General features: G+C 39.5%; 2 protein-coding genes and 5 long non-coding RNA genes across 11 annotated transcripts in view; 3 read left to right on the forward strand and 4 right to left on the reverse strand.

Annotated features, from left to right (window-relative positions):
* Positions 1-14,679: 14,679 nt before the first annotated feature.
* LOC137483366 (uncharacterized) lies at positions 14,680-29,291 on the reverse strand. Its single transcript, XR_011004438.1, has 4 exons — positions 28,266-29,291; positions 25,949-26,050; positions 24,530-24,747; positions 14,680-15,835 (listed from the first exon to the last, which is right to left on the reverse strand). It is a non-coding gene; the product is annotated as an uncharacterized lncRNA (long non-coding RNA).
* Positions 29,292-33,278: 3,987 nt separating this feature from the next.
* SHISA9 (shisa family member 9) lies at positions 33,279-208,790 on the reverse strand. 3 transcript variants are annotated; one of them, XM_068206800.1, is made up of 5 exons: positions 208,648-208,790; positions 206,941-207,540; positions 199,593-199,720; positions 52,428-52,583; positions 33,279-35,913 (listed from the first exon to the last, which is right to left on the reverse strand). In XM_068206800.1, exons 2-5 carry the CDS (start codon positions 207,462-207,464, stop codon positions 35,546-35,548), a joined length of 1,176 nt encoding a protein of 391 aa, XP_068062901.1. In that variant the 5' UTR covers positions 207,465-207,540; positions 208,648-208,790; the 3' UTR covers positions 33,279-35,545. The 3 variants fall into 3 exon arrangements, with proteins under 3 accessions (XP_068062901.1, XP_068062900.1, XP_068062899.1); XM_068206799.1 differs by lacking the exon at positions 208,648-208,790 and adding an exon at positions 208,402-208,517; XM_068206798.1 differs by lacking the exon at positions 208,648-208,790 and adding an exon at positions 207,960-208,395.
* Positions 39,725-41,280, forward strand: LOC137483589 (uncharacterized). Its single transcript, XR_011004548.1, has 2 exons — positions 39,725-40,223; positions 40,514-41,280. It is a non-coding gene; the product is annotated as an uncharacterized lncRNA (long non-coding RNA).
* Positions 208,791-226,521: 17,731 nt separating the features above from the next.
* CPPED1 (calcineurin like phosphoesterase domain containing 1) lies at positions 226,522-266,328 on the forward strand. 3 transcript variants are annotated; one of them, XM_068206802.1, is made up of 4 exons: positions 226,522-226,570; positions 236,956-237,174; positions 251,493-251,915; positions 265,049-266,328. In XM_068206802.1, exons 1-4 carry the CDS (start codon positions 226,537-226,539, stop codon positions 265,279-265,281), a joined length of 909 nt encoding a protein of 302 aa, XP_068062903.1. In that variant the 5' UTR covers positions 226,522-226,536; the 3' UTR covers positions 265,282-266,328. The 3 variants fall into 3 exon arrangements, with proteins under 3 accessions (XP_068062903.1, XP_068062905.1, XP_068062902.1); XM_068206804.1 differs by lacking the exons at positions 226,522-226,570; positions 265,049-266,328 and adding exons at positions 226,824-226,982; positions 256,908-257,342; XM_068206801.1 differs by lacking the exon at positions 226,522-226,570 and adding an exon at positions 226,825-226,982.
* Positions 252,360-257,169, reverse strand: LOC137483591 (uncharacterized). Its single transcript, XR_011004549.1, has 2 exons — positions 257,028-257,169; positions 252,360-252,677 (listed from the first exon to the last, which is right to left on the reverse strand). It is a non-coding gene; the product is annotated as an uncharacterized lncRNA (long non-coding RNA).
* LOC137483592 (uncharacterized) lies at positions 264,644-269,545 on the reverse strand. The gene is made up of 3 exons (XR_011004550.1): positions 269,434-269,545; positions 267,892-268,467; positions 264,644-264,841 (listed from the first exon to the last, which is right to left on the reverse strand). It is a non-coding gene; the product is annotated as an uncharacterized lncRNA (long non-coding RNA).
* Positions 269,546-287,992: 18,447 nt separating this feature from the next.
* LOC137483593 (uncharacterized) overlaps positions 287,993-288,358 on the forward strand; it is a 3,188-nt gene continuing 2,822 nt past the window's right edge. The window contains exon 1 of the long non-coding RNA XR_011004551.1: positions 287,993-288,190. This is a non-coding gene — a long non-coding RNA (uncharacterized lncRNA). The remainder of the gene's footprint in view (positions 288,191-288,358) is intronic.

A 288,358-nucleotide genomic window follows, 5' to 3' on the forward strand; every position in this document is an offset into this window, starting at 1 on the left:
AGAGCTTCACACCCTGGATGCTTTTCCCAGTGATCACATGCACTAAAAGAGGCTCAAATCATCAGCACAGCAGCTTGTGGTTAAACACAAACCCTGTGGTGAGCCCAACAGGGTAGCTCTTCCTCTGTTTCCCAGTACATCACAGAGGTGTGCTGAAGTGAAATGGGAAAGCTGTCAGCAGAAGGGAAGGGAATAACATAAACCAGAACTAGCAGTCAGTACAAAGAAGGAAATGCAGTGGATGGTCAGCTAAGCTTGTCGGGCTGTGCTGTGTGACTGCCAGCTCGGAGGTTGTTTTACATCTTGCTCTTGGCAGCAACTTTGCTCCAGAAAGTTATTTTCACTTTGAATCACTTCAACTGTGACAAACTGCAGTGTGGGGGACGAGTACCGTGGCTGGAGCAAAAGATGTCAGAGGGACGTGGCCATTTCTTAGTGGTTTTGCCACTGGGGAGCATCTGCTGTGTCAGCACATCCTGTGAGGATGGCAGTGCAAGCACCAAGTTCTTTGCAGCAGTTCAATCTCTGTGTAGACAACCATACTCATTATTAAAGCAGTCTCAATTTAGTGTGATCTAAATTACAGTCAAGGTGAATTAAGACACATGAAATGGGTTATTTAAATTCTGAATTAAACTAACTACATAATTTTCTGCAATTTAATCAATGTCCTTCATATTCAGACACTTAAAGTAGTTAGCTTTTCTAAGATATTCAAGTACTGTACTGGAAATATGAGTCTGAAAACTCTTGTAGGGTGCAGTATTTGGGGAGTACAAAGGCAATATCTTTCTAAAATCACATTGGCTAAGTTTAAATAGTTCATATATTATCTTTACAGACAAATGTCAAATTGAGCAAGGCATGAATGAAAGTGTTGTGAGCTGACAGAAAGTAGTTTTATGCACCCAGAGAAAATGACCAGTAGAAGTTTTTGTGCCCATACCAAGTGCAAAGCTTTCTGATGAATTCTATTGTAGTTTGGAGTGAATAGAATACCAAGGCTGAATATTTTTTGGCAATGCTTCAGGGCAAGGCAAAGAGATAAAGCTAATGAAGTATAAAAATTAAGAATGTTTTGATTCTTTCATTGCAACTGAACTGAATTATACACTTCAGTTTAAGATTTAAAAGAAAGGTCTGTCATTTAATTATATCCTCAAGAAATGCAGAGACCTCTCAGTTTTCAGAAGCCTGAGGGTAGTAAAAACTATAATAAAAAATATTTTAAATGTATACTATTTTATAGTTTCCCTTTGATATAGGGCTTTCTAATTTTTTAATAATGTAGCAAAATTTAAATTACTTCCAATATTGTCTGTTTGACCCTTGCCTCCTTCCCTTACCTGTAATATGTGGTAATCAGAAACTAATTGCCTCTGGGTTGTCATCATTTCTTTTCTTTCCCTTTCTCCTCTGAATGTGTTCCAGCACTTGTAGGGCATGTACTTAACGAGGTGAAGGGGGAAAAATGGAATTAATCTATGATGCAAGGTTCCACAGGGGCTCTGCAGGAATTTGCCCATGCACTAAACTGATTTTTCTCCTCATGTTCCCCTTGCATAAGGGAATCTTGCTAAGGTCTCAACAATGTCACTACAATGTCTGTCTTTATTAGACAACACCAAGGGAAGATAATTTAAATGAGAACATGGTAAAAACAACTTGAATGCTTTGGTAAGTGTTATTTTAAAGGATTCAAACCCAAGTTATTACTAAATTCTTTTACTGTGGCACCTTGTTTCATGCCAGAGCGTTGGAGTAGGGCACGTGTGGGTAGTGAGTTACTACTGAAATCACTTGCAGTGTACTGAAATCTCACTTAGATTGATCTACAAACTGGAAATACATGTTTTTGAGTATCAGTCCCAAAGTGTCCTCACAATGTCCCTGTGAGTAATGAAATGTGTGGAGACATTGGGTTTTTTTAAGCAAGGATTTGCTCAAACCAGTGACTAATAACTGAGTCTTTGTAGACTCTCTCAGTTATCTCACAGCAGTCCTACTTCACTTTATTTTGTGAAAATGTTTGGTCTTTTCCCAAGTGAAAAATTCCTTTTGAGAAAGTATTTTCCAAGGCCCTTTGTTTTGAGAGGTTATCTGAACTGTAGGCTTCAATTGGAAACCTTTCGGAGGCTTTTACACCTGCAGAACGCTTACATCACTGTTTTGCAGGCTAGAGTTCACACTAGTTTTTCACACTAGAGTTCAGTCATTACAAGACCAAGAACAGAATAGAGACTTCAGTGCTTACCTGTTTTTCTTAGAAGGAATTACTTCATAAATTAAACAGCAAATCCACTATGTTCTGTGTAATCTTTTCCTCTTTTTTGGCATGTTTCACCGATCTGATGTTGGAAATAAAGTCAAAACTATCTAGAGCTCTTTATATTGTAGCTCACTAAACATCATTATGCAGTCTTAATGGGCCCACACTGTGAAGCTGCCTGGCTGGTTTATAAAAGCCACCAGATCTCTTGCAAGGATATCTCCCACCAGAAGGTATTACCCGCTAACTGCTCAGACAGGGTGTTTTTGGTTCTGGTTTCCTTACTTAGCAAACAATCTACAGTGAAGGTATTAAGCCACTGGTTTGTGTCATTTTTTCAGCTGCATCAGCAAGTGGAAATGAACAAAAGAGAAATTAAACCATAAAAAAGAGAGGGATGAGGGGTTTTTTTCCTAGACAAGAGAAAGCATTAAAACGAGTGATTCATTTCTCAAGTCTTTGAAGAGTCCTGATTCCCAATAGTTGAGTTAAGATTTCCCACTGTGCGTGTTACCTCCAAGTAATGATGTTTGTATGCTGCCTATGGTGCTCCTACCAGTGATATTTTCTTTTGACATGTGCAGTGTTCCCAAATACCCAGTGACTAAGATCGCTAAGCATGACAGTTGTCTTTTAGGGACATAAACACCAAACTCAAAGGAGGATACTGCACTTACAGTTCTTTTACACCAGACAAATCCCCCTTCCTCTAACCTGGCAGTGGTTGATTTAAAGATAGGAGTTAGATTTCAGTCCTTTCTTTTACACTTCCAGTAAATATTCTCTGTCCCTAGCACTGACTGGGTTTTTCTCTATATCGGCCAGGTTGGTTTTTAATCAAATATTGACATAGCTGACTGGAATGGCCTCAAAACATTGTGAAGTGTATATGACTTTTTGATAATTTTTGTCTTGGGAACCATTTTCTTCCTACAGTAATGAAGCCTAGGAAGCTTCTCTCATTTCTCTTTATACCATCCTAACAGCTGAGAGAAAAGGAAGCTGTCTCTAGGTGATAGACTTCTGCCAGACTTGACTGCCAGTTGAGTCTGTGATGTGCTTCTATGCATATTTTTTTCTGTGTGTTTTACCTAACATTTCACAAGCGTTGTGTTGGAGTAAACTTTAGTGTCTGTGTTGAATCTGCAGTTACAATGCCAGATTATGTCTGTGATCTTTGAGGCAGTACAAATTAAAGAAATACATTCCTCCCTGCAGTCCAGTGGATTGGATTATTTGCAGGTGTTCTCAGAGCTGTTCAAGAATCGTTCATTCCAGTGGCAACCTGAGTGACTTCCACTCTTCCATCCCCTCCAGATTTTATGAAATAATTCACTAGAACAATCATGGGTGCTCCCCACAGGGCTTTGGTATTTTTCATTCTTTCAAATGATCATTGAAGTGAGTCTAAAAAATATTTTAACACTGCAGCCCTGGCATAAACCAGCAAATTCATGTTTCTGCCAGATGGCAATTAAAACTTGTTTGGCCAACCAGCTGCAGATCACCCAAGCCTGTTGAATATTGGTGGAGACATTCACAGAAAATATGGGTTAGGCATATTATTCTGAGAACTTTGAGTGAAAATGTAGCAGAGGATTGGGAAAGGCATCCCCATTAAATATTTGGGACCTATGAAATGATAAGCTGAATATCAGAGAATTTTCCTGAATCAGAGCTTAAAATGTCTTTTTGAATGGCTTTATAATAATAATGAGAATCTGTGCTGACATCTATAGTTAGATAATTGTTTTGAAGCCATAGTCTATCACTCCCACAATTTTCTCATTGGTAGTCTCCTTTTCAAGTTGAGGAGGAAAATTAGTGGATAATTTCTAAAATGATGACATAGAACTATAAAAATATTATTTCTTTCCTCATTTTTCACTGTATGAAATAATATTTTAATTCATTCTGATTTAGTATTTTCAAAATACAGTTTATAGATGATTCACAGCAGTCCGATTTCATTTTAGCATTTAAATATCTTATGTTAAATTATATCACTTAAACTTTTGAGCAACTTTCTGGTAGCTTTCTTGAGTGTTAATGTAGGTTTTGCATGTAGGATGCATGAGACATTTTGTGTTTCTCCTTAGAAATAGTTTGTGAACCAAGTTCTGTCTGTATGTGATCTGTAGTGTTGAAAAAGATTTTAGAAATTAATTTCCATTTTGTTGTGCAGAAATAGAGAGAAGGTGACAGCTGGACAGCCATTCCATCTGCATCTTGAAAGACTCATCAAATTATTCTGATATTTGTGAAATTCAGCCTTGTCCCTTTATCTCCTGTTTGCTGACCTTGGTAATGATCACAGGGCAAAGATGTTCTGATTTACTTCAGCAACAAAGACAGGAGTGTTTTGGAATCTCTGCCTTTAACAGCACAGGAAGGAAAGGGGTGACTGTAGTTGTAATTGTTTCCTTTTCCTCACCCTAACTATGGATTATTTTCATTTGCAAAGCAAAAATCTAATAATCTTTGTTTGCAAATTTGTTTTAAATGCAAGGGAAGTGCTGCCTGAAAGTCTTCATGTTATAACAAACTTTCTGGACTAGTTTATTTGGGTACAATTTGATGCTAAACTGCTATGGATAACAGCATAAATGATTTAATAAGATTCCTGGAGACATGTAATAAATTGCTATTATCATAGGGTTTTCTCTTATAATCAGTATACTACTCATTTTTTTAGCTTCATGTTGTTTAACTGCTTATTAGCTGTTTGGAGATTAGAAGAATGGTGATATCTGCAGAACTGTTCAGAGTGTTAAAGAGATTTCTGTATTAATAGCTAAGACTGGATGATTATGGAAGCCTTCACAAAATAAATCAGTGGGAGCTGTGGGGCCAGGACTTCATAAGTGGCAGATAAGAGATGAACATTTTAAATAAAAAAAGTGTATTCTTACCAATAAATTGAATTACTACAAAGGGAGAGGGGGGTTTTGCTACATTTGAAGAATATATGAAAGAATTCAGAAACCATTCTCTAATATACGTATTTAAAGTCAGATAATTTAAAGTTGGTGATGGTTCCTGAGAATCCTATAGGAAGTTCCAATGAACACAAACAAAACTCAGAAGAAATGAGCCAACCTGCCAAGCCCAGGTATTTACAATGAAAGTTTTGTTCATATCTGAAAATACTCAGATGTAGAAAATGAAGAAAAGCTTTTACAATAGGGATGTACTTGTACAGAAGGGTATAAGCACCTCACAGGGTGCTCCTGTCAAATTAGCAGGACAGGGGAAGGAACGTGGTGCTCCATTTCATCCCATTGGACTGTCAGACAGCTAGAAGTCAAAAGGAAGGAAAATTGGAGGATTTAACTACTAAAAGCATGGTGCAGGGGGGGAAGTATGAGGAAACAGAAGAGTAAAGTAATTTTAACCACTGTAATATATATTATCAATTAAGTACATAAAATAATGTATACACTGTGTAAAATGGAAGTAATTTTTTAATCTGAACTATTATTGTTACTTTCTGGTGTCAAATAAAATTTGGAAAATGACAAATATTCAGTAAACCTTAATTGAGAAAACATATTTTCATATTAAAATAATTTCCATGTGCAGCTTAGATGTAGAGGAAAGCATGCATTCTGGTACTGTCAGCATACTTGAAATAATTTGAGTAATCTTTCCTTAGGTATATTTTGTCAGAAAAATTTCTATTTTGTGTTCTGAAAACACCACTGATTACAAAATTCCCTGAAGAAGCTGAGCTGAAGTACAGCATAATGACTGGGAGCTTGTAGGCATTTCTAGTACTAACCTGAAAAGACTGTCAGTAAAGCAATGGAGGGTTAAGAAGCGAGAATAGGGCTGATGAGTGGAAATCACCTATTCCAGGTAATATTCAGAGCTGATATGAGAAACTTCCTAAATAGCAATTTTTAGTGCTTGTAATTTCCTCATCCTCCTGCCACCAAAGAGCTTTCAGTAGCCTTGGAATATGCTACAGGCACAGCAATTTTAATATTCGATATTTTATCATATTTGCATATTTTAATAATGCATTTTCATATAAAAGTGCTTCAGCAATAAGTACATGTTATATTATGATAGATTATTACAGTGAGTTATCTTTTTGTGACTACCCAAAGTGAGATGACAATGTTAAAAAACCAACCAACCAAAACACGAAAAAGTTTTAACAGGGTAAAATAGCTGAAATATTTAGTGTGAAAACAGATTAAAGAAAAGAAGCAAAAATTACTCCATATTAGTAATCATTAGACTTTTATGATTCTTTTATGATTTATCATAAAAGAATCCAAACAAGTGGATGAGAATCTTCGGGGTTTTCATTGACTCCTAGGGTTCTGGGTTTCTATTATGTAACAACGTTCTCTTTTGTGGACTGTAGGCAAATTAAAAGTACTTTTCAGTTAACATGAACTGTTGAACTTTACCAACAAAATGGAGGAATTAGTCTAGATTCTTGTTGAATGTTTACTTTAGATGTAGTAGTCTTTCAAGGTTTGTGATCCATGGCACCAAAGAAATGTCTGTGAACTGTGTGTCGTTACAGAAGAAACTGGGCATTAGATCTGGCTGGGACTCCTTTCAAGGGCACATTTCAGGTTTTAGGCTCTACATTCTCACTTTGCACTGGTGGCAATAAGGAAATAGGCTGTGGTGGAGAATCTTCTTGCTTCCTGTCTGAGGTGGGCACTAACAAATCATCAGTGCCGGGACTTTCTGTAAAGGAACAGAGGATGCTTGTGAAGCAGTAGGGAATATCCCCCATGTTCTCTGGGAGCAGGTCTGGACTGCCTTGGGAAAGGCTGGGATTTCCCTGTTGGCATCACCTGCTAAGGGAAGACAAATACAAAGGAAGCAGCAGGGTCACAAAATCTCCCAGGATTATCCTGACCTAGTGCAGTTCACTCATCACTCCTTACATAGAATCTTTTTTAGAGATAGAAAGTAGGTCAGAACTTCTTAGAAATATTTTCTTTGCTTGTTTCCAAATCAATTAAGACTCCCTTTCTGTGGCACCCAACTAACCAGAGTCATTGGATGGGCTGCCTCTTTGCTTCAGAAGAAAATTCTACCTCTCTCTCTCAGTGCCCTCAGGTCTGACATTATTTTGCCATGACATAAAATTTTCCATTTTCTGCTGGGCAAATAAAGCAAATTCTCCAACTTCCATCAGAACATGTGCATGAGTGCTGGCATATCTAATGTTTGACACATTTGTTATAAACAAAGTAGCAGATGTTACCTTACCCACGTATATTAGTTCATTAGAGAGCATATTTATTTCATTTTAATTTTTTATGTTAACTCTTATGTGCACATTTGTTGCTAGCAGAAAAGCCAACATGGCTTTAAAGTTAATGCTTTATGCTCCGTGTTATTTTGCCTCAGAGGTTTGGTTGTTATTCTTTTTCATAAGACAGCAGGTCTGCTTTTTCTTTCACTCAGAGCAAAATAGTGTCTTTAAATGTAATCTCCTTTTTGACCTGGTTTCGCTTAAACATATGGTTATGAAATGTGTTTGTATGTTACATATATATATTTATATAAGGTATGGAAAGAGGAGAAAAAGGAAGTTTGGAACAGGAAGCTGGACTAGATCCTCTCGAGGTCCCAGCCTGAATTGTCCTGAGGTCTATCTGAGGTGGCTTACAAATCCTGGTTGCCACAGGGAGACTGAGTTAATGAGTCACTTCTGCATCAAAGTTGGACTCAAGTCATCCATGAAATGGGTTCATTGGTCCTGGCCTGAAGGCAGAGCTTTGATCCTGCAGCTCCTGTGCTGAGGTCTCATCCCCTGAGCTTCTCCAGATGACACCAGTCCCCCTGCCCCAAGGCAGTCCCAGCCCCCAGCCCTGGGATTTGCTGTGCTCCCTTCCCCCAGAGCTGCTCTCTGATCCTAGGGCTGTTCTAGAGGATTTCAGTGTTAGAGGGGTGCGTGTCAGGACAGCTCACCCAAAACTGTCTTACACCTAAGAGCAATTACTTGGGGTTTAGGCTCATAAATCCAGTGATTTCCACAATCTGCTGGAAGAAGTTGTACCCAGGAAATTGCTGCTTAAATAATGTGCCTTGGAGAACAGTGAACATACAGTGATAGAAACTTCAATTCTAGTTGATGAGATCTAGTTATGACCTCTAAATTATGAGGTATCAGCTGTATTTTATTTTTGAAACATCTTTGTGAATCATCCATGTAAACTGTTATTGTTAGAAAAATCTATTAGGAAAAAAGTAGTAAACAGTAAAAGAGTTACCAGATGTTATTCCTTCAGTGGGTTAAAAAATAAACACTATTTTTAGTTTGTACAGTAAAGCAGTCATTTTTCTCCATAAAGTAAATAATTATCAAAACATAAAATGGGTTTTGCTTCCTAAGCACTGCAAGTGAATATGGATTGGCTGCAGTGGTTGAAATCATAACTTGTTTCCCACCTCTTTTCTGTCTGGCTGTGGATTAGGTGTGTAAGCACACGTACATTTCTGTTGGGTTTGTGTTTTCTAATGATTCCCAAAGCTGAGATTGTAGACATAGCTGTGAATACACCTGTCTTATAGGAGCAGGGTGCTCTTTTAGCTGGAGTTAAATGGAGTTAACTACATAATGATCAGAACTGTTTTCTTTGCTCTGCAGCAAGAAAACCAACCTGACACACAGAAAGAATTTTATTGTACTGCAGAGAGTTCAATTACTGTGGGAATCACTTAAACACATGTCTAGTTAAAAATGAAATCTTGATTAAAAGCAATCAGCAGAGAAACAAAACTCAAGTAGGGAATTGCAAAATAGAGGAAGGATATAAATCTTCTAGCTCTTGCACCTGTAAATACACAAAGTACAACTCTTGCAACTCATTGTGTAGACAGTGACTTCAAACACAGATAATCATCATATGTTGGGTGCTACAGGGAGATTCTGGGGCTAGAGCTTTGTGGAATGCCAAACAAAGTTACAATTAAAATGAGTTTACGCATCAGTTTTAGACAAAGAGATTTCATTATTTTAGGACTGTAGGTGATGATTCTGCTCCAAGAGGTGCCCTTTTACATCAGCATCAGGAACAGAAAGCCTTTGGTATTTTTTTATTCACCATCAATTGGTTTGGCCAAACTATTCTATAATATGACAATATTTTATCATGCTCTAAACTGAAATTGAAATTCAGCCAAAAAGTACTGCATGAAGAAACAGAGGAATGTCTGTATTTCTAACTTGAAATTGAAAATTGTTTTCTTTTATAGTTAGAGATGGAAATTCTCTGAGATGCTTTGACTAAAATGGGTAATATAAAGCTGCAGTTTTAATCTGTAGCCAGGGAACTACAAAAATCATAATTTTCAACAGTATTTGTAAGAAAAAAATTTACTCCCTTTCATTCTTTTTGTAAAACACAGAATGAAAAGCCTTCTACATACCTGTGAATAATAAAGACATCTAACAAGTTTTAGAACCTATTAACAGTTTTTTTATGATAAGTCTTAACTGCTTATTACCAATCTTTTCCCAGGAACAGACTGTATCTTTTTTCCTCACTTCCTAATTTTGAAAACAGGCCTACAATTTTACATACCATTTTGCAGTAGAGTGTATAATTCATCCTATTAATGTTCTCTCTTCATTCTTTTAATTACAGTTTTAAATTTTTATCTATATTCTAATTTCCATGGAATTAGACATGCTAATCCATCCTTTAATAATATGTTTACATTTTACTTCTTTCAGGATGGGAGTAAATTTAGGTGCACTTTAATTTATCTTTCAGTTCTGCATTTTCTGAAATCTGCATTACAGATTGATATATTTTTGAATATATGCATAGATATGTACCTATATAGATATGTATCATAGCACGCATACTGAGGATCAGTGAAACCTCAGTGTAGTTTTACAGCTCCTCAGGCATTATTTCTTTCAGAATTAATTATTGCTGCTGTCACTGCAGGGTAATAAAAAATACTAAATGGATGTCTTAAAAGCTATTGGTATTGTAGCTACTCCTGGAAATACCAGAATGTATTCCCTTGCAGCAGGGAATTGAGTCTGGGAGAGCTCCCTGTGCCAGTGCCACGGTCACCTGCCCAGCTTTTGCCCATCCTGCAGGAATGTCTCTGGCCTTCTCCTGAGCCCTGTTTCATGGGCATTTCTTCCCCAGGAGTGTTGCACCAAGTTAACAAAGGGTGATGATTAATAGCTGCACCTAGGCAAACCTTCTGCCTTCCAGTAGTCTGAACTCCCCCCAGCATGAATCACTTTAATAGGAAAAATGAAGCCAGATATTAAACATGTCCCTTAAAAAACGGAATGCAGGAGCTGCTGTAGAGGGTCAGGCCTGCTGTACGTGTGTCCCCTGTGGCCACAGCTGTCACCAAGTACAAGACACCTCTCAAGAGCCATTGGGTGTTCAGTTCTCAGGGTAATACTGCTTTCAGTGCTGAGACTGATTATTTTATATCTGGAAGTATCAGGGTTTGTATCCCTTTATTCTCTGTTTAGTTGGCATGCCTTGTTAGAAACAGAAACCCTAAGTCAACTCCACGATCGTTTCAGTAAATGTGGGCCCCCAGGGGAGCTGTGCTGGTATGTTCTAGCTTTTTTTCATTGATTGCTGCAGAAATACCAATCTGGAGGGTTTAAACCCCGATTCAGCAAAGTACTTAAGCAAGAATCTTCTTTTCTATATATGTGTAGTCACTCTCACTTCAGCCACATTGCTCATAGCTATAATAACTTGCTGTACCGAAGCTAAATTCTTTAAATCTTTTGCGATAAGGCTGCTGTTGAGGATGCGGAGCCTCTGAGGAATGTTGCTGCAGCAGTTCCTGGCACTGTGCCCCATCTCCCGTGCCCGAGGTTAAGGTGCCCATGCCAGCGCGGGCAGGGCAGGGCGTGGGTGCACATCCCGCCGCTCTCTGGTGACAGGTTGGCAGCCCCTGTTAAGCTGCGCTTGTGAGCGACCTCTGTGGAAGGTCGAGGTTGACAGCTAGGGGCAGTAATGTCTTAAGCTGCAAAATTCCTCCAAGGATATGTCAGTACTTAGAGAACGACCAGGGAAAGATATGAGTGATCAAAGAGCTGCCGACAGAGGGCTGTTGTGTAAGGAAGGCTTTTCCATATTTTTTAGACCCTGCTTTTTGACACCCAGCACAGCAACAAGCATTTGCAGTTAGAATGTGCCGTGTCCCTTTGGCTTAGGCTCAAGGAATTGTGTTCTGCTAAATCTGCACTCCAGGATCTAGCCCAACAAAGTGTGCCAGGACATCAGGTTGCTAGTTAATATGACTAAAGTATGGGATTCAATTACTCTCTAAGAACTGGATTTTTTTATTTCCCTAAGTTGCACTGCTGTTCTGCAGTCCCACTTTTAATTTGAAGCTCTGCTTTCTTATATTAATTTTCTACATTTTGCATGCTTGTGCAAAGAGAAGCTTTTGCATGTTTTTCTTAATTTTATTTTTGAAGAAAAAATGTGGTAAGCATAGTTAATGTGGTAAGCATATTTAAATGTGGTAAGTATCATTCTCTTCCTCAAAGTAGGCAGCAAGATAAGTCTCCACATTAAAGCATAAGATGTAGCATTGCAGGTTATAAAAGATAATGAGCCATTATAAAATGCTTCAAAGACTGCCCCTTTTCCTTGAAGCCTTACTAATTGTACTGGATCAGACCCATGAGGCTGAAACAAATGGATTGTCTTCATGATGGACAGACTCCCTGTTGGACCCTGACCAAAGATGGGCTGAGCCATTGGTTTGGCAAAGTTCATTAATGAGGAGGTAAAATCTGAGGTATCTTTCAAAAAAGTGAGTAAATCAGAGAAGTGTCACAATCACTGGTTCATAGAATGGTGTGGGTTGGAAGGGATCTTAAAAATTATCTTGTTCCAACCCCTTCCAACTCTTCCTTCTGACACCTTCCCCTGAGGGTGCACTCAGTCCCACTGTCTGTGTCACCAACAGAGGTGTCTCACAGCGCCAGCCCCGGCGCTGACCCCTGAGGAATGCTGCCTGTCTCTGCCCTCCACCTGGACAGTGAGCTGCTGTCCTCAACTCTGAGTGAGACCATCCAGCCACTTCCTTATCCAGGTGACCCCCATCAAATCCATGTCTGCCCACTCCAGAGTCAAGACTGTTCCGTGGGACAATGAGAAATGCTTGGCACAAGTTGAGGTAGATGACAGAAGGTGCTCTTCCCTTACCCACCAGTGCTGTAACCACATTGTAGAAAACATCAGCATATCCATGAACTATTCCCATTTGTATGTGTGCTCTGTGGTTTTCCAGCAGTCTTAGGAGTTGTGAGAGTCACAAGATTTTGATTACAACATTATGGTTATACACTCATCACCTCACACACTGTTGCACCTGCCTTCCTGCCAGAAGCATGCCTTGTTTTCCAGGGGGAGTGAATTAATATCTCAGACTATCTCACTTGGCTTTTAAAATTATTACCTAAATCTAGTTTCCTGTTCCTTCCATATATTGTTCTGTCTTTGATCGCATCTATAACTGGGGAAAAATGGAATAGGAAAGATAGGGATTTAATTAGTAGTGATAGCCAGAGGGTATAACTGTCATCCCCAGAATGAATGACTGCTTCCCACTGGTAGCAGCCGATCTAGCAAAATTGTATCACACAGTTTATCTACCTGTTGTTATTATTATTGCACTGGGAATGCCCATGTGTGTTGATCACATACTTACCAGGTGATTGATTAGTCTGCTGCAGGAGTACGGAGTCTTTTCACAAATGTTTTCATTTTTTTCCTTTGTAGCCCTTCCATTTTGTCACATCTTGTTTCCTCTGACTCGGGCTCTGGAGAGATCTGTACAAGCCTATGCAGATTAATTTTGCCATTAATGCACAAGTCCCCTGTAAGTGATCTGTCCTTCCATTCTGACTAAACAGCTGCATTGTTTTCAGTGAATCAAAAATGAGCTCTGCTGCTATTTTCTCTTCAGTAGGGATGCACATTTCTAATTTCCTGTTAGAGAAGTTGTTTATTAAAAAATCTGTCTGTTCATTATTTGTGCTTATGAAGGTGGAGCACCTTCATATGCAGAACATAATTAGCACTTGGAATTGTTTTGATCTAGTTTTCTTTAGGTAAACTCTTTGCTAATAGAAGGTTTCTACTGGTGAGAAAGCTCTTTTAGACTCCTGGCATCAAAGCCTAACTAAGTGAATGTCATTATTCAGCTGGGTTTTCAGCACAGTGCAAATAATTTGAAATACCTTTCCCAAACACCACTTTTTATGCTGATTTTGCTTGGGGTAATTTGGAGGGGGAGGGAAGTTATGGAATGCAAAATATTTCATGAAGAAATTAAATAAGTGAAGCATAGAACTTCTCACTCACTTTGAGGGCTTTATAGAAAAGTGACACGCTGAAAAAAATCCTCTTTTGGCTGCACATTAAGATAAGGAGAAGCAAATGGGAAATATCTGTCATTTGGACAGACAAACATCTTAGAAAATGTTCCTTGTGGAAATCTGTTGTCTGTTTCTGGTATCTCAGGTGGCTGCAGTTGCCACTCTGAGGCAGCTCTTTCCTATGCTGATCTGCCCATTACACCTGGTTCCAGCTCTTCAAAACCTGGGAACAGGACCCCATTCTCAATTAGGGATCTGGATTGGCTTCATTTCACCAAAAATGCAGATTAGGACGTGGTCGCCTACTGACAACATCAGACACAATGTTTTGAAAACTGGTTGCATATTTTGTCTATGACTGGTAATTTTAAAAATCTGATATAGTGACCCTTTGAAAACCGGAGTGTATTTTCAGCTGTTGTGTTATAAATCTCTGCTTTCTCTCTAATGTTACATTTCTCTGGCTACTAGAGAAGAGTCGAACAATCTTCTTTGCGTTGCTCTTTATTGAAAGGTGATGCAAAGTCAGATCCCTTCAAATTGTTACACTCGTATAATAAAAATATATAGAAATACACACACTCCTGCTCCAGGCTGTATTTTTGGATCTGTAGAACATACTTGAACATTAACCATGTATCTTCCATTTAATCATCACCTTAATTTAATTTCACTTAAATAATGGAGGTGACAGCATTAATCTTCCATATTGATTAGCCAGACAGAAAACACTTCTTCACCTGATAGTGAGGAGAAGATTTATATCCAGAGAATGAGTACTGATGTGTTTAATTTGCCTCCAAATTGAACTGATAAGGTGCAGATTACATAGACCAAAGTTGGAAGTTAATTCTCATGTATGAGTCCTTCTTCCTCAGACCAATAACAAAGACTCCAGACAATTGATAGTTTGGTGGAGTTTAGATATTATTTCCACAGATAAACAAGTAGTTTCCACACAAACTTTAAATATAAAGTTTATATTATAATATATAAACTTTATATATTTTTACATATACACAAAGTACACTTGTGTGTACTCCTAAGACTTTCTTCAAATTTCTTTCTACTAAACATTTAATAAAATATATAACTATCATATTTCTTTTGAGCCTAGGTTATTATCCTCTCATTGTGTATTGCATCTTCCTCAATGAGAAACAGGCATCTCCAGGAATAAATGTGTACCTTTGCCAATGGAACATTCAACCCCCTGAACTTGGAATTAATAAGAGTACCTCCTGATATAAGTTCAATAAACAATTTGCAGAATTGTCTCCCTTTTCCCCATAACACAGAAAGTCTCCCATATCATACAAGTTAGCAAATGCAATTGAAACAATAAAATGGTCTTTGAAATGAAAAGAGAGTAAGAATAATAATCCTTAACTGATCCATTATCACTCTCCCCCTTCTGTTTAAGCCTCTTTGCTGCAATAACCAAATCTGCAGTTAGTCACTGATAAACACACATCATAGATTAATTCCGTTATTTTCCTGCAGGCCTTAGAAGTACCTTTTGACCATGATAGACCTTGTCCAGTGATTGACAAGGATTCTGATAGCTCGTTTCACAGCTTTTTTGCATCTTAAGGGCTGAATTGCTGGAGGCAAAAGCTATGCAGAGAGAAAGTCAAGTCTTATCAGTGCTTCCCAAATTCTTGTTTAGGTTTTTCCTCTTGAGCTTCTGCCTGCCTTTACTGATTTAATTAATGCCTCTCTGTCCCCAGGTTACATACCTGCTGACTTTAAATCTGTTGCCATTTATCCTTTATTAAAGCAACAATCTATGCCTGACGATTTGGCTGATAGCTATAGAACTACTGCCAAACTGCCATTCCCATCAGAGATCCTTGGAAACAAGGACATTAGATTTTTATTTTTAATGAAAAGGGATAAAATTTATCTTAATAGTTTAAATACCCTGAAGCTCTTTAGAAGGTAATTAACTTAGATTGACTCGGACATTCTTATTTCTCCTTTCATTCATGTCAGTGTTGCTTTGGAAAAGAAACTCTTCTAAAAGAACCACTTGATTCTGCTTGTAATGGTGAAGTAATTGAAGGTATCCAGTGGAACTGGCAATAATACCTTTAGCCTTAAACTTGTTTCTCCTGCTCTGCATACCTTGCTTTGAAGCTTAAATTCACATTGGTTCTCAAATACCGTCCAGGGGCTGACCATCTGTTAGAGCAGAATGTCACCTGCAGCAAAATGAAAAGGAAATCATTACCAACCCTGTGAGTTTCCTGACATTGGGGAGATCCATTGTACAGCCTGATTTGTGAAAGTTTGTCTCCTTCTGAATAAAAACCATATTTTAGCTATTATTAGTTAAAAACAATGATGTACACGATTTTTCATTAGTGCCCTGTAGCTCAACAGATTTCCTCTACAGTCTATTTTCTTTACACAGTTGTCTGCTCTGACTGCAGTGAGGTTTTTAGTTTTTTTCAAGTCATAGGTTAGATTTTCTTAGCAAAATGGACCTCTGCATAATATATTTAAAGCTATTGATGAGACTTGCTCCTCTTAATGAGCTCTTTCCAAGGTTGTAGAAGCAGCCTATGGGCCCTTGGGTGTCTGCAAGCCATGAGAGGAAAAAGTTCAGGACTAGGATCCTACAGGAGCAGTTTAGGAGCCAGCATATCCCTGTCTGTCTCCATTATTCTATGGCTTTCTTCAACAGTTCTTTACTAGAGTTTCTTTATTCCTCTTTCTGTAACCTTAAGCTTTAATTAAATTAGCCTACAAAATACAAATTTTCATTTACTGATTGTTAAATGTTAGGATAACACACAAATCGATGTAAAAGTCCCATAAAGAACAGTTAATCTTGTGTTCACAACTTCGTTTTAGCCTAAATCCAACTGATATTTTGAAATACTCAGAGGGCATAAAATGAAATTAGCAGGAGGTAGATGCAAAGGAGCTTATTCTTCATACACTACACAATGGTACAGAATGTCTATCTGAGGGTATTGAGGGTTCTAAAACTTCATATGTATAAAAAGTGATTAGGAAATATAATGAAAGAAAAATTGTCCAGTGGGGATCTTTAAATAGGAAGATGCCATACCTGGCTCAGAAGAGCCTGAACTCAAACTGCTGGAAGTTGGGGGAGTACAAGTTCATTTCACTTGTTCTTATGCTGTTCTCAGACTTGCTCCTACTTCTGAGATTTTTTTACCCATTGTGTCAGATGAGATTCAGGGTGATCTTGTATTATGCTTATTTTCCTATTTAAGTGCTTTTTCCCCTTGACCCTGTCTTTCTGTTGGACTGCTTCTGGATTATCTCCTTGGTTAAACATTTGCCATCTATAATGCTGTAATAATAGGTTTTACTCTGGATGTATTCATTCAAACATTAGTACATTAGATGGCACAGGTTGTTCTGTTGAAATTTTTATGCCTGATTTGATCTTTTTTAACAATATTTGTCCAAGATTTAGCATTTGAGTGAATAAAATTAAAATTAACCTCAACATTTGAAAACTAAGTTTGGGAATCCCATCTGCCATAACATTTTTTTCATGCACAGCAAGTTTTGAAAGCATTGAAATGCCAAAATTATGACTTTGCTTCATAAGATTGGTGTCAATTCCTTCCTTTTCTTTTACTGTTCTTAGATGTTTTTAAGCTCCAATTGTAGCTGTATTTATACTTTATTGATGTAAGAAGTCTTTGGCTTCCTTTTCCCCCACTATATTTGAGCACGTTGTGAAACAGGTTTTCAGAATCTGCTAAATAAGTATTTTTGTCATTGCAGAAGGAGTTTTAAATCATACAGAATGTCACCTCAGCTGACATCTAACACTGTGGACCAGATTGCCATACAAATAAACAGGGAAACAACTACAGCTGGAGTTAAAAAAGTGGAAAAACAAAATTTTAAGTTGAGCCCTATATATATATTGTACTATAATTAAAAGCTTTTAGAATTCTTTCATTCTTTTGAAAACTTTGCTTGTATTTCAGAAGGGTTGAAAGAAGACTAGATGGGTATGAGCTACTTTACTCTTTATGAAATGGGTACCCTGCTCACGTACTAAGTGTGCCCATGGAGACAAGTTCAGATATTAATATTGTTGTGTCAGGAGCTGGAGTCAATTGTACATTAATCAAGAAAAAACTATAGCCAAATGTTGCCTGGATATCAAAACAGAACATTCATGGGGAAATGCTGTTTAAGAATAATTGTTCAACTCAAGTGTTTTTTTTTTTAAATTTCAGCTTCATCAGTCTCAGTTAAGCAGAGAAAGGAACATCTCATTTTCATTTTTAAGTTTAGAAAATTAAAATACTTTAAAAATCTAAATGCCTGGAGAATAAATATTTCAATATTATTTTAAAAGTTTTCTAACATATTGAATCGTAAGTAATTCTATTTCATAAGCAAGTGTTAGAGTCTGCCATTTCTTGAAATCTGGATTCTGCTCTTTGTCTGGTGGAGGTGGAAGAGTAGAGGGAAAGCTGTGTCAAGCTCAGCTAATCTCTGGAAATTTGGCTGAGGTGTGGACTGAGAAGGTCACCAATATATCTATCCACTGTTCTGGGCATGCCCCTGCAGCTTCCAGAATGGTTTTCTGAGGATGGAACAAAATCTTTCTGGCTTCTGCAGCTTCGACTTTGCTGCTGTCTTTTGTTATTAACATCGTCCCAATGGCCATACTGGAGGCAGACAGCCTGGATTAGCCCAGGAATCCAAACTCTGTCTGCTCCATACAGAGATGCCAGTTTGGAAGAAGCCAAACAGAGTCTTTATGTGGTTTGTTTTCATTGGTAGTGTTTGCTACACCTGTTCTGGGCTGTTCTGTTGTTTTTGTCATGTTGAGCCTGCCATCACCTCTGTACTGGATTCTGCAGCACAGGTTCCCTCATTCCAAGCTGCCTCAGGCCACATTTTCTGCTGTCAGGGTTCCCTGATAGTTTCTGTGCTGGTTCCTGCCTGCCATGGCAGTGTGGTGGATCAGGCTCCAGTTGGACACGGGGCTGGAGTTCAGGTGGATTACACCACGTATTGGTATTTTGCATTTTCAGCAGCTGATATCTCACAGGATTTAGGCCTGATCCTCTGGCTCTGGTTTTGGCACCAGGGAATTATACATTGAATGTTGCTGCTCACTTGGGTTTGCTCCAAGTCATGGCAGCACACTGACAATGGCAGATAAAATTGCCTTCTGTTCCTTGTTACAATTTTCAGTTAATAATCAACATGCTGAAGATGTGGCAGGTCCGGTTGATGCCTCTTAGCACCAGTGACCTCTGTGTTAGATTTCCCTTGGCACAAAGGGATATGGATTTGTGAGGGTTCTGCAATCATTTATCTTCCTAAAAATCACCAGTTTTTCTGATACCATTTGAAGCAATTTCAAGACTCTATTTAGAAGAGGCTTAGAGTTCCACTGGCAATAATGCTGGGTGTCAAGGCTGAGGCACGTTGGCAGAATGGAATTGGGAAGCCCTTTCCTCCCTGCATTGTGCTCCACTCTGGCTACTGTTTTAATTCTCCTGGTTTAATAATCATCTGTATTCATACACACAATAAATGAATGTGCATCTGACTTCATCATTTTAATTTTAGAGGTTTTTTTTTGTTTCTAGCTTCAGATGCTTCCTTTATCTTCACTTAGTCTCTTCATTTATATTCAGACAAACCTCATTCAAATCCAGCAGGCAATTACATTGTGGTAACCATGAATAATATTGCTGTTTACACACACTTAAGATTGCCCATTCCTTGACAGGGAACGATATTATGTAGATTGATACTGCCTTTTTTTTTTTTTTTTTTAACTCTGTCTGACTTGCAATCCATCTTTTTAGACATTTATGAAATATCTGTCTTCATTGCAACCTTCCAAAGATCATGTTTTATCCACTTGTATATTCTGCCACTGCTTACAAAGCTAGAGGTGCATGCAAGGTGCACAAAATCTCTTACAGAAAACTGGAGTATGGAGAGCAAATCACTAAGAGCTCATCTATAGGTAAAGTGTGGAAGTGGAAACATGTTATTAAAGGCAACCTTTCATCCTTTTAAAAGACAAAACCAATACTGGAATCAAGAGGAATCTTGTATCTAAAAACTCACAAGCTTCAGATGGCTCTAAGTCACTCTTAGGGAATTGTTAAAAAAAGCTGTTTACCTTTATTATTAGTTTCACAGGAAAACCAAATTTTTTATGGCATGATTTCATGACTTTGACTTGAGGGAGCTTCCTCCAGCAGTAGACTACAGGCTTTCTTTCAGTTCAGTAGCCAAAAACAATTTTAGACAAATCTCATGCTGAAATGAAACTCCCTTCCTTAGATATTTTTTTAGCAATAAACCCCTTGTTATGCAGCAGTTTGACAGAGAATGAAGAGACTAATTAATGCTATAGTGACAATTTTCTCCAGTAAAGAAGTAAAAATCGCACTTCCAATCTAAAAATGTTTATTTATATTAAATTGCTACTACCAAAACAAAAAAATTCCTACAAATTGAAAATTATATTGAAACAGGATCAAAATGTTAACAAATTATGAAAATCTATCAAGATCTACTAAGGGGTCCCAAATCACTTTAAGTTGCTCAGGCCTTTCAGAACTCACCACTTGCTACCAGTGACTGGTTTTTTTCCAAAAACTGGCATTAGCTATTGCTAGAGCTTTAAAAACAGTTCTTCACTTTGCTCTCTATTTTTGCAGTCAGAGACTTGCTTTTCCCTTTTTGATCAATTGGTTTTGTTTTGGGTTTTTGTTGTTGTTTTGTTTTACCTTTTCAGAATGTTTAAGGAATGGCATTTTATTTAAAAAAAAAAAAAAAAGAGAAAATATTTAATAAGAAGTCTGCAACTGTCCTACAACTTGGTAACTTCATTTGCTTAGAAGAGGGAGTGCATTGGAAAAGGAAATGATACATTAGAAATAGACTTCATCTGCGAGCTAGGATTTTCTACTGTATGCTACTTTAGATTATATATATATATATATACATTTATTTAAATGTAGGTAAATAATGAATAAAACTAATGTAACAACAGCTAGTATTTTAGGCCACAGAATAAAAGCTTTTAGGTAATTCCTCTTTTTGTGGAGGTTAGAACTGTTACAGCAAGAGAAGAGACTTGCTACAGAAGTGAGTATTGGGCAGAGCAGCCCCAGCAGCAAGAGCTCAGCAGGCTGTGGTGCTGGCTGGCTACTGCAGCAATTCAGGTGCTGTTATCCCTTGGATTTAGGTGTCCCCATGGGTTCCAGTGAGGGCTGTGGGCCCAGAGCCCCATGCTGAGAGATGCTCAGAGCGAGTTCAGCTGTCAGCCAGAGCCCTCCCCAGGTGTCAGGTGCAGGACGGAGCCTCTCCAGTGCCCTGCTGCGCAGGGGCCACCAGGGAGGAGCTGGCACTGGGCAGGACAGGGGCAGTGCCTGGGAGGATTACATTTGGCCATAATGCTGCCTTGTTTGGGATTTTTAATCCCTCTGAAGGGATCCTGCTGCTACCCGTGGTGAAGCTTTTGACTAGTCCCTTCTAGAATTTACAATGATTTTTAGACTATTGATCCAATTTATACTTCTAGCCGTTTGTTGCTCTTTGAGAATCAAGCTTGTGTATGCAAACTTTTCAAATTATGATTGCAAGCAATATTCAACAAATATCACCAATTTCCCTGTGAAATAGCTGAATAATTGTTTTACATTTACATTTATAAATACTAAATGACCTATTCTATAGTTTAATGAGATCAACAAGCTATCTCTACATTGCAGACTGAATTGTAGTGGTGCTATTTATATTTTATATATAATTTTATTCAACCAGGTCTAGAGTGTTTACAGAGTATGGTTGTCTGTGGATGGTGATACTAGCACAAAATAAAATGATATATGGCATTTCTTAGGCACTGTCTGTCAAGGGAGAGGGATCCTCTCTAGGACAAGAGAAAATAAAAATCCTGTTTAATGTTCTTCTTTCAACATACCTCACACTTTACTAATAAAGACCATGATATGGGTTTACAAAACTGAAGACAATGATTATCATACAAACAGCACTAGCAGGGTGCAACAGTAGCAAAGCAAGTATTGAGAGCTGGTAGAAAATGAGTGGCCCAAACTTATATGAAGTTCTATATTAGATAATTACTTTTTTTTAGATGCACTTTTGCAGTCACATCTGTAGTTTCTGTTATTTAGGCCAAAGTGTTCCACATTCAAAAGATAAAATACCTTGGAGGAAGCAATTCATCCTAAGAGTGGTTTTTGGTTTAATTTTTTAGAAAAGGCTTTAAGGGATGAAAGGGATAACATTAAAATAATCACTGCTGCTGCTAATTTGAGTTTCCTGGCATGGTCTTCATTTGCTGATGGTGAACTGACTGAGGAGAGAATTAACATGCTTGGGGTTTTTCTGTTGCAAATGTGAGATCCTTGCAATTAAATTTTTAAACAGTTTTTCTACTTCATCAATAAAAGTGTGTACAGACTTTGTAAGTATGGCTTTGGGCTATGCTCTTTACATGCACATCTGTATTGTTGATATAAATTCAACTTGCATTTAGTTTATAGTGCTTTTTCTCTGTAGTGGGTTAATACCAATAACCTGGATTGTTGAGTTTCCTGACAGGGGAGAGAAGTCTCTTTTGTGAGTGTCACTGTCTTTTAGAAATGCCTCTGTGCAGCTCAGAGTCTGATGTTGGCAGCAGCACACAGCTTCAAACCAGGTCAAAAAAGTGAATCCTTGCAGAATGAACTCCCAGGGGGTTCCCCACAGAGCACGTGGACAACTTACTAATGCCATAACAGGAGTTTTAAACATATTATTGACATGCACTCTTGTACCAGCACTTACAGAGGTAATTTTAAAGAATTTATTCATATGCCCTATGATCTGGTCGTAGGAAAATAGAAGGGCATTTTCATGCTGTCCTTTGTAGGGTGATGGCAACATTTCCTCAACTATAATTTAGAGTTGTTTTCAAGTTACAGGCATAGCAGTGTGTAATGTTTCCTATTTATTTGTCCTTATACCTTTTCTTTATCCCTGGAAGCTTTCTCAGAGGAGTCTTTGTAGATGAGTCCATCCTCTGTGCTAACTAAAAAACTGGTGATTACACTTGAAGTTATTCAGTTATGCTTAGATTCTATCTTTTGTTAGTGTGGTTTGGGCTTGTCTAATTTCTGCATGCCAGAGCTATAGATTTTCATGTTTTTGATATTGTTGCAGTCTGATTAATTTAATCTCAAATCCTCATCTTTCCATAATTTTCTTTTTTTTGTTCTGGGAAAGCCCACTGATTTAACTAATGTATCTAGCACTGATTTCTGAACAGCTGCTAATAATAAGAAAATTGTCTTGATGGTTATTCTTGACTCTGAAGAATGAGCATGCAAGCAAGTTGGGTTTTTTTTGTTGGGGTTTTTTTCACTTTCCAGGATGTTTGGCTTGTTTGGAGAGCTCTCATGTCAAATCCCTTTTATCTGTAATTACAATGCATTATGATTTCATCTTGGTGCCAAGGGGACAGCAAATGGCCTGAAGGGAATAGTGAAAGCCTATTTATTTATCTTAAGGCCAACTTCTGGTCATAGTGACATCATTGCCTAAATTCTCAGTCAATTTATCTGTTTGTAGCTTTAACCCTGTGTGTGCATCCAATGGCAGCCTAGAGTTTGTCTATGAACTCTGCTGGGAGCAGCTGGGAATGTATTCCTTTCCTTACCTTTTCCCCTTAAATAGTATGAGCTAGATTATTTGTCCCAGGAAACTGGCAGTTAGACAGGTTATTTTATACAAATAACCGATCTTTTAAACTGAACTAATTAACTTTTTAACTGAACTGATACAGAAAATCAACTGTTTCATCCTAAATGATAGAGGAAGTCCATTTCAGACTAGGAAATGGAACCTGTGGTTTTTGGAAGCCCTGTCTTGCTTCATGGTTCAAAGCCTGTCCTACCTCCTTTTATTCTTCTGCCCTTTCCAGTGCTTTCATGGAATTTAGAGTCATGATTTATTCAGATTGTAGCTCTGAGCTGACTTGCAGAGGTAGTTCTTTCCTTACCTCTGAGATCACATCATCTGTGTGGGATGTTATATTGAAGATCAGGATTTTGACCTTTTAAAAACTGTGGCTGGCTGCCACGGAAGGACACGCAATGAAAGAGCTACTGTTAAATGCAAAAATGAAGTTGATATTGGTAATGTGTAATAAGACAGTTGGAGTAGTTTGTGCCTCAAGATTCTTTGTTCCCAGACAGTCTGTAGCATGTCTGAATATATGTGCTTTTAGCTGCTGTGTAAATCTGTCTGGGCAACATTATGCACTGATTTGCAATTGCAGTGTAGCAACACTGAATTTGGGGGAAACAGCAGATACCTTTATGCTTCTAATTACAGCTTTCATCTGCTGCTACCTGATAAAAGGATGTGAGAAAAAAATCATTCCTAGGGAAAAAGACTTTCTGCCCCATCTTTGCTTTGGGCCTTGAAGAGAAAATAATAGGAGAGCTGTAATGGCCTTTGAATGGTCCATCTTTCTTCAACAAGGGTTCAGAAATATCTAATCATTCTTGACAGAATCAGTTCAATGTTTCTTTAAAATCATTTAGCAATGGAAACTCTACAGCCTCTGTATATAATGCATTTCATTGCTTGTCATTCCACGCCATTCAAAAGGGTTTTCTTCTAATACTTGACTAAATTGTGCTTACACCAATGAGAGGTTTTTTCTTCTCTCTGGTGGTGTATGTTATTTTCTTCTTTTTGGCAGCTCTTTGCATAGCTATAATAATGTAATCTAAAACATGATTTATTGTCAGTTGCTGACTATATTTCATCTTTAAAAAAATCTTCTGTGTTTTTTAAATATCAAGGGATCAGTGTCAGCCTTGATATTTATATATGTCACTCCTTACCTGCATTGCCAGTGGTATAAGCAGAGAAGCTGAAATAATAACCCAGAATAACCCAGGCTGGAAGGGACCTTGAGTGGACATCTGGTCCAACCTTTAATGGGAAAGGCAGCCTAGATGACATGATCCAGCAGCACCCTGTTCACTCAGGTCTTGAAAATCCAGTGATGGGGATTCTGCCACATCCCTGGCCATGTAGCTGCAATGTTTAATTGTTCTCACTGTAAAAAAAAAAAGGTTTCTTTTACCAAGATGAAATCTCCCCCAGTGCAACATGCATCCAGCTGCACCTTGTCTTGTCCATGTGGCTCCTTGTGAAAGAGAGCATCCATCCCTTTTCAGCCACCCTTTAAAATACTGGAATAATATGATGAAGTTCTTTATGAGCCTTTTCTTCTCAGGGAAGGTTAGGATGAGACCTAACTCTTTCCATGTTCTAGACATGAACGGTTTTATCCTCTTTTCAGGGACTCTATTGCAAAATATGTAATCTGTACATAATACCTCTCTTCAGTTATCTGTTCTGCAGCATAAACAGCTGCAGTTTTTTCCATTGTTTTCCTCACAGTTTTTCTCTACACCTTTGCTTATTCACACTCATTGTTTAAGTAATAACTGATTATAATAACCTTACCAATTTTTTTCTTCCCTCATGCTTTCCAGTTGACCCTTGTATCTCTGGAATAATGATGGCCAAGGCTTGGCACAATATTCTAGCTGAGGATTTATTACATCTGAGCAGGGTGGGAAGATTGTGAATTTACTATTTGACCTCTCTGAATTTCTTGACTCATAGGCAGCTTTTGCGGTGTTAGAATTCCAAGCCCTGAATTTTGCAATTCTGCTGCCTGAGCTGTTATTCTGAAACGTGTTGGTCCATGCTCTCATACCTACCTGTCATACGGAATAATGGTGTGTCTGTGATACTGTGCAATATCCTCGGTGCTCCATCCTGTTTAGTTCATGCCCCCATGCTATGTGGTGAACACCTTTGGATTCCTATATTGTTTTCCTTTTTTTTTAAGCTGACAGGACTTACATATAAATTTAATACTTTTCCTCTCTGACTTAGGCAATGAAACACAAATGCATTTTGGTAGTTTAAAGCAAACTTTTGAAAAATGTTGCCTGATTCCTCTGTGTGGTTTATGAGAAGGTTTCTGATAAATGTGTTCTTCCATTACAGTCATATTTTACAGTAGGCTAATTTAACCCACATTTCCCTAATTTATAATGAAAATTACACAAGCTAGATTAAGAAATCTTGATAAAGTAGATGATATCTATTGCTACTTGCCATCTTTTGGATTGGAGACCTTACCATTAGAAATGAGCCATCAACTTTTAAGATGTCACTGGGTGGACTCAGGGCAGAAATCTGCGCCTCTATCAGGATGCTCAGGAGAAATTTTCTCTGCTTACCAACAAAGCCCCAGAAGTGCCTTCCCTGCTAACATTCCAATTTGTCTGAAGTTTTGGATGACAACCTTATGAAACAGCTTTCTGGCAATTCTTCTCCTGTTGCTGAAAGAAAAGACAAAAAGAGATAAGAGAATAGAGCTATTACAACTTCAAGCCTTACACACAGGAATATGCACAGAGGAATTAGGATTCTGGGTGTATATGAGATAGTCTCCCAAGGGAAACAGGCATGTCATGCAGCTTGAGAGATTGTATAGCTTGAAAATAGTAGAAAACATGATATGGAATTGTATGTTAGGAGATAAGATGCTTTTTATTCCCATCTGTGCTTCAGGGGTTGAATTGGCAGCAAATTCGAAAACCTTTTCTAGGCAACAGAAAAGATCAAGAAATATAGTATATGCATAGCAGGGCTTTTGGCAGAACCAAGTCTATGTCCTAACTGGATAATAGAAGCAGGCGCTTAATGTACAGCAGGCACTTTGCAGATGTCTTGTGTTTGGATTTTTGGGTTTTTTTTAACATCTCATGCTATATCTGTTTTTGCAGAGTCTTTATGGACAATAGTTTTTTGACCTCTAGTTAAAATACCTTTCTCCAAGAAAAGCCCCAACCACTATCATTTTTCTGGCATCTATTCTTGTGTAACATATGGATATGTCCCTCTGTGGAGGTTGTGTTGTCTGTCTCAGCTGCTATTCCACATTGATAAAAATACTGGTTCTCTTCTCACTTGTATATATTAACAGCTTGGGTGTAAGTGAACATATATGCCACAGGTTCTGGAGACTTATGATCTCCAAGGGAGAAAAAATGTTTATTATGGTGCCTCTCATGTGGTTCCCTTGTGCAGCTGACAAAGGGGAAATTAGCAGATGGTGTAAAACTTCTCTAGTTATTAGCAGGCAGCACTATCAAGGCTATATGTTTTTCCTTACTCCAGCCAAGTCACTTCTGAAGTTTTGTAACCTTTTTCTTGATCTAGTGGTTTTTTTTTGGTTTTTGTTTTTTTTTCGTAATCTGGTTTTTCCTCTACTTTAATGACACGAATATGCCCATTCTGACTTTAGCAAGCCCCAAATGTAGTAGCCAAACAGAACCAACCAGCCAATCGAGGCAGTGCAGAGGAGAAAGGAAAAAGCATTCCATCTTTCTGAAGTAATGTCCTCTGGCTGCTTAACCCTGTCAGTGCTGTCAATGCAAGCTTACTTCTGCTGGTGCTGGTAAGCTGCTCCCTGGGGAGTGTTCTGTGATGCTAGCAGTGTTAACAGAAGGAGTTGCACACCAGGATGTCTTGCCCATATTTTTCAGGTTTTTTTTGGTTGTTCTTTTCTTGTGTGCGTGAATATATATATATATATATAGGATACACTATGTATTCCTCCCATTGTCAGATTAGACAATAGAAAAGAGTTTTTAAGGCTGCTAATTACAGTAATATTTTACACAGAATAGCTATTAGCTATGCAGTTTTGTAACTCTGTTTTTTTTTCAGAAGCTTGACCCATCCTCAAAGGTCACAGTTGAAGAGTGAGCAAAGCTAATAGAACATACTGGAAATCATTATTACAAAGTCGACTTCATCTTTCCCTGAATTTGTTTAAATGCATTGGCTACACTTCAACCTCTGTGGTATTATTGTATGAAAAAGTATTATTCATAGTTATAATGCCAGTTATGGCTGGAATATTATAGATATGGGGAATAGGATTTGAGCTGGTGAAACATTCAATATTTTCCCTTTACTGAAGTATAGCATCTCCTCTCTTCTACCTCTTTACTCACAGTCTATAAAAACACAATCTTTTTGAAAATATTTGTGTATTGCCTTCCTAATTTGAATGGAAACATATTTAAAATGGGAGAATAGATTTTATAGTGCATATAGGAGCTCATAAAAAAGGAATTTTTTATATTGCTAACCTGTCAACAGAGTGCAACCCTGAAGATAACTGAACAGTGATCATCAGTAGATCTGGGGGTGATAGGAAAATTTCCTGCTAATACTCCTCCAATACTGCTGTCTTTGGAGAATATTTCACCTAATAAAATTATGATTTAATAATAAAATACATTGTACACAGTGAAGTAACAGCCTATGGAATACTGATATTTATTGTGATGCTCATTTTGTGTAGAAACATGAAAAGCATCTTAATAGGTAAGCAGCTAAACATTAACTAAAAGTCAAAGAAGTAATAGATTGTCTAGCATGGAAGGGTTTGAAGAAGCTAGGCAGAAATTCATAAGGGAATTGTATCTGGGACTCAAAATTCAATACTTTGCTGCTGTTTGTAGAAAGTGATAAGATGTATACCTGGATTTTGACTTTATGCAGACTTCAGTATCCTAATGGCTGGAGTAGCTGTTTTTCACAAGGACTTTGAATGTGCACATTGAAGCCAAGCAACAGCCTGAGAGTGGAGTATTCCCTACTCATTATGAGCTGTGTCAAAGGTAGGAGACATCCAGGGAGATGAGTTAAGATGCTGGCAGGATAACTGTGGTTTGCTACAAGGCAGTGTTGCAGCCATTATTTTGTTGAACTGCAGTCTCAGCTGTAACTCAGTCAAGAAGATCTGTGCAGTCCTGTGGTGTATCTGCTGCATTTCCTTTTCTATACCATTTAGTTGATGTCAGGTTGAGAAAAATCACTTGTAGTGGAGTCTAAAAGTTCTGCATATCAAAGAGTGAATGCGTGTTGTCTCTGGGTTTTGGTTTTCCACATGCTGACAATCCTGCCACTAACTCAGCAGTGTGGGCTCAGGGCCTTTGCTGTCAGTCATGCTGTACAGTGTTGTGCCACTTGCTGTGTTCAACAGGGCACCTTTGTTATGAACACTCTCAGTGTTGTGCTTTTGAGATTCATCTTTTAGAACAGAAAGACAAAAAAAGACAAAACCACAAAAACAAACTCATAAATCACAGTTAGTAAAAACCAGAGCAGTTTGCTCTGCATAGGCAGACTTGTGCAGAGTCCTGTCCTCACAGCATACACATGCTGTCTCTGCCTTAATGAATCCTGTCAAGTTGCTCTCTATCATCCTTAGAATTATTCCCTGAGCAGTAATGGCAAAATACATTACAGCCCTAAAGGACACTTTTCATCCCTAAACTTTAGACTGTTCCTTCCGTAGAATGTCACATTCTTTAGTATTTAATTTTCAAAAGCAGTAAAGTAAATTAGGGATATAGATCTCATCTTCAAAAGAGAAATAAGGCCCCTAAAATGTAGTGAGGCAGTTAGGTGGATTTTCCAAGTGAGTGTTACCCTTCAATTGTGTTGCAGACACAAATGATTTAGGGAGTCAAGCTCCAAAGCTCAAGTGATGTAAAATGTGTCTGTACACAAAGTGGGGTTGTTTCCCATCACTGCTGCTGTGGCATGAAAGATGAGAGCCAGGTGAGGTGCTGGGTGTGAGGTGGTGCTCCAGAAGGCTGCGGTTCGCTGGAGAGCATCAGTTGTGAAAATACCACACAGTTCTCCTGACCTCTTCAAAGGGGCGATGGAAACTAGCAGCCAACTTCGCAAAGCCAGTACTGAGGTCACAGTAGTCTAGTCTACCTTTATGTCTTTCAATTGCATGATTTTTTCACTCCTAGTATAAGAGGGAGTCAACAGGCTGCCTCTGTGCTCAGCAGCCAGTACAGTCTCCTGCAGGATGTGTATGAAAAACTCCTGCTGAATTGTAACTCTGTCTTGAAAAGAGGAAGAAAAGCAGCCATCCTTGAGCTCTCTTACCCCTCTAAGGACAAAGCAAAACCTAACTTCTCCACCTGTGGCAGAGAGAAAAAAGCACAGTTAATCATAGAATCATAAAATGGTCTGGATTGGAAGGATCCTTAAAGATCAGCTAGTTCCAACTCCCTATCCAAGTTCTTGCAATGTTTCTGTTGCTTAAAGAAGTAATAAGTAGCAGGTAAAGCACTCTTTCCTCTGGGGATCAATTTCTTCAAGGACTATATTCACTGAAATTGGCCAAAGTCTCTCTAATAACTGCAGTGATCAAAATGTCAGTGTAAGCCTGAATCCCAGAGAACTTGAGGCCAACTGCTGCATGCAGTGAAAAGAAGAATGTGCTTCTGCTCAGGGAGTGTCAGTGGCTTCACTGACACACCTGCTGCTGGGGAGGACTTGTTTCTTTGTCAAATAATGCTGCCAATGACCACTGAAAGGCTTGTGGTTTATTACTGGTTTCCAACTCTTGTTTGTATCTCAACCTTGCATTAAACAGCAGCAACACTACCTGACATTCTCTCTTGATTTAAAAATCATCACTTTTTATAGCATACTGTTTGTCTGGCCTTATTTATTGTGAGGGATGCACACAGGGCTTGGTGTGCAGGGTCAGAAGATGAACTTTGCCAGCACATCAACCACTATTAACGAGCAACAATGCTTCTTACCATGTAAATGCAGGAGAAGTTGCCAAGTGAAGGCAGGTAGAGTTGACTTAAATAGACAAGATGCAACTGTGTGTAGCAGTGTATTACAGAATGCATAGACAAAAACTGAGTTCTAACTCTGAATTCTAGCTTTACTAATAAAACATAAAACCTTTCACAGAATGATTGCTTGGGGATAAAAAATTAGCCTCAAGTTCCCTGCAGAGAAAGCGAGGTACAGAGCCTCTTCATGCATCCACGAAGGACCTGACTTAGTACAGCAGTGCTTCATGAACTTAAGTGCAAATTGCATCTTATTCTTTTCTGATATGTGAAATGGGAGAAGCAGTAATCGATGGGGGTTCTGAACTTAGCCTCAGGTTAGTCTGAATCCAAAGCTTCCCCTTGCCTGAATGGGTCCCTTAGCTCTGAAGGCGAAAATGAAATTTAAGGGAGAACACCTTGCTACTGAACAACGCTGTTATCTTGTTAGAAGAGTGACTGTGGGATGAGAAGGGCCTATTCAGGAAGCATGGCCTGTTCAGGATTGTTTGTTTGGCAGATTCTGACATAGGAAGAATGCCCAAAACTGGGATCAGGCTGTAACAAAGGGCTGTCACTGGGGACAGATACATCCCTCATGCTTTGCTAGCATGTTAGGGCCTGCACAGCTGAACGAGGTGTGTCAGTCTCTTCATGGTGCATCTTCTGCAGAAATGTTTGCTGCATCCCTCAGTTGCATTTGTATGACAGCAGCTTTTGTGAAGATATGGGGTATAAGCAGTGCCCTAATTTGGTTCTGGTTTCATGCTAATGTTATTGACCAAGTTGGCAGGTATGAGGACTCATCTAGTTTGCAGGCTGAGCAAAATCTGAGTCTGGAAATGTCTAAAGCAAGAAGCATGAATTCCAAGATTATTTTACAGACACTTTTCAAAATAGAGCTGTATGACTTTCCCACTGATAAAAATAACAATGTTCACTTTTTGGTAATGTGGTACTCATCCTATGATCACATTTTCAGCAGCAGATGATATATGAAATTATATAGTTCAATACAATAATATTGCCTGTCATAACTGTTTTTAGCAAAATAAAATTATCTATGCCAAATAGAAAGATGATATAATTACAGTGAAGACTATATTTATCATTGGAAGTCCTTCATGTATTCAAGAATAGAGACCTGGATTAAATAAAGTGCTCAAAATTGTGTGCAAAAGTAATTTGTGGACTAGGGTTATTTATTTAGTACCCAAAATTCAATAACCCAAAATTCTATAAGAATAGAGCAAAGCATGAGTCTTTTCCCAGATCTATTAAAATCTAAAGTTGTGAGTCGTGGAGACACCTCGTAATGTGAAATCTCATGAGACTTGATCCTCTGTTTATATAAGCCATCATATCTTCAGTTTGTCTAAGCTAAGGACCATGCTCTGAAGAGTTAGTCATGAGAACATATGTTTCCAGGGTAAAGGGCTCTAAACAGAAGCCTTTGGGCTTTTAGACTCTGTAGCTCTGTGCAGGAACATCATCCTTTCTTGACAGTGCAATTTTCTGTTTGTAGTCACTGCATCTGTGTTAAGATCAAAGAGCCTTATGGAAGAAATGCTGATGGGAGCCCAGTGCCGTTCTTGCTAGTGGTGTCAAAAGGGTCAGGCTGTCATAAGCAAAAAAAAAAAAAACCATGTGGAAACACAAAATCACATTCCAGTGGGTTTTCTTGTGAGATTTTCATGTACCTGAAAGAACAAAACTATGCTGACACACTTGTACTAGCAAAGCAGTTGGCCCTTTTGCCATCTGTGATTCCAATCAGGAATTTGCTGCTAGAAACAGCATGTGCACAGATGGGCTGGTGGTGGAGCTGTAACTGGAAGTTGTGTCTACTGCAGGTTAGGCTTGTGTTCCACTGGGCTCCCCAGGCTTCCCTGCAGGTTCCAAGGCTGCCCAGAATTTTCCTGCCACTGACCAGACTCTGTATGTCTCTCCTAAGCCCTATGGCAGAAAAAGATTGTTTCTGTAGTTGTACCTGAGACAGGGAAATGCTCCTGTAACAAAAAATGGGGCTTTTGTGCACTATTCCCTGGCAGCCATAAAGGTGTTTATTGAAAATGAGATTTTTCAACTATGTAAAAAGGCTAATACTGGAGACTTTTGAATTGATGTTTTCCCTCTGATAAAGTCTCACAGCTTCCAAAGGCTCATAAACAAGGTTGTGCAGTAAGTAGATTCTGAAGCTGGGTTTCCTGACTCCCTGTTTCTTGTTCTGAAATTTATTCACTATCATTTTAGCAAAGAAAGGAGAAGAAGCTACCCAAACCCTCTACCAAGTCAGCTTTACGAGCCATTAGCACTACTAAAAGCTGTAAGGACTTTCTTTTCCAGCAGAATTGGTACACAGATGTTGTGTAGGATATTCTCTAATTAATACATAAAATTTTTGAAGCAGTATACATTAGTGTTTCATTTGCTCTCACTGAGTTGTTGCAATGCTTGGACATATCTGAAGCTTCTTGCAAAACTCCCATGAATTCATGAGGATCAGCCTCTGCCCTTGGGCATGCTTATCTTTTTGTTGTTTTTCCTCAAAATTAACTGATCAAGCAGCACAAGGTGTGAGTGGTGCCTGGAGGCTTACAGGGCACATGGAGTTTTGCAAGGCTGGCAATCCCTGTGTATCTTGTGTTACATTGCATGTAACAGGCAGTCATAGAGTCACACAATGGTTGGGCCTGGAAGGAGCCTCAGACATCACCCAGCTTCTCCATAATGCAGATAACATGCAGTTGATTTCCAAAGAACCCCTTGTTCACACTTGCAAAGGCAAACCATCCTTTGTGCTGATATGAATCCCGCTGGCTGCAGTAAGATTCTCCAAAAGCTCAGTTTAGACTCAAAAATTGGCAGTGAGACAAGTTTAGGAATGAGCCAGCAAGTTGGATTCACTTAGAATCAGTTTTATTGCCAGGTAAGAAATTCATAGTAATATAGTGAATACATATGTTTACAAATAAACATTCTTAAAAAACAAACAAACATTTTATTGTAGGAAGTATTATTGGTATCATAAACTCTGTAGTTAACAAGTATTAACACGGGTTTACTTACAGAACATACAGTTACTAAAATATTTCCACATAAAATATGCTCAAGTTACACGAAACCTGTGTGAATTAAGAGTGCAGCTGTAATGTGTATCTAAAGCATATGGATTAACAGCAACATTCCATAAAGGGTCAAATTAAGTCAGCCAGTTGTGAAGGCAATAAAGATTAAAGGAATAAAAGTAAGATAGTGGAGAGTCTGGGTTGTGTGCAAAGTACTTGTCTTGTGGGCTTTGTCCACTTCTGATAGTCTTAAAACATATGATCATAAAATTTAGCAGCACGCTTATGGGGAGATACTGGTGCTCTCAGGATGCAAATCAATCTTGATATAGCTAAAAAAATGGCATCTCCATTTAACCAGATTTCAAAATCTTAGCCCTTGCATCCTTGACTAAGCAGAAGCACTGACAGTCAGTTGAGTACAGTAAGAAATGCCACTTCCAATTCTTCTTACAACATAACAGTTCTCACTCCTCCCTGAATACTCTTCCAGACCTAATCTCCCGAAGAATTGACAGCTGGTGAGAATGCAACTGTAGTAGGACAGCTAGTTGGGATTTAGCCAAGTGACTTGACTGGGAGAAGGGCAGGAATTTACTGAAAGACTGAATGCATTGCCTGCCATCCCATCCCAACTCTGTCTCTTTGTGGATGTGCCAAAGCCTTTACAGGACCAGGACTGTGAGTTTGCTACCAGTGCCCAGTTCGAGTGGTTTTACTCACACAAACAAGGCATCCTGCTCATCAGAACCACAGTCAAGACCATGAGTCCAATTGTTTGTTTAGTTTAACCCCAGATCTCTGATGTTTGAGGCTAGACCAGCCTCTTCCACCACACAGCCCACCAAGAGGGAACGCCACTAGAGAAAGCCAAACAGTTGAGACAATATACCAGATAACATTTACTTGAACTACAGAGAACTACCATGGCTAAAAGCAAATACAAAATGAGAGACTAGAGGGAAAAAGCTGAAATTGGGAAAATGAAGGGGCTAACTAAATAGTCTTGACTGTGCAACCACTGCATGGAGATGTAGTCCAGTTTCCTTTTGGAACAAACAGAGGAGGCTGAGCAGGGCAGAACCCTTGTCATCCTTAGCAAAACATGAGGAAATAGCTTAAAGGAACAGAGGGGTCACTTTGAAGAACAAGACTGTCATTGAACAATAGTAATACAGTAAAGGCACCACCCACGCTTAATTTCAGTCTGAAGCAGTTGAAGATAGGCAAAACATTTAGGTGAAGAAAAAATCCTGACAGTCTGCAAAGTGAGAATAGATACCATCTGCCTGAAAACATGAGGACTGAGAGGGAATATTCTGATGCCCTTTTTCCCCCAGCAGCTTTCTGTGTCATATGAAGTGTCTCTTCTTATTTTGGAGGTTCCCAAAAATTTCAAATCAAACGAAGTAAACTGAAATGAAATCTTCTGCTGTTATCATCCTGCTGAATTCTCTACCAGCCAGAAAGGTCCCATATGCTTTTAATCATAACAGTCTTTATAAATTCCTTGTGAAAGTGTCTTTGTCCCTTATTGTATATATATTTTTTGCGTTCTCTATAGGATGGTGTGAAGGTACAATAGTAGATGTTAGGGATCGTACCAAGATGTTTGCTCTCGGTTTTTCACAGGTCTAGTGATTCTTAATAGGTTTTATACAAAATTCCTCTCTGAAATAATATATTACAGCATATTGTTCTCTCTCTCTTCCTCTGTCTCAAGGCAGGAACATAGTGTAAATGTTTAAGCAGACATACAGTTTCTCTAGATTGTGCTACTTCTCATCATGGATTTTAGTTTCAAGTAAAAAAATTTAGTCACAAGGGTTTGTGTTCCATTGTGAAATACAAATGGAGTTTATAATTCAACCTTCAGTGTGTATTGCTGAATGGTATTAACCCACTCTTCGGCCTACAGCTGGCTGGATACCAAGAGTGTCCAGGTAGAAGTTCCTTCCTTCTGTTTACTCTTTTTTTGTTGTTTAATTTCTTTTTTTTTTTTTTGCCTTTTGGTTGAGTGTTTGTGTTGTGTATACATTTGCGTGTGGTTTTTAAAGGATTTCATTAAAAAAAAAAAAAAAAAAAGAGAACAAAAACAAACTCAAACAGTTACTTCTGTCTTGCTGTTGGTTATGAAGTATGGCTGTGGGCCCAAGTAGTGCTGGCTCCGGGTGGTCAGCGGGTCACTTAGCGTCGGGTCTCCCATGCCATGTTTGCCCTTGTTTGTGAACGCTTGCCGCCTCAGGGACGGGTCGTTGGGATCCCAGGTCTTGTAGTGGGAGTTGTAGCCCAGGGGGTGCGTGTGTATCTTGCCCATCCTGGATTTCCCGTTCTGCCTGGTGAGCCCGCTGTCGATGGTGTAGGCCCTCTCCTCGTCCAGGCGCACCGGGTGGAGGGGCAGGCTCCCCTTGGCAGCCAGCTCGGCCAGGTGTCGGCGCTTGGTATAGAAGTCATCGTTGACTTTGTCAGCTATTTGGGGTCAAAAGGGAGAAGGGGCAAAAAGAATCAGTTGGGCACAAGAAAAATGGTTTACAGTAGATCTTACATCTGCAGACCAGAACATTTACTGGTACATCAGTAAGAGAAATCGACACCACCTCCCGGCCCTTGTTTTCGCTCTGGAGCAGAGTTTTGGATGCCATTGTGCCAGGCTTTCATACATGCAGACAAAACCCTGTTGCCCTTGAAGAAAGGACTGTCCCTGCCCCAAATCACTCAGGTTGTACTGACATTTACATTATGGGGAGAAGTTCTATGAATCTCATCACTGTTCATGTCACATAGCATAGGAAATTTGGGAATTCTACAGAAGTACACATCCTTTCCTGGGAATACTGAGGCATCTTGGGTCACACTGCTATGTGAGAGCACATCCCTTTAAATGCAAAGTTACTCGTGGGTGTTTAACCCAGCCAGCTGTAGGGTCTGGTGGTGTGTGATGAGTTGGACCTGTTTCTGTTCAATAATGCCTCAGGACAATATTGAGAATGGGGTCTGTTCTCCTAAATGGTTGGAAGTTCACTAATGCTTTATGGGGCTGAAAGTACTTTGGGTTGTTGAAGGTTGGGTATTTACCCTGTGATTTTACAGACCATGAAAATACTAAATTCCAGGTTCTGACATGATTTTCTGGGGTCAGTGCCACTGAGAAATACAGCAACAGCCCTGCCAACAAATACTGCATTGCAGTTCTCAAATCAGGATTTTGCCCTCTGTGATTTCCTAGGCAAATGTCTTCCAGTGTACGCTTTTGCTCAAATTTGTTATTGCTGGCATTTATTTGGCCTTGCTTGAAAGTATGAACCATGCTTAGGAAGCTAAAGGCATTCTGTAGAAATCCAGCAACTCATTTCAATTTTGAGACTGAGGTTTAAGGGAAGCTTAACTGAATTTCATTTTTAAAGATCTTTCCTTTTATGTAAAGAGTGTTTATTTTCCCCCTTCAAAAATTTAGATGTTCATTTAAGATAGTGCCAAATACATAGATCAACTGGCACTGTGTTAATCAGCAGAGGTGTGCTTGGAATATATATTGTGTCAGCCTGGATTTGACTTCTGCTGTGCCCTAGCTGGATCCATCATTTTCATTGAAGCCATGCCATGTAAGGCTTCTCTGCAGAAGTCTGGTACATGTAGCTGTCTGCACAGCTCACTCATCTCCTTTTGCCTTCATGAGGTTTTTAATTCCCTGCACTGTTTTTTGTGTAGCTTCCTTATTTTGTTCTCGCCTGAGTATTCCTAGGAGGCTTTTGTTGCACTTTGAATTTTCTCCCTGTCTCTAGTTCTGAACTGGGTCTTTATGCAAGGCGGGGAAATTCCCAGGAGCATCATATTAATCTTCAAGATCAGGCTTCAGTTGTGCATCCCCCTTGTCCTGGCCCCTCAACAGGGAGGAATATTACCAAAGGCAGTTGCTATTTATTATCTCATGACATTTTTTTGAATAAATGACTGTGCAACTGGACTCTGCTCTTAAATCCTTAATTGTGTCATTAAAGAGGTGTTTCATCTCCAGTGGGCTGAAATTGCTCCTTTCTGTGCTGTCAGATTGGGCTTTGTGTGTTTTACCCAACTCCATCTGTTTCCATTTTCAGGCATTGAGTGAATGCTTTTCTAAAGCATACAGGTGTCTTCTGCTTGAAACAAATCACAGAATGTAGATAATGGCCTGCTCTCATTTCAGCCCAGGGTATGCAGTTGCAATTGCTGATAGACCTGTCATGTGTTACAAAGATAGTCTGTGAAGTTCTGCTTTGATTTTGGAGTGAGTTGTTTCATTTAGAGACCTGAATCTGAATAATCAAGAATTTCTCCCTGAAAGAGCTGTTTCCAGTTCTACATGTGGCTTGTCCTTTTAATTTGTTAATATTCTCTGAATGTCACAGAACCATTATGAATAAAAACAGGCTGGAAATGCATTTGCATTACTATTATCTCATTAATCTGTTATCAATAATTGAAAAAAATGGTTGCAGAAAAGGCACTGTGAATATTCACACAAGTCTTCATTTATATAAATTTTTATATCAAAGGCAATGCAGGCCAGCTGTTAGGGGAACAAGTTTCCATGTCATATGACTTAGATCTTGGTTATTTATGAAAAGTCACACTAGCTTATATAATTTAAATTCAGCACAGTTAATTATGTCCAGCATTTAATAGTGATACATTTGTATGCTTGTTTCACATTTAAATTAGTTTAATTTGCATACAAAAATTAAAAATTTAGCTAATCTAACATAAGAATAGAGTAAATGTATAAGTTTGTAGTTTTAATTTTATATTAGTTATGTTGCAGCAATTTGTCTTCTGTAGCCAAGATCTTTAATCAGCTGCAAGGTAAATAATGACTTCTCTTTCTAGAAATAGCAATGGCGATACAGCTATGTAAATAATGATCAAAAATTGCAGATATTTTTATTTCCTAGCTTTGCCTGCCATTTTTCCCTTTGAGGCCACAACAAGCTCACACTACGTCCTCAGTTTCTGTTATTTTTTTCTCACGGGAACCTTTTCCCACTGCAATGGTCCTGGGTCTCTGAATTTTATCAGACATTAGATATGCCACTCCAATCACCCTGAGGATGATGTCCTACAGAAGAGTAAATTGTATTTCTGTTGTATATAAAGGAGACCTTCACTGTTGAAAAAGGGAGGAAGAAATCAGCCTCACGAGGACTGTGCCTCTGACACGTCTCAGGATAGTTTTGCTCTTTTATGCCATGTTAAAATTCCAGATTTTCAACTCTTTGTTTCTTATGGAAAACCGCATAGAAACCGAAACAATTAATTCTGTAAATTTGGTTCCATTAAAGTTGCTTTAACTAACATAGTCCATAGTCCCTTTCTAGGGACTTCTCAACTGTTCTCTGGAAACTGGGCTTTAAAAAAACAAACCAGGATGTGAACTGTAAATCCTCATCAGCAAAGTCAAGCAGAAAGCTGGCAAACAACAGCTGCCAAGTGGCTGATTTTGTGTTTTGTGTGGCAGTGCCAGTGTGGCAGAGCTGCTGTTTGTGTTTGTCCTGATCAAGTGACACTTTGCAGGCTTTGCCTGGGGACTCTTCCCTGTGCCTCGGAGTTCAGTTCTGGCAGCGACAGGCAACCCTGCGCTGAACGTTTTAACTTCCCTCCATCCTGTTTTCTTTCTGCTTGCACGTGCAGGTGGCCACACAGGCACTGGTACCAAAAAGGGGGGGAGGAGATACCATTGTAGCCAATATGAGCAAAATCAGCAGTGATAAACCTGAATTGTTCAGTTGTTCAAGAGGGCTTTTGGCAACTCTTAGCGCCATCCTTGTTCTTTCATGCGGGTTTCATAATAGCAGTGGGCTGCGCCCTGTGTGCGTGACCTGATGTTACTACAGTGTAGAAACAGGTTTTTGCTTTTCATTTTCAAAGCAGAAAAGATTCAGAACAGTAATATTGAGTATGGTTTTGTAACAAATGTTTTACCAAGAAAAGTATATTAATAGTATCCTGAAGCGAACTACTTTAAAAATCAACTGTGAATCTGAGGGAGTTTGTTTTTCTTCTTAAGCAGACCCTATAAATATTTTGTGGACTTTAAACATCCAAAGAGATACTTTGGAGTTAGAGGATGGATTTGTTATGTGACCTTATGTACATGACTCAACTTCCCTCTGCCTCGGTTTCACCTGCTGTAAAATGAGCCGTTAGCACATTGGAGGAGATAATTCTGTTAGGAAGTTGAATTGCTATTTGTAGAGTATTCTGAGATTTTGGAAGAAAGGTGCTATAGCAGTGCCTTTTGCAAAGATATCAAAACATGTAGGGACACTGTTTCTCACTAGATGTTTGCAGAATTGTTTGTTATCTGAACGTATTTTAAGAACTAGTTTGTGAAATGCAGAGCTTTATTCTAGCCAAAAAGACTGTATTTCAAATGAAGGGCTAGAGATGTAGAAAGCAAGCCAGTGGAAAGTGCTGAGGACAGGACAGCAATGGAATTGCTACAGTGACACATCCTATTACAGCTGAAATGAAGTAAGTGCCTGTTTGTGGGAAGTTTCTCTGTGAGGCTGTCCCTCTGTTCTGTACAGCAGTTTCTAACTAGGCTTTGCTTCCACAGCCATGGGTGTGCTGAGGCTGTGGTGTCATTACCTGAAGCTGTGGGAAACTTCTCTTTCTCTAAGTAATGGAAGTGAAACTCAAGGAAAGACAGAAGGGTAATGAATCCTGACTCAGAGACAACACGAGGATTTTGCCCAGGGAAATACTGGGCTGCTGCCTTTGGTGGTGCTGTTGATCCTCTCTGAGTGTGTGATTGCTTATTCATTTGCCTTTCCAAGCTAGCATCTAAGACAATATGTTCAAAGGCTTCTGGGACATAAACCAGCTCTGTGTGAGAGTTCTTGCAGGATTTCATCTGAAAATCAAAGTATCATTTGTACACTAGCACAAGTTTATTCTTGGGTGAGGGGAAAAAACTCACCCAGACAGAAGTTGAATTAGTTGTCCCAAGTATGAATTGGATCCAAAAAAATTCACAGAAAAATGTACTCCATGCAGTAAAGCAAATAGCTAATGACCTGTGTTTTGAATTAAGGGGCTCACCAACTATCATGGACCATAGAAGAATTTACTCTGCATAATTGGAAGTGAGTTGAAAATTAGATTGCATGGGGAAATTTCAGCTAGACAAGATTCTATTGGTAGAATGGGGAATGGGCAGGTTGATGTGAGAGATCTGTCTGTGGCCAAGAGCAGGGAGTGTGGTTATTTCATGGCTGGTCACCGTTCTCATCTCATGTGCACTAGGGTGGCTCTATACAAGTTTGGGCAATTTTATACCATACTAAATTTCAAGAAAGGACAAATGTAATTTAAAATAATTTTTACAGCCCTCCTTCTCATTCTTGTATTGAGTTTTGAAAACTCAGAATTCAGCCTATGGCCTGCATTGATTTCTGTCCTAAATATTTGATTTTCTCCTAATACCATTTTGCCTTTATTCAAGACATTCTGAAAATGAAGACTATTTTATGTCTTTGGATTCTTTCCTATGGTTTTTATTTCCTACTACTGACAGAGGTAAAGAAAAATACATAATGCACAGAACCCCACATAAGTTTTGTAGAACCTACTTTTTGTGGCTCAGTGTTATTCCTCTCCTGGCCCCTTTATCACTTCATCTATTTACTGATTTCTTACAGTGATCTGGAGAGAGACCAAGCATGAAAAGAAAAACCATATCAACCTTTTCTTCTCAGACATTGTTTGAAAAGAGCTTGTCCACCTCCAGACACAAGACTACATGTTGTTTTCCCAGTGAAATAAAATCATTGCAAGATATGAGACATGAAAAAAGATAAATATGTAGGCCCAAACATTTCTTCTCTTCTTTTGATTATTTTTATGACAGTTTATGAAAGGCTGAGGAGGCCAGAATATTTCTGGGTTTTGAGACACATTAGGAATGGTTTAGGACAGGAATGTAATTAGACTGGGTAAGTGAAGCCTCCAGTCTCAGCAATGCTCTTTAACCCCCACAGCAAAGTCTGCTGCCTGGCTGGGATCACCGAGATAGATTTTGATGGACTCCTCAGGCATTAGACAGGATGTGTGGTTCACCAGAAGCAGGGTTGCCATTCCCTGGAACACAAGAGTAGTCACATGTCTGGGAGCAGAAGTGTCCCTCTTCTGACAACGTGCCAAAAAGCACAGCACTGTAAAGTCTGTTTTTTTCTTTCTCTTTTTCCAAATGTTTATTTACTGTGTGAGTTTAGGCAGGTTTCTCCTTGGACATGTAAAACAGATTTTCCAGCTGGGCTTTGTATACTTGCCTGCATTGATTTACATAGTATTAAATTGCAATATTTATGATTCAATTTTGCAAAGTGCTGCAGTAATATTGTGATTTTGTTTTGATCAAAATACTCCAGACACACACACATTCTGCCTAACCTAGGGACCAGTGGCATGCAGTTACTTGAATCTAACCAGTATAAGCAAAACAAGACTTTTCCTGACTAATCAGAATATAGGCTCTGTTAACCTGGAAACAAATGGTGGCTGGCTGATTCACAGTAAATTAACATTAGAATTGTAAATGTTTTTAGCAAACATGAAATCTGTTGCATGCAGATAGACAAAGATCACACTGCTTGGTTATATCCTCAAGTGATTTAACATTTTAAATTCAAGCACCAACATGCTAAACTGCTGGTTCAGTATTGTACAATGAATGATAAATTTTAAAAGGAAGTAAGAGCACCAATTCTATTCTTGATCAAAGGGATGAAATTGTAAAAGAAGTCTAAGAGAATTATGTATTAAAATCTCTGACTTTTCTTTGAAAATGCAGCCAGTGGCTGTCCTGTAACTGTAAATCTGTTTTTCCATTATTTTTTTTTCCTAAAGCCCTCTAAGCTTGTGGCTTTCATGGCATCTACAATGGCAAATAAATATGAAAAGTTCTGCTGTGAAATATTTATTTCATTTTATCTCATTTAAGCATATTTATCAGGTTTTTTACTGGAAACCTTATATATGGTATGAAAACTTGTCTTTTGAAATAGAAACTATCCAAGGAGTCATGCTGTCATGCTTAACTTCTGAATAAAGCATGACTGCGGCATAAACTGATTTAGGAAAGGAGGGTTTGGTTTGCTTTCTGAAAATGCTGTCCAAAGCCAAAGAGGTTAACACTTAGGAGATTTGCTTAAAAGGCTTCTTCCACTTCTTCCTCCAGTAATCTTTCTTGCTTTTTCACTGGGTGGGTTTTAATGCTTCTCAGGATAAATTTGATTGTGTCAGAAGGTTTGCAACGCTTCCATACATCAACAATAACACAAAATGGTTTGTAACCTTTTTGGTTGGTGAGGACGTTCTGTTTGTCTAGGGCAGAGCCTCCTCAGGATTGCAGGGGCTGCTCCCTCTGCATTTGCAGGAGCAGTGAGCAGTGCTGGGCGCCCAGAGCCCTGCCCCGCAGCCAGGGCTCCCTGCAGCCTGCTCAGGGCTCCCCCTGCTCCTGGGGGCACACAGGGCTCCTGGCTGCTGCACACAGAGGGGACCTGGGGCACAGCCGAGCAGAGCTCACCGTGTTCTGCAGGGCGTTCAGCATCTAAGAAAGCCTGCTTGGTTTTCCTTCAGGTGTCAATTTACCTTATCTAACATTGGAAAAGCTCTGCTATTCCTGACCACATTTATTTGTAATAACTGTTCTTAGCATGAGCATAATTGAACTTTCTTTTCACACGTTGCTGTTGGCATTCTTCGGTGTGCTCAATTTTGTTTTCAATTTTAATACTTTTGATGGATATTTTTGTGTCTTTTAGTATAGTGCTGGTTATAACTCTTACACATATATGTGAATCAGCTACAGATGAGCTGCAAATACCAGATGTGATCACATAGGAAGCTGCATGAGAACACAGAAAACCCAATTCGATGTCTGAACATGTAATTAAGATGTGGTTTCAGTGCTGAAATAGACTTGCATGTTTATGCCTTTCAACTGCCATCATACTAGATTTACACTGTTATTTCCTGAAGTGAAGAAAGGCCTACAGGCTTTTTGAATTGTACCAGTCAAATGAAAAAATTAAGTCCCGGGGATGTAATGGCTATTTTTTGCCTAATTTGTTTTTATTTTATCTGTTTCCTAACTGCTTTAATTTAAAAGGATTTTTAATAATTTGTCTGGGTTGACATTGATTTTTCCCCCAAAATAGTTCTGGCATAAGTAGTTTCTATTAGAAAGTCATGTTTTTCTACTCTTTTCTCAGGAGGAAAAAAAAAAAGGGAATTAAGTAATTTCATATCTATACTTATACATATTGAGTTCTGGATTTTTCTTCTTTTCCTGTCTCCTCTTTTTAGACTCTATGGCATTTGTATCATTAAACTCTTGAGCATGGTTGCCAGAGGTTTCCAAACCAGAGATGTGTGTCAAACTGAAAGGAACTCGTGTTCCCTGGCAATTCCCAAACTTGCCCTGTCAGAAGAATATGAGTTCCTTCAGGTTTTCCTGCAGCTTGGGCCAAGTCCAAGGCAGAGCCCTCACATAAGGCAGCAGCATCAGTGACTGACAGCCAGCCCAGAAGAACTGGAAATGCAGCTCCCTGCCATGAATAGATAATAGTGACACACCAGATTGCAGCCACAGAGGAGTGCACAGCTCCTCTCTCCCCTTTTCCCCAGGAACTGCAATCATATCAATTGCTGGGGAAAATGAGCAGCAGCAGTGCTGGGCTGCAGCTCTGCCTCCTCCCCTGTGGCAGGGCCCTGGCTGCTCTCCACAGTAGCACCTTCCAAATCCTGGAAAGCTTTGCAAGCCTTCCCACTGCAAAACCTACCTGCTGTACTTCATCTTTTCCTTAGAATGGAAACAATGATACCTTTGTGTTGATTTTTTTATGCTGTAGTATCATAACTACTACATATTAGATTTCTTTTTCAGCTTCTCTTTTCTCCTCATTCTTCTTCAAATAAGCTGTTAGAGAAAGACTTGTGCAGAAATTAACTGTGCACTGCAAATCATGTTACTGCTCTTCTTCCCTCCATGCCTCAAGCCCTTTGTTATTATAGTATGAATGTGCAGGAATAAAGTAATGGTCTCTGTGACTTCTATGTGTGTGATTTCTTAAAAACACATTTACTGTCTTTAGAGCCCCCTTTGCAGAACTAAAATAGCAGACAGAAAATTGCTGCTATTTATATGATATTGTTAATAAGGGATTCATTCCTATCAGTTGTTTTACTATCTTTTATGTTCATGGGTAATCCTCAAGAACGCTGCACTCTGCTTTTGACATATATCCATGTACAAAACTGAAAAATCTTAAATCATTATATTACATGTTGAGGTATGAAATTCTTCCTGCAAAAATATTGCCATACATTACCTACAAAACTAATAATCCAGAGGGAAAAATGGGTGGAGTATGTTAAAAGCAAGTAGTGCAATGTGTAGGCTCCATGGTGGGAACTGTTAAAAGCCACACTTCAGATTCAGTCTAGATTTGAGTTGGGATCCCACAGTGTTGCTATTTGTCTGCAGGTATTCACAGTTGTTTTCATATCTTTAGGATCAATCTCTATGCTTAAATAATTGATGAAAAAAATTGCATTGTGGGATGAAAAGTATGTTTATATTGCAAAATAAAACAGTTACAGAGAGGGATGTTTAGGAAGGGCTGCAAGTGAAAATGCTCAGCATAGTTAGGTTTTGTCACCACATGAGCTGAGCCTTGTTTTTATTGGCTTGCTTTTATTGCCTGAGCATAAAATTTCATTAATGTCTTCACATCACTTAATATGTAAAAAAATCTCATGCATTTCATATCAGCATTTCATAGAAATAGGCTGGAATAAGCCATGTTTGATTTAGATTTACTTCCTTTCTTCCTGGGGTCGCCACCGATCTCAATGGATGGAAATAAACCTGGTTACTATAAGCTCATTTCCTCTGAAGGCTCTACCTTCAAGGCCAGAAGACAAGCAAAAGACAGCAAAATCCCCATTCTCTAGCAGTCAGCTGGGTTTCTGGTACTCTTACTTTAGATCTCTCCATTATGACTTATAAAATGAGATTTTTATTTCATTTTTATTCATTATCACATAACAAGGATTTTTCAAATCAATTAGTTTCCAGAGAGTCAACCTAATTTTCAGTGAAAGGGTGTGATTTCTCTATGGTGCATAACTGATGGAACATGGAGTGGTGTTTATAAGTTGAACTTTTATGAATGATTGGTGAAGATTTAGTTTTCACTATTTTAATGTGCTGATAAAAAAAAAGAGGCTGTTTCTCTGTGGTAGGGAGTATAGATGCAAGTAATATCAACATCAAGAACAAGAATTAGGATGCACAGATTTAAATTTGCTATTTTGGCATGAAAAAGAGGTTAAGATTTAATAACTTCTTAGGAATAGTCTTCAGCCATTACATAACTAGGGAGTGGAGCAAGTTCAGAAAAACCAGATTGACTAGGTGCGAGTCCAACCCACAGAACTAAAAGTTTAAAGTTTAAACCTAAACTAAATACACCTCAAGGTCGGAATTCCCTTCATTCCCAAGTTCAGTGTGTTGCCAAAGTCTAAAAAATGAGCCAACATAGATGGCAGTGTTTAGGAGAATCCTATTTTGGTGCTAAAACTGCTTCTTGTAAAAGAAGGACTATTTGCAGTTTCCTTCCACCTGCCATGATGTCGCTTCTGCCAAGACCAACATATCCCCAAAGTTCACAAATCTGTGTTTGTACAGGATGGAATGGGCAATGGTTGCTTGGAAGCCTGAATGCTTAGAGCACAATTCCCCATCCTCAGAAAGAATATCCTCTTTAGATTTTACAGTAAAATGTTGTTTTTTAAAAAGTCAAAAAAGAATGTCAGCAAAGCAGATGATTTAGCTCAAGTTTCTGAGGCTCTGCACAAATGACACATTTATAATTAAAATATGAGTACTTCACTGGAAGAAGAAATGAGTGTTCTAGATGATAAAACAGAAAAATATTTTGATCAAGACTCTCCAAGCATTTTATATTTACCTATGACACTGTGCCTGTGAGTATCAGAAGCCAATTGGGTAAATATCAGATAAAAGAATTAAATTATTTAGTGGAAGCAAGAAAAGGTCTTGTAATTTCATCTGCATGCACTGGGCAGGCTGTGAAATTTGCTGCGTCTCATCAGAAGACGTGAGTGAAAGAAGTGATCCACTTCCTCTGGCTGGGGAATGGGAAGGCTGAGGGAAGGTGCTGGCAGGGGGGTTGGTAAAGCAAGGCTTGCTCCTGAGTGCTGCTTGGCTTTTCTCTTGTGCCTGAAGTAGAAACAAGGATTAAAATATGAAAGACTTCACTAACAAATGAACACTCAAAAGCTTCAAAATCTCCAGCCACACTGGGCTGAGTAAATAACAATAATAATAAAAAGATACCCAGCTTTTATGTCACACTTTCTTGAGCCAGATCTGTAGTTCCAGTGCTGAGTTGGGCAGATTGCCTAGTCGAGCATTATTTGTGACACAGCACATACCTCTGGATATATTAAATCATTATCTGAATCACCCTCTGGATATTACAAATGATGCTTTAATCTGTGCTTCCCTGTTTTTCATGGTGTTAAATCCAGTGAGATACTCCTATGCCCCAGATTTTTTTTGATCCATCTTTGTGTAACTGCTTATGGAAGTAGTAACTGAAAAATTTTGTCTTTGAAAAGAAAGCATAATTCCTTTTTCAGCCTTCCAAAGAAACATGAGTATTTACCTCTCAGTGTAACAGTATGGTTGATGCAGGAAAGTAAATTAATACAAACATATTGGGTCCAATAAATTTGTAGTTCTGCTTTTTCTAAAAGTGGACTGTATCAGACCTGTGAATGCATGGGCAGGCATGTTGTGTGTTTCCATTTTTCCAATTACAGTGTTTCTTTCCAGGCCAGAGCACAATGAACTACAGGGAATGGTACAGAGTCTCATGGTGAGAGACAGATCTTGCACCAGCACAGAGTTCCAGCCATTTCTATGGAAATTGAAGGTTCGAAGCTTGGGAGAAAGCAGCAACAAATTTCCCATCAGACAAGAAGATGGTTCAAAGATAAGAGCCCAGAGCTAACTTCGGCTGATCTTCCCTGTGAATCCTTCTCTGTGTGCAGAGGACACAGGACCAGGTCAGTTTGCTCATATGCTTCAACTTTCTGGGGAATTGTTGCCCGGTGCCTTGGCACACTTGTGGCCACACGACTTTCTGCAGGGACCTAACCAGGAGATATTTATTCTTTGAGTGTCATATTTGCAGAATTTTACTTTGCAGTTTTGCAACTGCAAGCAGAGCTGGATCACAGTCTAATGTTTCCTCTGGGATCAAAGAACTGTGCAGCTTCAAGAAATGCTGGGAGCTGTAGACTCAGAGATGTGATGGTGGGTCTGCTGCCAATTATATCCTCCTAGCTTCACTATATCAAATCAATTAGATCTGATTTAATCCCACAGGAGACTAACAACTCCCAGCATCAGGGAAGGCTTTCTCAGTCTGTGTTTTGGGAAGGAATTCTGTCCAATGTATGTTTATTTTGTCTTTTTTTTGACACTGTCCTGTCAGCTCCTCAAATGGTTGTGTGTATGTGTGAGAAGGGAAGAAGAAAATTCATGAAAGAAACAGAAAATCATGTTAAACTGTAGAAACATTTGTGTTCTTAGTTTTTACTTGCATGTTTGTGTACCTCTCCAGCAGCTGCGTGATCATTTTCCGAGTCCTCTGGGGATTTAGAAGTTGGGTTGGGAGTATTTTTTTCATTTCTGTAAGAAGGTCTAAAGATATTTAATAACTTTGCACTCCCTGAAATTTGGGAAAGAAAATTAACTGTTACTGAGCCAGACCTGAAGAACAGTGTGACTGCATAAATAACTAATAACTCAGGATAATGAGGCCTGTTTAAACTCTAGGAAACTCTTACGCAACAGGATGGACTACAACTCTTACAGTTTAGTAGAGTGGAATTTGAAGTTGGACTGTTCATGCTTTCCAAATGAATGTCCAAATGATGTGCATAAAAATTTGTGATGAGCTACCTTTGTATGTCCTGGGACTTGAATTTTGTGAAGGTGTTCAGCTGCAAGATCTCCATCCACTTGTAGCTTTAGGCATGTCAGTATTGCTTAAGTGAGCAATAACCATTTAAGCATGGAGTAAAAACATGGCTGATGAACTGGAAATAAGAATAATTTATGCAGAAAAACCTCTTTCTGCACTTTTCACATAAATAATCAAATACTGCAAAAGCAGTGAAGAAAACCAGGATCATGTTTTCTCAGGTGACCAAAAAATTGAAATTTCTAAACACTGGGTGTTTATTGCCACACAAAATTCAATGACCACTTCTGCTGGGACTGGTCTTGGAGCTTGTTAACCCTTTTCCCTCAGACAGTCTCTCACATTCTGAGGTGGGAAAAATTTTGCACTGTTGAAAAGAGATTCTGTGGTTTGAAAATGGAAATCTAATGGATGAACAGAGTGCACCTAACAATAAGTCAGAGCAGTCAGTCAGTAGGCTAGAGATTCTAGGAGGCAAATTTCTTATCTGTTTGTTTAGGAAATGCATGCTCTCTGTCTAATTTTCCAAGTGGTCCTTTGCCTTCTGCTGATTATTCCCTGGTGGTGTGTGTGTCAAGGTAGAAGGAGAATAAAATTCTCGTGCACTAAGGAAAACACTAAGCACATCTTAACTCACCAGTACATTGCTGTACTCCAGGTACTCATCTGAGAATTCAAAATAGGCACACAATGTCCTCACATCATTCAGAGATGTAAATGCCAGCAGACAGTCAGAGGAAAAGGTGAATTTGGTCAACAACCATGGTCAGTACTTAAGGAATTCTGGAGGCTGCAGCAAAGAAAGGAATTCCTAACAAATGAGGACAACATCCTCTTTCATTGAGTGTAAAAGTGTTTGGTTGTGCGCTTTGAGATTATTCAAGTAAAACTATTTAGCTTTTTAAAGCTAAAGGCATCCACAGCAGCCTTTTCAACTCTCTCCTCCCCTGTGGTGCTGAATCAGACACTGCAATGCACACATTGCACAGCACACATGCATGAGCAGTCCAATGTCCAGCCACACTCTGCTAAGCTCTGTCACCTGGACTATGAGGCAGCTTTAAAATTGCTTCCTGGGGACCAGCTTGCTCTCACTACCAAGGTATGGGTCATTCTTACTCAGTAGCACAATGCAAATTGATAGCAAGGGCTCTCTTGTCTCTTGTTTTCACAAGCACTTGAATCTTTACTGAAGCTAATGGAGAACCTGAACATGATCAAAACAGAGATTAATGTGACTCACTACTTTTCCATAAACTGAATTTTCACAGCAGACAATCACTGAGGAATGAGTAGCTTAATTCTAAAATAAGCCAAATTTTTAGGACATCTGTAGTTCAGAAGAAAGCAGCTGTGTAGAAATTAATTTAATACTGCCTCTGGTAAAGCTTCACTTTTTCAGTTATCTAAACTTCTAACCACTTATGGCCACATTCTGATGAGTGATATTAATGTACTATAGTTACAGCTGCTACAAAACATTAGAACTGCTGCTTCCTCCATTATTAAAGAAAGGGTTATTAAAGAAAAGGGTTAAGCATAGTGGACTACACCCAAACAATGGGATCATGCAGAGTAAGGGGCACTTAAATAAATACGGTTTTGCCTCAAATGTATGGAGAAATATAGAACACATCCCTTATTAAGTTTCTCTTGTGGCAAATGAATGCACCCTCAAGCCACAATCAATGAATGCAAAAAGGAATGGACTACACACACTCATTAACCAGCTGTGGGGATCCATAAATACAAGTCTGAATGTTGGCAGGCAAAAAATGCCTTGCCCTGTGACATGAGGTCAGTGTGAACTCAGTCTATGTCTGGTTGCTGAAAAGATGTTGTCAGGTTAAATTTGTACTGGTAGGCTTGATGCTGGCCAGCTCGTTTTTCCTTTTTCAGAACTCTCCAAAAGCCAACACAAACCCTGCAGTCTGGAGAGCTGGATGTCAGCGTGGTCACACACCTAGGCCTGGCTGGCATCAGGGGAAAACCTCTTTGTGACCTTGGCATGTACTCAGGAGGTAGTCTTGGGAGGAATCAGAGCCTCAAGAGTGTGAAAATGCTTGAAAACCCAGTGTATTTAGTTCTTGCTCCCAAGTCCAGACCGAAGGTGTGAATGTGTAACAGTTTCAAAACTTCTCTTGTTTTCTGCTGAGAAGTTTGGATCACAAAGCAGCACTTTTGTACTTGTGAAAATTCACCTGCATGTAAAACTTGGCAAAAAAGATAGAAGGGAGGAGAAGAATATGGGAAAAGCATGGAAAGATGGTGCAATCCCCCTGGAAGAAAATGTCCCTGAAATTATGTTTAATTTAGTTTAAGATTCTGAGAGGCATTATACAACTTCTGGAGCTGAAGTGCACAATCTTTCAAGGTTGATTTAACTGTATGGTTATAATCTAGCTGCTTTAAAAACTTTTACTCAGACACACAAGAAATATAAGTTCTAATTTCATAATTTTTTTAAAAGGTACATTTATTGGCTCTTGGGCAGATGAGAGAAGTTTCTTAGAGTGTTTCATCACTCATTTTGTTATGCTTAAATACCTTCCAGCTTTGATGATTGGCTTGACCTAAATTGACACCTGAAAAAGAAGCTCAATATCAGTGCATAAATCTTTGATAATCACCACATCGTTACACAGTAGCACCTTTTGAAGAAGGAATTGTGAAGCTGCTTGGTATTCAAAACCCAGCAGAAAGCTATTAACCATTGTTTTTATAAATAGATTTAAAACACCACTTGTAAGATATAAAACCAACAGGCTAAAGTAAAACTGAACTATTTGAGATGGAACTTTGATGTACATTTTGTTTGAAGTCTGGTATCCTGAAGTGCAGATAAAGGAATGTAAGTTTGTGATGAAAATTTTTTCTGGCATGGTGAAGACTCAGTTCTTTAGTCAGAAAGCTCTGAGCTGTTCTGCTCTTTTTCTAGATACGTATCTCTGTCAGGAAACGGGGAGAGTGGCATTATTCTGAATTTATGGGGAAACGATGTTAACATCCACATGTGAAAGCTAAGTGAGGGTTAGTGGGGAAAGACACCCCAGTTCTTAATGTATTATTGTCTAGAAGGGGATTTCTGTCATTACAGGGTGTGAAGCAGGTATTTACAGCCCCTGAAAACTATTATAAACTTAGACATTCAGGATGAAAATTATTTTGAATTTTTTACTCTTTATTGTCCTTTTCCCTCCCCACAACTGTTTCTTTGAGGATGTTTTCTCATTTATTTAAAATAATATTAATCAGGCACAGAAATAAGCCACCACTGGGATCTTTATTAGGAGTTTTATCGTGCACTAATTGTTTGAAATCACAAGATCTCAAAACATGCTCCAGTGATCTACTAATGAACATGTTGCAGGGAATGTGGAAGCTCTTACTTCAGAACTGTGTGAGTGCCTTCTCTTTTTGGAAGTATTTAGCAGGTGTCTAAGTCATAAGCTCTTTTTCTCTCTCATTTGTGTAGAAAGCTGTGGGAAATACACATCACAATGCATATGTAGGGATATTATAGGATAGCTCAGGTTGGAAGGGACCCACAGGGACCATCAAGTCCAACTCCCTACTCCTCACAGGCTTGGGACAGGAAGAACTGGGCCTTTACCCTGTGTGTACAACACAGGTGAAACATGCTGGAAAATGTCTTGCAGGGGCATGGGGTGGTTTTGTGTGCATGTATGAGCTCACATCATATCATCACCAGTCCTTGCATGTCATTTTCTTATCCCTTAATTGCAGTCCTTATCTTAATTTTCATTGCATTTCCAAGTAACATGATATTCCACATTAAATTCGACCCTGATATAGTCCAGATGAGCAAGACCTTGTTTTCAGCTTGGAGGCAGAATGTCAGCTGCCAGCAGCAAGTGCAACATGCTGAGCTAAAGGAGAGCCGTGCGTGCGCCGCTCACTTACCGACTGCCTTTAGAGACGCGTACTTGTTCAGCTCTTTGCCGGGGGGCTGCTGCTCATAGGGGTTTGTGATCTGTCCCAGGCTGGGATATGAATGCTGATGTGCCATCTGAGGAAGGAGGGGAGATGTTGGCATGACATTATTCATCTGTGGTGGATCTGTATTAAAGAAAATCAACAAGCATTAAGTAAAAAGTAAATTAGACTTAAGGTTTTCACGTCATTATTGAGTACAGATTTGACAAAATATGCCCTGAGATTTAATGCAACAAAACAGTGTTTATTACAAAGTGGGAGTTTGAGTACAGCAGACCTGTACTTTGAACAGTTAATGGTATGATTAAAAGCTGACAAGTAATTATGGCAACACACAATAATTTTTGTCTAAGAAGATCTTTGAACTAAAAAATAGGTTTTCAAAACAATTAAACACCGACAATACTGAATTTGCTGCAGCATTAAGATACAAAGCAAAACATGGAGTTTGTTCCAAGTTAGACTGAATACAGGGCAGTAGAGTGGTTCCCTGCAGTAAAAGAGCCAGACTCATTTAAATTGGCTCAGGCTGCTGCACATTCACAGTTACACTGCTTTTAAAACCAGGAGCAGCTTCATTATTTGCACAGCATAATGTTGTGTTTTGTAGACAAGCATCACAGTGTAAAATGTGCTTTTTTGCCTCATGACTACCATTAGGTAATTTCTTCAAAATCCACGCTTCGTCCTTCTGTTTTCTCCTCTCCTCTGATGTTGGATATTGTAATAGTATACAAAGATCATGTTTTCTGTAGCAGAAATACATAAAAACAGGATTTAATTACTGCTTATGTAGAGTTTTATGCCACCACTAACCCTATACCCTCTCTGAAATTGATTTGTTCCTTTTCAGTAGAGAATACAGCCTGTATACTTTTCTTTCTAAGATAAAATTTATTTGTTGTTTCTAGTGTTCAGTTCCAGCCTCTAAAACATTTGATCATAATTGTATGCTGCACTTAATTTGTAAACCTAAATTTCAACATATTTCAACATGGTCAGTGTATCTTTTTTGCTGAGTCTTTCTCTAGGCTATGCATTTTGAGATATTTTGAGCTGATTGGCAAATCTAGAAACTTCTCATGGCTTCTGCAATCACAGACAAGCACATTTTTCTCCTGCAATGAGACCATGGTGCTGTCTTGGTGACAATACAGCAACTCCCACAGCATCAAGCACAGCATAGAGATCATGTGGACGGAAAGCTGGTCAGTTATGGGAAAGGCGGTTTATTGTGATGGATGGATTGAACCATCCTCCAAGTGCCCACAGGATCTGGCAGGAGCCAAATATCCCTGCAGTCTGCCAGGATTTTAAGGGAATTAAGCCACCTGGCTTTCCACAGCTCATTAATAAGCAGGAGCTCTGAAATCAGTTAACAGATTTACTGCTGGGAGAGAAAAGAAACCAAAGGTGTTTTTTAACTTCTTCCCTGTCTCTGGTGCCCGGTGCAGCCTCTGCTGTTCTCACTGGGGCTGCCCCTGCCCATGCAGAGCTCTGCCCATCCCATACACCTGTGCCTAAGGTGGAGGGGACCTTAGGTAATGGAACAAAAATTGGTATCAGTGCTATCATCTAATAAAAGGATGATTCTTCTTGCTATTACTGATTCTTAATAAGAAAGAACCAAAAATTATAATATTTTCTGTTTCAGAATTCCCCAAAAACTATTGGAACACCTTTTGAATCTTTTTTGATAGTTTACCTTGAAAGACTAAGTTGGTTAAGTCAGCAATTTCACAGAAACAGTTGTTATTTTAAGGAATTGTTATTTTGTAGTAAGTAAAAAGTCTCAGCATGTTTCTGTTCAGTTCTAGTACTGGCATGTCTGAGTCAACTAAGTGACTCTTAGAGCAGGAGTTTCTGTAATCCTATACCATTTCCATTCCATCTCTAGAGTACAGCTGAGGAAAGCCTCTTAATAGAATGGTTTGAACCAATGAATAGCTGACCACTCTTTCTAAACCATCCATACCTTCCAAATATCTCTCTCCTCTGGCTGCATCTGTGAGTGCGCTTTGAGCAGGAATGCCAGCACGGCTGTATTTCAGTAAAGGGCAGCACTGAAGGTGCCAGCATGGGTGGGACCTTCACTGTAAGGAAAGTGTCATCTTTTTAACCCTACAGTCATTGATTTGTCTTCTGAGTAGAGCTAAATCTGTTCTTCATGGGTGCTACTGTTATGAAGTTCCCTTGTGGCAATTATTATTCAATATGTCAAAACATGATTTCACTGTGTTAAAAATATTATGAGCACCACACTCACTGCTGAAGTGACTTCCAGCCACGGAGACTTGTGAAAACAATGTAAATCAGGCGTAGCTAGCTACGACAGGTTTCTGTATGTGTTTCTTACTTAGATATATCAGTTTTATTCAGTCATCTCTCTAAACACAGTGGAGAAAGCTACCCCAGGAATGTACTGGGGAAGATGAACGAGGTGAACTTGTGCTTTGTCTGGGTGTTCAGTGACAGATTCTGTTGCTTCTCGGTTGCTGGGTTACTGATGGTGGTGGCATTTTCTCCCCTGAGTGTTTACAAAGATGTAAAGAAATATGTTTTCAATTTCTAGATCTTCTTTGACTTCTCTCCTGTCTTGTTAAAAGCCCAGAACTCTTCTAAATTATGAATTTCAAGTCAATTAAAGACAGTCATTCTTACACTGTCACACTGACTAACACAGTGCCCCTCATGCACAGCCAGCTGCTTACACAAGACTAAGTCATCACATAGAAGACACAGCTGAAATTACTCATTCAATTGGCCATTTGCACAAAGTGAATTAAGCAAAAGGCCACCTCTGGCAAAGTGCATTTAGCCATATTGAAGAATGATCCCTATCTATAAAGAGGCTTCCATTGGAATGAACTCCTAGGGCCTACAAGAGAAATCTCAGCTTGATATATGCATCTGTATAAATCTGAATCAAACTAAATTTTGGTCTAACTGGCCATTGCTGCTGAATGTTGCATGTGTTCACAAGCTCACTAAAGTGTGTGATCTGAGTCCTTACCTTTGGTTTTCTAGCAAACAGGACACGTGTGTCATTTTCTCCCCATGTAGTTAACATGACAATGTGGGTAAGTAAATTCACCTGCATTTGGATGCTACTTAGGAAATGTTCATAACTGCAGCAGCAGTGGTGTGATGTAAATTCTGCAGCAGCCTGGGCAATGGGCAGTGCCAGTCCAACCACTGCCAGAGCCTGGTAAGCTGTGAGCAGCTGGGAGGTTTCCAGCAGCACTGTCCTACCTTGGGGCAAACTAAAAAAGGGGTTGGCCTCGGGAGTGTCATCTTATACTTAACACTCCTCCAGTCTCAGGAATACAGAATAGGGATTCTCCCAGGAAATGAGGCATTTGTCTACAACTAATTAATAAGATGTTCATGCACAATCTAAGATTTTTTTTTTCCTGAAGTTGAAAAAAATAGTAATTGTTACATTTGAGGGAGGAAATAATAATCATTCAGAGTCTTCAAAATATTTTGTGATACAAGGGACTGGTTTCAATTGGAAGAAAGTTTAACCAGAAAAGTCTCTACCAGCTTTACCAGTGACCCATTGTGCCAAGTGAAATAATTTATTCTTATAAACCAAATATTCTGTGATTAGTATTTGCAAATAGCTGCTTCATTGAATGGGGACAACGTTAACCTGAAAGCTGTGGCTGTGCTCAGATTATTTTTGGCAATGTGACACTGGCATTGTCCACCACATTCCATACAACCAGCTGCATTGTGCCCCTGCCAAGTTATGTATTTATTTTTAAAAAGCAGAGAGTATGAACATCACAAAGACTCAAAGAACTGTTTGTGCCACAGCTTCTAGAATGAATAATCAAACCTGATTAGCAATGGTGATATCATAAAAAATCTGCAATATTCCCAACCTATTTTATTTTCTGCTGAAGCAAGGAAATGCAATGCCAGCCTGCTCCCTAACCTTCTGAAACTTTGAGGGGTTATTGTGGATGAAGTGTTTGTGGTTTGCTCTCTGTCTTCCTGCTACCAGCCCAAAAGGAAGGGTTTGAGATATGCTGGAGCTCACCACACACAAGTTAGATGTCTGATGGGCAGAAAAGGAGACAAGAAAAAAAAGGAAAAATTTTAAATTTCTTTTTATGCTGGAGTGTTTTTGACTGTAATTCCCTTAAGACCTCTAGGTATAGAAAAGCTGCTGGGGGACACATGGAGGAGAAAATAACTGGAAGGAAGCTGCACCAAAACCAGTTTATAGCTAGAGAAAGTGAGGTTTATATCCCAGCCACCAACAGTGAGCCTTTGGAAATGTCTGAGGCATTGGTTTCTGGTCACATTCCCAGTAGTTGACAAATACTGATAATTACCTTATCTCTTTACTACCTTGACCTGTATCTCAGCAATTGAAGATATTACAGTTAACTGTTTACTGCATTTTTGAAGTGAAAATGGTTTTTGGCACCCCTCTTTGATTGTGAAATTTGGAGTTAGTTAATGTGAATCACCTGGCAATACTGCTATTGGTCACTGTAACTATTCTGCACTCTGTCCAATTAAGATGGTGTTACATCTGATTTACGCACTTCATTCAGGAACCAAGCAATGGGCATGGCAGCAAGTATTAAATACAAATAATAACTCAACGTAAAACCAATCATAGTTCCATGCATGAAGAGGGTAAAAGCCTCAAAGCTGAGTGGTTTGATTTCTGCATTTTCTGTAGGATACACTGTCTTCACCTAGTTTGATTAATCTTGTCAAGAAGCTGCCAGAGCTATGGGAGACTCAGGGTTAGAGGAAGGGCTGTGAGGAGGCTGCAGCAATAATGAGCTTGTTCATTGCTCCAGAGCCAAGAGCCTGCCATGGGCATCCCTTGAGCTCAGCCACTTCCCTCCTCCTCTTCAGCCACAGGAGAGTGAAACCTGCTCTGCAGAGTGGCCTGGGGATTCATTCCTTTCTGTACAATGAAGTCAATGATTCAGTGCTTGAGGACAGGGAAAATGAACAAACTCCATAGGCACAGAATGGAATCTATTAAGAAAGGAGTGGTTACAGGCATCAGGAAAAGCACAAATGAGAAAGGCAATGCAGTAACAAACAGGAGAGGGCGGGGGGAGGCCAGGAAAGCAGAATGAGATTTTGCTATAAAAGCCACCTGCAGACACACATGCAAAAGAAATGAGAACAAGACAGACAAAAGAAGTCTGGGAAGTCAAAGGGGAAAAAATAGAAAATTCAGAGCAAAATATAATAATAGCTGAGCCTTTTCAGATACTCAGGAGAAAAATATATGCCCTGAACTAACTAAAATTGAAAATAACAGCTATGAAAATGGGAGAGAGCTGAGTGATTAGAGAATATCAGTATAAAATTGCTCCCCTCCCATCCATAACTACACTGACACAAGAAGCATATTTGCCTCTTTGTTCTTGAGTCTAATATACTTAATCATAAGACCAGCTCATCCAGCATTGCATCCATACTCATGTTCCTACAAGCTTCACCAAGAGAAGCTGCAGGTGCTGTTTCTGAAAAATCTCACATATGATGAAGACTGTAGGGTTTCAACAACGTGACTATGGCTGTAAAGTAATTCCTTTCCATTTCTTCCTGGATAATAAGACTGTTGTCCATTCAGGACTCACTGTTGGAGTGACACTCTAACCTTTGCCCTATGTATTTGCTTTTTCCTCTCTGTAGGTTGTCCCACTGCAATTGTAGTGGCCCTCACAGGGTTTTGTGTTTGTGCATTTTCTTACACCTTTATAGCTTTAGTATTTTGTGTCTTTGTAGGTATTGCGATGCTACTGCCATTGTCTTTATTTACATCCTTTACCCCTTCCTTCAGATTTGCATTAAATGTTGTATTTTAAAGGATATCCTTATTCACACCCAGCCCATACAAGTGTTTGTTCTGCAGAGGGTGGTGTATCAGAACCAGGGTGCCGTGTCCATGAGACAGTGCCCTGTTTGTGCACATATTGACACCTCTGACGTGTGTGGTCCCTGTAGCTGAACAGCCACTCTGCCCACACTAAATGTGTGACAGGAGGCTGTAGGAGCCCCACTGGTGCTGATATGCAAAACAGTCTCTGAGAGGTGTGTGCTTATCCTGTACTTTAGGGATTATTCCCAGAAACAGCAAAACAGGTTGTGCCCAAAAACTTATAAACTTGAATCCTTTTGTTTGCATTTGCTGTTACAAATATCCATGGCCTTATTCTCCACATAGTTGAAAAAATGGTATTCCTGGTCTTAACAAATTAATGGCATTCTTCTGCAACATTTTCCAATCTTTGATCATTACTGCTGCCTTTTCTTAACTCTTGTGGCCTTGCAATGCAACTCCTGGGATGAGGTTCTACCCTCAGTAATCCACAGAGCTGTGTTGTCCTGTATATAATGCTGTTGTAAGTCAACCCTATATATCTTTGTCCCTTAAGATCTGCAGACTTTTTTGTTTTCTCATCAGTGATGCACGTCATGTGAGTAGTTGTCTTGTCCCTAAATGTGATAGCTCTGAGGCAATACATATTTTTCATGGCAATTTATGCTAGTCAGTGATCTGTTCTGTCTCTGCACCATATCACAAAAACATTCTTGTAACACAGACAACCTACCCATCTAATCACAATCACAGAAAATATCTGAGATGATTGGGATGGCATTTCATTCAGCAAAAAAAGATGTTTCTGTTAATGGAAGTGACAGTCTACAGTATAAATGCATGTCACCAAACATACTGACTGATGCCTCTCTGTCCTAGCAAGTCACTGTAGGACTCAGTCCCATCATGTTGGGATTCTCCGTGGTGCCACTGAGTGCAGGAGTCTCTCTGCACACTGACCTCTGATGCTTTATGACTTATATTCTCTTCCTGCACAATTAACCTCTTGCTCTGCTGCTGTCTCTCCTGGTAAAGATTGTGTGGTCCTTCACACACAGATGACCTCAGTGGATCTCTGAGGACAGGCTTTCCTGCCCCGTGCAGGAGATGCAGTTCCACTGTCACAGTGGAGGCACTGGGCTCCTTCTGGCCCCGTGGTGCTGGGGTTGTGCTGGCAGCACAGAGCCCAGGCAGGTGAAGGACACCCACCCCTGCTGTGAGTGGCTGTGCACCAGCAGGGAGCACAGTGCTGGCTGACACCAAAGGAGGGACAGCATGGCAGCTCTTGGCACCTTGATCTCATCTGAGACACCCATGAACAAGGTTACTGTGGGTGCAGACTTCATGAGGAAGAATTATGGTAGGGAGATTCATAAGCTGATGTTCAGAGACAATGCCTTACATCTGGACATGGGAAAGAAGGTCGAGGAGCCAGGTCATAAAATCCATGATGCTGTGCCTTTCATGCTTATCTTAGGAGGAGCTATTTTCCTCTGGCAGGAGATGAACTGCAGAGATGTTATCAGTGAGCTGTGTAGTGACAGCACTGCTATTGCTCAAACAATGCCCTATGTCTGTTTCTAAATGACAAAATTCCCAAGTTTCCTTCCATTGCTGTGGAATTCTCTGCTGCTGTCACATAAAGGCACTCAACACCATACTCAAAACCAGATGGACTCTTCATTTGCACTACTTTTATCTGAAGTGAAGATGAGGACAGCACTAATTTTACAATATAAATCCTCCTGCCTCCACTCTAATTTTCTATCTACATCCTTCAGAAACTTACCTATGTGAAAGTCAGAGACTGTATTTCTTTTAATAATGATAAAAGGGGTGGGTGAATGGGTGGGAGTGGAGTTGAAACATAAAAGAAGGAAAATCAATAGCAGTGAGGCCAAAGAGATGTGAGGCTCCACTGCTGTGTCCAGCCAGGGAAGAACACTCAGTGGTCCTGTAAATGGGCCTTTTTCTTACTAAATATGCTGCTATCACTTTATGTTTAAATCTACAGGAATTTTATGTATATATATGTGTGTGTGTATATATATATATATATATACACACACACACATATATAAAAGAATCTTATGCCTGTGAGCTGAACTCTTTGTGACAGGTTGCAAATGGGGAAAGAGGCACCTGCATCTTTGTGTATCAGTTAAAATCAAGACCTGTAGACTGAAGCTTCCCACTGTCTTCTAGATGAAGGCTGTGATGCTGTGAGGTGCTGAATTCTCTGTGGTCACAGGGATTTAGGAGATGGGGCCTTCATCATGTTTCAGGTTTGGGCTCCTTGTTTCTGGTTAGGCTCCAAGTGTGTAGGAGCAGAGTTCTGTGAAATCAGTTAGCTGTTTTACTGCCATCCTAGGAGGGTGGGAGTGGAATATCATTGGCCTTGTGACTAAACTGGCTGGAAGCCTCTCTCTTCTGCTTTTCATTTCCTCTGGGCTCCATACTACACCATCATACTCACACCCCTGTAATATTTTCTGGGCTCTTGCTTTACAAAAGAGCTGCAGTCTGAGGTTGGTTTTCCATGTAGACTTTTATTATGTGGCACCGGATCTCCTTTTATGAAAGTTATTTTTATGTCCTCTGGAGGTTTGCTTTTCCATCATAATTACTCACAACCTGACAGACTTATAATCCTCTGATAGGATTTGTGACATTGTAATCTTCTCTACCACTACCCATTGTGGCTTCACAAACAGAGGATTATAACCTCTAAGGAGGCAATAAGCAGATGAACTCTGGAGATATCAGGACCCTGCTTTCATATCAATTTCCAGTGCTTGAGTTGTGGGAGGGCAGGGAGCAGTGCTGTGTTCTCACTCCTGCCCACGTTTCTGGTTTTCTTCATCTTCTTTTGCCTCAAGTAGCAGAGTTGAGAAATTAATTAAACCCACCAGTTATACACACTTTGAACACTGCAAATATCCTTAGCGATGCAAATTAAGAAAAGATAAATTCAGCAAATTTGACTTACACAACAGAATTTTTTTTGCCCAGAAGAATGTTCTTTATACTTTCCCATAAGGTAACAGTTGTTTTACAAATCAAACACTCCTGTATCTTTCCCCAGAAATAAAGAGTCTGCTAAGATGTACCAGCCAGCTCAGATCTGTTGTTTTGACTGCTTTGTCTGCCAATGAAATTACTTTATTTCCGGCAATTAATATACTTTAACACAAGGGGGATGTGCCTGTCATTATACTGTTATTCTAAATATTTGTATGCCTTGTTTACTGTTTTCTTTAACTGTAATGATTTGAATACATTAAAAATTTCCTTGCTTTAGGCATCCCATTAATTTGTCTATTACCTATCCACATACCATGTAGTAACAGTTTAGAAGGAAAAGACCAGACAGTATAAAATTACAGAAGCCAACTTTGTGCCTTTGTTATTCACTGTTTTGTCTAAGCAGTAAGTTAGCAGTCCTTTGCCTGTAGCTTTTGGAACAAATTCCCTGCAGGATTCTCACATAATTCAAGGGCAAAAGCAATTAAGAGTAAGATTTAAGGAAGAGTTAAAAGAGGGAGGAAATTGCTCATTGTTGCTTCCATTCCAGCCAGCAAAGGTGGAGCACAACTTCCCTAGTGAATCATCTGGTTAATGGGAGACTTCAGTATTTTGCTTCAATATTTCTCTCACCTGATGCATATCCCAGTGGCATCTTCTGTTCTGACATACCTAGCCCAGCAATGGAGATGAGTGTGCTTTTTACTTTCTGGCATAATCTAATTTATTCTTTTAGTGTCTCTCTAAAGAGGAAATTCTACTAGGGACTACAGTGAAGCTGTAACATCCAGGTATGGCTCTCTCTTTTCCTAAGCCCCATGTACAGGCTTGTTAATGTCAGGTTGTAGGTCTGTTAAGAAATCAAAAGCTTAGAGAAAAAAGACAGAAGGTCAGGGAAGAATTAGAGTTCTGTTCTCAGATAAATGGTCATAATTTGTTATCTCTTAAAACAGCAAAGAACAAAATGTATTGCTTATGAAGTAGGTTGCATGTTCACCTGTTGCACAGACTCGCTGGAAATTCAAATGACTGGCTTTTCAAAGGATCATGACTATTTCTTGTGCTGCAGCACTTTATGTATTTTGAAGTCCCTGCACCACAGAATGAGTGTTTTTATTCTTCTCATATAGAATGATTAGAGGTTTCAGAAATCCAGCCTTTCTGAACACATCTTTCTTGAGGTTTGGCATTTCATGTCTTCTCATATGTCTCATATCTTGCAGGATGTCTACTTAATTATGCCCCCTAATATACAATTTCTTCTCTGACATCAGCAGAGTTTCATTGATGCATTTTTGCCTTCAATCCCCTAAAGCCCAGAAATCCTTTTATGTCAGACTGCTCTTCACAATGATTGTTCTTAAACACATTTCATAGGAATGCACCTTGTTTTTCACTGCATATTTCAGCTTTTTACAATCTTTTGAATTCCAATTCTGTCCTTCAAAATCTTTGAAATACCTTCCAGCTTGATGGTGTTCACAAATTTAATAAGTATATGTACACTGGCCCATTGTCCTCCTCATTACTGAAAATATTGGAGGCAGAATAAATCACTACACAACTCTGTTCACTGCCTCCCTCCACTGAAAAATAGGAACATTTGGAATTATTCTCTGAAAGCAGTTTTCAGACAATTTTGCACTAACCTTTTAGAAACAGCTTCTGAAAGCCTATTAAAAATCAGGATTTTTTTATCTCTACAGCATTCCCCCATCCAAAGGGTCTGTTACATTGACATGAAAGGGAATTGCTCAGGTTAAGCCCCATTTATTCCCGAGAAATCTGCATTAGTGGTTATTCATGACTATGTCCATTTCTATTCCTTTCTCCCTTCCTTTCCCTTGTCCCTTAATTCATGAATTAAATGAATACTAAATTATTTTAATTGTGTTCTGTTCTAAGGCTTGACAGCACACCTTGTTTTTGAGTGCTTTACAGAATTTCATCCACTGGATGGATTCTCAAAGATAATGAAACATGATGGGCCCAAATCCTTTTTCCCAGCGTGCAGATGAATCCTTCTGGGCCACCAAATAGAAACAAGTATATTTTTTTTAACAGCTCTTAAAACCTGCCCCTGTTTTCCCCAGGTGGGATCCCTCCTCTGTTTTCTGATGTTGTTTTCTGTTAGTTTCTTGGAATTGTCTCTTTTTTTTTTTTTTTTTTTTTAGGGAATAGTGATGTCCTGTCTTCCAAAAGGGGCAATTTGATACTTTGAATCTTTAGATGTTAACTTCTAAAAAAAATAATTTTTTCAAAAGTAGTAAAAGTAGTAAAAAGTAGTAGTAAAAGTAGTAGTATTTTAGAGTGGTTGTAATTAGTAGTATTTTAGTATGGTTGTCTTTTAATCAACGCCAAACCTTATCTAAGCAGGCATTTATATGAGCCACAGTAATTTGGATTGGCCCTTTATGTAGAATAATATCCTAACATTTAGCTGCTTAGTTATGGTGTGTTCCACATTGTTATTGCAATGATTTCTAGAGTTGAATTATTTTCTATTTACATAATATTTTTTAATTCAAATATATGCACAAGAGTTTCAGGGGAAAATAACTAGGCGAGACAGAATCAGACAAATAAATCTTTTTGAGAAAGAAAACAAAGTCTTTGGTGGGGGAGTCTCTCTGAGACTTAGCCCATCTCATCTGCTTTTGGCCACTGAGGTGAATGTTCAGATCTACTGCTGCGAGCAGAGCAGGGTACGTGCTGCGTGGTGAACTCAGAGCTGACCCGTGTCCAGCTCCTGATGTTAAGGTGAATCCCATCCAGCCCTGTGGCTGCAGAACGGGTTACCAAGGCCCCTTTTGGAGCGCCTGACTCACATCTGGTGCTCCCAGAGGCTGACTGCCCCAGGAGCAGCAGCCCTGGCAGGGCAGGAGGCTCCTGCTCCCCCTGGCCAGCAGTGCTGCTGGGGGGGCAGCTGCTCAGCCCAGAGCTGCTGCTGGGAGCTCTCCACACACCCCTTCCCTGCCCTGACACTCATTTACTCACAAACATTTCCTGGTGCAGCAGCCATTGATGACATTTCAGCAAGAGGTAAAATAAATCTGTTTCATGCTTAGGCACTAGAGACAAGAAGTAATAGAAAATGAAGAGATGGATTTTATAATACACTTTCCTCTTTGCACCTAAAATTGTGGATTTCAGAACTTGTCCTGAGGAACAGGGGACAAATATCTGTCCATTTTCCTCCTTGGAATTACCACCCAGGCATTTACTAGTGGAGGGGACTCACTTTATATTTTTAATTGGAGTTCATATTGAAACTTTTAAGGAAATTAATATCACATTAAAAGCCACCACTTAACTTTAATATTAAAAATAATCTTAAGAATTATTCAAAAGTGTAAGTGACTTCAGCCTTCAGATTATTTGATTTTCTCTATTGATGATGTACATATCCTTTTGAAGGAAGTGCCAAGTAGATAGGAGACTGGAGAAAAAGGAGGACAGAAAATCTTTCCATAATTAGGACACAGGCAATTCTGTATCAACAGGAACTTCCTATTCCTATTTAACATTTCAATAGTGATCTCATTTTATCTTGAACTTCCAGACTTAAAAGACAACTGTGAGAGCTGCTGCCTTTCCCCCTGTATTATTTTAGGAACCCCTTATGTGTAATTTCTGTGATCAATAACCTCCCTGCACATACCCTGACGTGCAGCATAAAGATGGCCTAGTTCTACTTTTGCATTTTAATGGCCTTTTGCAGAGTGACACCTCTACTCTTAAAGAACAATGATGAATATATGTCTCAATAAATGGGAAAATCTTGCTGCTTTGGAGAAGCAAATTTCAGCGGCTTTTAAAAGTCTTCCCTTACCTGAACGCACATTGAACCTGTCCACCTAATTGCAATCTTTTTGCTAAAATGCAGATATTTTCTTCTAGGCAGTCTTTACGGAAAAGCATTATCAAAATAACGGCAGCAGGCCAGGCACAGGTCCCTGTTCCTCTGGGAATGAGGCTTAATGGGCTGCATGATCATGGACACGACGCACAGGCAAGAATGACTCTGAGCTGACAGGAGAAGGCTGGAAAAGCCATCACCTGTCCAGTGATGGAATCAGGATGGATTAGTCCTGCTAGGCTGAGCAGGTGAGCCTGTGAGCACTGCCCTGCTGTGAGCTGAGAGGTGCCACAGGGCACCCATCCCAGTGGGGTGTGCCCAGGAGCTCTGCAGTCAGCAGCGCTGCACGGATTGCAGCCAGGACAGCTCTGCTGGGTCGGTGTCCCAGGGGTGTGTTCCTGCTTGTGCTCCCTCCTCTCTCATCCTGCCTGACACCCACAGCTCTCCTGCCAGGGAATTGTACTGGTGTCGTGCTTCTCTCAGAGCCTTTTCTTTTTGTTTTATTTCTGTTCTGCATTAGCCTAAGTTAGACCTTTGCCTGTGTCTTCCTCCTCCCTATGATGTGTGCAGGGAATGACTGCTCAGCTGTGGGGCATCTTCAGCCACACCTTCTCTTGAGTTTATGGCTGTCTGTGCTGCACTGCCCTCAAAAACGTCTGCATACAGGTGTCTGTGCTGTCTCAGGGAGGCAGCAATAGGATTCGGATCTCTAGGAAAGTATCTCCAGCCTAACGTTTTGCCTTCCACTTTGGTGTGTATCTACAGCAAAGAAAGTTGCCTCCATAAACTCCTTGTTGGACAGTTTCTTTTCTTTTTTCTGGAATTAAAAACCATTCATTCCTGAAGTCTCTCTGCTAGTAGGTTATTGCTTTTATGGCCTCTATTTTCTTACTGTTCTCTTCATTCTTTTCTCTACTTCAATGCAAACTCATATATTGTATAATTTGTAAGCTAAGGCAAAAGTATAAAAATGTAGATCTGATATTTTGAAAACGATATTATTTAGTGTGAAGGTTTGATCAGTGCTCAGGTTTTACTTTGCTCTTGGTGGAACTGACACTTTTTGAGAATGGCAGAATCAGAGAAATTTAGAACATTTCTGAAGCTCTGTCTGAACGTGTTTTACGAACACCTACTTTAATGGAGTTAGGCCAATTTTTATAAACTGAATTTCAGTAGTTCAGCACATCTTCAGTAGTGGTACCTCAGCGCTGCTCAATTTACAAATGTGCTGGTGATGAATTAAATTCACAGTACCTTTTTCTCCTCAGCACAGTGCATTGCCTGTGTTTATTTGCATTTTTCATGACCAGTGTGCCCCACCTCACACAGAAACCCCATACCCCAATGAGCACATCTCACCCTTTCCATCTCCTTGACCTTCCTGACAAGATCAACTTAATCAGTTTCTCTTTCAGAGCTGTGCTTTATAACATCACTGAGATCAACAATCCTTTTCAGAAAAGCCACTGAATAAAAATGAGTTGTTAAATTTACTCTCAGTCCTTGTAAATGAATATGGGTTGCTTTTGCACTGAAGCCTTGAAGGTGGGGTGGTTGTTATCCCATGGCATTTCCCTCAGGTCTATCTTTTATTAAGCCACAGAAATTTTATTTCCAGTCTGGAATATAACCACTCTCACTGGTGTCTGCATTCATGCAGTGTTATCATTCCTAAATGAGGCAATGTACCAAGGACTGACTTCACTGTCTTGGGGATTTTTCTTCTTTTATTCAGCTGAAATACAAATAAGAAGCTGTTGTCTTACAGTGCTTTACTTCTCAGCAAAGTTGGATGGGTTTACAGAATGTGAGGAACCTCTCAAAACTGGACCTTTTCCCTCCTGATGAATTGATACTCAAACAGAAATACTGGGTGTTGGGTTTCAATAATTTGTTACAGTGCCACTACATCAAATTTAAGTTCCTCTAAGAACCATGATTAGCTGATACAAAATTATGAATGAGGGACTGCTAATGATGCTAATTAACAGTGCTTTTGAACCCAAGTGCATCTTGGCAGGAGAACAACACCCAGGACAGATTTTGAGTGTCTGCCCAATGGTACCTGCCTTAAGTAAAATGTGTCAGAAGTCAGGCCGAATAGGGGACAGTTTACAGCCCTTTATAATACAACCTCTTCTGGCATGTCTTTTCCTTATTAGCTGGACTGTTGTCACCCACTGGTCTTTCACAGGGCAGTTCTTCATCCAAAAACTAAGTACAGGCCCAGAAGGAAAAGTAAAATCAATGCTTCTATTCTCAGACATTCCTAGTTATAACCCATTACTCTGCATACATTATTTTTAATGGATTGCAGAATGCCTCTTTAGCTTTCTCAGAATGTCTTCCAAGAACAAGGCTTCGTGGACTCCTGCCAGGTACACACATATGATTTGTATGCTGTCCTTTACTTTTATTGTTGGGAGCAAAACTGTCTTGGCAGTAGCTTTGCTACTCTGCCTTCAATCTTGCCTTGCTCTAGAGCTCATAGAAGCCAAAGTCTCAAACTTCTCTGCCTTAGTGTCAAATAGAGGCAGGTGCTCAGGGCCCTGTTTTCTGGCAACTTTCACTTATGACAAGTTAAATTACCAGTCTCTGAAAACTGAAATTCTGGGCACAACATCATCAACAGGGGCTAAGTATGGGGTCAAGTTTTCATCCCTGGGACTGTCACCTGCCTGAAGCGCTTTTGCTGCTGGGCAAGAACCTTCCTGCTCAGCTGACTGAAGCAATGAACTCTTTCAATGTTACATAGATTATTTGGAACACTTTTGCATGCAATCTTGTTTTTATTTATTAATTCCTGATGTGCTAAGAATTTGCCAGGCAGAAAAAGGCACAGTCCCTGCCCTAAGGGGAGCCTGCTGGAAGCTCTGATATTTGCATGCCTGTGAACTTCCTCTGTGACCAAAGGCAATGTTCTTGTATTAATGTATTAATTCTGTCAGAATTATTGCTTCTCACAGCATGGTACAGTAAATAATTTCTGTTTACAATAATGGATCATTACTCAAACTTCCCACAGAAACTAAATATGCTGTAAGAGATTTTGCCTTTGTATTTATTATAATTTACCTCCAACGTTAATCAATGCTACCTCAGGAAAATTCTCTTTGTATTGTATATTTACAGCCAGAAATACAGTGGATAATAATTCATTTCCAGTACAATAACAGATAAATCGTGTAGCAATCATTTTGTCTTCTCCTCTATATCTTAATTATGGATTTTTAGCCTATGTTTTAATCTTTTGCATGGCATGTCTATGCCCTATTAAAGAGTCATGTTTCACCCAGGGGTGGTTCTTGCTGATGTGATCCCTTTGCTTGGTTGGTAGGGTAACCTGCCTCTCTTTCTCCATCTTTCATAGGAGGAAACAAGTAGATGTTTAGTTAAACAGTAGTCATGGACTCAGAGTCCAGACCCTCAATTCCTAGCTCCACCACAGTGACTTGGTGTGCTCATGGCAAAGTCACCAAAAGACTTGCAGTGTTAACAATACACCAAGATTAGTCTTTGGAAACACTTCATATACTTCTGCCAGCAGGGATTTTTTTTTTACATTTTCAGTTAGGGAATTGTTATAACACCAAAAAAAAAAACCCACGTTTTTTTTCATTTGAACTTGTCTGTACAGACTTTCTGGGAGTTTGCTCATTGCACTGGCCTGGCAGAACAGATTCCTCTATGGTTGGGAAACTAAGGATTAGTATGAGGCAGCTTAATAGGAAAGGTTTGATTTTCAACAGGAATAAAATGGTTGAAATGTATATGGTGATATCCTACAGCCTTGTTTTACCAAATAGTTGGAAACAAAAATCAAGTTAGACAAAACATTATAATCAAGGCAATAGCAATAATGGCTCCAAGAGAGATGGATGTGCCATTCTATGACAGTACATCCAGTGTGGAGCCTTTCCACATCCAGTATAATCCACACAAAATGTAATATTGTAGCCAGAAACTCAGATGTCTGTATTAGAACTTATGATCTTAATGCACAGAAAGCACAGGGACAAGTAACCTCAGCAGCAAGATCTTTTTGATTAAATTCTGTATCTGCCAGAATCACTTATATCCACAGAGAACCACTGATGTTTTGTTATCTCCTCTAGTGCTTACAGAAATTCACATCAAAAAGCCCCAAATAAATGGAAAAAAACTTTGAAAAAGAGTTTGTCTTTCATTAAACACCAGTTGTCCTTGCAGTTCAGAGTGAGGAACTGAGAGGGCATTACATACACAGACACAGGATCAGGTGTCAGAACAACTTCTCTTCTGAACACTCTATCTGACTTATGTTTGGGTTAACAAATGCTCAGCAATCCTAATTTCTTTCAGAAAAGTGTAGGAGAAAAAGGATTATTTACTTATATGCTGTACATATTTCATTGCTTGTTCTGGGTGAATATGAGGCAATATTTTCAAGTTCCATGCAGAATATGGAAATTGGAAGTGTGTCCAGCTTCTCCCCACGTTTTTATCTGGTTACGTTTAAATGTTTGCAACCCAGATGTGTTTCCAAGCCATAGCAGAATTCTGTGGCTTGCCTGCTATCAGCATAAGCTAGAGAAAGCTGTACCACTCTGAGACTATTGTCCCACAGATAAATACTGTCAGAGTTCCTCCTTGTGTGTCAGCAGTTGATTGAAATAGATTGTCAGATCTTTCTCTCTTCAGATTGGAGACAGACCCAGAAGGCAGATAAATATGTGCTTAATTGCCAATTATGAATCTGTTTGGCCTTGGCAAGACTAAAAAATGTAATAAGACTTTCCTGTCTCTCTGTTTGAAATTCAATAAGAAAAGAATAAGGATTTTTCTATTATGTTTTGGGTTTTTTTCTTATGGGTGGATGAGCACCCTTTGCTTAGCTCTTTCTTTTCACAAAATAATAGAGACTCAAAGGGCATTTCTGTAATTTATTATACATGCATCAGTCCACTTGACTAGAGATTGGTGAAAGAACCTGACCTTTATCATGATAAAGGGAATGTAAGTGAGGAACAATTTTGTGGTTGTAGGTACTCTGTCTTGTAGTGTACATGAGCATGTGTTTGTTTTAGAATGATAACTGTTGTCACTTCCTGGCAAGGTTTCCTTAAAGAATAATCCTTGTTCACACTGATACTTGGACTTCCTACTGTGCATTTAAAACAAAGGCTTGAGAGATTTGCTTAGCTAAAGACAGTTCTGTATAAATGTGCCCAGGTGAGGGCAAAAAGCTGCCAAAGGGGTGGGGGGTGTCCTGTGACAAGCATATAAGGACTTGGGACGGGTCTGCTGTGGAGGAGAGAAGGCTGAGGGAGGATCCCGAGGAGGGGACACATGGGGAGGGAGATGCTGATCCCTCCTCCCCGGTATCCAGTGATGGGATGTGTGGGAATGGCTCAGCGCTGCACCAGGGATGTTTAGGCAGGTCATTAGGAAGTATTTCTTCAGGGTGGTCAGCCACTGAACAAGTCCTTAGAGGGGTGGTCAATGCCCCAGGGCTGTCAGTGTTTAAGGGCATGTGCACAATGCTTTAACTTGGTCAGGCAGTGCAGTGATCACTGCATTTCCAACTGGAACAGTCTATTCTGTTCTATTATTTTATGCCAAAAGTTGAGAAAGAGACAATGAATTCAACAATTAAATTCTGTTTTTTCAGAAGTAGTTTTCTTCTGTAAGTAAACAACATATTCTATGCTTCAGGGTATTAAAATCAGAGGCTTTTCTGGGGAGCAAAGGTGCAAACAGGAGCTGTGGTTTGGAATGAGTGAGCTATTCTGCCAGCAGCAGGTTGCTGACTTCCTTTTCAGTTTTACTGGTTTGCTTGGGGAGCCACATTGCTCAGCCTCTGATGTCATATTGTGCGAAACAATAACACAAACAATGTAAAAGGAGGGGAAAAAGCACTGCTTTGCATTTTAAATCTGAGCCTGCAAAATCCCAGCTCAGCGCAGGAGCACATTTGAGTGAGAGGAGTTCCTGCACTCGGATATCTCAGCATGACAGCCGTATCTAGGGCAGCCCAGCTCTGATGCTTCCAAAGCCAAACCAGCCTGTTCCCAGCTGGACCAGGTACTCCACATAATCACCTTGTGCTTTTAGATACATCACTCATGTGGAGTCCAAGACCAGTTGAGGGCAAGGAGGCAGATATGTTATTTTATTTTTCATATGGGACCCATCTGGTAAAAGTGCTTGAGCACAATATATTAAACATCTAAAGCCATCCCACACAGTGCTACTCTGCAGGTACCTTAGTCTTTTTCTGCCTTAAGACCACATATCCTCAGTCTAGTCCCTGATGGTGGATCATTTTTGCTGTGTGGGGGGTTTGGAGAAAACCTCAGGTTCCAGCAATATGGTTTACGGGAACTGCTGCTTTCAGGATTCAGCCCTTTGCAGTTCAACCTTCAACCACGCAAGCTGATTATGCAGGGAAATAGCCAAGATTTGCATGAGACACTGGAAAACATGTTATAAAATTTTAATATATCCTCCTCCAAATAGCTTTCGTTCATACCTATTTTTAGGGGGAATTCAACTAAGCTTCACCAGAGCAAATATCAACAGCACAGAACGATATATCTGCAGCCAGCCATAAGACACAGCACCTGTTAATAACCTAAATCATTCTATCATTCTTGTGTGCTATTGGTGTGATTGTTTCCAAGAACAGAATGGAGAGAGATGTGCTAAAGCTCTAAAGTTTGGGTAATTATTGTACGTCAGCAGCAGTTCTGTGTGAGCCAGGACAGCCACCCACTCCTACACTTGGAGCTGTGTAAGACTAAACGGGCATAAATGTGTTGATATATTGTAGCCAGTGATTGTATATGTGTCTGCTTCACGGGAAATCTCTATTTTTATAGTGGCATTTTATAATCATTGAAAGAATTAAAAAAAAAAAAACCTGAAAAAAACCCCAAAGAAACCTTGTAGAATTAAAAATACACAGCCTGGAAAAGAAGGTAAAACAACTGGTTGTTTGGGAAGGACAGCCACCCTCTCAAGAAAAAGCCAGCTGGATATGGGGTGTAAATTTTTTTTTTCTTAAAAACACCAAAGCTAGAAGAGTTTTTAAAATGCAATAATTCAGAGAAAATACAAAGAACTATAATTTATGTTTTGTTAAATTAAGAATTCAATTTTATTCTCCAAAACACTTGAAGCTAAAGGAGTCTGTGCAGAGACCTGAAGCCCTGTGGTAAATCTCATGGCTTAAACCTAATGAGTCTTGAATGAATAGTTCTGATTTCAAAACAAAGTACAATTAGAACAGCCTCTTGAATGTCAACTAACTACAAGTATCATAATTGTCATGTAAGAAAAATACTGAGTCTTAATTCTAGCTATGTAAAATTATATCAAATTCAGTTGTGAGTTCATTTTTTCCTGTGGTGGTATTGGTGAGAGGAAAAATAAGCAGAAATAAATGTCTGTGGGCAATTAAATTATAATTGCTGCTGGCCTTAATGACTTTATTATTCATGTGGTTTTCCCCACTCCTAAATAGCAGAGAATTAGGAGTATTTTTTTGTTGTTGTTCTTTAAGAGTAAAATGAGGTCTAAAAATTGAAATATTGTAAATTTGTGTAAATATAAAGATTTTCTCTTGTCCCAAGTCTTCAAAAATAGACTACTTCACAAGTCTCAAAGAATGCAGTTGTTTATCTCTTGGTTCTTAATGTGAAATCCATTGGGCTCTAATCCTGAACACATTAAAGCCTGTGGCATCAGGCCTGCGTCCCAACAATGGGCTGCTCTCAGAAGAGTGGATTTCCTGATGGAGACAGGCTCCCAGCTTTCGTAGAATCTGTGATTTGGAGACTCAGCTAAAGCTGGTCAGAAGTGCTTTGAGTGGAGAGTGCTGATTTGCACAGATCAAAGCAGCACCCAGGGCAGTGTGGCTTTATCCAAAGGCTAATGAAGAACGGAACGGTCTGGAGGCTCTGTCCAGCTCTGGCAGCTGCTCAGCCAAGCACCTCTGTTCTCTGCCCAGCGCTCAGAGCTGCTCTCAGCTCCCTCAGCCTCTGCCACACATCTGAGGAGCTGCTGGGGACATGGCTCCAGCTCCTGGCTGCTGTGCAGGGCACCCATGTGGCACTGGGATTTTGGCTTTCCAGTCTGCAGCTCCTCAGGACTTGGCTGCCCAGCTCCACAGCTGAGTCCCTGAGATGCTGGACAGCCAGTGCTGTACTGGCCTTCTGCAGGAACTGCTAAAATATTTAGTTTTCATCCAAAACAGAAACAAACCAAATTCTGAAATTTCAAAACCCTTTCAAGCACAAAGCATAATCGGCTCCCCTTACTTTATTGCTCTTGGTTGTACCTGTAGTAGTGTTTTCTTGTCATAGTAAACACAAAATAAAAGGAAGTGTATTCAGTTGTTAATGAGCAATAATATGTATCCAGGATTTCTGTCTTGAAACTACTAGCTCCAAAACAAACCAAAGTGCAGAACATATTCTCAAAAGTGCATTAGCAGGAAAAAAAATCATATCAACAAAGTTGCAAAATCTCTTGAAAATCTAGTTACACTAGAAAAGCATCCTTCAGCAACCGACGTTTTAAAAGGAAATAACTCAGTATTCTGCTGACCTTTACAAGTTTAGCCTTTCTGTAGGAATGAACTGTTTGAAAAATGCCTCTAATTCAGTTGTCACAAACAGGCACCAGAATGTGCTTGCTCTGTTTCATGAGCAGAGGCTTCATTTTGATTTTTTCACAAGCACCAAGTTTGGTCTTATGCTGTCTCCCATAGTTCTCAGCTGCCTGATCACATCTATTTCCTCACAAACAAAAGGCTGCTTGAAAAAACTATGTATGTGACAGAGATAATGAGGATGATAATGGAAAGTAATCTTGGCAATTATTGTGGCTAACACACCAAAAAGCAGACCCTGTCTCATTTCCAGGAATCCCACAGTGCCAAGCAGGTGGGTGAAGGAGGAAGGATCCAGTGCTGCTCACATGCACATTCCATAGATCCAGGAGGGAGAGGGATCCATGTGCTGATAGGCAGCAGCAGTGTGGAGTGCTGCTGCACAGCCGAGGTATGAGGCATAATGAGCAAACATTTATGACCCAGGGAGCTCAGTAACAACAGCAACCCAGGCTCCAGCTGTAGCTGGTCATTATGTAATGCCACTCGCTCACCCATTTGACTCCTTTCGAATCAAACTGAGCTCCTGCTTCATAGCAGCTAGCAGGACAAAATATATTAAATTGTGACGGAGGAAGGAAACATGAGGAGTGACAGACTGCCTGATACTGTAAGCCCTCAGACCAGCCAGGCCTCCTCCAAGCAGAGAATGACAAGGATAAATATGAAAGGAACTAAATATTTCAAATCAAATTTTACTGAAAATGTGTGAAAGGACATATAAGGACCCTGTTGTTATTAGAAACAAATAATGACAATAATAAGCAGAAAAAAATGTTGTGAAGAGTATTCTAAAGTAGGAACTGACTTTTTAAACAGAACTGAATTTCTAGAACTAATTTTCTAGTTCTATTTATTACCAGTTCTTCTCTAAAGAATGTTTATGTAGGTGAGAAAGTATAAAACCCCTGTTTCTGTATTTCCTTAAAGGCAAAGGTACAATTGGACCATTAAACTTTATTACTTTTCTGGAGCTAATGTAGTGCTCCTTTTGTGGTGGCCACACTGCAGTGGTTGTTGACAGCTGGACTTGCACATCCTGCAGGTAGTTGCTCTGAAACGTGCTGCTCTGAAACCTGCTCCTCTGAAATGTGCTGCTGCACTCGGAGATGGGGCACACTGAGGCAGAGGAGAGGCACTCACTCCCAAATGCTGCACTCTGGAGGTACATCAGCCAAAGCTCCTCCTGTTCCTTAGTCTAAAAATGCGCCAAAGTTTGTGCACCAGGGTGATTCTGTCCTGTGAATGGAGCAAACAGGTAGCGTCTATGGCAAGTGGGATTTATTGATACATGGTTTAAAAGGTCCCAGTATATTTTGCCTGGCACAGGAGCCCTGTTCTGACACGGGCCCACCTGCACCTGGCAGAGTTGCGGTTTGGATGGACGAGCATGTGAGCCCAGTCCTCACGCTCGGGGCAGACCGGGGGTTTTGTGGTGTGTTTCGGCAGAACTCTGCCCGCAGAGCCGGCGTTCTGGGAGCAGAGGAAGGGATTGCCAGGTTCCCCCAGCCCTGGGCCGCGTGGCTCCGGAGCCAGCTGGGCTCCTGCGTCCCACACGAGGCCAGCAGCGGCAGGAGCGCTATGGGAGGCTCGGCAGCGCTCGTGGCTGTGGCAGAGCGCGGGGAGGGTGATTCATTCTGCTGGAGAAAGTTGTGCACTGCTGCCGAGGCTGAGTGGGAAGGGAGCCAGCTGGGCTCTTGCTTCAACTGGCGTGCACCAGAACATGAGTGTGAGAGCGATCTTGCTGGGGTCACAGGCACAGTAACAAGTATTCTGCCTGTTGCAGTGAAGCGGAGCTACGCTCTGCCCAAACTCCCCCCTCCAGCTCTCTCTGTAAGGAATGCGAGGAGGGAAGGACAGAGAGCCCTGCAGCAGCACTGCCGGAGCCTGGCACTGCTGGGGAGGGAGCCCAGCGGGGCTTTTGCCCGGCAGCAGAGGCTGCCCAGCCCGGGGCGCTCCCGGCTCCTGCTCCCGGCTCCTGCTCCCGCTCCTTCTCCCGCTCCTTCTCCCGGCTCCTTCTCCCGCTCCTTCTCCCGGCTCCTTCTCCTGGCTCCTGCTCCCGGCTCCTTCTCCCGGCTCCTTCTCCCGGCTCCTTCTCCCGCTCCTTCTCCCGCTCCTTCTCCCGCTCCTTCTCCCGCTCCTGCTCCCGGCTCCTGCTCCCGCTCCTTCTCCCGGCTCCTTCTCCCAGCTCCTTCTCCCGGCTCCTTCTCCCGCTCCTTCTCCCGCTCCTTCTCCCGGCTCCTTCTCCCGCTCCTTCTCCCGCTCCTTCTCCCGCTCCGTCACCCGGCTCCCTCTCCCGGCTCCTTCTCCCGCTCCTTCTCCCGCTCCTGCTCCCGCTCCTTCTCCCGGCTCCTTCTCCCGCTCCTTCTCCCGGCTCCTTCTCCCGCTCCTTCTCCCGGCTCCTTCTCCCGCTCCTTCTCCCGCTCCTTCTCCCGCTCCTTCTCCCGCTCCTGCCCTCCTGCCCAGCTCCAGTGGCTGCTGGGGAGAGGAGGCAAATGCGGTTTTTCCAGCCCTGCCGGGGCACCGTGAAGAGCAATAGGCTCCTAAGTTTGTCAGAGATCATATTTTTTTGCCCTTACAAATAGCTGATAGGAGGCAGGGAAGAATTGCATTTATTTGTCCCACATGCTGTATATTTGAAGAAGCATTGTATAAAGGCTGCTGAAAAATACCCTTTTTAATTTTTTTTAATTTAATTTTTTTCTCCACTTATCTGCGTATAAAAAAACCCAGAATTCTGGTATAAAAATTCTGGTATAAAAACCCAGAATTGAAAACATTCAGCTCTTCACAAAATGAGGTTTATAGAAAAAAATATAAAAGCGTTTAGGAGCATAAATCAAAGCCTCTCTAATTAATACCTCAGAGAAATGTTTTTATTTAACAGTTTCTTAATGCTACTGTACTAGTATTATAGTCAAATGCATTAAATTGCCTGCAACTTTGACTTGACTGATGACAAAAAGGAAACATATTCTGTCACCTACAGTAATCATCCCACCCAAAATACAATTATTTTTCCATATCTAGATAATGTGCAGGTAGGCTGCATGCTCCCTAATTGTACTGATGTTTATAACCAGTTGTTTAAAAAGTTTATCGTAACCAAGCTTTCATCCCAGGGATTCATCTTTCTGCCCAGGCCCTCCAAAAACCTAGTGGTAAATTTAGGTATTACTACACCAAAGAAACTGGTATTTTCATCAAATCAGATTATATGTGTTGTATTTCCAGGAATTTGTAGACTTAAATAAATAGCTCTTTCAAACAAAATGAGGGAGCAGTTCTGTCTCTTTTTTGCATGTCCCTTTTTGATACAAGTTGAAATGGTGTCACCTGCTGTCCGAGGCTTCTCCTCAGTTCAGAGGAGGGAGTTTGATTGATTTGTTAGTGTCTGTGCATAGAAAGCAAGGAGATGAATTACCCTTGGAAAAACAACTCGAGCTGCCAGCTCCAAGCTGTAGAGGAGTCGCCAGGGCAGCAGAGAGTAGTCTTCCAAATGTTTTAGTAAAGGGAGCAGGAGAAAAAGATCAGTAGCTGATTAATCATGTTGCTGATGTTTTCAGGGACATAGGCTAATAGAAAACCAAATGTTAGGAAAATAGGTTTCAAGGAAGGCCAACAAAAAAATGAGAGGAATGCACCCACTGACAATGTTGTATAGAGATTGAGAAGGATGTAGGAAGGAAAGAAAAGCAAACGAGAAGACAACTCATGAAGGAGCAAAAGAAAACCACACAAATAATATCTCTTAAAGGTCATAACAACAAAAGAATAAAATGAACAAGAAAATGAAAAAATTAGCTTTCTGAAATTGTGTTTTCTTGTGAACAGCTAAGGTAGGTATTGGGAGTTGCTTGTAAATGACAAAATGGCAGAGTCATCTGTGTCCTCAAATCATCATGTGTAAATTGAATACTGAAAATCTGATCTGACAATGGACTTTGGACATAAGTTTCTATTTTGACATTAGAATTTCCTAAGCCCTTACTTGTCAGCTAACTTCTAGAGGCATTTCCTTCAGGCTGGTCTCCCCTCTTGTAGAAATATGAACTTTTGCAGGCAGCAAAATATCACCAATGCAGGCAGAAGTGACAGCCAGAGAGAGGGGGAAGAGACCTTTCCACACACTGTATAGGAAAATTGCCCCACTGCCACTGTCCAGCATTCCTGTGCAATTGAGACGCTCCTGTGCCAGTGCAACAGCTGAAAAACACTCCTGCTGTCTCTGCCAGAGCAGTCCCAGTCTCCTTGGAAAGATTTCATGAACTTCATGGTCTCAGTGAAGAACAGGAGGGATTTCTTTGTTTTCAGGATCATTTATTATTAATCATAGCTATCCCATTTTTAAAAATGTTCAATAATTCCTACAATGCACCTTGTAAATTAACCTTAATAAATATGTGGTAAGAATCAGCTTATCCTATTAATTGGTATTTAACAGCATACAATATTTATAATTTGCAAAGCCAACTTAGCATAGTTTAACTCCTATTTAGCCCTTGGGAAGGACTAACCCTCCAGACAGTTCTTTGGTTTTAAAAAGTGTGCTGTGAGAAAACACACCTGACTGGTTTTGCAGATTTCCATCAGGGTAAGTTACTTGTGTGAGAACAGCCAGCAAATGGCAAATAAAAGGGGATAAACATATTTTCATTTCAATCTACTGCATTTATCATCTCCAAATTCACAAGTACAACTTTGATTTTTTTTTTCCTTTTATGCAATTTAAAAACATATCATTACTTAATTTTACTGTGTGGGCAGATTTAGTGAATTAGAGGAGACAACTTTCTCAGCAATTCTCTTTCTCTAAGATTGTTACAGTGCTCTAGACCAATTTTATGGGGGAACTCACATAAGACTGCCTGATGATGATGATGATGGCACCAGAGTCTGAAAGAAAGCTGTGATTTCAGAGGCAGATTCCTTCAGGCACCTTGGCCTCATCCAATGGCTTCAAATCTGCTGATACTTGATCTCTGCTTCCCAAAATCTCTCTTGATGGTTCTGGAATCTCTCTGGGTGGTTATCCAGGGTAACCTCCAAAGCCAGCTGGAGGTCTCCAGGAGAGAGGCCATGCTCAGAGGGTTGAATCTTTGGGGTGATGCAGGAACCAAAGAAGTCATTCAAGCCATGTATAGTTACCCATAATACTCATACTTGGAAGTTTCTTTCTAAGTTCTCTTAATTCAACTTATTTAACTCATTTAAACAGCTATTTTAAAGCCTTTGTTCCTACTGACATTTTAGTTCTTACTAACGAAACAGACATCATGTAATTACATCAGTGCTATTAATTATTATCACTTCTCCTGTGATTGCTGCCATTTTTGGGCAAGCAGTTTTAGCAACAGTGGCACATCAGAAGAGAAGACACTGAATGAAGAGTATAGTGCACATGTCAAATTTAGCTTTCAGGCGCTACTGTCTTTTTCTTATACTACCAAGCCAAAATGTTTCAATTTTTTTATGTATAAAATTATATTTACTATGCAAACCCACTTAACCAATAAGCAAAGTTATAACTACTGTCAGATTACTTAATAATATTAATTTATTTTTGTTTGCTTCTATTTCCAGCTCCTTTAGTTATCTTTTATGAAGTCATGCATCTTCCACATAAGTTCTCCTCTATTTCCGTTGTGGTGCTCTTACTTTTAATCTTCCTTGCTTTTCTGTCCCTCACTTTCCCCTCCCTTTCCTATTTTCTTTGATTATTTTTCTGGGCACAACTTGCCAGCTGTGTACAACCATTCAATTTCTGAACTGTCTGTTCCATTTAAAAATATATAAATGGCAGCATATTCACTTTTGCCTTTTCCCAGCCTCATGTCAGTGAGATTTTCTTTTTGTTGCAATTACTCAGGAGTCTGAAAAAAAAGTTCTCAGCCTCACACCATTATAATCATTCCCTGCCTACACCAGTTGTTACTTTGACACAGTTCTGTGTGATTTAGGTTTTCCCCAGAAAGCATGAAGTCCTGATTTTTTCCACCAGCTCATTTCAAGGTTCAGGGGAACTGCCTCACCCTTAGAGAACACAGGGACACTTTTAAACAGTATGAGGTACATTTTCAAAATGGTACTTAGGAATTACACATCTCATTAGCAAACAAAGGAGATTCATCAGCACAACTCACTAGCTCCTTGGAAAATGTTCCTCCATAACACTTATAATTTGCTGAAGTTAAAATAGGGCAAACGATGATAGAGAGCATATGGATGTGCCTGGAAGTTTTAACTGGCTTTAGTCCTTCAATAAATGCTCTGACTGTCCCATCACTGCTGCCATTGGGCATGGAGCTGGCATGGATCCCTTCTCTTAGAGCAGAAAGGCATTTTGGGGAAAAATGTAGATCTTCTGCCCCACACACACCTGTACCTAAAGCATCACAAACCAATTTGTCCATTTTTTTTGCACTGCCTGGCCCACTTTGGGGCTTGGAGGAGATAGGAGTCTTGCTATTGCATAAAGTGAAAAACAAAAGTCCTGAGAAATTATTCCAGGAAAGAAATGTTCTTCAATATTAAAAAAGGCTCTCTGAATAGTGCTCCCTCACAAATCTGTTTTCTGTGCTCCTGTTGTTCCTGGGGTTCAAAGCTATCAGGGCCAAATCCTCCCATCCCCTGTATCAGGTACAGCTCTGTTGACTTCTACAGTTCCTTCACATGAACCAGGATCCAGAGTGCAAGACTTGGATTGCTGCATTTGTGACCGGTTAAAAGGTGTGAAGTTTCCCTTTTCCACCTGAGCCCCGGCAGAGCGGACTCTCCCGACACGACCTGCTCGGTGCAAACACAGATTGGGCTCAGCTCAGGGCAGAGCCCCAGGGGACTTCCAGTTTGTGCCCACGTTCACTCTGGACCATGCTGCTCTCCTTTTGGCACAGCTAGGTATCAACTCCCCAGTAACAGCTTGAACAGGTTCTTTGTCACTGCTGGGATCTGTTGTGTCACCCGAGAGGAGTCGCTTACGCACATTCCTGCCGAGTGTTAACTTGGGCACAGGAGTTTCTGAGCTGGTGGCGTCGCAAAGGAAAAAATAGCAACCTTGAGTCTTGATACTATGTACAGAAATATTGCAGAATGACGAAAGAGATGTGCTCAACAAGAGTTTTCAATTTTTCTTGGTAGGAGGAGTGGATATATGGGGGAGGTGTTCCATGACTTTTTCCATTGCGAAAGGCTCTTAGGCTCACATCATTGTACTTGTATACATCTCTTGGTCTTAGGCAAACTGAAACAATATATTCTCTGGAATTCCATAGGTGTGTTCTAACACAGTGCCCCTTCAGCTAAGATCAGTGGTTATGAAACTTGGTATGTCAGTGTGTGACCAACCTTTCCCCTCCCCATTAATACATGTTGTGTAAAACCCACATTTCGTCTAAAATTTGAATGTATTGATAATTATTGTAATGATAGCAGAATAGAATCTCTGAGTAGTCCATCTAAGGAGAACTTTCATGTAGAATACTAAATCCTGGAAAGATAACTGGAAAGATAAGAGAGTTCAGCATCTATGTACATCATAATGACCTGATAAAAAGTGTAGCTCTTGATAAGATAACCCTGTTTTCTACTGTTGCTTCTAGCTTTGAAATACTGCTGCCCAAACACAGTAACATTTTGTAAAAGGTGGTTAATACCTATAAATGTATATGTATATTAAATTCTTCATCTTTCTCTGGAAAAATAACTATTATTGCTGTGTACCCTTTCCTCAGTGGTAGCTCCAGCCCTTACACTCCTCTGATAGGAGTTGATAGGTACAGGTATGTGTGATGTAGCAAGCCAAGAAAAACATTCAAAAGGGAAATGACAGCATCAGTAAAGGGGCACAGTGAACTGAGGCTAACTTCATGTCTGTGTATAAATTGACACACAGCAGAAGAGCATTGCATGAGGCTTGGCATCTCTCTAAGTGAGTGGGACAGCTGTCTCAGAGAATAAATAAATACCAAACAATTGCATGTGAAAGACACAGTCCAGAAACACTGAAACTTGCCCTGTAACTGCTCTTTTATATCAGCACTTAACATTTTTTGGCCATAGTAAATATTGAAATTTATGTAATATCCTTATTAGAGATTTCTCAGAATGTCTTAAAGTGAACACTTTGACAGAGACAGGCAGCTACACTGTCTGGATAACTGAGTGTCTCTCTCCCTTGGCATAACTCCCTCTCTTTTCCTTATCCTACTATCTGATTCATTATCTTTTAGGCATAGGATGGACTATGAGGGGACAGAGAATTTATATAAGAGTCCTGAAAAGGAAAATATCTTGTCAGCTTCAAACTTTGTTCCGTTTTTTCTTAGCAAAGTATTTAATAAGATTCAGCATTATACAATATTCTACGTTTTCCTAAATTTAAAAACAAACTTTCTTGGCTGTCAGAAAAGGGGAGAGTGAGAATTGCAGGTTATGTGTGTGCTTATTCACAGACTACAGAGGGACAGGATGATGGCAACATGCTTAAACCAAACCAGACTTTAAAATTAGATTACTATTGTTTCACTCTTTTTGGAACAGGCAGTTTATAAACTTGCTAAGGTAATTTTTTTATTCTTTATTCTCCCAATGATTTCTCTTAAAATTGTTTTCTTTGTAATCTGTTTACTGAATTTCCCTTTATGTCAAAAGGGAGGTTCTGTGTCAGAAGTACGTGGATTGTGACCATTCTCCTTTGTGTGGCAGTCTGTGGGCATGTCCCTAAGGCAGGTCCACATGAGCTCCTTCCGAAAAGCTGCCCTTCTGAAGCTCATAACTACTTCTGAAAGGAAGCTTAATTGCTTCAGTCTGGCTGCTGTTTTATGTACTCAGATGGAAGGATATGAAAACACTTGCTGCTTAAAAGCAAGAAGTGCCCCAGCGACTGACCTTTGCTCCTGGTGAATCTTTTCTGTTCCTACCAGGAGAGGAGAAAGGTGTGTTAGTTTTGCAAACTTCCCAGCCATTGCTGCTGATCTCTAGAGAGGGGTAAGGGAAGCTGTGAAGATGAAAACACAGGGGACACAAAGTGCTGCAGTCACCAGTGGGCTGTGGCTCAGGTCCTCCCAGCAGGGGATGACCCAGTGGTGCCATCCTCCCTCAGCAGCCGCTGCTGAACGTTGTGATCTCCTCCAGAAGTGCAGCCACTTCAGCTCTGCTCCAATTCCTGCTTATAAGTGGCACACTACACTCAGGTATCTGCTATTCTAAAAAAGCAAAGATATTTTAATTTTTAAACCACTGCTAAATAATTCCTAAGTGCGTAAGAAATACTTGACCAGACCAGGAAATGGTGAGCCATCCCACCTATTCTGCAACTGACTAGAAATTACCATAGTGGTATAGGTTGAGAGGAAAGCCCTGCTGATCTAACAAAATCTGTTCGTGAGAAATGTATATTTTATATTGCAGAGGTATCTTAGTATCAAAGCACCCAAAGCTGGACATTAAGGATTAGTTCCCTGAGTTAGGAAAAAAGGGTTTTGTGGATTTTGCATTATTTTTAGAAGAATTACTTTGTGTCACAGGCAGGGAGAAATGTTATCAGTTTCCCTAAGCTGAATAAAAAAGGGAACTAGGATCACCCAAAAAATGGTGTGCCAGTGGTCAGAGGCTGATTCAGTTTTGATCAGTGAATCTGTGGCAGGGGAATTTTTCTGCAGTGTGTTTGCACTCCTGAGCTCGCCTTCAACTCCAGCATGGCTCTGTCACCTCCCTCCAAGTGTCCTGGAATCCCTCAAGTTCTGAGTTCCTATGAGTAAAGATCCCACCCTGAACCACAGAGTAATGTTTTTTTAGCTAAGTAAATATTGGCACTTGCAATTTCTAGCAGAACTTATTTTGTGAGTTATGTTCATGTTATCCTTTGCTATATAACTTAACTCTACAAATGCCCTCAAGTATCTGGACTTTTACAAAGAAACAGAGATTAATGTAACAGCCTACAATGTGGTAGTGGTGTCTCAAATTTTAAAGCAATTACCCTTCTTTACTGGACAAATGGATGAACAGCACTGTAAGATCTAAACAGCACTGGAGGAACAGACAGGAGGAGCAGCACTGTAAGACCTAAAGCTTTTTTTTGCAGAATTTTTATGCTTAAGTGCTTGCAGAGTTTTATGCTTATGTGCTTGAATTAATGGCTTCATGAGATTTTATGGCTGCATCTCTTTTTATCAGTTGAGTTAGGAAAACCACAAAAACATCACCCATAGGATATCTCTTGTATATTGTCATTTTTGCCATATATGTGTAGACAGATGTAGTGTTTCATTCATCTAAAAGAATCAACACTCTTCTACAGAGCTTGAGTGTGAAAAGTCTCTTTACCCTGCTGACCATGTGCACTCCCTAAGGGTGTGTTAAAAAAGGAGACCTTTGGAATTGTGCTAATGTTAATCTATAGTACATGCTTCAGGTAAGACATTAATATTTTCTTTTTTATCTCCTTTTTAAAGAAAAGAAAAGAACAGCAAAGGGCTGCATCTTGTTAAAGATACCCCAACTTTTTAGTGTTTTTAGAAAGTACCACAGCTGAAAAGGAAAAGAAGCTTAGATATAATGCTTTTTCCATTCTAAGTTCCTTATTAAAAAAAAAAAAAAAGAAAACCTGAATTTATAATTAAGAGAATACTGTGACAGGATTTAAGTGCTTTTAACAATAATTTTTTTCTTTTTTGAAAGACAAAATTTATTTCAGTGAAGAATTGCATTTAATTCTCACAGTTCTAGAGTTTTACTGGCTGCATAGGTCCAAAGACATGAAGCAGGCCAGAATTCAAGTGCATGATGGTGAAAGCAAATTTGTAATCCTACAAATTCTTGTTGCTTAGGGTACTTCCCTTGCATATCACTTTATCACAATAAGGGCTTCTTCTAGGAATCTGTGTCAAAGAGAGTAATTGCAGCTCTACTCCTTCCTGTGCTGCTCCCACCCAAGCAAGGCAAAGGAACAAACTCTCCTCAACATTACCAAGGAGCAGAAATTGCCTTCTTGGCCAGTCTGTTTTGTTCCATCCCAAAAAGGACATGTAAAGTAGAGCAGCTGGCCTTGTGTTCCACCCTAAAAGGACAAATGTCTATCAGGAATCTCTAGGAGTTGCAGTTAGGGAGGCAGAACACTCTGCAAGGAAGCAAAAACCAACTGCTTCAGTAAACTTGTATTTACTATAGTGAGAAATATTAATCAGAATTAAATAACTCACCAAAAGCTACCATCCAATTAAAAATAACCCTCCCCTGTCACCAGTCTAGTGGATAATTATGCAATTAGAAATGTTGGAAATGTCATTACCAGAATTAAATTAGGGAAATTTCACTTAATAGAATAAGAGTGTCCCCGGTGATGGAGGCTGGGGGTGTCTGGATGGGCAGGGAAATGCCCTGTCCATGCCTCTGTGTCCCTCAGAACTTTGCTGGGAGAACCCCAAGGGCATTCCCAGGGTTACATCCCCAGACACTCTGCATGCCTTTACTCCAGGGCATAAATTGTATTTGCTAGCACAGATGTCTTGTGAGAAATAGTGCACTGGCAGTCTACAAATCTGAGTCAAGTATTCTCTATATTTAGTGAGATAAATATAGCAGTAAAGTGAACTGGGAAATCTTAAGCTCTGCTGTGGAGAGCAAAGCCATTAAGAAGCAACAGAGTTGTGCATTTAAAATGGCAATACACTCACCTATAGGACCTTCAACTCATTTGCTCAGCTACCTGAATTCACAGCAGAGCCACAATGTTTCTTCTCTTTGTTATTGAAAATGTTCATTGACAAATCTATTGAGCAGGTTTGTTAATCCATAGGATGCTGGAGCACCTGGGCAGTTCCTGTGAGCATCTCCTGCTCATGAGCCTCCTTCACAGAAATGAGCCTGAGAAGGGCTCTGGCCGAGCACTTGGGATATTATTGATTTCCTTGATGACAGAGGCAATCAGGATGTTTGTGCAATGTGTGTCTTTGGCAAATAAGGGCCACAGGGGTGTTGAAGCTACAGCAGCAGAGAGAGTCCATCTGCTTTACAAATTTCATAACATTGATAGAGAATGTGCACAAACTGCTCCCCAAACGCTGTTAGTTGCCAAGCACAGCTATCATAAGTAATGGTAGAAAACTTATAGTCAACATAAATTACCAAGGCCATATATTTATTAAGCAACAGAAATAAATGCCACATCTTCTCAGATTTGTTTTTTATGCCCATTTGATAAAGATATTTACCTACTATGCTATAACCCCTTCAATCTGAAACTTCTTCACTGGAAGGACTGTATATTAATTTCCAAAGAGCCATGGTTTTCTGGAAGATACATCAGATAATCAATGTGCTCCCTGACAGAGGTCAGTGTATCTTAGCAAACAGAAACTTCAGCATGTGTAACAGTTCTAGTAGTGCTCCTCAGTATCACTCAGAAAACCTTGTTTAGCCTTCACAGAACTTATGAAACAAAAGGTTCCAGTTTCACAACATCTTCTGAGAAAGCAAGTTCTCTCCTATACCTGTTCTGAGCAAATCATGAACTGGTACATTTTCAGTTTCTTAAGCATTCCTTTCTATAGCAGTATTTCTATCTGGGTTCTCTGCACTTGTTTATTCCCCCTGAGCTGTGTGTTAGGATTTACCATGCTGTTACAGCCAATGCACAAGGACTGTAATTACCTGTTTTCTGTGGTTCAATTTTCAAATACTTCCTTTTGGCACAGTTGGAAGTTCTCACCTATTCATCTTTTCACTTCTATTATAATTCATCTCAGTAGAAAGGAAAAAAAAAAAAAACAAAGTAAAATTCTGTACTATTTAGTATTTTTTTCTTGCAACTCTTATTGCCACCAAAACCAATTTCAAATGCTCCCACTCTTCACCAGTCTCTTATTTGTCCTGCCATGGTGCAGCTTATCAGCCACTCAGTTGCACAGGTGCAACTCTTTATGGGTCCACACAGTAAAATGGGTCATGATATTCTAGGTTTTTTGGTTTTTTTGGGTTTGTTTTTGTTTTGCTTTGCTTTGTTTTTTAAAGAATAATGGTAGAGAGAGGAGAAAGTGAATGAGGATGAGGGCAGGTCAGCTGTGCTTCTGAGGGCAAAATTATTTATGAAGTTTCATTCTTATCAGTTATAACCTTCCTCTTGTGCTCCACAGTACAGACAATGCCATAAAGGCTGATACAGTATAGTACAATGATGGCACAAAATCCTGTTATCGATGGTCCTGAGAGTTCCCAACCAGGCATTTGCCATTTGGTGCATATTTGCACTCCAAGGATCCAGGGCTTAGGGGAGCATCAGCTCCCTGTTAGGTTTCATCTCTGTGCTAAGCAGGTACCTTTTAGTGGCAGAAACTGAACCCCCAGTTTATCAGGGAAGAGCCACTGCAGCTGCAGAGCCCAGGGGAAAATGAGACTGGGGATGACAGACTAACTTTGGGCCTGGTTTTGGCCTCAGGAGAGATCCCATCAGAAGGTGTCCACAAGAACTGCACCTTCCAGCACTGCTTCCTGTCTTTCACTTCTGTTATTTTGTCATTTTCTTTCTCACTTTCCAGTGTATGTAAATACTGTGTGTTCCCAGGGAAGCTTTATGTACTGCACACAAGTTCTCACACAAAATACCTGCAGGACTGAGTCTATCATGCTGTCATTGATTTATTCTGCTTTGTTGAGTCATTTCCTTTTTGAAAAATAGAATATTGCTTTAATTTTTTTTCTTTCACAGAGCTCTATCTAATGAGGTTATTTTTTGTGGTGAGAATCCTGCTATGATAAGGAAGACAGCATCAAATCAGCCCAACCCCAGTGAGCTCTGTTCATCCTTGTAATTGTGAACTGATTTTCTTTAGCTTCTCTACTTTGCAATGCTCTCTCTAGCAATCCTATCAAGCTTTGATTTAACAGCCAATGATTTTTTATTTGTTTCCTGGAAGAGTTTTGGGAGCTCTGGGTGCAGGTTATTGAGGACACTGAGCTTTATTGCTCAGAAAATACTGACACTGTCCTTTGATAACTTTCTTTTGACTTATGTCTTGTGAATCATATGACACAGGAACTCTTGGCAGACAAAATGCTGTCACAGGTGGATTTGCACTTAAATGCAGATAAAATGTCTGGGTGAGTGACTATGTTGGGTTTTAAGCTGTTACACTCAAAAAAGGGAGGTTCTAAAAGATTTCTAAACCCAGAGGGACTCATCAATGCCCCTATTACATCCAGACTTCCAACAACAGTGCTAAATTTACTGCTGTGCATTTCCTGTTCCACTCCTCAATCAGCAAGAATGGAGAATCTGTCCCCCCCATTAGGCAGACAAATGAAATGGCTGCATGGAAGTGATATTTATATTTCCTTGTGTTTTGTGCATCTAGAGTGCATTGCATCAAAGTGAGTAAGGAGTGGGAGTAGAATGGTATTAGGGAGATAAGACAGTCTTTAAGTTGGATAGTCATTAAATGTGTTGGATTCATGACACCAACAAAAAGAAATGTTCCTATCTACCATTATTGTTTTATCTTTCTCTTTAGATCAATACGCTCACTCTAGTTGCTTTACTCTGCTTTGAACTGTACAATTGAATTATGTCCAGTGCTTCCCTCTGTCTCCCAATGCATAATGCAGAAGATTGTCTGGGCTCTTACAGGAAATTCAACTTCATTTAATTCACAGGCGATTTGCATTGCCAGCACCCAGTCTCAGTGCCTTGCATCTCCATTCTTTTTATTTCTATTTTTCAGAAGGCAGGGGGCTCATTTTCTACCTGAGTTTTGTGTAGTGACCTACATCTTCCCTTACACAGAGAAGAACAGATTGAGGCTCTCTACTATTTAGTCTTCATCCTGCTGCAATTTTTTACTTTCTCTTGATCCTTCTTCAGGCCCTGTAAGTTTTTTAGGGTAAAAATAGCAATAGCACAAAGAGATACAGATCTGTTGTAAATGTCCATGTCTGTTGTTCTGAATTCTTTACAGAATTATTAGAGTACTTCATAGTTGGTTGTATTTGGAAAGGTGATGCTACAACATCCAATATTTTTGCCTCAGCTTTTATATCAAATATATGGTATCCAGCTTGCAGTATGAATCAGAAGTTGTTGGGGTTTTTTTTTGTCCACTAGACTTCTACAAACTGTAAACAAGCTGGTTTTATCTGCCTCAATGGTTGCAATAGTTTATTGTGGCAGACTGGAGTCCACGTCACAGTAACTTCTGCAGTGCTAACTCCTGCAGGCAGGTTTGGGGGCTCGTTGCACTCAAACAGGCATCTGAAGCCTACTTATTCTGTTAGAGGGAATTTAGTTTCATATTCACTGACAACTGTGCTGGGCTTCAGTGTAAGGTCCAATTTAAGTTGAAACAGCTTCACCCTCACCTCATGTCACAAACTGGAGAATGAGGGATACAAGGAAAGCAAAATAGGAAAGGGTTCCTTCTGTTTCCTCCATCTCTACAAGGAAAGGCGGGCAGCTCCCCAGCTATTGTTTCACCTCTCGTTAGGAAAAGCAACCCAAAGGATCAGCTCACACAGCTCTAACTGTGGACACCACCCCACTCCATCACCGGGGCAGAGCCAGGACTGTGCACGACAGCGCAGGAGATTCCCCACGGAGCTGGGAGAGAACAGCTGCTGCCAGCCCTCCCTGGCCTTGTTGGGGTGGTTCCCTACAACCCTACAAACCAACTGGGGAGGCCTTTCCCCTCCCTGGCCTGTCCCAGCACCGCCAGTGCCCCGGAGCAGAGGCTGTGCCCGGAGCCCGGGCTCATCCCCGGCCGAGGGAGCCGTGGCCGGGCTGTGCTGGCCCACGGCCGGGGGATCTCCAGCCCCGGGTTCTGCTGCCTGCAGAACGGGCACCAGCCTGGGCCATCCCTGCCCTGTGGGCTGCTGCTGTGGATGCCCTGCTGAGCACGGGGCGCTAGGTGCACATATTTAGTCCTTGTCCTGAATCCTGTAAAGTCTGCCAGGCCAGAACGCATCTCACATACTGATCTGGCAGTGTTTTGCACCCAGGGCTTGTTGTTTTACTGAGTGGTGGGACAATTTATCAAACTGTATCTAAAGTGCCTTCTGCCCTGGAGACAGATATTTAAATTCAACCGCTTAGAACATTAACTCCTTTCACTAATACGGATGATCAAAACATGTAACTGCTTGAGATATTTTATTTTGAGAAATGGTTAATGTGTGTGTAATGTCACTAATTACCTATGAAATTTCAGATGCGTGTATAATGGTCACAAAGAGGTTAGTTTACCTCAGTATAATTTAGATTCTGCACTTAAATACTGTGTTTCCACTCTTTCTTTAATTCTTTCAATACTGCACTAAGAATCCTATTTCCCACTTGCAGCCAGTCAGATTCTGGCCCACAGAATAACATAAATGCTGATGGCGTGATTACCATCCCATGTGAAATAGAACTTCTGTGTAATTGTTGGGAAATATTAGTTGAGAAAAAAAATTGTATTTTTTTACTTCCTTTGGTTTTACTTAATACTTATGAAGCATTTTCTTGGCTCACTCAATAGTGGCCTCAGGAAAACTGTCTATGTAGAAATGATATTAAAAAAAATCAAAGCTGCTAGTGCAATAAAACATATTTCTTGAAAATGTTAAGAGGTCCCAAATAAAAAATTTGGAGCACATCAGCTTGGTGTTCCTATACCCATTTTGCCTATATACTGGGAAAGTTTCATGTGCTTAACCAGAAAACAGAGGCATATATTTCTATTTATATTTTTCTCTCTCCATCTCCCTATTGTTCTAAGTAATATATTCCATACAAGATGAATTGAGCAACATACATCCCAACTCTGCCATTTTTCTTCTTATGGTTAAAAAAATAAGTATAGACTGGTATTCCACAAAAGTACACACTGAATCATTCTCATTAATTAAGGATTGCTTTTACATCCACTTCAAATTACTTTAATAATAGTCTTGAGATTATCTGTTTTGTTAAGCTGAAATATATGAGCAGCTGTGTTACTCCTACAGGTTTTGGCAAGTTGCATGAACGCAGCACCTATGTGCAGCATCAGGGTCCTGTGAGAGCAGACTCAATTGCTCTTCCATGCAGATCTTTCACCTGCCTAGGGCCTGACTGAAAAATTAATATTCACATTAGTATTTGCTTTATTGTTCCACTGTTATACTGTAAAGAAATACTTTGTGCAGGTTGGTAACACTAGCAGAGCTGGGTCCTTTGTGGTGTTTTTGTCACTGGTGGCCTGAAGTTGGTGGTATTAATCACCTGCTTAGTCAAGCATGTGCCTAAACACATTACCAAACTGAAGCTTTGGCACAGAGACCACCATAAAATCCTCCTGGCTGCAGATCAGGGTCTGAATACCAGCACAGCCTACCTGACCTTTGGACAGTTTCTGTATTAGCAACAAGCTGCTGATAACTGAGGTAGGATCTGAGTCACTGCAATACAGCACTTTTTCATACTGAGAGCCATGGTGACACCAGTAACAGCAGAAATGCTGCTTGGGTGGCTGCTTTTCCCCATGTCTACAAAGAAAATACTTTTTTAGGATTGTCAACATGCTGATGACAGTCATAGCACTACTCACTTTGACAAAGCCCTTTGTGCTGATGCTACAGTGTTTTCAAGAGCTGGTAGGGGCCTGATGTCTTTTTAAGATTGTTTTCCACATGCATCCCCCTGGAGTTCTGATCCAGCTCCTGGCTCCCAGCCACTTCTCCTGTCTGATATTAATCTTGTCAGCGACCAGCAGGTTAAGCTACTGCAGCAGATCTCACTTTACCACATCAGCCAGGCCTGAGCCAGTCCCAGAGGCTGCCAAGCCCGAGATGACAGTACACAGACAATTGGGCTCACTGGGGAATGGACTTTCACACGCTGATTGTCTTTGAGGCCCACTTATAACCCTTTCATAAAGCTCTCTATCTGAAATTTATATAATACTCCCAACATAATCACTGAAACGTGCTCAGTTTCTATGGTGACGGGTGCTGGTGGAGAGCTCTGAGATAGATGAATTGAAGAACAAAAAGGTACAGGAAACTGAGAGCCCCAAGTTCACTGTGCAGAGCTAATTTGTCTGTGCAATGTTTAAATAATAGGATGAGAAAGCTACAGGAAAAAGTAAAACAGATGTAAGTAACAACAGATCTCTTTTGGTGCTAGCAAACTTAACCAATGTTCTATGTTCTTTTATTTCTTGAATGTTAAAAATAGTTGCACAGGCTTAAGGATGCAACAGAAAAGTTGGCAGCAGAACCAGAACTGAACAGTCACTGAAAAGTGGTCTGAGTTTGACATCAGGATTGACAAGTGGCAGTAGAAATGTCTGTGGGATCACTGGAAATACTGGGAAGATGCAAAGTGGTGTAAGAGAGGTATGGGGTAGCATTAAGCAGAATGACATAGCCATAAGGCAGGAGAGGTCAAGCACCCTTGTACCAAGTCTATTTAACATTTACTCTTCTGCTTTTCTCTTACTCTTCTTTTCCAGTATTTAACTGAATGAGTACCAAAGATATTTTAAAAAAAAGGGCTGTTCAAGTAGCAGAGAAGTCCAAACCACTCTACATTTGCTATGAAAATGGAAGGTTTTTTTAAGCAGGTAAAAAAAATTTCTGTGTAGATTTTCCATGCCTTTGCTGTTGGTGCCAGCAGTCATACCAACTTGCCATGGTTTGAGCAAAGTTTCAAATATCTCTTTCACTTTCCTTGCCTGGAATGGCTTTGTGTTTCCTGTAGCACTACTGCTGTGACAGTCACTGTACTGTTTGGGAGGCTTTATGTGTTTGACTAACCTCCCACTGCTTAGGTTCAACAAAATGCATTTCCTCAAGCTCCGTACAGCACGATTCACAGTTCCTGTAAGAAAGCAAGGGGAGGATGGGCTCGAGTTCATTGACCACAGCCCTGCAGCTTTACTTTCTGCAGCACTTCCTGACAGAACTCTAGGAGGCAAATTGGAGCTTCATTATGTCACTAAGCACAAGCAGTGTAGTAAACTGGTGACTTAGCAAAATCCATTTCCCTGTCAAAGGTCAGCAGAGTTTCTTTAGAGAATAGCAGCCTAACCTGTCTGTTTGATGTTTATAACTCATTCACAGCTAAAAGTTGACTATGTCCATCTTATGTGGGGAAAAGAGAAGAAGAAGAATGTTAGGATTTGAAGTAAGACATTGGACTAGAAGAGAAAAGCTCATGCATTTTGCTTCTAGCTCTGTTGTGAGCTTTCACACAGTATTCATTTGAAAACATAAGGCTGCATGTTTTCTGAATCTCAGATAGGGATTGGAAGAAAAGGAAAAAAGAAAAAGCATTCTTGCCCAGTAGTTCAAGAGACATACAGCAGACAGATTTACTGGATTTATTGCTGTTAGCTCTCCTGTGACAGACAGGAAGAGAGAGAAGGGATTCTTTGTACTTTTTGTGTCCATGTGCTTTTCTATATACACCACTTAAATATGTTAGAGGCATCTTATTGACAAAGGGAACAAATGGTTGAGACATGAAGAAGGAAAGCCAGGAAAAATATCACCTGTTTTTTTCACTGCTCTGATAGAAGCTTGGTCCCAGATCCAAGTCTGAACTCAAGAACTCATTTTTTTCTTTGGCTGGTGTTCATGTGTCCTGGAAAGCAGCACTACCAGTGCATCCCACTGAATTTCCTGAAGGACTGGAGTGGATGGGATGCTCATTAGATTAAATGTAACTTCTCTAACAGCTTTTTCATTATTTTGTTCCAGCATGTTACAAAATGTGCAGGACAAGATTTAGCAACTGTACCTTCTTTCAGATTTCCCTATTTTATTGGAGGCTGCCAGCCCCTAAACATCTCTGTAATATGGCAGAGATGGGACCAGGAGAGTAATAAAGTTTTAAAATCCCTTCCTAAGCACTTTGTAAACGCTGATATGATGTGACTCAGTAATTACTAGAAACCTCAGAGAGACAACTGTTCAGATGGAAGAGTTTTTAATAAGCCTATTCACTTTGTAAGTGAAACTCTCAGGAGTTTCATTGATCCTTGTCTTTTTTAAATGGTGTTATAGCCTTCATGTTTGCTTCATTTAATGTTTTGTTTTAAAAAGATGCTGACCCTAAATATGATCCTAACAGGGAAACCAAAATGTTTGAATATTAGCAAGTGTTCCTAGCTAAGGGAAAAATCCCTACTTCTAGCTAATCCCTGCCGGAGAGAGGCATTGACTGGTGAAAGACTGTCACTGCAGGAATGCTGGAGTAAGAAATAAGCATCAAGCCTAGCAGACTTTTAATATTTGTATAGAACCATCTGGAATTCTGTGCCTTTAGAATTCAACCAGTGTGTACCTCCAGGAGGGACAGGGCACCAGAGTCATATAATACCCATTGTAGGCTGCATCGTTGATTCTGGAAAGTGCTTACAGTCACATTCCTGTCTTCTGCTCTGCGATACATCTTTCTGCTCATTTTCACTCTCCTAAAAACATATTGTGGAAGTGACTTAAGCTGATTAAAATTCTTTTTCAGAGGGACTAAAACTCTGAAATTAAAATGCTTACAAATCATTGGGGTTTTTTTGTGAAATTGAAAAAAAAAACAAGATCAGTGTAGGTATTGCACACTTGTAAAATGAATTAAGACTTTAAAAATGCAAATGCTTTCCTTGAGATGCAGTTATGAAAATGTTATTCATGTGGCAATTGGATAAGTCTGTAATATACTTTTTGTTTTCTCATCACTGTGACTCTATTCCATTTCCCAGTTATAGAACAGTTACTCACATATAGCTACCTGGTTGAAGGTGCAGGAAAGGAGGTGGGCTTTTATTTTTTGTCTCTGAGTTTATGCTCATTGCTTACTTTCCACTTGGTGGGGCTTTATTCAGGGGTGCGTACACTGTGAGACATCATACTGTCTGGACTACTTAGTATGAGTCACCATTTGTAAGCTGTTTATTGAACTGAGCATAAACAATAAGTTACACAGAATAAATGTACATAATAAATAACTATTTTATAATAGTTATAAGCCCTTTGAAAGTCTTCATTCTACTGAAGTAACATTCTCTTGTAAATGGATATATTCAGAGCACAGTTCTGATACTACTGTCATTTAAAGCAGCATAAAAAGCAGCAACTCAAACAGTCAGAGTACTCACATTGCTGTGAAAGGCAAATGTCAAAGGCACTTATGAGCTGCTGTCTTCAGGATGTGATTCTGGAGCAGTGGTTGAATGTGCAGGACACACAGGTCTGGCTTGGTGTAAAGTCAGCTCAGATAAGTGACTCCCCAAGCTGGAAGTATCCCTCTTACACCAGCCCTTCCAGGGCAACAGGAAAGAAGCCAAACAGGTCCATTAGGACTGAGCCATTCCCCTCCTTTTTCCCTCTTCCCTCTGTTGAGTAGCTGTGGTATTTGTTGTGACCAGGGAACTGTGGCATTGTGTATCTGACGTCGTTTTTTCAGCTGTGGTGTTTCTCTCAGATCAGTACCTGGAGTTCCTGCCCGCCATGTGCTGCCTGTGTTCCCCACCAGCTCCAAGCACTGTGGCTGTGCCAAAGGCAGTGGTGCCTGGGAGCAGCTGTGGTGCTGCACATGGCACACGTGAGGTCCTCACTGGGGGCTCCGTGTGGCCACCCTGCCTCCACAGGTGGTCACAGTAACAACTGCAGGCACCATCTCTGACGTTAAAGGTTTCCTGCCTTGCCTCCCTAAAATCACTAAGGTCCTGTAAGCCTTTGTCTCCCTGCCACTGTAAGGTATCTAAAATTAGAGATGCATATGTTCAGGAAAATGAATTCCACTCAGATGTCATGGCTGGGGAGTAGTTGTAGCTCTGACCTTCCAGTTTTCCTGTAAAGGAATCAGTTTCACAAGTCACACCTTGAGCCTTTTTTCTCCTACTGCAGAATCTTATCCTTCTGTTGCTCTCTGACAAAATGTAAAATCTGCTGCACCCACTCTCTTGTTCATGAAACACCACAGGCCTGGCTTCAAAATCAGCAAATTCCTGCAAATCTATGACAGATGCAGTGATTTAAATGGGTTTTAAAAGCAGTTATTCCTCTGTTTCACACTTTGTAAAGTATAGCTGGACTACCATGTAGAGTTTGAGGCTCCACAGTACACAAAAGATGTTGCCAGTGAATGCAGTGTGGGCCCCCAGAGTGCCCAGAGCACAGGGACTGTGCAGGGACCCTGTGGCGATGCAACGGGCTTGTTCAGATTAAGGAGTCTAAGAGGAGTTCTTCAGCTCCCTGATAGTGGACACAAGGTAAAGCCAGAGTCTTCAGGGGAGAAAAAGAGCAAGAGGTAATGAGCACTAGTTCCAACATGAGATATCCTGGTTATGAAAAAAAATCACTGTGAAGGATGTAGTGTAGGAGGATTTCCAGAGAAACTGTGGAATCTCCATCACTGGAGGTAGCTCAGAATTTGACTGGACAAGGTCTTGAGCAATGGGATTCAAGTTCACCCTGCTTTAAGCACGGGGTTAGAGCACTCAAGGTCATTCTAACCTGAATTACTCTGTAATTCTAATCACTGACCTGAATGAGAATAGGCCTGCGAGCACACCTCCTTTTTTATCCCGAATCTGAGCCCCAAGCACAATGCGATATACTGTCAGGATCCATCAGAACTGGCTGCAGTACTGTTTTGACTATAAATTGCAATCATTCTTTAACTGAGTTTCCCAGGTAAATCACTGCAGAACTCAAGCTTTTAGAGCTCAAGTTGTCAGTGTTATTTAAATAAGAACCCTCTACTCAAGCTCACTTGGGAAATTAAGTAACTGTGACTGTGACATGTGTATTGGTCCAGTAAATCTATTGTAATTCCTTCAGAGACTCTCAGAGGAGCATTATGTCATGTAGTCCCTTCATGTGTGATCTTTGGACTCAAAGTTTTGGGGTGAATCACTAAGACAAAGCTCAGGACTTGCATTTAGTGGACTCCAGAGTTTTAGTGCAGCTGTTTTTTTTCCATGGGTGTTTGCTATGCATTTTGCAATGTTTCCATGAAGTTTTAATGAATGATTGTGTTTCATGCAGTTTAGTCCTGCCTTGTTTATGATGCAGTTCAACAAAAAACACTTCTGTTTCAGTTAAAATCCTAAAGAACTAAGAGCAAAAATGTAATTGAACTGCAGCATTTGCCCATTACAGTGATCTTGTACTGTTCCTTTTCCAAATGTTATAAACTGTAGTTTCAAATAATTTTATAGAGGTGGGATTTGTTGCTCATTTCCTTGGTGGATGTTGTCAAGGAACACTCCTACTAGTTTTCTTATACCATTGCTTCAACCCTATCTGGGCAAAATCTTAAATTTGCCCCATTGTTCATATTCAGAAATATTTTGGACAAGTACCTTTGGTAGTATTTAATTTTAAAGAAAACTTACACAATCTCTTAAGAGCTCTATTCTTGAACTCACAATTATGAGGGTAATTTTTCAAGGCACATAAATAGTATGAGGCCATAATCCCAGAGTGTATGGCATGAGTTGGGCACATTATTTATATGAAGTAAAGTTCAATCAGTGGTTTTCTCCATGGTACCCAATTTGACATAAACCCAGAAAATTTGATCATTTTTCTATAACATTAGAATTAAAAATAAAACACAGCTTGAGAAATGCAAAAGGAAATCTATACAAATACCACTATTATTCAAGTATATGAGTCCTGACAACACCTCTCTCTTTTCTTCAAAAGAAACAGCAGTAAGTAACTGAGATCTGTCAAATGCTTTTGCATGGTTCATTAGCTATATTGCCTCCACATTTTTACTTTTTTTTTTAACATTTTAAGTGCAGCCAGTCAGTCAGATTCTGAAAAATAGAGCTTTACTTCTCATTTTAAAATGTGCCATTCACAAAGGAAAAACTGAATCCTGAGATTTCTGATCAGCTTGAGTTTTTCACAGAGATTTTTGAAATAATTTATTTGTCCTTTGCTTGGACAAATCCATGAATAATCACACTCTCTGGGAAAAGTGCCATCATTTCAACTGTTCATCATTTCATGGCAACATTTTGATCTGGTCCCAGAAAAAGCTTCTTTTTTTGAGTAGACAGCCAAGCTAGTAGAAGATATATCAGCTAGTCTTCAAAGGACATAAATATCCATATCCTGTGATGTCCAGCTTCATTTCAAAGTCCCCAGGACCAGCTTAGACAGTTCTGGTTTAACTTCGGCTGTCATCACACCACATGCAACAAACTCTGCTGATATTTTCCATTATGAGTTTCAGTGGCATGGCCAACTCAGCTCATGTTGCAGAAATTATTAAGGTTCCTTAAGTGGTACAAGAGTATTTTGAAATAAATCTTTTGCCACTACTTACTGTAACTGAACAAGCAATAATATTAAATCCTGTAGAAGGATAAATTAATTGTGAAAATAAACTCTTATCATGAGATAGCAACAGAAATCAATCACATCACTAACTTTCCAGAGCAGATTATGCCCACATTGGTATTTCAAGTATTTTCTTTTTAAAATTAACTGGTAATTTCAAGTTGCACTTTATGTACGTTATTTCCTGCCCTGTTTGAGCAGGAATTGGGACCAGATGACCCACTGTGGTCCCTTCCAATCTGACCCATTCTGTGATTCTGGGAATTTGGGGTCTGGTTTTCAAGTTTTGGCTGAGCCACTCTTGGAGTTATGTGCAGCTCATCAGCTCAGGAGCAGCTTCTGTCCAAGCTTTATGGTGGGGAGGAGGTTGTTTATTTGAACGGGAGACAGAGGACAAAGAAGGAGTTTTGATCGCATGTTGGTCATTAAGCTCTAAAAGATGATGTGGTCATTGTACTGAAAGACACTGAACTTCCCCAAAATATTTTTCTCCTATGCCAATTTCCAAAATGAATCCACTCCTCTTCCCACCCTCTGAATCTCAAATACGATGCTCCAGTGTAGAATATTGAACTAATACACTTGCTCTTACTTGGATCTCTTCCAGCTTTTAAGGAAAGAAAGGGAGCTGATCAGTTCCTCTAGCTTGGGAAATGCTGGCTTCAATATTTTAATTGTTTATTTGTTGCACAGGAACCACTGTGCTACAGTTATTGTAATGTTTTGATTTCTTGCTTCTGAACTCCTTCAGTACATCGGCATCTTCTCAAAGCTCTGCTCTATCCTGCAAAGCTTCTCAACACAAAGCAGTGCAGAGTCCTGAGAAATCTTCTGGTAAACAAAGCTGAAATCTTGATGAATTCTAAATTTGCAGGAACTGACAATTCCCAGCTGTTTTCCTGTTATTACCAATGCACTCTTACAGAACAGCAGAATATATTATTAAAGGTGAAGGCTTCATCTGTTTATTTTATGTGATGCTTTGATAGGTGATCCAGAGATGTCCTATAGAAGTAAGGAAAAGATGGGGAGGAATGTGTTGCAATGTTCAGTCGTGGGTCATGGCTACTTTCTGTAGCTGTGAGTTTAGGAATGAGATTACACCTACTGTGTGCACCTGAGCTAAACCCCCTCATGCTGAGTTAGAAAATAAATGGGCATAATTGGAATATTACCCTACTTTTCCCAAACATGGGTGGGCTTGCTGTTCTTGGCAGAACTGCTGCTTCTTCTAACTCTTGCCTCTCCTTTCATCACTCATGGTGTTCCATAATAAGGGCTTGCAAAATTAAGAAATTATGGAAAAATCTCATTCATGGCACAAGATAAGTTTCTGCTGCCTATACTGCTTTTTTTTTTTTTTTTTCCTTTGGCTGTTGAGTAAAAAGAAATCAGGGTCTAGTCTTCATCCCAGTCTTTAGCATCTGCACAGTGCAGCTCATCTGCCATACCAAAATGTGCTTTTGAATCCAACCTGAACCCAAGAAACAATATGAGTTGAAAAAAATCAATAGTAGGAAGGTTTTCAATGTCATTATAAACATTTTTTTCACAAAGGTCCAATCCTGTTTATTTCTGTTCTTGGTTCCTAAGTTATCCTAATGCAGACTAAAGGGTCTTTTGAGAGGAGGCACCTTGTCTTGTTTTGCTTCCTGCCTACATTTTCCTCAATGAGTCCTTGGTATCTGGTTAGTTTATTTGAAAATCTAGATAAAAGCTGAGCTGTTTGGAAAGCCTGAATCCTGGTTTGAAGAAAAGCATCTCAAGAGATTTTCATTTTTTCAGCCAGAGGAAGTTAATGTCAAGCTTTATTCAGATAAACAATCTCCCAGTATTAATGTTTCCCTGACTGGGACATCTTTGGACAGCTGTAATATTTGTAGCAGTTCTTTTAAATCATCACTTCTGTCAATTTGAAAATGCCATGGTATAAAGTTTACAACCTTTCTTTTACAGTGCCACCTATTGTAAATGCTGCTGCACTACGGAGTCAGTTAACATGGCATTATATTATATGGTATCTCTTGTGACAGTGGAAGTAGGATAATATCATAGCTGGAATATGTCATGATGGCTTGAAATTTTGTGCAGATTGTCATTGTGATCCAATTTTCAGTCAACTGTTCCCAAAGATGTTAAAGCAGTCATTTTTTGATGGACTGCTTGATTTCAACATAGAATTCTCAGGAATGCAGTGCTTTGTGCCTTCCAGATATGCTAAAATCAAAGCAATAAAGAATCATATCATGTGAGATGGTTACCAGGGGAGGTGGGTTTTGCCTTCCTGGCTTTGGAACATGTTCCAATAACACCAAATAACTTTGCAAAATTAATTGTGATACTTCAGAGGAGCATGGTGCTTTCACAATTGCTGTTTCAGTCTGTCTCACAGACTATCTGTGCCTCTTTCCGTCACCTGAAAGACTCCATGTATTTGATGAAATGGGTTTCATGTGTAACATTACATAATTGCCAGCCTCTGTGACTGTACAAGACACCTTGGCACAGTGGCTTTCAAAACGATTGGTAGTAAATGGAAAGCTGTAATTGAAATTAATGCAGTGTTTGCCGCTTTTCAGTAGGATTTTGTGTAATAGTAATAACCACTATACAGCATATTGTTTGCATTTAAAACTTGCTGCCTAAAAGAGTTCTCAGGATGGGTTATACAGGTCCTGAAAGCAGTCAAAATGCTTTTAAACTGCTTGGAAACAGAGGATATGAAATGCTTGTTCCATTTTCTCTCTTCCTCTCAACTCACCTAAATGTACAAGCCCTGTTCCACAGACCCTTGTCATTCATGTGAAACTAAAAAACTCTGTCAACATGGAAATTCTCCAGACTGTCAATTCCCTTAACTAATTCAGTTTCTACAGACAAAGCATCTGCTCTGCTTTTAGCAAGTGCTGTATTTGCTGATAGGAAGGGAGAAAGATATTGGTGGGAGATCAGGTCTGGGATCTTCTGTAGGAATCAGAACTCCACTTGCAAATAACTAGTAAAAGTAGATATCAAGTAACAGCTGGCTGTGTTAGAGAAAAGCCTTTGGAGATACTCAATGGGAACCTGTGTTTCATTTACAAGGAATGTATATATATCAATATCAATACATATCAATATATATCAAGGAAACTGTATAAAAAGAACTTGGCCTGAAAACCTAATGGTGGTACTAATGGAGGTCATGGGATAATCTTCCTTCAATGGAAAGATCCTTCAACCATTCCATGAGCAGCTATCACTCTACATACTGCTTTCAATCTTTTACTCATTCCCATTGAAATGAATAGATGTTCTGTACCATTGATTTCAGAACCATTTATGCAGCAGGAAGAATATATAATAGTAAAAAGACACTGTAGTAAGGAAAATAGATTGTTTGTGTGTTACACATGACTCAGCAGAGCCCATATTTTGTAACTCTTCAAAGCTGCTTGGCAATTAATCCCTTCTCCCAGTAAAGTCTTGGCCTCAGGCACCTTGCCATATGTTTGAGGTGGGAATGGTGCAGCTTTCTACAAGGCTGAAATAAAGCAGGAGCTGCAGTGCTACTGTACAGATTAAAATCACTAATTAACTTTATTGACATTTACAATTAATTTTGTGTTATGTAGCCTAATCCCAGGAACCTAACTTTGCTGCATTAACCAATGTCAAGAAAGAATTAAGTGATCCACTCAGGGATAAAGTGTATGTACTACAATGTTTTCAGTTGTCTGTTGTGTAGAGCAGAGAGAGGAAGCAAGCTGAGCAGGAGAGGTACCTGCCCATCTATCTTGTCTTCAGCTAAAATATCCACATTTCTTCTTTCCATCTGAGTGATGTCCTTTCCAGGCTCTCCTGATCCTGCATGGTGAGTTGGTCCTTCCCCTTGGTGCCAGAGGTGCTGTCCTGCCCCTGCTGCCCTTCAGCACAAGTTCCCAACCCTGGCTGTGGCAGCAGAGCCTCACAGTGGGCAAACATGGATTGCTTCCAGCACGGACTGACTGGAATCCAGAGGACAGATGACTGTCCTGGTATTCCAGCCTTCTGCTGAATGCAGGTACCACCCGGTGCTGCTCACACTTTTGTATCAGGAATTATTTGCTTTGGTCTGATGTGCCCTTGTCTTTTCACTGTAGCTGTAGCATCCCTGATAGGAACAAATGGGCAGCAGGGACAGGTTTTTTAAAGTATCAAAGTGCCCAGAGAAGCAGAAAATCACACTATATGTTGGGATTTGTATTGAGGTGCCAAATACCTTTAAAAATCTTAACTCCAAAGCTTCATTTTCTGAAATCGCACTTAGATTAAAATCCCAGCTCTCATCCAGAAGAAACTCATCTAAAGAGGAGTGAGGAAGAGGAGGGATCAGTTGCACAGATGTTTGGGTCTTACACAAACAGATTGCAAGTGTTACAGAAAGTATATCCTAAAGATTAAAAATATAAATAGGAAAAAACCCTCCAAAATGTATGCCTCAAAAGAATTCTTATTTTTAATTGATCTAGTGCCATTATTTGAATTTTTTTGAGGTCTAACTAATTTTTGAAATGTTGGCTTTGTTCTTAAATAAATACCAGGGCTGAATCATTACTCTCCTGCTGAGGTATATACAGACAGGGGAAGATTTTAGCACAAAGTAGCAGCTTCATGTCTGAGTATCTCCATTTTTGGCAGCTTGCATCTCATTCTATTATTTAAGCATGGGGGCAGGATTTGAATGTAGAATGTTGGGGGTTTATTTTAGTTTGTTTAATTATTAGCTTTGAACCAAAAATAGTACAAGTCCTGATTTACTTTAACACTCAGGGTCCTATTCATAGAATCCAAGCCACAACCATGAGAGAATTGCATAACTTAGGAACAAAATAACTGTAATTACTGGAACAGCAAAGGTCACTGGGTCCATCACCATTATTTCTTAATTTCCCTTTTACTTTTATCCATTTGTGCATATAGTCCTACTTTATCCATTCCTTCTCTGAACATCTTCTCTTGTTATAAGCATGACTAGGTTTCCTGTCCCTGAATTAAGCAGGACATCAACTTTTCCTGAATGTCTTTTTTTTCTCCCTAAATGTTGTAACTTTTCAGCACTTCCTTCTTCTGCTTCAAATTTTTGTTTGAATTTTTAATCAGTAGGGATCCACTGAGAGTGGTGGCATTCCTGTCACCAGCTGTCCTCAAAGCAATGTCCAAGGAATCCTTCCACTGTGGAAAAACATTTACTCACCTTGCTCTTCAGAACATTCATCTGGGTAATAAAAAATTGCTGTATTTGCACTCAACCCTTACTTGTTCGTGACTATATAGCTGTTACCCCTCTACCTTAAATCTGGTTTATTTTGGGGTCGTGGATCTTTCCCACATCCTGGAGGTTGATGGCTGCTTCCACTTAAGAAAAAAGCCTTGTCTCTAATACAAGGTCCTGTTCTGACAAAGAGCACTGTCTGCAATGTTTCCAGTGCACTAAGGCAGGTTATCCATGGCACAGGTTTGATTTGCTCCCACAAAAGACCATTACCAAGACAGTTTAGAATTATCTCCTGTACAGCATTAGATTTTGAAATATTTGTGTATTTAGGTCAAAAGCAGTGCTACCAAATCAGGGCAAAACCGCGTAGGAGGCTCTTGGGTTTGCATCCTCATTTATCTGAGTGCTGCACTCTGCTCAGTGCAGCTTATAAACTTGCCTGAGTGAAGGTTCCCTTCCATCAGATGAGGCACTGAGGCCAAGAGCATTTAATAACTTCTACTGCACCATAGCAGGGACCTGCATCTGCCACAAATCAAACATAAATCTTCTAAATCCCATATCAGCAAAGCCAGTATAAGCCATCCCTATCAGAAAAAGTCAAGTTTCTTGGTATTCAGGATTCTTCAGAATTTGAAGGGGACTAGTTTTGGGAGATGTCTGCTTCTATTTTAAAAATTCATGTCTTCCCAACACATTTCATCACAGCATGTCATAGAAACAATATGACTGACTGGCCAAGTGACATTAATCTAGGATGAAGTGTCAAAACAGGGCTTTGTCTCAAACCAGGAACCTCTTAGTGTAAACAGACTTACAAGAACAGGGCTAAGAGAAAAGCAGGTCAGATTAGTTTTACTTATGCTCCAACTTGGATTAGAACTTTGGTAATAATGCCATGTCATCTTTCTCAACAGTTTGGTTTATCTGGCACACTCCACAAATGCCTTTATTTTACCCCTGTTTCAAATGTAAACTTTTCATTTGACCTGAAGGGGGTTTTGGAACATTTTCGTACTTGTCTTTCCAAAGAGCTTTGTGACTGGTGCAAGTGTTCGTTCCTCCTGTGAGATTTTGGAGGGAGGATTCACATATTTTCAACCCTGCCTTGTACATTATTGTATCAGGAGCCCACAGGCAGTGGAATAGCCTGGGCATGGTCATGATGGACCTGCCTTACACCTGGGTTTTGCTTCAGCTGGAGACTTGCTGGGAAGCTGTGCTATGAAGATTTACCTTCAGCTGGTCCAGCACTGGTGAGAAAGCTCAGCAGCTCAGATACTATTCAGTAAATATTGGGGTGAGCTCCCCAATATCCAGCTACACAGAAATTGTGGAAGGAAAGTCAGTGTTTTCCTGAGTTTACAGCTTAGCAGCAATCAGGGATCCTGAAACCTCTGTCTCTAATTGAGTTTAAAAGTGCTTGTTTTAACCTGTAAACCTCCTTAGGCTCAGTAAATTACAACTAACATTTTTTTCTTACTGTCATGCCTTACCTGAGAAGAGATGCTCTGAGTACAACCACTTTGTGAATAAAAATCCATTAATGTTTTATATCTAAATGAATAATAAAAATAAGAATAATATTTGAGGACATGAGAGATAAGTCAAAAGTAATTTAAAATACATATGCACATTTTAAAGTAAATTAATAGGAGCTATTATAGGAGTCTGGATAGACTATTATGTCACTGTCTGGATAAACTGCTTTCCTCCAGGTCTCCACAGTGAAATCAGAAGTGTGGAATGGATTAGAAAGTACATGGAAGGCAAAGCCCCCTCACTCTGGTCAGGGAAACTCTGTGGGCAGCTGAGGGCGAAAGGAAAGCAGTGGGACATAGACTGAAGGCTCTGTTCTCAGTGGAAGCCAAACTTGGTGTTTTGAGGGAAAGGAAAAAGGTTTTTGAATCCTGCAAGTTACAGATCAAGCCTGTTAATAATTAAATTCTCAGCAGTTGGTGCCTGCATATTCTGTGACTCCCTTCACCTGAAATACTTCACTTTCTAAGTGATAATGTACTGAGAATTGAATACTTATAATAAAATAATTGAGTTTTTAATTGAACCCATTAATCTTTATTGCAAATTCCAGAAATAAAAGGGTTTTCAAAGTGCATTAAGCCACAATGTTTTCTTCAAAATACAAGCTAAAATTTGTATGCATATACAGACATACTTTCAAAATTGTGGGACTCATATGGAGATGTGTAACACCTCTGCAAACAGGAGCTTGGCTTGATGCAGTGTGATAAATTATCAAGTCTCTCTGCAAAGAACTTTCTTGCCCCACTGGGGTGTGCTGACTAGGGAAAGTCATAGCTGAGTACATGCAAGCACCAAAAAGAGAAAAATTATATGAAGAAGTAAAAAAATAACCTCAACCTGTCCTAAATGAGCTTGATTTCTGTCAAAAGGAATTAATTCCCTTTGAAAGGTACTCCCTTCATTGCTAATTAATTCACATGCACCTAATGTGTGATTTCAATTTAAAGGGCTAATCCCCTTGTGTGAGTTCAAAGAGGGTTTTTAAAAAATGGAACATTTCAAATGCCTATGAAAATGCAAAGGAAATTGAAAGCGGTTAAAACTTACAGAAATCTCTTATTTCCCCAGGAGTACTTATAGAAAGGATTTGTATGAATTGGTGTGTATACATGTTTATGTAATACTTATTTTATATATATATATATAAGTATACATATATCTATGACAAGAAATGAATGAGCTGATAATAATAATCAGGATGTTAATGACGATTGCTTAATATTTAGCCTTACAAGGACTTTGAATAGATCTCTAAAAAAATCTTCAACTGGAATACAGAACCATACAAAAATGTGATCTTTAAAACCTTTGTACATAGCATTCCTGTGGTGCTCCAGCATGGTCAGGGAATTTCCTACTGAGAGATTTGAATGGACCTTCTGCAGAACTCTGGCACTGAGAAATTAAGTGCCAAAGACAGAGCTGCACTTAGCCGGCAGGACTAAAGCAGCAAAACTGTTTTATATGTATATAAGGCACTTTCATTCCAAATATTGATCTTTGGAGAATAATTCTCTTTTTTCACTTTTTAAAAAATTTTGAAATCTTCAAAGAACAGAATGAGCTAGAAAAGTCAATTTCAATAAACAAATATTTTTAAATGGAAATTTTAATTTTTTTGTATCAAGTGACACAAAACTTTTATTTCTTAATTTGGAAATGTTTAGAAAAATCAGGTGACAGTAGCCACCCAGCTATTTTTGGAAAGATGCATATCTTTTAAGAAAATGCTATAAATCCTCTCCAACCTATCGCATACTGCAGCGCTTAAATATATTTATTTTCTGCTCTATTATTTATTACTTTTGTCCTTCCTTACACTCTCATGCCAGCTTCATTTATCTTTATTCATGATAACTGGAGATGGTAGCAAGAAGTATTTGTTTGAGGACAAACATTTTTGGAAAATAACAAAACTAATTCTTGACCTTCAGCTGGGAAGAAGCACTGTGGAAATAATACAGTGAGGAAAAAACCCCAAAGAATTAACAACAAGGTTCCCCAACAAGAGTCTAGGGCAAGCCTTGGAACGAGAATACAAGTAATGGGGGTATTTGCCAACTTCCAGTTTAAAAAGTTGAGAATTTCTGGCTGCTTCTTTTCTGTGCCCCAATCACACAAGATCTCACTCTTTAGGTCTTTGAAGTCTTGATGTTTGTTAAACTATTTTTATCCTTGTATGAATATTCCTTATGTAACTTAAAAACAAAACCAAAAACAAACAAAACCAAAAAAACCCACCACCTTCATCCCTTGCTGTAAGCAACAGCCTGATTTTTGCAGGTTAGCAGCTGCATCTCTGAGCTCCACATATGCAGGGAGCCTCCAAATATCCATTTATATTGCTGTCCTCACAAAGTGTTGAAAGAGGATACAATAATAGGTCAGGACAGAGAGAATATCAGAAAATCCCAAATAGATTTTTCATGTAGTTTATTGGAATCAGATATATCCTGGGGCAGTGAGAAGGAAAGGAGTTTTCAGTCCAAAATAGAACTTTCAAGATTTTTTTCATCCTTTTCATAAAGCATCTGAAAGTCTGAGGAAAAGTAGGGGAAAGGAGGATGAAGTAGGAAAATACCTTGAGGGATTAATGGTTGTGTCTCAAATAACACTTTCATATTTTGCAGCTTTCAAGCTTTCTGGTTTGTTTTCTCTTTTTCTTTTTTTTGTTCTGGGAATAGCAGATTTGTTTGCCATAGCGCAGAGTTTGGTGCATGGGGTGGGTGCTGCTCTGCCTGGGGGCTGCCAAGGACAAGTGAGTGCTCTGTCCCCCCGTGACACTGTGCCAGCAGGGCTCTGCCTGCTGCTCCCACCGTGCCTCCTGTCCCCAGCAGTGGCAGATGTGCCCAGCACAGCTCTGCAGCAGCCCTGGCTGCAGTGCGAGGTGTCCCTGCTGTGCTCACTGCTCCAGCCCATCCTCTGCCCTGCCCTGGGCAGCCTCACTTCACTCAAGTACTCTGCAAGGGCTTCCCTGAGCTGCAGAGAACAATGTTATCATGTCTGCTGGGGCACTGTTAAGATTATTTGGGTTTCTGTGTAGGAGCAAAGGGTACAGCTGCCATTTGAAACAGGATTTGACTTTGTTTCAGTTGATGAGGTGTCCTGTTTTCTTTGTGACCATGTGGTGAGATGTCATACGCATTCCTTGCGTCCTTAGCCTCTCTCTTTTCCAACAGAGGTGAATATTTTTTCATGGATATTTTGGTGTTTAGTTTTGGGCTCTTTATCACATCTTATGAACAGCTTCAATAAATTATAATCGGAATGGTATCTCAAAATCACAGTCTGTACCCCAAGTGTTCACATGACATTTTCTATTTTCTACATACAAACCTTAACTAACACGTGCAAATCAAGACTCTAGACACAAGTGCCTATTATCACAAAGAAAATTGATGCATGTTTCATTCCACTAGTGACTAAATACAGGGCAAAGATTGAAGATGCATAATTTTGGACAATTAAGTTCAAAAAATATCACGTGTTTTATTTTTAACCGCTTCTGATTATTTTTTTTAACTAATTGCTCCTGCTCTGATTCATATCCCTGCAGAGCTGTGTGTGTTTGTAGCTCAGCTCTGGCTTCACAAAGTGAGCAGTCAGCAGTCAGCAATTAGTCAAAGTCTGAGAAGCTTGCTCAGGATTTCTGCTACAGCCATCACTTGGGGCTGCACACAAGGCTGTGACTAAATGTCTTTCTTAGAAATACTTCTTAGAAGCATGACGCTGAAAACATTCTCCTGGTTCGTAATAATTGGTTGTCTATTGGTGGAAAGGCAAGAACAATTTAGGAATAGCATAAATATCAAGCTGGTTTAGGCATAATAGGGATGCACTGACTGTGACCAGCAAGTGTAGGACACAGTATCAGAAGCTTACCTTATAAATGTTTATAGTACCATTCTCACTTTGAAAATTATCACTTAATAGGATATTTTTTGCTTCAGAAAGGGCTACAGGCAAAGATGTTAAAAGATGATTAAGGCTGAAAAACCAAGCATGCAGAAATGAAGAAGTACCCTTTATCTAGTTAGCTCATTGAATGCATTGTGAGATAATATTTAATCACACAAACACGTTGTGTTTTCCGTGTTTTCCTAGTGCTAACAATTCATTCAGCCTTTCAGGTAAGGGTGTATAAATACATCTGCTAATTCAATAGCAGAGCCTCTGGGGGTGCACCAAGGAAGCTTTTAACTCATTCAGTGCTGTGTTGTCCCCATAAGCCTGAGTTTAGCACATCTGACAGCTGGGAGGAAAGCACATTCTTTTCTTTTTTGTTGTTCCTGAGGAATCTCATTGCACAGGTTCTTTTCACCCCTCTTGTGTCATATAATGCTTGAGAACTGCGGCAGGCTGCTGAAGGCTGGGAGGGGAAATGGGCTGGGAGAAGCCGGAGGGTGGCTGTCGGGAGGGCGAGGGCTGGGCAGTGACCCCTGCAAGGCTGGCACTGCGGGCTTGGCAGAGGCTTGGCACAGCCTGTACACATCCACAGTGCTGGTGGCTGGGGAAATGGCTGAGCAATGCAAATGGGGCTGGCATACCTGACATAAGCCAGGGTTCCTCCGAAATCATAGTCATAGCTCTCTCCCAGACTGGACTTCCCTTAGGATGCAAGCAGTTTTTCCTGTGTCTCTTTCTTAGAAATGGATGAATATGTTTCTGCAGTGGAAATTTTAAATTTTACAAGAGTTGTTATTACAATAATGTGAATTGGAGAATTAGCTTGATTTATACCAGATTTGTATATCAGTCTGAATAGACAAAATTCAAAAAAGCAATAAGAGATTGAAACAAAACCAGGAAGGAATTAAACACGTGGGAACCATCCAGTGTATAGTAAGGTGTCTTTATGTTTCCCTTTCCTCTCCAAAGGACTGTTTTTTCTGTCCTGTCAAAAGGAAATGCCAGATTTTAGGTATGACAATTGTGTAAAATAATCTCATTAATTTTTTGGTTCTGCAGAGAAGTTGCACTCCCTTCCCTCACTACATTCAGCAGTCACCTCTGTGATAAAAGGTGACCCTAACAAACATAGGTCTATAAGATCTGGAAAAGGTGTGCCCCAGGACACCAAGTCACACTCTCACTTCCTCATAAAGCATGTGGGATCTCAAATGCTCCTGTCTAAGGTGTGGAAAGATAAATGTGGGATTAGTGCCTACAAATATATTAATTATTTAGTTTGAGTTTGTAATCTTTTACACAAATCAGGAAATATTTTTGTGACTATTTCTCATCTAAAGTAATATTACTGAGAACACATAGCCATTGCTTGTATATGACAGATTTTAAAATCTGTGTTTATGATAAATGGTATTATTTTTCTTTTCTCACATCTAACAATGTAATACAGTAATGCCAAGCGTGACTCAGGCATTGCAATGATTCAGCAAGCTTCGAAAGTCAAAAAGTAGACATATCTGACTTGAAAATTGAAGACACTGAGCAGAGATAATAATTAGACTGCATAAAAATAAAGCAATTACTGAAACTGCTATGCATTGTGTACATTTACAAAAAAAGTACATAAAAGCTGACCAAAAATAATATTCCAGGGTCTCATATTGCAGTTATTAAAGTTAGTGACATATCTGCTATAACTTAAATGCAAGTAGGACTTTAACTTCTTATAATATTCTGAATGTTGAATACTATGAACAGCTACAACTGATATATCTCAAGAACTGAGACATCTACAAGCAAAAGCTTATAAAATACAGAGGATGAAAATGGAGATTTTTGCACAGAAAATCCTTTCTGGTTGCCACTGGGTTACATCAGGAGTGGCTGTTTTTCAGACAGTCAGCTGACGGTCAGTCCAGCTGTGCCTCTTAACCTCCTTCAGAACAAATCCTGCCCAAAGACTTTCATATTTCACCTTTGGAAGATGCAGTCAGATTTGCAGAGAAAATGCTCCCAAACACAGGGGACATTTAGGGAGTAATAAAATAACAAGGTATGGCCTTATTAAAGGGGGCCAGCCAAGGAGAGAATTAAAAAGGTCCCTGAGGCTAAGGATGGGATTGACAGGAGGAGGAGGAAGCAATAAAAAAGAACTAAATGGAGAGAGACAGATTGAAATTAGATGGCAATTACTGAAAACATATCATCCATGTCATTCAAATGATGTTCTCTGTGATCCAAGTGCCTGGAAAGAACTAAATGCCCATTTGTTGCCATTGGGCAAATTTAAATGCTGAGCATTTACACTTCTGACTTCTCCAAATAGTTTGGAACAGTGCAGGTGAGAACTTCAGCAAGTGTAACTCATTTTTGCTCCACTGGCAGAAGAGCATAGGGTGAATTAAGTAATGAAAGCTGAAACTGCTTCCATTAACTGAAATTCAGGCCCTAGAAGTTGAAATTTATAAAAGTCATAGCCAAATCCCTTTTCCATCTGGCAGGCTAGCTTCCAATTTTCTACAAAATTATCCATGAAACTATACTATCCAAAGTTACGTGTGTATTCCTTCTAGATGTAAAACTGTTGAAATATTAAAAAATTTATACCTTTTTTTTTTTTTTTTTTTTTACTTTCCAATATCTTCTTTATCTGATCTTTGTTTAGCTTTATAATATAGTGTTTAATTGTGGGTGGTGTTAAGGCTTATCTGGTAGGCAATGGCCTAAAAGCCTCTGCTGGCTGTTGCACAACCTCATAGCTTGATGCTTTCACGAGTTTTGGGTTTCATCTCTGACTAGCAGGGACAAAGATGTGCCTACGATGAGAGGACCCTCTGCCATCTCAGTTTCCAGCTTCAGATTTTTAGACCTCTGTATCTGACCTTTCCAAGTTCTGGTTCTGTCATGGACTCAAATCTGCAGGGACTAATCTGAGATATCAGTTTGAAATTGTTGGCATAGTTTTTTGTGTGAGCATTGAGTGCCTTTTGCTCTTGTCTGAACTAAAATACCATAAAGATACAAGATACTCCATTTGTTTTATTGTTTCCTTTCAGGCTGCCAATTCTATTCTTAGCTGTAGCCTAAAGCATTATGACAAGACAAAACAAGTGTTCCATAGATGTTGGCTACCCTCTAAAAGATATTCTTATCTGGGCAAGAAATTAATTTGAAGCATCTGTATTCATTTTATCAGGGGCACTTTCCCTATTTCATTGCTAAAACAAGGTATTATTCCTGTCTATGTTGTTTTTTCCCCCTTTTAGGACTGATGTTTCACACTTTTTTGTTTATTTATCAAGTGCTCCCACCTGGGAAAACCCTAAAATGTTCCAACATGTATCACATAATTTTTAAGCTGTATCCTTGTCTCACCTGTCAGCACTGATGTTCTTAATACATCAGTTCCCAACCTCTCCTGCTCCAGTGACATCAGCCTGATAACTCATCTGTTTTGTTTTCAAACACAGATCTTCATGCTTAGCATGAGCTTCCTATCAGCATTCACAGAGCTAATTGTTGCCTGCCTTCATATCCCTTCCTAAAGCCATTTTCCCATATGATGACAGAAAATTTTGAGTGATTATGCAGCTGGTATGCTTCAACCTCTCCTTTTCTTTTCACTAAATATTGTCTCACTGTGGTATTTGACTTCCCCTTTATTTCCTGAATCCATCTGTTGTCTCTTTCTTATGCCTGGGTGATATTCCCTATGACAGCTCCCGACCATGATTACGTAGGTGCTACAGGAATGCAATGTAGACACCAACAATAACAAAATTCTTATCTCTCTTTTTTGATAGAAGCAGTTTCATCAAAAAATGTGCCTTCTTTAGTTACTCTGTCTTAAGAGTGAAAGGATTAGAAGCTGTAAAACCAGCAGACCAAAGCAACCCAAACACAAAACTTCAATGCTTTGGTCAAGCAGACAGAAACACCAGGCTGGGAAAGTTTCCCAGTTCAGCATAACACATTCACCAGCTACTTGTGTATTCATAGCTACCAGTGAGGTACAGAGACTGTTGACGTAGATTGGGTTCTGTTTTAAAGGTTTCCTGAAGGAAGGTTGTTCTGCCTCTTTCCCCCAGAGCTGTTATGACTGAAGGAGTGAGAAGAGCAAGGGCCTGTCAGGTGCCCTCTGCAAGGGACATAAAGCTCACTGCAAGAGGATTTACTGGGGCTGGGGCTTTCACCACCCTCTGTCACTCAGGGTAATGTCTCTCGCATCCTGAGAGCTGACAGAGACTTTTCTGACCAGGATGAGCAGATGGAACACATTTGTGCAGACTTATCCCAGTAGCTGCCCCTACAATTGCTCCTTGAGGCATCCACTCCTGCTATCTCTGTATGTGCAGGGGGCAGTTTCCATCTCAGGTGTGACCAGCACTCCTTCACCAATCCATGTGTTGGAACCTAAAGGACAAGGGGCCTTTTCAGCCTATTGGTGTTTGTTTACAAAAGAGAACAAAGATGTGTTTAATGAAATGCAAAACATAATGCACCTCCAAGTACATCTCCTGCCTAAAGAGGGAGTTAACAAATGTGAAATCAGCTCAGGCTTCCAGATTTATCAGAGCATGACCGCAGATACAGTTCATGGCTCAAAGTGTTTGTGTCAGATGCTGCGGATGCTGCCCTGATCTAAGCAAATGCAGAAAAGGGAACCACACAGGACTCTGTGAAGCAGCAGCTCTGTCCCTTGGGCAGCAGCACATCCCACACTGGCTCCTAAGAACAAAAATTGTTATCTGTATCTGAGAGCTACAGTCCTCTCCAGAGGGAAGAGGTGTGTCCAGCCTGTGCATCCCCCACAGGGCTACCTGGTATTTTGTAGCCATTAGGTAACTCCAGAGCCTCTGTCAGGACATAGCCAAAGCCTTTGCGAACAGGATGCCCTAATTTTCTTCTTTTGCTATGCAAAATCTGCTGTATTTTCTAATTGACAAAAGCACTTAATGAAGTTCGGTACTTTGTGCTATACACTAATTTCTTTTTTGCATATGCAGCCACTTCAAAGGTCTTTTCTGAACTTCAAAGACTACCTTTTGAAGTCTCTTAAATTGTGAGCTGGCTAAAAGGATTTACATCCTCCATTCAAGGAGTGTGTAAGTAAATTCCACTGGAATATTTTTTTTTTATTTCACAAGTGTCCCTCCACCAAGAATTAAAGATCCCTCACAGCAGGGCACTTGCAACTTGGAGGGTCCCAGGCCAAACCATTCCATGATTCTGTGATAAGATACTTGCTGTACAAAAGACTCCTGTACTCCTCTTTAACAGACAGGTATGTTTTAGTAAGGTAGCTATTAACATATGAATAGTAAATATTTACAAAAATACTCCATAAAACAAGGATCCAGCAAAAAAGGGACTCAGCCCCCTTCTGATATTGAGAATATTATTTTCTTAATTCCACTGAAATTTAGGATTGTGCAAACAGACATTTGCTGCTGCCAGTGAAGCCCTTTGATGTCTTGGCAACCCGGCAGTAATTATAACTTAAAGTTTCTGTCAACATCCTTTGAGAGGCAGTCAGTAATCCATAGGCCACAGGGACAGTGTGGAGGTGCCTTTTCTTCTGCTGCTACATTCCTCCACAGCCACAGGAAGAAAGAAGCAATAATTTCTCAGCAGAAACAATCTTTCTCCTTTTGGTTACATGGATTTTCCTGGACTGGCAGAATAGGACAAAAGATCAATAAGACAATAAGGACTCCTATATCTGGGACTCTAGTTCAAGTAATCAATCTCAAAGCAATAATTATAGCTCAGGAAGATTCCCAGGGCAGGTGTTCTCAAGCATTTCCAACCAGTTTGTTTTCACTAGTTTATTTCTAGATTTTACCACTGTGTAAACCATGAAAGGTAGTCTGGGCATATAATAGCTTACATTTTCTGAAACTGTACATCTCTCTAAATCTCCGTATTTGCTGAATTTCATCTATCTTCCTGGTTATGAACTTGGTTGGAATTTCTTTTTCTTTAAGAAAGTTTTGCATCAAAATCCAAAGATCTCCAAAACTGAGTTATCTTTGACAAGAAAACAAAATAGGAAAGGGAAGAAGTCTAGCAAATTATAAAGAGTATACTTGGAAAAGTGAGAGTTCATTATTTAATTTCATAATTTTAGGTTTTATATTAATTGTTCAATGTCCCATCTTCTCTATTTAAAGACATGTCAGTAGCAGTGGTGTGGGGTATTCATGTGCCCAGCTATGTGCAGTCATATGATAGTTATAGGACAGTTAAATATCAAGTTATGCTTTTTAAACCTCAGTAGATGCTGAGTACTGACTGATAAAATATCTCAGGCTTTCTTCTTGTCTTCAGCACTGTTTCTTCTCCATGTAAAGTTACAAGAGGCAGAGCCCCACTTTCTCAGTCTCATTAAGAATTCCAGGGTTCTGCCTTGCAGTTCTGTCTTGCCATTCCCTTGTATTTGGCTAAACTCTGCCAGAGCGTGTTTACCCCTTCTGATTATCACTTGAGTTAATAAATACCTGAGACTCCATCTCTGTAAGCTTTCTTTTCTGCTGGGTCTATATTTAGCAATAAAAGTAGAAGATATCTTTGATTTCCAAATCACACCTTTGCAGTCACAAAAGGACAGAAATAGTATCTTTCTGAAGTCCTGTCCCAGCTCTGTTGCTATTGGTTGGCCTGGCCCCACTCCCTCCAGATGCCACTCCTGAAGCTCTCTTCATAGTGTAGAAATATCCTCTTAGGCACCCTAAATAAGAATGATACAACTTTCAAAGAGGCTGAGTGCAGCTCCCATTTGATTTCCCTGGGATTCATAAAATGCAATTAGGCCACTCACTCAGAAGGATCCTTGGATATGAGCACATTGTATTTATCTAGGTTAGACTATTTTGGCCTATTGTTTATTTCATAACCAAGGCTGATCTACTTTTCACATGCACTGAAGGAAGTAGGTTTCTTCCAGTCCCCTTTAAACTTGTTGTTTCAGAAATATTACCAGTGTTCAACCTCAGCTGTAAATGCCTCTCATCTTTAGGTAGACCATAGCTTAATCGGTAAAATTGCTTAATTGTCTTACTTATACACTGTGTTCTCTGCTGAGTTATTTAGAGCACTTTCTATACAAAATGCATTATTCAAAACACAATCTGTGCTCTTGACTTACAAACTTCACATACATTATAGAGGCTCGTCTGGATTTTTTTTCTATGTTCTAGCCCCTACTTCTCTCAATACTTACATTCCTTGAAAAAATGTTCAGTTAAGAATTTCTTCACCCTTACAAGCAGCTAACCTAAAACACATATCAGCAGAAGGACGGATGGCACGAGTACACTTTAAGATGACAAAACTCCCTCTGCTGTCCTTTCCCAGTCATTGAACAATAATGGCAACAACAGCTTTGCTCACCTCTCTGCCTTTCTGCTGGCCTTCAGCGCCTGAAAACCTCTGTAAGTAAAAGAGCAGAAGCAAAGGCTCATATGCTATGTGGAGCCTTGTTTTACCTGGCACATTGCTAGGAAACACTGTGTTGCAGTAAGTTCCCATTTCCCATTGAAAGGAAGGAAAAGGCAGGTGGGAACTTTCCTTCCAAGAGTGATAATGGATGGCACCAAGCTGCTCTCAGAGCCGTGACTGCTGTGTGCTCATCAGGAGCATGGGCACTGCTGTTTTCAGCTGGAAATGGCAAGAATGAAGATTCCTGGACTTTCTGCCATACCTGTTCTTACTCAAAAGCATAGATGAGATACTATTATAAGGTAATAATAATTACATGGAAAGTTAATTAATTATTTAAGACTTTAATTAATCAGGAAGCAACATGAAGTTCTATCAGCAAATGCCAGGAAACAAGTGAAATCCCTAAGTTCCCAGATTAATGCCTTGCTCAGCAGTGTCTGCATTGCACCACTCTTCTCTTCTCCTGTTGCATAACAGCCCACAGCCCCACAGCTGTCCCACTGTGATCTGCTCTGGCTCTTGGAGATTCCTCTTTGTCCCCTCACCCCACTGGCAGCCCTAGTGCTCACTTCCCAGAGGTACAGATTGCCAGGCTTGGGAACTGCTGGTGCTGGGGATGTTCTTAGATACCTGCTGCCTTTGACATTGTGCTCTGTTTGCGTGCAATCCAGTTTCATGAGTTTCTCCTGTTTCAGTCTTCAATTACAAGAAATGGTAACAGAACTGTCTTTACTCTTCGAGGTGTATAGCAGCTAGCCCAAGAAATAATCTCTTCAGGTCTGAATTTCAGCAGTCCCCAAGTGTTGGCTTGCTCCAGCTACCATGGATCTAGAATTATTTTGAAATATTTCATCTAAATATATCTATTCTAAAGTCCTGGTTAGAAACTTAGAAGTTTTCTATGTTATAACAGATGGAGAATAGGAAGAACAGTCATTGAATTAGTGCTAAAGGAAAGTTTTTCTTTAGTCTGAGCTTCAGGAGAGAGTGTTCCCAGCTGATTTGACAACCTCAACTATGTTTCCTTCCATCAGAACATTAAAGCCGTCATTTATATTTTAACATGTGCTTAAGATGTTATGTGGTTAAACCATGAACAATAATTCACCTTCAGCTGCAGTCAGTTTCTCTCCCATAACAAGACTTTCATAAATCATTTCTAACAAAGTAAATAAATCTCTCCGTTCCCAATGTGCACCATTATTAAATTTCAATCCTTCCTTAAAAATAAAGATCAATGCTTTTAGTAACTGCAAACAGCTAGGACTGCCATCCTTTAAAATATTATCTCCTGCTATAGAATTTGAAGTAGAGAAATGCATTTACTTTTAGGAATTTGAACATTAATCATGTGACAGAAGTGGCATACTATATATATGGAAGCTGGCAGTGGAGTGGAGCTCTGTTTGACACCTCTAGGGACCATCTAGAATAGCCTACAAAAAATGGCGAAGAGAAATATGATGGAGCTTCATACTGAAATATGGAAGTGCTCATGATACACAACCCAGTGGTGACAGCCTTTCTGTGCCCTTGGGAATCTTTTGCATTAGTTTGTCAGTTAATTTTTGTACAGTAAATGCTTGCACAAGTTCACTTTCACATGCTTAATGCCCAGAGAGTCCTCAAGCCCCCTCAGTTAACTTTGCATGGAATCAGCTCCTTTTGGTGTCTTCTTTGAAGGACAGATGAGACTTCTTCATTTTTGTTTATGTGGAATGAAACAGTCATCCTAAGAAAATGATGTTGAATTTATTTTTTGTAAATGTTTATAATACTATAAACATGTGTGTTTTTCTGGGAGTATAAGGTTTAGGATTTTTAGTTTTTTCTCCTTTGTCTGTGTCTTACAAGTAGCCAACACAACACCCACTAGAACCTGTACTGAGGACCCCTTCACCAGCAGCACCTGAAATACCATAAAAATTTCACTGTGCAGGCCTGCGTGATGGGCAGTGAAAGCCTTCATCCACAACCAGGCAGATTCATATCTGAATTACAACTGCAAGAGAAAATTCTTCTCTGTCCTTTGACTTACAGTTCTTCAAGGAGTAATACAGCCAAGCTAAACTCAAGAGCCTGTGCACTGACTGGCAAACATATTTATTTTTCTGTTACCAAAAGAAATAATTTGGGCATTCCATTTCAATTTGTTTAACGTTTACAATGTAACAAATAGAGTTAAAGAGAGTCTTGCTACAACAAGAATCAATGATGCCTAAGAGGTATGTTACAGGTAGTGATCCACACTATAAATTTAATTCAGATCTCTACAGATATTGCAGTTATACCTCTGTGAAGATGAAAATGCAAACAGCCTCTTTGTCACAGCCTAAATGAATAGAAAGAGCTTTCCAGTGAAAATTTCCAGCATACAATTCCTCTTGTATGTACTCTTGTTTGTATGATGCAGCTGTATGTGGCACATGCTGTTATCATCTACTGTACAGATTAGGCTATGGAAAGACCTAGAAATGTGCCAAGAGAAGCTTCTCTTGTAGTTGGTTAAGCTTGCCAAAAATTGCCATGTTGTGAGTGAGCTTTTTTTTTTTTCTGATGAAAAGAAAATTTATGTCACTGCAGTTGTGGTAACTGACAGAAATAGCCTAAGGTAAATAAATACACAGAGCAGTTTTACTCAAAAACTTCCACAAAATAGTAATAGCATGGCTGCCTCGCAGTTAACACAAAACCTCTCTGACAACTTCCCTGCTCAATAATTTAGCACCCTCTGTAGCAGGTGATGTATTCCTCTGCCATTTCTTGATCTCAGATTTTACAAGTTTAATAATTTCCAATCAGTAACCAAAAGAGAGCATATGTGAAATTACTGTCCACCACTTCCTAGTGACATTAGTGACGGATTTTTTTTGCCTGTTTACCATGTCAAATGCTTGAGAACAGTGTGCACACTCCTTACATCCACTTAAGCACTTAACAGAGTGTTCAGGTATTGATTTTCAACTGTTTTTTAAACCACTCAGATGAATTCATACGAGCACTGGGGCATCTGTGAATTATCCAAATGGACATTGATCATACATAATGACCTTCCTCGTGGAAACAAGGATCATTCTCTTTATTCCTTTCCTTCCATTTTTCTCTTTGGTTGTCTAGCTGACATACAGTATATTACATTAAGATTCAGTCCCCTAGCACCACATGTCTTAAAAATTTTTGTCTTAATAAAATAAAAGAAATTATTTTCCACATGCTTGTCCAGAGTTCTGCATTAACTTCATGATACATTTATTTCTCATTCAAATCTATGTAAATGAGAACACAAGAGTTTTTCTTTGTAAAGGATAATTCACTATGAATATATAAACTGCCCAGTGAACCTCACTAAGCATGAGATCAGACTGCTGGCAAGAGAAAAGCTTTCATACTCAGCCCATATGAGAAAACTCAAGAATGCTTCATCTTTTAAGGCTAACATCATTGCTTCTTAAAGTATCCTGCACCTGCTCTGCAATGTGAAGCATTTTCTTCAAAACTCGGGAATGGCTCCAGAAAGTTGCTCTGTATTGTGTCAGCTTCCAAAAGATGTGTCCTGCCACTTACATGTGTGGCATCATCGGTCTGGCAGCAGCCTTTGCCTCCAGGGGGGTTCCTGGGCAAGTCCTGCTCCTCCACCCTTCTCACCCTTCACCCTTCCGTGCTCCTGCCTTATTTTATACCGCCACAAATAAATACTTATTGGCAAGAAAGCAGATCTGCCTTACAAAAGGAGTCACAAAACAATCAGGTGGTCACACCCATACAATTTAGGCAGCAGCCCAGCGTGAAACCTTTAACACAGCCTTATCTGGTGATGTGCAGTCCTGTTGATGGCTGGAGAGCTCTGTCCATTCTCACAAAAGAACACCTTGTTCAGCAGAAGTGCTGCAGTTATTCTGATATACAGAGGGGGCTCACAAGCTGCCTTTTTCCATGACTCAGGTTTTACTGTCTGGGCAGCTGTGGTTTTTTCTGGTTAGTTAAATCCACACTTAGTTGAAGAGTCAAAATGTTGATTTCCTTTAATACAATTGGCAACAGAGACTTTCACCTGCAAAATTACAGTCCTCTGTTAAAAATCTGGCCTCCCCAATGGTCACTGAACATGACTGTATTTCTATCTTTTCCTGTTGTTATTCAAACGTAAAGAAATACACAGAAAGTTTTAAAAATATGTTTGTTCTACGAGTCAAAACCATGTCTAGACAGGGGCACATAAACACAATTAAGCCAGATTAATTTACTACAATATTCATACATTTATTTTAAGTATCTCTTTCTATTATAGTCTCCACAGAAACAAATTATCTTTAAGTAAATTTCATTTCACTTTACTTAAACTAAAGCTTTATTTCTGAATTAAAGTATCCATGTGAACTCCAGGCTATACTGAAGATACATTAAAATTACACCCTTTAATTAATCCTGGTTTGCTTCCCTGCTTCTCTTTCCCCATGTAGACATGGCATCAGCCCTGCCCGAACAGCACCTGGCGGGGCTGACCTTGGCAGTGTGATGTAAAACCTCTCTGCACAGCCTCTTGCCTGGTACTCCCTGTTCCCTTCACCTCTGCTGAATCACAGTGATGTACTTTGTAACAGGAGCTGATAGGGATCATTTATAACTGGGACTGGTTTTATACACATAACACTGTAAGATAGGTACATTTATTAAAATGAGAAAAAAAAAAGGTGGGGGATTTTTTTGTTTGGTGTTTTTGTATGACTGGTTGGTTGGTTTATTCTTAATTTACTATTCAGTCTTCTATGGACTGTAATTTTTTGATGTGTGGATGTCTAGATAGATGCCTGGCCTGAGTGATACAGAATTGTCTGTCTTCCTATGTTTCTGTGATATAGTTGGTTTCTTAAAATTAAATCATCCTTTAATTTTAAGAATGTTTTGAGAATGTTTTAAGGTTGCTATATTTATGAGAAAAGAAAATAATAATAAAAATAGTTACTAATTCAAAATGTGAAAACAGCAGCAAAGAAACTGAGGGATGGGGAAGCAAACCATACTTGGATATGAAAGGGAGACTTTCTGCCCTAGCTAGAGGTTAGAGAGGGCACCTCCCCTCCAACAGATTCCAGTGGAGGGAGAGAACAGGTCTCTCCTCCTCTGAGTGCAGCTGGAGTGCCAAAGCAGGTGTCAGCCCAGGGCACTGGGCTCTTTCTCTTGCAGGTTGTGTGCACCAGTTTGTGAGAATGAGCAGAGCAACAGCACCAAAGCCCTGTGCAGTGCTGAAGGGTGAACCTCCCATGCAATGTTTGCAGGCTTGGCCACACCTCTGCTGCTCTGTCCTCTAAGGTGCCAGTGTCCATGGTTGTTCAGACATGGAAGTCTGAGATAACAGGGGAACACAGAAGGAAACAGGATATGAAAACTGGCAAGGAAGTCATGGCTGGTTTGGTATCCTTGCTTTTGCTTTATTTTTGTTTCTAAAACATTGCTTCACACAACATATTTTGTACTTTGTTCTTCTGTGCTATCTTTCATCCAAGGGATCTCCGACCACTTTCCTCACATTATTAATTAGGCCCCAAAACAATCCTGGAGGTAATTGAGTATTTATTATTGTACAGATGCACGAGCTGAAACAGTGTCTGAGATACAGGGCCTTATTTACATTAAAGGCCCCTTGGACTGCTCTGTTAACAGAAAATGGCTTTAAAATAGTTGTAAATTGGATTATTAGGATTGTTAATGCTTCCTCATCCTTGTTATTCTTGATGCTGGCTTGTTCAGTGAATTTTCTCAACCTTACACTGTGAACAGGCAGTGCAGAACCTGTTCTGGTTTAACTTCATACATGGACATCTGCACTGAGCCTTTTGGATAGGAAATCCAGCATTGCTCCCAACACCATTTACATCAACAGCTCCATGCTGCCAAGTGTGGAACTTACACATTTAATCACTGTCATGATTTCCCTCGGAATCTGCATTTCCTATTTACAGTGCACAGTTCCAAGAGGAGGGAGAACAAGTCTCTTGTTCCCAGAGATCTCTGTACTCTCAATTGCTGAAGGTGACTTAGGTAAAGTTGATTAACTCAGCATTGCAGTGAAGTAGAAACCAAGTGTCTGTTAATTTGTCTCAGAATATGGGTGATAAAAAAATATTTCCATTTGAAAAATACTCATTTCTTCTCTTTTTATTTTCTGGTCTTTATCTTTAATTGATGAAAATGTGCCTAAATATCTGATCTAGGTATCTCTGTTCTTCATTTAGTTTGTCCCTAAATTTATCTGTCAAGGATGGCTTTCCCTTGTTAAAACATTGGGTAGTTGGTGTTTTTTTTTTCATTCTCTCTCTTTTTCTTACTGTTTCCTCAGCAAGTTTGAAGCAAGAGAGAAAATAACATTGCTGTTTTAAACACAACATTAAAAATACTATGCTAGAAATTTTATTTGCAGTCTGATTCTGCCCTGACCTAGGACTCCTTGCTGTAGGGACAGTGGGAATTTGTCCCTGCTTCTCACTAACAGCTTAACTGAATCCATACCTTCCTAAAGATCCCAAAGCAGTTGCAGAAAACTGCTTTTTCAGCAAAAAGAAGGTAAAATGGAAGTCTGATGGTATCAACTTTCCTAAGAAACATTTGTAGTAAAAAAAGGACCAATGATACTTCTGCTTCCTCTACTGTGGACAATGATTGAGCAATATTTCAAAAAAGTATTTTTCCTAAGTAGACAAGTAGATCTGTGGATGGTAACTTGGACTAGACATTTCAAATGAAGAATGGAAAGTGAGTCCAAGTGCAGATCTTCCTTTTCTTGAACATGGTAGGCACATTTCCCTCACCAACTGAGGCTCAGGTTCAAAATCCCACATCTTCAGAGGTACCTCTGAATATCAGCTCACCCTAACCCTGCACTGACTCTGTATTAGTGTGGCACTGGTGTATAATTCTGATTTTGTGCAGAATTGGCTCACAACATCAGTGGACCACAACTCCTTCTAGTCCCAGGGCTTGTGTCGTCAGCACTGATTCAAGATCTTTGTGCCACAGACGTCCCTTGGGGTTTCTTCCATACAGAGAATTTGTGGTGTCAGATGCTGTTTAGAAATGCACGTAATTCCTCTTTGCTTTCCTGTTTACACTGATGATGTCAAGGTTGTTTTTCAGGGTTAATCAAGGTACCTTCTGCAGCTATTGCAGTAGTAGAATAAAAAATACAAGCAGTGTTTATGGCAAATTGGTGTTCTCCCTTAACAAGCAGGCTATGAACTTAAAATACATACAGCTTAAATTTGGAGGACATTCTGTAAAAAATCCAAGGTTGATTTGAATTTTGGGCATAAACCACCTGACAGCTTCTGTTTCACATTGGGCTATTTTAGCTTTCAACAAGTATAGAGTCAGTAAGAAACATGTATACAGCTGATGCACAAACTAGAAGATCTTTGTCACTGTTTAATTTGTCCTGACAGCAAGTTGCTGCTGTTGCGTTCAGTTTAGGGTAAAATATCTGTGTATTGATCCAAGTGTATCTATAAGAGAGCTCCAGCTCTCAAACTGGAGGTGTTTCACATTTTCTTTCCTGTGACCAAATCCTTAGACATGAACTTAAGACATTTATATATCACAAATATTCTATGGCATTGAAATGAAACCAACTTTCTCATCACTGCATTACCATGGCAGGAAAATGAAAATAAGATTGGACAGGACTTTCTGGATTATCAAATCCTTTTGTTTAGTTTCTAGGGCAACTATGGCATAAATGGCTCACATTTGCTTTGAGGCCAATTGCTTTCTTTACTCTGATAGATAAATTGTTTTGGCAACTCACTCCTTTAATGATTAGAAATCTATTATTTGCAACCTCTGTATATGCAAAGCCAGCCTGTACCATTTGTACTTGCACCAGTTTTGTTCATTAGCCCAAACAGCACTTCTGCTTGAGGTTTCCTTCCAATACATCTATGCCAAAAGCAGCTTTGTCTCTTGTTCAGCTGTCCTCTTGCTTGGGTTGCCATACCAGCTCCTCTAAAATCTTATTCTGTAAAGGAGATTTTTATTTTCCTTGACGTCTCTCATAGTCCTTCTCCTCACTGCTGCAGTTTATATTGCTGTATCTTGCTCAGGACCAGATGACCAGAGCTGTGTCAGAAGTAACCAAGAAGCCTTTTTGTGCCTTGGGCCACAGCATGAATACATCATATGTCATTAACAGCCCCTACATTTCAGCAGACCTTTAAGTATAAAGTCTCCAGGTACTGGCATTCTATTTAATACTGGCAGAATCTGTCTGATTTTTGTAATTTCAATCCTGCAGATCACTCTCCTTTCATGATACTGCTCTCTCCCATATGGCATCTATTTCTCACCTTTTGTCATCTGCAGATTCAATTAGCACCCCTGGACTTCTCTATATTTTTGTAATGAGAAGATCAAATAAAGTCAGCCTTCACACAGGTTCTTGAGGAACTGTCCATGTAAACTCCCTGCAGCCCAATAGCTGCTTTCAGGATGACCTGCAGTTCTTATCCACTCTACATTTCTATCAGGTCCTGACTTGTCCATCTTACATACTAATTGCAAATGCAGAAACTTCAGTTTGCCCTGCTGAAGTCTAGTTTCTTTTCTCTAAAACATGAATTATCCTTTCTTAGAAATGTTAGTTGAATTTAGCAGGCAAATTTGAAATTTTTATAGTTTTATTTTTTGCCTTACCATACTGAAAAAGAGACAAATCATGTTTATAACTTGCAAAAGAAACAGCTGTCCTGTGCTCCTCCATAACATCAGTGACGACTTTGGTTTAAAATGCGTCATGCCACTAATTAGTTTTTAGTGCACACCACTCTTGGAAGAGTGAGTAACTGCTTTCATGGGCACAGTAGAAGCTCATGGCTTATATGCCCTAAATTAGAGTAAGTCGTGGTTTTAGGAGATTTGGCACATCTCTGATCCTTTACAAGCTGTTTCTGGATTGTCCTTTGGGATCACTGCTGCTGAATTACATCCCCAAGCTCAGCACCAGTAAGCGTTGGGTTAAACTAACACTATCTGCCCTGGATAGCACTTGAAAACAGTCAGGGCATTAGTCCATGATTGCTCCATTTCCTAGCAATCACGTTGCTCTCTGGTTCAGAGGCCATTCCATCCCAGATGGTTTTCTCTGACTGCTCCGCTCTCCGCAGCGTAGCCGGGAGCTGCTGGGTGCCGCTGGCACCGGCTCCAGGGACCAGTCCTCAGACCTCATTTACTCAGCAGAAGCACATCAAGTGCTTGCTGTGCAAGTTCCCTTAAGACCTGGGGACATAATTACTGTTTAATATATCTTTTGCATTCAAAGTGCCTAAAAAGCTCTTAAGATTGCGCTCTTATTGTATGATGCCAGGTGTGTACTGTGTGTCCACTCTGCTGGGAGGGCACACGAGGGCACAAGGGCTATTCCTGAGAATTCGTCCATGGAGGTCTGAACAGAACAGGGCAGGATCAGTATCCACAGTGCCTGTTTGGTGGAGGATAGAGAGAAATACTGTAGCAGCTGTGCTGGATTGTCATCTCAGAGAAAACCAATTGGTGACTTCAGAAAGGAAGCTGGGAGTGAATTACCATGAGGGTGGTGTGGGTGCTCAGGGACCTGGTCCCGGCTCAAGGAGGGAGCAAGACATCCTGGCAGGGCAGAGGGGATGCTGCCTGCACCATTTCCCACACACATGTCCCACCCACATAGATGATGTCTGGAACACTTGAACACTCTGTAATCTCTAATTCAGCGAAACCAAACCAGCTTGGTGTTTTGAAAGCTGATCTGATTCCATTACAGATTTTAGATCCTGAAAAAATCTAAAATATAATCCTACTTAGGAGCTACTTAGTCTTTTGTCCACTGCCAGCTACCTACATTTTCTGCTTTGGGTATTTCCTTTAAGGAATATAAGGAGACATTTATTTCTGAAAAGCAGTCAGGACCATGATAATTTATTTTAAATTTCAGACTAAAGCAATTGTTTCTTTGTAAACAGGTATTTTAAATCTATGCATACCAAAACTGTTACTATTGCTTTCAATGAGAAATAATAAGGTTAAAGAAGCAGTCTCAATGAAACTACACAGTTAAGAAAATAAATTATTTTCAACTAAGCAATAATGGTATAAATGTGGCATTAAATGCCTAAAGTGTACAGTAAGACTCCCCAATACACATTATAATTTTTGTTTAATAGTTGAGTTCCTCTGAGTGAAATCCCAGTTGCTTATGAAAAGCTGGGGCTTAAAAACTGTCTCATGGCCGTAATTTTAAGGTAGAGGGTCAAAGTCTATTACTGAGAGAATAATTAAGGGTCTGGTCCTCAGCTTAGCCAATTTGATGCAATTTCTCTGAGTTTAATGAAGCTTGACTGATTTACATGAGCCGATAAATTACCTTCAGCTACATGTTTTTAGTGAGAAAAATAATTTCCTTGCCCTTTAAAAATAACTGCAGTTATTTGCTAAGGACTATCGCACAGACATTTAGGAAATATTCCACAATGAGGCAAAAATGCACAAAGAAACTTACCGATAGAAAACACCAGGACACCAATCAAGAAAGAATGATGACAGAGATAAAGATTAAGGTCTGCTCAATTTTTAGGGAATCTGTAGGATGCACTTTCTGTGTACTTGCTTATATGAGTTGAGTAACAGGGAGCAAAATGTACAGGACTCCTGCTAATTCCATATGTGTTCCTTATGTGAGTGGATTGAGTGTCACTGTGCTATTGAAATATACAGTGATCATATTAACTAAATGCAGATAATGTCTGTGTACCACTTGTCCAATATCAATGGAATAAACAATGTCACATGGAAAGATCAACAGCTCCTAAGCCATGGCCATTCCAACACACTGCACTGTGTTATTCCAAATAGCACAGCACTTGCTCTCTCGTTTGCTGAAATTCTGGACTTGTTAATAATGTATGGGATTATCATAAATCCACCAACAGGTAGTATCTGTGAGAGCTGCTGAATGAAATGAAAAGTAGGATAATTCAGATATAAGCATGTATTAGGAAAGGATTTAAAGGAACAAACTGTCTCAGTGTTTTCCCATTGCTCTTTAATGGGGGGTTAGGTTCGAGTTCAGCCAGAAGTATTCAAAGTTCAGGAGTTTAACTTTCTTAACAATGATAGCCAAATTCAGATGAGTAAGTGATGATATTCTGTAAGAACAGATGGATGGTTTTGTGGTTTTGTGATCAAAACATCCGACCTCTTTCTTTGCTGTCTTTGCTGTACCCCTAATGGGAACAGACTATTCACTTAACGTTCCTATATCCAGATTTCCCAGCACTAATTTGCAAATAAAATTTGCTTGAAAGCACTTGTTTCTTTAGAAAGTGTAAATTATTACAGGCTTGTTTAACATATTAAATATATATATATATTGATATATTCAGCATGTTCAAATGTAACCCAAGTATGTGCTGTAGATGGGGATGACAAACACCAGTCTGGCTGTGGGGAGCTGAGGTGGTGCCCAAGCTGGCACCCAGGCTGGACAGCCCCCACGCTATTTACAGTGCAGCACAAAGCAGTCAGAACTGCTGCTTCAATTCAGACAAGGGAATATTAATCCTTAGCAGGAGCATTTATCTACCACAGAGGTCCTTTTCCTCTCCTGCACACCACAAACACATCACCCAGAGGAAAGCTTTGCCATGGTCATTGTTTTCTCTGGTGGTCCTGACCAGACCTGGGCTGAGACCATTCCAGTGTATTCTGGGGAAAGCAGGAACCCTGACGTCTCAACTTACACAAGTTCACCTGAATCCAAATTTTCTGCACATCAGTTTCTATATAAAAAAGCACCTCCAGGAATTTAGAGCAGTCAAAGATAGCTGAATAACCAAGCAAAGCTGTGAACTTTTTAAACAGATTTGTTTCCACATGTTATTTGTCTCAGTCCTAGCAGAATAACATGTCTCTGTAAGAAAGAACTGAGTGCTATTTTGGCTAATACATTTTCAGTAGAAACATTATGTTATGTTTAAAGCAACTTTTTTTCTTTTTAAGTCTGACTCGAGTTTAAAAAAACCTAACAGACATATCATAGTCTGAATTTAAAGCACGGAAAGATAGAAAACCAGCTTGTAACTGAAATTAGGAGACCATAGAAACAATTCACACAGAGCTCCCCAATACTGTTTTTCAGGAAACACTGATAATTGAGATTTACTTGGATGGAGTAATTCTTTGGCTTAAACATGGGGTGCAAATAATGCTTTTCTCAAACTGTAAACATGTAATTTATAACACTGCAATATTTTCATGTGGAGTCTCAAAGTAAAAAAAAAAAAAGCACAAATGTGCTATTGTTTTGGGAAATTACAGACTGGGAATAGGATAATCTTATCCAGCTGAAATACAGGACCGTTTCTATAAACATTATTCCAAGTGAGATTGCTGGAGGACTGAGAACTTCTGACATTTTCAAAGAATGTGTTTAATAATTTCCTTCCTACATTTCTCTTGAAAATAGTATTTTTTTATTTATTAGGTGGAGCAAGATAAAGGCAGGAGCATGGTCTGTGGGCTTCAGACAATGGGGTCAGACTTGCGCTCAAGCAGGTGACAGAGCATCACTGTGCAAACCATGATGATCAATATCCCTGCACTTCCCAGCATCTTGGAAAACGCTCCGACTTTTGTTAGGCTTCACAAAACCTGATGGGAACTGGGCTCTATCCTGTGGGCTTCCAACTAACAATATAAGAAATTCACGCAGGTCTAGAGGATTTTACTTGAGGGATAAAATACCAAATTCTCATCCACCATACAAGGACAAAATAAGCTCAGAGTCCCAATGCACAAACTGAGCAATCACTAAGAAATTCAGCCAGTATTGTGTGTATTGCAGATTCTGAAATTAGGGATAATGACTCTTAATATCCAAAACATTTCAACTCTGTCTCCATGAGAAGGTCAAACAAGCCAACATAATCCATGAATAGAAGGAAAATATTATTGCAAAATCTTGTAGCCCATCATTAAAATTAATCACGGCATTTTAGTTACTCAGGTACATTCTACAGGAAATCACTGATTAAATGTGAGAATCCTGTGTTTCTGGTGATGGCAAGGAGAAGGAAAATACTGAGTAATGGTTGAAAAAATGCTCTTTAAAAGATAATGTTCCAATTTTCTTTCATGACAGTTTAATAGCCTCTGGCTGATGCAAAAAAAAAATTCATTCTCACAGATTTACGCCACAACCTCACATGTAAACAGACACCCCGCTGCCTATTGCAGAAAACAGTGTCTTCCTAGGAAAAAAAAAGGACTAAAAAGTTATAAAATAGCTTAAATACCAACACTTAAATACCAACACTCTTGTCACTCTTTCAAATTCTTCTCAATTCCTTGATGTGAGTCTTAGCTTGGCACAATGTTCTTCACAGCACCAGGTAATATGTTGATATATGGCTGATTTGAGGCCAGTAGCAACTCCTTCTCCCCCCAGCTGCAAAGCCGACTTAGAGTTTCTCAGGACAAATTTCAGTTTTAAAATAATGGTTTCCTCTCCTCATCTTGTGTGACTGCCAGGAATTCTGCTGGAACAAACTGTTTGTTCCCATAAATTATGGGGGTTTTATGTAACATACCCAAGAAATACAGTTTTGTGGACAATTTTGATCACTCAGGCTTGTGATAGTGAGTCTTTCTGCTTTAGAGTCCTCATGAAGTTTTTTTTCAGACTTAACATTTTTTTTAAATAATGACCTTTTACATCAAGTTTCAGAACTTTACTTTCTTTATTTCCCAAAGCTCCAACTTCCCTTTCTCTATACAGACACATATCATTGCCAGATGTTTTAAATACCAGAATATTGCTTAATTTGCAGCCGCAAATTTTTCACCAGCACCAGGGGCAGCTCTCACTGAGGCTGCTGTCAGGTCAGTGCAGGTACTTTTTTACCATGTTAACTGAATCCAGCTCGCATCCTCATCTACACCACATGAGTCAGCCTGGTTAGGCCTGCTGGTTCCAGCTGGGTCACTTAAAATGGGCATCCTGTCAAATGCTTCACTGGAAAGGCTCTAGTGTGCTTGAACCCTATCTTTGGCTACGTATTCCTTTAAAATATCATCAGCTATTAGAGTTTTTGTCAACGAAACTCTGTATGCACTGTCTTAATTACAGACCTTTCTCTTCCTTTTTTTGGTTCATTTGAATGCAAATCCTGTTCCTGCTGCTGAACAATGGAAATGTCCACAGCCCTCACTTCCTCACATCAGGGTTCAGATTTCAGGAATCAAAAGAAAAGAGCTGTGCCAAGCCTGAAGAAATGATACTGCTTAAAATGCTTTTGAATTGTAATACTGTGCATGCAATATGGTGATAATAGTACTGTGCAGCAATTAGGAAACCTATTGTGTGTGTATGTTGTGCCCTACTACATACAAAAATGTATCAGCTATTAACTGAATACTGTTTTCATTTATAGAAACAATCTTCTGGGTGCTGAAATAATCTCCAAATACATTAGAAGAAAACAAGTGTATTCATAACTATTCTTACTAAGTGCTCCAAAGGAGCACTTCTGATAAAGACAAGTGCTGGCAACAGATCTGCTTCAGGTGGAACTAGGTCAGTAAGAAATTATAAGTCGATAGTTGAAATAATTGAATAGCTCAAATCAGAAGACAATAATTGAGAGGTTCAGCCTTCTGAATCCATGCACTCTAAGAGTGTGTACGTGACTATGAAATGACAAAGGCTATTAGAGTGGAGATCCTCCTTTCTGAAGGATATGACAACAGAAATTATACCCTTCAAAAGAGAGAGAGGTTTGGAAGGTATTTTCTGGATGGGTGTCACTTTAAACAGATGACTAAGCTCCCTGTCCTTAGGCATACCTCACACCCCATGAGGTTTATACCAGTGTTTACTGGAGAGGTCATGCATGCTAGTTTTGATTAAGGCTATTTTCTACCCATTTGAGAGGGGCTTGCTATCCTTTGGGGTCCTGGGCAGGTTGTTACTTCATGTACCAGGAAGGAAGTTGAAAAGAATGCTAATGGGGTTTGGTTTTTCTTGGTTTGATCTGCGTGTTTTGTGGATGTGCATATGGTCCAGCTCTCTTTTTATTGCCTCTGTGCTATGCCATGTGCAGCTTGTTTCAGGTTAACTGGGCTCCAGAAGGAAAATCACTAATAAGCCAAAGTGGAAAACAGTCCTTGTGCTTTATAACCAACATTTAACCTGGTGCTGTGTTCCTCTAAGGATTACATGGTTGCATTTGTTCCAGCAATGTCAATGAGAATCCTTGTATAGAGTGAGGTGAGCTCAACATGAGACCCTAAAAGGGAAGAAAACCTCACCCAAAGCCTGAGTCACATCCCCATGAAGAAGAAGCCTCCTATCCTGCATGTTTGGTTACTTAAAAGTATAGAAACTGATTATTTTCTCGGAAGCCTGTTGACAATTAAGAATATGGACAAGACAGAAATGGTGAAATAGGGAACTTCCTGATTTTTGTCATGAACAACTCACCATCATGTACTGCATTTCCTCTACGCTTCAGTGGCATCCTTGCTTTTGTGCTGGATTGGTTCTGGAGAGCCAGGATCAAAATGTGTAGCTGGTTTGTATGGCCCAGGGGGCTGCCAGAGCTTTGTAAACACACTGGCCAAATCCTTCTGTATTTTGATCACTAACCATCAACAAATGACTACAGCAGATGAACTCATGCAGTAAATGTCTTGGACATTGATACTACTAAGACAGATAAGAGTGTTCAAAACTCAAATCTTTTAAGCTAAAATAAAATATGTTACCAGGTTTATATTCAACATTTGTTTCCCATAATAAATGAGACTAAAGTCCTTTCCCATAAAAAGCATTACGTCCTCAAACTTAAAAATATCAAGTTATAATAGTGGGAAAATAACATGTGCTGCTAGCATATTGTGATTATATTCAATTAAAGCTTTTTTCTCCACTTTCCAGACCATAGTAAAAAGAAAAATTGTTCTGTTTTTATCAGCACTGCACACAGAACAGTCAAAGTGAATTAGTTTACACTGATTTTCATAGTAATCTGTAAACAAGATTTATTAAAGTAATTAAATGAGGATTTCATAATTTGTAAAGCATTTAACTCAGAATTTGGAATTGTTAAAAGCACTAATATACTTAACATTGATTCATCTTTAGATTATGTAAGACTTGCAGATATTGCTCTTTCCTAATGGAATTGTAATCAATTATGAACTATGGGATTCGTGCTCATTTTTGTAAAGTGTACATTTGAGTGAAGACCAGTGACATTTCCACTGGGAGAAAAGCAATTGTATGAAGTCGGCCTGTGTGGGAATGCCACACACAGAGCTCACTGGAGGCCTGACCCACCACCAACCACAGGCAAATCATCGAGTGCTGTTCCACCAAGACTAAATCTGAGGAATTAGACCATTGACACTTTTTACTTTACATTTCTTGCCCTTCCCTTCCACCACACAAATTTTCCCTTCACAATAACCTGTCTATAGTACGCTAATTGCCCCAAAGGTTCAGCTCCCAGTCTTCCCAACTTCCCATTCCCTTGTTTGCTTGGTGCTCCCCAAGGGTCTCAGTGCAGAGCAGTGACCCAAAAGCTGGAGGTTGCTGCTGTCCAGGCTCCACCAAGCCCTGCCAGCTGCTGCTCTCTGCAGCCTCCCAAGGCTGCCAGGGCTGGATGGGCTCTCACAGCTGCTGTGGCTGCTGCTCAGGTTCAGCCACTGCTGCTGTGGGTGCATCTCAAGAGATGCAGCTCAGGAAGTCACCTTCTGTCTTTTTGTCAGCCCCTTGTCTGGTTATTGTTCACTGGAACTCCAGCCAGCTCCTTTTAGCAGTCTCTTCTAACATGGTGTGTCAGCGCCAGATGTGTGGCTAATTCAAGATTTTTGATGCTTTCATGGGAAAAAAAGACTGTTTCTCTAGCAAAAACATGCATTTTTCTTACTTTTCCATGCCTATATGGGTTTTTTGTTTGTAAAATACAATAGGATTCTTACAAGAGAGGTATTGTACTCATGGCATTGGGAAGTTCTGGGAACTGCTCAGGTGGATGTTGCTCTGTTACTTAATCCATCACTTCTATGAGTTTCTCACTATTGTTTCAAAACCTTCTGCATGAACTGGAAAACAGATCATTATTTTGCCAGAAGAAGAGTGTTCACTTCAGGTCTTCTCATTTGAACACTGAAAAATTTCCATTCTATCTATTGCTCAGCTGCTGCGGCAGAATTCCCTGCAGGGGCTACATCCCAAGAGCAGTCATTCCTCACCAAGAGGCAATTGAGAGACCCCAACACTCACCCCCTCCTTCAGCCCAGGAGGCTGCTGAGTGAGGCAAGAACAGCCTGTTCACTGCAGCCAGGCTGTGCCTGCAGGATGTCCCTGAGTTCACAAAGCAGTGCTCACTTTGTCCCAGCCCAGGGCAGCCCTCTGTCCGTGCTCCAGCAGCCAGCCTGGGGCAGTTTGAACCCACACTTCTGCTGGGCTCAGGCAAGACTTGGCTGCATCCCTTCCTGACAGCCTGGTGCAAGGCACTTTCCATTGCCAGAACTGTTCTTTGATCAGTGGGAGGTTGATTTAGTCTGGTTTTCTTGGGGGTTGGGTTTTTATCCTTTCCTTTGATCTACCATGTCATTCACTGTTAAGTAGATCAGTCGAATGTCAGCTGGAATAAATATTGACTGGAGACTGTGAGTCCTCTGAAGAAACCCTATTGCTTAGAGAGTGATGTAATGGGCATAAAGATTAGGGGATTGTTGCTAATTCTTCTCTGTACATCAGTCAAATATGGAAGCATCTTGCTTAGTAATTTTGTGTGATCTCCTTTTTTTTTGAGCAATATTTTCATAAAGTTATCTTTCTACCTTTCTCCAACTATCTCACCTTTCTATATCCTTCTTCAACTCATTTCCTGCTGTTTCAATTTCAAGATTGTCAGTAATTAAAACATCTCCAACATTTATACAGAATTTTGGCAAATTGCAAATAAATTTTTAGAAGGAGGAACTCAGAAGTCCTTCACATTTATGTAATGGATATGCAAGTAGAGAATAACATTAGCAAATTTCTACTAATTAAGTAATAGCTGAGACTGTACTTTCAGCAATGATTTTTATTCAGCAATTATTTCATTCATCATTCAATTTCCATTGGCAAAGAACAGGGGAAGCTGCAGAGTTTTTAAAAAAAGACATTTTAAATATATGGAGCAGAAGTGCTGAAAGGAACTCAGAGCCACATGGAACAATTGGCTTCCAGTGGAAACAAATACTGGCTACTTTATTGCTCATTATTTCACAGATTGCCTTTTAACTGCAGTTGAGAGAATGGGACTTGTGAATAATATATCTATATTACAAAGTCATTGTTTCAAGTTGATTTTCATTTTACTATCTATGCAGCCTCTTTGGAAATGCAACATTTGCATGAGCTGCTGCCTCTGATCTTTGCCTGGAGACCTGGGTGGGATAGACCTGACTAACATAGTAACACAGCTTAGCTGCTCTTCCTGTAGCATCCAGACTTCCAAGTCATGCATAAATATGGTGTATACATGTATCAGAATTGCTAAATATATTTTATTTCTATGTATTTTCCATTACTGTTCACAGAAATGTAAAATGTAGCACAGTATTTTCCACTACTGTATCAACAGAAGGGATTTTGATTCCATTCCTGTGACCAATGGGTTTGGAGTCATTCTATGTCTTAGTTTATATAATGGTGAAATTGATTTTATTTCCAAAATAAGAAGATATGAAGCAGTCAAACCTTTGTACAAGTAAGTGTTTTTTATGTATTTGAATGCCAGTGTGACTGACATGTAAATTTAGCGCCATGAGTATGTTCAGTTATCCCTCTCAGTTTCCTCTGATCTGCCAGCTGGTAACATTCCCCCTAGGGTGGGTCCTGATAGGAACCTGGCCCACAGGGCTTCAGAGTGCTGCCTGAAATCTTACCTCGTTCATTGTTGACTGGCAGTGCTTATTTATTTTGCTTATTTTTACTATTTTTTCCCCATGAGAAATGGAAAATATTTTGTTAATTTCTAGGAGGTTTATAGTATGTAAGTGAAAGTAAAGTAGGTAACTTATGACAGTAAGGAAATTAGGAAGGTGAAAAATGGAGTTGAATTCTGTCTGTTATAAATCTCTTTCTACTCCTGAGACCCACAGCAAAACCCACTGGTACCAGAACAAGTAACCCCAGCTGCTTCCCTGGGCTCTGGTCTTGTGCCAAGTCTAGAAAAGAGCAACCTGGGAAGGGATGAACTGAGGCTGTGGATAGATACAGCTACAGGCAGCTCTTCCTGGAGCTGTAAAAAGAAGGCAGGACCTGTTTCAGCCTCTCTGTACAGGAAGCAGCACATGGGCACTTTAGCATTGCTGTAGCAATAGAATATCGTGTGCATTTCATGCAAAGATTGCATTTTTGATTACCCAGGAAGCCAATTTCTCCCAAAATTCAGACCATTATCAGTCAATACATTGTGGCATATATAGAAAAGCTTTTTCTCCTCCAATATTCACATTTGCATGTTATTTAGCCCTGACTGAATTTTCTTTCCATAGGCTATACTTGTATGCATTATTAACTAAAAATTTCCCCCCTCACTCTCACAAATTATATTAGCAAATAGTAGATGTGGCTTCTTAAGTGGTTTTGTTGCTGTCATTGTAACATACTGGCAGGAATTAATGCAAAGGGTTACAAAATACCAACACATGCATCACAGTTTAAAATTTGGGTTGGTTTCAAAGCAATCACTTTAGACACCCAGCCTGTATGTTCCACACACGGCTCCGGTTCCCAGTCAGAGTTTAAAGGATTCCATCCCTCTCTGTTTTCTAGGGAAAGAGCCCAACCTTCAGCCAAGCTGGGGATTGGAACCTGTGCAGTGGTTTTAAATTTTAAACCACAAAGATTAGCTTTCCCTCAAGTGACTTAGAATGTCTGCTTCTCTAGAAATATTTTAACACATAAAATTCTTAATTTGTTAGCCCTGCAATGAAAAAAATCATTTTTTGAGTGAAGACAAGGTCTGTGAAGCCAAGTCATTCTTCTCTGTAATGACACTCACATAACTGTTTTTAGAACATGCTATAATTGTAAGAGCACAAAACCTTTGCCCATTTTCCATTCATGTTTCCATTATCATCAAAATATGAACATATCTGAACTTAGGGGAATATGGTATATAAAGTGCCAATTATTTTTATTGCCATGCATGGTATTTGCTTTATTTTCCTGTAGTTGCTATTCTCAGATAGGCTTTTGAACATATATTGCTGAGAAATACTAATGTGAGGATCTAAAAAATGTCCAGAGATGTACCCAGTTTTGTGCAGTGTTATGTAAAATTTAGAGGATCTGGGTTGCAGCCCACTACTCCTGAGAAATGTGTATTTGGTGGTATTTTAGGTCCCTTCCCTGATCCTAAAGTGGAAAAATGAGTTGTGGGGGTGGGAGGAAAAATAAAAAATTTGGATCAACTACCAGAATTTGAAGACTGGAACAGAGGTTGGCTTAAGCCCACTTCAAGTGTGGGGCTACCATGCTGGCCAAATATTTTATCTAGCAGGATTCATTCTTCCACAATTAGAAGTGGCATTCTGGTACCAGAAATTACACTGCTCCTTCAGAAACGGAGCATGTGTGGGTTCGGCTCCTGTCAAGGACAATTTTTAGCATTCCCATAGTGTGGTGCCCTAGAAATACTGCTGAGAGACAGACAGACAGACAGACAGACAGAGTGAGTGAGGTCAGCACAAGGCACTGGTACAATACTGAGTCACATGAGTGTATTTATTTCCCTGATGACTGCCAAAGGCAGTGTGAGGATTTGAGGCAGGTCGTGTTGCACGAATGACACCTGCAACATTGCTCTAAGGACTGTGCTGGCTTGTCAAACCAAAATATGAGGTATAAAAAGAACAAGGTTCCAACTTTAGCTCACAGGTACAATGGTAGTGCTGGACTTTCTATTGACGAGGAATTAATTTGACTCTTATTTCATACTGGATTATATTAAACTCAAACTGTACATAAACTGTCCAGTGTTGATTCCTCTAAAATTGATTAATGATCTGTCTTGCAAGTTACACAAATAGGGACAGTCTTTTTGTGTGTTTTGGAAACAACCTAGGGAGCAGTTTTAATTCAAAGTGGAAATTATAAGGTTATTGAGAAGATCCCAGAAATTCCACTGGGGAGGTTCTTGCAAGAATTAAAAAATAGAGAAGTGTTATAATGTTTCTCCAACAGCATGCAGCTGTGCCAGGACTCAGAGTGGGCTTAGTGGAGGTGGCTGGAAGGCCAGCAAAGACCTGATTGATAATTACTTGCAATGATTTCACGGATTTTTTTTATAAGTCTTAGTAAGAGTTAAATTATCTATCCAATTTACTCTGGGACACCTGTAAAAGATGCTGGAATGTAGTCAGTCAACACAACTTTTTATTTGAATCAATCTATTTCTATGGGTAAGATGGAAAATTTGTATAATAATTTTTTTCACAAGAAGTTGCAGCTGAGATACCCACTCTAAGTGCAGCCGTCATTATCCATTTCCTCTGTGGAAGTTATCTTACCTTGCTCACTCAAAAGCATTTCCAATCTGTTGTTATTACTTATCCTCATACCAGAAGAAGTATTGTCAGAGCAATTAGGAGTCCTAAGCCATTTTGAAGGCTCATTGCATTTGATTTTGTAATGTCTTCCCCAAGACTTTGCCATCCAGCTACACTTTACTATCCACTAAAACTTAGTGGAAGCAATGGAACTGCTCACAAAGAAACCTCAGGGCAAAAAAGGATCATGTGACCCTCTATGCAGTTGTTTGGTAAGATATTTCTTGAAGATACCAAATATTTAGTGCATTGTACAAAAATGTACAAAAGCACAGCTAACATGCCTGGTGTACTTCTGGGGGTGATCTCAGGGGGAGCGTTGGTGCCTTGCAGATTAACCCCGATGAGTTCTGCAGAAGTGGCAGAGCATGAGCCACAGCCTTTTTGTTTCCCAGGGCTGCTGCAGTGCAACCTACGCTCAAGTATTGCTTTTTGATATGCTTTTCAACACGCTTCTGCTCACTTGCCCAATTCTGGAAGCAGCATCCCATTGTAATCCTTTCAAGCACTACTACAGAAACGGGCAAGGCTTTCAAACAGAAACCTGCACCGAGTCTGAATCATCACAACACTTCTGTGCAATTCATCTCCTGTACCTCCTGCTCCCTGCGGTCGGGACTCTTCTGCTCCTGCAAAATAAATCCACTAGCACGTAACTCACTTCAAAAGAAGCACCCACTTAATTTTCAATTAGACTTCTCACCCATTAGAAGTGCCAGACCCCCCCGCTCCGCCTCCCGAGCGGGATCAAACCCCCCCAGCGCCGCGTCCCCACGGCAACCGCACAGAGCGCATCCATGGAAACGAGGGGGCTGGGGAAACAGTGCTGCTCTTCCACTTGTGAAAATACGTTAAAATTGCTAAAACACAGGGAGGGGGGAAGCAAAAATGGCAATATTGAAAGCCACTGCCATTTGTGCCAAACAGCGCTCAAGACGGATGGCGCAGAGATAATGGTCCTGTCTGCACTGTTTGGTTTGTCAGGGAAACGGCTCCGTGTTTATCTTTTCCTTTGCTTGTACAACAGGATAAAAATAGGACACATATCTAATGCATATGTGTTGAAATTACGAGTACAAAATTGTGCATGTACGTCAGTGAGACTAGACGTGCACCCATAAATACTGGTGTATAACGTGCCTGGTCTCATGCTTTCAGTTTAGCCTGAGCAATTGAAAGAAGTGAATGCATAAGATAGTGGTTTTCTTTCTTTATATATATTATGTTTCTCATTTCTGTTTCTGCATGTTTGAATGCATGTCTGTATGTGCTTATTTCACTGGTATGCTTGAAAAGAGGTTATTGATTTAAAACAACAGTATAGCAACCTTTAAATATTATTTCCATTTTGCAATGAGGGACATATTTATATTCCATTTTGCTATCATTATTTCTTTTATTTTATTATTTCCACAAGGCTATTCCTTGTCTTCATGTCCTTGTATAGGAGCTGTTCTTCCACAATAGAGGGAAAAGGGAAATGAAAGACTCTATCGTCCAGGGCAGAAGGGAAGTCTTTCATAGACAGCAGATTAGTAAGGATCTGGTAAGAAAGAACTTCCTCCACTGAGGGTGGCAGAGGTGCCCAGGGAGCTTGTGGAGTCTCCCTCTCTGGAGATATTCCGAACCCAACTGGACAGGTTCCTGTGTCACCTGCTCCAGATAACCCTGCCTTGGCACAGGGCTAGACTGGTTGATCTCCAGAAGACCCTTCCAACCCGAACAATTCTATGATTCTGTGATTCTAGGACCTTGAATGAACTAAGGGGTATCACATTCATGTCTCCTCCAGAAGGACTGATGGCATAGATGAAAAATAGGGTCTGTTGAGCAAAACAGAGGGAAATGTCCTTTCATCTGCTGTCAGTTGTGCCAAGATTTCTCTTCCCAAGGAGCTGGACACATGGCCAGTTTGACAAAGATACTTTGCCAAGTATGGTGTTGAAGGGATTAGGTAGGAAGTTGGAAATGGAAGACTAAAATTACAGACTATTTAAATCCTAACCTGTAATTGAATTCCACCATACCTCTGAACACAAAGGCATAATTTGCAGGTGGTTTCTAAAGGAGAGTCAGTTTTATGCTGCTCCTCCACGCAGATCTGCAGCTGACTGAGAGCTGCAGGAGCCCCGCCAGTGCAGCTGGGCTGTGGCAGCCGTGGGACCAACCCTCCTTCAGCCTGCTGGGACTGCTGAGCTCTGCTGCTGGGTGGAAGGTTCCCCTCCAAAAGTGACTTACTTTAAATGGCTGGGAAATAAAAAGTCAATGCAGCCATTTCTGAGAATCATGGCCATAAATAAAATACGTCAACTCACACTTTTGAAGATCTGTTCAGTTTCTCTTCTCCTGTAGAGAATAGAAGTGTCCTTGGTTTAATACTTCAAATACAGCTGCATGTAGCTGGGAAGGGGCTGTTACAGCTTATACATATTTCATAAGGAAATACAAAGTTCTGAACTTGTGAAAACTTCCTACCCTCCTAAGCATAGTTTTCTTCTACACGATCATTGCTGTCTCTATCTTTCCTCCTTTTTTAAAATTTATTCATCTGTGTTCTTTTCTTCTTGTTAGCTGGAATTTATGTGCTCAAATAGAATTTTAAAATTATTCTCCTGCTTCTTTCAAAACACATGATGCAATTTTCTATTGTTTTTACTATAACATTGTAGAAATTTACTTATTCAGACCAAACATAGATTGTACATAACCTGAAGGAGTTGCAGGTAATCACGTAACAGGATGTTTGGATCTTATCTATTACTCAACAAAGCATAGCTATAAGCCAAATTTCTTCAACTTTTTATTTTTTAATCAGAATTGGAGTAGATTCAGGTGAAGTAGGACAATTGAGGGAAGTGCTATTGATATTCTTCCCATTGTGGTCTCTCTGCATGTTATCAGATACTACTCTTGACTTTGGTTTGAAAGGAAAATCCTTTATTCCTCAAAATTTTTATACTCCATTTTATACTAAATGTTCAAAAGAGTTTATTTGGATATGTCCAAGTTTTTTTAACAAATAATTGCAATACACATCTGCTATAGGTAACGTCTTTCACTCACTATGCAGAAATTGCCACTCCATTGTCACCGGTTCAAAGACAGAAGATAAAAGTTTTTCTCAAGTTGGGCATGTCCTGGCAATATTTTGAAACACATTTGGTGTGTTAATGTATGTTAATGGTATATGCATATATTCTGAAAGTTAAAAGGATTTGTAATTCTCATTCTCCTAGGTACATTTGGCACTCTCATTTTTGTCAGCAAAAGTCTGTTATTAAATGTAATGTTTCATATTTGTCTGGTACTAGAATCTGAACTGATCTCTTATAACCCCATCCTATGCCCTCATCTCTTAGGACTGCTCCACACAAGTCTCCCTGATTCCAGCAGAAGGAAGGTCAAAGGCCATGTGTGATTATATAAATATTTTGTAATTACCCAGACTCAAAATGCTAAATAGCAAGTTGAATCCAAAGTTCTACCCATGCCAAAAGCACTCCTCTTGTGGGGGTGTGCCAGTGAACTGCGGCAGCAGAGCCCCATTCCCTGTGGCTGGAGCTGTAGCTGTCTTTGGATGGATGGTTGCCCTCATGTGTGATGACTTCATTGTATCTGCACAGAGTCAGCATTGCCAGTAAAACAATCCCTACCTCTAAAACTTGTTCTTTTTAGCTATGAACTTTTGGGCACATTTTTGTCTGGTGTCACTGGACTGCAGTAACAGTACAATCCCTGTCACTCTCAGACTGAAACCAGATCTGAGCACAGGCATCCAGGAGTGTTTACACCTGCTTGTAAGCCTTTGGTGGATATTTAACCTTACTGTGCAACACCTCTTATTAAAAATAATTGGTGTTTAGGTTTTATCTTCACAGGAGGTATATCACATACAGTCATTAAATGAGTACCTGCTTTTGAACTAAATGATTCATAAATATTGAAAGTGAATGTAACCAGTGATTTGATTTATTTTTTCTCAAATTCAACTATTATAGACCAGGCAACCTTAGAAAATTTATCAGCAAAGTGCTACAGTTTTAGCTTGGCAATCTAAAGTCTGTTTAGCACCTTTCTTCCTTTTCCAAAGCAGTGTTTACATTTGAAATGCTGGTTTCAAAAATCAATTAAATCTTTTGAAAACTGAGTGAATTCCAGAAATATATATGCAATGTGATAGATCATAAAGTAGATAACAATGTATTACAGGTGTGTATATATGATTTTAGTGTGATGCAGAAGGCCACCTGCATCATCCACAAATACTGTACAAATGTCCAGAATTCTGCTGGAGCTTTTGAAGTCCCTGATTCTGACAGTGAATGTCTGAGGGTTCTGCAGGGTTTTTCCTTCAGTACTTGGATATTTTGAGCTGGCTGACTCTTGGTGACAATGTGGACAATGTGCTGGTAAAAGGAAGAGAATCTATGTGACTCCTTTTGCTCTGGCCTATGCAAAATCCCAGATGAAGGTACCCTATGCAAGAACTGCTGCCTCCTGTGCTGCTCCACTCACGTGGATGCACAACTGAGTCCATAACCTTAGAAGAGGCACTTCTTTGGAAATTCAGAGAATTAATTCTTTCCAATAGCACTGCTTGGCAAACATTAGCATGGACATAACAAGCAAGCAATTTCACAGCCTTCTTCAGACTGTAAGTGTATCCAGCTCTGAAAAGACTGTTTTGAGCTTTGTTTCCCCTTCCCCAACTGGACTCACTCTGGTGTGACATTCCATGTTAGCTAGTGATATGCTCAGGATGGGTTACATTTCTTTCGGGGGTTAGTGAGAAATCATTCCCATGTCCGCTTAAAACGCCTGTTTAAAAGAGATGTAATTAAAGTTTATCTTCTCTGGTGGGAGCCATTCAGCTCTATCCCAGACAAAGCAGCACTATGGACATGCTGCAGGTATGCCGGAGGTTTAAGTGCTTTAAAGTTCTTGGCGAAATTCCAGAGCACAAGCCCATGTTATCTGTTTAAGATGAGTCCCAGAATTTTCTCAGACTTAAAAGCTAAGCAGACAGTGAACCTTCAAGTTCAGACTCAAGGGAAATGCTCGAGCATGCCAAGAGAACAAGGAAGCCACCAGCAGTGCCTGGGCACAGTGCCCACAGGTTTGCTTCCAGGTGTCAGTAAGAAAGTCAAATGGGCAGGAGGCAGAGCCTGGTGTGCCGTGTCTGCTCCAGAGCCTGCTATTTTCAGAGCAGCACAGACTTAGCTGAACTGCAGCCCAGGCCCCCAGGCTCCTGCTGTCCTGGGAGAAGGATCTATGATGCTATACCTTAGTAATTTGCCAGAGCTTTGCCTTTTGCAGTGGCAAAATAGTGCTCAAAGCATCTCACATGGCTCTGTGCAAACATTCTTCCAGCACATGGCGAGGAATGGGCAACTTAGATTGCAAAAACTCTGTATCAATTTTAATTTGTAATTTCTCATTCAGCTTACTACAAAGCTGGACTACAGATAATGATGACAATTTAAGTGCAAGGTGTATTCATTTGGTTCAAGCATTTTCCCCTTTTCTCAGTGTAAAGGAATAGGTTTCCAAATAATATAGTGGCTGCTAAAATGTTTGTGACATTGTTTGTGCTTTAAGTAAGTATTGCAAATAGATATCTGAGACAGTAGACTCTACTTCTTTGGGGTGTTTTTCCATGTGCCTTTACAATTCACATATAAGTGAATGTGGCTCTGTGGTACATAACTCTAACAAGTGCTTTTAAGTACGTTATAAAATCTCACCATGGCAACATCTTTCTGCTCATCATATTTATAGTGAGAAAAAGAAAACAAGGAAAAATAATATTAACCCTGAAACCTTTCTGAAATTCAGAGGTTGAAAGAGTAATCTAAGTGGGGGGGAGGGGTTTGCAGCTTTCTGTAAAAATCCTTGAACATGTTACCAGAGACATAGTAATTGAAGGTAGGCTTTTAACCTCAGCTTCATATGAAATTACCAAATACCTAGGGTTTTTTTGGGTCAGTGTGACCAAATATAACTTGATTTTAGTAAAAGAAAACCAGAAAAAAGATGGCATATTTGCTTACTCTAAAACCTAACCACAGTGGGTGTGATGCAGAAACACAGGTATAGTCCTAGAAAGACTAGGAATTTCCAGGTTGGAAATTACTCCTCAAACACCTTCCTGTCACCCTGTGCTCTGGCTTATGTAAACCTGGCTCAGCAGGGATTGACACTCTTCTTGCAGGGGCTTTACATGCCTCTAAGGGGTGGCAATGTGTTCTCCATTCCCTTGCTACCTAATTTCTGCAGTTTTTCTGAAAGCTTGGAATTGTCTGAGTAAATTGGGAGGAATAATTGTAAGAGTGTGTCAGGGTGCCTGCACTAGAGGATGGCACTTTAAGTGCTCCTCTTGGTATCATCTAGTGAGCTACAGTTGAGGAGATCTTCCAGATAACATGATTCAGAATAACATCAATTATCTCTATTCTTGAATTTCTCCATCCCTTTCCCTATAGTCTCCACAGCCCTGTGTAATAGGAACACTTTATTTGAGCAGTGTGAAAGAGGCGTGTAGGCTTGGTGAAAGGCTCAGATAAAGCTAAATGCAACAGCACTGTCTCAGGCCATCATTCCTCAGGTGAAAAGTGAAAATAGACAGATTGTCAGAGAATGTGTCACCTACAAATTCCTTGTAACTGTGGATAAATCTGTGGATGGTCTGAACATCTGAACAAACCATACCACTTCAACAGGGTACAGATATAGGGTCTAGAGTTTAACCACCTACTTCAGGAATTAATGGATTTATATCTTATCTCACTTTAGTTCATTCCCATTCATCTAACTTTTTTAGAACAAGTTCTTTGTTTATATTCAATAAAAATAGGGAAGGAAACTAAGGGAAATATAAAGAGATTCTGAATTAAACCCAAAAAAATCCAACTATTTTTAATCCTTCATGAATTTTTCATTACTACTTCCCACAAAACACCTCCTGCCTTCTCCAAATGTTCCAAAAAGTGCTGCCATTCTTGGTAGATAAAAGCAGTATAAAAATATTAAGCAAAATTCCTTCTTTATTTCTTTTTCAAGCAACTGCTATGTAGTGACTTTCCATCCAGTGTCTTCTGCAGTGTTAATAAGTTCTTTAACCATGAGGTAAGTAAAAGTAGTCAGCGATGCTTACAAATCTGTACAGGAACTTGAGCACAAACTCTTAGGGGCCCTTTGCTTGTTTCCATGAGAATTACAGCATAGAGAGTTCACTCTCAATCACTTCTTTCTGTTACTGTTTATAGAGGAAAAGTGGCCCTAGCACCAAGGCAAGCAGGAGATACTGCTCATTCTTTACCTTCTTTCTAGCCATGGCACCCTGAGTAAATTGGACCAGGGAAGAGTGTGAAGAGGCTGCAATGGTACTATACTACATGTCTCAGGCTGAAAGAAAAAGCCAGCCAAAAATCTAGCAGAAACTGAATTTATTAAATTCATGTTGTTTAGAGATGGTTGAAAAAATTGTCTAAGTTTGGCTTCTTTTCTTCCAAAGATGCTTTCCTATGTAAAATCAGGTGCTTTCATAGACCTTATCTTGTTTTGGTTTTACAGAGGTAAAATTTCATCAGTTCCCCATAAGACTTTTCAGAGCAGAATGAACAGTAAACTTTTGAGACCATCTTTTAATTCTGTATTGTTAGTATTGTTATATTGAACTTAGAACAACTGTGGACTATTTCAATCTATTAAGTTTGGATAATACATACTGTGGCAAACACCTTGGAGCAAATTTTTTTTCTGCTTGCACAGACTTCCAAATCTTATTCTCTAAGGCTGCCTTAGGCAGGAAGAGGATGGCACAAACATGTGCTTGTAGATTGAGTCCTGTGCTGGAGGTGCCCGATGTGAGAGCTGACGTGGCATGCAGGTATCCCACCACACAGGGCACTGACCCCTTTATCACATATTCTCTGCCTGCTGTGCTGCATCTAAACCTTTCTCCTGCTTCAGATTTAAAGGCACAAGATGCAGCCAGTGGTGATCCAATGATCTGTGCCCATCATATAGGCCCTGGCAAAAGAAAGAGGCAGACTTCATTGGCTGGAGCATGAGGCTGGGACCTCAGAGTTTATTTTGGAAATAATAACTAACACTGATCAAATCAGTTGCCGTGGGGGTGTAACAACCTTGATCAGAGATCAAAACAGACTGTATTAGGCATTGAGCAGACATGGCCTTCCTTGACACCAATTTTAGTACTTGATATAATTGCTTTGCTCTTAGTTCAGGGCTCTGCTACACCTGAAATTAAGTCCTTGCTAAGTACGTGTTGCCCTTGACTACTAAACCCAGGAACCTCAAGCTGCCTAATGCCATGGCTTGGAAAACAGTGACTATAAAACATGTTTTTGTTCTGGGTATCTTCTAGGCTATAGAAAAAGTGCACATTTTGCCACTGGGGTGCTCAGAGTGTTCAACAAAGCTTAATTGTTTGCTTAAGCAGCCTTCAGAGCCATGCGAGCCAACAGAGCTATAAATTGGCAGGGCTGGCCAATGTGGTTGAACAGCAAAAAGACTTTCAAAGAGACAGTTTTGCTCCCAAGTGCTTATTGTCAGCTCTTTGAGTTAAACAGATTTTAACAACCCAAACAAAAACTCCACAGGGGAGCTTTTTACAAACAGAAAACAAAGGATCCCTGCTCCAGCTACATCAAAGCTTCCTGGCCGCTCTAACCTCTGGTGGCAGATTGTTTCATCCAAGGCCCCTAACTCAATGCTAATGTCAGTTTTCCCGCCCACCAATGAACCACTTTTTGGAGTTTCCTGATCTAGCTTTCAGCTGACTTCAGACAAGAAACAGAATTGCTGCAGGCAAAGCTACAACCATCCCCATTACCATGCCATGGTTACACCCATGAAAGTTGTCTCAGAACACTGTGTTGTCATGAAGTTTGAAAGCCTTATGTGCCTCTGGATTTGTTCATGTTGAAGCCCTCCTGTTCAGGAGATTTCCCTTCCTATACCAGCCATGTTCTCTTGTGCAGACTGAGAGAACTGAGAGGCAGATTTGGGCTGGTGAATCTGAAGATAAGATGATAAAATTATTTTATTCTTATTTTTCAATTCCATTTTTATCTCTCAGCCCAATGTAAATAAAGAATAGTAATAAGAGATCCTAACTGATATCAAGCTCATGGCAGTGAAATCCCAAGCACATTTAAGAGAGAACATTATTACTTTGCATTTTGAGTGGGGGTTTTAATGTGGTTTTGTTCAGAATATAACAAAATTTAACACTGCAGTAAAAAGGGGATGTTCTCATAGCTCTGGATAATTAATGACAGAGTAGGATGCAGCCTCCTCTGAATAAGAGGCAGAACCATCCCATGGCTACTCCACTTTGTCATGACATAAATACGTGCTTCAGTGGTAAATCCACACTTAATGGGAAAAAAATGCACTGTTTGCTACAAAAACCAAGAAAATCATATTTGTGCAGAGGGGAGGAATGAAATATGTGGTTGTACATGAAATTTTGAGATTTAGGTTGTATGGAACGAACTCAAAGCTATGAATCATCAAAACCCACAACATTACAGACCATCCAAAAGTTACAATTTTTTTCTTTCAAGCTGTGCACTTTTAGCCAAAGAAATTAATGAAAACTGAATAATTACTTTCTCAAATCTTTGTGACACTGTATAAATTGGAGAGGGAGCACTGAAAAGGAGAAAATTGCAAGATGGATCCCAACACAATATAACAATCTCAGATTCACTGGAGTCATCCTGATGCCTATATTATCACTTCAGCTTCCCTGCTCACTTTAATTACCCAAGCAGTCCCATCAGGATGACATCTACTTCCAAGCACATTGTGTTGCCTCCTCCTACTCTGCAGATCCTCTCCTTGCTGCTGGAGTGCTGTGTTCAGCTCAGCACAGCACAGGCTTGCAGCTCTGGCTGGATCCAGCTTTGACAGTAAATACAAAGTGACAAACAGCTGGACTGTGGAATGCTGTGGTGTCCCAGTCCTGCACTGTGCTGGGAGTACATGAGAAAAGTCTGTAACACTTCACTGTTATTAACAAAATCTTTAAAGCCCAAGTTATTTTAGACATGTCCATTTTTGGATTCCTGACTCAAAATCCTCTGAAAAGATATGAATTTTAGACATTTATGGGGAAAAAAAGGGGGGTTAAAAGTGCTTTCAGGTGATGGACACCTGAATTTTAATCTTAAATCAATATAATCTCTTCCCCTGCCTCAGAGTCTGTACTTTTGTCGTCAAGAACAGACAGCAGGGGCACTAGGCAAAGCTCAGGCTATGTCACTGTTCTCGAGATCAGCACTTGCATTTGCTTCCCCCTGACAAGTAGGACTCCTCTCTTTGCTGGGGTCTTTGTGGTTAACTCCACTTCTTTCAAGCCAGCAAGTGTCTTTAGATTATAACAGACTGACAGGAGGAGGTAAAGAGGATGAAATATTCATCCTGTAACATCCCCAAGCAATGGAACAAGTGGATCAGCTGAGCAGGAGGATAGGTAAGTAAGGAAGAAGCTTGTAGGTAAATAATGTAATGGGATTTGAAAATGGAGAGGATCAATCTGGATTGAGTGAAGAACTGGAAAAAGGAATATGGAAAGCCTAGTTTGGGGTATCAACATTAGGTCAAATGACTGGGTCACTGACTAAGCCCTGGCCTGAGGTTAGGTGAGGGAACAAGATGTGGAAAATTACTGGACATTACATGAGAAAGTGCTGAACATGATTGATAGAAAAGTGAGAAAATGACTAAAGTTACAGATAGCACCATGCAGGAGGGCTGGGTTTCACAGGTGGTGAAGGGGGAGTTTTGTGAGAAACGGAACAGAAGGCCCAACTTCACAGATAATTGGGGAGGTGTTCTGCAGACCTTTGGGGGAGTAACATCTTGCAAGGCACCAAGGTAACTGCATCACTAAGACCACAAAAAACACAGGTAATGGTATCAGAAGTGACAAATTTGGGATGGATCTAGCAAAACTAGGAGCAATGGGGAAAGAAGTGGTTAGATGAGTGTTGTGGAGAAAACCAGAGCAGAGGAAGTGGGTGGTAAAAAGACTGGGAACTGAAGAAGGGATATTAAGGTACAAAGCGCAGGATTGGCACCCTCTGGGATAGCCCTGCACTTTAACACTAGATCAAGACAGCAAACCAGACCTTCCCTCTGATCATCTCGCACAAACACATCCTGCTCCTGCACCCCTGGGAGCAAGGCAAGCAGTGTGTCCTCCTGGGCTGCCATGGGGCTACCCCCACACCATGTGGCAGTGCCCAGTCCATGTTCTCCAGCATCCACAGCTGCCCATCACTCCCTGACAGATGGCACTGACCAAACTAAAAAGTACTTCTGCAAAATCATCACTGACTTCAACTAAATTCACTAAAACCTGCTGACAGCAACAAAATGTTTTTGCAAAGGAGGGTTGGGTTTTTCCCATGAAAGAAATGTGCGAACATTTAGATTTGTTTCCTGAAGACAGGACTATGTCCTTGCTGCCCACAAGATATGTAGCTTTTGTCATAAAAAAAAATAATGGTAATCATTCATTAAAAATTCTTAAAAGCCCCCACAAAGGAAAATTGTTTCTCACAACTGTTAAAAGGGACCTATGTGGCTTGTAAAAACCAATCCATTTTTTCACTAAATTCACTGTTCTCTGGTTCTCTTAATTGTATGGCCTTCTCAGACATTATTTTGGTACTTTTAATAAACCAGACAGCTGTGAAGACCTCATTGCTTTCTTTGGTCTTCTCATCTCTGCACCTCTCAGTAATTCGTAAGTCAAATGAATGATTGTGTAATCCTGAATAGTGGTACAGACTTGAAAATGTCATCTAGGATCATCCCGCTTTTCATTGTGTCTGTGTAGGCTGCAGAATTCTTTGACATTGTATGTAAAAGATTTATTTCTGTCATCAACTGAAGCACACCATATATACAGATTCCTCTTGAAACCTCCCGTGGTGGTTAGATTTTTAACAATATTTCAGACTATGAAGTGCCCGACACATCAACCAGATACTTATTGTCTTTAACGAAAAATTATTTTTCATTCTGTCATGCTAAACTTGAAGGTTCAAAATCCAGCTGCCTCTGAGTACCACTTTTTCTCTCAGAAAGAATCTGGTGAAATTAAATATTCGCTTCTCAGGAGGGGGCAGAGACGAGCGAACACAAGTGCAAACATTCTTTTTTTCTGCTACATCGAGCCCTCTTTAATTATGTGGAAATTGACAGTTGTCATAATTCCGAATAATAGATTTCTGTGTGTAAATGACAGCAAAGCGTAAACCTCCCCTGGTGGCGACTGCCAGGTGGCAGGGAAAGGGTGCAGTCAGTCGTGCAGCCTCCTCAGGCACAAGGAACTCACAGAGCCCCCAGCCAGGGCTGCTGCCAGCAGGGCAGGGGGCAGTGCTGGTGGGCACTGGGAGCTGGACCATGGCCAGGCTGCCTGGGGAGCTGTGCTGAGTGTGTTTCTGATGTCCCAAAATTTAACAGAAGCAATGGAACGTAAATCCTGCTCCCATCCCATGCATTTGGCAGTGATAGCCTGGCTTTCTGTAGGCTCCTTACTAAAATTTTGCCCTTACCATTACTAACCACTAAGTATAAATTTTCAGAGGGATTTTAAATATTACAGAATATTCCTATAGTTTACATGATTATGTTGTCTTTCCTGCTCTTTTTACAGTAAAGAATTAGGTGCTTTGACTTTGGTGAGAAGAATTTAGGTTTGGTTCAGAGTTTCACTGCATACAGTTTGTGTTCCTGAAGGCTTTGCTTTAAGGTTTCCCAGTGTCTTCTTCTCTGCTGGTGTAGCAGATGAGCAAAAAGATGTGTCAAATTTAGGATACCTGTAAACCTTAAAATGCCTTTGTTGTTGAAAACTTGCCCTTTACTAGGTAGTAGTGTTTCCAAGTACAGATAAAGTGGTTTACAGGTGGAAAAGAGGAAATACCAGTGTTGCCATAAAAAGTATTTGAGGGACTTTCACCACACTATTGTTGTGGAAATCCATGTCAAAATCTTGAATTCAAAACAGGGGACATGCAGAGAGGGCATTCCCAAAAGAACAGGCAAGCAGTCTAGACCGTGAGAGTTTAACAGTTTAAGCTCCACAAAAGAAAGCTGAGAGTTGGTACTATTACTCTTGGAAAATATACCACAAAGTAAATAGCACAGAGGAAGAGGGGACAGCACTAAACCAGTTGTGGCAACAGATAGATTAGAGGCAGCTTTCTGGTTAGCAGAGCAGGTTGGTTGTGGAACAAGCTCACAGTAGTGTCAGACACGTTTCGATGGACATGAGAAGTGCCAAAGGTCCAGCAGCATGTGGGAACTGTCTCATCTCATTTGTTTCAGCCTCAGCTTTCTGTAAAAACATGCTGACTCCATGGTTTCAGCTGGGTTTTAACCACAGTAAAATTTCAAATATCTTGTATTCTCAGTTGTGAAGTTCATTAATTTTAAATCTCTTTGAAGTGAATAGAAGCAAAAATTCTTTGCTGTCTGAATGGCAAGTACTGGATCAAAAGGGCATGTTCCATCTTTTAGAAAGAAGATAACTTTGTGTGGTTGGAACTTCAAAAGTTGGCACTAGAAAATCTGATTTTTGGAAAGATAACAGGAGAGAGTGTTCACATTTTAATTTTCTAGTTTAGGCTTATAGCCAAGCTCTAAACTTGTGAAAATAAAGGAACGTAACAAAATATGTGACAAAGATGCAGTGGTTTCCCAATCATAATTTTATAGAAAGCCTGTTCAATTATGTTAATGAAAATAGGAATTTTTCCTTGCAATATAGATGTTTTCCATCATGTTTTTTGTCAGTAATCAAGATATGCACTGAGTGAAATGTGTGATTACAGACCATTTAAGATATATATTTCACTTCAGAGAAAAACACAGATAATTAACTATATAGTGAGTTCAGTATTGTGTCTAAGAAACATGTTACTCCTAATGAGACCATTTCTTATTCTAGCAGAGACACACTTGTAGTTTCATTAGTGAAAAACCTTCTGAGTGTTAATTATGAGAGCATACTAATGAAAATATGAGTCACAAATTAAAGAAAAACTGAAGGGCTGTGACATACAATGAACCCATCTGATATCACCACCTGTTCTGCTGAGGTATTAAATAAACTGCCATAACTATGTGTAGAAATGCTTCAAAGTTTGCAAAATCATCATTTAAAAATTTGGAAATGCCAAAATTTAAGATTATCTGCATAGCTGTATTTGTATTCCTTATGCATACACCTTCCATAAACTCTCTGCACTTTTTCCATAGGACCTTGGCCTCCTTAAGTGCCAAGGGTGAACAGTTCTCACAGAGATCTCAGCACCTTCTGACACAATTTCTATGCTGTGTGTGGCACCAGTCTTGTTTGTTTCTCACTGTTTGAACCGTCTCAGAAGAGCAATAGTTCCTGCATAGACTTTTCTGTCTCATTTATCACTGCTGTCTCTGAGGGCTTCACAATGACTAATTAATTTAACTTCACAAAGTCTTGGGAGATAAGGGATGGCATTTAATTGAGGCACAAAGAGATGAAGGTCAAAAGTATCCTTCAATGTGGAGGTGCTGCTGAGATACTCTGAATATGGTGCTTGAAACAAAATACCTTTTAATTTTGAAATTACAAATTATTCATCTCAGTTGCAATAAATAGTGCTCAGCATTTCTGTCAATCTGAACTTCAGCTCAGGACAGACACCTAGAAAATAAATAAACGGCAATGAAAAATTTGGTTAAATTGCCTCACTGAATGAGAGGAGGACAGGAAACCTTTGACAGATGCAGAGTCAAAACGTGATTCTTCTGAGGCAGCATTCAACATTTAGGATCAGTTTAATTTTCCAGTAATTCCTCTGCCTCATTTTCAAAGATCACCACCTCCAAATTCAAGGATGGTCCACTTCTGTGAGCAGAAAGTCAAGCAAAGGCAGCAGGAGGCATACATTGCTGGTCAAGGAGCTCCTAAACACAACCATAAAGGAGAGGCATGCAATAAATTGAAGCAGAGACAGCTGACCCAGAGAGATTCTGTCCAAGCTTGCAGGGCTGAGGTTAGGAAAGCCACAGCTCACCTAGAGCTCAATCTGATGAGCTACATGAAGTGTTACCAGAAAGGCTTCTACAAGTACACATCAGCACAGAACAGGAAAAAACATAATACCAGCACTGAATGGGGCTGGGCCCTGGTGACAAAGGACAAGGAAGAGCTTGTTGTGCTCAGTGACCTTCTTTGCCTGTTACCTTTGCTGCTGAGACCTTCCTCAGCAATCCAGTTCTGAGACCACTGGGAAGGTCTGGAGCAAGACTCACCCTTGGTGGAGGAAGGCCAGGCTAGGGAGCACTGAAACAAGCAGGACGTGCCCGAGGCCACAGACAGGACAGGCTGTGCTCACGCGTGCAGGGGAGCACGGGGGTCACTGCGAGGCACTGCCTGCCAGCCTGGAAACACTCTGGGGGCAGGAGAGGCTCCCAGCCACTGAGACTTCTCCCTCTTCAAGAAAGGCTCTCCAGGGCATTACAGTCAAGTAAAGCTCAGTGCAATCCATGGAAAGGTCTTGCAGCAAACCCTCCTAGAAACCACTTCCAAGGCTTGCCCTATCCCTCCAAAAACTTGCTTCCATGGGTTCTGCTTTCTTATCCAGTTCTATTCTATTTCTATTTCTAGTTTCTATTCTACTTCTGTCAGCTCACTTTCCAGGACTCCAGTTTAAAGTCCTTCACTTTTAACACAGATTTCAATGGTCAGTATAACACCTTTCTCCATACTCCTCTGGGCTGCCTTTCCCCTTCCCAGTAATGTCTCCCAAATTAGTTTCCTTCCCTCAAGTTCCCACTTTTCCCCATCCTCACTGCACTTCCTGTTACTTCTTCCCACCTTTTTGCTGAGCTAGACTCTGTCTAAAGCCTTTTCTAGTTGAAAATAAGTCTCCTGAAGTAGAGTAGGGAAAACACAACTCACGTGGTTGAAGTTTCTCAGTGCTGGCAGTTGAGAACACACTCACAAAATAGAATTAAACAACCCTAACAAGAGACAAACTTACACACCAATAGCATCTCTTCAAAAAAGTCCAGGAGTCCTAAATGTTGTCCCAAGCAGCTGATGGCCACCATAGCACAAGACAGCACATGTACTGACCATCCATTTAAGTATCTGATTTAAAAAGCAGGAATTGTTCCAGACAATACATGAAAACAGTTAAAGAATATTATTTTAAGTATTCAAAGGCTCTAATTATAATAAGCATCATTAAGCTTCTCTAATTCGAATGTCCAAGATATTGACAACCAAAATGTACAACCAAATATGGCTCAAAATTTAACAACATAATTCTGCCTGTAGAAACACACAAATTCCACTGATGTCAGTGCATTGTTCCCAGAGTTCATTATTTGGGGCTCATGTCTGCAACCATAAAGCTGCAGTAACAGTCTATTTGTGTGAAGAAAATTAACTTCCAACCTAAAGAGTATAAATTGCTCTATTAAATTTTTTATAAAGTGTTTGTGAGAGCAATAAATGAGCTCAAGAATAGTCAGAAAGCCACAGTAATTTTTTTAAAGAAGACAGTAAATTTATAGTAGAAATTATTTCCATGGTACTGTTTATACATACACACATATATTATGTAAATAATACATGTGTTAGGGCCAAAAGAAGATTTTTAGGATGTTGTTCAATGGCTGACAAGGATAAAGTCAACTGAAATGTATTTTGAACCAGAGGATAAATCTTGTTTGAAGGCTTTCTAAAGTAACATTATAAATTTAGACCAAAAGCCTGGATTTATTTTATGTACTCTAGACTTCACTTTGGCTTCTGATCACAAGGAAACTGGTGTAAATCCGTAGTATCTCCTTTGAAACCAACTAAGGTTTTCAGAATCCATGCTCCTAAATCCAAGAGAAGAATTTAACCCAAGGGCCCAAAGCCAGCTTTACTGAGCAGGAGACATTTGGTCTGGCTGCAGGGGGGAGAGACTGTGGCAGCTGGCCAGTTTTTTTCCCTGAGAAGTGATGTCAGACTAGTCAGTGGATCCCTTTGGGCATCAGACATCATGGGAAATAGCCAGGCTCTCTTCTGAATGGGAGCTGCTAGAGCGAGCCAGCTGGCATCTCCTCTGGAAGGCTCAGGGGACATGGCCACCACCTAAAAGTGCCTTCCTGGTTACTGGCCTCTTGTTTCAGGCCTGCTGTGACTCACTCTCAATCCTCATTCTTTTTGCAACATAATGTAATTTAATTTATGACTACAAAAAATGAAACAAGAAAGGCAAAAGATGAAAAATATTATGCTAAATACAAGCAGTCGTATACTTGAAAATGTAAACATCAAACAATTCCCTGGATATGTAATTACAGGAAGGTTCAAAGACAGAAAGGCACATTTTTTGCAAATACATCATATTTTGTATATGCTGCATTTGCCTGAAGGATAGTCTGGTTTTCTAGAGAGGCACAGCAAACTGCTTTTAAAGGGATCATCAACCAGAGTTTGTGGCTAATCACTCGATGATCCCAGGAGACATTCCAGAAGCATAACATGGAAAAGCAAATTAAAATACAAAAGCCGGTATTGCACATCTCCAGCATGCTCCTCTTTCCTTCCCAAGAAACTGAAGGATGACGTACCAACCCACATACTGGGGTGGGAGGTAACAGGAGGAGCCTTCCTCTGATACATTCTCCCTTCACAGCTCTATGGAATTAGAATTGGAAATGACATCAGGAGGAAATACGTCTGCTCCTACTCTGTGGCGTCTGGTACCAGAGAGGGAGCCAGAACGGCTGTGCTGGGAGGCTGAGTTAACAGCACCAGCTGTGACCACATGTCCACAACAGGTGCCCATCCCCATCACTGCTGCAGTCTCCTCTCCTGGGAACTGCACTGGGCTGCTGGAAACATCTCCTGCTCCGACGGCTGTTCTCAATCAGATCCCAAAGTCCTGCCTCTGGGAGAGAGATGCACATGACCTCCATGAAGCCCCATGTCTTCCTCCACACATTTGGAATCCACTGCCAGAAAGAGCTCATGTGGTCTTTCACGACAGGGTGAGTTTCCCAGGGTGTCCCCTGCTCCCAGCAAGCCCCGGAGCACTGTGGAGTGGCCTGACTCCAGGATTTTCCTGCCCAGCAGGAAATCCTCTTTCAAACCCATACTCGTTGCCACCTTCTAAAGGTCCTAGTCCTCTCCCCTGAGAAGGGAGAGGCTTTCTGTGTGGTGGCTGCTGTGGCCTACACATCAGTTTGTCAAATCTTTACCACATCGTTAAGAGCAGAGCCCGCCTGGCTCTCAGAGCTCTGGGGTAGGAAAGTGAACAGGAGGGACACAACTCTTTTCTTGTCCCAGTTTGCTGCCTTGGGCAACTGCTGGCTTTGGCTGTTCCATGGAAGGACCACATAAAAGCAAGCTCTGATGAAAAGCTTCCTGAAGAGATATCCAACTTCTTAATCACTTTCTAAAACATTTTTCACCTCAAATAAAACAGCACAAAAGATTCAATACTGACTATGATCTGGAATGTTTGAGTTGTGTGCACTTTCGACCAGCTTTCAGTTTGTGAAACATGTCAGCCTGCTTGTAAGGAAGAGCAGATCCTTCCTCTGCTGGTATTCTTTGTACCAGCTAAAAGGATACCTTGGCCAAAATATTCCAAGGTCAGGTTCTAGAGGATTATTTGAGGAGGAAAGAATATTTTTATCATTTCGATTTAGAAATTAAGATATTTCTAATTTAATTTTTCTAAACATCTTTCTTGGATAAATGGAGCAAAAAAAGCCAGTAAGAATACGAAGAAAAAGCCAAAACAAACTGGCAGTTCGAGGTTGAGCCGAGACCAACTCTCATTTGAGTTCCAGTGTTCATGTTTGAACAACATAAGGAGAGTCAGAAACAAGAGTCCAAGGCTTTCTCTGTGAGTAATTTAAACTCATGTTTAAATCTCCCTTGTCTGTGGCAGATCATTTTACCTCTGGCAAGTAGTTTCTGGTGCCTTAATTCTTAAACAGGCATCTATGATCTCCAGGCCTCTATAACATTGTTTATTTCAGAGTGAGTGTGGCATTCTAAGTGCCTGCATTTGATTTGTCTGATACTTGAAAGCAAAGGGACTAACTCAAAACCTGTGAAACTATATTCTTAGAATTGGGAAGAAGAACAGTAAAACTTCTCTGCTTACATATTAGGAATGATTCCTCAGCCATTTTTACTTTTAAAAGTTAGCAACTGAAGTTTGTCTGTGACTAAATCCTTGGCATAACATAGCATTTATCTCCTTTGAGTATTTGTTTCTATTAGACTGATCTTCATTTTTCTTTCCTTTTTTTTGTGGGCAACAGTAGAGCAACATCAGTATTTTACATTTCAGATAAGGGAATCAGGTTAGTTTTTATTATTACCCCAAGACATTTGTTGTGCAGAGGACCTAAGGGTAAGTTTTATAGCAGATAAAATTAGTAACTACAAATAAACTGCAGGCTTGAAAGGCAGAAAACTCTAGAGGTAATGATTGAAGAAAAAATAATGTTATATGAGAGAATCCACTGCTAGCCATATCAAAAATTCATCCTGTTGAAATACAGATTTTAAAAAATTAGCATGCATTAATGGGAATCACTATGCAGCAGTTGGATAAAATCCGTGTTCTGGTTTACAAGTGCATTGCCATATAAACAGAAAAGCATATACTAAAGAAATATAACAACACAGGTAAACAAAATACAGTATTACATATACACAGATTTCTTCGTTCAACATGCCTAAATTTGATGTGATTTTTAAATAATATTTGCTATTTATCTACCTTTTTTGTTGATTGGGGGATTGGTTATTTCCCAGTAGTTAAATGCCAACACTCATTAAGATGATTCATGAGTTGGAAAACAGTGTCTTCTTTCCTTATACCACACAGTGTTTGGCTGACAGAGTCCCTTCTATGAACATTTAATGGATAAATATTTCAAAGCAATGGTGTTGCTCCCCAGGTTTTCCAGCCTTTCTTTAGGTTGATGAGTGAAGGCAGAACAGGCTGGACCCAAACCCCCCTGGTCACTGCAGGGGCTCCCACAGGCACAGCCCCACCGCGGGGACACGAGCAGGGCTGAGCCGGGAGGCAGGAACGCCGTGGTCCAGCTGTGGGGCTCAGGGACACAACTCCTACAGGGACACTGAGAAAGGGCACAGCACGTCCTCCCTTGGTGCCAGACACCTCTCCTGTCTGCCTCATCTGGCAGGGTGCAGGAGGAAGAAGAATCCTGAGCATGAGAGTGAGAAGCAGCAGAGCTGTGCCAGGGCTGTAAGAGCTCCTCAAAGACACAAGCTAGGCAATGACCCATCCATTCTTCTGTCCTGCAGGTAAAACAAGTCTGTTTCTTTACCAATGCAGGTTAACACCAAACAATTCTGTAATACAATTCTGATTAGCAATTCCCTACCAAGAAAACAGTGATTCATACATGTGACTAAAACATGAGTTGATCTTGTCCACATTCTCTGCACTCCTGCTTTTCTGCATTTACTGAACAGCACTCCCTGGTGCTTACAAAATCTACAAGAGGTGAGGTACATACACCCATTATGCTATAGATGCAAAGCAGCAGAGTAGGCAAAAGTGTAAGGGATCCTGTTACTTGTCTTTTTTGCAAACAAATCCAATGTAGTGCAGCCCAGGATCTGCCTTTCAGAACAGATGCAGGCTCCTGCTCTACTAATTCTCCTTCCAGAGGGGCTCAATTTAAGAGCAGTTTTTCATCAAGAGCTGAAAAGGAAGGAGTTGTTCTTCAGTTAGCTTAAACATGGAAACCTGTTCAATTATTCTTACCACAAACCAGCCTTCATTGGCCTGTACATCATTTGAACCTGTTAAACTTTAATCCCAATAACACAGGAACTAAATTTTTTTTAATTTCCCTTTTTGTTTTTGTTCTTAAAGGGAAAATCACAGAAAATATTTAAAATACAACATATGCCTGCATATATCAATATAGAGATTCTTTAAAATTTTGAGAAATTATAAAAGAATTGCACCTGTATATGCTCTATTTTTTTTAAATATGTATGTTTTAAGAATAAATTCTCAGTTTCTAAATGTCCCCATTACTTCAAACATGGGTATGGAGCCTTTGGTGAATTAAAAATGTTCTTTGAATAAAGACTAAAGATCAGATAAAAGAGCCCAAACACCTTGGATATTACCTTATTTCTACACTGCAGGTTTGTTTTCATATAGCTTTTATACTGCTTTTTATCCTGTTGTATCTCAGTTTTGTGACTCTACTCACTTCCAGTATCTCTTAAATCTCAATAAAATGAGAGGAAGCCCAATTCTATTTTGGTTTAATTACTGCCTACAGACTTCCTAGTCCTCCCATTCAAGAGGTTTTGGCTGAGTCTAGTTCAAAGCCACAGCCCCAGGAAAACCACGAGGGGAGGGTGAGGAGGGCTCTTTCTGCAGGGTCTAGGTGCAGGGCTCCCTCAGTCTCCAGCAGTTGAGGGAAACAGCTCTCATCTAAATTCACGTCTGGTGGGGCATTTTCTTATTTTGCATTTGTTTTTATTTCAGTCGTTTAGTACTGCAACACCTGTACCAAAACACTACCCTTCTATCCAAGTGGATTCTGAATTTTACACCTATATTTAATTCTGAAAAGTCTAGCAAACAATAGCACTTCTTGTACTGGTTGTTTGGGATTTATAAGACACTGGAAAAATCTTATTATCATAAGCACACTAACTGTGCTCTTAATGTATAGAAAACCAGTTTGAGGAATGCCGGGTATCAGGACTTGCTCAACACTGTTGGCTTGGTGTCCTGGGAAAGATGCACACAGCAACAAAGTGAAACTTTCCAAATGAGGAGAGGAGACAAGAAAGGGACACTTCTGAAACCAAAGAAATACAGTAAAGTAGGTGCAGTCTGGGGCATGCTGTTGCAAGAATTAAAAGTGTGCATAGGGTATCTTTAATGTCTAGTTCTAAGTATTGTTATTATGATAAGTGCAGAGAACTCTCAGGAATTAAAACACCATTAAAAATTCAGAACCGCCGATGTCAAGATCTGTTGCTTGATAAACCACAAAACAGTGATTAAAGTATGATTGATAACATGCAACTTCAAAAGTCTGTTTCCCGAAGATGGAAAAAGCAGTGAACAGCCAGCCAAAGGCATCACCTCCTATGGCAGCTGTGGTATTGATCTCCAGCCATCAGTCAAAGTGCTGAAAGCAAAGCCAAAGCACCCGTTATCATTATTCTTCCTGAACCTCTATAGAGCATAGTTAGTCTGTCAATGGCAGGGTACACTCCAAAGTTGCATATTTTAATATACACTCTTCAATTATCAAGCTGTACAAATAGCTTTATTTTCTAATAGTCATTTTTGTTTTCTTTAATTGTGAGACACCTGATCAGCAGATCTCTTTTTCACCAGCCCACTGAAGGCATCAATTAACTCCTGGGTGAAATCTAAAGAAATGCAACAGAGAATTTTAATTTGATTTGTTTTGGTTTTCTTCTTCAAGAACAAAGTTACCTGCAGTAAACAAAAGAATTCTAGACAGAAGACCCTTTGTATTTTTATTTTGGCAAATGTGGGGGATGTCTAAGTTAGCAATTAAATCCTTAAGGATACTGTGCTGGATAAATGTGCTTCTCCAAAGGAATGCAATGAGACAACTTGTGTACACTACAGTCAGCTGCAGACAGCATTCCTTTCAGGAGCTTTGATTAATATGCCACTGGATCCTGGTAAGATTAATGAACTGTGAAGGATATGTGGACACTGTCTCTTCATTTCAAAGAAAGAGTGTGAAGAATTTAAATAAATATAACATTTAGATGGTCTACTTGATGAGGATCTGTTTGATTGTTTCTGCCTGCATAAAGCCAATGGGACTTTTATTTGTTTTAGGAGTGGTTTTTAGCATGCAGTTTTTAGGCAATAGTTACGCTGGTGAAAGCCAACAACAAGCTATTATTTCAACAAGCAATTAAACTCATGCCACATGAGCTGAATAGATTTGTATCAGCTACCAGGTATTAGTAGAACATTTTAGGGGTACTCTGAAAAGATGAATTTATTGTAATATGATTTCTCTGAGAGTTGCTGCATAACAGGAGTAAACCAGAAGGGTAAATTGAAAAAAAAAACCCTGAAGTTGAAAGGAAATTTTTAAAAAAGGTCTGGATGCAGCAGTAGATTTTCTGTTACATAACAATCATAAAGAAAATTTTAATGTCCGTAAATGAATTGTAGGTCTAATACCAAGTTTGGTTTTCACCTGCAATTTTTGGCAGGTGAAATTTTTGGCAAATACTTTCTCTGGTCAAAAAGCTGAAAGGAGGAAAACTGGGCTTTATCAAGTTTTGAACAGAGTGGGACTTTCCTGCCTAGGATATTCTGACAGACTTTTTTTTTTAATCTTTGCTAACTTTGTAAAAATCCTCATCATTAAAGAGATCTCAGTTGTCACATTAGAAATATTTGCTCTGCACAGTTTCAGGTGAGTTTGCCAGATCCTGTCTTTTTCCCCTCAGGCTGGTGGAACCCCTGGGCCAGTTTTTTGCTGTCATCTACAGCGTATTCAGCGAAATAGCATGTGTGTCACTTAGTCATTCATCTGAGCAGTGCCTGATGGTTCAGGGGTAGATAAAATCTGGGGAATTACTGCATTTGGTGCAAACCCGCCAGACTTAAGTTTTCACTCCATTGTTCTGTGTATTAATATGTAGTAACTGTCACATAAAACCACCAGTGAATGTTTGGCCCTTGGAAAAACAAAGGCAAAATTCTTGCTGGCTTCAGCAGAGCTGGGTTTCAGGCAAAGTGAGTAGCAATCCAATCCAGTGGCAATGCTGATACCTTAAGGACTGATCTGGAATAGTGTGAAGAACTCCAAATGGTTCTGTCTAAAAAAATGCTGCTTTCTCTTCTCTGTCTGTCCCACAGTATGTTCTTTGTTATCATCTGTGAATCACCAAACATCCTTTGTGACGTTTATGTGGCATAGTTATAAATAACTCTAACACTTGCACGTTAAACAGAAGGTGATTTACAAAGTGCTGCTCAATCTGACAGCTGTTACTACAGCACAGTCAGAGTAGATTACTTGCAAGTTTATTTTAATTATAGATAGGCCTACACTGAAATACTACAGTCACCTATCCTGTACCAGGACTGAAAAATAGTGGTAAATAATAGAATGAGCTCCATTTGCCTGTGTAAAAGACAGAGCTTTCACAAAACTCTGTGTTCAAACATCAAATTGTCACTTGGCTCTTCTTAGCAGATTTCTGATCAAGTGATTTCACATCCAGAATTCATTAGACTTCTACTCAAAATGTACACACTATTCAGGAAAAACACATTTTTAAAATGATTAAACAAATTTCAACCTTCACAAGGCAAAATCTGACCTTCAGTCTAAAACCACTGACTGCACTCCAATACTAAACCAGGAAATTTTTCTTTGAGGAAAAACTCATCAGCAATGAGAACAGCTCTGCATTCATCCTATGGAAACAAAGGATGAAATGCATCAAAACTCTCTAAATTGCATAAAACCCTTAAATCACCTGCAGGATTCAAAATAAGAACATTATGTGATATGAATCATAACTCTGACCATTAATAGTGACAGTTATGAGACCAAGTTTTGAACTGTCTGAATTCTGATCTCTTGAACTTCCTTACTTACAATAAATACTGGAACTTTTGTACCAGTCAGAAAAAGTTACATTGTTCTTTCATGATTGCAATAACCTATCAGAATAATAAGAACTTCAAAAATAGTAATGAAAGACTTCAGTATATGCACTGTAATACTTTTACTCTTTGTTTCCTAAAATAGGTCACAGAGAGAGAATCTCTGATTCAATATTAAATGGTAAACCTTGATAGAAAGAGCTTCACTTCTCTGAGGGGACGTGACCTTCTAACCAAAAATTACTCCAGAGTAGTTTCAGACACTATTTTCAGTGACTCTGTATTTGGACACATTTTGTCGTGAAGTGATTCTTACAAGTGAATAGCATAGCAAGGTTACATGTGTGTTCTGATTCAAACTTCAAGCTACAGTAAGTTCTCTGCAGTAGCCTAACTTGTACGTAAGAATGTTCTTGAGGAAACTTGTGTCAGTCTCTCCACATGCCTGTGGCCTATCAGGACTGACTTGTTAAGTCCATGCTCTCTGCTGCTTTGTAGGAATGGTCATTATAAATCACATTCTGCCCCAATGTAGATACAGATGGAATCAATTAATTACTGCTTGCCTGCTCTGGGAATGATCATCAATGCAATGCAGCTGTGCAACACTAATCTCTAGTAACATCTGGAACCATTAACACAAACTGTATCTTGTTGCCCAGGGGAGGCAAAAGTTTTGGAAGCCTTTGAGACCAGTGGCCTCCCTGAGCTGCCTGCAGTCACAGCCAGCTGATAAAAAAGCCAGGAACCAGAATCAGATCTTCTGCAGTGCTTACACTACTTATTCCTTTTATGAAGAGCTAAATGGGGTTTTGTGATATAAAGTAACTGCCAAACTTAGATTTTGATTAAAACAAACAATGTCATTGAAGGAAATAGCAACTTCCAGGATCAGCAGATGAAACAAAGAGCCTGCTAAAAGCCTAGGCATGATCCTGGATGGTCCAACAAAATGTTGAAGATGCAAAAGGTTGGGTTTTTCACTCTAGTTTTGCCTAATAAAATATATAGTTCAGAATTATTAGCTCTGATAAACCTCTGGGGTTCTTAAGATCAAAACTGAATTTCCTACAGCAGACAAGGTATCTCCAATGAAAGGAATACACACCAACACAAATCTGCTCCGAAAGACAATTTTAATGCACTCTTTGGAGGATTTACTGCTCATTGCAGAGAGTTGTAACTCTTTATGTTTAGAAAGGTAGCTGTTTGCAGTAAGGTAGCAATAGAATCCCTCAGTAAAAACACTTCCTACTACTAAACTGGCAGTCAAGCCTGATTCAGAGCCTAAGCAAAAGATGCATCTCCCAAGTTGAAGGGCTTCCTTTTGAAACCTTAGCTAAAAGTAGTCCTTTGTATTTTAAACCCTCTTCTTAAATAAAGGTAAATTCTTATTATGTCTAATATTTAGAAGACTTAAACCAAGTAATTTTTCATTAAAAAGGAATTTTTAAACATTAGTCACATTTTCAAGTGCTTGCAAAGCAACTTTATAGAATGGAGTATGGATCTTTGAAAGCACACATTGTCATATTTCTTTTCAGGAACAGTAGCTAAATCTTATTTTTGGTATTGGAATATTTGTTTTCACCTGGAAAGGGTAATACAGGAGACCTGAAAACTGTATTGTTCTCTTGACTATGAATTTTATCTCACAAGGCATCTTTTTTTTACAGCTCACCATTTTATTTCCTTGGAAACTTCTCTGAGACCAGTCTCTTCACAAGGAGAAACAGAAATTTTCTGTCACTCAGAAGAGAAAGGGGTGAGTAAAGATCTATTTTAATTCATAAATGGAAGGTTGGATGAGTCTTTCTTAGACAAAGAATTCCAGTTTAGGTCTACCTTTAACAAAGAACTTCAAAAACACAGCTAACATGAAGCGTTGGAGTCAGGCCATTGGAATGAAAGTAATTATGAACACCTCAAAATGTTGCAAATGTGCATCTACCTCACACAATGTGTACTAAAGAATTATTTTATTCTAATATTTCAGTGGTTTTGGTAAAAATATTCAAATATGTAATTCAAATAATCAGAAAATTTTCATACATGTATATTTCTGTGTTTCAAACTTGCATTCCTGAAAAAGGTGTAAGACTTTTCTACACATCTCATCCATACACCTCTCTCTGTTTATAATTCTTAAAAAAAATGAGGTTACATAAACCCACATAGCTGATTTTCTTCTTTTCCATGAAAGCAGTTGCTTTACAGGTAGAATTCTAGATGCTTGGTATGAAGGCTAAGATTTTTGTTAAGCAGGTTTATTGCTGGTTTATACTATGCCAGTAAATGTATGAAAAAGAGCAAGATTCATTCATGAAGGGAGTCATACAAGGGAAGGTAAAACCTCCCACTTGTGCTTTATTTTAATTTTTTTCATTTCAATATTGTTGCCTTAAAATATTTCAAAGGCTCAACATTTTATTTTTAAAGTATTAAAAAAAAGTGTGTGTGTGTGGTAGGGGGACCTTGCTGTAATAGACAAAGGCTCATGGACTACACAGGATCTTGACAGGGAGGGCTTGATTTGTGTCTGGACAGTTTGTGTTGCCAGGAGGGAAAGAAAGGGTCCAGCTCCAGCTGAACCTGCCTCTAGAGATCCCTGATGCACAGACACTACACTGGCCTCCAGCACAAGCTAGCAGCCAAGGCCATCTCAATGACAATTTTTCTTTTTCACACCAAATTCCAGATTAAAAGGAGTTTTGTCCGAGTGAGCTGCAGCTACTCCAGTAGATTAAGATCAGGCACTGCCTGCCATCTCTGTTTATGTTGCTTTTAAATTGATCTCTCTATGTTTAGAAGTTCAAAGAAAATTTTGCTAACAGGCTAACAGCTACTAACAGGCAGACAGGAGAGGAGGAAAGTATTTAATTTCAAGATCTGATTGGGATTTAAGCTACTTTTTTCACTGTCACTCCACATGATGCAATCCTTTTCAGCTTTCCTTCAGGCCAAAGGATGACATCTATTAACTGGAGTGACATAATGCAGGCATTTGCATGCAAGGGATTAATTTATTCCTGGTCAAACCTGTGAAATGCTGAGCACCAAAAGCCAATGGAAAGAAAGGATGGTTGACACTTTCAGGCCTACTCCCTGTATGTTTTCCTAAGCAATTCCTTCTGCTTTTCATGTTAACTCAGTGGTGTATTTCACTCTTAATTGAGGGAAATTCTTTGCTATGCAAAATAAAAAAAAAAGGAAAAAGCAAAATAGATTGTATCTATTGGTACATCAGTAATGGCATCTACATCTTTGTTTGTTTAAGGGATTTTTTTTTCTTAAGACTTATCTTGGCCCAAGGCTGGTAGCTTGAAAATTTACTGACATATTTTCTTTCAACAACTTGAACTCAGAATTTGGAACTGTATCCAAGTACAGGTGTTGCCAAGTCCTTTATAAAAGAATATTGAACTCTCTTTGGCATTCAAGAAATATAGAGGCAATTTTTGTTTTTTTAAATACATAACAATAATGGACTGTTTGCTCATAATTACAGTGATAAAGGTCATCAGAATCTAAAAGGAAATCATATACTGCCTGTGCTCTACTGTCTCCACACTTATAACTTGTTATTTCAAATTTAGAATGTTCTGTATCATTCTTTGAGAACCACTACATCTCTCTGAAAAAAAGCAAAAAAGATCTTTAAGCCTTGTAAGACCTTGAACTGCTTGCAAATCTAATGCTGTATTGGATTATCTCTTTTTTCTCCCTTTTGCTGATTGGAAAGAATCATTTATCCCTGAATGCCAAGGACAGTTCTGCAAAATTAGCTGAACAAATGAACCAATAACCCCAACCTATATAAGAAAAGAATACAGAGAAAAATGGTTCTCTGACCATGTATACAGAGAGACAGGAAGAGGAAAAAAGATTATATTTTTCCTTGGATATTGTCTTTGACATTTTCTAGTAATGGATACTTAAAGAGTAAAAGCAAAAAACGTTGCCTTGAAAATAAAATAAAAGCTATTTAAATGCCAAATCTAGTCACAAAGCCTTGGTGCACAGAGGCTGGATGGCTGACCTTGAGAGAGGCCGTGCTGCAGCACCGGCATGGGAGGAGGCAATGATGGAGCAGGATGGAGGAGGCACCCTCAGTGCTGTGGTCTCCCTGACTTGTCCCGAGCCAGCCCCAGAGGGCAGAGGGAGCCACAGAACCTTCTGGTGTTGGTAGGATAATCTGCCTGCACCAGCTGCTCCCAAACAGGGCCTGTGCTGGCCCTGGCTCTGGTTAATTTGGACCCCAGTGTGCGTGCCCCGAGACACCGCTTACCACGGTAAAAAAAAAAAATCCACACAACATTTTGAAGAGATTAAAATTTACTTGTGAAAATCTGCTTGGACTTCCTTTCTGCTTAAGTGCGACTCCTCTGTTCCTCTGTTCATAGCGGTCACAGCTTGCACAGACCTGCCGTGGGCAGCACACCAGCCCTCGTGTCTGTGCGTGGCGTGGGGGACAGCACCAGCCACACGCTGCCCCACCAGCAGCTTGGATGATCTCACTGCTGGGATGTGAGAATACTGAGCTGTGTGGGTGTGGGTTTGGCCATCCCACTGACCTCAAGGCAGAAAACTATTCTCAGTTCATTCCATTTACTGGTAGAGTTGTAGGCTTAAGGGTTTTGTCTATGCTGAAAAATTTTTGCTTTCCTATTTGGCAGCTTGCCTTCATTATTCTGCCTCACTTTCTCTACCACTGCAAACGACAGTGAAATCCTGTATATCATATACCAACTCCTGTATACCAGTATACCAGTTCCTGGTCCACATACTGTATTTTAGAAACCTGAACGTTGAACTCTCTTTGTGCAAAATTCTGCTGCACACAGATAACAATCACTCTGTAGCACAGGCAGGGTGGTGCTCCCTGCTCCACTGGTGTGCCAGGAGAGCACAAAGAGCACCACAACGTATTTGGGGCATAGCTTCAAGTCTTACAATCCTTAAGACAAAGGACTGAAACTTGCATTCAATGCCCAGGAGAAACTCCAGTGAAAAGAGTTTCATCCCTGAACTTAGAGGAAAAAATCGGCTGCCAGTCTAAGAGGTAAGGTGTGGAGATTATCTTCCTTGGGCACCAAGTTCCCCATTTGAATCAGAATCTTCTGCAGGGCTGAGATTTCTGGATATTGTTTCACGGTGTCAATAAGAAAAGGGAATCCAGGATGAGAAAATTAAAAAAATCCCAATAATATTTCTGGAATGGTCCATTTTCATCATGTAGGAAATCTGGATTTTAATTAAGTATGGCTGTTCAATATTTTGTTAAGAGCCATTATATGCATTCATAAATCTGTCACAAATTGATTCTCCTTTATTTTATTTTTCAATTAAATTGTTTATGCTTTTTATTTACCATTGGAAAAAGCAAGGGGAAAATAGATTATATTTAAATATTCAATTTAAAAAAGCAGTGAAGTGCTTAGTTCTGAAGTTTCTTGCTTTTATTTTTGAAGAATAGTATTTTGGTAGTTTTAATTCAATAGACAAATTCCAGAACTACCCTAAAACTACATAAAGCTGTCTTCATTTCTTGACATAAGTGAAGGGAAAAAAATTAACTTCCAGTCTGTGTATTGATTCTTTGGTCTGAAAACAACTGATTAGTATTTCATATTATTTAGTTTACATTATAATTAAGACTGATATGCTAATCAGTCTGCTTCAAATCCTTTTCTAAAGTGTCTCATAAATCCTGTTTACTTTCCTTTCCTAATACTGATAGGAAAAAATAATTACATTTACAAAGCGATCTATCTGAATCCACCACTCAAGACACATTTAATAAAAGCCAGTAAATCTATGGGCAGGAACATGACTTTCTTTGTAAGCTGTTATGTTCTTGTTTCCTCCCAGACATGTGCAAAGTGCAATGCCCAAAGGTTAGATGAAATTTAGCTTTTACCAGATGATCCAGCTTGTGAACCAAATTACCTTCAAATTAGCTTTGTTTGACAAGCTATAGCTTCCCCTCCCGAATTAATGCCAAATTTCAACTGTGAGGCAAGAGCAGAGACTTGGGATCCTCGTGTCCTTTGCAATGAGCAAACTCCTGCGGGGTAAATGCAGCGTGAGCAAAGCCCAAAGGGTTCCACATTCCAAAGCCATGCAGTGGTCCTGCCAGGGAAGTCACTGGGAATCACCAGGTATGGCTGATTGTAACCACTTAGCAAAGGCTGCCTGTGACTTTGAAACATTTACCTCAAAATAGCCTAATCAGACAAGACACTGGCTGAAAGCCACAGGGCGCTCACTGAATATATTTTACTAACACAATTAAATACTTGTGAATTTTACAGTATGTCAAATATATGCACCCTACACTGGAAACATGCCTCCTCCAATTTTTCCTTTGTAGGAAATTTCTGTCACAAAACATTTTATTCAGCACTTAAAGTATTGTACAGAGTTTTTTTTTACCACAAGAAAATCTGCTGAACTTGAATATATTTCTGTCACCTTTAATCTTTGTATAATATTGTTTAGACCATATACATTTCCCATTTTGTTGTTAAAACTATCATTCAAAATAGAAGGTTTTTATTTGTTATGAAGAAATGTGGTCATCTAGCTAATAGATACTTATGTACTCCAGAAAGCAGAATTCGTGTGGTTTTGCATAAGGGCTGTAGAAGTGACTGTGGAATGAGATGGCTGGCAAGACCCCAAGGCAGAACTTTTCCTCCTGCATTCTCTCCTCTCTAGAGTTCTGTTTACAGCACATTTTTCACCCAGAATTCCTTCATTCAGTTGGTCTCCTTGTAAATTTTAAGAATCCTTTGCCCTACTGTGGCCACTTTGCAAATGTCAATAACTAATTTTGTCTCTGTTATCAGGTGTGAAGTATACATAGTGTTTAGCCTTGTTCCTGATGAAAAAGTGATAAAATTCTTACATCTATGGTGTGTAGGCTCTGTTTGTCACAGTTTTTCCTGCACTGCTTTAATTGCAACTTCAATTGTGTAAAAACGAGCTGTTATTCTGAACACTGTAGGGAGACTTGATTTTTTTCATGAGGCTACAGTAAGAACACTTTTCTATTTTGAAATAGGATATGTAGATATTTCTTTAAGTATAAGGATTATGCTATTTGCATATTTGAAGAACACATGAAGGGTCACTTCGACATCCATACTGTAATGAACTAAGTAAACACTTTGTGTTTCTGGCATAGGAGAGAGATTCATTTGAAAAAGAACTTCTTGGCACTGTCATAGAAAAACCTCACTTTAAAAAATTGCCAGATGTCAAAAGTACACAAAGTAAAAGTCATTACACTTAAACTACATTATGTTGTTTGTTTCTGTTGCTTCACATTTAAAATAGCCAATAATATGCAATTATCTAAAGCTATCTAGTGGAATGTAGAGCATAATTCTAGAAGAGGAATTCTTCTTATGAAGGCAACCTGAGTTTTCAGTAGGAATGAAAGGTATTCTTATACCACTGGACATGTAATTCTCATGGGAGACTTGATGGTTCCACCACTTTATCTATACACAAATATCCATCTGGAAATTCACCTAGTGAGGTTCCTAGAGACACAGGCAAACATAGTCTAACAAAAGGAGAGATTTATTCCATCACCCTAGATTTTCAGATCTCTGGAAGTCAAGTAGGAAGTCAAGCCTGTGGTATGTCCAGCTCATGCTGGAAGAACACAGGGGCAAGCACAGAGCAGTAAATTGCACTATGACTTGAACAGATCTTAAAAGCGTCAGACCTGCTAAGCAGAATGTCCACCTCTACTCTTCCCCTGAGGTTTCCAAGACAGGTCCCTGCATCCCTGAAGTGGAATGCATCAGTCAGAGGGAGCTGGGGTATGGGTGCCCCTTCATTCTTCACCACTTTATGCAGTGGCTTGAATAAGTGAAACTTCACTATAAAAGTGTAAAAAAACTCCGAAGTCAAAAATATTGAGAAAGTAAATCAAACTATGCATGTAAAATGAGTATAGCAAATAAATAAAATATGTTAATTGTTAGGAATTTTTCCCATCTAAAAGTTAAAAATGTGCAGCACTGATTTTTCAAGTGATTCTCTTCTTTCGGTTTTATCATTTGTGACAGTAATAACCAACCTTATCTCCTCACACATGGTTGAGAATATCAGGTGAATATAAATCAAAACCTCCTTGCAAGCCCGAGTTCCAGAGAAGTTCACATTCAGCTTTGATTGAAACCCTAGAGATAAAGCTCACTTCCACAGAGGATTATTTTTGGTCTGAGTTTACAGAGAACTACACACATTGTGTAGAACGTATGCAGTAAATATCTAGACAAAAAGAGAGACTCCTGATTTCTAGAAGTCCAAGTATCAGTACTGGTGTGGTATCAGTTAACTAATTAAATTAGAATTAACCTGAAAGGCTTAATAGGATTACTTGAACACCAGTAAGTGTTCAGTAGAGAAGCAGGGAGACCAGTCCTGCAGTATGTGTGGCATTGCAAGCTCTTTGATGAGCTGTTGTCTGGCAAATGGGGTTTCAGATAGTCCAGCTGCTAAGAATTATTTAGGAAAAAAGTAATCTTCATATCCTTGCCTTCCATTCTAGAATTATAGGAAGCCACTGAATATCCAAAGTATATTAATCAGAAGACTGGATGATTTGGTTTATTAAATAAAATTAATGGTCAGCTGACATATAATTAATCAATCAATTATTTTGTTTTAGTCTACTTGGATTTTGAAATGCCAGCTCCTGAAAGTAGGCTTTAGGAAATGATTTGTTGACTACTGTCTGTTGATAGAACTGAAATAAGGCCAGAACCAAAAACCAAAATAAGGTTTTCTGTGTAAAGTGGAATTCTCACAGCAAATAGTTGCTGACAGCTATTCTGAACACTCCAGTGTGCACAGCCTCAGGTTCCCTGGCAGGTTAAAACTGCATTAGGCTCATCTGGGGGTTACTGTGCTGTTTGTTTGTTTGTTGGTTAGGGGTTTTTCCTAGCCAAGGGCAGTGGGACCTGGCATCACTGAGGAATGGAGCATTCCTGACTCGTGCAACAGGAGGGTTCTGAGTCAGCCCTGACTGCACGGCCCCCCAGTGCCCCAGAAGGAACATCAGGAGCTCCTCGGCGTGTGGTCAGCGCTACTGCAGTCTCCCACCTCTTAGTTTGGGACTGCTTTGGTCCGGCTCTGCTGTAGAGAAAGGAGGCAGCTGAGGGGGCACTGCAGGACTGCTGAGCTGGCACAAACCCCCCAGCCTTGCCTCGTGCTGCAGAGAGCTCCGGGAGGGAGGGAGGGAGTCCAAAAAGGCCACAGCCACCTGTCCTCAGCTGTTCTTAACCGCAGACAGGGAAGATCTGCACCGTATTCCTTTAAAGAACCATTTCTACTAGTGCCCTGCCAGGTTTGTATTCAAAGTGCATTTCACTTTCGATTAAGTGGTACAGACTTTAATGATTTACTTCAAAAGAGTTTGCAGAATATAAACATTAATGCATTAATTAATAAAAATCATAATACAATGCAAATACAATTAGTTTAAGGCCAATCTATGTTTAATGATATAGCAGTTATCAAAGCTCAATTACTCTAATTAGAATTTTATTCACTGAGGCACATTTCATTCAGTAAGTGTTTGCTCAGCACTTTACAGAATGAGTCCCAACGACTAACAGTGATTTAGGTTGAGTTTTTTTATTGAGTTTCCTATTTACATATCCTCAGAAAAGAAATGAGATGTTATTTATCTACCCTTTAATAAAGTACCCAATAATTTTTGCACAGTAGTAGCAAAATACCTCCATTATAACAGTCTGAAATTAATTGACTCATGGTTATCTTTCATATTTGATAAAATGCTGATTCTGTCTCTCTTCAGTCAGGGAGATGCTTCTCACTACAAACCTCTCCGTAGCTTTTTATATATACTTGAAGCCACTAAGTAGTAGTACTACAGTACATTCAACTTACTAGGAATTTGTTCTGTGTCAGATTTAATTGTTTTTCTTTTTATTGAATGCAAGTGAAACAGTAACACCTTATTGCTATAAAATTATGATTTGCTTCATCTGGGTAAAGTTACAGCTTTTAAGGGCATTGGCTCCTTCTCAGACGAGGTTGCCAACCATGTAGAGAAGGAGAGAACAGTGGATGTTATATAATTTATTTTCCAGCAAGTCCTTTGACCCAGTCTGTCATGGTGTCCTTAAAACCAAATTCACGGGATAAGGATGAGATAGGGATGGGTGAAAAATTGGCTGCAGTGCTACAAGCAAAGCACTGTGACCAATGGTGGGGTCCCTCAGGGATTAGCAGTGGGATCAATGTCATTTAATGTCTTCAGCAGTGAGCAGGAGAAGGGGTGGACATCCTCTCAGCAAGGATGTGCATGGCCCCAAACTGGGAGCAGCAGGGACCACACTGGAGATAGGGGCTGCCCTTCAGAGACCTGGACAGGCTGGAGAAATGGGTTGAGCAGAACCTCATTAAATTCAGCAAGAGTAAGTTGGATATCTTCCATCTCTGAAGGGATCTCATGCAGCAGTGCAAGCTGCAGATGCTGGTCTGCAACAGGGTTCCCACCAAGGTTAGAGAACCTCTGTCCCACGAGGTGCTCAAGACAGCTGGACATGGCTCTTTGCAACCTGATCTATTTAGACTTGTTTTGAGCAAAGGATCAAACCAGATATCCTCTGAAGGTCCCTTCCACAATAAATTTTTGTTCTATGACTCTACATTACTTGTTGTATAGTGCATTTTGTATGCATGAAGATTTTGAAGAATGCAGCATTTTAAAAGTTTTAGTTTAGGTAATTATGCACAGATCTGTAGTGTGGCTACTACAATGTCATTTTATTTATTTTCTTTCTGTCAGTTTTCTGTGAGTCTTCCCACTCTGAAAAAAGACCATTTAACTGACTTTATCTCCATGGTAGTGGCACAAACATTTTTAATAATTTCTCTAATTTCTCACTAAAATACTGATCAGTGCTTTTCTGCACCTGCTATGCAATAACAAGGCAGCATAACATTAACTGCATGAGAAGAAATATTAAATATGTGAAAGAAATATGAAAAAGCTCTAAAAGCCACAGCCCTTAAAAATGGGCTTCTCATTTTAAGGAATGAGCTATATCAATTTAAAGATCCCCCTTTAAAATAATAAGTCATGAAATCCTGAAATAACTGACATCACCACAAGGGTTGGTGCTATGACCCTCCAGGTGTTACTCTGTACCACCATGCAGAAGTAAAGGTCTTCTTGAAACAAATGACCTGTAGCAAATTGTTCACTACTCTCCTTTCATCTCTGGTAATATTTGATCCCTACTTGCAGTGGTTTTTGAAACTCGCCTGTGAACATTCTAAATGGAAACCAAGCAACCTTTCTCATACAGCTGACATCCACTTCCCTTCCGTGTGCTGTGCAAACATCATCTGCTCATCCAGGTGTATCTTCAGCCCAGTCTAGCAAGGTTTGGGTCTTTTCCTCACAGAAGAATAGCAAATTTAAATATAATGCCAACTGGCAGCCGAAAGTCCTAGGAGGTGGTTCTGGCAGGCAGGGATTACTGAGTCACGGGGATGTTCTGGCCACACACCTACTTTCCCAGAAGTGCCATCTCCAGCTGCAGGAGCACAGGGACACAAACCAACAGCAACGGACCTGAAACTGTGCCCACAGAATGTACATATTCAAGGGAAAGTAATGAAAGCATTCAAATTAGTGCACCTTGAAAAAGAGAGCTGACTAATAGGATTACAAGCTCAGCATTACTAGAAAGCATAAAGTCAGTTATAAAAATTTTAGGAACTGAAGTCAACCATTCTAACTTTTTCCTATAAGCTATTAAATCATTTATTCATTTTACGCATCAGCTCTGCAACGTTGTTAAATAACAATCAGTGGTCTTGGTCTGCTCAGCTACCTAATGGACCTGAATTGGATTATTTTTACTGGTATTATGGGCATTTTCTGTAACAAGGAGAGCCTGTGAAAAGGGGAGAATTGAAAACATGTCATAAAACTGATTTGGTTTAGTTACAGTGACTTTAAGAACACTGCAAAAGATAAAATTTTGTATTCACATGACAGGCATGTAATGTTACATCACCACTAAAAGATAACAGAATCTATTAGCAGTAATAATAGAAGTGTCTTGCTTTTAAATATATATATCTACTTTAAATGTGCATTTTTCACACTGAGAAAAAACTTTTCTAAAATGCGTGTTTTGACCATGGATTGGTAACTTTTCTGCAACTGAGTAAAGTCCATCTATTGAAGTCTAAGTAGGATTATTTTCATATAAATTTATGCATAAATCTATGTGTGTATATACATATTAAAATGCAGTATTTAGTGATTTAATATATTTTGCACAGCTGATAAAAATAGTATCAAATAGCCACATATAATATTAAAGAGTAGTATGATATTCAAGAGCTTTTCTTGGGAAAAGCTGATCTAATCCTTCTGAATTAGAAGCTGAATTCTAATTTTTTATATACAAATATATAAAATGTGAGGAAATATTATTCCTGACTACATTTCATGCTCATTGAATATATTTCTGTTTCTACTCTTATTGTCACTGTTGGTGTCAAAAGACCTTAATTGCAGGCAGCTTTTTTGACAGCAAATGCTGGATGTCTGCAATTTTGGTTTTGTCAAGGTGATGCATCTTGTAGCCTGACAGTGCAGAACAAAGGGGACTTTCAGTTTTCTGGGTCTATAAATTGGTCTGAACCCTGCCTTAAGTCATGAACGTCTTATTGGGCTTTCTCCATTCATCAGATGATTATATTTAATGCTCTGCTACTAATCTTCTCAATTAGTTAATAAAAATAATTAATAAATCAATATGTCTACAAAATTTGCTATTAGAAAAATATAATGGAAAGAAGATCCTCTGTCACAGGTATGCTCCTTGGTACTAATGGCCATGCTGTGAATGCTGGTATAGAGTAAGTTCAAAAGTTACCAAATTAATAAAAATGCCATTAGAAAGGTTTGTCTGACAGGGAAAAAAAAAAAAAAAAAAAAACAACAGGGGGAGAAAGGAACCTGTTGTTTTTCTTCTAGAAAACATCTTTGTGTAAATAATTATACAAGAAAGACTGAATATCTGCTTTCCACAGTGTGGTCATTGAGATGCTCAGTTTCTTCCATGATTGCCTGATTGCCTGCAAGGCTGAAAGAAAAGAAAAATAATCAAAAAGACCAAGTTTGCATCTTCCAAGATAAAGAGAAGCAAGGCTAACAGTTGTCTTTATGCACAGGCTCCACAGCAAGGACACTGTTTACTTCTTTTCAGTGTGGTCTGTGAAAGCTGCTGATGGACAAAGTGTTGTCACTTGGGAGTGCTCAGCCCTCGCCGCCTTTCCTCAGGCCTGCAGCACCATTGCTGGTGCTCTGCTGGCCATAAATAAAAGGTCATTGGCCGTGAAAGAAACATCACTTTGTTTCCCACTCAGTCTTTTATGCCTTTTGGATTGAAACCTTATTTCTATTGACCACTGTGTGGATGATTGCTCATGTTTTTCAGTTACAAAACAGGGTTATTTGTGGGGTTTATAGCACTGCTTTTCCCAAACCTGCCTCGCAGAGCTCCTAGGAGACTCAACAAAACCGCTGCATGGTAAACAATTTATGCATATACTGGGAGTTATTTATATTGAAAGGTTTCTAAGCCAATATCAGAAAATTAAGGTAGATAAAAACACAGGGATCACATTTCTCTTGTTTGTCCCTTATTTTGTTGAGGAAACAAACTATTTTATTCAAGGCATAGAATGAAAACAGTTATTGCAAATCCCTGTGAGGGCAAGCAAACATGTTGTTTCATTTGGCTATGTCCATCAATCAAGTACTTGTAAAACACTGGTTCACATTACTAAAACAATGAAGAGATTAAATTTTTCATAGGTGTATTAGACTGACAAAACAGAAAAGATTATTGTAAAACGAACTGTTAAATGAGGACCTTTGATTATCTCTTCTAGGAAGAATTACTTGCTTAGTCTATTATGTCTGTATACATACTTGAAGAACACTGGATTAATGTACAATTTCTTTATTCCTATGCAATTTCTGTTGGTATATTGAAATATGGTAATGGATTTGTTTTGGTTTAATTCTGACCTATTGAGAAATCAGTAAGAAAGGAAATCAGAGGTCCTTAAAGGAATTTAGAGTCCTTTAGAAAATAGCCATTCCTTTACGGGTGCCCACTTCCTGCCTCAAATATATTAGCAAGCTTATTTCTCTCATATTTCAAACTCAGAGGGACACGAAATTGTTGAAAACAAAGCTTGTGTCTACAGAAGAAATATGAGCTGCCTGCAGCTAACAGTGGAGGGATGCCAACAAAGCTGGTTCATAGCCCCAGGCTGTAGCCAGTTGCCCCAGTGGTGTTCCAGCCCCACTTTGGGAAGCCACACTGAGGACTCTGTGAGGGGAACAGATCTGGCTCTAATTCATACCCGGCAGGATTGCAGTTATTTTAAAGTCATTACAGTCTGACTGTGAGGAGAGATTGTAGTGGGGGAAGGAGAAGGGTGAGACTCTTAAATAGGGAGGCAGGAAAATGCAAATGGCCAGGACTTGAAATGGTCACACTCCAAGTGGTGACATTGCTGAAAATGCAGCGTGGTGATACTACACCCATGAAGACTAGGATGCCATTTGCCCAAACCTGGCATGTACCTGAGGCATGCGGGTCACAGAGCTCCTAAGAAAAATGAGCCAGGCACACATAATTTAGTATTTTTCCCAGATTTCTGTCTTTCTCTGTGTTAAGGGATGGTGCATTGTATCAAAGGAGCTACTGTGGATTGTTGTGCTCACAGGATTGTAGAGGAGAGTGTGGTGTAGGCAGGCATGGGAATCAGGAGACACTGGGAGCAGGTGGGAAAGTCTGGAGTTTTGCCTGTCCAAAAAGCAATGGGACTGCAGGATGTGGGAGAGGGCAGCTTTGGGGGAGCTGTCAGAGACTCACGGCACCCCACACTGCTGCAGGCTCATGGCAGGATGATGGAAACAGGTAACTGCAAAGCCTTGTGATCCAGAATGAAAGTGGAATGACCCAGTGGCAGCAGCAGGGCCTGGCAGCTGCAGGGCATACCCACACAGAAGCAGGGCAGTACCAGGACTGCTGGTCACCCCTGGACCGTCACAGCATGATGCTCTCTTCTCCTTATGTAAGGAAATAATCTGCACAGTTAATGATTCTGTCCATCATGCCTTTAATAAAAGAGCAATAACAAAACCTATGGGTGTACTATAAATGGAAGGCACACTACCCCCTCACAGTCCTCAACAAAATCTACACCAAAAATAAAGTTCTGTTTAGCTTTGCAGGAGGAGCTGGAGAAGAAGCACTGGTGTTTCACTGTCAGCGTGATGGCATTCTTAATCACAGCTTAAACACAGTCTTTTTACTCCCAAAGCTGTGTTTTCTACTTCCAGCTCAACTTCTCTTCTTGACCTGTTCCAGACTAAACAGCTTTCTGGTATGGGCATCACTGGCACCTGCTGAACAGGGCACCTGCATATTCCCATTGGCACCACCAGCAGTTCTCCATGAACCACTGGCCAAACTGTTTATTTATTGAAAAGCACTGGACAGAAATGTAAGTGCTTTGGGTGGAGATATTCAGCTTGGGGATTATGTTGCCATATAATATGGAATTAGACATGCTAAAATATTTTCAGTTACATTAACTCACAACAAATTACTGCTGAAATTTTAGTAATCCATGGATTGATTAATATTTTTTAAAAGCTGTCAAGTATCAGTTACTGTGAAGCAGAGGATCTGTTAGCTAAACTTACAATTTGTATGTCTGAGGTTGACTTGATTATGGATTTTATTAGATATGGACTTCCTACAGACTGTCCGAGAAGTCTCTTAATCATTTGAGAAATATTTGTGCCTGTTCGCCTTTCTAATTCTTCTGATATTTCATTCTTAAAACACTAACGTGGCCACTGTAGAAAGAAACAATTCACTGATATTAATGTCACAGATGTAATAAACTATAGCCATAAAATTGTCCAGAAGTACAAGGTATATGACCATAAACTGATTATTTGATGTTCCCACTTCTGTAATTACCCTGCTACGTAAAGTTGGTATTAAAAAAATATTGTCTTCAAAATATTTTTAAACACAGTAATCATTCATTAAATGCAATTATTTGCTCTTTTTAACTCAAACAATACATTATACAATACAGTACATTTTAAGTATATGTTGGAATAATAGACTGTGTTGTATTTATTTGTGTTTACAAAATCAAGGTTAGTATAGACTCAAAACACACTTCCTATTGTTACTGAAACAGCAGCGTTGCTGTTGCTGATTTGTTTGGTGCCCTGATGAAGTTGTGTTTAAAGATGTCAGAACTGTGGAAGCTTTAGTATCTCTCAAAAACTCGGACAAAAACTTCTAATACACTGAAATAGAAAATAATTAATACCATTCTCCTAAAGTTCACTATCAAAACAAAGAGCTAAAGGACCATGAGCCACATGCTACCTAGATCAGCCCTTATGCTTTACATTTCCAAACATTACATGATGTGCATGAAACTGCTGTTCAGGCCTTCAACAGGCATAGAATTAAACACAATTCACGTCAGGAAACTAAGTAATAATAATTAGCGCATTTCCTAGGTGGGGGCAACCCAGACAAGGAGGTCATTCCTCCAGGGAATGGAAGAATTAAAAGAAATTTGTGGCTAAATGATACAAAGGTAACAAAAACTACTTTGCACTTTGTGGCTGGTGTGTAATTTTGGACAGTTGCCCAAAACTGGTACTGGCTGCAGTCCATTTTTTTAAAGGTTGAAGTAACATTGTGGGATTGAAAATTTATTTGATATTGAATTCAGCAGGGCAGAAGAGAAAATAAAAACTAGACGCCATAGAAATTGTAAATAAAAAATGAGTTACACCTATCAAGAGATCCTATATAGAGCTTTCACTGTGAATTCACTGCACATTCATCCTATGCCCTGAAAAATCAAAAAGCCATTTCACCAGATATTTAGAAAGTATGTGGAGTGTGTACATTGTGTTTTCACACAATATATTACACTGACCAGAGCACAGGCTTTGGAGGAAAAAAAATACAAGAGATCAGAAAATGTAATTTTAATTTTTTTCATTATTGAGGAGTTGTTTAGTTTTGTATTTTTCACTGAAACTAAGTGGAATGGAAGAGGGAAGGATTAACATTATCCTTTGAAGAGAGTCTTATTATTTTTGCATAGAAAGGACTACTGCTTGTGTTACCCTTTGTACCAAGAGTGTTAGTAAAACTGGAAAAGAGAAAATGGAAACAGTCATCTTCTTGCCTTTCTCTTACAAAGAGAGCAGGCTCTTAGGAAACTGTAAAATACTCATTGAATTTCACTTCAGAAACACCTGGGGCTTGTAAACTAAAGTACTTCAAAACCAGTTTCATCATAAAGATAAAATCTGCTATTTAAATGCTCTGTAGCCCTCTGAAGAAGTCCATCTAGTGCCCAAACCAAACATCAATATGTTGTTCTTTGGTAACCTGAAGGGAAGTTTCTGACACTGGCATAAGACTTAGTCTGTGTGATAACGATTGGTGTTAGATATCGACCTTTTCCACAGGAGACATCCAGCAGTGTGACACCGAAACCCTCACAAAATTCCATTTCATTAAAAGGAAACAGTTTTGGAAGGAGTGATAGATGATACATTGCCACTAGGCATTTTCAGTATCTGGTTTGTATTTCATGAAGATTCTCATCTCAAAAATGTTCATTTTGTCATCAGTATTTTTTAAGTGAACTTGTTGTGGAAGATTGCTCGTCAAAGCACTGTAAACAGTTTTGTCTGTCCCTAAAAGTAGTGCTAGGTCTGGTTACTAGAACTTCAAATGATATATATTAATGCCATCTTATACCACAACAAGAACACTGCACCCACCTGAAATAAACAGGTCACTTTCTATCTATAAAGGTATTAAAATGCCCAAGGAAGACATCAGACTACAGTTCTCTGTACCTGTATCAGAAGAGACATTGAACAGGAATGCAACCTTGTTCCCAGTCTGCACCATAACCTTTCAGGTGTGAAAGGATGCATTTGAAAGCTACAGCAATTACTTTGTGCCCAAGAAAGTTGGTGAAAGTACCTGTAAAACAGGGCAGGGAGTCTATTGCAGAAGCAGAGGATTGACCTGGGCCAGGGCTCTAGAAATCACTGCTTGCCTTCTGCCCTTCTCCCTGGAAGCCCTCCACAGTACCACGTGAGTTATGACAGTGATGTGAGCACAAAGTAGATATTATATTAGTTCCCTTTATGTAGGAAGCTGAAAATTATCTGACTCAAGACAGCTGCCTTGACTGCCTGGACTTAATAGATTCCCTGATCAGGCAGAAAGCTGCAAAGAAAATGAGATTCAGTAAGTTGCAGTGGTGCAAGGAGGTATCAGTGGCATATAAGGGACGTGCACAGATAATGTTTTTATGGCACTGACTGTCCCAGACTTGATCAAAAGCTTCTAATCTTAATACACCTATTTTCCTTGACTTCAATGAGCTTTGGATTGGGCCCTTTGAGAGCAGATATAAGCTAAAAATATTGCAGCACCAAGACCATGCAAAGTCAGTAGAGAAATATGATCAAATTTATCATTATAATATTCAGCAGTTTGTAAACTCATTAACATTTGCAGAGAACATGCTGTTTTACCTGTGACCTATAAATTCTGGAAAGCTCAGGAGAATTGCCACTCTGAGAAATGTTGATGGCAAAGGTATTTTTGGGGAAGTATGATGAAGCCATGTGGCATAGTTTAATTGTAGTTGTTATGGGATGCAAATGACAAGTCAGTCTGCATCCAAACGCATAGAGAGATTCCACAGAATGGGGTTCAGGTTTGTGAAATTCCATAGGGAAGTGGGAGTCAGGTTAGAAAGATATTGCCTGCAAATTAAAACACGCTCCACAGAGTAGGGACCATTGTCAATGACCATTAACAAAAGGGTCAATGATACTATGTCCCCCATTCCAACTACGCCAAATGTTTTTTCAAACCTGCTAGTCCTGAGGGTGGAAAGTATAAATTCTGGGCTAGATCAGTAATGTCAGAGGCACACAGGTATCTCATGTAGGCACTAAAAGAATATTGGAGGACAAAAAATGACCTAGCAAGCATAAAGCTATTTACAGACTGAATAGACAATTGTGAATCTTTTGCTGCAGTAGAAGCAAAGGCAAAGTAGAAGGCATTGGAGAGTCAGCAGCCATTGTCTCATGAGAAAGAACATATATAGTGCTTGAAACATTTTTACAGGAAAATAATTTTTTTTTGAAACTTATGGTTTTACCAGTATGTCAATTTTTTTTTTAAGCATTAAAGACTGCTGATAGATTTTTTTTTTTTTTTTGGTTGAGTTGCATATCCCTATCCATGTATGCAATATTTACAGTTCCTTGTCATTAACAACTGTCCATAACTAAAGGAAAAGCTGAAGAGACTTTTGTATTTTCACAATGTGCTTTACAGCAGCCTCAAAGTTATGCCATGCTGGCTCCTGGAGTTAAAGCACTTTCTGGGGCTGCTGTTCCACGGACAGTGTCCTTGATGCTCTGTTGCTCTTCCCTGTAAAAGGGCTGCAATCCCTGGTGCTCACTACAGCTCCTAAAATGGGTGGCATAGCTGTAGCTATTTAAGGGAACTTCTGGCTGGCTGCACCCAGGTTTCTGGCCCTTCTCACCCCAAGCCATGCAGGAATGGGCCTGACAATCTTCTCCATAGTTTGGATATCATGCACTACCAAAACTGGTCCACATCCTGGCCAGGAGCAATATTGCAGAGCAGAATAATACTGCTGGTCTCCTGCTGGTTGAGTATAGAGTTGTGAGAGCCTCATGTAAGTGGTTTGCTGCACTGGGTATGTCAATGTGGTTTTTGAAGTACATTCGTGTAGGCAAAATCCAAATATAAGGCACCCCAAATTAAGGCAAACAATAATTGTGCCATACCATACTACCACAGACTCACTGTTTGTGTTATGCTATATATATGCTATATTTTTTGTGGAATTACCAGCATTAAGGAATCATGTCAACATTTTTTAAAAAATTAATTACTTCTGTGATCCAACCTGTATACCACTTATTCTCTATCTTCCAGAAATCAGAGTAACTACTGAAAACTCTAGAATATTATTTTATTTTCTTGAGACAGAGTATTAATCTGGTATCAAATTGGCAAATGCTTTTAGGAAAACCTCAAAGTTTGGGAATATCAGAATAGATCTCCTAGAATGATTTGACAAAGGCATGTGAGTTATCAGTCATGCACAGATGTTCAGGAAACCAACTGATATCCTGAATCTCACAGCTATATATGCAATAGGAATGTATTTGTTGTGTGCATACATTTACCTAAAAAGAAAGAAATAGAGAAAAATAAAATAATTTTGAAAATGTAGCCATGTCTTTCTTAATTCTTGGCTTCACTGCTGAAACTTCCAAATGTGCAGCTGGAGGAAGGGAGAAACTGGAATTTCTGATCTACACATTTGTCCAGTAGGAACGAGATGGAACAGCCAGCTTATTACACATGGACCACTGAACACCAAGCAAACACTACTCTCTCCCTCCTGCACATTTGCCGTGTCTGTGTCTTCATATAGTCACTTATCCTATTAGCTTAAGGGAAAAGCTCCAATTGCATTCACATGAAAGCAAAATCTTCAGTATATGCTCTTCCCATTAGTGTTTTTCTCCTTTTTCCTATTATCACTTAGGGTTTAACAGAACTCTCAGGATTATAAGTATATTTTACACTTCAAGTTTATATTATTATATGATACCAACAGAAGTAAGGAAAAAAATTAAAGAAGTATTTATGAAAAAAATAATGTCACTAAAATCTGACTCCTAGTACAGAAACATAGCAGCAGTTTGGCTTCACAGCCCACATGCTGATTATAAGAGCTGCTGGGTAAAATTATAGGACTTGGATATTACAGAGGGTATCTGTCAATGTCTACATCCATTTCAGTAATAGGAGTTTTTTCATATAGTCAGATTTTATTCTTGATCTTTGAACCACCAGTGCTAACTAAGCTGATTTCTTCAGTGAATTGCATAAAAAATTAATAAATTAGCCTTGGAAATAATTTTACATTTAAAAAATATTATAATACTCTTATTTGAAGCTTTATGGATATTGGAAAACTTAAGGTTCTCCGATTTTCACCCTAAAATGAGCTCCTGATTAGTACAAATTCCTCATTTTTTCGAAGTGTTTATTTTAATAACTGTGTTAACCTGGAGTTGCAAGGAAACTAGAAAGTGTTCTCTAGTCAGCAGCCAAGTTTGTGGCAGACTGCCAGGATGTTTCTGACCTCTAGAAAACCTTAAGGTTTTGATCAGCATTTCTTTATCCCCAATACTCAGTTGTTTCTGTTTTAAATTACATCTCAGTGTCTCCAGAGTAGGTGATGATGCTAATGTCAGTGATACAACACATTGTTACAAGCATCCTTGGATTGTGAGATGGGAATATCTTGACTTTCTAAACAATAATAGTGTTTATTGTATTATAGTTCTGAAATTATTATAGTATTATGCTGATACAAATTACACTGCTGCACCTCAAGCATATTCTTTTAAGATGCAGTGAATGGAATTTAAAGACTGTCAAAGGCAAGGAAAGACAATACCTGACTGTCCCCAGTTTTGTATCAGGATGAGAATGCTATTGTAACCTTCACATTATGTTGCATTAAATCTTAAAAGCAGAAGATACACATTTCTTTACTTTTCTGTGCCGGTAGAGTTAATAGTTCCCACAATTATAAAGCATTGTAAATAATGGGTGAAAAATCATGCTGCTGCTGCTAAAATACATTTGTTTGCTTCAAAATGTGCAGAGTTCATCTAGGGCCTCTTGTGATTGTAGCTGCAGAATGTAACAGAAAATTTATCTCTCAGAAGGTACTTTTTTCATATATTCATAAAAAGGTTTTTTCCCCACTAACACTTTAAGGCAAGTTGATAACAAGACAAAGATTGCTTCCATAGCTGAGGAAAAATCCTCCTATGTCAATGCTGCACTGAGAATACAACGTGCTATGCATGTTACACATTGCACAGCACATGAGGGGATATAGATCAATGTATGTCGCTATGTAAACTGTGGCAGCTTAAACACACTTTGTGTGTAAGTGCCTAAATTCAGAAATTTGAAGTGGAATGTCATATTCCATTGCAGAACACATATAGACTTGCAGGTATCCTGAAGTGATAAGAACATTAAAATATGTAAGAAAACACAATTTTTTGTTTGAAAACCCCATATTTGCTATTCTAAGTCAAGTAGCACAACTTCAAGCTTTTAAAAATTCATAACACTTTTTCAGCTAGAGTTGGTGTTGAAGCTGAGACAAACATATGTTGTCTTTTCCCATATCACCTTTATGGATCCTTATGCTGCAATGACATTTTAATAGGAAGGTGCTTTTTTCCATGCATTTATATGTGTTTTCATTGATGTTTAAATTAATGGTGACCTCTAAACAAATATGGGGGTTTTTTCTGTAAATTACAGAGCATTACATAAATTTATATATAGGTGATCACTTCCAGAACCCAATGTCAGGTTTTAACTATTTAATTTCATCTCTTCTGCCAGGATTTCTTTAGAATACTTGCTTTGTCACCAAAACTGTGCTATATCTTCATTACAACTGTCAGGCACAGAAAGGCAGAATCACAAACATGAAGGCAAAAAAAGCTTTGACGGGCAAGAAAGAGACTGGGAGAGAGAGTACTGAAACAGTGGTATCATCTGCAAGACACTCCGTGGGGTGTGAAGAATGAGATTTTGCCTGGCCTGCTGGTTCAGTCATTAAGTTGTTATTACATTGTAAGTATGATGATACTGCTTTTCAGGCTTATTTTTGCTTACTCATTTTCTGATATTATTGAACTGTGGCTTAAAAAGAAAAATATAATATAGTTATTGTCCTAACCTCTACTGAATGAGTTAAGTTGATAGAGGGTCAAAATCCAGTCCAGGTAATTTTACCAATGTGGATAATGAGTGTTCTGCAGATACATCTCTGTTCGAGATGAAAGTTCAGTGAGCTATGCAGGCTGCTCCAGGTGCACCACACTATCTAGCTCTGAAATTTTGAATTCTTTTTTAAAAAACAATCTCCGGAACATCTTGAATAGAACAGACTCTCTCCATGTGCCTTCTGACGTCTTCTTTGTGAAACGTGGCTGTTCATTGTCATCTTCCTTTGGCAGCTTCTCTCATCTTGTATGTTCAATACATCCACTCTGAGCAATTTACCTTTTTCATCTGGCATTTCTTTATGTTAAGGCTATGCTGATCCTTATTCGTGAATTGGATCTGCCAGGCTGGTTGATATTGGATCCTGCAGTTTGCCAACCCTCGTTTGCTCTGACTGCTGGTGATAGCAGTGCACACCACTTCAGGCAGCAGTGGCAGCAGCAATCTACGCACGCCAGTTGTAGGTATCTGAACATAAATATGATAATGCTCTCATGCTGGACCACAGCCAGCTCTGCTCTGGCTTCTGTAACACTGTTCCACAATATGAAGCACAAAGATAATCTGATGCTCAGAGGTATTCAGCTTGCAGGCAGGCAGACTGGAAAAAAGCTCCGGTTTGCTTAAATGGACACAGCTCCAGCTGTGAGGCCTTGTCATTTCTTGCATGGAGGGGGTGTCAGGAACTGTTTCAGCATAAGAATGATGTACGTGTTTTAGTCCTGTGCACAAAGTAAAAAAGCTCTCCATGTCTTAATCAGGGGATAGCTGGTGAGAATGACAGTTAGGAGCTTTCACTGATAGCAAATCCACAGGACAGAGCAAGCAGTCTGTGTGCTGCTCACAATTATCTCACACAGGTCAAGTCTAGGGAAATCCATGGCTGCAAGTTACCATGAGAATAGTTCAAAAGGATTCTTCAGATGATGGAGTATTGATCATGACATCCTGACTGCTAGGATTCAGTCATGCATGTGATATTGGACTTTGACATGTGTATGTTCTAGTTTTAATTTACTGGGGTGATAATTTAGATTAAATTATTCCTCTTCTGTTAATTCCTTCTAAACTGACAAGACTTGTCAGGATCTACATGAGAAGAGTTTTCTTAAAATTACTAGCTCATGGTCACCAACTTGCAGGGTGCACTGATCTCAAACTCTAAATAAGATACAGGTATATGGGGGAAGTTAATCCATTTCTACATGCAGAGATTTCCCATGGGGAAATATGCACTTAGGATTTGCCCTTTGTAATTTGCTAGTTAGCCTCAGGTTGCTTTACACCTTTGCATTCTTGAAGCTGTGCAGTACCTTCCTTCCCAAGAGTGTCACAAGCCATAAAGGAGGATTAATGCAGCTTTTGAACTCCATTAACTATTGCGAGAATTTTCCACTTGGAAGCTTCTAGCACACACTTAATATCATGTAAAGTAGAAATAAGAATAATTAGCAGCTAATAAACCATCTGCCAAATTTTGATCTGGTATTTTCCTCCATGACCTTCTGACATATCCTGACTTCTTCCAGACTTCCCTGGACAATTAATTTAGACACTACAAAGCAGGCAGACATGTTCCTGAGAAGTACGTTCTTTGATCCACACAGAAAAGGATGTACCATAGATTATCCTATCCTTCTTTTCTTGTTTTCCTCACATTCCCAGACTTTGATGACTAGACCTCACTGTTTGATGATTACAGACTCTCAGAGCAGCATCTCAATACTTATGTGATTTATGGATCCAAACTGTGCTAACAATGCCCTGTGGCATTTTATTGCACTAACTAAATAACTCGAGGTTTATTGTTCTTAAAAGAGAACAAGGGTAATGTAATTTTTATTTTGTCTAGCTGCCTGTTACTCCCTCCAGTAGCATTTTACTCCTTTGCCCTTTTTGGTGTTATTGAAATCTCAAGGATTGGATGTTTCTACAGCTGTTAGGAAAACAAATGGCTGAATGGAGACAAGAGGCTGAATCTTTATGGTTTTTTGTTTGGCTTGTTCTGCTTGCTGATCAGTCAGGATATGTAGCCCAGGATGGGCAGCTCTGAAAAAATCAGAGATTATTCTTTGGCCAAACAAAATCAAGGAACACAGAAGGAACCTGAGGTGTACTGCATGTGGGTTATTGAGATACAGAGGGGTTGAGGGGAAAGGCATGATCCTCCCTCCTCCGAATGAACAGACACAAGAGGTGGTAAACAGGAAAGGGAAACTTTAGTGCTATTCCAGTGGACAATTTCAGCAGAGTAAAGCACTAAGTTCCAGAGACCAGATTTTCATGGACCACTTGTCTTCCTTTCTAAAAATGTTTGGGTGATTTTGACGCTTATAGAATCTGAAAATCTCTCCTTATGCATAGGGCAGATAGGTGATTCACACTTTGCAGCACAGCTCTAGTTCTGTGTCTCTGGTTCCAGAAACATCTTCATCTATCTCCCTATGTTTGTAGAAAGGTGTCACCTAGGAAATAAAGTGTAGCTTGCAAATAAATATTTCAAAGCTGATTTTCACAAGGAAATGTTAATGGCTCTAAAATGCTAGACTATGACAATACAAGGTCATCATATTATAAAGTGATACATACATTTGTATGTGTTTGAAAGGAACCCTGCAGCACTGCTGTTCTTTACTGTAATTTTGTTACTCTGAGAGGAAATAAACCTAATATATTTGCATAAGGTTATTTAGATCTCATTATGAGAGGCATAGGATCACAGTTAGAAAAAAATTAGTCAGCTAATTATTAGATTACTGCATAAAATTATTAATATAATGAACAAACTGTAGAAAGAGAGCTTAATAGCATAAATTGTATTTTATATGCTTATCCTCTATATCTGCTAAAATTTGGACAATTTCAAAGAAGCATAAACAATTTTAATTTTAATATTCATAAAGATTCAGAAGTTTCTGGTATTTGTTACTGGTTTTGCTACAAACATTTTTATCCAGACTTAGTGCCTGGTCTCTCCATCACCACACTAATGCCTTTGCAATGGTTAAGGTAAAATTTGACTTTGATGCAAAAACCTGTAGACACAAGATCAGTCCCAGAAACATAGTAAAGAGATGGCTTTATAAGTGAATTTTGCCTTTATAGGTCTTAAAGAAACCTTTATTCTAGTTAAATATTTAGGAATAAATCTTCTGCTAATATCCCTTCTTATCCCTTCTGATTTTCTATGGATTCTTGAAGATCTTTTCTGCGGTTAATTGTTTCTGAGAGAAATTATTCCTTTTCACAGACCTCTTTTCTTAAGTGGAGACCCTTTAGCAAGTGGAGACCCTTTAGCAAGGAGGAAAAACAAGAATCCAAGAAAAATAAGTGTTAAAATTGTGGGGAAGATGTTATTAATTATTAATGTAAATAATTTTACTTTAAAAATCCTTAAAGAAGTTCATTTAACTAAGTAAAGCATTTAATGGCAATTTCATTACAGAGCTAAGACTAGAAACTTGAAACTGTTCTAAACAAAATGGTGGCCAGGTTTGTTTTTCACAAGTGATAAGGAATGTTCTTCATAAAATCAATGGTTGTTCACAAATTAAGTTGAAACTTTAACAAGAATCTGGATTACTACAGGAGGAGTGCAGTTTTCCAACCTTAGAGCTTTGAAAAAATGAGAACTAGTTTAAACTGCTGTTATAAATGCAAATTATATTTTTAAACTGGAGTTAGTCATTTGATGAGGTAGAGAAAAAAACACATTTCTTTTTTGGAAGCTTTTTATAAAACACGATCTCATTCTTTTTAACACAAGAATTCATCTATTAATTTGCTTCTGAAGGTATGAGCACACTGTTTCACGTGGCCAAACCTCCCATGCCAGAGCAGCAGAACCAGTCAGGCTGTTCTTGGCCAACACCCCATTGCAAACGTCTTCACTTGGACCCCTCAATACTTGGAGGGGCCTCTGTGAAACAAATCCACAGTGCTCAGTGCACACAGCATTCCAGAAAAATTTCCTACCATTTACGTTAGGGAAAGCTGCCACCTGTGATCCTATTTTGTGCCAGGGTCCAGTGGCTGGGCATTCAGTATCAGCACAAACTCTCCAAGGGGCCTGTCCTGCCCACTGGGGCTGGCAGCAGTTGTTCAACTACAGCAGCTGTGCTGCCAAAGGGCACGAGCATGAAAGGGGAGCACAAGGAGTTCCCTTGCCCCTGTGTGCACATGACTTTTTCTTCATTTGCAGGTGCCCAAATTTCCCTAAAATCAGAACAAAAATGGAAAATACATCTAGCTGAAAACTCCTTCTAGCCTGCTGGTTTCTCAAAAGACTTCTCAGGTGAGTCCAATTTGGTAAATTATTTGGCAGTTTTCACTGCACTTTTCCTAACTAGCTTCTATTGCTCTTGCAATAGAGGATCATTTTTCCTTTTCCAGCACTGAACTGTTTAAGCTGTGGTTTTGGGGGTTTTTGGGTTGTTTTTTTTTTTTTTTTTTTGGTTTTGGGTTTTTTTTTTCCCCTTTTTTGCGAAGCTGTAAGATAAACTCGCTGCATATCCCTTTAACTCTCTCCTTACTCCACATTAACAACAAAACCACAATTCCCCCTCAGTAAAGTATATATGAGGTCCTAAGTGAATTGTAGTGCCCCTGGGTAAAATCCTTGAGTCGTTAAAGAGGATGAGAGCTTTAGTAGGACTTTTGACCAATCAGAATTTCATCTAATTGGCATAAACTGGCCAATATTCTAAGCACTGCCAAAATCCTGGTTTTGTTGCAAGGCTCAGAGACTGTTCCTACCCCCACATCAGAGTCACACCCACAACCACTCTGTACTCCAGGGCTGGAGTCGCTGGTTCGCAGTGCCCTGCTGACAAATGAAACGCTGGCAGGCATTTGCTGCGCTTTCTGTGTTGTGGCATTCTTTGTTGTGCTGGCCAGAATGGCTGACTGCAGGCTCCCTGAAACAATCCAACCCAGCACCACCAAACGGGGTTTGTAGGCACAGAGGAGCAGCTCGTTACAGCCAGCAGAAGGGACAGCAATAGGAAGCACAAGGGTGTTCTGTATGTATAGAGAATGTGGTGAGAGAAAATAATAAAGCAGTTCAAAAGTGATCAGATTAGCTCTTGAGAAGCAAGGGTCTACATGGCAAAGACTGGGGGTTTTTTTCTCTTGGGTGGTGCTCTGGAGAGTGACGGGCTAACTAACACAATGAAAACCAACTTTTCAGGGTAAAAACTGCTCTGATTTTGAGAGTTTCTTGTGGACACTTCGATTTTAACAAGTGCTAACTCAAATAATGTCCAAACTTTGTTATGTACATTCTCCTTTGTATATGCTCTTGGTTGTGTATCCATAGCTCTTTATCAAATGTGCATTTCCTCTGATTGACAAGGAGTGAATGGTAAACAGCAATTAGATTATTTTGGATTATGTTGCAAATTCATTACAGATTCAGAAGTATAGTTATAGCCTTAAGCTTGGGTGAACAGACATGTTGCTTAAATGTATGAGCTGAAATCAAAATTATGTTACTGAAGGAATCTTGAAAGCTATTTAGATGTGATAACTAAAAATTCAAGATTAAATTCAAATCCACATTGTAATCATCTGGGAATGATTATCAATGCAATTTTGTAGCATGGTTCAAGAGATTTTTTTTTTCCCAACTATTTTTTGTATTATAAAAATCAACAAAAAAAGTTAGTTAATAAATATTCAACACACTCAGTTCCCTTCTTGACTTTATCTTTTGATAATAAAACTGGAATCAGAGGCAATATGTACATTTCAAGGAAATTTATAATGTAAAGCAGAGAACATAGAACAAAGTACTGAAAATCATTTATGATTGAAACTGTAGATTGAAGTTGGTGCAAGTCTCTCCCTGAGTAGCATGCTACAATTGCCTCATAATATTGGGATTTGTATTCATGAGCTTTTTAATGTATGCAGCCAACCTCTTTATTGTGTAACCACTGCACTGATTCTGCTTGGAAAAGTTGGGATGACTGATTGAAAAATTAGGAAGGAATTGATTTTACAGAATGTTAAATTTCTGATGAGAGCATTTTAACATCTAAAATAGAGTTTCAAAGTTTTGCACAGCCAAAATGATAAAAACTCATCTTCATAGCTGTGAATATATTACTTTAATGCTTGCACCTGCACATGCAGACCGAACTGATCTGTTTGGGAGTTTACTTTTTTGTCATTTTTGTTACCAATCTATGACTTTTGAGACAAAGTATGAGGGTGGGAGTTCAAGGATTTTGAGAGATGATTAAGCTCTAAGTCAATAGTTAGAAATCATATTGCCTTGGCATGAAAAAGGCAAGCATAGTTTGTGTGAGGGCAAACCCACAATGAAAGCAAAAGGTAGTTTTTGTTTGCCTTTCAGTGAGGTGATTCTTACCATACTAAAAAATAAGGTGTATCAGTCTCTCTCCTTCTTCATTTTGATGAGCACAAATCTGGCAGGATACAATCATAAAAAGGTTGTGTTGATGGTTTGTGGTTTTTTTTTCAAAACATGATTCCTACTAGTTTGGCAGTGCTTTCTGTACTAATTTTTGACATCAAGAGTCCCAGTGACTTGAAAGATAACAAAGGGCATGAAGCACTGATGATTGATATTGCTGACAGCTGTGGTTAGTAGTGGGAATATTTGGCACTGGAAGTTATTCAACAAGGAAAATATTGTTATTTGGTGTGCCTGTCCAATGACAAAATATAATTTTAGATATTAAATTCAGTAGTATAGAATAGGAATAGCACCTCTTTAATCAAATTTGTTAAGTAAAATTTATATTGCAAAGCAAAAGTGCAATCACAAGGGAAACACATCACTGTTTTCCAAAAATACTGAGCTTTTTATTTTTTAGATGGTAAACACATCCCTGCACCATCAGGCAACATCTCAAAGTACAACTCTGCACCCCAATGACAGCAAAATGAGTCTCATCCTTCAGATGTGTTATTGAAGTCTGCTAGTGTGTGACTCAAAGCTGCTATATAATAGTCTAGTACAGCAATGCTCTTTTCTGTCATACCAATACTTTTATTTTATTAAATAATCATTCTGCCTTTTAACTGCAGTATAAAATGCAAAAATATATCCTTAGTATATTTATTACCATAATGTTAATTCTTGCACTAAAGGATAATCTCAGTGACTGACTGTATTCCTCCCAAATACATTTTACATTGATGAATATGTTTATTAATATATGTCAAATGAATTCTCTGAATTAAAAGCTGAATAGAAGTAAATGATAGGATGCAAGGCAGTAATCCAATCTCATTGTTCTTATTGTACAATAAATGAAGAAACATAGAGCAAAAATTTTATTGTGCAGTTCTAATGGAAATCCTTATATGCAGCAGAGCTTACAAAGACCTACCCAACACAACTCAAACCTAAAATTGAACCTAGGATCCATAACAAGTCTCCTGCAGTTTCCAATAAAATCTAGCAAGAAATATTTGAGACCAAAGAAGGGGCCTGCTGAACATATGGAATGACATTAAGTTTGCAGTTTGATTTGATTTACAAACCAATTCCTCAGTCCTGTTCATGCAAAATTTTATGTTTACTATTGCTTTTGCTTTTCATTTTTTCCATTTGCCAGACTAAGCAAACAGGATGATTCCAAAGGCATGGGATTAACTGTTTGGTAGGAGCAATGCCAGAGTTCTGACATAGTACACTTGGTGAAGACTGGTGTAGTTACAAATAAATAGATATTGTATATGATGTATAGTTACATTTTCAAAATCATCATGATTTTTTAAAAATTTAATTGATGAAACCTACCAAAAGTCAATGACAAATGAGATATTTCATTTGTTTTCCTTTTTTTTTTCCTAAACAACCCCAGAATCTCTCAATCTCAGGTTGTAATTAACTTCCTTGAAAATATTCATTGGTGTTTCAAGAAGTTTCAGAGCATCTTCTCATAAATCAGCATCATGCATCTGAATTAAAATTTGAATGTAAATTAGAAACGTTTTATATTAATGATTGTGAGGCTAAACACACATTCAGAACTGATTAAACATTACTGCCTTCAGTGACTGAGTTGCAAGAGGAATGCATTTTCAGACTCTACATTTCCCATACATATGGAAAATTTGGTTTCCAGCATGAAAGCTCTGGATATCTGGAATGCATTGCTATAGCTGTAGTTATATTAAAAAAATTCTGTCACTAATTTGCTAATGCTTTGAAGTTGTAGCAAGATTTCAGTTTAAGTCAGTAGGTAGAAATTCATTTAAAGGTTAAAAAAAGTCTCAAAATAGCTGTGACAAAGCATTTTGCAGCTTCTAACCTCAAACAGAACTTACATTTAAATTTTCAGTATTTCTTTTGACATGGCTGGTGATAGTAGTGTGGGCTTTTACTTGGATGATTACTTTGTAAAATGTATCATTTAAATGTGGACTTTGTCCTCTCAGCTGTATATTACAGTCAGAATGCCATAAGCAGCTCTCTCCCAGGGCTAACTGAAAGATAAACTTGCCTTTAGCTCAGCAATTTAATCTAAATTATCAGATTCTTTTAGTGTTAAGGTGTTTCCTGTATAGACCGCAGAAACCCCAGTAAAATGAGTTTTTGCACACTGGCAGTGAAGAATAAGGCTTTAAATGTAAGCAAGTTCCCAGTACTGCTGACTACAGTCCCCTCTGTCACAGCACTGTGAACTCTTGTGTGCTAAGGACATCCTCCAGTTAAGCTGGCCAGTTTATTCTTCCTCATTCTTCACTGTCTTGGAGCACTCCATCAGCAATACTTCTTCACTCCTTCTGTCAGTCTGCTCAAACTATCTTTTTCTTGGCTGAAAACTCATTAGTGTTGTCCATCTTTCTACTCATAGAACATGGCCCTGTCTACCCAGCTCAACTTCTGAGTCTCTTGTCCTTCTGAGTGAGCAGATTAACAGCCAATTAAAGTTTATGAAGAAAATAGTGCAATTCCTCTGGGACATGCACCCATGCACAAAGCCAGGTCTAAATAAGCATTTCAGTGTAATCAAACAACCCAGACACCAGAAAAGCCCAATGTTATTTGCTCGGTCCGTTGCATTTTGTAGCCCTCTGTCCAAACAAGAGGTTTGGTGGAGTTTCAAGGCCCCTGTCACCAGAAGCACAACGTTACAATAATGCTGCACATCCTCAACACCACTTCTTCAATATCATGCAATTAATTGTCCAACAGTTACTGTGTAAGCAAATACTTCTCATGTTTGATATGCTCCATGAGCTTTACATTTGGAACAGCAGGACTTCTCTTCACTGAAGTTTCTTAGTAAGCCTCCCTGGTTATTTCCAATGACCAACAGAAGGAATTACATTTAGGCAATGTAAGAGAATGAATCACCTGATTTAAACATGTTACGTATGTCAAACATAAAAAAATTAATTTGCCAAAAACAACAAAAAAGCTTATTCACTAGTGATGAAAGACTGAACAATATTGTTGTGACTTCTATATTCACAGTGTCAAACTAGTGACACTTCCTGCCACAGGAAAACACAGACTGAGCTTCTATGTGCAGAAATGGGGAGAAGAACAGGGATATGCAATAGAGAATTTTTATTGTAATGTACAAGGACTTCAAAAAATATCTTCTTATTTAAATGCCTACTGCCTCAACACAGAAATAAAGTTAACTTATCGTAAGGCACCAGTTATAGAGATAGCATAGCTTTGTTTTCAACATTAGCATTTGTTGTTATCCAGTATCCAGGACAACTGACAATCAAATACAGCAGCAAACACAACGCTGAATATATATTTTTTAAAGGTCATTTTAATCACATGTGCTGCAAATCTTTAGCTAGTATTAAAGATGGCCATTTGAAACAGTGCAACATTTCCTTCTTTGAATCATGTGTTTAAAATCCACTTTTTTAAAGTTAAATTCAAACTAAAGAAATAATTCATACATGTCAAACTAACTAAGAGCATTTTTCATCTTAAAAAGCTCCTTAATCTATTATTGGCTTCCTTTTAAAATCACCTTTATCTTGGGAGCCTGCATAAATTGTTTAAATTTACTAGTGCAAGGCTAGTTCTTGGGAAATAGTAACAGAGCATTTACTGATCATTAGGGAAAGTGACTGTGAATTGCACTAACTGAAGTATTTTTTCACTCTGCTATCACAGATCATGAATCAGAAATAATAGCAGTAATCACGTTTCAGAAATGAGGATGTAGCTACGAAGCCTCCTAACTCCCACTCCATCAGTGTTATAATCCCATAAATTAAATAAATCCCTTACTTGAACACTATATGTAGGGAAAAAAAAAAAAAAAAGAAGAGAAAATAATACCTTGAATGCTGCTGCTTTCTCAAGATTCCTTAAAGTCAGAGATGACCATAACAGGTCAAATTCTGCAGAAAGGTTTGCTTTTGGTTTGATGTTTTTAACATAACTTTTTTACTTTATTTTATTTAACATCTCATGTTAGAAGACTTGAATGCTACACTTTTTGATAGGGGTGTGCTGCTTTTTTACAAAGCACCACGAGATTCTAATGTGTATGAATGAAGGGGATAACAGAAAAGCAGTCCTAAGGAAAGCACAGTACTGCAAGAAAATTAGGACAACAACCACTAACGACAAAAAAACTTTTACTAAAAATCATCTAGGTTTTCTGGGTTCACATAAGCAAAGAAAAACCTGTGTTTTTTGGGAACCTCCAAAATGTCTGTTGTTTTCTAAATATCAAAAAAGAAGGGACAAGAAACTGAGTAAACTGCGAGACTCTGAAACGAGCTTTTGGCCTTCCACTGGCCTGCAAGCTCTGGCAAATAGCTGCAGGCATCAGAGAAAATCCTAGTCCTCTGGTAACAAACAGTCCAGAAACAGAAACAAACTCATTTTCAGTGTCAGAGATCATGTGAAGTTTGTCATTTTGACAAAAGAGCTTCCCTTCACAAAACACTTTCAGAACGTATTGGCAACATCAGCAAAATGTTTTCAAGAGGACAGAAAGAGCAAATGAACATTCAAATTAGAACATTTTTAATAATGTTTGGCCTTCAACAGCTTGTCTGAAAGACCCAGTATGGAAGGGATATGCAATGATTAAGAAATTCCTCCTGCCCAATTCATATTTATGGATCAATGTGAAAAGTACATCAGCCTCAAATATTTAAGTCTCATTATGAGATGACAAGTAGACAGAAAGTGGTAACTTAGAAAACTTTAAAAATGCGAATTAAAGTTTATGATGCAATAATTTTACACTATTTCATTTTCTGTGTGTAAGTAAAGACTATGAAATCTGTGATTCACTCTGGTTTACTTGCTTATTTTAAAGTACCCCAAAAAAGCCTGTCACTTTTCCAGCATTGGTAGTAGGTAATGCTTCACTGCTAAAGTTTCTGTCTGTGATATCCACTCTTGCAGTATTTCAGAACTTCACTATAAAATTCTGATTTGCTAAGATACTGAGCTTGAAAAATTTTTCTTAATAATTTTGTCTTTATAGAAAGATTTTTCCAGCGCCATAAATGCACATTTTCAACAGATTTCAATCACTTGTGAGGTTCTGGCTAATTCTAGTAGGTCATTTAATCATGCTTTACATGAGTTTACGAGAACAGAATGGCAACAAATACAGAACAACAATCCACTTGCTATGAAGGAAATGTACGCAATATTGGTTATAGGATGCCTTGAGTAATTTCACCACTTGAAGCTTTGCACTCAACAATCTAAAATTATTGACTTTATGCATAAAGTTGATTAAAGACTGAAACAATTACCATCAGAACTGCTGGTTTCTGAGGTTTCCTTCTGTAGCAGGAATGCCTGAGATGTGTAAGAAGCATTGTTGGGACTGCCCCTATACATGACCCAAATGATTAGGACAGCTCTAAAGTAGCAGCAGTGCTTCTGTGTTGTGAATTGCAGTGGTGCAAGAGCTGCTTCACACATAATTCTTCCCTCTGTGCCAGAGGGCTGTATTCTGAGACAGAAGTGGTATGGATGTCTGGAGTCAGCATAAACCAACATCCCATTAAATGTGTGGTTTTTTTCCTTCCTTGATGCAGTACCTATGTGGCCCTGAGCTGCGTTTATATGCAAGAGTTCCTAAGAAGCAAGGCTGAAATCTGAATTCAAATACAACAATGAGTTTAAAGGCTTGCTCTGTTATGTTGTATATTGCAGTATAAACAAAGAGTTTTAAGCAAAATATCTCAGTGTGATCATTACAAAAATCTAGATAAAATCAATGCAGCAAGAACCTCTTTACTTTCTGACTCCATTAACTGGGATTCTGAATAAACACTTCACATCTGAGAGAAAAGAATGGACCCAAACTTCATTACTGTTTGGTACCATTCCTGCAGACAGGGTCATGTGAAGGATCAGACATCAGCAAGGAGCTGATACAAAGAAGGAAGAGATGCAGTGCACATTCCCATCCTCATTAACCCTTCAGAAGTCAGGCTGCAGGGTATTAGAGCACCTCTGACTGAGGGAGCAGCCGAGGTTCTCCTCCAGAAGTGGTGTTTCTACACAGGTAGGGTGTGTGCTTCCCTCTCTGCACTGCACATCTGCAGAGCCCCAGGTGGAAGCTCTTTGCTGGAAAGCAGGGCAGACAGATGAGGTGTCCCATGATGAGGTGTCACATCTTCCTGTATGTGCAACATTTATTCGAGGACACAGCTTTAATTCTCTCCCATTTCTTTGTAGGGATGCACATAAGGAATGGCCCTCAGCCTCTCCCACAAAGCAGGCACCGGGAGTGCAGGCAGCACGTGGAGCTGCACTTGCTTCCATTGTCTTTACACTCTTCCACCAAAAAAAAGCACCAATAACTGCACAATGCAGTCCAAATAAAACTCCAAATGTAAGCAAACTTTCTTTCTGTAGTTAAGGAAAATATGAATGCACACACTTTAAATGTTTCAAAATGCAAATACCAATGCAGTAAAAGTATATTTGCAGTAAAATGCACATCTACACTGATCTACAGCACAGAATAAAGCCACCCACTGCCTACCAATCTAAACTTTTCTGAATTATGCCTTTTTATTTTATAAATATATTGAACTTGATTTAGTAAATATATCCATTATTTATTTATATATATATATATGTATATATATATATATTTATTTATTTAAGATATGGATGAATATAAGTTACATAAATAAGTATTCAAATTATATTTTCAGTGGCATTGTTTATCACAAGAGGAATATGTATCTGTGCATGAGAAAGATCTGTATTGTGCTGTAATATAGACTGGGAAATAAGTTGTCTATGACTTCAGAACCACTTGAAATGTCACCATATCTCACCTGAAGCTTCAAGGTGCACTTTTGTCTTGCCTTCAATAACTTAAACATGTAATAGCAGATACAGAATAAAAATATTATATAAAAATTAAAATAATAATCTTCTCATCTTTCCCTTGAGAAAAAGAAAACCACATACAACTTGATGCTATCCAGGGAAGTATTTAATTACTATACTAGTGGATATGATCTAACAGCCTAATGAGACCACTTTGCTACTGGATGTTACAGCCCTATGAAACATATTGTTAAATGCAGCTGTAACCACAACAATGGTTGTATTTTGGTATAACGAAACACAGAATAAGGCAAAGGCTGATGAGCTGAGCAAAAACAACAGGTAGAAGAAGACAAAGATACAAAACCAAGAAAACTAATTAAAACTAAATACAGTCACTAATTTTCCTATTCAAAATTTTTTATCTCACTGTTGCACTAATCTGCACTAGGAAATGCAATTTTTCTGATTCTGAGAAAATGAATATTTCTATTTTGCAAGAACCCATATACAGTTGATCCTCATTTGACATTCAGCAGTAATAGTTTCATAATGCTTTTTTCAGTGCCAGCATTCAGCTATTGATAAAGTTAAAATGCAACTCACGTAAGTTATTTGGAGGAGGTCTCGTCTCCATGTTTTCATAATGCTGCACGTGTACTACAATGTTTAGATCTCTTTCCATGTGATCTGTTGTACAAGGTCCTTGAGGTCGCATAACATCAGCCAGAGCCCTGAAATCCAAACAAAACCAGAATGAATCTGCAAAATCAGTAAGACATTAACAGTATGTTCCAAGATCTATTTCAGCTTGCAGTGCAGTCGATCATAATGTCTGCTGGAGAAACCAGCTCCCTTCACAGTAAATGCAGGGACGTAAATTCATTGTGAGACTTCACACCTAAGGCTCTTTTTAGGTTGTCTTACTGACAACCTAAAGTTGCTAGAAGTAAAACACAGAAACACATTTAGTTCCTTAGGTATCTTGGTTTTGGAGGAACATAATTTAAGATCCTTGAGCTTTTTAGAATTTTGCCACTGCATGTGCTCAGTAACATTTATTGCCATCTTGGTTAAGCTGAGCACCTCAGCACCTAGCCCATGGCTACACCTTTCACAAACTGCTTATCTTCACACCTAGATGACCAATTTCAAAGGAAATTCTCTCACATGCATTTATAATTAGCACACACAACACAGTAGTCTTGACAGTTTTCATTCAAAAATGTCACTCAAGTTGAAAAGTCATGTAACTTCCATGGAAAAATACAGTAAGCAGGGATTTAAGGATTTCTCATCCAGATGAGGAGATCAAAAAGGTCTTTTTCTAACTTCTGTGAGTGTCCTAGTCTTTAACATAGAGCAAAGCTTGCATAGGAACTCCCTGCTCCTTTGAAAGCAGTTCAGTAACAGGATGAAAGCTTTGTGCTAGCAAAGAGGGAGTAAGCAAAAGGTTCCTCAGTTAGAGGTTCCTCAGTTAGGCCAGGCCCAGCCTGGTGCTGGCTGTGGGCTTGCCCTGCAGAGCTCCAGGCAGTCTGACAGACATCCTGCTCTGGTGACTGTGTAAGGACCAGTTCCACTGCCGAGTGTCCTGCTGAGTGTAAGGCATCCTTAGGTGCATGGATAAACGCACACACCCGGATCAGCCCTGTGGAGCCAGAGTTACTGACCAAGCTTTAAGCTCTGAAACTCCCAGCATGGCAACATCTAACTCTGTCTGTGAGTCTGTGCTATTTTGCCAGAGATCCATAGGAGCAGAATTAGTCCTTACCTATGAGCCAGAGCTACCTGCTGAACTACTGTGCACTAGGAAATAATTGGCCCACCTGCAGAAGCTGTTGCCTTAGGCAAAGGAAAGCTTTGTATGTGTAGTATGTGTTACCAGTGTCTTCAGTGCAAATCTTTTCTATTCAGGTCAATGCAAAATGGACCATTATTTACTTCCTTTTTGTTTTATTGTTTTTAATTTTTAGACCTCTTGAGTAATTTTTTAAGGGTGTGGACACATTTTCTGGGCACTATGCCTAGTTTAGTTTAATTTTCTACAAAATTATATACAGTGTCCCAGATATTGCATCAAGAAATACTGCCTTATGAACTAATATATAAATAAATGAAAAATAAGCACATTCCTTGGTGAAAGCCATGGCAAGTGCCATCTAGCTCCTCCCCTAGTGATATTAAGATTACTTCTGTGATATTATGATTTCTCAATCAAGCAGCACCATACTTTTAATTATTATAAAATAGTTAGCTTCATTTAAGTTGCAGAGAGAAATCCTGATCTGGATCTTGCTTTCAGACTGCTGGAACATTGCTTGGGTACACAGCTGAACAATACTGATATTTTCTTGTGTTTATGACTAACATTATGTTATTAAGATATTAGTTACAGTTGTGATCAACATGTTAGAGAATACTCTGTTGATCCTGGAAAAGGTCAGAAGACAGTAACCACATGATTAATGGTATCAGAGTAATGCTCCCATTTGAAGCAGTGCTTAGACTGCAGAAATAGCAGAGCTGGCCTACATAGCAGAATAATAAAAATTCAGCAGAAGAGATCTCACAAAGACATGTGGAAATTATGAAAAAGGAAAGCATTATATTGCAAAAACAATTTAAGATAAGTGGAGACCAAACCCATTAATATCTAGTCAATTTATGCAAATATATCTCTATACAGAGGAAATTATTGACATCAATATTAATTCTAATTCCAGAGGCACCTGGACACATTTCTGGGAAGGGGGAAAAAAAAAGTAAATGAAAGTTTCTAACTCCAGTGTGGCAGTTAAAACTGTGAGATCTAAGTAGTTCCCCACTTTGTGAGAGTGGGTTTTCAGAAATCCTTTCCTCATTGCTCTTAGTCTGATGGTAAATATTGTTTGCTGTAGACTTTAAATAACACCCTGTATGTTGGCAGATGAACTACTGCCTGTCTATGAAAATGCTAAGTTTTCTACCAGTTCATGGTAGCTCTTTTCAAATGATTTTCAAGGAGTTACCTTTCCAATTCCTTCTTCTGTATTAAGAAAAGATTAACTACTCACCATCAAGTTCTGGTTTTAACAACACAGCACCTATACTGTGTTAGCCAAAGTTGTTCAATCTTCTCAGGGCAGAATAGCTCATATAACTGAGAGCATGTCCTTAATTCTTCACTGATGTCAGAGAGAGTTAAAAATGTGTAGCAGCTTCAGTATCACAGAAGTACAAAGGAAATGCTGTACCTGCATTTTGTTCTTTCAGGGATTGGCCCATATAATGAAATGGATAAAGGGAAGCTTGTTCTCCAATCCATGACAAAATCATTGAACAGATGTTTGCTTTGAAAAACATCTGTCATAGGCCAGGAGACTTTTCAAATACCTAGATGCATTTGTCTTACCTAAATATAGTCATATAGATTTTGTTCATTATCTGAAGAAATTGTTATAATCAGTCCCAATGAAAAGCTTTACACAGAGGGTCTTTACCTGCACCCATGATATACTGGATGATTTTTTAAGGCAATGCAAAGTGGAAGACAACCTTCTAATCAGGAAGCAGTATCATTAAGACCTGTGCAGTGATATTGATTGTAGTATTACAAAAGTGGAGAAGTGTTACCTATGTAGGAGTTCAAGGACCAGAATTATACAAGTATCACAAAACTCCAGCATTTCTCTTGCCATAAGATTTTTCTTTTTGGATATGTAATACTTTTTGGTATGTAATATGTTACATACCAAAAAGAATATGTAATTCTTTTTGGTATGTAACATACCCATATGTAATATGGGGTGTTATAGAGCATGTGGAGCCAGGCATTTCCCTTATGGGTACAAGCTTAAAGAAGCTGAAACAGGTTATTTCATGAAAGGTCACTTGTCATATTTTGGTTCCAAATCTGGATCAAAACCCATAAGGGAAATAATTTCACACACTGGATTCAGGATTTTGGCAAGTCAGGCCATTTTTGGCCCCAACTACATGTCTTGTATCAGTATGATACAAGATGATCAGTAAAAGCCTTCAGTCCTGAGCTCAGCTCTGGGCACTTTCTTCCTTGTAAAGGAAGAAAGAAGAGTTCAGATGGTTCACAATATTTGTAAGACTGCTAACACACTGTCAGAAGCAGTGTTTTAAAAAACAGGAGTTACAGCATAAGAGCCTGATTATAAACATTTTCCTTTCAGTTCTTGGTTTGTTTGCACATTCTCTACAAGTATTGAGGAAGAAGGAAAAGCTGCAGTTGTATTTACAGAGTAATCTCCTCCATGCAACAGAGGTAAAGCTTTTTCATTTTCTATTCATTTTTGAGAGAGAATTCTCCACTTGAACTGATGGAGCCTGGCAGGCCCATTGGTGTAGTCTCAAGCAGCAAGAACGTGCTGCCCTCATATGCCTAACAACGCTCCTGGTCTGCTTCAGCAGGCAGATCAAATCTGTGTCCTCTCATGCACAACACTGCCACGTTCCCTCCCTCTGCCACAGCTCCCTCCTACACCATCTGATTTCCTTATTCTCCTCAAAAACAGGAGGGGAAAGGAAGAGCTACTCTGGATACTACTATTGCTGCTTAGTCTTGGACACTGTAGCTGAAGGGAATACTCATCTCCTTTTAACATCAAGGAACAAAATTTAAAATAAGGATAAACAAAATCTGCAAGGTCTAAAACGAAATACACCATGCAGAGTTAATTCTGTACTCCCCTCTCCATGTTCATCTTCCAGATTTACAGTTCCATGCCAACAGAAAGAAAATGTCAACAGTGCCATACCTGGCCTGTTTCCTCAAAACAAAAGGAAGTAACAAACTCTCTAAGAAAGGACAAGTCTTGACTTTTTTTTCTAAAGGGACTCGCCTAAAAGAGACTTTTTCCTATGGATTTTTTTCACTGATTAAATACATTTCCACAATGTTTTTTTCATTGTGAAATATATCAGGAAAATTCAGTGAAGTTAATGGAGTGTTCTTGGTTTGTTTTGGTATAGCAGTAAACAATATTTAATGAAAGGCAGCTGTATGGAAACTGTGGTCAGTTAATAAAGAAATCTTTCTTTATTAACATTGTACCACCCTTACACACACCAGTGTCTTACTTCAGCAGCAGATCTACTGACTGCAAGATGAAGTAATGCAAGAAATTAAAAAGTGTGGCACAGTTTTGCTTCCCATTTAGGAGTCAATGTTCTTATTCCCCTGTCAGGTCTCTGTTCATATTTTGAAATATTTTTAGTAAATCAAAAATGGAAATGTATCATTTACACCAGTTATACTCAGTTGATCATTTTTCTTAAAAAATCAGCCCCCATGAAAAAAAATCAGTTTCCATTATGCACTGTCTTTTTTTATAAGCAGTACTACCCCTTTCCTAGGTGAATTTTTTCATAGAAATGAAGGAGATTCAAATGTTTCATGTAGCCATTGGCTAGGCAGGGGAAAGAACACAATCTTAGCTAAGGAAATAGATGAGAAATCATTCTCTGTGTATTTCTTGCTGCCAGCCAAAATGGAGTAACACTTAGTACTTTTGCTGTGGCCTACCTAACACTCTCGATGCATTAAACTTCTGCTTATTAATAAGGTTCAGTAAAGAAAATAAATGTAGGAGGTGTTCTTTTTTGTTTTGGTTTTCTGATATTGTAGTGATGAATATTTAAAAGAAGGTGACTGTGAACACAGCCTACGTATTATATCAATTGTTGGTACTATTAACTGTTTGGATAGATAAATTATTTTTAAGCATTGCAGCCTTTTTTCAGAACATTAGTAGTGTAATATGGGCTAGAATGGAGTATTTTAGTTAAACACTCACTTGAGGACTAAGAGGTTACTTCAATTCTTCACTCAATGAATATATTTATAGATTGCCAAAAGGATTTACAAATCTAATTCCTTTTCAAATTAATGTTAAACCAATCCCACAACAGGAATAAGAGAGAACTTATTAAAAAAAAAAGCTACAGATCTTCTTTTTCAGAACATGACTAGCTATTATGTGTACTGAGTGGGTGACTGTTTTGCCATGTGATCATGACTTTCCAAGTTTCTATATAATCCTGCCTTGAACAGTTTCATGTACAAGATCACAGACGCTGTTAAGTAATCAAGGTAACAGACGACCTTTGCTAAGACCCACTTCCGAAACCTAATCTTTATGCATACATGACTTGAGGACATGGGAATGATTTTCCAATCCCCCATAATTCTACTTCCATAAACTGAGACAGAATATCCTTTCAGAATACTTCACACCTGTACTTTAGATAGCAAATATTTCTATTCACAGAAGCAGGACCTATTTAAGCCATAATTTGCAGGGATGGCTATAACTTCACTCTGTTCTGGGCTTTGTGAATATTACGAGCCCTCTTTTTTTGCCTGCACAAAGACCCATATAGAGAGAGACTGAAGCAAGGGAGAGATTTTTGCAAACAAGCTCTGTGGATTAAAATTTAAAAAATAAATTGGGACCCATGTATTGTTTTTCTCAATTTATATTCAAAATGTCTAAAGGATTATCATACCTTCCTCAACAAAAAAAAGTCTTTCCAGAAGTATCACTGATACACGCTGTTGACTAAAATTTCTGCAATGTGCCTTTTTCCTCAGTAGTAAAGCATATCCATATCAGCCAGTTTATAAATAGCAAATAATAGGTCATGGACTGGTGATGCATTTTCAGGAGTATTTCTGTGACTTTCTCTGTTCATTTCAAAATAAGCAGTTAATCAAAAAGTCATGCAGAAACTTCAGTAAAAATGAGACTCCAGGTGTTGAGTTGATCTCTTGGACTGTCTTTCAAAGGATGACTCTTCATCTAAGCCTTAAAGATGGTGGGCTACACCATTAGCAGTCGGGGCAAGAGGAAGTTTTCTGCCACACTGCATGTCCAGTAGAAGGTATCCTTTCATTGTATTTCATCACTGAAGTTGGCCAATATGCTGGGATCTATTTAGACTCTTTAATGGATCTGTTTGCCTTTTTTAATGCCTTTCCCCCATCTGCTTTACTTTCATGTGCCTGGGATTAGCATAAAGAATCAGACAGGCTGCAAACTTGACAAATGTGTTATCCTTGATTTTGAACTGCTGTGACAATCTGGGTTTGGAATATGTTGTTAAAGACACTGGGCTCTGTCCCGAGCTGCCCACCTGCCTATCCACCACTAGGCAGCCAGGATCTGGAGTAGATGGTACACAGCATTCCTAACTCTAGGTGGGGGAGGTTCTTTTTGATATAACTCAGCCATTACACCGTGGAGACAGTTAGAACACACACATACATGGATGCAGCAAGACTTTCATATTCCATTTTTTACTTCTCAACAGTAACTGAAAAAATGTTAAGAAATTCTACAATAGCTTTTCCTTTTTGTGTCTTCCTCTTCCCTTCCACCCTGACTCATTTTCACAGCTTAGAAATTTTACAAATAGCTCACACACTTGCAAGGGCTGGAGGAGTAGGGAAGGTCCTGCCAAAACCATTTTGCAGCTGGAGAGGGAGGGTGAGATGGTATTTGTTTACATCCTTCTGTTGAGAAGTAAAAACATTTTCTAGTCTTTGAAACTGTTGGAAGAGGGAACACATCAGGCTTTCTATAATTCAGTGCTGCTGGTTTAAGAATTTGTTTTTCTATTTATGCACAGTATATCTGGGAACACTTGCTGGATCTTGTTAGGGAGAGGGTCAGGCACTGCAGATAAAAATGGACTACTGTCTATGCAGACTCCACAATTATCCCTAGTCTTCCTCAATATGCATGTTCTGTGCTAACCCGGGCTGGGGGCACCACAGGAGCTCTGCTCAGCAAAGTTGGTCTCCCTCGGTTGCCTTGCAGGGGAATGCAGCCTGCCTGGCAGGAGTCGTCTGTTTGGCAGGGACACATGGGCTCCTCTCTCCTCTCTAGGGGCTGGGCAGAAGGTAGGGGGGAAGGGGACCCTGCTGCCTGGCACTCAGCCTTACCTGGACATGTGCTCCCGCTGGGGTCTGTGTGCCTTCTCCAGCCCTAGTTTGGTGAAGATCCCCACCAGCACCATGACTGCTACAACCCCACAGATGATGTAGACAATAAGGTTGGTTTTATCCCGGGTAGGGTCATGCAGAGGGTCGTCTATGCGGGAAGGAGGCTTCCCAGTGTTCATCCACAACGGCGTCTCATAGTTTGTGCAGGTGCTTTGATCCAGCCTTGTCTTCTTGAACTTGCAGCAAAACCTGAAGCCACAAGTGCCACAGCAGAAGATGAACTCCCCCGAGCTGCAGTTAAAGGGGGGGTCCCACTGCCCCATCACGTCAAAGTAGCCCCTGCAGAAGTCTGGGGTGGGAGGTGGCTCGGAGGGGTCTATCTGCTCCCCGAGGCTGGAGTGGTTTCCTCCCGAGAGCACCACAAAGCTCCCCAGCTGCTGGCCAGCTTTTTCCTGAGCCCGACACACCAGCGTGAGAAGGTCCGCCACCAAGTAGCCGAAGAGCAGCCGAATAAAGCCTTCCATTCTGCCTCCCAGCCCCGGCTCAGCGATGCTGCTGCCGCCGCCGCTCGAGCTGCTGGATGCTGCGCTGCGCCAGGAGCTGAACATAAAGGGGCTCCGTCAGGAGCCGGGCGTCCGCTCAGCCCGCGCTCGCCTCCAGCACCACGGACAGCCCCGAACGGGCCGGGCAGGGTCCGCAGCCCCCGCGCAGGGTCCGCAGCCCAGCCCCGCTCCGCTCCGCTCCGGAGCAGCGAGCGCGCGGCACTTGTGGAGCGGAGTGCGCGTGAGAGGGAGCGCGGGAGGAGGAGGAGGAGGAGGCGGAGGAGGAAGAGGAGGACCGAGGGGTGGAGGTGGCGGCGGCGTGCGGGGCACCGCGCCGGGCTGGCGAGAGGGGCGTGGAGGGGCCGCCAAGCGGGAGGGTTGAGGCGAGGGCGCTGCAGGGGCGGGAGGAGGAGAGAGGGCGAGCGAGGATCCTCCCCGCGCAGCCTGGTGCCAGCGCGGGGCACCGGGGGCACCCACCTTCCGCTCCCCCGCGGAGCCCGGCGCGGTCTCTCGCACAACTCCCTCAGGCACCCGCGGCGCCCGCCGAGCCCCGCCCGCGGCCGGGCTGCCAGGGCAGGGCGCGGGAGGCTGGACGGACCCGCGGCGGCATCCAGCCGCCGGGGAAGGGAGATGCGCCGTGGCGGGCGGGCGAGCGCGGTGCCAGCGGGGAGAGCCCAGCCCGTCCTCTGAGGCGGCCGCGGGAAGCTGCGTGCCAGAGACGGGGCTGCCCGCCCGCCCGTCCCCCCCGACAGACCCGCTGAGGGCCCGGCGACTTCTCCCTTTCTCTCTCCCTCTCTCTCTCCCCCTCTCTCTCTTCCTCCCTTCCAGCCCGTCTGTGAGGCTCTCCGTCCTCGCATCAGCCCCGCCGCAGAGCCGACCCCCGCCTCGCCCCCCTCACCCGCTCCTCGCCATCCCTTACATAAGAGACTCCCCGTCCCGGCGGGCGCTCCCCATAGGTGCGTCTCCAAAAGCGCGGGAGCGCCTCCTCGTCCCCTGCCTCCCTCAGCCCGCCCCACGCCGAGCGGGGTAGGGGGCAGCCGGCTCGGCCCCGGCTGGGCTGGGCGAGCCTGGGGCAGCTCCGCGGCAGGAGAGCTCCTCTGCCGATAAGTAGAGCGCTCCTTCTCCCGGGAGCTCCTCTCCGAGCGCTCTCCGGAGACGCACTCACCTGCGAGGCAAAGGCAGGTGCCGCGGGTGGAGCGGCGCCCATGGGGCCGCACCTCAGCTAAGGCCGGGCGGGAGAAGGCGCTGCCCTGGCCCCGGCTTGCCGAGCACAGGTACAGCGGTGCTCGCAGTGCATGCTGCCGAGCAGGGCTTTGTCTGCTAAACATCAGCTGCTCCTGCACATCATTTATTTTAAAATCTCCTTATAGTGTCAGTCAGTTGGCTCCAGAGGGCACGGTGAGGCAGCGGGTTGTTTGCGAGATACAGAATTGAAATAACTTCCCCTAAACAGAGAACTGACTCTGGGAAAGACTTTTTAGTGATTCGCTCTCCATCCCTGTTACTTAACTCTCTCATCTCTGTCGTTTGGTTCGGCGGTAACCTGTGCAAGTAGCAATAATATTATCCTGAATACTATGCTGCCACCAAATGTAGGAAATAAGCCCACTGTGGTGTGACTGAGCAGCGCTGAAAGCCGCTTCCCTTCTCCTCGGGGCACGTCCCTGAGTGCCTTGCCGTGGCCTCGCGGGCTGCCCGTGGCTCTGGGGAAGGCTGGTGTGCTGGGGCTCTGCCATGCCAGGCTGCCCTCCCTCCGCCTCTGCATCCCTGGCGCTCTTCAGGAACTTGGGCCAAGTCCGTGTGGAGTTGTTACGCAGTAAATAAATGGAAAGGTGAGGCAGAGGACAGAGCAGACGTTTGGAATCTGAGAGGCCTGTAGTTAGCTAATTGCAATCCTTTGCCTTCTCTTAAAAATAGACTCTAAGTACAGTGATGATTCCAGTGAACAGTTTGACAGTAAGCCTGGCATCTTTGTCCAGGAGGTAGGTTAGAAAGCCCCTTTATTTCTCACCAGAGAAAAACAATCAGTCCTAGCCAAAAACCAGCCTTTCTGGGTTTTAATATTTAATTCTTAAAACCTCCACCTCATCAACATCCCCTTTCAAGTCTCCTCTGAAATCATTCCTCCCTTGTGTATACTTCTCTCTGCTATTATTTATTATTTAACACTTTATGATGCAGTTTGTGCTGAAAATACTGCACAAAATGAATCTTTTCCATACTTATTATTGCACCTAGAGACATTTAAAGTCCAGTCTGTCAAGCACTTAAGATTATGCAAGTTTCCCTGTTGATTTGACAGCTAAAAAGCTGCTTAAATATTTTGCATGATTAGTGCTATACAAGTGTGGAAATAATAACATCCAAACACGATTTATTTTATGGGTTATTAAGCCCGACTAAATATGGTACGAGTTTCTTGTTTTGCTGCGTTCCTAGGGTTTTCCTTAAGAATTTCCCTACAAAAAAAGAAGCCCAAAGGATTTAGGCTAGAACCTGACATCTGTGGCATTCAGGTCCATGAGATCAGAACTCAACCTTACGTGACATGTGCTTGGGTGATCAAACCTTCTTGAAAAATAAAAACATTTTCTATAGCACCAAGAGATTTTGGATAAGACCCATGGAACCCAGAATCCATAAATAACGCTAACCTTAATTAATTTTAAGTTACTTCAGTTGCTATGCTTTCTCTGCTGCTTAGTTGTATTAGCAGTGAAGTTATTTTAGCTGTTCCATGTCTTAGAATTCTAATAGTGAACTGGAGTTGTTCTAGACTGGGGCACAAACCATTTTTACTAGACCTGTGGCAGCATGCTTTAATGGCTTCAGAGCATATATTTCTAAGAACACCTGCATGACCAAAATATAAACCCATTAGTTACAATAATGGAAATAAAAGTTGAGAGAAATTAGTATTACACACAGTACTGAGGCACATTTTGGGTCATTGTGTGATTTATAAAAGTTTTGCAATTAACTCAGTCAATAAATGTCTTATTTATTTCAGTTATGCTTAACAAGTTGAGAAACATGAAAGATTTCCTGGTTTCACACCATCATCTTCCACTTTCAAGACTTCAAGAATTTCAAGGCTTCTCTTTTTGACATTGCTTTAAGGCAAGTAATAATTGTCTACTTTTCTAGAGATTTATCCCGTAAAGAATGTTCTTTGCCTCTGAAATAACTGAGAGGATGAATGTTTCAACCTGAACCTACAGAGTTCTCTTTACTCATGTATATATCCATTTAATTAGGTGGAATGCTTACTTTAGGCACCAGCTGTATACAAAATTCTTGTTATATTTTCCCTCTAATTTCTTTGACTTGTTTTCACCAAGATGATGTGAATCAATTGTAATGCTTGTAGTTCAACTTTAACCTAGAAAATAGGCACCTTTTCTGGTAATAACATATACTCATGTCACAGGGAAGCTGCATATACTCTGTTTGTTGAATTTTGTGTGGAATTGTATCTAGAACTGATTCTTGCAGGGTTTTTTTATGTAAATAAGAGAGTTTGAAAAAGAGTAAAATTACGAGAGAAAGTCAGTGAGTTAACCTGAATGCTGAGATGGTGGCAAATATGAAGAATATAAAACAAGTAGACCATATAGAGCAATTGCAATTATTATGTTAAAAATTCTGTATTTAATTTTTTAAAATAATAACAATGTTGATGCAACCTTTGAGTAAATCCCTGGAACTGATTACCTGACAGAGAGAATAGTCCTTTGCTGAGCACTGAGTCAATGGAGCTTTCTAGCTAATCATTATTCCCAAAAAATGCCCTATAGCTCAATCATTACTATTAACAGACATTCCAGAGCTCTGAATATCTGTCAAAAAAAACCACCTATCCAGGCCTGATCTCAGGCAGTATTGATGTGAAAGGTATTTTGTGATAAGAAATGTTGTGTGGAAATTGGAATGAAGCAGTCAATGTCTGTTTCCTTGGTAGTCTCTTCATGCTGTAGTGGAGTATCTGGATGTAGATCCAAAATGTTTTGTGGCTAGAGAGCAGAAGAAGTGATGATTCTTCTGTGCCAGATGAAGTGGCAGCAGGTTTGTTATCACTGCCTTTAAAAGAACAGTTCAGTGGTGGAAGATGTCTGCTGGGCAGCACTAGGGAAGCTTGAGACCTGGAAGAAGTCTGAGCAGACATGAGTTATAGAACTCTCTCAAGAAAGAGTAAAAGAAGTGTGTTTTATCAAGGAGGCTACAAGTGGCATAATGTTTATAGATACTGAAAAAAAATCCTATGATTCACAAATACTGTAAATCACAGTATCCCACAACACAGAAGTTTGGAGGTTTTTTTTTAACAGCTCTACATTCTTGAATTCATGTAGATCAGACAGCCGCATTTGCTTCTACCAAGTTCTGTCACTCCTCTATGAGCAGTGACCTTCCCCAGAGGTATTAGTCTTGCTGGGTGGTTAAAATGCTTTTTGTTTTAGTTACATAGCAAACGCTTCATAAGCCTTTGCTCTTCTAACCAATAACTGCAATCATTAGTGTATCAGTACAACAATGTGTGAAATCCCAGCCTGCATTGTGTTGACACTAAATCCACTTCTGCTTTTATAAATAGTGAGCACACATCTTCTAGCTAACCTTTCCCTTTCCATAAAAAATGATGCACATATGGACTAGGACAGAAGCAGCTTGTACTCATAATTTCATGGATTCATAGCAATTTTAATAGGAACATCTCACAAACATTGAGCACTTCTTTGTTATTGTCATCAGGTCTCAAAAAATACACTTTGCATGTAGGAAAGGGATCACCATCAAGAGATTTTAATGAGCCAAGACGTGCTACTTGAATGAAAAACCATGAGAGACTTGATTTTATGGCTTACTGAGAAGGAACATAATTTATTGCAATTCTATAATGTAGAAATTACCTTTATAACCTAATATTTTTCCTCTTCAATCTTCTTGTAAAACCTAAACTGTAGTAATTACATGGGTTGGGTTTGAAGCAGGCAGTAACAGCAACCACATTTGGAGTGGACTTCATGAAATCCCAAGAGTTCTTGTAGCTTCAGCTTAATTCAAAGGAGATTAAGAAAATTCAGATAAAATTAGAAGGTAAATCGAGTACTTGCAAATAAACATACAAGAGCACATACATGTATAGTGCAAATGTCTTCAGTATACAGCAGTGGGGAAAAAGTGCCAACAGGTCTAAAGCAGCTTCCAGCAGTGCAGCTGTAAAATGAGCTGTGCCCTCGGGTTTGCCTGTTGCACAGCTACTGCTCCGATCCTGAACAAGGAAAGCTGACAGCCAGTTTCTCTGGCAAAACTGATGTTACTTTTGAATTGTAGCAATATTGCAAGTACCTGTGAACAAGGTACGTTTCTGCTTGTTATAAATTAGACTGACATGGAATTTAGATCTGGAATGATTGACCGGGTGTCTGAGGATTACTGCAGCTGACAAAGAAGGCTCTGCAGATCATTGCAAACTTGTGCCAACAAAATCTTTATCTTGTTAACAAAAAAAAAAAAATAATATATATATATAAATAAAAGCTACACAGGATCAAAAAAAATTGGAACTGCTTTTGTATCTTTCCAACTGAAAAGCAAACCACCTTTGTTCCCATGAGTTCAACTTTTCAAGGCAGAAAGGAAGACTTTCTAAACAGGCCTAAAATAGCATTAAAAATTGTCAAGGTTAAAGTGAGTATAATAGGCTGTACACTGTGCCTGAGCATAGAGAAGCTGTGCTTAGATATAGAACAGGGCACATAGGAGAGAAAATTTTCTGATCCTCTGCTGTTTGACTCTGGCATATGTTAGACCAGCTGAGGAGCTGATCTAACCAATACCTCTTCTAAAACTCCTCAGCAACTGAGATTAAGAGGTAGACAAGTTTAGTCTGCAGTGTGCATTCTTCAGGCCTGGAACACTCATGGATAGAAGGCAGAACAATAAGTCAAATCGATGAGTCAGTTAAGGTCTGCCGGTTTCAGCACTAATAACCCTCAAGGGCTATAGAAGTGAGCTGTAAACCTCAGAAGTGAACAACTTGCTCTTCACAGAAATGTAAAGTTGCTGTATTACTTAACTAACAAAATATTTTAGCCACCATATATTTTGCATGTCTTCCAAAATGTTCTGTCAAGCAACCAAAATCAAAAATTCTTATTGAAAATTAGACCTTTTCAGTGTGCTTTCCTGATAATAAGCTTTAATGATGTCTCCCTGTATCACTGTCACAACATGCCCATCAGGAGCTTGATGTATTTTGAGTCTTACATATAGTACTAATATAGGGATGCAGGAACTTTCAGATTTATGAATAAGAAAATTTCTCTTGACAGTTCCATATTTAAAGGATGCTAACTGTTAAAAAGATGTTCAGGATTTTAAAATGCTAAGTCACGAGACAGCTGAAATAAGTGGTACAAAGTAATTATGGTCAGAGTTCTGTGATACCTTTTTAATTCTATGACACAGTTATCAGTGTCAGGTGATGCTGTCACCAGTTTTCAGGTCACCGTCAGATTCACTTATATGACTGTAGGCCTGGCCAAGAGGGTCAGATGTCAAGAAGGTTAAACATCCACGGACCAACTCAGTATCTGCTAAATTCAACAACTGTCTTCTCACTAATTTAAAATGGAAACTGCACTGCACTGAGTGATTTTGCTCAAGAGATGCTGAATAATCACAGCTTACATGAAACCACCAGATGTCTGAGTGGTCAGTACATCTGAAAACCGGGTCACATATTTGAAAGCCCAATAATGAATTCAGAAACTAAATTTAGGCCCATATGTTGGAAAGCTGTTGACGTGCACAAATACACACACAGGTTCCAGACCACACTTTTAGGCAGATGGTAGCAACTGTCCCTTCTTGACTCCACTTGACAGCCAACTGTAAAGAGCAGTGCTAAAGCTGGCTCCAAAGGGCTTTGCTTCTCTGTCCTTTAGCATGAAAGCCAGTGAGAAGAAATAACCTATCAACCAGGTATACTGACAGATGGGTCAAAAACCCAGGAAGATTTCAAGGTGGAAGAGTAAGTGCCATTCCTTATGTTTTCCTTCTAGACAGCATTCTGATAATGTTAACAGTATTCATCATTAATATTTCTGAGCACAGTGCAACTCTGTTACACCTACATAAATGCAATATCTATCTAGAATATCTGTCTAGGTACTCTGTTATACTATCTTGAATGAAAAGGCATCAATCTAATTTCCTTGCTCTTTGCATAAAGTCAAGATTAAACTGAAAATTTAATGCTCAGAGTAACCAATGTGTAGCAGAACATTTTTAATAATTGTTTTGGTGGTTTTATAACATATATTTGCTGAGAGGTTTTTTTATTATTGTGAAAGTGCAGTGATCCCACAGCTGGATAAATAATAGGACAAATAAAAGGATTTTAACTGCAATGTGAAATGCACATCAGGGAGTCTTAAGAAGTGCTACAAAAAGATGCTGACAGCAGATTCTTGTGGTATCTTTTTGTTGTAGTGTTTACTTAAATCAGCAGATTATCTCTAACCTGCTAAATATAATCCTATGTTAATAAAATATTTAGGATATCTGTTCCCTAATACATATATTTTGGAGATTATTGCAGAGTACAATAAGGTTAAACACAGTTTTATCACAAAACACTGGTATCTGAGAGTACAGCTGCAGAATGGATTGTTTAATCTGTAAGCGATATAGGCAAGTAACTCAGGAGTAAAATGCAAAGAAGCTGTAAAAGGAATATTTCAGTGTAATATGGAAATAATATATATATGCATATACTTATATATATATAGTTACATATACACACACACACACACACACATAGACACATCTATAGGGCCAGTTGTAACAGAATACTTGGTAAGAGGACAATTCACAATTTTCTTGGGTGTGTGTGGGAATCAGTCTGTCATTCACTCCCACACACCTGACAGAAAGCTGACCCATTTAAAGGCAATTTTGTAATTTCTATACACCTTGAGCCCTTAAACAGGATTTTCCAGTTTAACAAATTCTCTCTGAATGTAGGGATTGATCTTCTTTAAAAAGAAAAAATAACAAAATTTAAAAGGAAATTGCTCATAATTTCTATGCAAACTAGAACAGTTGACATGAGCCTTGATTATATGATTAACAAAGACATAATTTAGATGGCTGAACAATAGGTTCACTTTCCTACATAAACAATGCAAATATTTCAATACATAAAATGACCATAAGTGAAAAAAGAGCAGATATCTCATAATACCCAATTATCTCACTTGTTTCTGTCATAATGTTTAGCTCAAGTTAACAAAAAAAGAAGACACTAAAACACTTGCACAGCAAGATCTGAAATAGATCCTCCATGTAAAATCTCAGCCTGGGTCCAGTGTTCAAATTTTTGGTCTCATTGCACAGGATGTTTTTAGTATTAGGTCTGTTGACTATCAATAATTAAGTATTGATAGCTGTATGCAGTCTTGACTCATTATTATTAACAGGAATACTACCATTAAATTCAATGGGGTGAAGATTTCACTGTAAGGAACAAGATTTTATAAGTTTATTCTCATTGAGATGTTCTTTATAGGACATAATATTCTGTTTCTTTCAGTGGGGTAATTTTATAATGCTAATGAAAGCAAACCCAAAATCTAACATTAAAGGCTACAGAACAAACAAACAAACAAACAAACAAACAAAAAAAAAAAAAAAAACAGGAAAAGTTAAAGACAAAAATACAAAGGCCACAGTGGGATCCATATTATGTGAGAAAATATATAAATATTTAAGGAAATAATATTTCCACATGTAATACAGCTTTAAGCTCCAGCATATCTGCTGTATGTTCCTGAAAATGTATTCAGCCAGCTCTCAGGTGTCTCTGTGCATCAATCCATGGAAGCCCAAGGGAGGCACATTCTGCTGGCACAGGGATAAGGAGAGCTCTCTGGCACATACACGCAGGGAAGCTGCCTGCACTGCTTGGGAAACCAAGAAAAATCAGCAGTGTATTCAACAACTCTTGTTTCCACCTCCCTGCCTCCATCCATCCTAAGCATCTTCTCTGTGCTCTGTGTAAAAGGATGACGGCTCCTTCTCACTCCCTTCATGACCTTTCTGGAGCTGGAATTTTCTGGGACAAGAGAAGAGTCATCTCTATACCATGTACAGATGCAATTTTCTTGGCAACTGACATACAGCTATGGAGTTGAATCCCTGAGGAATCTCAGCTCCTTAAGAACAAAATGTAAAATCCCTTATTTTCACCTGCTTGTTCAATAATCATAACAATAGCAACAACAACAAAGCCATCCCTCCTAGGACTCAAGGAAAAACTACAGATCCTTTACTGTGGTTACACTTAGAACTTGTAAAGGTGTTTTGATACCATGGTGATGAACACATCATAAATGCCAAGATAGGCACTGGATCCAGCTGGCACCTCTCCCTCCTCCCCCACACATCATGGTGTTCACCACAACAAGTTTATGATTTTGTCCTAAAAATCTGTTGAGTCCTGTTGGTCTTTATGAATTCACTTGCAGAAATCACAAAATGCTCTCTTCCCTTTGATTTAGTCTAGACTGTATAAGAGGTGCATGATTTTTTTTTCAGAAATTATATCCATATGATATATCATTCTCTTGAAAAAAAAACCCTCTTTAAAACCCTAGCTGATAAATAAATATGAATACTCCTTCTTGGAAAAAAATTATATACCTGTCTTCTCAGTCAGTTTAGGAAAGTTTTACCCAGGATGGTATTATTATATTTGTTCAGTTGAGATTTATTGTTCAAAAGCTCAAACAGAAAATCCTCTAAGTTAACTTCTACCTTGTACTTTTTCTGTTTACATTGGTTTTATTTAAGGATGAGGGGGTTAGATTTTTTTATCTAGAAGATGAGATAAATACTTGCTAGACTAGGTTATGTAAGAACCCAGAAATATTACAATTCTCTTTTCTTACAGGAAATGTGTGAAAAATAATAGTAGTCTCAGTGATTCACTAAATCTTTCTCGATATATTTACTAACTGTAAGTTTTAAATAGTAAACACTGCTATTTTAAATTTACAGTTTATTCCAGTTTGCACAGTACAAGGATGCCATTGTGTTTTACACTACTTTGTGTCCTTGCTGGCAGCTTCATTATAAGTCAAAGGCTGAGTGGGTATGGACAAGGTGTAAATCTTTCAGCTGCAAAGTATTCTTACGACTAAGTAGAAGAAATTTTTTTGCAAGGAAAGCAGACATTTATAAACCAAGGTTTATAAATCTGCTATTGAGTGTATTAAAATTAAAAATTAAACATTTTTCACTGACAAATTTATTTTGAAAGAACTTTAGCTACTGAAATATTTTATCTGTTTACATACCTGGATGCTTCCAAAACAGTTACATTTCAAAAGATGAAGCAATAGGTACTGGGAGAATATTAGTAGATGAAATTCTGTGGATCTAAATGAGACCAGGGCTCCTTTTAGACAGGATGAATTTCACTTTTTATTTGCTTGAGTTGCAGAAATTTGATTAACCAAAGTTTATCCAGAAGCAAATTAGTGCAGAAGTGTGAAAATCAGAGCATTGAGACTACTATCATAGCCCTATGCTGGCTTTTTTTATCCAAAGAGTCCAATTAAGCAAACCTGGCAGAAACCTTAAAAGTAAGTATTTTCTGCTGGTTGCTAGTAAAAAATTGATCCCTCTTTTTTAGAGAGAAACTGTACCTGTTTTCCAACAAGTAGCTGAAGGAGAAAAATAGAGTGCAATACCAGAACTACACAGATTTCTTCTGGCTCTGGAGGCCAAGAGAAAAGACTGGAAATTCTAGTACCAGCCTGCTTATAATATAATTATTTCTGGCTGACAGCAAGGTAACAGATGCTTCTTCAGGTCAGGGCTTCCCAACCTTCTCCTAGGAAAGCTTTCCATGCTTTTTCACACTAGCTGGCCTTCGATTATTGTGGCACATCATGGGCACGAACAGCCCACGTGCAGATCTCTCAATCCTTTAAAATGCACAGTGGGAGGGTCCCCACTACAATTTAACAATACTGACTTACAAAATTGCACCTGCACAGGAAAGAAATTTAGCCTTAAACAGTTTGTTCAGCCCCCAAAAATGTTGTTGGAGAAAGCTTAGGGCAAACAGAAGTTACAGTTTACTATAGTTTGCCTGAAAATAAATATGTAAGTCAACCTGGTTTTCAGTTAGGTTTTACCTTTTCTGGAGACAAATTAGTCCTGAAGGTTTTTAGAGAAGCAAATGGAATATTTGCTTTCCCACCTGCCTGTTCCAGCAAGGAATGCAATGATCTCCATCTAGGTAAGCCTGGAAGTATAATAATAAATGCTCTTTTGCTAGAAGTTCAGCACTGGCAAATTCTCACCAGTTCAGAATTATTTAATACTTTTTGCAGAAATTATCATAGATAAGACTAGATTAGATTAGAACTGCTTGAGAACTGATAGTTTAGTGAAGTGCAGCTTGTTGATACAGTATTACATTTTGTGCATCAAATAGGTATAGTAAGATCTTCACCCATTGAATCCAATTCATCACAGTTTTTTTTATATTGTATACATATTTTGTGTATATATACATAATATATATACATAGATATGCTTTTTCCCCAAAGTCAGTTGCTCTGTTCCAAATCTTAAAATATTTTTCCATAGTGTTTTTCTTGGAGAATAAACTGAAGTGCAGATTCAGATACATTATTATATGCTTCTTAGCATGCTGAGCTCTTAAGATGTTTAGAAATATTGTGTAACTGCAAAAAAGACACAGTCAATTAATTCCTTCATTTGAATAATTAAACATTTTAAATACTCCCTCCATACCTTATGTTCAGCTCCAGATCTATTACTAATAGTAGCTTGTACTGTATACTGCAGGAGACTGTTAGGCACATGATTCCTAAAACCTGGTGGGGAGAACATTTCCTGGCACTATGAATTTACCTACCCAATGACAAAGTTGTCTTCTTCTAATTCAAACATGTTTCACACTGCAGTAATTACTCCATATGAATATTGTGCTTTTATTTTAATGAAAAATTCAGCACAGTTAATTATTCCAAAAAACTGTTATGGTTGATGAATCCATCCAGTTGCATTCAACAAAAATGCTAATCACACTTCACCATTTTTGAGCTGTTTCTGGTTTACCACTCATTCCAGTGTCATGGTCTATTAAGTAAGTCCACAAGATAAATTCATGACCACGGGTTTGTGGCCAGACTCTGTGTTGTCAAGTGGGTGTTGTCAGGATGTCATGGCTAGAGAGGGTTTGTTACATCTCTGTGCTGAGGACATCCCTACAGACACACAGCCCCCAGTGTCCCTGCTCAGTGGATTGGCATTGTGCCATTTGCTCACTCTCAGGGCCATTCTGGGACAGTGTGCAATGTCCACCATGCTTTTTGAATGAGCCTGACTATGCTTCATAGCAGGAAGGTCTTAGTTCCATCTGATTTTAAAGCCAGAAATGGGTGGCACAGTTTGTTTTGGAAGGACACTGGGTTTGTTTGCCACAGAGTACGTTTGGAAGGGTTGGATGTAGCATCTTCTCATTGGTACCCTACTCTTGTACACACCCTTCTGCAGTTCCTTACTGTGTATTCCTGCAACCAACTGGCAAACATCAAAATTATCTTTAAGGGCTCCAAGTCATCTGCAGAAGAGGCACTTGAGTTAATTTCTATACTTTGCCGGATGTACAGGGGACATATATTTATGGTGATCATCCTTCAGCATATGTAGGAATGGATCAATAAGACCAAGCAATATTTCCATGAATAAAAATTTACTTCTCCCTTGTTTCAAAACTGGAAGAAATTGAAAGAGTGGGAAAGCCACTTTTCTAGTGTCAATTAGTTTGGATTTTTATGCTTGGACATTGGAGTCTATTACATTTGTAACAGAGATTTGAAAACTACTGGAGCATTAAAAATTTGAAAGAACACTCTGGGAATACAGACAGTGTTTGCTGTCATTGACTGAGTTGTTATGAGTAAGTACAACTGGAAGGAATCTGAAAAAAATCATTGCAAACACGGGGAAGGAGGCTGGTAGTTGAAGTGAAGGATAGTACAAAACAGGTGGATTACATTTGCCTTGTAGGGCATGCAGTCTTGTCTTCATCTATTTTTAATTTTAAAAGTAGAAGCTTTGTGGTGCATGTTATGTCTTCACTCATAAATCAGCCTCTGTGTGCCTCTACCTGTGTCCAAATTTTTTGTTATTTCTTTTTACCCAAGGCCTGTAAAACATCTACAGATCTTAGACAAGGAATCTGAGGGAAGTGGAAAATGTTATTTATTGCTGAGATAATACTGTTGAAAAATGGATCCTTCTGGTTATCTAATACAATCGTTAATGGGAAAAGAAAGGTCCTTGAAATTCTGAGAAACAAAAGTGCTAGACACAGCTGAAGGAGAGTCCACACTGAAACCTGAAAAAAATCAAGTACTATTTAATTTTCAAATCACATTTCCTACAAATTAAAATAAGGGGTTTGTAATAGTGATAATTACCTATTCAGCATCCTTCATCAGTCTCTGAACTCATTTTCTTTAGTCATTACTTGAGTGAAAAAAAAACTTAAATGGGTCATTTATGGTTTAAATTAATCTGTGCTTTTCCCGGAGTACCTCCTTTGTTCACCTCCAGCTTTAATTACTGAAAAACATTTTGTTTTATAGAAATCTGTGGCAAAATAGATGCATCCTTCATAGTCATCCTATTTCAGGAAGTACAGTGACTGCTATATTAGTGACATCACATATGGTAAATTCAATTTTAAGATCTACTTCACATGCAAACCCTGGCACACAATATGAGAGAATGCTAATGTGTAGAAGAGTTCTATGAAGAGTTTAGCGAACATAAATCATTCTTCAAAGCAGCAGAGATTCTCTGAACCAGTGATGCAATTTATTAGGCTGTATTTTGAGGGGAGAGTAGTGGCAGAGTGGGACTCAGGAAGGCAAATCAACAAGAGGATTTATTTGCCTGATTGATGTACAACTACCTTTTCCATTTCAGAAAACCTAAGTGGAACCTTGTCTACTTAGAGGACATTTCTGTGGTGTCAAACTTCACTCTGTAGCAGAAGCTGCATCTTTGCAAAGTGGTATGACAATGGGTTCTCTTTCAGAGTTTTTTTGTAGTCACACTTTTCTTCTCAGAGTCATCTGATGTCACTGTCTCTTTATATCCAGTTTGTTACATCCTGTCAGATGGTGATGTACATGTGCTTCCGAGAAATAGATTTGGTTAAAATTTGGGTGAACAAAAAAAATGCCACTTTTCCGAAAGAGACTGAAATCTCTTTATAGAAGGAAAGAAAAAGGAGGTATCAGTTTTTTCAAAACACCCAAATTGCTTTTATTTTACCTGTAATGTAAAAATGAGTTTTTTACAGTCTGAAAAAAAATTATGCTTTTAGCAAGGAAACAAAGAGATTCATTTGCCACACATTTTGGATTAACCAATGTAACAGGAAAAGACCAATGCCCTTGTTCTATGCCTAGCTGAAAAATATTAACGTGCTCTGATTGTTTATTGAATTTTAATATTTGAAAAATTGTTGCTTCTTTGTTTTTTTTGGGGTTTTTTTGGCAGAAATAGAAACTGTGGTTAATCATCACTGGGGTTTTATTGTTTTTTTATAATATGTCATTTATCAGCAAAGAAGGAGAAAAGACTCTCAAGAGTCATGCATACAGATACATAAACTAAATATTAATTTTTCTTCCAGTTTTCTGGTTTTGCTTGTACATGAATGGAAAATCTGTTTGTTTAAAATAAGAAAAGTCCAACAAGTCCAAATTTGAGACCAAGTTTTGAAATAAAAGGTTTTAAACCTAATTTTCTGTTTAAGTCATATAGTATATATCTGAAACCTATAGTACTCTAAAAACATCCAGATATGTATGTATATATATATATATATATTTTATATATATATATATATATATATATATATATACACTAAATTGTTTCTTCAAATCTATTTATATTCCTAATTCCCTTCCATTTGTGACTGGACAGGATGAGCTGCAGGAATCATAAACTTTAGATAGTGGGCAAATACTGCCCAAATCTGATGGCAAAAATTCTGGAGAGCAGTTAAGCCAGAAAGTTCTTATAGTTCAGGATAAGGTGGCAGTCAATCACAAATACTCTACATAATTTTGGAAATGGACACTTCAATTAAAACCTTGATTTTTTTTTTCACTCCGCTCAAGCCCTGCTGGACTCCTATGCAATTTTTCTGTGTCTAGCAGTTTTAATACAAACTCATGACCCAAATATCCATGATTTTCAGGAGTAGACACTGAATGTGTCAAAGATATGCACCAGATCAAATAATTCCTCCTAGTCTGGCTCTCTCATTCCCTGGAGTCTTTACTAGTCAGGACTTTCAAATTTGCTGGTAGCCCAGATCTCAATCACTCAGTGAAAGGTTCTCCATGTACCTGAAAATGAGATCTCAGGACATGGAATTCTAAAATCAGAGGCACCCTGAATAAAGTAGAACTCTTGAATATTTGGGAGCACAGAAAATTAACAAGACATCTTAAAAAATGAGCAATAGCTCTAGATAGAACCTGTATCTGTGTCAGAAATTGGAATTCAGTGTGCAAAACAAATTGAGTTAAATAGTGTGTTTAACTCATTATATCAACTTTTATATCTCTCATAGTTACAGAGATTCAAGGAATATATTACAGGTTTCTTGAACAAATGGAGCCTGCCCACACTAAATGAGTCAGATAAAAATCAATTACATAGTGGATTTTTAGCTGTGGAAATAATCAATGTCATCATTGTTCTCTTCCTTGCAACAAAACATTGGTCCTGGTGAACCAATCCCTTTAAGCTGGTTTGTCCAAAGCACTTTTAATATTTTTGATATTATTTTATGGGCCCTTTGAAAATGGAAGGCCATTTGTTATCAAGGCCAAATATTAACAGAGCCTTTTTTTAAACATTGCTAGCACTCTTCAGTGCAGTAATTAATTTTTAGTGTAGTAATTCATTTTTGTACTGCATATCAGACCTTATGTTTTATCGTATTCTGTAAGGTTTTAGGCTCAGATTGCTAAATTTACTAATAATGGCATAGCCATCCTGGAGTCTCAGCAATGGAGCAGGTCATAGGAGTGTACTCGTAAGAGATACTGCTGTAAGTTTTCAGAACTTCCTGATTTTTATCCATTAGCTGTTCTTGGGAAGGAGTTGTATCCTATGCCAAACCTTCCAAAATGTTGCATCTGCTAAGAATGCTGTCCTGTTCAAGGACTTAAAAAACAGACAATAGATTGTATGTGCTATTTATTTTTAGCATGAGTAAATCCAAATTCTTTCTAAACAAATACAATTATGTGTGACCCTTTTTCTATCATGAGATTTTATCAATTTCCATTATTTTCTCCAACTTATCCCTCAAAGACTCATATATATCAGCAGGCACTGAAAACAGATGTTGATATTGCTGTGTGTATTGTTTACACCTCCAACTTTCATTGGATTCCCTGAATTCCAGATGGCACATAGTCATTCTATTCTATATATAAGATTTAAATGCTTTAGTTTCAAATCTGCATATCCATCTGTGCATTGTAATTTTAATTCCAATGTTTAGACCAACCTTGTTATATCCTTTTCACCTTTTGTACTCTTCCAGTTTTGTTCTTTGTCATTGTGTCATTTGCTGAGATTAGAAAAAATATTCCCATTCTTTAACCACTGCTTTGACTATTTTGCTCTTTATTTGAATTTCTCAACAGAGATAGTAAATCTTAGAATCGTTTACTTGTTTTATTAGTACTTTTTCTAGGTCTCTCAAGGTGCATACAGTCTTACTTTAAACTGCAGTAAAAAATAAGGTAGAATGTCTGTTATTGAATCTTTCAGAACTTCCAAGAACTTTAAGTCTTGGCAGCACGATTTAAAGCACACTTGAGTAAGTCTTACGAGATCTGGACTCCACAGATCTGTACTATTCTATTCACAGTCCTTACTAAGCTAAATCTTATATAAGAATTTTATTTTCAATGCTGCATTTCCCACTTTTAATCTCTTATTTTCAATATACTGTATGCCCTCCCAGAATGGTACATTTCCCTCTGTATGTTCACACTAACTTTATAAAATTAGTAAAACTCTCAATTTATACTCTATAAATAAGAGGAGACACGTGCTACTGTAAATTATTTATTCAGTGCCATTATATTCATGACACTTTGTATAACAAATCAAGTCCTATGACAAAATTCTGATGTTTTATCTAGGCCCCATCTGGAATGAGTCCATGAAAATCTATAATTAAACCAACATAGATCAGTAGTAACTTTGAACGACTTAGTCATAGTAAAATGAGTTTAGCTGTATAGCATTTGGTCCATGAGCTTGGCTTCAAAAATGCATACTTCAAATTTGGCAGAGTAAAGGAAGCAGGAGAGAGCTGAAATCCCCCTCCTGCATACAGTCCTGATTCTCAGTTCTCACGTTTATAAGCAAATGTTCCTTTATTTCTGCAGATGAAAACACTGCACTCAGGCTGTAAAATCAAGAAAATGTGTTTAAATTACAAAATTAAAATTTCTCACGGCCTCCTCACTACCATAAGTAATGCTCAAGGTGATCTAAGATCAAAGGATTCCATTTGAAGAGGAGGCAACATAGGCAGGCTGCACACTCACCATCGTCATCACCTAGAAAGAGCTGAGCATCCTGAGGCTCATCCATGATCATCCTGCAAAGACATCAAATAAAACAGAATACAAGTACTGACAACAGAATTTTGTAGAGGAGAGCATGCTATACATGTTTAGGAAAAAAGAGCTGTGAAATTACAGCCTTAGATAAATCTAGAAGATCTTACAATCCCCATCTCTGCCAGGTCTGATTCAATCTTTCAGACATGCATAACTTGACAAGAAACATGGTTGCCTTTAGCAACACATCCAGGTTAAGTATGACAAAGGTAATTCAGGTGCTGATCACAATCTCATGTCCTTGTGCTCCAGAGTCACACTATGCTGCCTTGCCAAAACAATCTACATTTTTTGGCCTGTTCTTGATGTTATTTCACTTGCAAAATTAATCCTGACTTTAGCTAAAGTCATGCAGCAGTCATATATTCTGCTTTATAGCTGCTCAGCCCTATTAAGCAAATGAGAAGAAAATGGAAAAGAAATACAAAAGGTAAAAAAAATTCTTTGCATGACTGAGCCAACTGCTCTTATATTAGCATGAGCTGTTCTACCATGAGACTGTGATCACCCCTTCCTATGATGCTGTTGGGATATTTAGATAGGCTACACCTGAGACTTAAAAATGCACTTTAGTTTTTATTTGCTTAATATACCACATGCTGCCTCATAAAGAGGCAAATTGACAAAAACTACTTAATAAAAAAGACTTCCCCCAGTGCTTTCCATCTAATGATCTTTAAGCAGTTTACAAGTAGGACTGAAGAAGCTGTTTTTACTTGTGGTTAATAATACCCACATTTTACAGATGGAAAAGCCATCTAGCCATAGGAATGCATTTTAGTTGACAGCATTAACCTCACCTAACACGTTGCTGCAGATTTCACACGATGAATAGAGGCACTCAGAACTCTGCATGTTGCGCCACGCAGAATAATGAGGTCCCAGCTGTTCAACTGGGAAACTGCAACCGTATTGTTGTTCCTGGATAGCTGGGTCAAAAAGGAATTCTAGATCAAGAAGAGATGAAGAAAACATTGCCTTGTAAGGGTCACCCATATATTTCAGTCATCACCTCACTGCGTAGTTTGGTTCTGACAGGAACATGAACTGTTTGGGCCCTGGTCCGTGCCCGCCACAGTGCCCACAGGCGTGGCAGGGCAGCGCAGGCTGAGCTCGGGGCACTGGCAGCAGGGAGGCACTGGGCCTTTGCTTTTTCTGCATAACCTCTCTTTTCTTTTTCAGAGAGCTGCTGGTGATACCTAAATTCGGGAGCACGTTTAAACACTGAGGAAACCTGGCAAGAACAACCATGAAGAAGCAAAGGAAGGCTGCCAATGCTCTTAGACAAGGGGTTACTTCGGTTCGCAGGTTAGGAACAAGCTGAATATGATGTAATCTATTACTTTATTATAATTTATTTAAAAGCCAGCACATCTTCAGGGCAGGTTCCACCCTAAGCCGTCCCCCACACATGGCGGTGCCGGGAGCCGCCCCGCAGTACTCCCCGCTTCCAGGGCTCGCCCCAGAGCCACCCGGCCACCGCTTCTCGACGGCCCCCTCACACCAAGCCCCGGAGCCCCCAGCGCGGCCGCAGCGCCCGGGCCCGCGGGGCGTCCCGGGGCCTCCCGCCCGCGCCAGGCGCCGCCCCCGGCGGAGGCGGTGCCGCCCCCTCGGCGGCCGGGCCCGGCGGTGGCAGCGGCCGCGCGGGCCGGGCCGATGGCGGCGGCGGGGAACGTGTTCCTGAGAGCCCGCGGCAGGACTCTGACCGCCTTCCGCCCAGGTACGGGGAGCGCCGGCCGAGCCGCGCCATCGCCTGCGGGCTCTTCCCCGCCGCGCTGCCGGGCGGGAGGGGCGTGCGGAGGGAGGCCCCGGGCTTCCCCGGCGGCGGGAGGAGCTGCCGCCCGGGAGAGGGAGGTGTGGAGCGCCGGGGCCTGGGCTGTGTGCCGGCGGGCCCGTGGCGGGGAGCGGGGGACACGGGGGGCTCCGGGCGGCCGCAGCGCGGACGGACGCGGAGCTGTGGCCGCCCCGCTGCCCCCGCTGTGCCGAGACGCGCCCGGAACCGCCCAAGTTTGTCCCCACGCTTTGGCTCCCGTGAAGACGCCAGCAGTGTCCGGCACCGGATTCGTTTTAAAATCCTTGTGCTGCTGAACTGGGTCTCCATAGCCTGTGAAACTGTCGGTGCCAGCACTGTGCTGTCCTGTGTTTGTACCTGTAGGGGTGACCTAACAGGTTACCGCTGGGTCACTGTTGGTGCTCAAACGAAAGGCAGCCGTAAGGTGCTCCACAACTTGGTAGGGTGCCGCTTTCCCCGGGCTGCTCAGCCTCGCTCGGGTCAGCAGCACAGGTGCTGCCCTGGCCCTTCCCCGCTGTGCAGAAGCAGCGCTGCGAACCCTGGGCTGCAGCCAGCCAAGGCAGACGTGCTTCCACACCCACCAGGTGGAGAAGGAGACGAGGCCGAGCCAAAGGTGGCAGCCGCCTGTGACTGCTGGTCCTTGCTTGTGGCTGGACTCAGAGGAGCACATTTAACACGTTGAACAACTCAGTGTATGCACGTGTTTGTAAAATTCTCCCAAGGATAGTGGTTCTATAGTGTGCTGGGTTTTTTCAGGGACACAGCTGTGTTAAGAAATCATTTTCTATCGTCATGTGTAGAAGGGCTTCTATTTCTCTGTATTTATGAATTTCAAATTGTATTGGTTTGGTGAGGTCAGCAAGGCTATTTCATCCCATCAATTCTGTGGTCTTTTCTTGGGTTGCACTGGAAATATTTGGCTTTGCTTGTTGCCAAATAAAGAAAAATCACCAACTCCAAGCATGTGAAGTATATGTATACAGCTATTCTGGCAACCTATTAATTGCAGATGGTCTGGTTGGTTTGTAACAGAATGCCTAGCATTTGCTGAGGGGACAGATGGCAGACAAGCCATCTAATTAAATCAACTATATAGTGAAATTGTGACAAAAGGAGTGTTCAACAGCAGTGTAAAATTTCTGAATAAAAGCTGTATCTAACTCCTTCTTGAAAATTTCCTTAAACATGGAAGAAAACATCCTTTAGGAATCTGTTTTCCAGATGTGATTCTTTCTCCCAAAGTGTCCTTGTTTGGAGTTCTTTAAATATTAGTTAAGATTTTTCTTACCAGTTGGTTGCTTTTAGTTTTGTTCAGGATTTGTTAGGCTATCATAGTCCAGCTACCATCTTCGGGTGCAGTATTTTTGTAAATAATTTACTTGGGTCTTTCTTAAGAGGCTAAAGTTCAACACAACATTTTAATGACTAAATTATTAGGAAAAAAGAGAACCAAGGGCTGTTAAAACTGAGGTAAATTTTCATGCAGTTTAAGACAAAAATCAGTTGTCTCTGTTTTGTTGCTTTTCTCAATCTGAAGGTTTCACTCCTGTTAAACATGTATCCACATTTACTGCCACTGCTGTGGCTTGGCACACTGTTTCCTTTTAAAATTTGAAAACCACTATTGAGAGCTAAATTTCCTGCCTTTCTCCTTACCCTTTCTGCAAAGTTCCTATTCCCTACTGGTAAATTGTTCACTCTGCTTTTACATAATGTGGTGGTTATACCTGTAACCTACTCTCATTTGCCCTTGATGTGGGACATGTGCACGAGGAGCTTGAGATGAGGGATTGAAATTATCCACATAATCAATGAGGCACAGTAGTAAACAGTGTATAGATACCTTACCTGGTGGGCAAGAGACCTTTGTATGGTTTAGCTTTACTTTGTAGAATAAATTGTCTCTTTTCTGCCCATATGAAATTTTGCTTCAGCTGTCTACTCCTTCTATTAGTATTTGAGTGAAGAAACAGGACCATATGTTTGGGCAAGTGCTGTCTTCACCACTTCTCTCCAGAAGTCAGGGAGTTATTTTGTTTTGTTGGTTTTTTTTTTTGTTTTTTTTTTTTTTCCCGAGTATGTCAATAGCATGCTGTGCAAAGAATTAATGTGAAAGTGGTGGAACACTTTTTTCAAGTAACTAAACAAGTGATAGTTCTGTCAGTATAACTGGTTGAGAAGTGTCTGTTTGAACCTGTCTTTTGCTAGTTTTAGTTGATGGTTCCAAAACCTTTATGTGGAACAGGCAAATAAGCAGTATTGCATCCTCACAGACTCAGTTCCACATGTGATTTTGTGTTCCTTTGTCAAGCCTCCCCCATCAATCTTTAACATACTCTCAAATTTTATTCAATTACTTCTCATATTTTCATTTTGCTCTCTTCTCTATTCCTTTTCAATCTCTGATTTTTTGCCATTTTTGAATGTTGAGGTGACTTCTTTGTAGCACTTGGTAAAAATCATATGAAGTTGGTGGTGTTTTCTCCATGTGCACTATGCTTTACTGTTTTGCACAAAGTTCATCCTTTTTTGAACACTCACTGCATAGGAAGTCTCTCCTCAGCTCTTCAGAACCAGGCCTGATTCTCATGCTGCCAAATGGCTAAATTTTAGCAAATTCCACTTCCTCGCTGTTCAGTTTCTGTGACAGATTGTTTTGAGTTTGTTGAGCAGTATATAGGTCCCAGTACAGATCCAGGTGGCATCTGGGCCTTGTCCATTTTTGTTTTTCTTACCAGTTTTCTGTGCATGCAAGGATTTAATTTCCTATTTCCAGATAGCTTGGCTTCCCTAAGAGTCTTTGGTAACTGTTAGATGCCTCGTGGAGATGAGATCAAGTGGATCTCCCTTGTCCCTGTAAAAGCTGTTGATTACTCTTTCTGAAGAATCAGCAAACACAGGAGGTACTGTCTTGGTTAGTGTTTCCATCACTTGTCTGTACAGACGCCACTTTTGTTGTCAGTTGTTACCAGATTGCTCAGGAAACCCCTTTAAATGTAGATGTAATAGTGACCGCCTCACTGTTCCTTTGGTGCAAGGGCAGGTTTAAGGATAACTCCCCAGAAGTTCACTGATTTTCACTTTTGAGAAGGTCTATGGATGCCACCCAGTCTGAGTGGTTTGTTAGTGCCAGTGTCTATTTGTTGAATCATCTACTGATATTTTGATTTGAGACAGATCTGATGTGCTGTCAGGAGGAATTATCACATTAGATCTTCACAAGTTCCCTCACAATACATGTGGATACAAAAATGTACCTTGTTTTTCTTCTTTTCAGCCTTTCTTTTTGGGTGCATCTTGCATGTTTGGAACATCTGTTAACCTTAGTGACGGTCTGGCAGACTACCTGCTCCTAATTCCTGTACAAAGTGCTTTATTAGTTCTCAGTTTTATGCTGTTTCCAGTTCTTTGCTTTTTTTAGTTTGACTTCTTGGACTTCGGTATCAAACCTTTCAGTGTACAAAATCTTCCTGGTTTTTTTATTTTTATTTGAAGGCTTTAGCTTTTCAAAGGACGCTGACCTGCTCTTACTAGCCTCCTTATCACTGTTACTTAAGTACTTTAGACAGTCTGGATTCTTTTTGGTCTTTCTGAAGTCCTTAGTAAATGCTGTGCATATGGTCTGAGCCTCTGGGATAGTGTCTTTGAATAGTTTCCATGCTGCCTTCAAGGATTTTTGCACTTTTTAAAAGCATCATAATTATATATAATTCGCCTTCCTTTGAAATTAAATACAACCGCAGTTGATTTCTTGCTTTCAGAAGAGTGTTAGATCTTGGCACATTATGATTACTGTTCTAGAGCTCTTCAACAGTAATATTTTTGAGCACTGATCAGAACTGCTTCCCAGCTTGCATATTCCATTCCCAGTACTGTTTCCATCTCATGGATTAGGGAAATTTTTACGTGGGTTTTGAGAAACTTTCTGTGACTTCACCTTGTCATTATGCAAGCCACCCCCCTTCACACCTACAGTTCTGGGCTGTAAAGTTTTTGTAATGAGTTTACATGTTAAATTTGGGGGTGGGCATAAGGCATGACTAGAATTTAGCTTCTGTAGCCCTCGGTACAAATAAACTGTGTCTGAGGGGGCATTTCTTACCTTGATAGTTATCTAAGAAGTTTAAAAGTATGTCTTTTGATAACAGTAGCACTGTCTCATTAATTTGAGAAACCACATTCTATCATTTAGTGTTTCTACTGACAGTATTTTTGTAGTACAAAATTTCTAGAATAATTACTCTTTAAAAGTTTTTTTCTCTCTCTGAAAATGTATTTTAATACCTGTTTTATAGGGTTTTTTTCCCCTGGTACTTAAAATGGCATAATTCATGACAGGTTGCCTTGGTCATTCAACAGAACCTTTAGTAGTCATATCTTTGGTAGACTCAGAGGTACACATGGAAATAAAAACAGCTGAAAGACTTGCACATTTCTTTAGACTGAAATCTTTTGTATTTAGGCATACAAAAATAATGAGTTTTCTAAGCCATATCGATAATATAAAAGATATATTTTATATATATATATATATAAATATATAACAAGGAATTATTAAAAATATAGCACAATTCCTTTATTGGTTTTCAAGCTATTTCAGGACTGAAAGTAATGGAAATAAATTGTTGCTGTTCGTGTTGTCTCTGATGTATACATATTGACTTCATTTAAGAGATTCCATTTTCCTTCCTGCTTAGACCTTCTTTGGAAAACCAAGGTTGTGCTTCTTTTCAATTTTACCCAGAAAAAGAATCACAGGCACACTTGTAGGCAGAGAGAACTCAGGGCAGGGAACCATGTCCCTGTATCTGCTGTGCTCTGATTTTCAGAGAAGTGGTATTGATTTTCCTGTCAAACCCAACGTGACAATGAGGGCATTTTCGTATTTGTTACTGCCCGTGATGGACTGAACAGGCACTGGAGATGTGTCCACGTCCAAACTGCTCTGACACAGTAGTGTCTAAAGAGAGATTATGGACAGGAGTAACTTTCCGTAACTGATTTGTTTCCATTAAATTCTGCAGAGTGTAGAGGAGGAAGAACACCAATATACTGTTGAACCCAAGCAATGTACTTATAAAAAATCCCACCAGGAAATACTGGAAATCCCACCAGGATCCACAATCCTGTGTGCCTGTCAGAGGCCAGTAGTTTTTGTGAGCAATCTCAGTAGATATGTTGGTGATCCTTGGAGATGGGACAAGAAAAGAGAGGCAAAACTAGGAAAAGCAAAAGGGGAAGAAATGAAGGCACAGCAAGAGATTAGCTATTGTCCTTTAGAAGTTGGGAGATTTGGCTGAAATCCCACTTAAGTCCTTGAAGTGTCTTTTTGCCTGTGATCACAATACATGGCTGAGGTTTTTCTGGTGAGTTGCTGCTGACTTCTTTGGTCCTTCACAGAATTAATCCTTAGATAAAATTAGAAGCTGGCACTGTTTTTCAGCCGATGCTACTAAAAATACATTGCATTGATCCTCTGTCTGTACTTTGGCATTCATGGCAGCAGAAAAAGAGAAGGAAACTATTAAAACTGAGGCATAACAACATGTTCAGAAGTTGGGCTTCTTCAGTGGTGATCAGCTGTGCTTTTAAGGAGGTCTGGAAGCAAAACTGCTTTGAAATAGGAGTTTTCTATTGCTTGGTATGTAAGAGCCGGTCCACAGACATTGTTTGTCCATCAGAAATGGAAACCATATGTACATCAGTTATCAGAGAAGTCTCAACTTGGTTCTGCATTTGTGTTTTCTTATTGTTATGGTAAATTCTGAGAATTGCAAACACCTTCAATGTAGGGATGAAGAGCCAATTTTCAGGCATTCTCAGCTTCATTCAATTTTGTGATGGAAGGGAGAGGACAGAAAAAATTATTAATTGAATCCTAATCTTCTATTGCTTTATCTAATACAACAAAATAGCTCATCTAAAGGCTTGAAAATTCAAACTTCTAGTGAGAAGAATGCCTTTACTGTTATTCCCACAGAAGTCATTTGCTACATTTGAAGGGGTGGTAGCCATTGTACACATTATTTAAGTGAAGCCTTCAGAAGTAACAGCTGGGACCTGGATCATGACTAGAGGATTGCTGCAAAAGCAGCTGTTGGCCCTCCCATCACTTGTGTCCAGTGGAGTTTGTTAGTTCCCCTCTGCCAGGCTTGGGCAGACCCCCAGCATGGGAGCAGGAGGATCTCCCTGAGCACTGTTTTTGAGATCCAGTGCAAAGACCAGAGACAGGGTTCAAACAGGGGCTTGTGGGGCCTGACTTAAGGGCAGACAAGGTTGATTTGCTTGCTCACAGTTCCTATTCTGTGGGTAGCTGAATCAAGAAATGAACAAGCAGTTGGTAAGGGAGAAAAGAAGGGTACAGAATAATGGTCTGAACAGGGTCCATTACCATTTCATTGTAAGGCAGAAGTCTTCTGATTCCATCTGTGGAAGATGCTTTTTTCAGCTGTTTCTTGTTGCCACCCTCTTACCATATTGGTTTGTTGGAAGAGCACTCATGCAGATCTAGTCCTGGGGTTTTTAGCAGAATTAGTGAAATTGCACTAGTAGCAACACTTGCAACTTTAGCTGACTACTGTCATGGCTTGCACAGAAGAGGAAAAACTTGCAAAAAACAACTCTGAAGACAGACCAGTGAGGGCACTCAAGAGTTACTTCCTGGATTAACTGAATTCAAAACAGGTTTAAGATTGGTGCCAGGTGCAAGTTCACACCAGTGGTATACTTATGCAACTCTAATAATGATATTCTGGTTTTATATTTATAGTACTTTGCAGTAATTAAAGCACATTCCTGATTTTAAGGAAAAAGTTCCTAATTTTAAGGAAAATGTTTTTGTAAGTTTAAACAGTAACCTTACTTTATTTTGTTCCCATATACTTTTGTTTCATGGGAAACAGAAGCAGTGAGTAACAATTGATAAGTAATAAGCTAATGGAATTTGGTTTAAGTACTAAGGTTATTTGTTTTTAATGTTTCTGATTGGAGTGATCAAATAACAAAAAAAAGGTAGAAAATATTTATTCAACCTTACTGTTATTTTTGTACCTATCTGAGGAGTTATTGAATACCACAGAAATAGCTATTGACTGAATTATTTGACTAAGACCAGTTAATTAAACTAACATTTTAAGTAAATGTTATCTATGTAGCCCTGATTCCTGGCTCTCTTCTGATATCCCTGCTTCACTTTCCTCATTTTATCTTTTTCTTTCCTACAGGAGAATATAGCACATACCTTTGCATCATTTTCAGTTCCTTTCTTTTTTCACCTCCTATCTCCTTCCTTTTCTCCCCACTCTTCACCACCTCCACCCCTGCATCTTCTGTTTCTCCTTTCTTCTGCCATTTCTTGATTCTGTCTGTGTACTGAACTTCTCTTTTGAAATTCATCTTATCAGTCTCTCTCTTTGCCTCACATGACCATCACTCACCCACTCAAACCAGAGCATCTGTGCACAGTCTTAGAAACATTCAGGTACTTAAAACCTAGAAAGTTACTGTATTGGCATGAATATAGGTCAGGAAAATAAAATATCCCTGAAACGTATATTAGAATAACCCCTAGTCTGGCTTTCCCACCTGCTGCCTGAGAGTGCATTGTCTGCTTGCCAGACCTGTGTATGCTCAAGTGTTCTGTCTGAAGATCCCTGGGACCTGGGCCAGCCCTGCTGCCTGTGCCACCCAGCCAGGACTGCTCCGGGTGCTGCAGCTGCCTGTGGCCACCACGCACCATTGCTGGGGCTCTGAAAGGATAACACAGTCTGTCCATACTTGAAACACAGTCTTTAAAAACAAATGCTAGCTCTTTTTCTAAGTAGTTCTCTGTAAAAATAAATAAATGTAACTATATTTTACTCAGGCTACTATGGTAAAAATACTGGCTTCAGATTAAACAATACAAAACAAGTAGATTTTGCTCTGCATTGATTTATCAGTACTGTCTATCAGGTTGCTGGAAAAGGGAAAGGTATTAGTAATCCTGCCATGTAGTTCAAAGGTTAGATCATTTTCCCCCGTTTAATGAATAAATTGTGCCACTCCTCCAAACCAAGTTCCTGTTCCAGACATTCCTTTTATTAATTTTCGTTTTGTAGAGGTTGTAAAGGGCTTCTGATGCAAGCTTCCTTAACTGATTTTTTTTACTATACCTTTCTACCTATAAAAACTGTAACCTGATTTCTCTGCACAAACAGTGCCTTTACTGCATCATGTAAGCTGCTTTTATGGCAATTGTATTTTTTCATGCAAGTTATAAAATAAAAAAATAAATTATTTTTGGCATTCAGTTGGTTCCATAAAGCTTATACTGCAAACTCATGGATTCATAGATCATTTCACTTCTCTGAACAGTTGTGTAACTTGAAGAGTAAATTTTATTTCAGAATTAAAGGCCAATGAGTGGCTAGAAGTTTCTGTCTATAAAATACATGATTATTATTTAGAGTTAGTCAGTGCTGGTATATAAATAATTTTGTTTAGAAATGAAATGTTAGTTTAACTAAAGTACAGAAGCTTTCATTTGGAAAAATGATCTGATGCCATAGCAACAGATGACAATTCCAGGCAGCTTCCGGGAGTTGCCTACATTCCTCATCCCTCACTCCAGCCTATCCATATCCATGGTGCCAGAGATGAATTCTGAACTCTGTTTTCTAACCTTGCTTGGAAGAAACACACTCCCCTTCTTGCAGAGTGTGAAGCTTCAGTTCTAGAGCTTGTGGAAGGAAATCAAAAGTACATCCATGTGCTGAACATGCTACTTCTCTACTGTTACTAGAAGACCAGTTTTGCATCAAAATGGATTTCAGATCAGACTGACATGATATGAGAGTATATTCAAGGATTATATTTCAATTTTAAATAATTTGTATGTTTTCTTTTTAGATTCAACTGTAGATGGAGGTAGTCTGTGAGTTTTTTACAGTTTAAATGCTGTTTAAAAACCTCCAATAACATTAAATGTATTAAGCCAAATAGAGCTGTCAAAACTAAAATATTCAGGTTGCAAATGAATGCATATAGACAGCTGGAAAAAACACAGTGTACTTATGTTTGTACTTCAATTCCAGCTTGAGACATAAGTGTAGGAAACAGGCTACCCATTTTTGTTTTAAATTTGTAGCCAACTGTTGTTTTATTTGTCCAGTGTTGAGATTTTTTTCTTCCAAATGGGCTTGTAGTCATATATGTCACCCTTTCTTTGTTGTACTTGGTATTACAATACTGGAGAAAGAAGTATACAAAAATGGTACCAGTACAGATTCTGTCCTACCCTCTGCCTATGCTGACTCTATCAATGGAAATTTGTTTCTGAGTTCTCACCTTTTTGTCATAGGTCTTGGGAACAATTGTGGCAGCAGTAAATTTGGATTTTCATTGTTGCTGAAGATTCTGATGTTGCTGGGTTTAGTGTTTGCTGACCTTGGTCCTGTTGAGTGGTTTCAGTTCTGACTCCAGAGAATGTGCTACATCCAACTCTTCTCTGAAACTATGAGAACAAAAAGCATCTAACTCCTTAATGTGAAACCTGTGTATGTTTTAACTTGTTAATTAAAGAAGCAATAATTGGAATCCTAGAGTCAACTGAAATCTAATGTTACACACTTGTGTTGTGTTGTAATTTCCAGCACTACTTGCTGAATTCTTCACATCTCCTCTAATCAGTCTGTAATTACTATGTGGTATAATTAGATTAATATACTTTTGTTTATTACAGCTATATATTAGAGGAAAATTTTGTACTTCTGCCTTTATATTTGTCCTGTATGAATGAGTACAGAATTCTGTTCGTGCATTAAAGCATTGTCAACCTACTGAAGAACAATCAATGATGCATGGAAGCTTTCTTTCTCTTTTAAGTGTGTCTACTGGGTTTTTTCCTTTTTTTTCTTCTTAGATGCTGAGTACCATTGGAAGGGGCCCTTCTACTTCATCCAAGGAGCAGATCCTCAGTTTGGTCTGATGAAAGCTTGGACACATGGAGACACTAATAATGGAGATGATGAATGGGGAGAAGAAATTAAATTAGCAGAGCAAGCAGTGCAGGCCATTAACAAACTAAAGCCTAAACCCAAGTTCTTTGTGCTGTGTGGAGACCTTGTCCATGGAATGCCAGGTAAGGCAATTAACAGTGCAGACTGTAGGTAATAACTCCATTTTTTTATATTTCTGATTGGCAATAAGGCTAATTTACTTGACTTCAAAATAGTCTTTCATAAGTATCATTAGTATTAGTACCTATTTTGGTATTTTGGGGGGGAAAAACTGTGATTTTTAGATGATTCTTGAGATATTATTCTGATTTTTTTATCTGACTTCGTGTAGCATTCATCTTAAGGCTGTACATGCATTAATTAATTGCTTGCTTTGAGATGACAAGGAGGGACTCTAGCCACTGGGGAAAACTAATGCCAAGAAAATAGCAAAACCTAGATACGGCTTTTTGAGTAGCTAAAGTGAGTAAGGCTCAGGGAATTCTCTAGATTTCTAGTGCTTAATAGATTCAAATATTTAAGTTTTTAAAATGCTAGAGGTCAGTGAGTTCAAGCTCTAGCAACTCTGTCCTGTGGCTGTGGGACTCTGAGCTCAGTGTGTTTATTTGTACACTGAAAGGAAGATCAACAAACCATCCAGAAAGGTGAGTTACAAGAAAGATAAATACTTTTCTTGGAAGTGAAATAGAAGTGGTGTTACCTGCTGAGAAGTGGTCTGGAAAGCAGATCTAAGCACCATGTCCCACATTTGTTAGCCCTGATAAGCAGCAGAGCTGCAGACAGCCCTGGCTCTGTCACTGGCAGCACCACAATCCACCCAGGGATCCTGCAAACATCCTGTGCCTTGTGCTTCACTCTGCTTCACACTCCACCTGCACCTGAGGAGCTGTTTCCCAGCCCTTGCTCACACAGCAGGGCTTCAAGCACGTTGGAGACCTTTCACTAATTCCTTCAGTGTCCCACAATGTTAATTTTAAGACTTTAGCTGTCAAATTGATTGACAGTATTTGTAGGCTTTCTTTTGATCAGAACACAGTTTTGCTGAAAGAGTGGGAAAGTGTAAAAAACAACAGATTTAAGCTTGATTGAATCTACTGCGTAACACCTCAGTAGCTTGATCATAAAGTATGCCATGATGCAGTTTTATTGGCTTTCATGCTTCCATAAATTTTGCAATCATCTTCCTATAGCAGAGTTTTAATGAATGTTTTGATTAGGACTTATAATTTGTGTAGGTGTTCCACATATTTTGGTTTCAGTATCCCTTGTAAGAGAAAGAAAAGTCAGGACCAGTAATAAGTGTTATACATCCTTTTGAAGGGGATCTTTCACTCTAAAAATTTAAATAATCCAGGAGGCTAAGTTAGTTTCTGTTTACCTGGATATTTCTCAAATACTCTTAAAACAGTGCAAAGTTCTGAGTACTTTTGTCTCTTTTGACTTCAAACAACATTATGCTAAGGCTTCTCTGTTGGTAGAGTTTAAGTGTGAACTAGAGAGCCAGCAATCTTCTGACTTCCACCGGGCACTGAATGGCTGGATGCAGTAAGTCTTGTGTGTGGTACTTCTGGTATTTGGTTGGGTTTTTTTTTTTTTTGGGTGTTGGTTTTTTTTTTGTTTTGTTTTGTTTTGTTTTGTTTTGTTTTTTTCTAGCAATGGTTCTCTGTAGTCATTATTGTCCCTTTTGCCAGTGTATGTCTCAGACTTGGTAATGTTTTAAATACAAACCTGTCAGGGCTTTGCAAAACGTTAGCATTATTCATTTTGCTAACAGACATGTGAAAGAAACTGAGTGGATTGTACTGGTGAGATCACCTACATTGTGTGATGGATGTGCTGTGCCTTGTATAAATATTTGAAGCTGCCTTGTGCAATTTCCAAGAAATTGCAAGAAGGAGCAGTTCATTACTCAGTAAACTTAAGGGTCTTTTCCAGGCTAAATGATTCCATGATTACCTCACTTGAGCCACCGTATTTTAACTTCTCTAATAATTTCTTGGTGATTGAAATTATGTTAATAGTTTTCAAGCCTGTGTTATCATGTAGTTACATAAAGTGGTTAAGGAAATGCACTGTTAAAAGGAATTGTAGAATATTCACCTGGAACAATTACTTCATTATCGCCTTTGTGCTTATACAAATGGCTTGCTCTGCTGTGTGTTGATAAACATACAAGTATACTTTAACCATTAAGTTGTACATAAAAGTATAATTTTGCAGCCCTTTGTCTTTCTGTCTGAACTGATGACAGAGATAACAGTGGTTTGCTCTATGGTCCAAGACCTGTGGATTAGCAGTCTTGGACTAGTTGCCTAAAAGGACAGGGAGATTATATACAGCTTTTTAATCAATTCCTGTCAGTGAAAAGCGAGTGAGGGATGCAGATCTTCCTCTCTTCTCTTAAAACATTTTATCATGGAGTACTAAGGGTAAAGTTTTTGATGGACTGTTTTAAAGCAGGCACTATAGCCATTTAGCTGAACCAGTGTTGAAGTCTTTTGCAGAGGAACTCCAAGAAATCTCAGAATTCCAGCAGCTAGAGGTGATGAACAGAATCCTGATCAGCTGGGAAGCAATCAGGCACAGCACTTGGAATCCATTACAGATGTCATTAGAGCAACGAAGTAATCATATCTTGGTATTTAGCTGCTGATTAAAAGTAGTTTGTACTCTGAATATTATTTCCAGAAGTTTTTCTTGATTACATAATAAGAATAGGATATCTATTCTTGGTAACACTAATATTGTGGTACAATCACATCAAGAATTTTAAGTGATACCTTATAGTGCAACTATCTCACTGAATATCATTTCTATGAACTCCATGCTTACACTTGGATACATCATGACAATGAAGGACTTCCTTCTGAAGGCATTTGTGTGCATTGAGTATAATATAATTTAGTATGACAAAAATGGTAATCTGTAAAATATTGTTGATTAGATTATGTGTTTATTTGCATTTTTCTAAAACTCTAGAAATTGATTTATAAAAATGTTACTGTTCTCGTATGAAGTTGGAACTTCCCGTATTGTTCCAATACACCTAGAGCCCAACAGTCCAGTTCCAGTCCAACAGCCAGTTCCTCACCCGTCTTGTTCTCCACTCATCCAGACTGCAACATCCCAGCTCCACAGCCCTTTGATGATTATAGAGCAGTGCCTCACAGTGAGACATCAGCCAGCACCCTCAGTACTCTTGGATTCATCCCATCAGTCCCATAGGATGGCCTGGGTTGAAACTTACAGGAGATGCTGTTTCCATCCCTGGTGTTTCTTGTGCTCCTCAGCTCTGGGAGAACATTTCAGTGCAGGGAGGCAAAGGAAGCTCTGAGTACCTGCTGCTTGTCACTACCTCACACAGCAGTGGGCTGTATTTTCTTTATTATTTTATTGCTAAAGTAGCAGTAGAAGCTTTTGCTGCCTTCTGCTAGTTGCAGCCCTCAGAGTGCTTTTCCTGACAGCAGCCCTGCATACCTAGGTACTTTTTCAGTATTCTTTCTTTCAAGTATGTCTTTGGTTCCAACTCCCTTTTATGTACTTTTTTCATTGGTTCTCAGGCATGAGTTCCTCATTTAGCCAGATCATTCTCCTTATATTCTGCATTTTTCTCTCTCCCTCTGCCTTCCCTGAGTATCCAGAAGGACCATTCTTGTGTTTGTAGGACCTTGTCTTTGACCACTTGTCAACCCTCTCAAACTCTTGCTTTCAGAGCAGCCTCACACAGGATCCTGTAGCTGATCCCTGAATAAGCCAGTGTGCTGTCATAAGGTCCTAGATGTGCTCTCTGCCTTTCCTGCTCCCCTCAGGATCTTGAACTCCACCTTGGAGGCTGCTATAGCCAAGGCTGCCAGGATTAACACATCCCCCAGCACTCCTGTGTTTGTGAGTAGTAGGGCCAGGAGAGCGGGCCCTGGTTGGCCTGTCTGTGTCCAGGGATGGTCCCAGACTGCCTCCTGGGTTCCAGATCTCCTGCATTGCTGTCAGTGGGTGTCAGGGACATTCCTATTCCATAAGACCCAGGGCAATCTAGAGACTTTTTCAAGTTGCTCACAGGAGACTTAATCCATTCTTTTGCCCTTTTTGGGTGGTCTGTAGCAAAATCTCACCTTTAGTGGCTGAGCTCTTCCCCGATCCTGACTGAAGTTCAATGAGGCTGGTGTCTGTTCCACAGAATAGTGCCCTCCAAACTTGGGGCAAATTCCCCCAGCTTCATTCTTGCTTGTCCTCCCTGTTCCAGTTTAACATGACCGTTGTGCTTCCTTCTCCATCTCATACCTTGAGTGTAGACTGGTGTCCAGGAAACAGCATCAGCATTTCAACACCTTTTGTTATGGCAGCAGAGAATTCAGCTGATGGTCGCCAAGGTCGCCCTGCTGAAGCCACCAAGAAACACTGACTGTGAAGCTGAGAATCCAGCAACTATTTCTAAGTGGCCAAATTCCTTCAGAGAAAATTGTTTAACAGCATTTTTTTAATGAATGCTGCTGGTATCAGTAACTTGATAGTTCTCGCCAGGAAAGTTGTATTATATAATATGTATTATTATAAATGTGATGTATTTAGTCCAGGTGTTTAGTTTTTTTTTATTAATTGTTCTGGCTACATGGGTAAAAGAACAAGACAGCAAGTCTCTTTCAAACTTACTTAGCTCTGACTGTAATAAAATGTAACTGTTTACAGACAAAATGAAACGAGACTTGTCTAATAATGTGTATAATCACAAAAAACCTGATAGAACTTGATTAAGCTTGATCTGTTAGTGTGATAATGGATCAGTGAGCAAGTAATGTTTATGCTTGCAGTTTTAAATTTGTGTGTATATGTTAATTAGAAGAAATCAAAATCACTGGAATTTACTATTGCGGCACTTGAAATACACTGTGAACACTTGTTCTAATTATTTTAGTTAATGTGAAGGTATAATAATCTGTAATACATTCCCTACCCAGGTCATGCAGTGCTCTGTAATCTCACATCAGCCTTTTCTGTCAATTAAGCCCAAGTAGTGACATTTTTCTATTTTTTTTCTAGCTTTGTTTTATATTATTAAATTCTTTAATTAAGGATTTTAAAATGGTTATTTATAACACGTATCACCATTTGTGCTTTTGTAAATGTATCTTTTTAAAGTGGAACAAGCTAAAACATCTGATTGTTTCAATCAGCTTTACAGACCTGCAGTCATAGTTAATAATGTTTTCTTATTGTCTGTGTCTCTCACTCTCCTTGTTAGGCCATACTTGGATTGTAAGAGCTTCCAGGACTGTGTCTGTTACATATTTTCATGTTTTTCTGTGCCATCTAATGTGTGTTTCAGGCTGTGAGCCCGGGCATGTGTTGTTACTGTGAATAGTTTAAACAGGAGGTGACAGCAAAGGCCCTGACAATAGACAAGCTGAAAACAGAGGTGTCCCAACTATACACAGCTCACTGCTGATGTGTTCGTGGTCATGGAGGCACTGCAGCCTTGAAAGCTGCCAGAAGATTCTTTTGTGTAATGGGGGAAAAAACAGCCAGGCAAGGCCCCGGAGCTGCAGCAGCTTGTGCTGGTGAAATGTACAGACTTACCTTCCACGACTGGCATCCTGTAAAACGCAGTCATGAATCTGGGAGAGAATTGTCACTGACAGAATCACTGTGGGACTGTGGGAGATGCAAGTGCTCTCCCTGCCCAGTGCCCTTCCTCTGTCTCTCTCCCTGCTTTCTCTCCTTCAAGCATCGAGGGCTCCTGCCTACAGGATGTGTGGCTGTCCTGCTGCTGCTTCCAGGGGCCCCAGCTCCTCTGGGACATTCTCGGGTGCCAGCCAGCTGCCCCTGCCTGCCAGCTGTGCTCTGTGTATCTGTGTGTGTGCATCATCGGTTTGCGTTTTCCCCCAGGAATTCACACGTTCCGCTAACACTCTCAACTCCTCCATAAAGTCTCAATAAGGCACATCAGCTCAGTTCAGCTAATTACAATTTTGGGCAACAGTATGTTCTTTATGTGAAAAGTGAAACTGCTGGCTGCATGTCTCCTCAAAATTATATACCCTATCCTGTCTCCCATGCAGTGTTTCTCCATATAATAAAACAGGCAGTGATCTGCAACAAGATTTTAAAAACAGGTGCCAAATGTTGGGATTCTGAGTTCATATTTAGACAGCAAGTAAGTGACAATTTTTCAAATAAGTACTTCTCCATTTGACTCCTGCTTGACAATTTGATTATCGGAATATGAGATGAGATGGGCATACTGGCTTTTATACAATTAGTCCCTCTTATGAGCTGTGACACGTCCACAGAGGAGAGTGAAGTTATTTACATTCAGAATAGACAAGCTGCAGAGCTGAGGAACATCAGAACTGATGGTTCTGGTGGCCAGACAGTGGTATGGCTTCATTTCTTTTTATGATCACTTCAGTATTTGAAGGCATCCTCTCTCCTGGGAAAATCACAACTGGATTAGCTTGAGCTTCTTTCCCATGCCCAAATTGGATGTGCAACTGTCATGGTCCAAAATATTTGTCTCTCTCTTTCTGTCAAATATGGAGTGCTTTAACGTGACTCCCTCCAAAAGTGTAGTTTTTATAGACAATAAATCTTGAGACACTGGCTGCAGTTTATAATTGCAAACACATTACAGGGTAACTCTAAAAAAAAAAACCTCTTTAATTTGCCTAATTTTCTAAACTGGGGAAAGCTTTGACTGTTCCTAGTCAAAGCATTATTGTTTAAAACATATTTGTGAATGTTCTGAATTCTCTTACTTAAAAAAACCATATTGGGCTGGTCAGGAAAGGTCAGTGAATACTTTGTTTGTGTAAGAACTGAAGTTGGTACATCCCAGGCAGTCTTACCTGTTTTTTGGTCCAGGATCCACTAAAAAGGAGAGTTGAGGAAATGTCCAGTTTTATCACACTTGATAAAGTCCACAGTCATTTGCCCATATGTGTCCTTCCTTGTTAGGAAGTATTGCCCAGGCGTTTCCTGTGCAGAGCTGTGCATTTGCAGCTGCTTTGCAGCCAGCTGAGCTGTCCTTGGCGAGGCAGGTGCTGCACTCGTGCTTTGTTGCGTCACGCAGGACTGGCGTGGTCACACTGCAGGGACGAGGTGTTGGGAGCTGGAGATCTGCTGCTGGTGGGTTTTGCACACAGGATGAGATAGGAGTGTAATGCTGAAATCTGCATGCAAATGCACAAGCTGCCATTTATACATTTGTGAACTGAATAAATTACAGAGAAATGTCAGGTCCAATTCAAGTTCTTAATGCTATATACAGTGATCTGGTAAGACATTCCACAGAGGAAAAAACCTGTGAACTGCTTTTAATATTGTTTTTAAACTACCATTAAATAACCAATTTTGCTAAAACAAAGGCTCATTCATTTATTTTTTAAAATTGGCCAGATAAAATTAGGCTGCACTGCAAGCCCTTAAGTGAGGCATGTATATAAGGAGATATTTTGTCAAGTTATAATTTTAACTAAAAATATAATAATTCTCAAAAAAAAATCCCTTTCTCATCTAGAAGGCAAGAGCGTGAATGCTGATGTTTGATTTGTCCATATAATAGGTATATGAGCAGGTCAAAAAATAGTGTCTTAAAATAGGCTCCACCTTTAAAAATGGCTGTAAGCATTTCACCTTTACTATATTTGCGTTTTTTGCCATTTGAACTGTCTGCTTAGTTGACTAACAAAAGCAGTGTATTTTTTTAACTCCCAGCAGTGTGGCACAGCTGGGGAGGAGGCAGCTGTATTCCAGTGTCACTTGCAGTTTCAGCAAAATTGTCAGCTAAATCCCAATTCCTGAATCTTTGTCAGTGGAGAAATGTAATAGAGCATGAAGTAGAAAAGAAAGAGATCGGCTTTTTAGGTGCAAGGCAGAAGCAGAGGCTTTAAAATGTTTATACTGAATCAGGATATAGATAAAGGTTGTATTTGTTTGAGTGCAAGGTAACATTTCTATTAATATGTGACTGCCTGATCAATAGGGCAATGTTTAGGTGTGACCTAATTTCCTGGCCACAGGGTAACGTAATCTAACTAAACTCACTGCATCTGTTTCTTCTGCTGTTGTAACCTAACTCTGATATGCTTGGTAGGATGGAATCCAAACCAAAATGATTCTTGGCTATTTTCTTCTCCAAACTCTTACACCAGTGTTAATTAATAATAGCGAAGAATTTGGGTAAGCAGCACGTTATTTGTTAAATATCTAATAATAACTGTTTAAAGAAATGCCACTGTGGTTGCATAAATAAGCATTTTGTAGTAATTATCTGATTCTAGTAAAACCTAATGGAGCGTTGAAAGCCTCAAACAGCTTACTGTGAAATTAAATTTGCTCTAATCAGCCCAGAGTAGGGAAGCATCAGAGATCTCCACACAAGTGCAACAGGCTCATACTGCAGAGAAACCACTGGGCTGTCAGAAGCAAATGTTTAATCTTCAGCAAGTATATATTTATTTTAATTTTAGACCATGTTCTCTAGTCTAGTCTACAGTTGAATTTAGAAATCCGATTAGCAGATCGATATCTCTGAATATTAAAATCTTGGAGATGTAATTAGCTACACAATTTTCTCAGATCTTACATTTATGATACAAGTAGTAGAGACACTACTAAAAATCTAGTATAAGTACTAGATGTTTTTATGAAGTTTTTTGAATTAAGTTTGGTTTTGGTACTGTAGCGTAGAGGTATTTTTTTCCTGTTTGCGATGATTTCATCACAAGCACAGACCCAAAGGCAGTGGTGGCCTGTGCTTGCTGTGACAGCTCTGTGTTGCTGGGAGATGAGCAAGGATAAGAGCAGAGTTGAGCTTAAGTGAAGGATAATACTTATTTTCACAGCAGATGATGAAGCAGTAAATGGCCTGAATTAGGTTGTTACGCGGGCACCTGTGTGACTGGCACTCAGAAAAATGTCAGCATTTGCAGTCATTATATTTAATGTCATGCACTGAAACCAGGAGCAGTTGATCCCCTAATAGGCTTCCTTGTTCAGTTGGGGATTTTGTAATTGCTTTAATGTAATAATTGTTCATTATTAGCTTAAACTAGAGTAAAAATTTCTTCTTGTTTTAATGCCCAAAGTTATATAATAAAATTAATTTATATTTTCATGTAGGAAAACTTTTGTCTGATCATTTTTTTGACTCTCAGAACAGATTATTACTTGTTTCGAATGTACTGAAAAAGTCACAGCAATAGACAAATGAGTATTCCAGATTCTGCTTTTCACTGGAACTAATGAAATGAGGTTCTTTGTAAGTTAGACTGAGTAGTCAAGCAGTTTGTTCAGTAGTGAATATAGTCATATTTACATTATTTTTAAGTGCATAATTTTTTGTTCATCATAGAATTGTCTTCAGGCTATTTGAAGATTAGAAATGTATATGTCTAAAGAAGAAAGAGGAGACATTTTAGCTATTACAGCACAGACAAAACCAAAAAAACTATTTCAGAACATGACCATAATGGGTTTATTAAAATGGATCAGCATATTCTTGCATGTAATAATTTGGAATGATGCAGTGTGTTGCATTAGTTCATTACAGCAGACACCAGAGGGGAAGCTTTTAAGTTTAAAGCAAGAAACAATGAAGAGCACTGGTAAGACTGAACTGGGTGGCCAGAGAGATTTCCTTTCTATGCAGTGCCCTGTCCATTTTCACATTTTCGTAGCACCCTAGGACACAAAAGAATGTTGCGACCATAGTGTTTCGTTCTGCTCACGGCCCACGAGAGAATCTCTTTTATGGGATGATCAATTGAAAACAGATGAGTAGAGAGAAGAGTCTGGCCCTGGCAGTCAGGAGTCACCCGTATTGATGAGGTGGGGAAGGGCAGGAAAGAAGGGAGCACAGTGAGGAGCAGTGTCAGAGCTCTGGGGTGAGGAAGTTCCATCTGCATCAGTGCTCTGAAGAGATGCTGTGGGTTGGTGTTTTGAAAAATAGCAAGACAGAAGCTCAGATTTTTATGTTAATGCATAGCAATCAGATGCAGTTGCAGAAGGTGCCTGGCAGGTACAATGTGGTGTTGATGATACCTTTGGGTTTGGACCTGTGATGTCTTCCAAGTGACAGTGTCACCAGTGGGGCTGTCCCTGGGGAGGGGTCAGCAGACAGGGACAATGTAGGATCTTCCTTGTAGCCCTCTTAATCTGGAGCCAACAGCCAGGTATCCGAGGCAAGAGCAGAGATGAAAGGCAGTCCTAGTTCGACAGGAGGAGGCTGCTTTCCCACAGAGATGGAGGTAGCAGTTACATTTCCTCCAGTGCAGCTAAAACAGAGTGTGTTTGAGTATAGCCTTGGACTCCCCTCCTCCCTAGAAATTTAGGGAATAGTGCCTGGGGAGGTCCTTTAAATGGAGGAGCAGAGAAACTGCAGACAGTCGTGAAAACACACAAAACAGGACAAATGTCTCATGACTCAAAATAGTTAGACTATTTGATTTAAGCAATTGTGATGCACTGTGAGGCCCAGGAAAATACACAGATCTGTCTGTTGTTTTTTAACAATCATGTGATTGCCTTCAACAGTAATTAGTTGACTTTTGATGTCAGAGTACTTCTGGTGTCATCATAAATTACAGAAGGAATGGGCCCAGTGTTTTTCTAAATCTTGTTTTCATAGCTGGTGTTTTGACATTTTCTATTTTGCTTTTATCAAATGTAGGTACTATTTCTATTTGATATTTCGTATAGTATTTTTGTGTGCAATGTATGCAGTCTCTTGGGTTAAATGTTAAACAGATTGCAGTTGTCATATCAGGGCCTTTCAAGAGTGTTGCTGGCATAAAACTTGATTTTTCTTTTTTTTCTTCTTCAAGCTGAAAATTTGTGCTTTCCATTAAAAAACAATGTGATTGCAGTTCCTCTAAGTTTGGGACACTTAAGATACATTAAAACACTGAGATCAAGTAATGAGAAATCCAGGAAATTATTGTGCCACATTTTTGCATATTGTTAAATTATTTTAAGATGTCTGAGCTAAAGGCTTCTCTTGCCTTGGGGGGAGTACTTAGACTTCACCTAACACCAAGCCAGGAAAGCCTGGGGGTACCACCTCATAATGCCATCATAAGCACCCCCTTCCCCTCCTGATTCATATAGGTACAAAAATTGGTGCTATTGTTAATTAATTGATAATTTTTCATTTGGAATACTTCCTGGAGGAAAAGTTACAGTGTTGTTGGGGGTTACTGTATGGGAAGGATTGTGTTATACAAAAATTGCCATCAGCATTGCAGATACAGTTTGGGGGAAATAATGCACTAAGTTGTTTTTTCATAGCTGGTGCCTTACAAAAACTAAACCCAACCCAATCTTAGAGTGGTGCACCCTTCTGTGGAATACCTAAGGAAATTGTAACTAAAAATTAGTACCTAAAGGATTATTTCCTTGGCAGAATAATCTGTAATTCTGCTGACTGAAGACAGCTCCAGCAAAAGTGCTGTAAAAGTACTGTCTTGAAATCTCTTCTTACAGTGTGTGAGGAAGGCTGGGTGTCTTGGTTCCTTTGAGCAGTGCAGGACAGAACACTGGAGCTGTTGAGGCAAACAGGGATACACAACAGAAAACAACAGGCATAGTGACATTGCACCTTCATGCTCCTGTTCACATCACTCAGCTTTCAAAAACGATAGACTGGGAAGCTGTGGAAAATTGCACACAACTACACCAGCAACAGTTCTCACTTTCATGTTTTTCATAAATGCCGAGCTGCCCTTCATGGGCTATTAATTTGTGAAATCATTTATCTCAGGGCAAGACTTTATTTACACAACCTAACATAAAGACAGAAAATTGTGGCCCAGGATTTAAAAATGTCATTGTGCATGATGCCAGGATAAACATCACAGAAATCTATTTCAGTTGCATCTACCCTGGCACTTCACAAATATTTTTTTTCATATTGCCTTTTGGCACTATATTATTTTCCTATTCACCTACAACAAAGCTCCCTCTAAGCCAAAGAAATGCATGTTCATCAAACAGAAATGTTCTTCATAAAAATTGGAATAATTAGATATTATAGCTCTGTGCCTGAGAGAGATTTAAAGGATTCTTTTTTATGCTGTGGCAGGGACCACTTTAATTTTCCAGTGGCTTCCTTCTTTACCACTGTCTTTGTCTTCTTTACCTGTTCCTTACCTCAGATGTAAAGGCAGGGAGGTGCCTCAGGAGGGCTCCTTATGGCACACATTGTGTGTTGTGGTGGTGCAGCCCAGGGCCAGTGGGACATCCGAGCCCTTCCTCTCCAGCACTGCACCAAGGGGTCCTGAGACATTCCTCCACTTTTTCCCACTTTTATCTCTCTGGGATTCTCTTCTTTTGGAGTTGTTTTGACCTTCTGCCAAGAAGGTCAAGCCAAGATGCAGTTGTTCTAAACCAATCTCTCCTTAGTAGGATTTCCTAGGCTCTTGGGCAGAGACCTTGTTTTCCATTTTGAGCAATCTGTTTTCTGCAATAAACACTGAATATATTTCTCTGTTGCTATAGAAATAATATTTCATTAAATGAGGGAATCAGTGCCCTGCTGTCGACAAATCTAATCTAAGTGTTAGTCTCTAGAGCTTGAATTTCACCGCTGGGAAGAGGTATACATAATTCTGCAAATTATTTCTGTAACTTTTGCATAAATGTCTTTATACTCTGCAACTGTTAGCTAAATTTCCCAAAGTGATAGCATGGAGTTTAACATGGTGTAATGTGTTTACATGGATCTGAACAGAGCCTTCCCCCTTTGCATTTCCCTGCCCTCCTCCTCCCCCCCATATATTTTCATATTTAGAGCTTGAAATTTCCAACTCTTTCCATGGGAAAATGGGAAGTGGCAGTAAAATCAGTGCTTTCAGCCAGGTTCCTTACCCTGTGGACAGCAGTGTGCCAGGTTTATTTGAATTTTTTATTTTATTTTTTAAATTTCAGCGTCTTCAAGTCATATAGATGTTATCTGCTTCTGTTGTTTTTTGTTTTTTTTTTCTGGGATTAACGACAGCCTAAACTGATCATACCCCAAAAAAAGCCATCTGCTCTCTACTACTTTCTAGACTTCCCTGGGTATCATATGCCCAATATTTGTCAAGTTACTCAAAGATTTTCCTACAATAACTTTCTACCAGTTAAACCAAAGGGAGTTGTGGATTTTGACTTAATGCATCAATGTCCTTACATTTAGCCACAATTTAGATCTAATATGGCTTTTTTTCTCAGTATTTTTATAAAGCTGTAGAATTCTGGTAACAGCAATAAGGTGGTACTAAAGCCTGTAACTGCAGGGTATGTAAAACAAAATATTTGTTAATAAGGGTTAGTGTTTGTCAATATAGTCATCATGAGTATTTTGAAGAAATGGTAAAAACCCATTTTATCTCATAGTTGCAATACAGGAACCCATTTATGCATTTCTGTGTATAAGGTATGTGTGTAGTTAGGAAAGTAAAACACAATTTAAAAGTACAATGATTGATTAGCACAGACCTGTGTGCAAGTGTGTGTTAGAAACCTGAATTCAGAGTTCTTACAAAAATCCTTTTACAGCTTTTGGTTAAAAATTTGAGTGATTATTTGTGAAACGGGCCCATGCTAGATGTGTGTTATGTATTGCAGGACAAAACCAATTTATACATGCTCATTTAATTAATTAATAATAATCATATCAATGGCCTCTAGTGAAAGATTAGTCTTTAGAAAACATAGGAAAACCTCTGTAATCATTAGAAGAAAATAACTATCCTTTTAAAACTTCCTTTCTAATTTTTTTCAGTGATTGTAAATCAATCTGTCAATACAATAAATCTTCACAGGCTGGGACAAATTCCTGACATCCAGAAGAGTACTTGTATGGATAGGCATGTTAATATAAATAAATTGCAGGGAAAACTAGCAAAGTACACAACTAATTTTCTTTTATTTCACAGCATTCTTATTATTAAAAGAGACTCATCATATAAATAAGTCATCACAAGACACTGATTAAATTTTTGCTGTTAAAATAGGTCTTCTAATGAAAAAGAAAGAAAAACAACCAACAACACTTAATTTTTTTGCACAGCCATAAAATAAAAGCCAGAAGTTGGCCTGGTTTTTACCCTTGTGCTGTTACACCATCCAAGGCTGCTGCATTTTTTCACCACATCATGAGTCTGTAGATGAAAAGAATCAGCTGAAGCTCCTGGGGCAAAGCAGTGACCGTGGCATCACTTGCTGCTCTCTGCTGGGTCCTGTCCAGAGCCTGTCTTCAGGCCAGCTGCAGAAAATGGCTGAGGCCTTGGCAGGGAGGGACTGGGCTGGCTGGATGTACAGGGATAAAGTGGAGATGTTTTCAATGATCACATCTAATACCCAATATTTTCTTACTGTGCACAGTTCCATAAACAAAAACTAACAATGAAGGTGAGAAAAAAAACCACAAACGCTGAAATGTTTTGTTGTTTTTTTTTACCTTTAGGAACCCGATGGAAAAAAAGCCAAGAGCAAGATTTAAAGAATGTTCTGAAAAACACTGACCAGGACATACCACTGGTATTTGTCAGTGGGAATCATGATATTGGCAATACTCCATCTAGAGAAACCATAGATGATTATTGCCAGAACTGGGGAGATGACTACTTCAGCTTTTGGGTTGGAGGTGTTTTCTTTCTTGTGTTGAATTCTCAGCTATACTTTGATTCTTCCAAGTGCCCTGAGTTAAGGCAAGCCCAGGATGCCTGGCTCGATGAGCAGCTGGCTGTTGCTGCAAACCAGAAATGCAAGCATATAATTGTATTTCAGCACATCCCTCTGTTTCTGAGCAAACCTGATGAAGACGACGATTACTTCAACTTGGAGAAATCAGTTCGTCAGGAGATAATGGAAAAGTTTCATAAAGCAGGTATTTTCTCAATCTTTCCTACTCTTGAATTTTTGTTTCAAATTGTTAATGGCTCCGCTGCCAGACAAAATATATTTAACTTAAATGGTACTGTTTTCAAGGAATTTTTGAATACAGCTTATAAGCCTCATTGTTTCCCATAGATCAAAATTATCAACTGAATCTACTCACCTGTAAAAAGTACCAAACAAAATTTAAAACTTTGAGTGAAAAGTAAAAAGCTAAACAGGAAAAGTTCCTTAACATAAATAGCAAGGTTTCCACTTTTCAAGTACTGACAGATACAAGACAACCTGAGTTTTTCCTGCCTACAAAGGGGAAGAGCAAGTATTGCCATAGGAGAAAAATACAGAATTTATGTTTTACATAAAACATGGAAACAGAATTCAGAATTACCTTGGAGGTTGCTTTCTCCCACACTGAGCCAATTTTAAACCAAGAGTGTAATGCACCCCAGATTTATTCAGTGTTAAAACAAGTCTTGCTCTGCTAAAATCAATCCTTTGCACATCCATTTCTAATAGGGGCCATGTCTGGGATGAAGGGCAGGTGGAACATGTGCTAAATGAGTAATTGTACCAAATCCTTCAGCTTTGTGTGATGCCACTTGAGTGCCATGGAGACAGACACAGTACACAGCTAGTCCTCCATGCTGTTCCCATTGTTTTCTGGTAATTGCCTTCATGTTCCTGGAGTGTGCCAGTCCCTCAAAATTTCCTGCCATCCTGCCATCACTGCATCAGAACGTCATTTTCTCTGTATCTATAAGAGAGCCCATTATTTGGATTACTGAACAATGCAAATTTTTTATGATCTTGTTCCTAATTTACCATCTAATTGTTAAGCCTGGCCTCATCCAACTCAGCCTAATTTCCAAGCTCTCAATCTCCTGCTGTTTCCAATCAGTGGGGCCACAATTCACAGCTATCTGAGGGCTCTCCAGGGCACTGATACATTTGCAGATTCAAGATTTACAGGTGGGGTTTTTCCCCATAAGGAGACATGCTGAGAACACCTCATACTTTTTTTCATTTTTGTGTCAGTGTTAATATAATGGGAAGTGTTGCTCTTGGAGAGTTGGGCAGCTGTGACTGCCTGTGTACCATGGACTGCAGCACATCCTAGTTCAATGGTGTATCCCAGGAAATTTGCATTAATGCGGGAACTGAAACAGTTCTGTTCCAGGATTTTCTGTCATCCAGTTGGTTTTCTAACATTTGACAACACTCAGTACTGGGAACATAATTCATCAAGAGGTAAAATAAGCTTTGTCATTGTAACATTGTTGTTACATTGTGGTGTTTCTTAGAAGAATGTCCAGAGGCTTAACCAGAAATTGGGAAGGCTTCAAATAGTTGAGGAAAGGAATGGAATGGAATGGGAAGTGAGCAATACAACTCTAGGGAAGAAATTCCCAAACTCCTTTCTGTGCCACCTTTCTGTTCCCTCCATCATTTCTCCCTGTGTCCCTCATTCCCACCTCTAGTAAGTTGTTTGGTTCCTTAATGAGTGTGATTAAACACTGATCTTTGGCATGCTCATTACTATTACACTGAGTCAATAGGTAACATTTGCAAGCCAATAATCAAACATTTTGCTAATGAAATGAATACAGAGAACAGGCAGCTCAGTAACTCAGACTGCTGAGAAAAATGAGCTGAATCAAAAGTTGGCTCAGAGTTACCTTAGTAACCAGTGCATTCTGTTTCCATTTTATTATTCTGTTTAAGAGCAGCTTTTGTGAGACCACAGAGGTCTCAGTGGGTTGCAGAGAGGCTGTTGGTATGATAGTGTAGAGGCACAGAGATGGAAGGACACCACTGGCTTTCTGAATCTCTGCTTTGCCAAAGAATAATCAAGTTTAGCATATCATTAGACAAGAAACTGGTTTTCCCCCAGTTAATTTAATACATTCTTGGAGGATTAAAACACAGTATATTACCAATGAAATCCCAACATACTTTGCTTTTTTAAATTTAGAAATTAGATATAACTATTTATTCTGGGGAAAAAAAAAGTCAGTGTGCCTTTTTAGGAGACCACCAGGCTGCCACTATTCTTCTCCCCAACCTGTCACCAGTCCTTCCTTCCTCCCTTCCTTCTGCCTCTTGCTGTTTCAGTGCTCATAACCATGTTTATTGTGTCATTATGTCAGTAACGTGCATGGTTTAGGGTGTTTGGCATTATTCGATGGGCATCATATTTCAGTTGTTTGTAACACAGGATCAAACCTGGAATTACCCCAGTTCTCATGTTTATCCTTTTTTTAGAAGTGTCAAACATGGAGCCATAACTCAGCAGGTTAGAGAAGTACAGGAAAGGAAAGATAATCTAGTCATTCAGGTCTTCATGAGAACAGAGAAATTCATATGGATTGTGTAGGAAATACTAGTCAGATACTTAAAGTATGGTTATATTGGTCATATGGTCACAGGTGCTTTAAACTGAGGTATGCAACTTCAGAAAATTCTTATTTTAATTTCAAAGCCCAGATCTTCTGTCGTTATTATCTTCTAATCACTCCCATGTTACATAATGGTTTTGGTGTAAGTATCTGCTCATTACAAGCAGAGATAAAAGACTAGCTGTAGAGGCTACATCTGGTATGAAATACTGAATTACATTTCTCACATTAGAAGTGTCCTTAACAGTTGGGCTAATTAAAGATAAAATCATGTCCTTATGATAAATATTTATAATTGAAAATCTGGCACTTGTAAATATGTATTACTACTGTGCAAAGTTAAACCATACTTGTAAGCTGCATGTGTAAGAAATCCTGCTAGACCATGGTTTTTTAAATGCATTATAAGAACTGTTGTCCTTGAAAATGTGATTTCGGTCACAGTGGAAACCAACTCAGTTGAGAACAGAGTTTAGCATTTAAGTAGAGATACCTTTCTGAAGGTGTATTGGTATAACTTCTGCAAGTTAAGCCAAAGCTGTCCAAGCTCTGTCTCTTCTACATGCAGACATTAAGTACAGAAAAAACCCATGTGCAAGAACTGAGAAAGAGCTGACCTGACGTTCTCATCTGTAAGATCTGCTGGAGTCACTCGACTCTGCTGCATGAAATGCATATTCAGCTTTTAAGGATTTTACAGTGCTGATATAAATAGGTTTCCTCATAGCATTGTAGGGAAGATAGAGAAGTAGTAATGGTCTAGTCTGCAAGTCATGTGTCTTTGATAAACATAAGCAGCAAATCAAGTTTTCAAATCAGGAAGTTTATGTAATACAAGACCTACTTTTTCTTCCATATCTCATTCCAGTAAAATTTTCTTAGGACATTAAATATTTTTTTTTCTATGACCTGAAAAGTATGAGTATTTTTGGTGAGCTATATATAAGCTTTTAAAGACTTTCTGTCCTTAGAACCGTCACTGAAACAGTGAGCATTACTTATATTAGGTAATAAAATATAGTAATAAATGTTAATGGCACAAATCAACTAAAGCATTTAAGCAAATGTCTAAACATTTTTAGGAGCTCTATTGAATAAAACCTAAATTAATAGATGTTTTTTTACCAAAAGGGTTGAAAGGAGATCTTGTTTCAGAGTTAGATAAAGAATATGTGGTCTATGTAGCTGAGAGATGATGCATCTTAGAGAAAATAACTAGACCATCGACAGAAATATACAGAAGGAAATTCCCTACAGTCTTCAGCTTCTTTTAATTAAAAAGTTTTAAATTCATCCAAGTGTCTTCAAAGCGATTTTTCAGATGTGGTTAAAAGTACTTAATATGCACATAGGGGCAAAAATAACAACCTACCTTCATTAAATGGTGTATTTTTTCATTATATTTGTGACTGGAGGTGCTGTAACTTCTAACACCTTTACTCATTAAAAGAGTGTGATATATCTACATTCTCCTCTTAGTAATGTTGTGACAGGAGAGCAGTGTTAAAAGAAGAAGAAGCTCTCAGAACATCCATAGCTGAGATATATTTGAGCACAGAATTAAAGCATGGAGTGTTGAAAGCTGTTGTTTCTAAAATTTACCAGACAACATATGCTATGTTTCATTATTTTCTTTGTTGTGTAATCAGAGTTGACAGGGGAGTAATATTTTCATCTTCCTGCCATTGAGACCTCGATTTTGGCAAAGCCCATACATTGAGTGAGTAATCTCAGTGCTTATGTGTCAGTATTTAAGATAATTTAAATACTCTCAACTTCGGTGATTTAGATCAACTTCTTTCAAGATGGCAATATGCACTTATGGCCCAGGTAGAGTGACCACATGTGATATATTCTATGTAAGAACAGTTCCCCAGGTATGGTAATGTAAATCTTGCATGGACATACACATACATAGATTTTTTTTAAATTGTTTTTTCAGAAATTCAGCAGCAAGTAAAAAGTACATATAGTCTGCAAGAATATTAAGTAATATTTGTTCTCAGAAAAAAAAAAATTGAATCAGTTTTATCCACTGGACTAAAGCTTCTTCTTGATCCTTAGAGCAAACAGCAATACAGGACTGTTTGGGGTTTTTGTCAGCTCTGTGAGAAAGCATCACTTTCAAATGGAAAAAAGTAGGCATTCACAAAAATGAACTTGGAGGACAGAGTGACCTTCTAGAGACAGGACCTCTAAAGGCTTATTTAGACCAGTGCTCTAATTAGGTGATCTGGAATCACCCTCTTGCTGTGCCTGTTGTTTCTCCTCTGATTATATAGGAAAAACAAGTGACACTAAAATCCTGTTCTATACAGCTCTATTTGGTATTGTCTTATAGAAAGAAGCTTTCAACATAAATATACTTTTCAAAATAATATTTTGTCTCCTACTTACACAGACCAACTGACCACCAGCCATACCAAACTCCTGATTCTTTAGGGTACAAAGTAAATTTAAGGCAGAGGTTTCCTGCACATTTGCAGGATAATGTTTGCAAACAAGAGTGCATGAGATATTTTTATTGAGATGCTTATAGAGCTGTGCAATGTAAATTCTAATTACTCAGTTCTCTTTTATTCATACAGCTCTTCTGAGGAGGAAGGACAACAGAGAGCTTCAAAAGGGCTTTACAAAATAATTCTGTATGCCACTGAGGGCTGACCAAAGAGCTTATGAAAGAGAGGATGTTGATCCCCAATACTTACCTGTGGGACTGTTTCCTTCTACTGGTGCTCTGTTGGGAAATTATTGGGTTGTGTTTTTTTAATAACAGAGTCTGAGAGCTGCCTGAGCACTGAGCAGTTAACAGTGCTGTGACTGATGCTTTCACATTTTTGTTTGCTGCTGTAACACCTGCTTGGCAGATGAGGCAGTGGCAGCACTCTGAAATTGCAATGAGATAAAATCAATTCTATTTCACTGAAGAGATTTTGTTTTCAAAGACTGCTAAATATTATTATTCCTTGTGTAGCACTGGAGTCTTGAAAAGATGAGATACACCACGTGCCCGGGGGAGAAAAGAGGTGCTGCAAAAAATTCCCATGGTTAATATGGCTCTTGTAGGGAAGCTGAAAGAGCATCATTTTGGAGTGCAAAATTGTTGAGAGAATAGGTATTACTCTTGAACCGACCACATTGTTCAGCACTTCAGACAGCAGCTGTAGTCTGCAAGTGAAAGGAAGAAAGAAAATCCAGTTTGTGCCTGATACTCTGGGGAAAATGTTCAAGATCAATTTATCCTTATGACTTAAATGGTTGTATTTGCCAGAAACACTGCCTTTTACAAAATACCTATGTACTCTTACCTGTGTGGGGGTACGTCTCAGAGTAGCATCTCCCTGTGCCTGGATACTTACTTTGTTCTCCTCTCTTTGAAAACTGTGACAGGGTGCAAGAGTGTTGATAGCATTCAGATCCTCCAATACAATTTAATGTCTTTACAGAACTGCTTCTCCACCTTTTTGCTCCCACGAGCTCTACTCATGCTTCTCCATAGCTCCTGCACTTTTGGGGACAAATGTATCCAGGATCAGGTTTTTCTAGTCTGTCCTCTTTCTTCAGTCCTTGACTGAGAAACAGATTTGTGTGGTGACCCAGGGATTTTTGGATAAACATAACTCTATTTAAAATCTAATTTTATCATTAAACTTGAAGAGCTAACTGAAAAGCAGAGTAGTGGGACCAGAATAAGGGTCTCAATAGCCCAATCTCCTACTGCTTCTACTCCCCAAACTCTTGTGAAGGACACAGGATAGGAAAGTGCATAATGGTGTTTTTTTCCAGGCCTCTTGCCACCTCCAAGATTTTTTCTTTCAAGGACTTACTGTGTCATATTAATGTTACCAACATAATGCTATGTAGTAATTCCTCTCAAGATTTGTTCAGTTGATTTGTGAAAACTGCCAGCTTTTACAGTGGTCTGCAGGAGGGAATTTCATGTTTCACAGCTCTCTGAAGAAATGCCTCCTTTTGTTTGCTTTGAACTTCACCTGTGGTCTGGGTGCAGAGCCGTCAAACTGTACATGAAATGCAGTGAACATTGATTCATGTCTGCAGTTACTGTAAAAAATAGTTCATTAATCAGCACTTAAAAGTTGACAGTCTGAGCCATGTGATAAATTTCATAGTTCAGTCAGAACCACTTTTTCTTCCCCAAATTCTCTACAGAGAGCATGGGAAGAGAGGCAAGGTCTGTACTGTACCCATTACATATTTATTATGTCATTCATATTGCACTAATTTAGCCTTCTCCTTCTTTTACAGTCTCATTTGCTTTTGCTGAGAAAAGCATTTATTTAATTGAAGGCTCAGTCTAAATAAAGCATGCTACTGATTGCCTATGCTGATTATTCCAGGCATTCTCCTCCTAATTTGGAAAATATGCTTGCTTTTCTTTAGTTTATTTTTATGTTGGTAATTTTTTTCCTATATTTTTACTCTGTCCATAGTGCTGGGTTGAGCAGTTTGATTTCCAGCTGAGGTGAGGTCAGTCACATTTTGGACACAGCAAACCTGCCTCAAAAATGGGGTTTGTACATTTGGAACTAGAGTTGGAAAACAGCTGCTTCTGAATTCAGGGGGTTTTGGAATCAAGCCATAGAAGTGAGTGTAATTACAGAAATTGGAGTCAGACACCCCTGGAATTTAAACTAGTTAAAGTCTGAATTACAACCCAAGATTATCTGATTATGTGAGAAAAACTGTCTCCCAGGTACATGTTTCTTTGGGGTTTTCAAGGTAAACCTGGGTGCATTGTTTCCATCCTTTGTCACTGCAACTCAGTTTCCCTAGAGACTGAGGCTCAGTCTGGATTTCTTGAATTAAACTAGAAAACAGTAAATTTTACTGTTGCATGGTTACAGAATACACCTATTTGTTTAATAAAGCAAAGAGATTATTTGGCTAGATTATTTCTTGTTTAAAATGGAGATACTCACATGATTTAATTATTCCTGAAATAGACTGGCCAAAACACTGAATAGAAAATATATGGCTGTTTGTTGGGCCACACGGAGAAGGAAGGCCAGAGTCCCTTTTCTTTCCTGCCCAGATGGAGTTGAAAACATGCCCAGTCTTCCATGTCCTTATGTTTTTCTAAGCTACAGAAGACAGCAGTAGAGTCCCAAGTTAAGGGAACTTGGGAGTCTGGGTATTACAGGACTGCAGCTGCACAATATGCTACCACAGGGATGTTATCGCTCAGGGGAATTGTCCATGAGGCACAGCTAAATGCCTTTGTTCTCTTACAGTGAAATTGCATCAAAATCATGCTGACCCTTTTCCCTGTGCCACAGAAGGGTTTTTCTGAGTGATAAATGATAATTTGTAGAAGGAGTACACTGCACTTTCAAAATTCTGTAAAATAATCTCAGCTTCTCCTGCTAACAGACAAACTGCCTCCTGCACAATACTCAATTGTAGTTTCTTTTTGTGAAATGAGGTATTTTCTCATCTGGTCTTATCAGGAATAAAATCAACAATGTGCAAGCAACACTGGGATAGCTAAAGTTTTCGTCTCGTTTTCTTCAGTATCTCCAGGGTTGAAAAGGGTGGTGACTATTTCAGGTAGGACTTGGTTTCTTTCAGAACATTCCTCTGCTTTGGGTTGCTTGGGAGCTCAAAGTGCTGTAAGATGGCCACAGTTACAGAGAATAATATCTATAAAATCAGAGCTGCTGCAGCCTGTGAGGATGTGATGGTTGTACACAGACAGCTGCTTCTGAGCCTGCTTGAATCCCTTGGAGCCTCCTGATCCTTTTCTGTGCAGAGCAGACCTCAGACACTTGTGTAGACACCTTTCCCTGTTGGGCCAGTGAGGCAGTGGAACAGTACCTGTTACACCCTCTCTGTAAGAAAAGCACCTTTTAATACATTGTGCTGGTGTGGGTCACAAGGCCTCAAGAGAGAACCAACAGAAAAGGGGAAGATGGGAAATGCAGGTAAAAATTGCCCAACTTCCCAAAGCTGATGAAGTGAGGAAGATGCAAATCAACAAGAGCTTGGTGAAGCTCTACTACTTATTTGGAGAGCTGGCTTTAGAAAGCAGACACAGAAAATGAGAGAGAGGGGAGGAACGTCTTCAGAGGTGCTTTTGAATTTCCTTTTGAAAAATGTCTGCAATAGAAACCATTAATCAGGTGTTCATAATGTGGTTTTGAATTGGAAAAAGGTATCCAAATTAAAATATGAACTTAGTTTGAAATTTTATTAAGATAGAGTTGTGCTGTAAAGATTCTGCCTATGAAACAGTATCAAAGGCAGCATGCTAAACTGCATGACTGGTAATTCCCCTCCCCAGCACTCCCCTCTTGCCTTGCCACAGCCACTGTGTGGCCCTACAGCCCCAAGGGCCATAGTGCAGTCTGTGAATTAGCATAAAACCAAAGTGTTTAGATGCTTCTTTCATGGTTGAGCTGATGAAAAGTCTAAGGATTATCAACATATTTAAGTATTACATCTCATCACATGACTCTTTAACAGTCCTTGTTTGAGTTTGTTGTTACGTCATGAATTAGCTTGGCTAAGTAGGCTGCTCTGGGCTCAAAGAACTTGTACCAACATAGGTGTTTCATTCTTTCCTAGGGATGCATTATTCTGAAGGGAAAAAGAGTTATCATTGGATTTTTGGAAAAGGAAAATCTTTTTGTCTTTCAGACTTAGTTTTTTAGATCAGAACTAAAAAGGACATTTTGTGCTTGATCAGAAAGTGGTGGTAAATTGTGTGGCAGGAGAACAGCTTTGGTTTACTAAAATCAGAAGCAATTCTTGTATCTAAACATTTTTTACTAAGACACTGACTTTTTTTACATCTTGACTGATTCATAAATGTCATATCTGGTAGCAGGCATGAAGCTCAATGTGTTTAGGTGTTTTCTTGACCCAAGTAAAGTTCAGACAGAACAAGACCTGGTACCGAGCACTTCCAATCCTATCCTATCCGATAGGCTTCCAATCCTATCCTGATCAAAAATTGATTTGGCAGTTCAGACCTTTTTTCTTTAGCAGATACTCTGTAATGTGTGTCATGTTGTTAGGCAGTCTGACATCAGATGATGATGCTGATCACAGAGACAGGATGTGTGGATTGTTTTGCTTTTTTTTAGTGTAACTGTCTCCACAGTTTTTTACTTTATTCTGATTTTTATCCATTTTTTCGTTAATGAATAATCCATTAGGTATGAATAGTGTCTTGCAGTAATGGATCCAGCTTTTTATTAGTAAATGGATACTGTGAAACCTCCAGTCACATTTAAATTCAAACAACTGTGTATTTCATAAAAAATGAAATCATGAATGCTTGTGAAGGTGCTGTTCTTTGGACATTTATTTACACAGGAATTTTTTTAGCATTTCCTACAGATTTTATATCAATGCTTCTTCCAGCTGCTGTTTAAGAACCCAGGGATAAAAAACAAATCACTGCTCTACCTTTTTTTCTTCTGTTGTAGTGGGAAAGGACTGTATGTTTTAGTGTATAGCTGGATGCATTTAACTGACTGGGGGATACATCAAAGTGAGCTAGAAAAGCAAGGTCTGCCAGGACACTGTTCTTTCCTCACAGAGTTGGGAGAGAGCTGGGGGGAAGGGGTGGGGTGTTGCTAGCAACTTGACATTATTGCTTCAGAAAAACATCTGAAATTAATAAATTACATTTGAGTGCAAACATCTCTAAGATTCGTTTTATGTTAAAGATCAAAAGCAAGAGCAAAGTAAATTGCCTGCTTGTCATCTTGGTATTATTGCAGGGACTGGTTCAGCTTTCCTCCTTGTGCTAGCTCACAGGGTGGGTGCAGTACAGCTGAGTGAACAGAAAATGCTCCTGCAGAAAAACCCCATCCGTGAACCTCCATCAATACCCAGCAGTGACCTGTTTGTGTCCTTGTTCAAGGTGTAACATCCTGCAACCTAGCAATAACAAGAGTTAATACTAGCACTAAAGGGTATCTGAAAACTGAAGTCTGGGCAAAATTTTTTACTGATGTATGTCTCTCTCTAGGATGGGCTTCTCAAAATCTTTAATTATGAGACAAGTGGAACCTTTTTTTCTTTAGCATAACTACAGTTCCTTTATAACTTTGGTATCCTCTGTCCTTCTAATTACACTTAGTCATGGTTTGGTTTACATATATGATGACACAAAGTTTTGGCTTCTTTTCCTCTTTTAAATCGAAATGTCAAATTCTCTGGATGGTGGGAAGATGCTACTTTAGGACACAGATTCTTCCAGTAAAAAGAGGGAACTTAATTCCCTTCCAAATACCTATTTCTTTTACTAAAAGTGTGTCACATGGGTTTGTACCTCTCTATGGGTTTATTATTCTTACTTGTTCTTAATTTTTTCAAAGACTAAAGTAGTTCTGCTTACCCACAGAAAAAGGGGAAAATACTGAAAAAGGCCTTGTTACCTTGTTACAGTAGCAGCATCACTGACTTCTGCATTCCACCGCTGCCTTTTGAGGGACTCTAACTGGGTTTCTGCCAAGATGTAAAAACACTTCACTAGTTTTACTGGGTTTCTGCAGCTGACTCAAAGCAAGCTCCCAAAGTTGTCCTGCAGTCTTACTCACAAGTGTACCTGGTGCAGCAGCCAGAGTGGTTCCACTGCGGGATAATCAGCTGTGATGCACTGAAACAGGGGAGCAGACAAGTTGGAGCTGACAAGGCTCTTGTACCATTGCTCAGTGACAAGGTGGCTTCATTCTCTGTTTTCCATCTTGACTCATTTGCTCTTTGAGAAGGGCTTGGATTTGAAATATGAAAGCCCATGTAGCTCTTACCAGACACACAGCAGAATAATTTATATTTTGCTTTCCAAGCTGCTTAATTTTTAACTATACTTTGAGCCAAGTTTATATATTTTATATCAGTCTTCAGATCACTCACTCCTACAAAAGCAAAGGATTGATGTTAGCCAGCTGTCTTAAGATGGGTTCACCTACTTCCCTTTTCATTTTATCTCTGTGAAAGAGGTCTAAATCTACTGCAGGAGAAAATGTGGAAGGTTTTTTTCTGGCTAGAGAAATATGGAATTCCATGTGAAGTTGTAGCATATTCCTCATTACAGCTCTCTGGCTTTAAATTGCCTCTGCTATTTTCCAGGATTTCTGCTGTCTGAAGGCATAATCAGTTGTTGCTAGCTTTTTATGTTTTAAATGTCATTTAAGGTTGTAATGTCTCACAAATTCCCCTTTCTGGCCTGCCAGCAAAATTTCCAGTACTTTTAGTCATCTGATCGAGTAATTTTTCTGTTTCACAACAGTATAAAGTAGCATTAGATGCAGCTTCAGGAAGCTGTAAGAGTCTGGACCAAGGGTTTAAGGACCATAGATCAAGCATGCCAAAACATAATCCCAAATCCTGTTTGTAAAATTAGCTATTTATACAAACTCCACATTTTCATCAAAATAAAACATACAGTACCTTAAATTAGCAAGAAAACTGATAAATTTTTTTACCACACTCTGAGTGCTGTTCAGTGTGTTGCTCAGCTGTACCTACAGGCAGAGCCTGGAAAGGCTCAGTGGCAAAGGAGTGTGGGCTAAGCTGTGAATGAAAAGTTTTGGCTAGGGCAGAACGTTCTCTCTCGGGAAGGAAGCTGCATTCTCAACTCTCTTGTGAGGGGTTTGCAAACTTTGACAGGAAAGAGAAGTACATAGCAACAAGATGACTTTCTTTTTTACTCAGACTCAAGGAGATCTCATCATTTTGTAGTAATAAAAGCATTTTGTTAAAATTTATGAAATATGGGGAGGGGAAGATAATCTATTTGGCAGCATGAATCTGACTTGTAAAGACAATCAGAAAGGCCATTTAGAGTAACAAGTACAGCTTCTACCCATTTGTTTGTTTATGTTTGCAAGACGGCAGAAACAGAAGGTAGAAATTACTGGTTTGGAGGTTAAGATGACAGAATTCATTTAATTTCAAATTGTTTCAAAATTTCTGTAAAAACTCCATACTTTTTACTCCAATAAAGTCCAAAATATAAGTAATCTGTTTTTTCGCTAAAAGAAAAAGGAAACAGAACCTTAAGTAATTAAAAATAGAGAGGGAATCAGAGTCAACCTGCCTTGTTTGTCCCCATACATGATAAATGTTAATTCATGTCATTCCAGGCCTGACTCTTGCAGGTGTCATCCTTTCCTTTCCTGGCTGCTCCTCTTTCTTCCCCTCTTCTTTGATGTACCTGGCTCTGTCCCATCTGTGATACCCTCAATGTCTTGTGAAATGACTACAACATACCTTCTCATGTATGTTTTTTCTTTGTCTTGCCCCTTTTATTTTTTTCAGGTCACTGGTCTTGGGTATACAGGTTTTTTCTTCATGCTAATTGACAAATACAGCTCTTCTCTCTTCACCTTTCAGCCTGTGTTTCAGTCCCATCATTCTCTAGGCAGGTGTCTCATTTTAATCAGCTGCTTCTGGACTGTCCCTTCTTTCTAGGCAAAGGAGTGGGGAGACAACAAACAAACCTTGCAGTGGGCATAAAGAACTCAGAGTCCAGTAACCCTAAACACAGCTGGTGGAGCACAATAAAGTTTGATTAATTATTTATTACTATTTGAAACATTTACTACTGTTTACTAATTATTTGTTTAAAATGCAAGTTTGGGTAAATGTTTTAGTTTTAACTTTATGCTTAATGAGCCATTAAAGAAGGAAGGTAAATCTGACACCTGTAAGGTGCTAACTAAATACCTACTCTTTTTTTTTTTTTTTTAAACAGGCATTAGAGCTGTATTTTCTGGGCATTACCACAGAAATGCTGGAGGGTCCTACAAAGGCCTGGAGATGGTGGTGTCATCAGCTATAGGATGTCAGCTGGGACAGGATACACATGGGCTTCGAGTGGTGGTTGTGACAGAGGAGAAGGTGGTGCACAGATACTACAGCTTAACTGAACTGGGCAGCCGTGGCATAGAGAAGGAGCTGCTGGATATGCTTGCTAAGCAAAAGTAGGCTGTGTCAAAAGATATTTTTCTATGTTAGATAAATGTAAACAGTTTCCTAAAGTTTCCCCAAGCAGAACTACAGATTTCTGACTGCAGTGTCCCAGCACAGGTCTCAGTTTGTCGTCATCCTAAATAACAAGGAAGCTGTTGACATGTTTTTCTATTTGAAAAGGAGACCTATGAGGAATATGGGAGAAGAGCAGAGCTAAGGCAGTAGTGTGTGATTGAAAAGTACAGTTCTGAGAATTTTCACTTTGCTCCTTGGTAATACTTTCTTATTACCGAGAAACTGGTGTCTGTATAACCCTTTAACTTGAGAGGGTATTTCAAAGTCAATACATTTAGTACTTTCTGTTACCTCCTGGTCAATATGAATGTGGCACATTTTTACAGAAAAAATATCAAAAAAAGTGAAATCAGCAGACTACTGCTGAACTTTAGCAAGTTTTGGATCATATCCTGTTACCTTGGTGTCATATCTTCTCCCATTTCCCACACTTTAATTTCTTAGCTCTTCAGAGCCAGGAGCAATAGGAGAGCAGACACATTCTGGTTTGCAGTCACTGCTTGGGTTTCTGTTATATCTGTTATAAAGTTTTATATAATGTTATATAGTTTTATAGTTTCCATTATATAGTTTTATATAATGAAAAGTCTGTAAATGAGGCTGATATAAATGTCACTGACAGAAACTAAAGGTGAAACAACTATTTCCATTTTGAAATTTCACTACAACTCAACTAGCATATATCCTGCCTCTAGCTATGGAAGTTGGAATAATTGCATGGAGAGAATATTCTGTACAGAATATTGTAATCAGAAGTCACTTTGTTGATTCCTAGACAAATGGAGAACTTTGATTTCCAAAAGCAATGTAAAGTGCCTTACTGTAAGGCAATACAGAATACTGGAAACCCTAAAAAATATGTCTTCTTCACTGTAATAAGTCTTTAAAAACAAATTTTTAAAATAATTTACATGCTGCAATCCACCTCTTTTTTTAGCAAGTGTATCTAATTTGTTGCAAATAAAGTCTTCATGTAATTAACTCATAGCTGTTGGGGTTTTTAAGTATTTAGTTGAACACATCACAATCCATGCCATGGGTTATCTGGAATTGGAGCTGGTGCAGCTTTGGCCCCTGAAGAGGGAGGAACACAGTGAGCATCATTAATGCCTTCTGTCATGTTTTAGGTATGTGCTCACATACAACAATGTTACCTAGAGGGTATTACATGTACTTAAATATGGTGAAAGCTTTGAAAGGCTGGGCTGAAGAGTCAGTTTAATTACATTTTAGTCATGACAGTTTATCAAGGATTCTCATACAAGCCTGATTTATGGAACTGCTGAGACTGTAAAATCACCTCTGTAGCATTGCCTTGCAGCAGGTGGCTGTACCTGCAGCTGGACAGGGCCACCTGGGGACTGCAGCCCCATGGCAGCAGCTTGAGCAGAGGTAATGTTGGATTCAGAGGGAAAGGAAGTGATTTTGCTTTTATTCTCCAGCTGCTTTTGCTGAGCTGAATGTTTTCACCAGTCTCATTTTCAGTAGAATGTGGAAAATGAGAGAACATTTTATAGCCATATAATACAATCATGGGAAGGATATTTAACCATAGTTTGTGGCTGGACATTCCTGTACGTCGTAAAAAGTTACAAAAATAAGCTGGGAATGTGGATTTTTACCAGCATAAAGGACAAGTTGTATTTCCTCACTTTCCTTAGTGTAATTAGATAGTTAAGAATTAATACTGATGCTTGAACTAATTTGAAATGGCAGAGGTCCTTGCTGTCACTGTGCCTCATCTTGTTTATGTCAAGAAAAATAAAATATGGTAAATTATGAAACAATTCACCCATGGAGACCCTCATTATAATTTAAAACAACATCTTTTGACGTTGAGGACATTTTTTGGTACCTCCAGCAGGGTTGGTAATTGTAACTCTGTCAGTGTCAGCATGTGACAGCCTTTAAAGCAAGATGTCACTAACAGTTCAAAGTGCTGATGAAACAAGAGAGCAAGGGATTCCTCCTGTTGCTGTGGACCCAAGAGGCTGGAGAGAGATTAAAAAACATCAAGTGACCACAGTTCATTTTGGTTTCTCTTAGGCTGCTAGAAGGATGAGATAAACTTCAATGACTCTTATTAAATGAGAAAAATTCACATTAGAACAGCAGAGGAACCTGTGAAGGTAACCAAATACTATTATAATTAAGTACAGTCTGAGGGGGACACCTATGAACATGAGGCAAATGACTGAAAACAAAGTTTTTGGGAGAAGTACTGGTCTGCCAGCTTCAGTGTAAGCAACAAATTAAAGAACACACTATTTCTGAACCTTTCCAAAAAGTCATTAAGACATAAGTACACTCTGTTTGCCTACTGCTTGCCTTTAGTGCATTTGGGTCCAGCATCTCATCTTGCAGGTTTTAATAGAGGTAATATTTTTTTGTAGAGCTACAGTATTCAGCTGCTGGAGATTAGAGACAGAAATTAAACACCTCATGTCTCATTAAAAATCACATTTTACACTGGCAGAAGTAAAGTCTCCCCTGCCACCCCATTTGCAGACAGCCTATGCCATGGTCACTGCTTGATGATTCCTTTCTTACCTCAGCCCAGCAACTTGGTTCCTAGTGTCTGGTTTTCCCAGACATTATCCTCAGCTGGTTTTATTCTGCTGTGAGACAAATAATTGAAGACACCTAACGTAAGCAAATGGAACAGCAGCAGTAAAAGCTAAACATTTCACTGCTTCACAGGGCTCAGCTGCCCGTGTGTATCATGGCACAAGTGTGTGTGTCACTGCAGGCTCACACTCATTGTGTCACTGCTTAATGCTGGGAAAAAGCTGCTTCTCTTCATGCCCTCCCCGAGCCTTTCTGTGCAGGCTCCAGCTGAACACAGCAATCTCCTTTAGAGCAAGGGCAACCTTCACACACCCAGCAGTTCCCAGTGTGCCTGCCAAGCAAACCCTGACATTACCTGGCATCTCAGGATTCCCAGTCACCAGGGAGAAAAGCTGATTGGCATCAGAAAATTGTAAAGAGGGAATTTCCACTTCATTAATATTTTGCATTCACCAGGAATGTCTCTGCTGACACATCCCTGGCACACATGGAAGTGCAAAGCCAGGTGGTTTAGGCTGCAGGCACTGTGCTTGTGGACACCTCATTGGAAAATAATCCCTAAATAAAGTGCAAAAATAAAACATTTAACAGAGGAAAAGCATTAGGCCAGCCTATTAAACTAGCTTCCAGCCTAAATTAAATACAACTGTGCAGCAGCAGATACAGAAGGGGCGTCCCCAGAAAACCCCCAACACTCACAGAACTAAGGCAACACAGACAAATCAGAAGCTTTTCAAGCAATACAGAAAACACACCCAGCACTTCTCTTCAGGAAAAAAAAATTAAAAATAAGAAATTCCAAATGCAAAACCACAATCCACAACTTAGGGAGCCATTACTTTTTTTTAATTGACATTTTCATTTGTTTCTCTAGAAGTAATTTTCTCCATTAGTACTTTGTCAAATGCAGATAGTTTAGTGCATTCCTACTAATAAACACCCTTTTTTTTTCCTCTAGGAAACCCATTAAAGTGTCATCCTATTTAAATTTAGAATGTTGTTATGTCACTTTTGGGCAGCCAGAAATTGAAACATCCATCTTCTAAATATATCCTTATCTTTCTGAAACATTGCTTAGAAAGGTCTAGCATTGTTAAAAAACACAATTTGGCCTTTTAAATTAACTGGCAATGGCATTATCTGTATTCAAGTCTTTCTCACCTTCCATATAAAAAAGACACAGCAATACAGAAAGGTAGCTCATACAGCTCTAACAAACCAAGATCTACAGCCCTGCACAGGGCAGCCTGCCTGTCCAGGGATTTCCTGAATCGCGTCACCAGCACTCCAGGTAGGACACCCGTGACTGTGTTTGGATACATGTGAGGCAAAGATGAAATTACTGCAGCAGAATGTGGTTCTTACCCTGCAAGTACTGAGGCTGAGGCTGCTAAATGAACACAGCACAAAGACAATGAAACTTTTGTCACTTTTTTACAAAGCCTGAGCTGAACTAAGTCTCATCCTTTTATTAATTCTAAGTCTTGCTCTGTCTTAGCCAATGAGAAGTTAAGGTCACCTTACCTTGCTTCAGCTGTGTAAAAGCTGCTTTCCCACTCTGGCCAACCAGAGAGTGTAGCTGGAGACAGGTAACTGCAGCAGGGGATTCATCCTGTCCTGCAAATGATGCAGAAGCCAGAGGGGATGAAGGGGCCCCTACTGTGCTGATCTGTGGGATTCACTTGCCAGATTTCCTAAAGCAACTCAGTGCAGTTAGCTTGGGGCAGAAGAGGTCAGGGCCTGAGCTGTCACCCCATGAAATCAGAAGATGAAGACATGGGTGAGAAGGGTAACAGAAGTGGGAAACAGCCCATCAAGAGCTACTGGCTCCCCTCCTTGACTGAAGCTAGCACCATCCTCTCCTGACACTCTCGAGGACTAGGGGACACTCCTGCAGACTGTTTACTCCTCTGCCTGTGCTGGATACACAGCAATTCAACATCAATACATTTTCACTGTTATCAAAAACATAAATACCAACTGTGTGTAATATTGTTAATATACATTTATGTATCCCATAGAGGAAGGTTCCCCAGCTGCCCTGGTGGGCACGGTATTCACACTAGGCAGAGGATCCTTCAGAGATCCCATGGTACCTTTTACAGTGTGCACATATTCCAGTAAAAAGGCCTGCCTGATTCACAGCATTCCTGCTCTGGCCAACAAGGTAACAGCTACAACATTTTACAAAGCTCCTCCCAACCTATTTAATTGTTGGAGCAATTGGAGATACAACTGGAGAGAAGTGATGTAGCACATGAGCCTTATAGAACGGTATTGTCACCTCCACCCCACCCTCAGTCCTTCTTGGGGATATTTAGAAAGTTATTTGGCATGTTTAGAATTATGCTGACTGTAAAATGGCATAATATTAATAATTCAAACGTATTTCATTTCACCACAGTCCCATACAGAAAGTGAAGTGTTTATTACCAAAAATAAACTCCAGCAATAACTGGGATTGCTGTACTCATTCGGTGCATTTCAGCATATTTTGTTGAGACTGCAGATTTCTGCATTGTCCTTTAGGTGTTCTACAATACAACACCATCAAAACCAGGACGAAAGAAGAGGATCTATCATTCATGAAAAACGCTGGTTATCAGTACACCACCTCAGTGCAGTAAGGATTACAGTTTCAATCATTTTTCCAAGACAGCAAGGTAAAAGAGAGAAATGTAAGGGAAATACCAGAGCATTCTGTCTGTTCACTGTGACCCAGTTTGGGAGCTGAGACAGACCAATTATTGTTCAGAGAACAGCATTCCTTCTACTGTGCAGCAACTTAACCAAGACAATAAATTCATGCATATTTTAAAAGAATTTTATTTAAAAACATAGATGCTGCCAATCTTCCCAATCAAAGGACTTTTCATATTCCCTTTATTTGGTACACAGCCATGACAGGATAACCGTAAAGAAATATTTTGTAAAGCCTATTTCTGAGCTTTGTTTTCCATAGAATTTTGTTTGCAGTGGGTACATTGGAGGAGGTAATATTTTATATGTGGGTCATTCAAAATTAGTTCTCCATTTTACAGTCTGCACTTTTTATATAAATTAGTTTGTAGTAAAATCAGAGTTGAAGAAAAACTTAACAGTTGGACAAAAATGGAAAAACATGGATATATATCAAGGGGTGAGTCTAAACAATCCAAAGAGCAACAGAACTATGTTAAAATTCACTTTGCAATAAGCTTTTTATGAAAAGAACTTGAACAAATATATTTGTTTCACTGGTTTTTTTTATCTGTACACTAGGCCATGTAGTATTTTCCTATTTTTCTTCTAGAAAAGCAGCTCACATATTATTTCTAAGCCCTCTATTATCAATGCAGATATCTAACAACTCTCCTTATCCTAAGAAACAATGCAATCCTAATTTATTTCTCATTAAAGATGCATTGTAACACTAATCAGCTAAAGGTATTTTACTTGAAGCTTCTGAAGTTTATTTTTAAGTCTTCAACATATTAATTGCTTTGCTTTGCCCTTGGGTTCCCAGAAATTAAATACAAACATGAAACTTCCTGTAGAAGTAAAATAAAACCCATTAAATTTCTGTACTCTTACACAACGCTACAGCAGTGAAAATTCAAGCATGTACATTTATTGCTTACTAGTTCTACTTGATTCCCCCTTCCTCACTCCCCCCCTCTTTCATACAAGCAGCAAAGTAAATAACTGTTCACCTTGTTGACTTTAATGATTAGCTGCAACTGCTGAACTTCGGGACATCTCCTACTTCCGAGTGTGCTTCTACTTCCACCTGTGCTCCTGTACTGCACACTCTGGGGAGAAAATCCAGTTGCACAGATCACAGGGGCCAGAGAGGTGCCTGCCCTGGTTAGGGCAGTCTGGCTAATCGAGGTCTCTGAGCCTTGAACAGAAATCTGCAGTAATGTATAACTGTCATCCAGTTCAGTGCAGAGAAGAGCATTAAGTTACTCAAGGTTCTTTTTATTTCCTTACACATATTCATTAGTAAAAGTCTTGGTGTTGTTTTATGATTTGCAAATGTAGGAAGGGGATTTGTTACAGGATTCAATTATGCAACCTCTCCACTGTATCTGAAGACAGACTATCCCTGAATGAACCTGCTGCTGTTCCCAAGTTTCAGGTAAGGAACGTTGGCACTGCAGACTCCGGGATCTGTCACCCAGCAGCATTGTTTCAGTGCTTCCCAAATGGCAGGAGGCAGAAACCACTTAACTTTGGGACAGTGAGAAATCTCTCAGTTACAGGAGGACCTGCTGATTAGCATTCCCAGTTTTAATTAAATCTAGTGTAGCTACTGCCCCTGGGGACTGAAACATAGTGAAGATATTGTTTTGAAATTAGGACATAGCCTGGCAGAGGCTGAGCAGCAAAACTGTAGTTGGCTGTAAACCAGGCAATATAGTCCAGACACACTTAGAGATCTGACAGAGGCTCAGACTCCAGCTCTACAACCAAGTCTCCCTTAACCATGGCCACAGGAGTTGACCTCTTGATTTTTAAGTAAAGTTCAAGCCTGTATTGGAATTAGTTTGGTCCTTTAGCATGAGAAACTGTTCAACCCAAGCATTTCTTTGCAGTAAAATTGTCTATTAACACTGGAAAGATTCCCCATTTCTCCTGGGGAGATAATTCTTTCATTACTACTGCTCACTTCTCTCATTCTCCTCTGGCTGTTGTCACTCTTTGTCTCAAAGATGAGCAAAGCCAGAGCTTCAGGCACCCATTCAGGGCAAGCCTTCATCTCCCAGGTACGCTGTAAATTCTTACTGATTTTCCCACTCAGCTCTCTTGTGGTTTTTACCATTGGTTTTTTCAGCTACCACTACACAAAGGATATTTAATTATTCCTCCCATGAACTCTGAATTAATGACATCTTAAGTAAGGTCTGTTAATGAGACAGAGATCAAACTGATGCTTGATGGCAACACTCTGAATTTTTCAGCATAAAATTAAAAAATTATCCAGATCATAGTTCACTCTCAGTAGTAGCATTCGTACTACCAACACACCACGGACTAACTGGTGAATATTATGCCTATTACAAAATAATAAATATGAAGGGAATTATTTGGCAAATCTGATCAATTTTTAATTTTAAGGAATTTTAAATTTAATATATTTTAAGACAAATAAATCACTTCTTACCTTGAAAAATATAGAATATAATTAGGACTGTATCCTGATAGTTCTAGAAGTGTCATTAAGCATACAAATCCTTAACATAAGACTTAATTAATAATGTTTATTTCTTACCTTCTGAACTTACAGTTTGCTTAACATTTGCAATTTTCTGTTGAAGTTCTTTATGTACATTAAACAAGTAGAACATTAATTGCTGCAATATACTTATATTGTATAAGGATATAATATCTCATGTACCTGTTTCTGGGGTGTCTCAATACAGTCTTATAGCTTTGTTCTCAGATATTTATCTCTTTTTCTTCTTTATATCAATGCTAGAAATACTCCATTGCAAGAAGTTTCTATATTAGTGCAACAAGGAATGTATCTGTAGAAGTAACGCTAAACATTTAAGCAAAATATTTCCAAATGTTATTAACTTTTAAAAATCCAAAACATGAGGGTTTTTAGTTATTATGCTGAATGCATGGATGAATGCAATTACATCTTTATTATTCTGCACTGACCCATCAGCCTATCTGGGGCTGTAGACATGAGCTGTCTTCTCTGCAGGAAAGCACTGAAGTAGCTTCATACAAGGCCAAAGGAAAGAGTTCACCTAAAGGAATTGTAATGACTCATTTTCTCACAAACATCAGTATTTTCCAGGTTAGGGGTGAAAAATGGCTTCATTTTGAAATCTCTGTTAACAAGAACAGTCAAGCTAAAACAAAAACAGCTTAGAAACAGCATTCTTCAACACAATAAAACCCTTGCAAATATAGAGCATATCCATCAGTACCATTTATTTCTCAGCTGGGGAACTCACAGTACCTTTTCTTCAACATTTATGCTCATCTTTGACTCATTACTTTAATACTACCAGAAAACTAATTGATGTCCAGTGGTTTCACTGCAGAAACTGCCTCCAGCTGAGCACAGGGTTTCTTATGGGGTGAGACACTGAAGCCTCATGGAGGGAACAGGGTAAGCTAAGTTTCCAGGAGGCTCTTGTGAATTCAGACACTAATTATGACAACTTAAATTCAATACAATTATTTTAAATTAACACCTAGGCCCAGAAATAGACAGGGAAATTGTCCAGCTGGCTCTCCACATTCAGAGGCTTAATAAAGAAGCAAGAAGAAAGGATAGACAGGTAGATTTTTTTCCTCAAACAGAACTTTCCTTGATTGAACTCTGCCTGCAAACTGGTACCTTGACAGCAACTAATGTACTACTGAATATGTGCATTGCACCTTTTTATCACCTCAGCCCTGAGCAGGTAATATTTCAGTGTTGAGTAATGAACAAGACATGTGACTAATGCATTTTAATGGATTAAAAGTCTTGATAAAAATAACAATTTAGCAAAGAAAGCTTTTTAGTAAAAAAGCCTTATGTGTTTGCATAGTCTTACAGCCTTTGAAAAGTAGAACCAAATTTCACTCAAATTAAGACTCTAAAAGCCTTCAGAAACATTATTCAAAAACATTTTGATATGCTGGAATTGTTAGCCCCTTTCTGAGTGACATCAAAGGAGAAGGAAATTCAAATCTTCATAATCCTCCAAAATATCCTAATTTCATTACTTGACCTGGTATCAAACTATTTGGAAGGGCTGCATTCAGAAATGTCAGCCTGTCATCATCTCTGCTCCTGGACATTAAATTTCACCAGGCACATTTTAAAAGTAGCAAAGGTACTGGGAAATTTATTACCTAATATTTAGCCCCAAACAAAACATGTGGAAGTAATTGTATTTCCTTACCCTACTTCTAAATTAGAACTTTACTACTTTGAACTAAGGCATATCAAATGCCAGGAACATATCTATATATATAGGTCTTAGTGAATTAAATTGTTGAACCTTCTCTAAAAGCCCTTGTGCTTACTCTATAGGAATTAGAGCAAGAAGGAACTAGTCAGCATTTTAAATCCTCTGAAGTGCTGCTGTGTTTTTCATTAAAGGCCACTGAAAACAGAATCTACATAAGGTTTTATATAAAGGTGTAAATTTGAAGTTTACATTTGGTTACAAAGTGTCTTTGAATGCTGAACAAGTTTGGAAATTTCTGATTAGCTGTCAATGATCTTATGAGATGTTATGCTCAGAAAATGCATAATTAGAACTCCCCCTCATCTTTACACATAACTGCACTGAGTGTTAACAAAGAGAATCTCCCAGTGAGGGATGCTTCTAACTGCTGTTGCACTCATCACATGCCTTTGACTTCACTCTCAGCAGCAGGTTTTCCACTTTCTGCTGGATGATGCTGTTTAAAGGGAAACTGGGAGAAAGCAAGCAAAATACTGCTTTGAGATATGAAAAACAAGATAGATCCCCTGCTGCCTTCTGCTGCAAACAGAGAGATGGCAGGCTGAACTCCTGAAAGACAAAGGAGCCCCTGCCCTTGAGAGAGCTCCAGAGCTAAGGCAGTTGGTAAAGCACATTGATCAGCTGGCTGGATTGCTAAGTGTGAGGCTGATCAGTGCTCCTGATGGCACTGCCAGCAGCACAGAGTACTCTCTGTCTAAAGAGCAGTGGACATTTCTTTTCAAAATGTGTGCACATGGAGGGAGAAAGCATGAAAAAAAGGCTTTTTCATATCTGTGTTCAACACATGCACTATTTTAACCATACCAGAGTGTGCTTATCACGCAGCCAGCCTCTTCAACATTGCCATGCAGCCCAACACACTCTAGGGACAGCTTGTTCAGCTACCATGATCTTTGCAGACAGGCCCAGCTGAAAGCCTTCACACCATTATTGATTAAACTTGCCAATGAGCTACAAATTGTAAAAATCTTTATGAAGCTCTTTCCAACATTTGTCTCAAGAAATGTTGATCTGATAATTCACCTCTAGCAGACAGCAGTTTTCAGTCAACATTTCCTTTTCTTTCCATTCCAGGTGGAATAATACAACTAAAGAAATCTGGGTGATTGAGTGAGTTGAAAAAAAAAATAAGCATTTGTTCAAAAGACTGAAACCCACAGTCAAAATGAGGCACAGATTTCAAAAGCAGCAGGAAGCATTAACATTTCTATGTTACAGAGTACATCTCAGTCATACAAGAAGAATTGCATAAGCTTTTCCTCCATTGTGGTGAGAAATAGCTTTTCTTAAATAGAATGGATGAATTTGTAGCCTGACATTTATTTCTGTGCCAATAGCAAAGATACTCTCAGTCTCCCCAAGTTCCATCCATCTGAGGGCTGAAGAGAGAAAATAGGGCAGCATCTCTGGAGGACAGTGTGTATGTGTGGTTTCAGAAAGGACAGCAAAACCATTTGGCTGGTCCAGAACATTTACAGTAAATGTTTTTCAAGGTCTGTGTCTGTTACAGTATTTCTCAAACACACAAACAGAGTGCCCTCACTTTTGGTCCTCTACATCAGTTACCTAGTAGCAGAGTTGGGGATGACCAGTGGCAGAAAATGGTTGCCTGCTTAGGGAGAAGGAGATTTGCCAGGTATTTTTACAATTCTTTTTAAAAATTTCAGTGACAAGTGCTTGATTTTCTTCATGCTGCCCCAGTCAATAACAGACCAGATTTTCAAACTCAGCTAAGCACCAGCCATCCCTCCTAGTCTCTGTGATTCCATCCCATTTGAGTTCTTCAGTCAAAGCAGGGAAAAGTCCTGGCAAACAATGAGGATGTAATGGACCATGGATGGCTGAGCTACTGAACTGCACATCCTGACACAGCTGCCAGCCTGAGCCAGGCTTGGAAAGCTCTGGCAGCCTCAGTGCTCCCCTGAAAGGAGCGGGAGAGCTGCACAGGCTCAGAATCCTGTCTTTAAGATGGTCAGGAACTGCAGTAACCACCTTGTGCTGTGGAGCAGAGGAACAGAATCAAAGTGAGTAACTGCAAGTTATTTTGTCTGCTGATTACAGTTACTTAAGTTCTACAATGTAGTATCTGCAGTTATTTAAGATTGGTTATTTTCACTTTGCAAGGAGAGAACAGATCTGCATGTGAAAGGTGACACTTCTGAAAGCAAATGCTGGCTTAGAGACTTAAATATTTCAAAAATATTTATAAATTTCTGCTTTCAAATGCCCATGTTTAGCCACTGAGGTTTTCATCTGAATAGAGACTGACCTGTAGGATCACTGAGTTCACTGAGAATTACAGGCCAAAAACTCAGGGAAAAATAATTTTGACAACCGTCCATTAGGATGAACCCAACCATTGCCCTCCAAATAGCTTTCTCCTTTGTATATACAAGAACTATCAGCATATAGGACTATCAGGACTGAATATTGAAAAAAAAAGAAGCAGCCTAAGGAGTGCAATAAGAAACATTAATCTGGAACTCCACTTCTAATCCAATTTAAAGAGTGCTTATAATCATAACTAAATTACAGAATTACTGGGAGTTTGCACTACTTTGGACTCTGGAAAAATGAGGCTAGAATAATATTTCAGGGCCTTGTTTTGATATTATCTCACTGATTCGAACTATTCTTAATTTTAACTAATGACAATTTCTCATGGCTTTTTGAACATTAAAATTAAACTGGGTTACTCTCTTTGTCATAACAATTATATGGAACATAGATTGAGGCAGCCAAATTAACTTGCTTCAGACATACTGATAAATTTGTTAGATTCTTCTTGCACATGCCAGATCATCATCTGACTAATTATGCTTCTACAATGTGCCTCATTGACTATGATACCTTTTTCATGATGATCAATGAACACTTTTCTCTTTTTTAAATAAAAATGAAATATACATTATTTTTATAGTCAGATCAGGTTTTCAACCCAACAGTGATTGCAAATACAGTAAGCAAGAGCATAATACTATATACCAAAGTTTCTGTGCAACACATTAAATCCTGGTATCCTGTGGAGACATAATCACATTAGAGCTCTAAGCACATGTAATACTTCTATTTCTTGACATGCTGGAAAAAAGAAGAAACTTTAGATTATTGAAATAATTTCATATTCATATACCATCTCTAGAACTATGTCACATGGCAGCACGTTATACTCTCATTTACATTGCTATTGGGTAACATATTCATATGCATGCAAGTCTCAAATAAATAGAGCCACTTCCTTTCACTGAATTTCAATAGAAACTAACAAAAAGAAATCCTATGACTGAAATCCAAGATGCAGACTCCAGTCCAGGATAAGTGATTCCAAAACTTTGATTCCAGACTCACATACTCTGTGACAAGTCCTTCTGTAAGCAAGGATTGTAATGGATACCAACTCCCAAGGGAAGGGATTAGCAAAGCCCATCATCAAGTTGACCAGAAGTGCCCAGGACTGTCTTTCATGGCCAAAGAGTAATAAAGCAAATGAATGTCAATAACGTGCTTTGTTAAACAGCTGATGGCCTGGAATACCCTGAGAAGGCTAAATGAACCAAGGAATGGAAGTCAGCATGACTTCCAGAGGTGTGGGGAACTGTATCAAGGAGCGTGGCCCATGTGTGTCCTCTCCAGGCCTCCATGAACTGTTCTGCCACAGTAAAGAATTCTCATTCCTCAGTGTGCAAGTGCAGAACTATTCTGGAGGCAACAAAACATTCCTGCAATATCCCTACTTGTGCATATTGTTGTCTGCAAAGATTTAGAAAAAAATTATTTTCCCTTTGTTTCATACATACAGGCACACTTGTACATACAGACAGTGTTGTTAATATATCAAATAAAATTTTATTTTTAAAGGGATCTCTGGATGTCATCTACCCAGACCCTGCTCAGAGCATGCACTTAAGTGGAAATAAACACATAACCTCTTCTCCCCTTGACAATCAGCATAAAATATTTATGAAAAATAAAACCTTACTTTGGCACCCTCTAATAGCAGTTGCACTTACTGTTCCATTTTCATTAAAGAAAATACAATGGTATTAGAAGTTCAGTGACCTGGCTTCACACTGTGGGTAGCCATGCTATTTTGCAGACATTTTTTGCTGGTCTTAAGCTGGCAAACTGGAACATAATGTCACCCAAACAACAGATATCCCAACATCTACAACTATCTGGAATTTTACTCTAAAAATTTCATTTCACTTGAAACAGAGAGTGAAGTCCTTTGTAGCAAATGAGGACAAGGTTATTTTGTAAGAATCTAGTTGTTGAAAGTTATTTTTATTCGTATCATTAAAATCTGTCTTTCTTGTTCAAAAAGAATGCCAATCTGATCTACTGATCAGAGCTTTTGAATATCCATGTTTTTAAACTTTTAGAATGTGTGAATCCACACATTAAAAAAAGTGATGTGTTTTTGTATTTCATCTTCTAGAAGCTTGATATTGTAGACGTAGAAAATTTGTCTACCAATTCTTTTTGTCAAGACAAGGGAAAAAGTAATTTATATCTATTAAGTTCCTATGGCTAGAACCACACTCTGCTGAGAGTAAACCTTAAGCAAACCGTAAGAAATTCTGACTTGCTTTCTTCTCTAATAAATTTTGCAGAAACAAAAAATATACACACAATAAGATAAATGAAAAAGCTCTGGGGCTTTTTCTTATTTATTTGTTTGTTTGCTTCATGTAATCTGCAATGTCACATGTAGGGTAGGTACCACTAAAACTCCCTAACATCAACCTGAATTTTAGTTTTTACACACCACATGGACAACACTACCATCTGAAAACAGGGAGATGTCACATTCGTGCTGACCTTTGAAAAGCAGTTCACTGCAAATGGGTGACTGAAACATCCATATCCTTTGGCAGGCCTCTCCCAGTATCAGCAATTCTTGAAATCTGTAGCAAATCTCTCAGTTCTTGCTCTATTTGCCTCATGTAAATTTCAGCTCACATCAGAAAAATCTCAGTTTTGATATATTAATTACTCTTTCCTCATTTCTCTGTCCTGGATTTCACTAGATTTCTTTTTAAGTCAGTGCCCTTGCCACAGGCAGTGCACATCCAGCACCACTACAGAATTATAACAAGCCAAGGACTTCTGTCCAAAGGCTCTTATCACCTTAAGACCACGAGCTGCAGGGAGCAACTGTCAAGATTATGTTCAATAATTTACAGTACACCAGATTCTGATGACCATATGATATTGGTGTTAAATCTGATTTCGTCTGCACTAGTGGGCTTATCAACGTGCTTTATCTGTCTCCATGCTCTCTGGAGATAGAAAGTACTTTTTTAAGATTCTGTTGGGTTAATGCTGGCTTTATTTTTCTCTCCTCAATAAATATCTTTCAACAATAGAAATAATAAACAATATCTGGAATACATATACATTACAAGTTTGCAAGGCTATCTTAGGAAGTAGATTGGAAGAAGGATATTAATTTTATGAACCTTCATTGAATGTTTCCATATTTCCTCCATGTATGACTTCAGATACTTTCTCAAATACAAAGAACACTGTATAGAAATGGAGGCAAAAATATAATTTGTGTTATGGCAGGAGCTATCAAATCTGGAGGGAATTTTTTGAGGAGGCTTCCCTGGAAGAAGCTATTTGAAAAAGCAGCATTTGGGAAGGCATCAAATCAGCAATTGTCAAAGTAATAAGATTCCACATAACGCACCAGCCAAAAAAACATCCCTTGCCAGTTATAACATTAGTTTATTCACAGTCCTGCTCTTCATTGGCATAATATAATAAATATGCAAATTTAGTCATTGTTAATGACATCAATTATTTCCCACTTTTGCTTTAAAACCCAATGGAAATGAGTTACTGCTATATATGTATCTGCTGTTTAGCAGGCACATAAGACCCACCAGAAGATTACAGATATTCTGATTTTCCTGATTTCTTCATCTGGTTATTAATTTTTCTCCTTCTAAATGAGTACCAGGCCAGTGTCATGGGACTCTTAACATAAGCACAGCAAAAATCAGGATCTACTTCTCTTCTGTAAGACTCCCTGAGGAACTATATCTGATGACTCAGACACTTTACTACTTGTTTATAGTGTTTGTATGCACAGAGCTGTGGGAAATGATAAAAGCTGGTACCTGCAGGTAAAGGAATAAGAAAATAGAAAGATGACTGATCAAAGCATATGTTTCTGCCTGCTTGATTATAAAAGGAAAAGAAATTAAAAAAACCAAAGTTCTAGGTCACTTATAGCAGTTCTTATCAAGAGTGACTGGCTGGATGTTCATCAAATGGCAAAGCAGTCTGCACAAAGATTGGGCACGAGGCTATCACCTTTCACACGTGTGCTCCTAGGTCAGCTCCTGTTCACCCCATCTGCAGCAGCCAAGATGTGTCATCAACATAACGGATGCAGGTGGTCCCTTTCCACCCCAAAGGAGAAAAAAGTCAACAGGAAGCCTGCAGGTAACACAAAGATCCCAAAGGAATGCTTCTCTCCCTACCCTTGCACCGAGGCAGAGCTCGTGTAGCTGCTATAGGCAAACCCTGCTACATATCAATGATGCTTTCCAGAAAAATTCAACAGTTGGAATTCAATAAACAGTGGAGCCATTTCCCCCATAAGAATTCACTTAGCAGCAGGGGACTGCATGCAGATGCTTAAGATAAACACAGGGACAGTACAGCCTAGGAGTCTCACATTCAAAACCCAACACGATGCCATGAGAAAAGAGATTTCAGAGGCGAAAACAGAAAACAAAGACCACGGGGATGCTGCTGTGCAGTCACCCAACAAGATTCTCTGTGCATTTTTACTGTTATTGGTGTTATGATCAACACCAGAACTCCCAAGGAATGGACAGAGGAGTGACAAACAGTGGAGTGTTATTGCCTCTCTTCTGCACTGCAGGGTTTCATTATTCCCAGGTGGTGGATCTAAGCAACCAAATTAATTTAGCATACTCACCACTGATCATGTACTGAAGTTGCATGAAAGAAATGTATCTTGCAGGAATATTCTCCCAGTACCCTTTCACCACAAAAATGTTGCAAGATGCAAAGTCTGAAAGGTCCATCCCAGGCAGTAAGCACCTCGGAAAGTCTAAGACAATCCTCATAGGATAACCAGACCTACTCAGATTTCTGTAAGCCAGAAAGCACATGGGAAAAGCCTATCAAAAGGCAATTCTTGTAAGATTTTTTTTTTTAACTGAAAGGAAATTCCTTGAGGTAGACACCTAATTTTTATTACTTCATCTTAAAATAAATCTGCAAGAAAACATTAAGTTTCTTGAGGATAAGATTCTTCTTTTTAAAAAAAAGTAATACTCAAGTAAGTTTTATATAATCTTGCAAAGAATTTAAATAATATGGAAATGATGTTAAGAACACTTCAAGAGTCTCCCAGACCCTACAGCATCCTGAGAACAGGAACTGTGAGATAGTCTGTCTTGTAGTATTAAACATATCAACACTTCGTTATTACTAATGGCTGTGTGAAATGGATGGAAACACTTCACAGTGTAACTGCCACACAGATGAATAAGCAAATCCAATTTGATAAATTAGCAGACTCAAGGACAGAGCAATACAATTCACTGTTGTCATAAGGAAAGCTTATGACAAAAGCAGGTGTATTTATTTTCATCCCTAGTGTGCAATCTCCAAAACCTTCATTCAGATGGCAACAACTTTCAATGAAGATCTATAATGATAAATAGCTTGTCTTAATGCTAATTATGACATAGATGTAATATTTACATTCCTTTTGGGGCTGTATATTTACTGTTTATATGCAAACCTGAAATAAAAGATTGGGGAAGTCACTAAACTTAGTCTAAATTTGAATACAGCATACGTTATAAAAAGCAAGGCAGCTGGAAAGGCAAAGGAATATGAGGTAATAGATTTACATTCTACAATACATTCGTATGGACAAGAAGGGGATTAAATGAAAATCTGGGAAATCTGGATATTTTATTTCCTTTCCCTTTTGCCTTCTACCTCCTGAGAAGCCAGAGTTTGCATCACATATTCTCCCTTTACAATTTTTGTTTGCCATTTCCAGTTTAATAGTTAGTTTGCTATTTACTGTTGAAAAACAAGAAAACAGAGCTAATGGCAAGCCTGCTACTGTGTACAGTTCATAGTTCAGAAAACCTAATATTTGGAAGTGTGTACACGTGTTTTGCAAAAGCCCTACAAAGACCAGAGCTTCTTTTATAATAAATAATATATGAATATTTCTGTTCTGCATCTTTATTATTAAATCATATATCTAAACAAAGTGTCCATTACCAACAGTGTCAGATTTAAATCACTAGCATTAGTTATTCCAGAACTGCTTGGAAATACTGCCAGTGTAAGGAGAGATCAAAGTGACCAAGTAACCACAGCAAGAATGAAAAGTCTAAGAAATGTGGTGTCCAAAGGTAACACCAGACATACTTGTGAAAACCACCCGCACATGGAAGATCCTACAAAAGGAAGATAATGCAGAGATTTATTCAATAAGAAACACCTCAATAAATAAATGTAAAAGCTAAAGAAACTAGAAAACTGATCAAATTTCATTACAATTCCTGTTCTCCATGGTCTACTTACACAGTTTTTTTCTGCTATTAGAAGACAAGGCACAGCAGGTCTGCTTCTGTTCATGCCCTATCTTTCTAGAACTCATTCTAAGTGACTTTAGAACTAATCTCACAAGTCACTCTGAAAGTAGGAAATCGTGCAAACCTGGGGTTCAGGCAATGATCTCAGATAGCAATATTGACATGGGAAACATCCATCAAGAGGCTACTATGCCATGCCTTAGTGTTTTACAGCACTTCTTCTTTCCTAATGTAGCCAGAAGATCAGGTTGGGTGCTCTCATGTGGAAAAGAAAATTATGCTTTATTTTCAAACACTAAAGAAATCTCCCCCATCTCCCAGAGAAAGAGGAAAGTAAATTTGCTATGTATAGAAAGTATGGAAATAAGAGGTGGAGCTGTGTCTTCTAGAGGAGTCATCCCAGTATCTCTACTTCAGTGGTACAGAAGGAAAGCCAGAGGGGAAAATGACCCTTTTCATGATCTTCATAGGAAAGGCACAAACTTTTTTTTCACACAGGAGAACAAGGAAGAAAACTGGCATCCAGTCCTAGGTTATTGCGAAGGAGGAGAGAAGACACAGCACTTCAAAGGCAGCAGTGATGTACCCAATAATTGCCTATGATAAACATGCACAGAACCCAATGATTAATGCTTGAATCCCTGAACTCCCCTACAGTTCACCTTCAAGAAACATGCCCTGATCTACCTTCCTTCTTCCATTTGCATCCTCTGCTTTCAGCAAGTTCATTCATTACCCGAGAGCTTGGCAAAGATTTCTGGTTCTGCTAAAGAAAGCCCCACACACACACACATTCAACACCAGCTCAGACTGTTTTTTCCAAGCCCTCGCAGCTCTGTGCGAGTCAGGAATGCAAACACCTACACTTCACAAGAGGCATAGCTATAATGATCCAAAACACTCCCAACCAATGTGTACAAATACATCAATACTCAAGGAGAAAACATGGCCTGTGACTGCCTCTGCTCCTTGAATCGTAATGAATTATCCTCCCACCTCTAAAAGCAGCAGAGACCAATACTGGACTCACTTTTTTTTTTTTTTTAATGCAATATTTAGGGTTTTGTGAGGGTTATCTTTCTAAATTTTCTATATGTTTATCACAATTTTTTTCTTAACTAAATCAGCCATAGTTATCTTTGTGGTTTGCAGTGTGCCATACACTAATTAGCACAAGAAACAAGGATTATTTTTTGTTTGTTTGTAGTTTTTTTAATCACCAGTAATAACAAACACTATGAACATGAACCACATGGGATTTTCTTGCTCCAGCCATTATGCTGCAGATCAAGCTGTGAAAGACTTTCTAGGCCACTTTGCTGCAGATGCTAGAGAGTTCTGCTCCATGTTTTGAGAACTAATTTCTGTTCTATGTTTTGAGAACTAATGAAGTAAGTCCTCATGGTCGAGACATTATTTTTAATTTACTTCACACCCATCCTTTTTTCAAATGCAGAAGTTGTCCAAAACTCTTCACAATGAAAGATGGACAGGGTCAGGTTTGTCCTGTAGAAATGTATAGACTAAACACACACTTACCTGTATCTGATGCATGTGGATGCCAGCCTGGTCAGGGAGAGAGAAACGGCAATCGTTTCTCACAGTGGCTTGTGAGAATTTTTAGGGAGTTGTAGGAATGTGATAACTTGTTAGTTTAAACAATCTGCAGGTGGTGTTTTTCCACCTTGCTTTTCTGTTCCTCTAAAGGACATCTAAAAGAAAGATGTTTTCATTAACTAACCAATCAAATAGAATATGTTGTGTCAGTCTATTTAAGCCGAAGTTTCCTTTCCATAAAGGCCTTTCTTTTCTTCCTTTTTACACTGCGTCCTCATCTGTTCTTCTGTCATTCTTGGTGCAAGGGTGACAGATGCACATTTCACTTGCCCTGTAAAGAGAACAACAGGGGCTGCTTCCAGAGCTGCATAAAAAATGCTGTGCTTATGTAGTTATATAATTTCCCTTCATCAGATACCTATTCCTTGCATATGACTGGCAAGCCAGAGACTTGGTTTATTTGTAGCCTCTTCCGCTTAGAATTTCCAAGAAGTGACAGTATCATCAGTCCACTGAGTCACAGACACTGCAAGTAAAGCAGCCTTTGCATGACAGCTTGTCATTCCTTTAAAAATTCCACTTTGTCAACATCTTCCATAACACATTACAATATGTGAGGTAAACCTTGAATAAAAATGCACAATCACAATTATAACAATATTCTCTATTTTTGAATTCTTAATGACAACAGGGTTTAGTGTTTAAACTGAAGGATTAGGAAATTATATTCATAAATTATTTTCCTTGCTCTGCCAATGACTTTCTCTTTCGCAAAAGTGTTAATGGGCTTATTTTGAAATGCTGATCCATAATATATTAGTGCAACTGAAACATAATGGCCAGACTCTTGCTGCAGTCCCATCTGTCATTCCAGGAAAGTTATTCATATCTGTGTCTCCTTCTGTAGTCTGTCAAAAGCTGAGGACAAATGTATTTACCAGTTTGATGGGGTGCTATACAATTAACTGAAACCACATACAATACGTAATCTGTGAGCAGTTAGATATAATTGGCTAAAGAATTATGAAGGGCTGCTACTTAAACTTGTATTAAAAATTACAACTGAATTAAATCCTGTCCCATTACACAAATCAAGTCCTTCTGGGGCCTGGAAACTTCAGATACATTGTTGTAAACTTCATTTTAGATTAATTTGCCTGGTGAGTGCTGGTGAAGTAAAGTACCGAGGGAAAAACAAATATACTCAAAGACAAAAGATCATCGAATCTATAACATGGACTGAACAGAGAAAAGACAAAGGTTTCCAGCTTAATTTTGAAGAGATAAAAGGCTTCTAGTCTCCAGGCTTTTTGAAGTTTTTCATCTATAGCACAAATACCTGTTTAGGAATGAGTTATGATTTTAAGTTTCAAAAACAAATTATGAAGTTAATTAAAGTATTTTTGCTATATATTTTGTAAAAAGAAGTGAACCGTTTGCTAAATGAGCTAATGACATTAATGGTGAGAGCAGAGGACTCATGCCCCTTGGGACAAAGGGTAACTATTGACCTTCCTGAGGAGGGAGAAAAGGCAGGTTTCCTCCAGAAGCTCCTGCTTTACCAACTCTCACATTAAAAGCCTCCGGATTTCTCTTTTATGAGTAACTATATTACTTCCCTCAGTGACAAGTGTTGCAAATTGAGTAAATAGTAGCAAGAAAAAAAATCATTTAAATTTTGACACCTCCTCCTCTATTAATTCACGAGTTCCTTCCTCGTTTAGCTTGCCAAGGAAGAACAAAAGAAGCGAGGCAGCCATAAGGGAAATAGCGTAAAGGGCTGAGCAGTGAAGAGCTTGGTGGCATTTCGCATTTCACAGACAGACATTAAACATCTGCTGCCTCTCTGCTCAGCCGGCAGCCACCCCGGCCAGCCGCGGCACGCCGGGGACAAGGCAGCTCCCTGCTTCCCACAGCGCGTTCTCCGCGGAGAGCTCTGGGACCTTGGTGGGGTCACCCGCGGGCAGCACAAACGTTAGGGCTAAAAGCTGTGTTTTAAAATATTATTCCTGTTAATGTCCTCCACGCCAGGGGAGGTCTGGGGAGGCGGGCAGGGCGCCTCAAGGCCAGGCAGAGCAGGGCCCTCAGGGCAGGGCAGGGCTGAGCCCCCAGACGGTTCTAGAAACGCCCCGGCCGATTCCCCCCAGGGGTCCGCACCCAGCCGGCCGCCGCCGGGGCTGGGAGCGCCTTCCTCTGACAAAGCCGGGCACCCCGAGACAAGGCCGGGCCCCTCGTGAGAGAAAGCCCGAGTACGGCACCCAGCCGGTTTGAGGGAAAGGCGAGCACGCTCCCACGATGCCTGTGAGCCGCTGCGGGGAAGGAGCCTCAGGATCTGCTCTAAACCGTGTTTTCTGGAGGTGCTGGCACAGCAGACGCCGCAGCTGCCATCCCCTGCGGAGGCCGCCGGCTCCCCCAGCTCACGCTGTGGTGGCTGAGGCGGAGGGTGGTCGGGGACAGCCGCTGCCCTTCACTGTTAACTGCGGCAGGGTGAGCACGGAAAAATCACCCCGGTTTTAATTTACAGGAGGTTGCTGGAGGAGGGCACCCCGCAGAAAGAGAGAATGGGAAAACTTTAGACTGATGAATAGGGAATGTGCAGCAGCCCTGCTCGGCAGCCAGTAGTGGCTGCTGGCAGCTGAGGTGACCTTTCAGAGGAGAAAACCCCTCTGCAGCCAAAAAGGTGGCAGATGCTTTGTGCAGGGAGGAAAGCTTGTGGCACAGCCTGAAACTTAGATTTCAGCTGGCAAAGAGAGCGGCTGAAGGGCACACGAGGCTGCTCCGGGCACCTGAGGGAGGGCTCAGCTCCCTGCGGAGCGGCGCTGGAAGGCGCTCATCCGTCTGTGCTTTCTGTCACTTCGCTGCAGCCAAATGCCACCTGTGCCATCGCCCCCGAGCGCATCAAGCGCCTCGTAACGGGGACGGAACACACCGTGTGCCCACAAGTGTCCCTGTTGTTCAGGTTTCAGCCCTGTTTCTGTGAGGTGAGGTGGCTGACAGGTATCCAAGGGGAGGTGAAATTTAGGAGGATGACACAAAATGTATCAGGGAAACTTGCATTACTCCTTATCATATTTCCCTTTCTTCCCGTGCCACAGAGATAACACACACACCTGCTGCTTAGAGAGGAGGCCTCTCAGGGGCTGTAATATTACCCAGGTAATTGTTCCTTAACTACTGTTAAAACTACTCTTTTCAGGTACCAACATCCTTGCTCTAAAATATCTGTCAAAGAAGATGACAGAAAAAAATGTTGCAATCAATAACACTTGAAATTTCTCAACTTGCTGTAATACTGCCCAGCTGCAAATTGGAGGGGAAGAAAAA

The sequence above is a fragment of the Anomalospiza imberbis genome, chromosome 16, assembly GCF_031753505.1.
Source record: "Anomalospiza imberbis isolate Cuckoo-Finch-1a 21T00152 chromosome 16, ASM3175350v1, whole genome shotgun sequence".
NCBI lineage: Eukaryota > Metazoa > Chordata > Aves > Passeriformes > Viduidae > Anomalospiza > Anomalospiza imberbis.

Excerpts from the sequence above, each read along its gene's own strand:
- SHISA9 (XM_068206798.1), bottom strand. The coding sequence starts at position 208,339 with ATGCGAGGACGGAGAGCCTCACAGACGGGCTGGAAGGGAGGAAGAGAG. Across the intron at positions 52,584-199,592 it reads ACCTCCTCCAAATAACTTAC|ATCCACCACAGATGAATAAT; the intron begins GTGAGTTGCATT and ends TCTTTAATACAG. Across the intron at positions 35,914-52,427 it reads CGCGTCTCTAAAGGCAGTCG|CTGACAAAGTCAACGATGAC; the intron begins GTAAGTGAGCGG and ends GACCCCAAATAG.
- CPPED1 (XM_068206801.1), top strand. The coding sequence starts at position 226,919 with ATGGCGGCGGCGGGGAACGTGTTCCTGAGAGCCCGCGGCAGGACTCTG. Across the intron at positions 226,983-236,955 it reads TCTGACCGCCTTCCGCCCAG|ATGCTGAGTACCATTGGAAG; the intron begins GTACGGGGAGCG and ends TTTTCTTCTTAG. Across the intron at positions 237,175-251,492 it reads CCTTGTCCATGGAATGCCAG|GAACCCGATGGAAAAAAAGC; the intron begins GTAAGGCAATTA and ends TTTTACCTTTAG.